Source organism: Schistocerca piceifrons, chromosome 9, assembly GCF_021461385.2.
Source record: "Schistocerca piceifrons isolate TAMUIC-IGC-003096 chromosome 9, iqSchPice1.1, whole genome shotgun sequence".
Lineage (NCBI taxonomy): Eukaryota > Metazoa > Arthropoda > Insecta > Orthoptera > Acrididae > Schistocerca > Schistocerca piceifrons.
The window spans coordinates 206235679-206515994 of NC_060146.1; the positions used below are offsets into that span (position 1 = coordinate 206235679).

Sequence of the window (280316 nt, forward strand, 5' to 3'; positions counted from 1 at the left end):
CGTCAATGTGTTCATAAAGAAACATTGTTATATTGAAAATAAGTTTATACACTTCTGTTGGACACCAAACGCCCCAGACATGAAAATTATGGAGCATATCTGGGAAGCCTTGCAACGTACTGTTCAGAAGAGATCTCCACACCCTCGTGCTCTTAGGGATTTATGGATAGTCCTGCAATATTCATCTACATCTACATCTACATCCATACTCCACAAGCCACCCGATGGTGTGTGGCGGAGGGTACCTTGAGTACCTCTATCGGTTCTCCCTTCTATTCCAGTCTCGTATTGTTCGAGGAAAGAAGGATTGTCGGTATGCCTCTGTGTGGGCTCTAATCTCTCTGATTTTATCCTCATGGTCTCTTCGCGGAATATACGTAGGAGGGAGCAATATACTGCTTGACTCGTCGGTGAAGGTATGTTTTCGAAGCTTCAACAAAAGCCCGTACCGAGCTACTGAGCGTCTCTCCTGCAGAGTCTTCCACTGGAGTTTATCTATCATCTCCGTAACGCTCTCGCGATTACTAAATGATCCTGTGACGAATCGCGCTGCTCTCCGTTGGATCTTCTCTATGTCTTCTATCAACCCTATCTGGTACGGATCCCACACTGCTGAGCAGTATTCAAGCAGTGGGCGAACAAGCGTACTGTCACCAACTTCCTTTGTTTTCGGATTGCATTTCCTTACGATTCTTCCAATGAATCTCAGTCTGGCATCTGCTTTACCGACGATCAACTTTATATGGTCATTCCATTTTAAATCACTCCTAATGCCTACTCCCAGATAATTTATGGAATTAACTGCTTCCAGTTGCTGACCTGCTATATTGTAGCTAAATGATAAAGGATCTTTCTTTCTATGTATTCGCAGCACATTACACTTGTCTACATTGAGATTCAATTGCCATTCCCTGCAGCATGCGTCAATTCGCTGCAGATCCTCCTGCATTTCAGTACAATTTTCCATTGTTACAACCTCTCGATACACCACCGCATCATCTCCAAAAAGCCTCAGTGAACTTCCGATATCGTCCACAAGGTCATTTATGTATATTGTGAATAGCAACGGTCCTATGACACTCCTCTGCGGCACACCTGAAATCACACTTACTTACTTCAGAAGACTTCTCTCCATTGAGAATGGCATGCAGCGTTCTGTTATCTAGGAACTCTTCAATCCATCCACACAATTGGTCTGATAGTCCATATGCTCTTACTTTGTTCACTAAACGACTGTGGGGAACTGTATCGAACGCCTTGCGGAAGTCAAGAAACACGGCATCTACCTGGGAACCCGTGTCTATGGCCCTCTGAGTCTCATGGACGAATAGCGCGAGCTGGGTTTCACACGATCGTCTTTTTCGAAACCCATGCCGATTCCTACAGAGTAGATTTCTAGTCTCCAGAAAAGTCATTATACTCTAACACGATACGTGTTCCAAAATTCTACGACTGATCGACGTCAGAGATATAGGTCTGTAGTTCTGCACATCTGTTCGAAGTCCCTTCGTGAAAACGGGGATGACCTGTGCCCTTTTCCAATCCTTTGGAACGCTACGCTCTTCTAGAGACCTACGGTACACCGCTGCAAGAAGGGGGGCAAGTTCCTTCGCGTACTCTGTGTAAAATCGAACTGGTATTCCATCAGGTCCAGCGGCCTTTCCTCTTTTGAGCGATTTTAATTGTTTCTCTATCCCTCTGTCGTCTATTTCGATATCTACCACTTTGTCATCTGTGCGACAGAACTACTTCAGACATTTGTGGAGTCCATGCCACGTCGTGTTGCAGCACTTCTGCGTGTCCGCTGGGGCCCTACACGATATTCGGCATATGCACAAGTTTCTTTGGCTCTTGAGTGTATATTGAAAAATAGGCAGTATTTTTTTTTCTCCAGAGACGATCAGAGTTTGGGGCGACAGGTGCGCGGCGCGGCGCGGCGGCCTTGCGCAGAGGAGTCACGGCCTCCTGCAGCCGGAAGCACGGCGCCTGGACACGGCGGCCTGCCGACGCCCGCCACCTCGCGCCGCGGCGCCCACCGCAGGGAGGCGGGCCGCGCCGCCCTCTTCGCTCGCCACATCCAGCAGGCTGCGGAGGTCTGGCTTTCTCAACTTCTAAAAAGCCCTCGGTACGGTTCTGATCAAAATACGTGATGACAAATTTCTTTAAAATATTTCATTAAAATTTTAAAAAAATGCTGGAAATTCAATTAGCTGTTGACAATCCTTTATTCCAAGCTTATACACGATCGGTTTGGCGATACTGTATTCTCATCTTCAGGTGACAAAAATCTACAAAAACCTACAATGTGGATTAGGAGCAAATTACACTACTGGCCATTGAAATTGCTACACTACGAACATGACGTCCTACAGACGCTAAATTTAACCGACTGGAAGAAGATGCTGCGATATGCAAATGACTAGCTTTTCAGAGCATTCACGCAAGGTTCGCGCCGGTGGCGACACCTACAACGTGCTGACATGAGGAAAGTTTCCGACCGATTTCTGATACACAAGCAGCAGTTGACCGGCGTTGCCTGATGAAACATTGTTGTGATGCCTCGTGTAAGGAGGAGAAATGCGTACCATCACCTTTGCGACTTTGATAAAGGTCGGATTGTAGCCTTTCGCGATTGCGGTTTATCGTATCGTGACATTGTTGCTCGCGTTGGTCGAGATCCAATGACTGTTAGCAGAACATGGAATCGGTGGGTTCAGGAGGTTATACGGAACGCCGTTATGGATGCCAACGGCCTCGTATCACTAGCAGTCGAGATGACAGGCATCTTATCCGCATGGCTGTAACGGATCGTGCAGCCACGTCTCGATCCCTCAGTCAACACATGGGGACGTCTACGTGACAACAACCATCTGCACGAACAGTTCGACGACGTTTGCAGGAGCATGGACTATCAGCTCGGAGACCGTGACTGCGGTTACCATTGATGCTGCATCACAGACAGGAGCGCCTGCGATGGTGTACTCAACAACGAACCTGGGTGCACAAATGGCAAAACGTTATTTTCTAGGATGAATCCAGGTTCTGTTTACAGCATCGTGATGGTCGCATCCGTGTTTGGCGACATCGCGGTGAACGCACAGTGGAAGCGTGTATTCGTCATCGCCATACTGGCGTATCACCCGGCGTGATGGTACGGGGTCCCATTGGTTACACGTCTCGGTCACCTCTTGTGCGCATTGATGGCACTTTGAACAGTGGACGTTACATTTCAGATGTGTTACGAGCCGTGGCTCTAGCCTTCATTCGATCCCTGCGAAACCCTACATTTCAGCAGGATAACGCAAGACCGCATGTTGCAGGTCCTGTACGGGCCTTTCTGGATACAGAAAATGTTCGACTGCTGCCCTGGCCAGCACGTTCTCCAAATCTCTCACCAACTGAAAACGTCTGGTCACTGCTGGCCGAGCAACTGGCTCGTCACAAACGCCAGTCACTACTCTTGATGAGCAGTGGTATCGTGTTGAAGCTGCATGGGCAGCTGTACTTGTACACGCCATCCAAGCTCTGTTTGACTCAATGCTCAGGCGTGTCAAGGTCGTTATTACGAACAGAGGTGGTTGTTCTGGGTACTGATTTCTCAGGATCTATGCACCCAAATTGCGTGTAAATATAATCACATGTCAGTTCTAGTATACTATATTTGTCCAATGAATACCCGTTTATCACCGACATTTCTTCTTGGTGTAGCAATTTTAATGGCCAGTAGTGTAACAATACCAAACATGTTGGGTACCTAAACCAGAAAAGAGGGACTGAAATACTCGCATAGCTAATCCTGGCTATACACTGATAAGCCAAAAAATAATGATCAGTTGGATGCCGCCTGGTGGCTTTGCGGGCACGTTGCGCAGTAACAAAACTATGTAAGCGGAGCGGACACAGACGGGGTATCCCCCTAGCTAATATATGGCCTACGGATGGGGAAATCCATTAAGATAAGTGACTTTGAGAAGAGCACATCATTCTTACGCAGAGCTTGTGAGCGAGTGTCTCGAAAATGGCGAAGCTGTTCGAATGTTTACGTGCTACTGTCGCGAGTTCCTAAGAAAAGAGGTAGAAGGACAATGAAACTACCACTAGGCGGCAAATGGTTGAGACGTGAACAACTCTTCACAGAAATCGGGGCTCTGAGGTTCGTCTGCTCTGTAAAGCAGGATAGATGGTGATCTGTGGCATCTCTGCCGAAAGGGTACAATGGTGGTGCACGCACGAGTGTTTCGGAGCACGCCGTTCATCGTACAATGTTGAACATGGAGTTCCGCAGCAGATCACCCCTGAGTGTTCAGATGTGACGCGTTGACATCGCGTAGGCACGGGAACATCGGGATTCGACCGTCGATCAATGGAAATATGCCGGCTCTTCGAGTGAATCACATTTTTGCTACAATAGGTCGATGGTCGTCTCCACAAAAGCCGTCATCGAGACGAATGGCGGCCCCAAACGTGCAGCGCGCCCCGGACACAGGCTGGTGGGAGCAGTGTTATGCTATGGGAGACATCCTCCTGTGCTTGCATGGGATCTGTGGTGATAATCGAAGACACACTGACAGCTGCGAACCACCTGCATCCCTTCATGCTTGATGCCTTCCCCGACGGTGATATCATCTTTCAGCAGTACAGTTGTCCGTGTCTCGGAGCCAGAACACTGCTACAGTGGTTTGAGGAGCAGTACAGTGAACTCATGCTGATGTTTCGGCTACCAAAGTCGCCTGATGTAAATGCTATGCAACCCACATGGGTCGCAGTCGGGCGCCATCAATGCCTACGCATTGCGCGAATTACATGAGTTGTGCGTAGACACCTAATGCCACATACCTCCACAAACCTACTAACAAACTTTCGGATCCCTAATACGCAGAGTCAGTGATGTATTTCGTTCCAAAGACAAACAAACAAGCTACGAAGGTCGTGGTCAGTTAGTTTTGGCTCATCACTGTACGTACTAACTGGTCATCTGAAGGTATTGCAAGGACTGCGTCTTTACGTTGTGTATATTATGTATCTTTTATTTTTAAATAAAAGCAAATTTATTTGAGGCACGGAGAACCATAAGAGCGCGAAACGCACATGCAAAATTTTTGAAAAATATAGATGTTTGTCAAAATGATATTTGTAGACCAATCATCAGTTTCATAAGTCTGAATAATGTTTAACCAAATTTCAACAACCCATGTGTTATGATATATTAATTAATATTTAGGACTGTATTTATTATTAATGTTCATCCATAAAATCGTAGTAAAGCTTGTACTCAATGTCAAACTAGAATCACAACATAAAGAACGGATACTAGATGCACCACATACACAGCTATGACCTATTACAAACTTCACGGTCCTCGTTGTCATCAGTTTCATTTAGCACATCCTGTGCTTCGAGGTTTAGATAAAACTGCCGTTATAAAAAATGGTTCAAATGGCTCTGAGCACTATGGGACTCAACTGCTGAGGTCATTAGTCCCCTAGAACTTAGAACTAGTTAAACCTAACTAACCTAAGGACATCACACATCCATGCCCGAGGCAGGATTCGAACCTGCGACCGTAGCGGTCTCGCGGTTCCAGACTGAACTGCCGCTATACATCCGATTACAAGTATAAATGGTTCAAATGGCTCGAAGAACTACGGGACTTAACATATGAGGTCATCAGTCCCATAGACTTAGAACTACTTAAACTTAACTAACCTAAGGAAATCACACACATCCATGTCCGAGGCAGGATTCGAAGCTGCGACCGTAGCACCAGCGCGGTTCCGGACTGAAGCGCCTAGAACCGCTCTGCCACCGCGACCGGCCAGATTACAAGAAGCACTGCTACTACAAACATGATGTAGACACTTGTTTATGTTGGCAACCCTAGATAACACTGAGCCATGCAAAGGGACAAAATTATGCCTTGTGCTTTGGGCCCATATGGAAATGAATATCCGAGAAATCAGTGAGGCATCTTTTCATTAATGTTCATATAAACAACCTGGGCCTACAGATATAGACAGAACTGGTTCACCATAAGACCAACAGATGTCAGGGCCATGCATGCAAGATAGTCTCAAAATCGATGACAGTGTGTATTAGGTCCTTGTGGTTCTCAGCGCCTCATTTATTTATTTATCTAATAACTAAGTTAAGAATACTAAGAACAGTTCAAATGGTTCAAATGGCTCTGAGCACTATGGGACTCAACTGCTGAGGTCATTAGTCCCCGAAAACTTAGAACTAGTTAAACCTGACTAACCTAAGGACATCACAAACATCCATGCCCGAGGCAGGATTCGAACCTGCGACCGTAGCGGTCTTGCGGTTCCAGACTGCAGCGCCTTTAACCGCACGGTCACTGCGGCCGGCTACTACTAAGAACAGTAACACAGTATAAGACGAAACACTAACTGTTATGAGGTAAACATGTCTAAACAGGCTGCCTGCAAGCTTTATGTTGTGTGGTGAGGCGAGGCGGTAGCGTCAGTTGTGGCGTCACACAAATGCGCTCAATACCTACAACGAATTCTAGTAACAGTACACCATCAGCAAAGACAGCACAAATAACTGTGTGGCATGTGTTGTTAGTTAGCGTAATCAGGCTACGTAATGACATCATTTATGTTACATTATATTTCACAGCTCCAACAAGTTCTTTAACCATACTTCAATATTTCGTCCGTAAATTTGTTTTCGTGTTTTATCAACTCTGTGACATGTGTTCCGTGTTTTGGCTACATTTCACCAAATTCCCCAACTACTTTGTTCCGTTTGTCGTCATACCGTGATACATGGGAAAGATTGCCAGGAAGCACGGTAATCTCTCGTTTTTCCTTGGCTTAGCTTATCGTCTGTTTCTGTGGTTTTCCGTTTCTTCGCGAAAAATGTTATAAAAGCAAAGGGAGACTCACTCGTTTTCCATTTTGTCCTAAGTGTGAAAGAATACTTTCAGGATAATAAGGTACCCTGCAAGGTCATACTAATAATGAACCATGCTCCCACACAACTTTCATGATCAAAACGCATGTTGCCAGGACGTTGAGGTCCACTGCAGTGAAGTTCTTGGCGCATTATGCCACACCACTCATTCAGCTCTTGAACCAGAATTTTATTTCAAATTTCAAGAAACTACAAGCTAAATGCGATAGGGGTGATATGCAACATGGCGATCCTCGATCCTCCCTTGTGCTGGTCAACGTGGTCGTGGCAGCGCTTACCACCAGCACAGCTCTGACAAAATTAGCACTGTTTTCTTCATGTTTTGTTCTTACAAGCACAACGCTGGTTCTCTTGCAGAGCTGCAGCTACAAATCTTGCCACTGACGTTGCCTTTCAAAAAATGAAGGCAAAGCCCGTATGGCTATCATTTTTTTTATTTAACCATAAACGGACGCAACGTAAGCATTATCAGCATGAAGTAAAATTCTATGTTAAAAATTAATTTCTTCTGGACAGTAATTTTTTTATTCGCTACACAATAATTTCTTATTGTGTTAAGTACTGAACACTACATTTATCCATATATGTTGTAAAAATGTATGTACGTTGCAAATCTCCTCCTAAGCAGCCAGAACGATCTCATCCAAATTTCGCACATATCTCTCTTCCCGTCTGAAAAAAAATCGCTGTGTGGGTAAGAATCACCTACCTACCAAAGGGATGGCAGTGGGAGTTCTAGACACTGCAAAATACGTTCCAGAATTACATTTCGTAAAGAACTAGCTGAATACCCAGTGCTGCTGGGTAACCACTACTGCGAATACCCGTACTTCATTCATCCAGTACCGAGCGAGGTGGCGCAGTGGTTAGCACACTGGACTCGCATTCGTGAGGACGACGGTTCAGTCCCGCGTCCGTCCATCCTGATTTAGGTTTTCCGTGATTTCCCTAAATCTCTTCAGGCAAATGCAGGTGTGGTTCCTTTGAAAAGGGCACGGCCGACTTCCTTAACCATCCATCCCTAATCCAAAGAGACCGATGACCTCGCAGATTGGTCTCCTCCCCCAAAACAACCCAAACCATTCATCCAGTATTTGAGAAAGGACAACAGTTAGAGACTTGCAATAAACTTTACATACAATTTCAAACCTTAACGAAACTTTTACTTGCTGATAACCCCCACGAAACGATGAACGCAAAAATGTTTATCGGCATTACATTTTTTATCTTAATGCAGTAAGACTGTCTCATGAATCATATGGAGTAACTACTAACTATATTCGCGACACATTTTGCAGACAATATTCACGTATACCACTGAAAGTACCACTGTATGACACATAGTTCAGGAGATAGACGTCATAAACGTTGAGACGCGTGCAAATGAAACTTCAGGGCGAAATTCGCTAGACAAATAGGAGAAAGATATGTAGAAATACGTGTGAAATATATTAAATATATGTGAAATAAATTTGATATGTGCGTACGTGGTCAAAGCCGCGGGTAAAAAGCTCATCCTAAACCCTTGCAGCCGGCCGCGGTGGCCGAGCGGTTCTAGGCGCTTCAGTCCGGAACGGCGCGACTGCTATGGTCGTAGGTTCGAATCGTGCCTCGGGCATGGATGTGTGCGCTGTCCTTAGGTTAGTTAGGTTTACGTAGTTCTAAGTTCTAGGGGACTGATGACCTCTGTTGTTGAGTCCCATTGTGCTCAGAGCCATTTGAACGATTTTGAAACCCTTGCAACCATTTCTGTCAAATTTGGTATACATATTAGTTACAATCTGGAAAGAAATACGAGTAAGAACCAAAAGCCTCCTATAGGGGTGAGAGTGATAACGTGGAGAAAAAAGAGGGGGGGGGGGGGAGACTGGCAGACAGAGAAGAGGAAGGAGAAGACGGATACAGATAGGAGGAAGAGGAGATGGACAGAGAGGGGAGTGTGGAGTAGGTGGACAGAGAGAGAGAGAGAGGGTGGAAGGGATGGGTGGACATAGAGGAAGGACGAGATGAACAGAGAGAGGGGACAGGAGGAGAAATGTGGAATAAATACATACCCCAGCAGCACTGGGTATTCAGCTAGTTCTTTACGAAATGTAATTCTGGAACGTATTTTGCAGTGTCTAGAACAAATTAAATGAATTCCACTCGATTCATACGACAATAACTGCTTTACTATTCTTCGATTGATTATTAACGAAAACCAAAGTATCACTGTAACATAGAGGTGTCATCAACACGAAGGTTGTTTTGAACACTACACTGCTTTACTGGACACGATCCTACTGGAAGTGGTACGACATTACCTTCCTACAACGTTGGCACTCACCCAGGCTATTATAGTGGGACCTCCCGTTTAATCTGGACTCCTAACGACGATGAAAACATTAGCAGAGGTGAAAGTCCTGATACTTTATTAAATCTAAACACTGCTATAAGAGTCGCTCGAAAAAAAAATCATTTTATTCAAAAAAATTCAAATGATGGTGAAATCTTGTGGGACTTAACTGCTAAGGTCATCAGTCCCCAAGCTTACACACTACTTAACCTAAATTACCCTAAGGACAAACACACACACCCATGCCCGAAGGGGGACTCGAACCTCCGCCGGGACCAGCCCCACAGTCCATGACTGCAGCGCCTTAAACCGCTCGGCTAATCCCTCGCGGCAGGGAGAGTCAGCATCTCAGCATCTCAGACACAGCATCTCAGAGGTAGCGATGAAGTGGGGATTTTCCCGTACGACCATTTCACGAGTGTGCCGTGAATACCAGGAATCCGGTAAAACATCAAGTCTCCGACATCGCTGCGATTGGAAAAAGATCCTGCAAAAACGAGACCAACGACGGCTGAAGAGGATCGTTCAACGTGACAGAAGTGCAACCATTCCCCAAATTGCTGCAAATTTCAATGCTGGGCCATCAGCAAGTGTCAGCGTGAGAACCATTCAACGAAATGTCATCGATATGGGTTTTCTGAGCCGAAGGGCCACTCGTGTACCCTCGATTACTGCAAGAAACAAAGCTTTACGCCCCGCCTGGGCCCGTCAACACCGACATTGGATTGTTGATCACTGCAAACATGTTGTTTGGTCGGACGAGTCTCGTTTAAAATTGTATCGAGCGGATGGACTTGTACGGGTATGGAGACAACCTCATGAATCCATGGACCCTGCTGGGGACTGTTCAAGCTGGTGGTGTGTGTTGGGTCTGTAATGGGACCCCTGATCCGTCTAGATACGACTCTGACAGGTAACATGTACATCCTGTCTTATCTGCTGCATCCATTCGTATCCATTATTCATTCCAACGGACTTGGCCAATTACAGCAGTACAATGCGACACCCCACACATCCAGAATTGCTGCAGACTGGCTCTAGGAACATTCTTCTGAGTTTAAACACTTCCGCTGTCCACCAAACTCCCCAGATATAAACATTATTGAGCACATCTGAGATGCCTTGCAACATGCTGTTCAGAGATCTCCGCCTCCTCGACTCTTACCAGGATTCATGGTGTCAGTTCCCTCCAGCACTACTGCAGACATTAGTCAAGTCCATGTCACGTAATGTTGCGGCGATTCTGCGTGCTCCGCGGGGGACACGATATTAGGCAGGTGCACCAGTTTCCTTGGCTCTTCATTGTAAAATCTAACTGATGAATAACAAGTGACTTAACAAGTTTTTTTTCTCCAGCGACCATAACAGCAGTGTTTAAAATTTGTAATTTCATAAAATGGTAGCAGATATCTCACGTGAGTACACGCCACACCTTAAATTCAACTTGCCAAGTGTCAGATTAAAATTGTAAGACTGACCAGGGATCGGCCCAGAACCTTAGGATCCATAGTCTGTCGCTCTCCTACTGAGTTGCTCAATAAATTGCAGATTTCCTTCTGCAAGTGCTACGGCGCAGATATCCTGACTCCCCATACAGCACAGAGTTGCTTTCATGTCGCTTACTCACGCTTTGTCTCAGTGCACACGTCGCGTTTTTGGACCGTGGGAACTCGAGGGCGGCTGCCTGCTAGCTGCACCTAGCCATTCATCTCGCGACGACAAAGGCGACGAGGCCACAATGTGGAGACCGGGCCGGGGAGGCTCAAGGGGGAGTCTGTCTGCGCCGGCGAGGCCGTTCGTTTAATGTTTCCGGCGCTGCTACGCAGTCAAGGTCGCCACACTACATCTACGGTCCACCGTGGATCCGCTCTGTGACTGGATCCTGGACTTCCTGACAGACCGGAGTCAACACGTCCTGTACCGATACACCGTCTATCACAGTTGAAAACCGGTGCCCCATCACACGATCCTCTTAATAGTCTCCGGTCCCGTCTTTGGTGTCTCTTCTCCTTTATCTGTTCCATTCACTGTCTCAGTGATCTTCCCTGCAATACTTTCCCTTCAATTTTGCCTCGGATGATAATCTTCCCAACTTGTCCTCCTGTCGTCGAAGAGTAAGTCCAAAGAACTGCAGAAATCTACGGAGACAAATACTGGACCACCTCTTCCCCATCGAGCGATCTTGAAGGACAGATTTTTTGGTTAGTTTGTACATCCTTTGGAGAAAAGAGAACCACTTGTATGAATACCAAGAGCTCAGATGGAAACCCAGATCTAAGCAAAGAAGGGAAAGCAGAAAGGTGGAAGGAGCATATAGAGGGTCTATACAAGGGCGATGTACTTGAGGACAATATTATGGAAATGGAAGAGGATGTAGATGAAGATGAAATGGGAGATACGACACTGCGTGAAGAGTTTGACAGAGCACTGAAAGATCTAAGTCGAAACAAAGCCCCGGGAGTAGAGAACATCCCATTAGAACTACTGACTGCCTTGGGAGAGCCAGTCCTGACAAAACTCTACCATCTGGTGAGCAAGATGTATGAGACAGGCGAAATACCCTCAGACTTCAAGAAGAATATAATAATTCCGATCCCAAAGAAAGCTGGTGTTCACGGATGTCAAAATTACCAAACTATCAGTTTAATAAGTCACGGCTGCAAAATACTAACGCGAACTCTTTACAGACGAATGCAAAAAATCGTAGAAGCCGACCTCGGGGAAGATCAGTTTGGATTCCGTAGAAATGTTGCAACACGTGAGGCAACACTGACCCTACGACTTATCTTAGAAGCTAGATTAAGGAAAGGCAAACCTACGTTTCTAGCATTTGTAGACTTAGAGAAAGCTTTTGACAATGTTGACTGGAATAATCTCTTTCTAATTCTAAAGGTGGCAGGGGCAAAATACAGGGAGCGAAAGGCTATTTACAATTTGTACAGAAACCAGATGGCAGTTATAAGAGTCGAGGGGCATGAAAGCGAAGCAGTGGTTGGGAAGGGAGTGAGACAGGGTTGTAGCCTCTCCCCGATGTTATTCAATCTGTGTATCGAAGGGAGCGAAAGGCTATTTACAATTTGTACAGAAACCAGATGGCAGTTATAAGAGTCGAGGGGCATGAAAGGGAAGCAGTGGTTGGGAAGGGAGTGAGACAGGGTTGTAGCCTCTCCTCGATGTTATTCAATCTGTGTATTGAGCAAGCAGTAAAGGAAACAAAAAAAAATTGGAGTAGGTATTAAAATCTAGGGAGAATAAATAAAAACTTTGAGGTTCGCCGATGACATTGTAATTGTCACAGACAGCAAAGGACTTGGAAGAGCAGTTGAACGGAATGGACAGTGTCTTGAAAGGAGGATATAAGATGAACATCAACAAAAGCAAAACGAGGATAATGGAATGTAGTCGAATTAAGTCGGGTGATGCTGAGGCAATTAGATTAGGAAATGAGACACTTAAAGTAGTAAAGGAGTTTTGCTATTTGGGGAGCAAAATAACTGATGATGGTCAAAGTAGAGAGGATATAAAATGTAGACTGGCAAGGGCTAGGAAAGCGTTTCTGAAGAAGAGAAATTTGTCGACATCGAGTATAGATTTAAGTGTCGGGAAGTCGTTTCTGAAAGTATTTGTATGGAGTGTAGCCATGTATGGAAGTGAAACATGAACGATAAATAGTTTGGACAAGAAGAGAATAGAAGCTTTCGAAATGTGGTGCTACAGAATAATGCTGAAGATTAGATGCATAGATGACATAATTAATGAGGAGGTATTGAATAGAATTGGGGAGAAGAGGAGTTTGTGCCACAACTTGACAAGAAGAAGAGACCGGTTGGTAGGACATGTTCTGAGGCATCAAGGGATCACCAGTTTAGTATCTGAGGGCAGCGTGGAAGGTAAAGATCGTAGAGGGAGACCAAGAGATGAATACACTAAGCAGAATCAGAGGGATCTAGGTTGCAGTAGGTACTGGGAGATGAAGAAGCTTGCACAGGATAGAGAAGCATGGAGAGCTGCATCAAACCAGTCTCAGGACTGAAGACCACAACAACAACATTGTCCACCCATGGTATCCTCAGTAATGGCGTGCATGTACACATGTAGAAAGTACAAATTCTTTTTCGATCTCCTTCAGTTATTGTCCACTTGTCAGTGCCATTAAGAAAAACTGGAAACACAGGAGATTTTAGAACTCACAATTTAGTTAGTCTGGTTAGGTCTCGGTTTTTCCAAATCACTGTCAGCTTCGATGCAGCATCCCTACCCAGGGCAATTCTACGCCAGATTTCTTGTGAAGAGTCACCTTCTTTCTGAATAACTGTGTCCAGGTAGTGATCAGTTTCTTCATGTTCTCGTACTACACCAGTAGCTGGTAGTGTCTCACCTCTATCAGTATAGTGATGTTAGTCTTATTCTTATTCACTGACAACCCAAGTTTCTCACTTTCTCTTCTAACCCTATCAATTTCCATTTGTGATCCTGCACACAGCGTGGTGCCATCAGCGAATCTTAAATTAATGATTTTTCGTTCTCCAATTCGAATCCGATCAGTCTAGACATGAATTTTTCTAATTACATACACTCTGTGATCAGAAGTATCCGGACACCTAGCTGAAAATGACTTACAAGTTCGTGGCGCCCTCCGTCGGTAATGCTGGAATTCAATATGGTGTTGGACGCCCTTAGCCTTGATGACAGCTCCCACTCTCGCAGGCATACGTTCAATCAGCAGCTGTAAGGTTTCTTGGGAATGGCAGCCCATTCATTACGGAGTGCTGCACTGAGGAGAGGTATCGGTGTCGGTCGGTGAGGTCCATAGGATTCAGGTCAGGACTCTGTGCAGGCCAGTCCATTACAGGGGTGTTATTGTCGTGTAACCACTCCGCCACAGGCCGTGCATTATGAACAGGTGCCCGATCGTGTTGAAAGATGCAGTCGCCATCCCCTCATTGGTCTTCAACAGTGGGAAGCAAGCAGGTGCTTAAAACATTAATGTAGGCCTGTGCTGTCGTAGCGCCACGCGAAACAACAAGGAGTGCAAGCCCCTCCATGAACAACACGACCTCACCATAAAACCACCGCCTCCGAATTTTACTGTTGGCACTACACACGCTGGCAGATGACGTTCACCGGGCATTCCCCGTACCCACACACTGCCACCGGATAGCCACATTGTGTACCCTGATTCGTCACATCACACAACTTTTTTCCACCGTTCAATAGTCCAATGTTTACGCTCCTTACACCAAGCGAGGCGTCGTTTGGCATTTACCGGCGTAATGTGTGGTTTATGAGCAGCCGCTCGACCATGAAATTCAAGTTTTCTAAGCTCCCGCCTAACTGTCATTGTACTTGCGTTGGATCCTGATCCGGTTTGGAATTCCTGTGTGGTGGTTTGGATACATGTCTGCCTATTACACGTTACGGCCCTCTTCAATTGTCGTCTGTCGCTGTTAACAGACGAGATCGGCCTGAACGATTTTGTGCTGTACGTGTCCCTTCGCGTTTCCACTTCACTATCACGTCGGAAACAGTGGATGTAAGGATGTTTAGGAGTGTGGAAATTTCGCGTGCAGACGTATGACACAAGTGACACCGAATCACCTGACCACGTTCGAAGTCCGTGATTTCCGCGGAGCGCCCCATACTGCTCTCTCGCGATGTCTAATGACTACTGAGATCGCTGATATGGAGTACCCGGCAGTAGGTTGCAGCACAATGCACCTAATATGAATAACGTATGTTTTTGGGGGTGTCAGGATACTTTTATCACATAGTGTATTTTCGATATATGTTAAACAGAACTACTGACAGAATGCACCCTTGTCTTACTACCTTACGTAGTTCAAAAGGACACGTCCTTAACGGAAAAAATCTTCGGATTTACATAATTTGAGAGTTAGAATGTCGACTTCACCCCAGACCGCAGCGTCAAACCTTCTCTGGATTCTGCTCTCGAGGAAGAATGGACTGCCATTCTTTCACAGGCATTCAATCACATCAGCGAAAGTGTCCAAGGAGAGTTCCAGCTACCATATAGGCTAAGGGGCACCACACTCTATATTAATGTCCACTAGTAGGTGTCCGGATAGTTTTGATCAGATAGTGTATTGCTCCTAACCCCCTCCTCCTCCCTACCTTCAAGTATATCTTCCGAAATGATCTAGACGAGAAAATGAGAACATTAGGCCGGCCGCGGTGGCCGTGCGGATCTAGACGCTGCAGTCCGGAGCCGTGGGACTGCTACGGTCGCAGGTTCGAATCCTGCCTCGGGCATGGATGTGTGTGATGTCCTTAGGTTGGGTAAGTTTAAGTAGTTCCAAGTTCTAGGGGACTGATGACCTAAGATGTTAAGTCCCATAGTGCTCAGAGCCATTTGAACCATTTTTGAGAACATTAGAGATTGAGTAGAGGCTTACGGACAGTCGTCTTCCCCACTGGACCATTCGCTACTGGAGCAGTAAAAGAGGAAAATGACAGTGATCCATAAGCACCCTCCGCCACATACCGCCAGTTCCTTCTGGACTAAAGGTATAAACTCTTTCAGCTGCCGTCTTTCACATCGCCTACAGCAAGGTCGAGCCCGACAGCATCGTCAGAATTGAGCGATTACAACAGAGAGCGGAAATAATAAAAAACACCAAAGGAGACAGAAGAGGCTTCTGAAGATGGCAGAAACGAGGTCGTGTCGGCAGCGCCGCTCCAGACTCCAGAAAGCGGTCAGGCGGGACGCGGCCTCGCCAAACTGCAGCGCCGGCGGACTTCCGCGCGCCCTTGGCTGCCTGCTGTTACGTCAGCCTCGACGCCAGACCCGTCAGCCACCCAGCCGTAGCTCGGCTCGGAACTGTCCCCAACATCCATCTATGCTGAGGGCCATCTGACACACTGGCGAAGACGCCCCACTCGAATTCGGCGACATTAATTTGAATTCTACATGGCTCCTCAAAATCAAATAAAATAAATAAACAGCAGGATGATTTCTCTGTCCTTAGATAACTGGGTATCGACTGGACATTATTTCTACCCTTCGCTACCAGTGGAACACAAAACGTGCTTCACGACAAAAGCCAGATCAAAGTCGCCTATTGATTCTTGACAGAAACAACCACACTGAAGTGCCAAATAAAGTGATATAGGCGTGCGTATTCAAATAAATATTCAAAAATATGTAAACAGGTAGATTACGGGGCTGCGTTCGGCAACGTCTACATAAGACAAGTGTCTGGCGCAGTTTTTAGATCGGTTACTGCTGCTACAATGGCAGGCTATCAAGATTTGAGTGAGTTTGGTGTTATAGTCGACGCACGAGCGACGGGACACAGCATCTCCGAGGTAGCGATGAAGTCTGGATTTTCCCGTACGATCATTTCACGAGTGTACCGTGAGTATCAGGAATCCGGTAAAACATCAAATCTCCGACATCGCTGCGCGGGAAAAAGATCCTGCAAAAACAGGAACGACGACGACTGAAGAGAATCGTTCAACGTGACAGAAGTGCAACCCTTCCGCAAACTGGAGCATACTTCAGTGCTGGGCCATGAATAAGTGTCAGCGTGCGAACCATTCAACGAAACATCATCGATAAGAGCTTTCGGAGATGAAGGCCCACTCCTGTGCCCTTGATGACTGCACGACACCGAGCTATACGCCTCGCCTGGGCCCGTCAACACCTACGACCGACTTTTGATGACTGGAAACACGTTGCCTGGTTGGACGAGTCTCGCTTCAAATTGTATCGAACGGATGAACGGGTACGGGTATGGAGACAACCTCATGAATTCATGGATCTAGCATGTCAGCAGGGGACTGTTCAAGGTGGTGGAGGCTCTGTGATGGTGTGGTGCGTGTGCATTTGGAGTGATATGGGATCCCTGATAGGTCTAGATACGACTATGACAGGTGACACGTACGTAATCATCTTGTCTGAGCACCTGAATCCATTCATGTCCATTGTGCATTCCAACGGACTTGGGAAAGTCCAGCAGGACAATGCGACACCCCACATATCCAGAATTGCTACAGAGTGGCCCCGGGAACACTATCCTGAGTTTAAACACTTCCGGTGCCCAGCGAACTCCCAGACTTGAAGGTTATTGAGCATACCTGGGATGCCTTGCAACGTACTGTTCAGAAGAGATCTTTGCCCCGTCGTACTCTTCCCTCCAGCACTACTTCAGACGTTAGTGGAGTCCATGCTACGTAATGTTGCAGTACTTCTGCGGGCTTGCGGGGGCCCCGCACGATTTTAGGCAACTGTACCTGCTTCTTTGGTTCTTGGGTGTATAAGTAATACAGGTAGTCATACCTACACCGTCTGACAATAAAAATGAAGCACTCAGAAAGAGGAAACGAAATGAAACTTCGTGTGATTGAGAGGACATGTAATGTTATATCAGTGTCGGCTCAATTTACAGAGACCTTGGCGGTATGAGCTCACGTAGTAGTATGCAGTTGCATTAACTGAGGCCAGAATGCATGCACTGATTTGTTTGGGAAGTGGGTCATAAAGCTGTTGTATCCCCTCCTGAGTCAATCTGACCCACAACTGTTGTAACTGATCTGTGATAGTCTGGATACTCGCAGTCTGACAAAACTGACATCCGAGCTGGTGCCACACGTGTTCTCTGGGAGACAGATCTGGAGGTCTTGCTAGCTACAGGTATACCTCAGCATCAGTATTGTACGTAACGTGTGGAGACGAACATTCTCCTGTTGGAAAACGTCACGAACGACAACACGGGATGTCTCTGTTGGTGTGTCGTCAGAGATCCATCAGTCACTGCCACCCACGATCTGAGGTCACAGCCGACGGCTCCCCATACCTAGACGCCAGGAGTAATAACGCTGCGCCAAAATATTCGAAGAATGGGAGCTCTGCTGAGGTTGCAGCCGTTTGTGTTACAGTGTTATCGACAGCCCACGCATGGGACGGTAACTGCCTGGTCCGCTTGCTATTAGTCTCCGACCAATGGTACGGGATGACATAGAATGTTCCAGGGAGACAATTAAGTGTTCCGGATGACAGGTGCAGATGAGAAGGAGTCACGATGTGCCTCGTGCTCATTACAGCGATCCTCCTTCATGGTCGTCAGACTTGGGGTACCGCAACCTTCCCTCTTTCTCGCGTGCAGTCCAACACGGGATCACAGCCACATCCCAATGCCCCCCAAATATGGATATCGCTCGGTTCGACAAGCCGGCCACCTGGAGATCCAAAATAAGGCCCTCTTCAAACTTTGTCAGTTGCGGACAGCACTGCTCCACACGTGTACGCGGCATCTCCGTGTCCGTGATAACATCTGACACTGTTCACGCTCCTTATACACTAAAGAGCCAAAGAAACTGGTACACCTGCCTAACATCGTGTAGGGCCCCGCGAGCACGCAGAAGTACCGCAACACGACGTGACATGAACTCGACTAATGTCTGAAGTAGAGCTGGAGGTAACTGACACCATGAATCCTGCAGGGCTGTCCACAAATCCGTAGGAGTACGACGGGGTGGAGATCTTTTCTGAACAGCAAGTTGCAAGACATCAATAATGTTCATAACTGGGGAGTTTGGTGGCCAAGGGAAGTGTTTAAGAAGAGTGCTCCTAGAGCCACTCTGTAGCAGTTCTGAACGTGCGGGGTGTCGTATTGTCCTACTGGAATTGCCCAAGTCGGTCGGAATGCACAATGAACAAGACTTAATACTTAACAGCCGAAATAAGTTAATAATTGGCTCTTTCTACCGACCCCCAGATTCCGATTATATATGATTCTTGAGTTTCTCCCGGCGTATTTGATAATCAAAATATCCACGGGTGTACTGCCGGTCTACAGTGTCCAACGGGCACAATATTTCGGCGATCATACATGTCGCAATCATCAGGTGAACTGACGGACTGAGCTCCTGTGAACGTGCCGGCACGGAGATCCGTACACTATGGCTGCTCAGGGGGAACTGGGTTCGGTCGCGGCGGCGGCCGATTTAAATACCCTCCGCCCGCGGCGCGCTCACTCCGCCGTCAGCGCCCCGCACCACGGTCGCGCGGTGCAACAGATTGCGACGGCGTCTGAGATGACGTCGGTGTAATGGCTCTGAGCAGCCATAGTGTACGGATCTCCGTGCCGGCACGTTCACAGGAGCTCAGTCCGTCAGTTCACCTGATGATGGCGACATGTATGATCGCCGAAATATTGTGCCCGTTGGACACTGTAGACCGGCAGTACACCCGTGGATATTTTGATTATCCGATTATATAGTTGCTGAACAGTTCAGACAAAATTTGAGTCTCGTAACAAGTAAATACCCCACTCATACGGTTATAGTTGGTGGGGACTTCAACCTTCCCTCGATGTTGTTGTTGTTGTGGTCTTCAGTCCTGAGACTGGTTTGATGCAGTTCTCCATGCTACTCTATTCTGTGCAAGCTTCTTCATCTCCCAGTACTTACTGCAACCTACATCCTTCTGAATCTGCTTAGTGTATTTATCTCTTGGTCTCCCTCTACGATTTTTACCCTCCATGCTGCCCTCCAATGCTAAATTTGTGATTCCTTGATGCCTCAAAACATGTCCTACCAACCGATCCCTTCTTCTAGTCAAGTTGTGCCACAAACTTCTCTTCTCCCCAATCCTATTCAATAGCTTCCCTCGATATGTTGGCAAAAATACTTGTTCAAAACCGGTGGTAGGCAGAAAACATCTTCCGAGATTGTCCTAAATGCTTTCTCCGAAAATTATTTCGAGCAGTTAGTCCACGAACCCACGCGAATTGTAAATGGTTGCGAAAACACACTTGACCTCTTAGCCACAAAAAATCCAGAGCTGATGGAGAGCATCATGACTTATACAGGGATTAGCGATCACAAGGTCGTTGTAGCTAGGCTCAATACCGTTTCTTCCAAATCCACCAGAAACAAACGCAAAATAATTTTATTTAAAAAAAGCGGATAAAGTGTCACTAGAAGCCTTCCTACGAGACAATCTCCATTCCTTCCGAACTGACTACGCAAATGTAGACGAGATGTGGCTCAAATTCAAAGATATAGTAGCAACAGCAATTGAGAGATTCATACCTCATAAATTGGTAAGAGATGGAACTGATCCCCCGTGGTACACAAAACAGGTCCGAACTCTGTTGCAGAGGCAACGGAAAAAGCATGCGAAGTTCAGAAGAACGCGAAATCCCGAAGATTGTCTAAAATTTACAGACGCGCGAAATTTGGCACGGACTTCAATGCGAGATCCCTTTAATAGGTTCCACAACGAAACATTATCTTGAAATTTGGTAGAAAATCCGAAGAAATTCTAGTCGTATGTAAAGTACACAAGCGGCAAGACGCAGTCAATACCTTCGTTGCGCAGTGCCGATGGTACTGTTACCGACAACTGTGCCCTTAAAGCGGAGTTATTGAACTCAGTTTTCCAAAACTCCTTCACCAGAGAAGATGAATGGAATATTCCAGAATTTGATACACGAACAGCTGCTAGCATGAGTTTCTCAGAAGTAGATACCTTAGGGGTTGCGAAGCAACTCAAATCGCTTGATACGGGCAAGTCTTCAGGTCCAGATTGTATACCGATTAGGTTCCTTTCAGATTACGCTGATACAATAGCTCCCTACTTAGCACTCACATACAACCGCTCGCTCACCGATAGATCTGTACCTACAGATTGGAAAATTGCGCAGGTCGCACCAGTGTTTAAGAAGGGTAGTAGGAGTAATCCATCCAACTAAAGACCTATATCATTGACGTCGGTTTGCAGTAGGGTTTTGGAGCATATACTGTATTCAAACATTATTAATCACTTGGAAGGGAACGATCTACACTCCTGGAAATTGAAATAAGAACACCGTGAATTCATTGTCCCAGGAAGGGGAAACTTTATTGACACATTCCTGGGGTCAGATACATCACATGATCACACTGACAGAACCACAGGCACATAGACACAGGCAACAGAGCATGCACAATGTCGGCACTAGTACAGTGTATATCCACCTTTCGCAGCAATGCAGGCTGCTATTCTCCCATGGAGACGATCGTAGAGATGCTGGATGTAGTCCTGTGGAACGGCTTGCCATGCCATTTCCACCTGGCGGCTCAGTTGGACCAGCGTTCGTGCTGGACGTGCAGACCGCGTGAGACGACGCTTCATCCAGTCCCAAACATGCTCAATGGGGGACAGACCCGGAGATCTTGCTGGCCAGGGTAGCTGACTTACACCTTCTAGAGCACGTTGGGTGGCACGGGATACATGCGGACGTGCATTGTCCTGTTGGAACAGCAAGTTCCCTTACCGGTCTAGGAATGGTAGAACGATGGGTTCGATGACGGTTTGGATGTACCGTGCACTATTCAGTGTCCCCTCGACGATCACCAGTGGTGTACGGCCAGTGTAGGAGATCGCTCCCCACACCATGATGCCGGGTGTTGGCCCTGTGTGCCTCGGTCGTATGCAGTCCTGATTGTGGCGCTCACCTGCACGGCGCCAAACACGCATACGACCATCATTGGCACCAAGGCAGAAGCGACTCTCATCGCTGAAGACGACACGTCTCCATTCGTCCCTCCATTCACGCCTGTCGCGACACCACTGGAGGCGGGCTGCACGATGTTGGGGCGTGAGCGGAAGACGGCCTAACGGTGTGCGGGACCGTAGCCCAGCTTCATGGAGACGGTTGCGAATGGTCCTCGCCGATACCCCAGGAGCAACAGTGTCCCAAATTTGCTGGGAAGTGGCGGTGCGGTCCCCTACGGAACTGCGTATGATCCTACGGTCTTGGCGTGCATCCGTGCGTCGCTGCCGTCCGGTCCCAGGTCGACGGGCACGTGCACCTTCCGCCGACCACTGGCGACAACATCAATGTACTGTGGAGACCTCACGCCCCACGTGTTGAGCAATTCGGCGGTACGTCCACCCGGCCTCCCGCATGCCCACTATACGCCCTCGCTCAAAGTCCGTCAACTGCACATACGGTTCACGTCCACGCTGTCGCGGCATGCTACCAGTGTTAAAGACTGTGATGGAGCTCCGTATGCCACGGCAAACTGGCTGACACTGACGGCGGCGGTGCACAAATGCTGCGCAGCTAGCGCCATTCGACGGCCAACACCGCGGTTCCTGGTGTGTCCGCTGTGCCGTGCGTGTGATCATTGCTTGTACAGCCCTCTCGCAGTGTCCGGAGCAAGTATGGTGGGTCTGACACACCGGTGTCAATGTGTTCTTTTTTCCATTTCCAAGAGTGTAGTTAAACCTAATCAGCATGGTTTCAGAAAACATCGTTCTTGTGCAACGCAGCTGGCTCTTTATTCGCACGAAGTAATGGCCGTTATCGACAGGGGATCTCAAGTTGATTCCGTATTTCTAGATTTCCGGAAAGCTTTTGACACCGTACCTCACAAGCGACTTCTAATCAAGCTGCGGGCCTAGGGGGTATCGCCTCAGTTGTGGAACTGGATTCGTGATTTCCTGTCAGGAAGGTCGCAGTTCGTAGTAATAGACGGCAAATCATCAAGTAAAACTGAAGTGATATCAGGTGTTCCCCAGGGAAGCGTCCTGGGACCTCTGCTGTTCCTGATCTATATAAATGACCTGGGTGACAATCTGAGCAGTTCTCTTAGGTTGTTCGCAGATGATGCTGTAATTTACCGTCTAGTAAGGTCATCCGAAGACCAGTATCAGTTGTAAGGCGATTTAGAAAAGATTGCTGTATGGTGTGGCAGGTGGCAGTTGACGCTAAATAACGAAAAGTGTGAGGTGATCCACATGAGTTCCAAAAGAAATCCGTTGGAATTCGATTACTCGATAAATAGTACAATTCTCAAGGCTGTCAATTCAACTAAGTACCTGGGTGTTAAAATTACGAACAACTTCGGTTGGAAAGACCACATAGATAATATTGTGGGGAAGGCGAGCCAAAGGTTGCGTTTCATTGGAAGGACACTTAGAAGATGCAACAAGTCCACTAAAGAGACAGCTCACACTACACTCGTTCGTCCTCTGTTAGAATATTGCTGCGCGGTGTGGGATCCTTACCAGGTGGGATTGACGGAGGTCATCGAAAGGGTGGAAAAAAGGGCAGCTCGTTTTGCATTATCACGTAGTAGGGGAGAGAGTGTGGCAGATATGATACGCGAATTGGGATGGGAGTCATTACAGCAAAGACGTTTTTCGTCGCGGCGAGATCTATTTACGAAATTTCAGTCACCAACTTTCTCTACAAATGTGAAAATATTTTGTTGAGCCCAACCTACATAGGTAGGAATGATCATCAAAATAAAATAAGAGAAATCAGAGCTCGAACAGAAAGGTTTAGGTGTTCGTTTTTCCCGCGCGCTGTTCGGGAGTATAATGGTAGAGAGATAGTATGATTGTAGTTCGACGAACCCTCTGCCAAGCACTTAAATGTGAATTGCAGAGTAGTCATGTAGATGTAGATAGGATGGATGCAGGTGATCAGACTGGATGCTAACGTACGTGTTACCTGTCAGAGTCGTATCTAGACGTATCAGGGATACCATATCACTACAACTGCACATGCCCCACACCATTACAGAGTCTCCACCAGCTTGATCACTCCGCTGCTGACATACAGCGTCCATGGATTCAGGAGGTTGTCTCCTTACCCGTACCCATCCATTCGCTCGATACAATTTGAAACGAGACTCGTCTGATCAGGCAGCATATTTCCGGTCATCAACAGTTCAATGTCGGTGTTGACGGACCCAGGCGAGGCGTAAAGCTCTGTGTCGTGCAGTCGTCAAGGGTACACAAGTAGGAACTCGGCTCCGAGTGCCCATATCGATCATGTTTCGTTGAATGATCCGCCATCAACAAATGCCAGCGTGCGGACCATTCAACGATACATGATCGATATGGGCACTCGGAGCCGAGTTCCTACTTGTGTACCCTTGACGACTGCACGACACAAAGCTTTACGCCTCGGCTGGGTCCGTCAACACCGACATTGTACTGTTGATGACCGGAAATATGCTGCCTGGTCAGACGAGTCTCGTTTCAAATTGTATCGAGCGAATGGATGGGTACCGGTAAGACACTCGTTGATCAGCCACCACTGAAATCTGGAGCAATTTGCGGAAGGGTTGCATTCTGTCACGTTGAACGATTCTCTTCCGTCGTCGTCGATCCCGTTGTTGCAGGATCTTTTTCCAGCTGCAGCGATGTCGGAGATATGATGTTGTACAGGATTCCTGATATTCATGGTACATTCGTGAAATGGTCACACGGGAAACAATACTAAACACGAACATCACTAATGCACCTTGGTGGTCGTTCTCCCTCTCATAGTGAATTGCAACTCTAATCATTTACATATTCGCCGATGGTGTGCGCGTGTAGGAAGTGACACAGCCGATTGTGTCTTTTGGGTGTATCCCCCTTTTTTTTTTTTTTTTGTCAAGCAGTGAATAAGCAAATAATAGGACTTTCAGAACCTTATAGTTCACAAAAAAGAAGAAAATCAAGGCATAAAGAAACTTTACCTTCCTGTACCTAATGCACACGGTATGCACTAAACAATTATCACTGGAAAAACTTTTCATTTTAATGAAGGAAGAGAATGAGCAGGCAGAAGTATTGGATAAAGCGATAGATGCGTGAACTAATGTCTGGAATTCTAAGATTTTTAGAAATCTATGGACTGAATTTAAACAAAGTATTTACTAAAAATTCTTGAAAAATAAAGTTTCGATTCAACTAATATTATTGAAGGAATCATACGTCACAGCTACAGCTCCCATTAAACATCAGCAGAAAAGTGAAAAATTTTGAGCAGAAAATGGAGTCATACAAGAAGATTCCATACGACTAAATGTATTCTCATTAGCCCTAGATGTTGTTTTCAGACCTTTGTACTAGAAAAATGAATAACTAATACCTCTTAAGGAAACATATCCGAGCTACCTTCATTTTGTTGATGACATTCTACTATTCGCTTCGGCTGCAGACATACTTCAACAGCAAAAGGAAGAACATAGGAGATGAAGTTCAAAAGCAAGCCTAAATATCATCTACAATAAGACTAGAAAACGTATAACCGGCAAGAAGAAAAGAAAATGGTACAAATTAACAACTAAGTCTGCGAAGCGTCGTGACGTTTTTAAATGGTTCAAATGGCTCTGAGCACTATAGGACTTAACTTCTAAGGTCATCAATCCCCTAGAACTTAGAACTACTTAAACCTAACTAACCTAAGGACATCACAAACATCCATGCCCGAGGCAGGATTCGAACCTGCGACCGTAGCGGTCGCGCGGTTCCAGAGTGAAGCGCCTAGAACCGCTCGGCCACTCCGGCCGGCTTGACGTTTTTACATCTAGGCCAGTTTAGACAATGACTGGATGAAAAACGTAGAGAGAAGTTCTGCCTCATGCAAAACACCGATTTATAGTTTTGTTATTACTCTAGCACGTGTTCATGGCGTGTTAAAGAATTTATTTCTTTAGCTGTTGTCACTTCTTCCTCTTACACACGCATCGGAAACAATAATCATCAAAACACAAAGTTTCTGACGTCATTTCACGCTTTGTTACAGCTATGTCCTTTAACACGTCTAAGCAAATGAAGTAAGAGCGAAAAGTCGTTAGAGACGGAGTAAAACTCGGATAAGGGAAGGAAACCGCCCGTGCTCTTTCGATGGAACCGTTCCGGCAGTTGCCTGAATCGATTACGGGAAACCTAAATCAGGCTGTATGGACGCGGTTTTGAGCCGACGTCCTCCTGAATGTGACTCCAGTGTGCTAACCACGGCGCTGCCCGAGTCGGCAACATCCAAACCCCCATTACACGCTGTAGCTGTGTAGCACATATGAAAACTACCAGCACACACAAACAACAACGTCATGCGAGAATGAAATTAAACAAAAAATCCCACTGAAGAACTACATTTACATGATTCCCCTGCAATTCAAGATTAAGTGCCTAGCAGAGGATTCCTCGACCACCTTCAACCTATCTCCCTAACGTTCCACTCTCGCATTTGTTTTAATGATTGGCACCCTAAGCCGCGTATCATATCCGTGGCAGTCTCTATCCTATTTCGAGACAATACAAAACCAACTGCCCTTCTTTCGACTTTTCTAATGTACTCCGTCAACTCTATCTCATACGGATCCCACACCGCACAGCAATATTCCGGAAGAGGTCGGCAGTCGTAGTATAGGCAGTCTCTTTAGTAAAGCTGTTATATTTTCTAAGTGTTCCGGCAATAAAATGCAGTCTTTCGTTTGCGTTCGAAGTTAAGCTTTTTGTGATTGTAATCTCTAAGTATTTAGTGTAATTTACAGCCTTTAGATTTGTATGGTTTATTGTGTAACCAAAATTTAGCGGATTCCTTTTAGTACTCATGTACTTGGGGAACGACAGATATTATTTCTGTTTTACTCGATGACCTTGCGTCAGTTACTACAAACTGTGACCTTTCTGGCATGAAATCACCAATCCAGTCGCACAACTTAGACGATACTCCATGGGCACGCAGTTTAATTAGAAGTCGCTTTTCAGGAACGGTGTCAAAAGCATTCTGGAAATCTGACAATACGGAATCAATTCGACGTCCTTACTGATAACACTCATTACTTCGCGAGAATAAAGAGTTAGTTGTGTTTCGCAAGAACGATATTTTCTGAATTTCTGTCATCAGTTTGTCAATAAATTGCTCTCTTCGAGGTAATTCATAATGTTGGAATACAATATATGTTACAAAATCCTGATTTACATAGACGTTAGTGGTATGGGCCTGTAATTTAGTGGATTACTCCTATTTCCCTTCTTGAGTAACGGTGTGATCTGTGCAACTTTCCAGTCTTTGGACACGGAGCTTTCGACGACCCGAGCGGTCGTTTATGATTCGTAAGTATGGAACTATTACATCAACGTACGCTGAAAACAACCTAATTGGTTTACAGTCTGGACCGGTAGACTAATTTTTGTTAAGTTATTTAAGTTGCTTCACTACTCTGAGGATATGTACTTCTTCATTACTCATGTTGGCAGCTGTTCTTGATTCGGATTCTGAAATATTTACTTCGGCTTCCTTGGTAAAGGAATTTCGGAAGGCTATTTTTAGTAACTCCGCTTTAACAGCACTGTCAGCGATGGCATTTCCACTCCTATGGAGCAGTAAAGGTATTGTTGCGTCCTGCCGCTGGTGTACTTTACATACAGCCAGAATATCTTTGTAAAGCACACTAGCGATAAGAAGCAAGATAGCACATGATGTGCTGAAAAATCCTTGGGTAATAACAAAACCATGAAGCGGTGTCTTGCATAAGCCGGAATTTCTCTCCAGCTTTTTCTAGGCAAGCACGGAAAACAACAAGGGCTACAACATCCAAATGATGATTAATAATTGATTGATCAGCAAGTGAGATAAACAGCAGAGTAAAAATGACCGCGAAAGCTTTTGGAAAATTAACAGGATTTCTAAAACATACATGTCGATGCGTATGATATTGGAACTTTATAATCAGTCCACGTTACCAGTTCTGATTTATCACAATGCGAAATGAACTGTAATGAGAATACTACTCAAAAATCGGACGTTTTTTGGCGAACAATGGAGGTATACAATTTGAGAATAATTTCGAGAGGTACAAAAACGAACAAATGGATCGGGGGACATACTGGAGTGGAAAATGTAATTACCACTGCAAGGAAAACGAAATGGCGAGATGTGGGACTGGTAGATGAGTCAATGACGTTTTTTGCTGGATTTCAATGGATAAGAAAAGCCTAAGAGGACGACCTAACATAAAGTAGCAGATGGCATCAACAAAACATGCAGGGACCACATGGATGCGTGAGAACGTGAGGCGTGGAAAATACAGAGCTGCAGGTGATGTTTATCCAACAGTAGATGTCAAATGAGCGATGATGATGATAAAGTGGACGAACTCTGTATCATCAAACCAACATTTCATAAAGGTTGAAATATTTGTGTTAAAAAAAGTTTGATTTTAATGCATACTTTTGTTTTCTTTAGGCCATGGGATAATCTTCAAGTAGTGCGGTTGGGAATTGATTCACATTTGGCGAGCTGTGTTCGGTTCCAGCCAAGCGGTTGAGTAAGCCAGAGAGGCGACTCAGTTTAAGATCAGACTTTTGTTCTGGAAGTGGAGGCCTCGAGTTAGAAGCAGTTCGGAGATGGTGACTGCAGCTGCAGATCTGGTGAGACCGTTACAGTTACTTGCAGTTGTTATTACTACACAAGGTGCAGGACATTTGAGTCAGATGACGTCAGTGTTTGCACATTTAAATTGCTACCATTTCGCACGCAGGACTGGAGATAAGTTGCGAGCGTGGTCTCGTATTTAGACGCGTATTATTACAGAGGCTCAGGGATCTACTATTTTTCATAAATTGGAGGCTGATTACAGAACCATGTCGTAATTATTCAACCTAATGTACTATGTACTCAGCTTCGTCATTCTTTCGTGCACTTAAGGTTATTCGGTGCACTACTGGAAGACGTGTATAGATACTGTGATTTCTGGAAATTTGATTCATATTTACGTGTATTGTAACGCCTGTCTGACGCATATCTACAGTTTGATTATTTTGAGATTAATATAGAGCATTAATTTAGCGTTGTGGTTACTCAGTTATGCTCCCTTCAGTAATTTAATTTTTTCGCGCAATCTTTATTCACATTGGATGCGACGCCATCTTGGGCGCAGTATTCTCTTTGTCGACTCACTGCTCATGTAAGATGAGACAATGAAATAATTCAGTCACAGACAGGGTCTCCCACGCATTAGTAATGAATATCCCGCCGTCTGCATATCTAACTCTCAGATTGTGGAAGGTAAGTATGATCAGACCCCATGGCGCAGATTTGGTGTGGCAGATTTTATAATGACTATATTGATGATATTTTCCATGTCATAAATTGTACAGAACTTGATAGTGAGACCTTCAGCTTTTGCAACAGTATGTGCAGATTTTGTTCTTGAACTGCATCTTTTTCAATAATTTTGAAGAAGTACTTTCAATATTACACCACTTCCAAATTAAAGTGCTGAGATTAAATTTAAAGGAAATCATCCCGTGGCTCTGCGTTTAGCTACTAGCTAACCACATTTACACAAGGTAATTTTGAGAAGCTTTTAAGAGTGATCACATCCTGATGTTCATTTAGACATGCTATACATATCAGTTTCACGTTTGACGGTTTTTTTAATAGATGTACGCTACTATGATTATTTCTTTTGCTAACTTCATCGTCAGCTCTCGTCGGAAAATAGATTATTGGGTCATGAACATTCGCGTGACAGAAAAAAGGTTCAATAAACCAGGGCTTAGTCTAACTACTACTGTTAGCAGACCAGTTCTTTACAGAGTAGCCGACTTACAAGGTGTAATAAACTGAAGTAAGATATTCCAAAAGATACAGCTTGCATGAAAAAGACGATAGATGCATCTCTCCTTTGAAGCCAGTAGTCCTGGGCTTCCCCTGGATGCGCTCCGTGTATCGTCAGGGTAAGTCACGGGACTTCCCCTGAACGCGCTAGAGTAATTTCAGATTTTGCGTCAAAAGCTGCCTACCCAAAGCCACGATACGTAATTTCCGGGACATGTTTTCCCTCTGAGTGCGACAATGCAGAAAGTGAAGTGAGAGAACTTGACATGGTTCCGGACATTTAGCAGTGCAAAGCGTCTTCATTAAAAGTGATTACTTTTTAAAATTCTCTTTTCCAGTTTCTATGTTTCTAGGTGTGAAAATACCCAGTACAATTTGCAGTTTGGTCATGCAGTGCCTCACGTTTCCTGAACGCTTAAAAATAACTGAAAAATTTTACCAAACTGGAAGCTCAGTTGTGGGTGCTCATCGTTTGTTCACTCTTTCAGGAGTGCTAGTTCTGCATGGTTCGCAGGAGAGCTTCTGTAAAGTCTGGAAGGTAGGAGACGAGGTACTGGCAGAAGTAAAGCTGTGAGGACGGGGCGTGAGTCGTGCTTGGGTAGCTCAGATGGTAGAGCACTTGCCCGCGAAAGGCAAAGGTCCCGAGTTCGAGTCTCGGTCCGGCATCGAAGTAAACTGTGCTTCATTTTGAAACTTAGACACTGCAGATATTTCCTGAACAAAATATCGTTCAGTTTTCCATCAGAGCGTTGAACAGACTGACGCACACGATGCCTCCAAATGTTAATCACTTTGTCCAACATTACTGACGTTATGTAAAGGATAGCCTAACTAATGTTCGCCTCCAAATGTTCCAAAGTTCGTGGCCTGTCAGCATAGACCTGGGCTTTGATCTCACGACCATGGCGGCCAGTTCGCTGATCCATGTCCTGAGATGATCCAGTCGCCAAACTTATCCCTCAGCAAATCGAGCATAGCATCAACTGCGTGGAACGTAGTGCCATCCCGCCGGAACCAGATGTTTCCAGTGTCGACAGTCTCAAGTTGTGGCCACAGAAATTCCTCTAACGTGGATCTGTATTGGCTGCTATTGATGGTAACGGTTCTTCTCTCATCATCTCGGAAGAAATCGGTGAGTTTTTCTGAATGCGTTGGCACCTCAAGTTTGGTTACTGAGAAGCCAAAAAGATAAAAGTGTACCTTGTCTGAGAAGATGATTTTTCCACTGAAATCAGAATCAGCCCCCAGCCGCTGTAGGGCCCAGTCGGCAGCTGTACGGCGCCATCAGCGAACTCACGACGCCATCTGTTGATTGCTTGGCTTCAACTCTTGAGTCAGTAAAACTTTGTGCGGATGCTGGCCCAAATCCTTTCGATTGATTCGCTAAGGTGATGTCTCAGATAGCCGCAACCGTTGAGGTCGCTTTTAAACTGGGGTATTCAGCTCTTCCTCATTACTGGGCGCTACTGCTGCGGTATTATCCTCAATTCGCGCTTTACATTGCCTTGTTGGTGGTGCTAGCCAGTATCGCCCAGTAATGAGGAAGAGCTGAATACCCCAGTTTAAAAGTGATCTCAGCCTTCGTCTGATCTGGCACTTCTAACAGGCTGCCTGGGAGCACGGTTGGGTATATTATAAATCCATTTGAGGTGGACGACCAAACAGAATCAGTCGCTCAAAGAGTGCACCGAAGGAAGCTAAATGATATAGAGAGGTGATTAATCATTAGAAAGATCAAGCGTCATCCTTGATGATATGCACCTAAGACTGAAGTCCAGCTGTCGCAAGAATATGGTAAGCAAATAAGTAAATCAAACGTCTGGAAGGTTATCAGAGTAGAAGGACGCAAAACAGCGACAAGGAGAAAGCCATACGCGAACAAACTGAACAAACGAAAAAGGCTCCAGTTCGTAAATGACTACATAAATAATGGGGAAGGATGGTAGAATGATTTTATTTATGTTGATGAGAGTAAATCGACGTCTTTTCAACAGACAGAAAAAAATATGATATGACTAGAGCCAAGTTAGATTAGATTCAGTTTTCGTTCCATAGACCAAAAAAATGGGAAGATTCTCGTGGCTGTGGAACATGTCAGAAAATATAACATAAAAACATAAAACATTTGAATATAATACTCAGTACCCTGATCATTTGTCAGGAGATTGTCGAAATAAGTGAAAACAAAGGCGGTGAACTGAAACAGCTAATATTTACAGAATTAACACACTGCCAGAATGAAACACTGTTATGCACTAATAAATTTATCATACACAAAATACCTAATCTTGACTGTTGTGACGAGGTGCTGTCAGAACTGAAATCTAACAGCTATAGGCTAAACATTTGTAACCTACCGTAAAACACGGCGGATAGTCTTTTTTTTGGCATGGGGCTGTATTTCGACATTTAATGTGGCAGAGATTACTTTCGATAACAGTGTATGGAAAAGGAGGGATAGTTCAACATTCAAAAAAAATTATACATGAGTGCTAATTTCTCGATAACAGCCTGAGAGACACATGACACGTAGTAAAAGATAGGCTTCTTTGTAACAGTTATAGGGACATCACTTCTATCGTAAGTGTTAACTCTGCAGGATTCATTGAATGCACTCAATAGTACGTCCATTAGAAGTACAGTAAACTAGACATAAGATTTAAAAAAGAAGCTGAAGAAAGAATGGGAGCTAATTGGATCTGAAAAACCAGCAAAAATCGTTTGTAACGTATACGATCGTTTGAAAGTGATTATAAAGCACAAGGGATATTACACGAAGTATCGAGTTCCTATCCATTCGAGAACAACTATAACGTAACCGAATAGGAAGACACTACTGTGTTAAACTGCGCAATCTTTGTATCACACGTCAGAGTTTGCACTGATTAAGCAAACGCACTGTGGAGTAGGTGGCTGATGGAGTATAACTGTAGATCATCATCATTATCATCATCATCATCATCATCATTTAACAGTTCCAGTTTCCCAGATACTGGTAATGAGCCTCTTCCACTTAGTCCTGTTCAAATACACCTGTTCACGGAGAACATCATCCACTATCCATCCTCTGGTCACTAGATCAGCCTTAATCACGTCCATCCATCTGGTTCAAGGTCTTCCTTGAGGCCTTTTCCAATCCACCTGTCATTCCAAATTTATTTTGGCTGTTCTAATTGGTTCCATTCTCATCACGTGCCCGTACCATCAAAGTCTAGATGCGCTAATGTGATCTTATAGGGATGTCTTTATTCCGGCTTTTTTCCTCACTTCCTCATTCCTTAATTTGTTCATCTTTGTATTCTGGATAGTGGATCTAAGAAATTCCATCTCTGATGCTTCCAGCCTTGATGATTCTCTTTTTGTGGGGTACATGTTTCAATACCATTGGTCAATATTGGTATGAAATAACAATTAAACATCATCAGTATGGCCGGTTTTGGAATCAAGTCATCCCATAAGTGATCTTAATTGTTGGTAGAATTCTGATCCTTTCTGCACCCTGTTGGTGATTTCATTTCTCACCAAATTATCTCCTGAGATTACAACTTCAAGGTAAGGAAAACTGTCCACACACTCTAGTTGGTGGCCTCCTAGTTTTACAATTGCTGGTTGTGCATCTGTGTTGACTGCCATCGCCACTGTCTTGGTCTTGCTGATGTTGAGGCTATATTTCTGGAACTGAGATTTCCATTCATCGAGTCTGATCTGTACTTCCTCTTCAGTTTCACCCCATATCATGACGTCATCAGCAAAGGCAAATGCATTCAGTTCACCTGCCTTCTCCTTGACGTTCTTCATTATAGCAACCACAACAGTGATAAATAGTAGTGGGGACAGTGCACTTCCTTGCTGAACTCCACTCTTGGTCTCAAACCATGATGATCGTCCTTCCCCAATTTGTACACAGCTAGTACAGTCTTTGTACAACACCTGAATTTTTCATATTATTCCTTCAGGCACATTCTTTTTCCTCAAGCATTCTCAGATTTTATCTCTTACAACACTATCATAGGCTTATTCTATATCCAGCAATACAATGACCAGGTTCTTGCCTTTCTCCCAATACTTTTCCATCAACATGTGGGTGCCAAAAATTAGATCTGTTGTTGATCTGTTACTTCTTAAGCCATATTGTTCCTCCTCCAGCTGTGGTTCTATGATAGTTCTGAATCTCTTTTCTATGATCTTCTCGCGTATTTTCAGCCCATGACACAATAGGGTTATTCCTCTGTAGTTGGTGGGTTTCCGCCTGCAACATTTCTTAAACAGGGGAATTATTACACCCTTGCTCCAATCCGCAGGTATTTTGTTATCTGCTCATATGGCATTGAGTACTGGGTGCAGCCATTGTATGCCTTGGATAACTATTGCCTTTATCATGTCTGCGTTCACTTCATCTGTACCTGAAGATTTTCCTTTTGGTATAGATTTTAAGGCTGCCTCTGTTTCCGTCCAGGTGATGGGAGTTTCGTCATTGTAAGTGTGGATTTCCAGTTCTGCATTTGGTTCTTCAACTTCTGTCCTGGTGATGGAAGTTTTCTCACTGTAAGTGTGGATAACTGTATATGTAGATGGATAACAGTCGAACGATATTTATACGACCTTACCGTGGCGGTAGTGGGGCTAGTTTGATGCTCTGGGACTGTTTTTCCTCGTTCGTCTTCAACCATTAGTTAAGATCGTTGGAAAAATAGACGCAACATGTTCGCGGAGGTATTGTAGAGAGCCGCTGCCCTCCCACGCAGTGTGAACAGTTGGCAATCGCATTATTCCCGTACCATTTGATAATGTGTTTGTGTGAGAACAAAACAAGGGTAAATCCACCTTGGTTCTAAGAACACCCGATGGATTTACCGCAGTGGCCTGTGCAAAAAAATAACCTAAGCCCCATAGAAATCTGTGAGATGAAGTAGCGTCGTTTCCGTAGTAGACCATTTCGCTGAAACACATGGCAACGACAATTCACCTTGCATCAGCAGAAATGTATTGAACTGAAAAGAATCGTTCAGTGCACTAAAGCTTAAGTAAAGTCTCCTCTGAAGATCAAAAGCTGTCACAGTAGCAAAAGTAAGTGCTGCTCGCTGTTAGTTAATTGAACGAAGTCTTTCAAACAGGCAGCAGTGGTTATCTGGAGGCCGTTGGCTACGTAGAGTTTCGATGACATAACTGAAAGGATGTAGAGGCTTACCTCACGAGGGGTAAGATAGATATTGCCTATAGGAAAATTAAAGAGGCATTTGGAGAAAAGAGAACCACTTGCATGAATATCAAGAGCTCAGATGGAAACCCAGTAAGCAAAGAAGGGAAAGCAGAAAGATGGAAGGAGTATATAGAGGGTCTATACAGGGGCGGTGTTCTTGAGGATAATATTATAGAAATGGAAGAGGAGGTAGATGAAGATGAAATGGGAGATATGATACTGCATGAAGAGTTTGACAGAGCACTTAAAGACCTAAGTCGAAACAAGGCCCCGGGAGTAGACAACATTCCATTAGAACTACTGACGGCCTCGGGAGAGCCAGTCCTGAAAAAACTCTACCTTCTGGTGAGCAAGGTGTATGGGACAGGCGAAATACCCTAAGACTTCAAGAAGAATATAATAATTCCAATCCCAAAGAAAGCAGGTATTGATGGATGTCAAAATTACCGAACTATCAGTTTAATGAGCTACGGCTGCAAAATACTAACACGAATTCTTTACAGACGAATGGAAGAACTGGTAGAAGCCGACCTCGGGGAAGATCAGTTTGGATTCCGTAGAAATGTTGGAACACATAAGGCAATACTGACCTTACGACTTATCTTAGAAGAAAGATTAAGGAAAGGCGAACCTACGTTTCTAGCATTTGTAGACTTAGAGAAAGCTTTTGACAATGTTGACTGGAATACTCTCTTTCAAATTCTGAAGGTGGCAGGGGTAAAATACAGGGAGCGAAAGGCTATTTACAATTTGTACAGAAAGCAGATGGCAGTTATAAGAGTCGAGGGGCATGAAAGGGAAGCAGTGTTTGAGAAGGGAGTGAAAACAGTGTTGTAGCCTCTCCCCGATGCTATTCAATCTGTGTATTGAGCAAGCAGTAAAGGAAACAAAAGAAAAGTTCGGAGTAGGTATTAAAATCCATGGAGAAGAAATAAAAACTTTGAGGTTCGCCGATGACACTGTAATTCTGTCAGAGACAGCAAAGGACTTGGAAGAGCAGCTGAACGGAATATAAAGTGTCTTGAAAGGAGGGTATAAGATGAACACCAACAAAAGCAAAACAAGGATAATGGAATGTAGTCGAATTAAGTCGGGTGGTGCTGAGGGAATCAGATTAGGAAAGGAGACAAAGTAGTAAAGGAGTTTTGCTATTTGGAGAGCAAAATAACTGATGATGGTCGAAGTAGAGAGGATATAAAATGTAGGCTGGCAATGGCAAGGAAAGCGTTTCTGAAGAAGAGAAATTTGTTAACATCGAGTATAGATTTAAGTGTCAGGAAGTCGTTTCTGAAAGTATTTGTATGGAGTGTAGCCATGTATGGAAGTGAAACATGGACGATAAATAGTTTGGACAAGAAGAGAATAGAAGCTTTCGAAATGTGGTGCTACAGAAGAATGCTGAAGATTAGATGGATAGATAGATCACGTAACTAATAAAGAGGTATTGAATAGAATTGGAGAGAAGAGAAATTTGTGCCACAACTTGAGAAGAAGAAGGGATCGGTTGGTAGGACATCTTCTGAGGCATCAAGGGATCACAAATTTAGCATTGGAGGGCAGCGTGGAGGGTAAAAAGCAGATTCAGAAGGATGTAGGTTGCAGTAGGTACTGGGAGATGAAGAAGCTTGCACAGGATAGGGTAGCATGGAGAGCTGCATCAAACCAGTCTCAGGACCGAAGACCACAACAACAACAACTGAAAAGATAAGCAACACTAATTCTAGACGACTTACAGAAAAACTTTCGCTAAAAGTCGATACAACAGCAACCGCCTTTGACGAAGAAATATCCGCTGTGTAGGGCTTCACAAGCCTGCGGCTGCAGTGGCAGTGGCATTGCGCCACGAACTGCCGACACTAGCTGCTTCAATTAACCTCTTATAATGGCTGCAACTGGCAGAGACCATGCTGAGACCATGGCTCCTGTGTGTTAAAGACTTGGATATCTTGGAAAACTTCGGTAAAAATTTACTGAAAAGATGCTATACTGGAAAAACAGACTGGATTTTACCAAGAAAAAACGATACTATTCAGAAGTCACTAGCTTTTCAAACATTCCGTCGTCTGTTCCTGACATCGTTCGACACCCATAATCTTATATATAACCTATGTCACAAACAGTTCAGTGGCAGTGCCTAACAGTAAAAGATGATCACGACAGTAATAAAAATGTAAAGCGTGCGCCTGGAAGAAATCTGTTGCCGAAGACTTTCGGAATTCCCGCCACGTCCGTCGTTAACAGTTGTACGGCGTTCACAGCGGCCACCAACGCCGCGAATGAGCCAGCGGCTGGGGTACAGTGGTAGACATTTTCGCCCGCTCTGCGAGGGATGGGAAGCCTGAGAAATTTCCACCCGCTCAGTCCCCCGTCTGTCTGCATCGACCCCAGCCAAAATCCGATAGAATGGATTGAGTCTTTCAGTCGCCTACCCGGTTGTGAGGTTTCGACACGTCTGTACTTCGTTATCATTTAGTTTGTCACACAGTATCAAACGCAATTAAAGGCAGACGATTCGGAATGCTTTTCATACATTTACTAGCCAAACATTACAAGCGTTAAGTATTTAAAAAAATCACAGTTCAGTATTTTTGTGATCTGTCCCAGGCATTTGATTGCGTAAATATCGATACTTTTTTAGGAAATCTTACTTTTTAAGGATTTGATGCTGTCACAAGCAACTTGTTTCAATCATATTTAACAAAAACTAGTCCTAAATAATTTTGGATGGGTGAAAATTTAGCGACTGGAGAGAAATTATGAATTGAGTCCCACAGGTTTCGATTTTAGGTCCACTGTTATTGTTAATGCGTGTCAGTGGCCTTCCACGTAACATACATCAAGCAGAGTTGGTAGTTTTTGTTGATAACACAAGTGTTATATCCAATGCTGTTACAGAGATGGCGACGGAAGAAAGTGTTAATAATGTTTTTGAAAGAACTGATAAATAATTTTCCGCAAAAAACGCAGGACATTTAGTTCGTTACTATGAAAAGGATAACATTAACAGTGTACGATATTAACAGGTGACGTTGATTACGGTCGAATATTCAAATCTTTGGGTACTCATACAGATAAAAATCTGAACTGCAAGTTCATTACTTTTGTTCACTAGTTTATTTGTAGCAGTTATTTTCTCTGCAACTATAGTATATATTTCGGAATAAATTTCGGTCGTCAGTTGCAGAGATATGTTTATTTCGCTTTACCAGTTTCAACAGATTAATCTGTTATCTTCAGAAACCTAAAAAATTTGGGATATTATAAATCATTAGACCTTGGGTACACATGTGTGTAAAGTATACGAAATGTACTATCCAAAAATGCACATATTGAACATGATTATTACAAACACAGATTTTACAGATTGATGACGTTGTGCTAGCAGCAAGGGAAATATGTAAAAGCATTTAAAAATTGTAATTAAGGTATATAAAGAAACTGTATATATATATATATATATATATATATATATATATATATATATATTTTTTTTTTTTTTTGAAAAACATAGCACATAGTTCTAATGTCTACAAAAATGGGACTAATTTTCACGTTTTATAAGAGATGCCATACAATCAAAACAGTGTCTGTTTTTCAATGCAAGCTGATCCTTAAACAAATTTTTTGAATTTAGGTAGCTATGTTTACATATTTCAAACTTCTCTAAAAGGTTCATTTAGTAGCCCTGGTCAGCTATATGCAGAATTTCTATGTTAAGCAAGGAACGAGGAGAAAGAGAGTGTATCTGGATTTTGGGATGTTCTGTAAAAGTTGAAATCGGTAAAGTAAAATAAAAATGTCTTTTATTCTGAAAAGTCTGCTCATCTTATAACAGCTAGTTCTGGAAGCAAGAAATCAATATACATACCTATTATGCGTATTTGCACTCTCTGATGCCTTATGTATGAATTTCTTATTAACTGTCTTCCCGAACGTAGTCCTCTGGTTAACGACTTCCTTCCTGAGTATATAACAACTCCTTAAGATTCTTCTCTTTAATTCTTTTGTGACATCTTTCTGCCTCACGGAAAGTGTTACGCATTCAATAAAAATATTATTGAAGAAGGAATATTTATGTTTATAAATGTAAGTAACATTCACTCAAACTATTCATCTATATGCCCCAGCTGCTTTATCGTGAATGGTGTATGTTCTATCGGACATGTCTGACACAACAGGCACCACGCATTTTGTATTTTGTTGCTGCCTGAACTGCTTATACTAAAGATTCACTTTGGTACAAGACTACACTCCAGACAAATAGATTGATGGAAAGACGTCCTAAAACTTAAAGTTAGATATTAGGCAATTCCTCTTTTTCAGAAATGTTTTGGTTAATGCCCCAGTCCGCACTTTATACCCCCTACACTTCGGCCATCATCAATTGTCTTGCTGGCCAAACAGCAGAACCCACCTATTACATTTAATCTCAATTTCTAAGCGAATTCCCTCAGTATCGCATAATTTAATGTTGACCTGCAGGGTTCGGACAAACATATGGAAATTCCGAGATAAATGCACGCCTGCAAATACGCTGAAGAGTCAGAGACACTGGTGCACCTGTCTAATATCGTGTAGGACCTCCGCGAGCACGCAGAAGTGCCGCAACAAGACGTGGCATGGACCCGAACAATGCCTGTAGTAGTGCTGGAGGAAATTGACACCATGAATCCTGCAGGGCTGTCCGTAAATCCGTAAGACTACGAGGGAAAGGAGATCTCTTCTGACCAGCACGTTGCAAGGCATCCCAAATATTCTCAATAATGTTCATGTCTGTGGAGTTTGGTGGCCAGCAGAAATGTTTAAACTCAGAATAGTGTTCTTGGAGCCACTCTGTAGCAATTCTGGACGTGTGGGGTGTCGCATTGTCCTGCTGGAATTGCCCAAGTCCGTCGGAATGCACAATGGACATGAATGGGTGCCTACGTACGTGTCACCTGTCAGAGTCGTATCTACACGTATCAGGGGTCCCACATCACTCCAATTGCACACGCCCCACACCATTATAGAGTCTCCAACAGCTTGAACAGTCCCCCGCTGACATGCTGGATCCATGAATTCATGAGGTTGTCTCCATACCCGTACCCGTTCATCCGCTCGATACAATTTGAAGCGAGACTCGTCCAACCAGGCAACGTGTTTCCAGTCATCAACAGACCATTGTCGGTGTTGACGGGCCAAGGCGAGGCAGAAGGCTTTGTGTCGCGCAGTCATCAAGGGTTAACGAGTGGGCCTTCGGTTCTGAAAGCCCATATCGATGATGTTTCGTTGAATGGCTCGCACGCTGACACTTGCTGATGGCCCAGCATTGAAATCTGCAGCAATTTGACGAAGGTTGCAATTCTGTCACGTTGAACGATTCCCTTCAGTCGTCGTTGGTCCCGTTCTTACAGGATCTTATTCCGACCGCAGCGATATCGGAGATTTGATCTTTTACCGGATTCCTGATATTCACGGTACCCTCGTGAAATGGTCGTACGGGAAAATACCCACTTGACCGCTACCTCGGAAATGCTGTGTTCCATCGCTCGTGCGCCGACTATAACACCACGTTCAAACTCACTTAAATCTTGGTAACCTGCCATTGCAACAGCAGTAACCGATCTAACAACTGCGCCAGACACTTGTTGTCTTATATAGGCGTTGCCGACCGCAGCACCGTATCTGGCTGTTACATATCTCTGTGTTTGAATACGCATGCCTATACCAGTTTCTGTGGCGCTTCATTGTAAATGCAGGTCCTAGCCAAGCCTCCATGTTGTGTTATATTTTACCACAAACGGCACATGTACAATGCCCTCAATACATTGCAAGCGTTAGTTGCGGAAAGAATAGTTGTCCGTGTAATTGTGAGTGCATGATGTCGCTGGCAAATGAACTCGAACTTGGGCAAATTATTGATCGTGTGGTGGGTGATTCTGTAACCAAGGTACGTCTACATCAACATCTAGATGGATACTCTGCAAATCACATTTAAGTGCCCAGCCTGGTTTATGGAACCACCTTCACAATTCTCTATTATTCCAATCTCGCATAGACCGAGGAAAGAACGAACACCTATAACTTTCCGTAAGAGCTCGGAGTTCCCTTATTTTATTGTGGTGATCGTTTCTCCCTATGTAGGTCGCTGTCAACAAAATATTTTCGCATCCGGAGAAGAAAGTTGGTGATTGGGATTTCGTAAGAAGATTCCGTTCCAACGAAAAACGCCTTTGTCTTAATGATGTCCATCCCAAATCCTGTATCATTTCAGTGACACTCTCTCCCATATTTCGCGATAATACAAAACGTGCTGCCTTTCTTTGAACTTTTTCGATGTACTCCGTCAGTCCTATCTGGTAAAGATCCCACACCGCGCAGCAGTACTCCTGAAGAGGACGGGCAAGTGTAGTGTAGGCAGTCTCCTTACTAGATCTGTCACATTTTCTAAGTGTCCTGCCAATAAAAGTCTTTGGTTAGTCTCCCCACAACATTTTCTATGTGTTCCTTCCAACTTAAGTTGTTCGTATTTGTATTTCCTGGGTATTTAGTTGAATTTACGGCCTTTAGATTTGACTGATTTATCGTGTAACCGAAGTTAACGAATTCCTTTTAGCACTCATGTGGATGACCTCACACTTTTCGTTATTTAGGGTTAACTGCCACATTTCGCACCATTCAGGTATCTTTTCTAAATCGTTTTGCAATTTCTTTTGATCTTCTGATGACTTTATTAGTCGATAAACGACAGTGTCATCTGCAAACAACCGAAAACGGTTGCTCACATTGTCTCCGGAATCGTTAATATAGATAGGGAACAGCAAAGAGCCTATAATACTACCTCGGGGAACGCACAAATCACTTCTGTTTTACTCGATGACTTTCCGTCAATTACAACGAGCTGTGACCCCTCTGACAGGAAATTACAAATCCAGTGACATAACTGAGACATTATTCCATAAGCTCGCAATTTCACTACAAGCTGCTTGTGTGGTGCAGTGCCAAAAGCCTTCCGGAAATCCAGAAATGCGGAATCAATCTGAAATCCCTTGTCGATAGCACTCAACACTTCACGCGAATAAAGAGCTAGTTGTGTTTCACAGGAACGATGTTTTCTAAACCCATTTTGACTGTGTGTCAATAGACCGTTTCCTTCGATGTAATTCATAATGTTCGAACACAATATATCTTATAAAATCCAGCTGCATGTCGACGTTAACGATATGGGCCTGTAATTTAGTGGATTACTCATACTACCTTTCTTGAATATTGGTGTGACCTGTGCAACTTTCCCGTCTTTGGATACGGATCTTTCGTCGAGCGAATGGTTGTAAATGATTGTTAAGAACGGAGTTAATGCATCAGCATACTCTGAAAGGAACGTAATTGGTATACAGTCTGGACCAGAAGACTTGCTTTTATTAAGTGATTTAAGTTGCTTCACTACTCGGAGGATATTTACTTCTACGTTACTAATGTTGGCAGCTGTTCTCGTTTCTAATTCTGGAGTACTTACTTCGTCTTCTTTTGTGAAGACATTTCGAAAAGCTGTGTTTAGTAACTCTGCAATGGCAGCACTGTCTTCGAAGGTAGCCGAAGCATCAAAGATTGATGCCATATACAGGGAAAGCGACGAAAGAACATCCGCTAAGTCGGCTAGCGGACGAAAGTGTGTGTTGAGTGTTCGTGACGGAAGGTCATTGAAAAGGACAGTGACAAAAAAAAGAGGATGAGAGCTGCAAAAGTTACTGCAACACTGAATGTCGTCATCGCGGACTTCAAGAGAATATAATAATTCCAATCCCAAAGAAAGCAGGTATTGACGGATGTCAAAATTACCGAACTATCAGTTTAATGAGCTACGGCTGCAAAATACTAACACGAATTCTTTACAGACGAATGGAAGAACTGGTAGAAGCCGACCTCGGGGAAGATCAGTTTGGATTCCGTAGAAATGTTGGAACACATAAGGCAATACTGACCTTACGACTTATCTTAGAAGAAAGATTAAGGAAAGGCGAACCTACGTTTCTAGCATTTGTAGACTTAGAGAAAGCTTTTGACAATGTTGACTGGAATACTCTCTTTCAAATTCCGAAGGTGGCAGGGGTAAAATACAGGGAGCGAAAGGCTATTTACAATTTGTACAGAAAGCGGATGGCAGTTATAAGAGTCGAGGGGCATGAAAGGGAAGCAGTGGTTGAGAAGGGAGTGAAAACAGTGTTGTAGCCTCTCCCCGATGCTATTCAATCTGTGTATTGAGCAAGCAGTAAAGGAAACAAAAGAAAAGTTCGGAGTAGGTATTAAAATCCATGGAGAAGAAATAAAAACTTTGAGGTTCGCCGATGACACTGTAATTCTGTCAGAGACAGCAAAGGACTTGGAAGAGCAGCTGAACGGAATATAAAGTGTCTTGAAAGGAGGGTATAAGATGAACACCAACAAAAGCAAAACAAGGATAATGGAATGTAGTCGAATTAAGTCGGGTGATGCTGAGGGAATCAGATTAGGAAAGGAGACAAAGTAGTAAAGGAGTTTTGTTATTTGGAGAGCAAAATAACTGATGATGGTCGAAGTAGAGAGGATATAAAATGTAGACTGGCAATGGCAAGGAAAGCGTCTCTGAAGATGAGAAATTTGTTAACATCGAGTATAGATTTAAGTGTCAGGAAATCGTTTCTGAAAGTATTTGTATGGAGTGTAGCCATGTATGGAAGTGAAACATGGACGATAAATAGTTTGGACAAGAAGAGAATAGAAGCTTTCGAAATGTGGTGCTACAGAAGAATGCTGAAGATTAGATGGATAGATCACGTAACTAACAAGGAGGTATTGAATAGAATTGGAGAGAAGAGAAATTTGTGGCACAACTTGACTAGAAGAAGGGATCCTTTGGTAGGGCATATTCTGAGGCATCAAGGGATCACAAATTTAGCATTAGAGGGCAGCGTGGAGGGCAAAAATCGTAGAGGGAGACCAAGAGATGAATACACTAAGCAGATTCAGAAGGATGTAGGTTGCAGTAGGTACTGGGAGATGAAGAAGCTTGCACAGGATAGGGTAGCATGGAGAGCTGCATCAAACCAGTCTCTGGACTGAAGACCACAACAACAACAACAACGGGCACTTTACAGTATTTGGTGATGAGTGGTTTGTACAAATACTAGTTGCTCCTGTCCTGTTCTACTCGTGTCATGAGAAAGAGAGAAGTAAAATTCTGCAGGCACCTCTACGCACTCTAGTCTCTCTGTATTATTCTCATGGTTTTCACCTAGATGTAACATAAAGGCGCTTCAGTTCTAATGAAATCTATCTCGAAAACAGTTTCTCGCCATTCATCCAGAGCCATTCTCCAGAACGTCGCTGTGTATAACAGATTGTTTGCGAACATGTATAAAACGTAATTAGCTTGAAGTTAGTGCTTCAGTCTGGTAGTTCTAAAGCTAATGTGGACTCGTAAGCCGGCCGCGGTGGTCTCGCGGTTCTAGGCGCGCAGTCCGGAACCGTGCGACTGCTACGGTCGCAGGTTCGAATCCTGCCTCGGGCATGGATGTGTATGATGTCCTTAGGTTAGTTAGGTTTAAGTAGTTCTAAGTTCTAGGGGACTGATGACCACAGCTGTTAAGTCCCATAGTGCTCAGAGCCATTTTGAACCATTTTTTGGACTCGCAATACCAGCACGAACATCGTCAAGCGTGCTGTAATCCTGAATACAGTTACCTGACACAGGGGCCGAGGAGGAAAACAATAGCGAGGATAATAAGCTGGCCGATTTCATAACAACCGTCTTGTTTTAACAAGCGCTAAACGTCCGCCGTCACGTTCCCACAGACGTCAGGCTATTGTGAGACTTGTGGAGATCCTTAGTACCCACTATCAAGGCGTTAAATTAACGTAGTAACTATGCTGGGAGAACGATGTAAGCGTTGAAAACTCGAATTTTCTTCTATTTCATCAACATAACCGGGAACAAGTAGGACACATTATCATACAGTCACTTGATGGTCAAAATTCAATCACACAGGGGATCAACAAAAGCAAAACAAGGATAATGGAATGTAGTCTAATTAAGTCGGGTGATGCTGAGGGAATTAGATTAGGAAATGAGGCACTTAAAGTAGTAAAGGAGTTTTGCTATTTGGGGAGCAAAATAACTGATGATGGTCGAAGTAGAGAGGATATAAAATGTAGGCTGGCAATGGCAAGGAAAGCGTTTCTGAAGAAGAGAAATTTGTTAACATCCAGTATTGATTTAAGTGTCAGGAAGTCATTTCTGAAAGTATTCGTATGGAGTGTAGCCATGTATGGAAGTGAAACATGGACGATAAATAGTTTGGACAAGAAGAGAATAGAAGCTTTCGAAATGTGGTGCTACAGAAGAATGCTGAAGATTAGATGGGTACATCACGTAACTAATGAGGAAGTATTGAATAGGATTGGGGAGAAGAGAAGTTTGTGGCACAACCTGACCAGAAGAAGGGATCGGTTGGTAGGACATGTTCTGAGGCATCAAGGGATCACCAATTTAGTATTGGAGGGCAGCGTGGAGGGTAAAAATCGTAGAGGGAGACCAAGAGACGAATACACTAAGCAGATTCAGAAGGATGTAGGTTGCAGTAGGTACTGGGAGATGAAAAAGCTTGCACAGGATAGAGTAGCATGGAGAGCTGCATCAAACCAGTCTCAGGACTGAAGACCACAACAACAAACAACAGGGGATCTACTCTTATGGTTAACAAACAGAGTTCTTAGGTGTTTGTACAAATTACAAGAACTGTTTCAGAATGAGTGATAACTATTTCAGGAGACGTGTAGCGCCAATTTAGAATTAAAATGTCCAACAAACAAGGGTCCAGAGAGCTTGAAGATACAAGCCATGGGTGATTATAACTAAAGTGCAGCCACTGACGAAGGCCACTGTGGGTCGTAATTATCGTATTGCAGCGAAAGTTATTAGATACCCTAAAGGGTTGAAGCGATCTAGGCTGCAAAAAAATTAATTTCAGTTTTAGCCACCAGGTGCAAATCTGGCGCTGTGCAGCATCTCGTCGACGTCTCCAGTGCTCATTTTGAAGAAACAGTGTAAGCAGCGGTTCACAAAAAATCAGTGAGCCTTGCTCACTTGTTTGACCTTTTCTGCCCACAGCCCGCTCATAATCCATTACATATGGAAACATTTCTATACGTCTTTCCTGCACTCAGAGAATCTGATTTGCACCTGTGGCCAAAACTTGAACTATTTTTTTTTTTTCACCCATCGCAGATCGGTAACGGATTAAAGCATTAGAATATCTACCAAGTCTGGACGTCATACGATAATTACAGCACGTACTCGACATCTGTAAGTAGCTTCACTTCGCCACGCGGGGTAGCCGTGCGGTCTGTGGCGCCTTGTCACGGTTCGCGCGGCTCCCCCGTCGGAGGTTCGAGTCCTCCCTCGGGCATGGGCGTGTGTGTGTTGTCCTTAGCGTAAGTTAGTTTAAGTTAGATTAAGTAGTGTGTAAGCCTAGGGACCGATGACCTCAGCAGTTTGGTCCCACAGTCCTTACCACAAATAAAAAATAAAAGCTGCACTTTAACTATAACCACCCAGTACTTGAAGATTATTCGTAAAGTCCCGACATGTGCGTGTAAGTCTGAAATACTCACAGCTCATGTCTGACATGAGTCAAAAGAGACTTGTTTCAGACTCCGTATACAAGTAATAACAAAACCACATTAGTATCCAAATTTAAAAAAAAAAGGAAAGACCATAAAAGTTGTACGTGTACCCTATGTTTCAGGGGAGGGAAGGGGGCAATTTCATTCGGGTACGGACCGTTGTTGGGTATTGTCGCGCTACAGGACAAGTTTTATGATATGGGAGCGCGTGCGTTTGGTACTCAAGTGTGAGTCGAGTGCGCCAGTAGATCACGTCGCGAGTGGCCGTAGGCAGTATCTGGAGTGGAACAAAGTTATACTAATGTTACTCAAGATTTAAATTAAAACAAACGTCGGAGGTATTTTGAAACCGTTTTCGCAACGAGGAAATGCGTATTTCTGTCACCAAACGCGTTTCCTTTTATTGAAAGAAAATGTCATTAGCAGCCTGAATGAAAGGTACTTATAATTTTGCTTGTTTTCTAGATCTGAAAGCAGTCCGTTCCAAAAGATGTCGATGTTATACGTGGAATTTTATGTCCGATTTTCGCCTACATCGCGAAATGCAGTCTGCTTCCACGTTTTTGAGGTATTTCTTCGTTTGGCACTATTGTGTTCCGACTAATCCTTCACTTCTTTAGAGAACTGTACATTCCTTGATGTGAAACACAACGACACACCACTTCTACTTGTTTGCATCCTTCTGGGTACATACGTCTCTGTGTTCAAAAATATTCTCATCCTCTGTCATTCGTTATAAGCTCGTTGTGTCATTTATTTGTATTACTTTGTGTTTACTGGGTACATAGGAGAACTGAAGTAGTAGTGGTGGAGTCGAATATGTAAATAATGAGTAGGGGCGGAGGCAAAGATGAGCAAATGCTGAATGCAAAGTAGGAGAATGGAGAGAGTGAGCTGGTAACGCAGTGAAGGAAAAGAGGTGTGGAGGCAGAGATGAAATGAATGCTGTTAGGGGAGAGATAGACTGTGAGAGTTGTGAAAAAAAAAAAAATGAAAAGCTTTTTCTTCCTTTATATGATTTTTCGATTATTTTATGTAGTTTCTGGTTTCCAACATTTATCTGGTCATTAAGAAACTGTTTATTGTCTGTTAAGGCTCTGTGTATCTGGAAACTTTTTTTAGGAGGAATGAGGTGCCTGTTTTTACGGATTTTCATGATGTTCATACCTTTTTCTATGGTGCATCGTCTATGGTACTGCTGGTTAAGGTGGTCTGAAAATGTTGAGTGGTTTGTACTTTATTTCCAGGCGCTGGGGTGCTCTATATATCTTGTGTCAAATGCCCTAGCAGTCATCTCAACGTAGATTTTCACACAGTCCCTGCAACAGAGCTGGATGGTACCAAATTGTTGGTATCTGTCTGGTTTTGGTTTTAGTTTTGGGATGGATTTCTGCATTGAATTATTCGTTTTGGAGGTAATGTTTATGTCCAGCTAGTTTAATATATTACCTATTTTGTTTGTGGTAACGGCCTTGCCGCAGTGGATACACCGGGTCCTGTCAGATCACCGAAGTTAAACGCTGTTGGGCGTGGCCGGCACTGGGATGGGTGACCGTCCGGACCGCCATGCGCTGTTGCCATTTTTCGGGGTGCACTCAGCCTCGTGATGCCAACTGAGGAGCTACTCGACCGAATAGTGGCGGCTACGGTCACAGAAAACCATCATAACGACAGGGAGAGCGGTGTGCTGACCACACGCCCCTCCTATCCGCATCCTCACCTGAGGATGACACGGCGGTCGGATGGTCCCGGTGGGCCACTTGTGGCCTGAAGACGGAGTGCTTTATTTTGTTTGTGAGTTTATTGTGGTACGTCATTATAAGCCAATTTTTTGTGATTCTGCTTATATGTGTATGCAAGATTTGGTTTGTTTGATTCATCATTTTTGTCTTTATTTTTCTGTTAAGTTTATCTACTAGGACTTCTTTTTACGCATATAGAGCAATATGTAAAATGTGAATAAGGCACAGAAGGAAAACTGTAACCCTCAAAATACATCACAAAGACTCACAACATCAACACAAACAAACACACACACACACACACACAAATACATCACAAAGACTCACATCATCAACACAAACAAACAAACACACACACACACACACACACACACACACACACACACACACACACATACATACACACAATTTCTATCCAATGGTTGCCAGTTTTACAGATACAACACTGACACAGAACAGCAGCTATTAGAAAAAGGTTTCACACATAATGTTGATTCGTCACCAAATGAACACCAAACAGAAGATCTCATTATAGAATCTGAATATATTCTCACTACAAAAGAAGGTATGGCCACAGTAATGTAAATACAGGGCTAACTACAGAATTAATGAAAGAAGAATTTAAAAAGAACAACACAGATAAAAATGAAAACATTGTGATGAAACAGAAGTTAAAACCTCAAGAAATCTCAAAATTGAAGATATTATTGTAACAAAAACTGACAAAGGCAACACTCTAATTCTCAAGGATACAAAAGAATAAATAGGAAAACAGAAGTATCCTTCACTAAAAACAACATAAAAAAGTTAAATCCAAAAAACAAATTTCAAATGTTAACAACACACTCAAAAACAAATAGCATTCATTTTCAGACAGGGAGAAACACAGTCCTTACAAAAATCCTCAGACATCCAGTATGAGATGCCAACCAAAAATCCATAAGGCAGACATTGCAATATGGCCAGTAGCAAATTGCAGCGCAGCTCCCACGGCTTCTAGGAAAACAAATGCAGTCACAGCTTACCCAATACTATAATCTTGAAAATGACAGGACTACAAGAAATACTACTCAAATAACATTAGCCATATAGAAAAATTACTATTTTAACTTGTAATGACAAAGAAAAGCCACAATGTTATGTACTCCATAATTACATGCACGACATAATATGCATCGTAGATGAACCCCAAAGCAAAATAAATCGGCCCTCAATTGTTTGAAACTTGAGGGATTAGCGAAAAAGTTCAAATTGCGGGGAGTCAAAAATATTAAGAATCCAAATAATCGAGACACACAGAGGAAAAAATGAAGTAAACAAGAGTCTGATTCAAAGTGAATTGTAGTACATACATGTGATGCATGAGAACTGAGAAGAAATCATCAGCCGTTTCTGTTCCGAGGAAGTAGGAGCAGAGAATACGGACAGATGATCTAGCCTCACTCGATGTGACTCGTGTTAGCGGTCGTTCTTCATTATCTTCCTCATCCTCATCCTGACAGACCAACAGTTCAGCATTGGTCAGAAGACCATCGACACCGATGTCATCGCCGACATGAATAAAAATCTCAAACGTTAACTCACCACATCCGGACAGAAGTTCCCACACAGAGTCTAGCGGGACCGAATTCGTTAATTCTCTTCTGACTGCATAATCCAAAATTCTTGAAAAAGGTAGTGTATTGTACAATAGCTTCACACCTCAGTAAAAATAAAGTTTAAAGAAATGTCAGTTTGGTTTCCAGAAAAGTTTTTCAACGGGAAATGCTACATATACTTTCACTAATGAAATATTAAATGCTCTGAGTAACCGGAAGTTACACGTAGGGATTTTTTGTGGTCTCTCAAAGGCTTTTGATTGTGTAAATCATGGAATACTTCTAGATAAGCTCAAGTACTGTGGTATGAACGGGACAGCGTTCAAATGGTTTAAATCATACCTAACTGGAGGAGTGCAGAAAGTTGAAATAAGCAGTTCACATAATATGCAAAAAAACTGGTGATTTCTCAAACTAGGGAACAACCAAGAATGGGGTGCCGCAAGGTTTGGTCTTGGATCCTCTGCTGTTCTTAATATATATTAATGACTTGCCACTCTATATTCACGAAGATGCAAAACTGGTACTTTTTGCCGATGATACAAGTATAGCTATCACACCCAACAGACAAGAATTAACTGGTGAAATTGTAAACGATGTTTTTCAGAAAATCATTAAGTGGTTCTCTGCAGATGGGCTCTCATTAAACTTTGAAAAAACACAGTACATACAGTTCCACACAGTACATGTAATGACACAATTAATAAATATCGACTTCCATCAGAAATCAGAAATCGGTAGCTAAGGTAGAATATTCAAAATTTCTAGGTGCATGCATTGATGAGGGGTTCAACTGGAAAAAACACACTGAAGATCTACTGAAACGTTTCAGTACTGCTACTTATGCTATTAGGGTCATTGCAAATTTTGGCGATATACATCTCAGTAAATTAACTTACTAAGCTTATTTTCATTCTCTCCTTTCGTATGGCATCATATTCTGGGGTAACTCATCATTGAGTAAAAGAGTGTTCATTGCACAAAAGTGTGTAATCAGAATAACTGCTGGAGCTCATCCAAGATCATCCTTCGGACACTTATTTACAGAGCTAGGGATCTTCACTGTAGCCTCGCAATATATATGTTCCCTTATGAAATTTGTTATTAACAATCCGAACGAATTCAAAAGTAATGGCAGTGTACATGGCTACAACACTAGGAGAAAGGATGATCTTCACTACTCTAGGTTAAATCTAACTTTGGCTCAGAATGGGGTAAATTATGCTGCGACAAAAGTCTTTGGTCACTTACCTAATAGCATCAAAAGTCTGACAGATAGCCATATAGCATTTAAAAGGAAATTAAAAGAATTTCTGAATGGCAACTCCTACTCATTAGATGAATTTTTGGGTATAGTAAGTGGGTAATTTCCCCACCTCCCACAAAAAAATTAAAAACATTAAGTGTCATGTAATCATTTGTGTAATGTAACATTTTGTGTAATGTAATATCTTGGGTAGACACCTTTTATTAACCTGACACCTTGCACATCATTACGAAGTGTCGTATTCATGATCTATGGAACAAGTATTAATCTAATCTAATTCTCGAGACTTTGATGGTTGTTCAGTGTTTTCACTTTCCACAACAAACCCGCACTTCCTGAAGCAGTTATACAGAGTGGGAAGGTGACATTTTTCCCGGCCTCAGCATTTTGGTCATAGAAATCAAAACTGTTGTGTTCACTTTCTCACCTTTTTAAAAGCTATCCGGTTTAACTGAAATAATTTTTCTACAGCAGAGAGTTTTAAAGTTTTGTATTGTGCCCTGATACTATGGTTGTAATCTTGATGACATGTTGTGGGAGCCGGCCGCGGTGGCCGAGCGATTCTAGGCGTTTCAGTCTGGAACCGCGCGACTGTTACGGTCGCAGGTTCGAATTCTGCCTCGGGTATGGACGTGTGTGATGTCCGTAGGTTAGTTAGGTTTAAGTAGTTCTAAGTTCTAGGGGAATGATGACCTCAGATGTTAAGTCAGAGCCATTTTTGAACATATTGTGGGGAAAAAAATCAGTTACGTGATCTATTGGCGGTTGATTGTTACGTCCAGTCATGTGCAGTGCAGCTGTCCAAAAACAGCAACATTTTACGTTTCTCGTTTTTTATATCACTATTAACCGAGGTGAGACATTCATTCAACGCCGCGCGGGATTAGCCAAACGGTCTTAGGCGCTGCAGTCATGGACTGTGCGGCTGGTCCCGGCGGAGGTTCGAGTCCTCCCTCGGGCATGGGTGTGTGTGTTTGTCCCTAGGATACTTTACGTTCAGTAGTGCGTAAGCTTAGGGACTAATGATCTTAGCAGTTGAGTCCTATAGGATTTCACACACATTTGAACATTCATTAAACAGTCCTGTCGTCATTGGAAGTAAAAAGTTCCAGTATCAGTGTTTAAAATATTTATATATTATCACTACAGCTGTTTCGGAAGATTTCCATTTTCGAGTGCGTCTACGTTGTCCTGACGTTTATATGACATCTGGTGTGACCGTATCTGGTAACTGTTTTCGTTATATTTCACGTGAAATTCTAAAATATTGATTTCACGTCGATTTTGTGCTGTTTTATACAGTGTGGAGTAATATTTTGATATAATATTGTAGATATTTCCTTTTTTGACAGTTTACACCATAGATATTTTATATTTACCTAGTTACTACATAAATATAAAACATCTGTTTCTATTTCTGTTAATGGTAGCGTAAGTATTTATCAAGGCATATGCTTTCATGCTTTATTCACTGTATGGACAAAATTGTCTTCCTTACTGCAAAGGCGGTGTCAGGTAGTGATTAGTTGCCTCTGATTTTTATATCTGGTTTACTTTCAAACATCATCAAGTTCTGAGAGGCGAAATGGTTTTCAAAACGGAAATAAGTTTCCTGGATTGCTAGGATTCGAATGGAGAGTTTGTATAGGGTGTCAGTCAGTTATTTATTGCTTGTTTTCAGTAGGCTGTTGATATTAGTAGCGCCTAAAAAGTTCCTCCTCATATAGCGAAGAGATTTCGAAAACCTCCTAGTCCTTTCTGCAAACTACATCTGTTATCATACTATTATTATCTTCTTTCCTTTCTCAGACCTTAGGTCTGATGAAAAATGGAAAGTCAACAAGCGTTCAAATGGCTCTGAGCACTATGGGACTTAACATCTATGGTCATCAGTCCCCTAGAACGTAGAACTACTTAAACCTAACTAACCTAAGGACATCACACAACACTCAGCCATCACGAGGCAGAGAAAATCCCTGACCCCGCCGGGAATCGAACCCGGGAACCCGGGCGTGGGAAGCGAGAACGCTACCGCACGGCCACGAGATGCGGGCATTGATCAAGCGTGACTTCCTTTTAACTGTACGTTATATGTTACATTGCATTTAGGAACTCTCGGGTAATTGAACATGTATCAATAATTACAGATTTCTGTAGTTGTATATATACGTTTGGATGTAACTGTATTGCGTTGACTACTACTATTATTATTATTATTAGTAGTAGTAGTAGTAGTAGTAGTATTATGCATATTGTAATGTTAACTCACTAAGGATGTCTAGTTTGTTGTAAGAGAGAGCTAAAGACCATAATCCTACCAGCAGAAAAAATTCATAAATAAATAAATATTGAATCTCCTGTGCACTTCGGAACTTACAGAGGTTTGGGTACATCTGAACGACTGAACGACTACTGCAGCAGTGAGACACACAATGAAAGCATGTTAGAAATGAAGCTCTGATAACTAATCCTTCGACAACGCATCCCTATAAACTTGGAAAAGATGTGCTACGTCGTTAGTACGCGTTAGCCTTTCAGCTCCTCCATCTCGAAACACACATTATGGAATAGCGAACGGCTGCTCTTTCAACACGTTCGTTGCGTTATGTAAGCTCTGGTGTTGACTCTGGTCGCAGAGCAACAGAACCAAAGGCCGCACTACCGGGCGAGATGCCGCCATGCTTAAGACACTGGACCCTCACTTTGCAGAAGTCCAAATTTACGTTTTCTGCGGTTCCCTAAATCGCTGAAGGTGAATTCCGAGACGGTTACAGTGACAAGGACACGGCCTGTTTCCCTCTCCGCTCCTGTCCTACCCTCTTCCTCCAATGACCACGTGACCGATGAAACGCTAACTCCTAATCTTGCTTCTTTTCTCCCTCCAGTCGAAGTTTCGCGTTGACTGACCGTGGCAATAGCTTAAAAAAACCTCGTTTTTTTCCAAAACGAATGTTTCACTCTGCTGCGGAGTGTGTGATATTTTGATTCTTTTCCTTGGGATATTAGGTCTGTGTGCTAGACTGGAACTCGAGCCTGAATTCTTTCCTTTCGCGAAAGGCACGGTTTAAGGTTCTAGTCCCAGTTCTCATATACTTTTAATCTGTCAGGAAGTTTCAATGTTATTTCACTTCACTTGGAACCTCAAAATGTATTTATTTTAGTCGAAAGTAGCACCTAGTCTTGGGGAAATGAGCATATATTATTGATGAAATGCGCATCTAATTTTATTTATTTACTTTGTTGTAAATAGACGTACACATTTAAAATGTTGTCACGCTACTTGCCTGAAGACAAGACCTTAGAGCGATGAAATTAGGTGTTACAGAAAAAAGTGGTGACTGGGGAGCTTTTTGAACGCAATGTTTGCTTTTGCAAAACCTTTAACAGTTTTTTTCCGAAACGGCTTTTTGTTGTTATTATGGTTCCGTACCTCAATTCATAAAAACATCTCCATTTTAGAACCACTTTGTAATTCGTGTGTCTGTCTTTGTGCCTGACTCTTAAAAACCCATTTTCTCAGGAACGGCTCCATGTGCCAAGTTGAAATTTACGTCATACACTATGATCTATTGCCCCTTGACGCTATAAAAAATTGAAAGTTCTAAGTCATTGCGATCAAAAGGTACGACCATTATATCATATTTTGGTACTCGTAAACTCACTCACTAAAACCTATAGGCTACTTCCCGTTGACCTACAAATGTGACATTTGACAAAAAGTAAGATTTTCACAGTACAGGTAAGGGAAAAATCAGAAAATTCTTAATTTGTAATTATATGAAACGAAAACAATTTTTTTTTTCATTTGTTATCCGTCTGTCTGCCTGTCTGTCCGTTTGTTAAGACTCCCTTTTCTCAGGAATGGGTAGACGTACGAAGTTGAAATTTATGTCACGCGCTAAGGTTCAGGGTCGCTTCGCTGTGTAAAATATTTATGATTCTACATGAATGTAGTCAAAATATACGGCCAAATATCACATATCTTACCAGTATCGATATCGGTAAAAGGCAAAAATACCGAATCTCGGGAAAGATTAACTATGTGTATACGTAATTAAATCTGAGCGGAACTCTCTCTGCGTGAGTCCTTCTCGCACTTACACCGATTTTTTTTTTCGATTGGCTCTATTTAAGCACCCAACAAATGCAACAAATGATTCTTTATGTCGCGAATCAGCAGCATTTTCCGCAGATGAACAGAGTACTTCCCTAATTTAAGATGTTTCTCGATATTATATTCCCTTTCGCACCCAATTCCGCAATTTTGAAATCTGCAGAACACTGTTTTCGACCTTTCGTGGCCATTCGAAGCCGTCCGATCCATACTTGACAACGGTACGGATAAAACGACGATGTACTTAGTATAGAATTAGACCGAAAACATTTATAGACTTTTGGCGTCGTCAGAATACGTTGAAAGGTTTTGTTTTCCGGTCGCTATAGCGCAGAGTGCAGACACTATAAACTGGCAGTCTGTCGCGAACGTTAACAAACTAGAATTCTGATCGCCAGAGCAGCTGGTGATAGGAACAGCCTGCCCCTTCTGGTCTCGTGAGGGTCGTAATAGAACTCTGTATTGGACCGGAATTAGTCTTGTCATTCATTTCACTCATTTAAAAAATGATAAACGAAAATAACGAGCAACGCACAACACAAAGCATACGTTAACGGCTACCGTTCTGTTGCTAGCGTAGGTTGAAAGTGTCGTAAAGGAGATAGTTCATGCCCGACCTTTTACCGGTATCCGACGCAACCACACTTCAAAACACCTGCCATCTAAACCTGCCATGATAAACTATCTGCATTCACTGTAATTGTATTGGACTCACAAACTCGGATTTCGTAGACCGTTTTTCCTGTTTCGCTTTTGGTTGGTCATGTAAATACCCTACCGGCGATGGAGGGTGAAGCTTTGACAATGCTAGCCACTCGTGCTGGCGAAACGTCAGTAAAATCATTAGACAAACGTCGGCCGAAGAACCCTAGACAGAAGCCAATAGGCAGTTTGTCAACAAGTGGCCACGAAAGCCTTTACAATTTTGTACACCAATATCAATTCTGGAAATGCGGTTCTACTGGCTAGTTATAATTAAAGTGCACCTACTCGTAAAGGTCCGGTGTGGACTGTAATTACCGTTTGGCAGCGAAACTTGGTCCGCTGATTTACACTGGAAAAAATTAGTTCCGGCCACCAGGTGCAAACCCGGCGCTGTACACTGTTCGTATGACGGTATGACATGCACGCTGTCATTTGACAAGCGATAACGTGTACGAAGAGTATAGCTATCGACAACAGAGACCGCGTACTGCTACTCAAACTGTTTTATGTGAACGGCAGCAATTAAAGGGGCTGCATTGAGAGAGTACTGCCGACTGAAAGGTCTGAGGAGGGACCCGATATTGTTAAATGGTTTAAGGAAGATGCTTTTGCAATCCGAAAACGCAGGTGAATTTGGTGCTGCACATGGAAGAGGAAGGCGTCATATCCCAGTGGAAGTCGTTGGCGAGGTTGCTGTTTCTGTAACTGACCGTGCAGCACATGCCATGGTTGGCGCTAGTGCTCGCGCAGTGTCACGAAAATTGTCCATTCCGTGGCAAATAGTACGGAAAGTTTTGCGTTCTGCTCTACACTGGTACCTGTACAAGATCCAGATAGTTCAGGTACTGAAACCTCATGATCCGCAACGACATTCTGAATTGTCTCTTCGGTTTCTGACACTGATAAATGTTGATGGCGCGTGCCCAGGCAATATTATATGGAGTGGCGAAGTACATTTCACACTACATGTTGCAGTGAATACACAGAAATGCTGAATCTGAGGTACTCTTAAACCGCGTGTTGTGCACGAAGAACCATTGCTTTCGCCATATGTGACTGAATGGTGTGGATTCACAAACACCTTTATTCTCGGTCCGTTCTTCCTTGAAGAGAATAGACCCACAGGGCCTCATGTGTATTGCGACCGCTGCGGTCGCAGGTTCGAATCCCGCCTCGGGCAAGGATGTGTGTGATGTCCTTAGCTTAGTTAGGTTTAAGTAGTTCTAAGTTCTAGGCGACCGATGGCCACAGCAGTTAAGTCCCATAGTGCTCAGAGCCATTTGAACCATTATTGTATCGCGACATCTACACCTTTTAGGGACGTCATTTGTAGATCATGCCATTCCCGCTTTGGAAGAGCGCAACTGTCTGGAAACCACTGTTTCCATGCAAGACGGGGCAACGCCTCATTTCAAAAATGGTTCATATGGCTCTAAGCACTATGGGACTTAACATCTGAGGTCATCTGTCCCCTAGACTGAGAACTACTTAAACCTAAATAACCCAAGAACAGCACACACATCCATGCCCGAGGCAGGATTCGAACCTGCGACCGTAGCAGCAGCGCGGTTCCGGAGTGAAGCACCTAGAACCGCTCGGCCACTTCTGCCGGCTCGCCTCATTTCGCTCGCCCAGTGAAAGATCTTCTGAATGCAACCTCCCACTAACGTGTTATCTCCAGATGTTTTCCGCATGCATGGCCTTGCAACTTCACCTGATCTGAATCCATGTGACTTTTGGCACTAGCGCAGTAGATTATCTACCGAATTTAGCTGCCATATGATAATTTACAGCCCACACTAGACCTCTCTGAGCAGCTACACTTTAATTATAACCACCCGGTAGTTGCCGAATTTCAACTTCCACACTCGATTTTCGCTGCCACTTAATGCACAACAGTTTCTGAAACATGCTTGGGTCGTCAGGTTACGACTTGTTGCCGATGTGCACGGAGTGACTTTTCTCGCAGTGAAGAAGTAGAAATATTGGACTGTGTATGAAATTGTCAACCTCTAACGGTTAATTGAGGAGAATCAGCCATTCTGCTGACTAAATTTGAAACTGGAAGAGCCGGCCGCTGTGGACGAGCGGCTCTAGGCGCTTCAGTCGGGAACCGCGCGACTGCTACGGTCGCAGGTTCGAATCCTGCCTCGGGCATGGATGTGTGTGATGTCCTTAGGTTAGTTAGGTTTAATTAGTTTCTAAGTCTAGGGGACTGATGACCTCAGATGTTAAGTCCTATAGTGCTTAGAGCCATTTTTTGAAACTGGAAGAGCTGTTTTTGACCAGTCTAGCAAAACCTTTCCAACCTATAACATGACATATTTGACCAGTCTAACAAAACCGTTTCAGCTTTTAACATGACACCATGACAGCGGGGAACGGGTTCCGAAATTCGGTTTTCGCCTTCCGAAAGTTGTGTCGCTTGTAAGCGTAGTGCCTGTAACAACTTCAGCCAGCAGACAAGCGTACGCGTTGCTTCGTTGCGAGATGTTACCAGGTCCCACGGGGTGAACAGAGGCCGTTCAGCAACCCACAACCGACGTGGCACCCGCAGCATCCAGCGCACCATTACGTCGTTGCTCTCGTCCGCTTCCTGTTACGCAAATGCGTTGTTACGCGTATTATCTTTCCAAACTGGACTTTCCCAAATGACATGCACTACCACTAATCGAAAAGCGTTACTTTTCTATACTTACATGAAGAAAATAAAGCTATTGACAATCTATCTCTGATGAGATAGTTAATCTGGAAAGAGTTCGCAACCAAATTGCATTTATTAGGCAATATCGCGTTTTTGCATCTCCAGACAGAATTGCCATCTATATTCAGATTTATCACAAAACGCAATTTTTTTAAGTATCTAATCTAAATGCAAGCTGAGTACGCTGGCCGTGAGTCATGTTCGGATAGCTCAGTGGGGGTAGCACTTGCCTGCAAAACGCAAAGGTTTCGGATTCGAGTCCAAGTCCATCATACAGTATTAGTCTGTCAGATGGTTTCAAACCCTAATGCTCCTTCTCTTTTGTTTGTTTGATCTTGAAATCTAGGTGTGCATTTGTGTAGGACAGGAACCTGAAAGACAATTATTAACTGAGTGGCGTAAGATGTCGCCAGCACGCCGGTTGGCAAAGATGTAGCACGAAGATCGATAGTAGGCGCTGTATCAAGAGCGCCTATCACATGAGAGGCCAAAGACACACCGACAAGCAACATGCGCCAACGCCGTCTCGACAGCGTGTATTTAAGCCGCCGCCGCTGACCGAAGGGCCTCACTAACTCACACTCCAGTTTGACGTCTGTCAATTCATTTGCAGAGTGGGTCGCAGGCTATGATAGTACATGGGGACCAGAATTGTGACTATAGCATGGTTACCAGTATTTTCTGCAAGAGGACTATTACTGATGAACTTGTACCCAACACGTGGACTCTATTCAAGATAAGTAAATACTTCAGGTCCATGTAAATAAAGAACCTTCTAAGTCACGTGTGGATTTGTGTTGTAAAAAGAGGATACTGGCCACCCATAACAACATCCTCTTCCTTGCTTCCTTACAGTACAAGACACTACAATGGCGAGAAGGCTATAACACGAGCAATCTACTTAAATGATGAACTGGAAACATTTAATTGAGTTTCGACAAATGTAAAAAAGTTGTAGTTCATGAACAGATACAACACATCTGTCAATAGATAAATACACGCCACTAAAGTAGTAAAAAAGTATGAAAGTCGCAATGGTTTCGTTATATCTTACGGAGAAATATGTGGAAACAGATTGCTATATTCTTGCTACAAAACAGAATGCAGAGAAAACTTGTGGCAGTCCGTGTATCGGTAAGAAGGGCAGTCTGTGAAGCTTACAATAATTTCCACAGTTAGGTAAGACATCTTCACAGAGTCAGGTTGGCCTCATTTGCGAACGAGATACACTGCAACACACTCTCAGGATGGCAGAACACAATTTATACTATCCGAAGTGCTGAGTGCATCAGGTCTTACGAAATTCACTGAATACGTTGCGTAATTAGTCCCTTTTCTGGCTTGTATTTAGAGAAAATATCTAGGATAGTGAACAGAAAAGAACGCACATCACCTCTGTTCACAAAAAATATAAAAGTTCGCATTCACGCAGTTACACACCAATATCGCTGACATCTGTTTGTTGCGCGTTCCTAGGGCGTGATCTGCAATCGTTTATAATCATATTCCAAACCTTTATTCCATCGTTCCTGGAGGAAATAAAGTTTTTCTCAAAGAATTAGCACAGGTTCAGGAAAAGCCATTGGTGTGAAACACAGCTTGCTTTATCTTAGAGTCAATGTAGATGAACATTAGATACCGTCAGCCCTAACTTGCATAAAGTATACTGCACTGTCCCACATTGTCGACTAGGATCTTCATCGATTCGTGATTCACTCTAAGAAATTATGTTTCATTGATCCAGGCAGGAACAATACAGAAAGCGTCGTGGGCTACACTTCTTTTTCACCCCCGCCCCTTTGATAGGTAGGTGCTTCTTACCCCCAAAACGATTCTTTCCAGACAGTAAGGTGTAAAGGGGAAAATGTGGGACGTGCATATATACATATGTACATACACCTATATTTATTTTATGTGTAGATGTGTGGATTTAAAAAGAGCTCACACTGATTTCATGAAGTTGAAATTATGTACAAGTCTTTCTGCCTTTCCCTACGATCGTCCAACTGTGCTGCAGAAAACAGCAGCGTCAGCAAACTGTTTGGTAGTGCTGATGATTATATAGATGGGCTGCCAAAAAAATGAAGCACACATAAGGTAAGGAAGAAATGACATGGAACTTCTCGAGTTGAGATTGCAAGTAATGTTACTTCAGTGATTACAAAATCGAGTCAAAGTTTGCAGTATGAGCACAGTTATCAGTTTGACATTCCACTCATTCTGACGTGGGTGCCTGCACTGCTTCATTTTGGAAGGATCTCACGAAGTTGTTGCACCCATTCTGAAGCAACCTGGCCCCACAGCTATTCTAGCTGGTCCTTGATATCCTGGATACAGTGGAACAGAGCTACGTCTGAGCTGGTCCCACAGGTGAGACGTCTGGGGATCCCGCCAACCACGGCAGTACCTCAGCGTCTCGCACACAGGTCGTGGAGACGCACAACCCTGTTGCAATATACCAACATTAATGCACTCTGTTGGCTGGTCTGTCACAGAGAGGTGCAACTGCAGTTATCTACATACCCACCATAGTGTGTACAGTGTGTGCAAAATGCCTTGGCCACTAGATGGGCAGTAGGCTGGAGAAGTGTGGGGAGGGTGGCAGTGGTGGGGGTGGGGGGAGGGGGCGAGCGCTGGAGGGGAAGTGCCGTTCTATAGTGACGCCTATGCTCACATTTTTTTTTTACTTTAATTGGGGCCCCTCCACGCCCAGACTTGCATGGTGACCATATAAAAAGATCTACTGTCACCACTGTTTTCGTTAGTATCTAAAAAGATTTCCCCCGAAAATGCAGCGATTTATTTTCGCCTGGCTTGTTGACCATTTGTAACTTTCATCAGAGAAGTGTCATGAGTGGTGAATTATGAGTAAAACCTACACATTTCTCTGGTTGCCTTGTCAAAATTTGCTTCTTTGGTCAAAACACAGTGAAGTTTACACTGTGTCACCTCACTGGCATGTTGTACAGACGCAATTGCGATATAATTGTGGAACAGTGGTTTATTAAGTTAATTAAGTGAGGAACTGAGAAAAAAGTCAGTAGCTTATGAAAAAGCACATCCTCGGTACAAAAAGAAGTGCAACGTCTTCACTTATGTTGTTCCAAAACGCATTGCATTTGTCGTTTCATCAGCTGTAGATGGCCTTTAAAAATTATATTCTTTCACCGAAAAAGTCTGTAGTTACTGGAATAATGGAGTTTGACATGATAACCATATGGGAAAATACTCTCCTCTTTGAGTGCTATCATTTGCCAGAATCTAATTTTGATGCCTGAAATTGTTTATGAAATATGATGAACGTTGTCAATATTTCACTCTGGCTTTATTGCTGGCGCGGCGCGATCGCAAATGAGTTTGCTACATCAGATCAATATTCTCGAGTTTGGTGACAGACAGATACCTCTACCCACGTCTGAAGACAAACACAATACGTTAGCTAAATTTCATACGCAACAACGTACTATGTAATACGCACCAAATGCAAAATTATAGCGACCTCTGTTTTTCATTGCACACTTTTCCGAATTTCGCGCAGTGTCTTACTTTCATGTAAATATGATCGCCATATCATCATGAACGTGACATATAAAGCTATAAGTAAAATAAGATTGAAATATTTTTACCCGAATAGTTTCCGTAAAATCGTTTGAGAAAGATTGCTGGGTGTGCCAGTAATTATTACAGTTTCAGAAAAACTAGATGGTTTATTCAAGAGAAAGTGCTTCACAAATTGAGCAAGTCAATAACGTATTGGTTCACCTGTGGCCCTCTGTCAAATTCTGTCCAACTGGCGCGTAAAATCCTCAAAATCCCGAGCTGGTTGGCTGACCCTGCCCATAATGCTCCAAACGTTCTCAGTTCCAGAGAGTTTCGGCGACCTCGCTGGCCGAGGTAGGGTGTGGAAAACATAGAAAGAGGCAGTAGGAACTCTCGCCGTGTGCAGGTTAGCATCTTCTTGATGAAATGGCTTGCCATGAACGGCACCCAAACGAGGTGTAGAACATCGCCGACGTACCGCTTCACTGCAAGGGTGCCGCGGAGGACAACCAAATGGTTGCTGCTACGAAAGGACACGGCACCCCGGACCATCCCTCCTGGCCGTCGCGTCGGGCCGTATGGCGGGAGGCAGTCGGGCTGGTACCCCACGCTGTCCGACGCGTGTCCAGACACTCTTCACCCCGGAATCGCATCGACTGCAGCACAGTTGCCTTCAGTGACGAGTGGGAACACACCATCCACACTGCGGTGCCCCCCTCCTGTCTGGACAAGCCAAAAGGGCCTCTGTCGGAGGCCTACCAACTTTAAAAAGATCCACAATGTTTTCTTTTACAGTCTGGTTTCCATTTCAGTTCTTTTTTTGTTTTGTTTTAGGGCGCAAAACTGCTATGGTCATTAGCGCCCGGTCTATGACTTAGGAAAAGTGAAAAAACGAAAATGGAAACCAGCAGCAATGGGAACGAAACTCAAAAAATTGGAGAAACTAAAAGCAGAAGGAAAGCTTAAAAAACCACTACAGAAAGGGGTTGGTTGTCCCCAAAAAGAGCTTCAAATGACTGACGTCATCTCACTGGCACTAATAAACTCGAGAACGCGATCGGCCGAGCGCGTGTCATCTGCTAAAATGGACGATACATCAGGCGACAGCTATAGACGGGCGCGTAACGGATTAAAATAGGGGCACTCAAGTAAAAGGTGTCTTACCGTCCACAGCTGAGAGCAGTGGGGACAGCGTGGGGGAGGATAGCCGCTTAAAAGATGTCGATGGCTAAAAAGACAGTGCCCTATCCGGAGTCTAGTTAAAATTACCTCCTCCCGACGACGCGTTCGGGAGGAAGACGTCCAAGCACAGGGAAGAGCTTTCACGTTCTGCAATTTATTACTGAGAAGTGTCGACCAATGTGCGTGCCATAAAAGAACAACACGACGACATAAAACACTCCGTAGATCGGCGAAGGGAATCGCGCGAATAGCTGGCCGAAGAAGAGAGACTGCAGCCTTGGCCGCTATATCGGCCGCCTCATTTCCACAGATACCAACGTGTCCTGGGAGCCAGAGGAACGCCACCGAGACGCCCCCCAGGTGGAGCAAGCGTAGACAGTCCTGAATCCGGTGGACCAGAGGGTGGACAGGGTAGAGACCTTGGAGACTGCGGAGAGAGCTGAGAGAATCTGAACAGATAACATACTGTATCAGCTGATGGCGACGGATGTATTGGACAGCCTGGAGAACAGCGTAAAGCTCCCCAGTATAAACCGAACACTGGTCGGGAAGCCGAAATCGATTTGGGGCGTCGCCAACAATATACGCACTCCCTACACCAAACGATGTTTTTGAGCCATCAGTGTAAATAAATGTGGCTTCCTTCATTTGTGCACATAGAGCAGAAAATGCCCGACGATAAACAAGTGAAGGGGTACCATTCTTGGGAAACTGACAAAGGTCACGGTGCAGGCAGGTCCGAGGACGGAGCCAAGGCGGTGTTGTACCCCAAGTTGTCAAGAAAGTTTTAGGAAAGCGAAAGGAAAGAGAATGGAGCAGTTGACGGAAGCGGACTCCCAGTGGTAGTAGGGAGGAAGGGCGACCTGCATACCCTAAATCCAAGGAGGCGTCGAAAAAATGTCATGGGCCGGATTAGCAGGCATGGAAGACAAATGGCTAGCATAACGACTTAGAAGGACAGCTCGCCGATTGGACAGCGGAGGTTCAGCAGTCTCAGCATAAAGGCTTTCCACAGGGCTGGTGTAAAAAGCTCCAGACACTAAACGTAATCCACGGTGGTGGATACAGTCGAGACGCCGAAGAATAGACGGCCGAGCAGAGGAGTAAACTATGCTTCCATAGTCCAATTTCGAGCGCACTAAGGCGCGATAGAGGCGGAGAAGGACCACACGGTCCGCTCCCCACGAGGTACCATTCAGGACACGGAAGGTGTTGAGGGATCGCAGACAGCGAGCCGAAAAATAGGAAACGTGGGAGGACCAGCACAGTTTTCTGTCAAACATAAGACCCAAGAACTTAGCGACGTCTGAAAACGGAAGGTTGACAGGTCCTAGATGTAAGGACGATGGAAGAAACTCCGTACGACGCCAAAAATTAACACAAACGGTATTACTGGGAGAAAAGCGGAAGCCTATTTCGATGCTCCAAGAGTGGAGGCGATCGAGACAGCCTTGAAGACGTCGTTCAAGGAGGCTGGTCCGTTTAGAGCTGTAGTAGATCGCAAAATCGTCCACAAAGAGGGAGCCCGAGACATCAGGAAGGAGACAATCCATAATTGGATTTATGGCAATGGCAAACAGTACAACACTTAGCACGGAGCCCTGGAGTACCCCGTTTCTTGGGAGAAAGTACGGGAGAGAGTAGTGTTCACCCGCACTTTAAATGTGCGCTCTGCCATAAATTCACGAAGAAAAAGGGGCAGCCGACCTCGAAAGCCCCAAGAGAACAGTGTGCGGAGGATGCCTGTCCTCCAACAGGTATCGTATGCTCTCTCCAGATCAAAAAATATTACTACTGTTTGGCGTTTCCGGAGAAAATTGTTCATGATATAAGTGGAGAGAGCAACAAGATGGTCAACTGCAGAACGATGCTTTCGGAAACCGCATTGGGCAGGTGTTAAAAGACTGCGGGACTCCAGCCACCAGGCTAAACGGCAATTCACCATACGCTCCGAAATCTTACATACACTACTCGTGAGAGAAATGGGGCGATAGTTAGAGGGGAGATGTTTGTCCTTTCCAGGTTTCGGAACAGGAACGACGACAGCTTCCCGCCATCGTCCGGGAAAAGTACTGTCGGTCCAAATTCGGTTATAAAGGCGAAGGAGGTAACGCAGACTATGGTATGATAAATGCAGCAACATTTGGATGTGGATACCATCCGGTCCTGGGGCGGAGGAGCGAGAAGAAGAGAGTGCATGTTGGAGTTCACGCATGGAGAAAACAGTATTGTAGCTTTCGCCATTTTGAGAGTAGAAAGCAAGAGGTCGCACTTCCGCTGCACGTTTCTTCGGGAGAAAAGCTGGCGGGTAACTTGAAGAGCTCGAAATCTCAGCAAAGTGTTGACCCAATGAGTTAGAAATTGCGACGGGGTCCACTAATGTATCATGCGCGACAGTAAGCCCAGAGACCGGGGAGAAACTAGGCGCGCCCGATAACCGTCGAATCCGACTCCAAACTTCCGAGAAGGGAGTGAAGGTGTTAAATGAGCTAATAAAGAATTTCCAGCTTGCCTTCTTGCTATCGCGGATGACGCGACGGCATCGCGCACGGAACTGCTTATAGCGGATACAGTTGGCCAAAGTAGGATGGTGGCGGAAAATGCGAAGAGCACGTCGCCGCTCACGTATTGCGTCACGGCATGCCTCGTTCCACCAAGAAACTGGTGGGCGCCGGGATAATGCGGAGGTGCGTGGTATTGAACTTTCCGCAGCTGTAAGAATAACGTCGGTAATATGTGTGACCTCATCGTCGACGCTGGGAAAGCGACGGTCATCGAATGTCGCTAGAGACGAAAAAAATGTCCAGTCGGCTTGGGGAAGCTTCCAGCGTCTTGGGCGCATATATGGCAGTTGTGGCTGCAATCGAAGGACACATGGAAAGTGGTCACTCGAGTGTGTATCAGCAAGGGCGAACCATTCGAAGCGCCGAGCTAGCGGAACAGTACCGACCGAAAGGTCCAAATAAGAGAAATTTGTCGTGGAGGCAGACAGAAATGTAGGGTCCCCAGTGTTGAGGCAAACAAGATCCGCTTGGTGGAAGACGTCTAGCAATAGTGAGCCACGCGGACAAGGATGTGGAGATCCCCAAAGCGGGTGGTGGGCATTGAAGTCCCCAACCAGCAAATAGGGGGGCGGAAGCTGACCAAGAAGATGAAGGAGATCAGCTCGTGCCATTGGTGTGGACGATGGAATGTATACAGTACAAATAGAGAAGGTGTAACCAGAAAGGGAAAGACGGACAGCGACTGCTTGGAAGGAAGTGTTTAAGGGGATTGGGTGATAATGGAGAGTTTCATGGAGAAGAATCATGAGTCCTCCATGTGCTGGAGTGCCTTCAACAGAGGGGAGATCAAATAGGACTGACTGAAAATGGGAAAAAACAAAGCGGTCGTCGGGACGCAGCTTTGTTTCCTGAAGACAGAAGATGACCAGCGAGTAGGATCGTAAGAAGATCGTCAATTCATCCCGATCGGCTCGAATGCCGCGGATATTCCAATGGATAATGGACATAGGGTGGACAGAAAATGGAAGAATGTGATCAAGGTTGCCGTCAACTCGACTGCTCAGAGCTTGCGTCCGACAGCGCGGAACGGCACTCAGCCGAAGGCAGAAGATCCTGATCCATAGGTTGTTGAGGAGCAGCTCCTGCCACCAGCGATCGGCCGGTTGATCGGCCGCCAGCAGTGCGCCTCGGCGACACAGAAGACGGCCGAGGGCGGTTACCTCCAGGTGGTGCTGTAGATGAGACACGCCGTGGCGGAAAAGGAGAGGAACTGGGTTTCTTATTAGCCTTCTTGGAAACATGATGTTTAGATGAAGGAGGAACCGATGGTTGTGAAGCTGGGGTACGTAAAAAATCTTCTCGAGTACGCTCTTTTTTGGAAAACCGGGTGTCTGACTTTTGGGATCGAGATTTAGCAGAACCCGACGAAGGGTGAGCCATAGAGTGAGCAGGCGAAAGTGGGGAGGTTGAACGGGCGATCTTTGCGCTGGCCGATCTGACGACCGTGGCACTAAAGGTGAGATCACAAGTCTGTGTGGCCGCCTCCTTTGTTGGCCGAGGAGAGGCAAGGACAATGCTGCATTTTCCTGTTTGAGGCACAGTGGGCTTTCGACTGGCAAATAATTTTCGAGCAGCAAAGGTCGACACCTTTTCCTTCACTCTGATTTCCTGAATGATCTTTTCGTCTTTAAAAATGGGGCAATCTCGAGAGGAAGCAGCGTGGTCACCCATACAGTTGATGCAATGAGGGGATGGAGGTGGACAAGCACCCTCATGGGCATCCTTTCCATACGTAACACATTTGGCCGGGTTGGAACAGGACTGGCTGGTATGACTGAACCGCTGACACCAATAGAAACGTGTAGGGTTTGGGACGTAGGGGCGAACGGAAATTATCTCACAACCCGCTTTTCTGTTCAATGGGAGTTGAACTCTGTCAAATCTCAAGAAGACAGTACGGGTTGGAACGATGTTCGTGTCAACCCTTTTCATGACTCTATGAACAGCCGTTACGCCCTGGTCAGACGGGTAGTGTTGAATTTCCTCGTCGGACAATCCGCCGAGAGAGCGTGTATCAACGACCCCACATGAGGAGTTTAAAGTGCGGTGCGCTTCCACCCGGACAGGGAAGGTGTGTAGCAGTAAAGTACGCAGCAATTTTTGTGCCTGGAGGGCACTGACTGTTTCTAACAAGAAGGTGCCATTCCGTAATCTGGAACAAGACATTACAGGACCTGCAATTGCGTCGACACCTTTCTGAATAATGAAAGGGTTGACCGTGGAGAAGTAGTGACCTTCGTCAGACCAAGAAACAACAAGGAACTGTGGGAATGATGGAAGAACCGTCTGTCGCTAAGACTCAGTGAACTTCCGCTTGTGAGCAGACATAGTGGAAGATGAGGAAACCATTGCGGAAGAATCCCCCATGATTACCGGCGCCTCTTTCGGAAGGTATCAGCTCGGGTAATCACCCCTACCGGGGAATGGCCGTTACCAGGGGGTACGTACGTGTCCTACCTGTCTACCCGGGGCGGGGAATTACGCGTTACCCCGTCACCGGCTAGGCATGAAAATGCGTGGGTCGGCCTTCAGACACGCACAGGGAGGAAAAAAGAGAAAGGGAAAAACAAAAAAAGGGATAGGAAAGAAGAGAGGTATCAAACGCCCCAGCGGAGAAAAGGGCAAAGAGAAGAGGTAAGGAAAGGAGAAGGGCAAAGGAAGGATGAAGACGTGCAAGCAGAGAAAGCGAAGAATGTGTTACATTTTCGAGCGTCCGTCTCCGGACGTAGGCACAAAACATACTCCCAGAGGGGGAGAAAGGGAAGCAAAGAGCCGGAGGTGAGGGGAGGGGGGGCGAAGATGGGGGATAGGGAAGGATGTGGAAAAGGAAGGTATGCAGCCCGGAAAGGAAGGAGAGCCACATTAGCTCGGGGTCCCATGCTCGCTACGCACGTATCCACAAACGAGTTGTGGACCCCCTGTGGGGTTCCATTTCAGTGCTCTCTGTACGGAAACTAACAGCCGACAGTTGAAATACCTAAGAAATGCAGTAAAAACTTCCGAAATGTTACTCAACTCGAAATAACTCTAACAGCGAACGACTCTGACCTTCTGGTAGACCTGCATACACCAAGCTAATGTAAATCAAGCGTTTGCCATAAAAATGTGCAAAAAGGCAGCGATGAAGCGGGCACACAACTGTGTCGATTCGAAGCTAAAGTCATGCAGTAAACACCTACCTCGCACTGTCGTCACAGAACCAATTTAAAGCAAAATTACTTTGCGTAAATAAGAAATTACTTGTAACCGTGAACAGTACAACACCATACCCTTCTTTCCAAACAGCCACACGCAGCAGATCGCCGAAACAACTCGATTTAAATTAATTACGAGCCACTGACCCACTGACTCAGCTGATTTTCCCACGATTCAAATACAGGCACGCGTATTCAAATAAAGAGATACGTAAGCAAGCAGAGTACGGCGCTGTGGTCGGCAACAGCTGTATAAGACGAGTGTCTGGCGCAGTTGTTAGATCGGTTACTGCTGTCTGGCGCAGTTGTTAGATCGGTTACTGCTGCTACAATGGCAGGTATCAATATTTAAGTGAGTCTGAATGTGATGCTATAGTCGGCGCACGAACAATGGGACACAGCATCCCCGAGGTAGCGATCAAGTGGGGATTTTTCCGTACGACCATTTCACGAGTGTACCGTGAATATCAGGAATCCGGTAAAACATCAAATCTCTGACATAGTTGCGGTCGGGAAAAGATCCTGCAAGAACGGGACCAACGACGACTAAAGAGAATCTTTCAACGTGACAGAAGTGCAGCCCTTCCGCAAATTGCTGCAGATTTCAGTGCTGGGCCATCAACAAATGTCAGCGTCTGAACCATTCAACGAAAAATCATCGATATGGACTTTCGGAGCCGAAGGCCCACTCGTTAACGCTTGATGACTGCACGACACAAAGCCTTATGCCTCGCCTTGGCCCGTCAACACCGACAATGGACTGTTGATGACTGGAAACATGTTGCCTGGTCAGGCGAGTCTCGTTTCAGATAGTATCTAGCAGATGGACGTGTTCGGGTATGGAGACAACCTCAAGCATCCATCGACACTGCATGTCAGCAGGGGACTGAACAAGCTGGTGGAGACTCTGTAATGGTGTGGGTGTGTGCAGTTGGAGTGATATGGGACCCCGGATACGTCTAGATACGACTGACAAGTGACACGCACGTAAGCATCCTGTCCGATCACCTGCGTCCATTCGTGTCTATTGTGTATTCCGACGGACCAGGGCAATGTCAGCAGGACAATGCGACACCCCACACGTCCAGAATTGTTGCAGAGTGGCTGCAGGAACACTCTTTTCAGTTTAAACACTTCCGTAGGCCACCAAACTCCACAGACATGAACATTATTGAGTATATCTGGAATGCCTTGCAACGTGCTATTATATCTCCATCCCGTCATACCCTTACGGATTTATGGACAGCCGTGCAGGATTCATGGTGTCCGTTCCCTCCAGCACTACTTCAGACATTAGTCGAGTCCATGCCACGTCGTGTTGCGACACTTCTGTATGCTCGCGGGGACCCTACACGATATTAGGCAGGTGTACCAGTTTCTTCGGCTCTTCAGTGTATCACTTTATGACATATAGCTCTGGAGGTATCACATCATAAACTTAGATATGTGTGGAAAACTAGCTTTCGCTTAAACCTGAGCGCTAATCACCCAGACTATAGTGATCCAGCGACTAACACTATCGGATAAACTTCAAACGTAATTTCAAACCTTTTGTAAACTTACAAGCTTAACGTCAAGTATTTATCATAATTATTAATTCATTTGTAAAGTATTTAGGCGTTTGAATCTGTTTGACAAGCGGGAGTTCTATTCTTTGATGACTTGACTGTTAAATGGTTCGTAACAATGACAAGCAAGCGCCTACACTGGTACGATGTCGTCATAGGAAACAAAATACCAGACATGATCTTTGCTTTGTGGCTCATTGTTTACGCTTTGGTTCAAATGGTTCAAATGGGTCTAAGCACTATGGGACTTGACATCTGAGGTCATCAGCCTATGGGGACTTAGAACTACTTAAACCTAACTAACCTAAGGAAATCACACACATCCATGCCCGAGGCAGGATTCGAACCTGCGACCGTAGCAGCAGCGCGGTTCCCGACTTAAGTGCCTAGAACCGCTCGGCCACAACGGCCGGCGTTTACGCTTTATTAATCTCTTCGTTATTAGCGATAATTTTGTCTCGCAGCAAAAGTTCCACCTACGAGCGAATAGACATTTTAATCTCAGGAAAAAAGCGACAGAAAGCGCATCATCGAGTGTGTTCGGGTGGAAAGGACTAGGGAGGCGAGGAACGACGCTCAACGCTCGCAACCGGGATACGGGAGTGCCTCAGAGTATTGCGGCCCGCAACGTACCTGTACGACGCACCGCATCTCCGCCACCTGCGCCTCCTAAACCCGCTGCGCGTTACGGCGCCCCGCCGTCCATTCTCCGGCAGGTAGCCGCGCCGCTGACGGAGTTGTTGCACTGGCACGACGCTCGGCTTGGACAAACACGGTGCTTAGCAGGTGGCTGGAGGGGGCGGACACAGCGGTAGGGCGGGGCCAGAGGGGAAGTGCGGCGCAGGGGACGGCCGTCCGTCGTCTCCTGTCACACCCGCCCCGCCTCTCCACACCTCTACATAAAACAATACGACCGCACTGCTGTCAACTCTGCTATATCATACACTACTGGTCATTAAAATTGCTACACCACGAAGATGACGTGCGATAGACGCGAAATTAAACCGACAGGAAGAAGATGCTGTGATATGCAAATAATTAACTTGTCAGAGCATTCACACACGGTCGGCGCCGGTCGCGACACCTACAACGTGCTGACACGAGGAAAGTTTCCAACCGATTTCTCATACACAAATAGCAGTTGACCGGCGTTGCCTCGTGAAACGTTGTTAAGATGCCTCGTGTAAGGAGGAGAAATGCATACCATCACGTTTCCCACTTTGATAAAGGTCGGATTGTAGGCTATCGCGATTGCGGTTTATCGTATCGCGACATTGCTGCTCGCGTTGGTCGAGATCCAATAACTGTTAGCAGAATATGAAATCGGTGGGTTCAGGAGGGTAATACGGAACGCCGTGCTGGATCCCAGCGGCCTCGTACCACTAGCAGTCGATATGACAGGCATCTTATCCGCACGGCTGTAACGAATCGTGCAGCCACGTCTCGATCCCTGATTCAACAGATGGGGACGTTTGCAAGACAACAACCATCTGCACGAACAGTTCGACGACGTTTGCAACAGCACGGACTATCAGTTCGGAGACCGTGGCTGCGGTTACCCTTGATGCTGCATCACAGACAGGAGCGCCTGCGATGGTGTACTCAACGACGAACCTGGGTGCACGAATGGCAAAACGTCATTTTTTCGGATGAATCCAGGTTCTGTTTACAGCATCATGATGGTCGCATCCGTTTTTGGCGACATCGCGGTGAACGCGCATTGGAAGCGTGTATTCGTCATCGCCATACTGGCGTATCACCTGGCGTGATGGTATGGGGTGCCATTCGTTACACGTCTCGGTCACTCCTTGTTGGCAATGACGGCACTTTGAACAGTCGACGTTACATTTCAGATGTGTTACGACCCGCGGCTCTACCCTTCATTCGATCCCTGCAAAACCCTACATTTCAGCAGGATAATGCACGACCGTATGTTGCAGGTCCTGTACGGGCCTTTCTGGATACAGAAAGTGTTCGACTGCTGCCCTGGCCAGCACATTCTCCAGATCTCTCACCAATTGAAAACGTCTGGTCAATGGTGGCCGAGCAACTGGCTCGTAACAATACACCAGTCATTACTCTTGATGAACTATGGTATCGTGTTTAAGCTGCTTGGGCAGCTGTACCTGTACACGCCATCCAAGCTCCGTTTGACTCAATGGCTAGGCGTATCAAGGCCGTTATTACGGCCAGAGGTGGTTGTTCCGGATACTGATTTCTCAGGATCTATGCACCCAAATTGCGTGAAAATGTAATCTCATGTCAGTTCTAGTATAATATATTTGTCCAATGAATACTCGTTGATCATCTGCATTTCTTCTTGGTGTACCAGTTGTAATGGCCAGTACTGTAATTGTGACAGAGTTAGCCTCTGTTCTAAACATAATCTATCGTAGATACCTCGACCGGCAGAAAGCACAGGTCACACTCGTATATAAGAAGCGTAACAAAAGGCATCGAAAAAACTACCGTCCAATATCTTTTACACCAATTTGTTCTGCAATTTTAGAACCTACGAGGGGCGTTCAATAAGCACTGATACACTTTTTTTTCTGAAAGCACGTTTTTCTATTCAGGATTTCCATACGTCGTATTATTCCCCAATTTTTTTATTATTAAACCCTTCTTTTCAATATAATCTCCATCCAATGAGACAGTGTTACGCCATCTTACTGGGATGCCTGTCGGCCCGCAAGGTACCACACTAATGCTTGCCGTCAAAACCAACATGTTGCTGCGTCAGTAATCTCTCTTCATTCACGTACTGCTTTCCGTGGAGCACATCGTCTATTGGGCCACAGAGAACGTCCTACGTTGCTCTTTATGATCTTCCGTTAGGTGGCGAGGAACCAAGAGGACACACAGCTCTGAGTATCCCAACTGGTAGAAGATAGTGTCACCACTACCAATAGAGACGTGCAGTTGAGCAGGTATGTGATTGATTGTGATACGTCGATCACCTCGAATGAGAGTGTCGACACGTTCCAACGTTGCAGGCATCACAGCTACGTACGCCCAGCCGGCAAGGGTGAGATCGGAAAGGTTTGCGCGACCTTGTTGCGATGATAACAGACGCCGTGCAAAACTCCTCGCCGGGCCTATGGTCTCTGCCAGGCCTCCATAAACATTCTGCAAACGCCTACGAATATATGTGATGCTCTGGTCTTACGCCAAAACAAACTCAGTGACAGCTCTCTGCTTGGAACGCAGTTACAGACGCCATTTTGAAGGTTATGTGTAGCGCCGCCACCTATCGTAACTTCGTGAACTGAAGCGAGAACATTCCACAATTTCCTACAACAAATTCCGCAGTTCTTTGAACCGGAGTTGGCTGAGAAACAAACGTGTTGCATTACTTATCGAACGACCCTCGTATTCTCAGCTAAAATCTAGGAAGGTACCATCCTGCATGCCATCTAGCATGGACTGCCCAAACACAGTTGTTGTGAAAACCCAACATGTGCTTTTCTCACATTACATCCTAAAACCCATGGTTCAATGCAACATGAAATATTTCTTGACTTACGAAAAGCAGTTGACTCAGTACCACATTAATGCTTATTATCGAAAGTATAACATTACGTAGGAACACGTAGAAAAGAGGTTAAGGAAAGACTAACCTCCATTTATAGCATTTGTACATTAAGAGAAATTCTGAAGGCAGCAGAGGTAAGATACAGACGCGAAAGGCTATTTATAATTTGTACAGAAATCAGATAGCAGTTATAAGGGTCTAGAGATAGGAAAGGGAAGCACTGATTGCGAAGTGAGTGAGGCAGGGTTGTAACGATTCCCCGATGTTATTCAATCTGTATACTGAGCAAGCAGTAAATAAAACAAAAGAAAAATCTGGAATAGGAGTTAAAGTCCAAGGAGAAGAAATAAAAACTCTGAGGTTTGCCGATGACATTGTAATTCTGTCAGGGACAGCAAAGGACTTGGAAGAGCTGTTGAACGGAATGGACAGTATCTTGAAAGGAGGATATAAGATGGAGATCAACAAAAGCAAAACGAAGATAATGGAATGTAGTCGAATTAAATCAGGTAATGCTGAGGGAATTAGATCAGGAAATGAGTAGTAGATGAGTTTTGCTATTTCGGCAGCAAAGTAGCTGATGATGGTCGAAGTAGAGAGGATATAAAATGTTGACTGGCTATGGCAAGGCGTTTCTGAAGAAGAGAAATTTGTTAACATCGAGTATAGATTCATGTGTCAGGAAGTCTTTTCTGAAAGTATTTGTATGGAGTGTAGTCACGTAAGGGAGTGAAAATTGGACGATAAACAGTTTAGACAAAGAAAGAATAGAAGCTTTCGAAATGTGGTGCTACAGAAGAATGCTGAAGATTAGATGCATAGATCATGTAACTAATGAGGAGGTACTGAACAGAATTGGGGAGTGGCACAACTTGACTAGAAGAAGGGATCGGTTGGTAGGACATGTTCTGAGGCATCAAGGGATCACCAATTTAGTACTGGAGGGCAACGTGGAGGGTAAAAATCGTAGAGGGAGACCAAGAGATGAATACACTAAACAGATTCAGAAGGATGTAGGTTGCAGTAGGTATTGGGAGATGAAGAGGCTTGGACAGGATAGATAACATCGAGAACTGGATCAAACCAGTCTTTACACTGGAGACCAAAACAACAGAATTATGGGCTGTCAAACGAAATTTGTGTCTAGAATGAGGATTTCTTAGTAGAGAGGATGTAGAATCTTCTCTTGGATGCAGAGTCATCGACTGGTGTCAAACTAGCTACAACCATGACAAGTGGAACTGTGTTGAGTCCTTTGGTACTCAAGCTGTACATCAATGACCGCGGCAGTACTGCGCATGCAGGTCACAGATGCGGCAAAACACATGTGCCACCTGTGGTGAAAGCGTTCAGACAATCGATTCGCTTATCGAAGTAAGTCCAGCGGCGGTAAGTCTTAAGTCTGACTGCTTCGCGAAGTGCCTACAACAAGACATTGCCAAGTACAGCCTATTAGACCAGCCTCCTCAGAAGGACTCTGCTGTCCGTCGTCTTGTTATAAAATGGTTCTAATGGCTCTGAGCACTATGGGACTTAACATCTGTGGTCATCAGTTCCCTAGTACTTAGAACTACTTAAACCTAACTAACCTAAGGACATCACACACATCCATGCCCGAGGCAGGATTCTAACCTGCGACCGTAGCAGTCGCGCGGTTCTGGACTGAGCGCCTAGAAACGCTAGACCACCGCGGCCGGCGTCTTGTTATAAATTTGACGGGTAAGGATATGGGTAAAGGTACATTTTCTGTCTTAAGTAAAGAACTAAATTTTGCCGCCACTCCAAAGACCTTGCCGATATCATCTTTCATCAGCGCCATCGAGGAAGCTGTCCGACCGCTGTCACAGGATTCAGCTGAAGAAATCAGACGTGAGAGCTGCCTAGCAATTACGAGACATCATCCACGAAGAAGTAATATTTCTAAGGAAATATGTACGAAAATTATATGAGGATAATGATACGGTCGTCCTGTGTGATAATAAAAGTAATGCTACTGTTCCGTTGCATCAGGAAGTCTCTAAGGAAAAGATACATAGTCTACTAAGTTTTGGTGCGTACAGGAAGACTAACAAAGACCCTACCAAGAAGGTGACTATAAGGACTCCTGTCTTACTGTACGCTTCATCGTTACCGAAGGAGATTATAAGAGGTTTAAAGGTGCAAGGTGCGTTACCACTGAGATTTTATGGGCTTCCTAAAGTTCACAAGATGGCTAAGGATGAGCATCTAGAGAATTTGTCTTTGCGGCCAATAACGAGCACTATTGGTCCACCAACGTATCTTTCTTCCAAATATTTAGCTTCATTATTAAAACCATTGGCAGGAAAATATAGTCGCCACATTCGTAGTTCTGTGGATTTTATTCAGAGGCTTAGCAATCTCAACATTTTTACAAAAACGGCCTTGTTTGAGCATGTACTTCTCTCATCTTATTTTCAGTTTAATGCAGAATTTTATGAGCAGATTGACGGAGTCGCTATGGGCAGCTCCCTTTCCCCTCTGGTAGACAACTTATTTACGGAAGACTTTTTTCACAAGGCACTGGACTCGGCAAGTTTTAAACCAACGGTGTCCTGGAGGTACGTGGAGGACACATTTTTAGTTTGGCCTCACGGGAAGGATAAACTACATAGATTTCTTGGGCAGCAGAATTCTATCCATGCTAGTATGAAATTCACTATGGAAATAGGAAAAGATGGCGAAGTGTTACATGGCGTTTAGGTAAACGGTATTTCACGCTCCTTGGATAGTACAAGGAGATACGATCGTGAGAGAATACTAAGAAGGGAGTAAGTCGCGGAACGTATACTGTGCGCTGGTGTTTGTTTTCGTATGTACAGATATTAAACAGGAGGTGTGGCAAGTAAATGGCTTCACCAGCTGTGGGCGGGAGCTATTACGTTTCGGCGTAGCGGCTTGGCGGTAGCTTGATCGTCAAGGAGCAATCACACTCTCCAAGAATGAAAACAAAAGACAAGATGGTTATGTGACAAATAAAATATATTGTAATCTTGGATGCCTTGTTGAGCCCTCGAGGCGTATGTCGTATAAAAAGTTGTGTTGTACTCAAATTCACGAGTCATTTTAATGATCTGTACATCCATTCTAGGAAACATATGTTGTAAAAGGAAAGTAGTGGACATGCTTTTTAGTGATACGAGCAGAAGTTATCTACTTTTGCCCCAGTAACAGTTGCAGAACGTGAGGAACTCAAGCTGTTCCTCGGCAACGCACGGGATTTCAGAGTCGCTGATTAGCAGGACCTCTACTTCAAGACAATCAACAACGGCAAATGAGTTTTAAAAAAAAGGTAAATACGTCAGATATTAAGTCGGGTAACAGATCTCACGAAGTATTCCGACTCAGCTTCAGCTGCAACGAGAGAGCCAGCAGCTACGTAAAACCAACAAGAAAAACTCTTCAGCGGATGCCACCCTTTTTTGGGTATTTTCGTTCGTCATAAGGTTGATGGCGCATTAGGACATGCTGCATATCGTAAACCAACACATATTAATCTATATTTACAATGCCAGTAGCTGCCATCACCCTTTGAAAACCATAGGTTTCCTTAAGACCTTAGTGCACAGGGCACAATGTATATCCGATAGTGAAAATTTGCAAAAAGAGCTCATACATCTCAAGAGCGTTTCTGAAGCGAATGGATATTTCCAGCAACAAATTTGCAGAGCATTCAGTGTGAATCTTAGAATGCAAGTTCGTGATCTGGACACACCAGTTTGACATCACGTCAACGTCCAACTGCTCGGTGTTCGGGTATTTGCTACAGAAAAAAAATTATTTTTTGCCCAAATATACACGAATGATCCGACGACGTCTCACATGTGACACACACATCGGGGAAATGTCACGTCAACGTCTCTAATTGATTTAGTGCTCAAAACTACCTGTATTATTTACCGGTGATTCACTGTTGTTCAGCACTGAGGTCTCTGCTTGTGATGGAGGTTCAAAAATGGCTCTAAACACTATGGGACTTAACTTCTGAGGTCATCAGTCCCCAAGAACCTAGAACTACTTAAACCTAACTAACCTAAGGACACCACACACATCCATGCCCGAGGCAGGATTCGAACCTGCGACCGTAGCGGTCGCGCGGTTCCGGACTGTAGCGCCTAGAACCGTTCGGCCACTCCGGCCGGCTGTGGTGAAGGGATCAGGTGCTTTAGTGAGAAGCAAGTTTGACAGTATAAAACTATGACATCATAGCATAGTTTGTAAAATGTTATTCGAATGACATCAAACCCGGAAACTGGTAGTATTGTCAGATTGGTAGATCGTCGAATTCAGGGATCGATTGTGTAATCGGTAAAGTACTGTCACGATGCTGCAATTACACTAACATTATGCTACATTCACTGAATGTACGCCGAGGATAAAGGGGGTCCCACTGCTTTTGAGTAATATGCTCTCCATTCTAGCTATGCAGGCAGAACATGGTTAATCATAATCTTGTTTAGCGGGATGGTTTACCGGTACAGCAGTAGACAAACTGCAGTGCGTTGTTAAACAATATACAGTAGCAATTCTATACGTTACTCGTTAGCTGACACCACATGGAAACACCCTACAAACACCGTTTATTGATGTTTAGAATACTTATACCCTCTAGCACAGAGGTAAACACACACATATCGATAGCTTCGTTCACTCCTAGGCTTGTGATTTGACATATAAATATTTTTGGTCTACAGTTGGAGGTCATCCACCTCAATCACTCATTCCCAAGAGCCTTATCTTAACGTATACCCTAGGTGTCTTTTTTTGTATACCAAACGAACATTACGATCCACCTAGGTAACTTTGTAGAACTATGGGATCAGGTGTATAACTGAATGTGTATGTGTTCTTGGTATGAAGGGTGTACGCAGATCCTGTGGCTGTTTGCACAAAAAGAGACAATCTAACGATGCATAGTCAAAAGCCTTTAAAATGGATGGGAAAGACAGACGAGACGCAAGAGAATTCTCAGTATCTATTACGCAATCACACAAGCGACAGCTATTGCAACTTTATTGTGAAATGATATTAGAATACCACGCAGGAATAATTGAGAGGTTTAGTTGACAATGACAGAACAAAACATTACAACGATCAACACACAGGATTCATTGTGCTGTACATCAAGAACAACCCTGTGCTAAATTCTCAGGCCTGAAACACGTGAAAATACTGATGGTACGAATAGCAAAATTTCTGAAGTCACACACACTATTCCACAGCCACTTGCTAAAGTTTTCGATGGAACTGAACGAAGAGCATGGAAACTTTACATGTTACTGAAAGGTACGTTGCTTACGTCAAGGAGCATGCCTCGAACCATTTTTCGATTTAAAACTCGCTACTTTGTTAAGGAAGAAGGACATCAGGATGGAAAATTATAACATCCAAAATGGATTGCAGATCTCACATTTTAAATGGACTTACTAAGACACTGCAAGGTGAGAAACAACTTTTTTTCTGATTCGATTGGGATGTATTTAATAAGACGCATTTAAAAAGAAAATCGCTTTGTAGAAGAGACACATTCTAACTAACACGGTCCAGTTTCCTAAGCTCACTGCATTTTCTTTAGACAGAATTACAAGAACAGTTTCCTGAACTTTTTGAGGACACTGCCAGTCTTTCATCTGTTTTCGAGCTGTTTTCAAGGCCGTTTCCCGTTTTAGCAGGAACCGCCCCTGTGCATGTGCAGATGTAACTGATTGACCTACAAGCTACTTCCCACGTTAACAGAAATCCTTTGATGTTAAAACTGTCCCTGACATCTTCACTGCTTGTTGACTTTCAAGTAATGTTGGGAAGTTAAAAAATTTTAGTGGCCGGAGAGAAATCAAGAAACACTCCCCCTAAATTTTGAGAAAACACACTGGATTCAGTTCTGCACAACAAATTGAGGCATACAAACAAATGATGTAGCACATGAACAGGAGTCAGTAAATAAGGCAGAATGATCCAAATTTTTGTGTGTACACATTGATGGAAACATGCACTTGAAGAAGCATATAACTCAGCTTCTCAAGCAATTAAGTCCAGCTCCTTTTGCTCTCGTATAATCGCTAGTCAACTGCCTAACGTGTTCTGCATATTTCCACCCAATAATATATTATGGAACTTTCTGGGGTAACTCATCATTCGTAAAGAAGTAATCATCGTCATGTTGGTGTCTCTTCAAAGAGTTACGCATTTCAAGTGGAGCATCACGATACTTATATTAGCTAATGTAATTCGCCATAAATAATCCATCTCAAATTGAGAAGAACAGTGATGACCATACCCACAACACTAGAGAGAAAATGACCTTTATTATCCATTATTAAAACTGTCCATAGTTCTGAAAGGAGTTCAGCATGCAGCAACAAACGTTTTTGACCATTTGCCTAATACCATAAAACGTCTGCGACAGATAGGAACCCAAGTTTTAAATCTAACGTAAAACATAAAATCATTTCTCTTGATCAACTCTTTCTATTCGATGACGAATTTCTATTCGAAAACTCGTAGTCTAAAAAAAAAGGTTGTTTTTAAGTTTAATGGCGTGAGTAGCTGTAAAAATGAATGTGTTCGTTAATGTTAGCACAACACTAATCATGTATGCATATCCTGCAAACCGACTCGTAGCACATCATTGCGATAAAATCATCGTTCAAATGATCTAAAGATCACGTAAGTAACTAACTGTTAGATACACTTGAGGCACAACTCTTAAACACTGCGTGGAAAAGGACGATCGTGCACAGAGCTATAAAACTCTATCCGATTATGCGGATGAATCTGACCCTACATCTGTACTCCACAAGCTGCCTTACGGTGTGTGGTGGAAGGCACGTTGCGTAACTGTGTCACTTCCCCCTTTTCATGTTCCAGTCGCGAATGGTTCGGGGGAAGAATGATGCTGGTAAGCCTCCGTGCAGGCCCAAATATCTCTAATTTTATCTTCATAGTAATTTCTCGAAATATATTTCGGAGGAACTTTAACAGGAGGAACTTTGACATGAGTCACTTTGACATGAGGAACTTTGACATGAGCAACTTTGACATGAGCAACGTTGACATGAGCAACGTTGACATGAGCAACTTTGACATGAGCAACTTTGACGTTACCAACTTTGACAGGAGGAACTTTGACATGAGGAACTTTGACATGAGGAACTTTGACAGGAGGAACTTTGACTGTAGGAACTTTAACAGGAGGAATGAGCAATTTTAACAGGAGCAACTTCAACAGGAGCAACTTTGACGGGAGGAACTTTAACATGAGCAACTTTGACATGAGCAACTTTGACATGAGCAACTTTGACATGTGCAACTTTGACATGAGCAACTTTGACAGGAGGAACTTTGATATGAGGAACTTTGACTGTAGGAACTTTGACTGTAGGAACTTTAACACGAGGAACGAGCAATTTTAACAGGAGCAACTTTAACAGGAGCAACTTTAACAGGAGCAACTTTAACAGGTGCAACTTTAACAGGAGCAACTTTGACAGGAGCAACTTTGACAGGAGGAACTTTGACATGAGCAACTTTGACATGAGCAACTTTGACATGAGCAACTTTGACATGAGCAACTTTGACAGGAGGAACTTTGACATGAGGAACTTTGACTGTAGGAACTTTGACTGTAGGAACTTTAACAGGAGGAACGAGCAATTTTAACAGGAGCAACATTAACAGGAGCAACTTTAACAGGTGCAACTTTAACAGGCGCAACTTTGACAGGAGGAACTTTGACATGACCAACTTTGACATGAGCATCTTTGACATGAGCAACTTTGACATGAGCAACTTTGACAGGAGGAACTATGACATGAGGAACTTTGACAGGAGGAACTTTGACTCTAGGAACTTTAACAGGAGGAACGAGCAATTTTAACAGGAGCAACATTAACAGGAGCAACTTTAACAGGTGCAACTTTAACAGGCGCAGCTTTGTCAGGAGGAACTTTAACATGAGCAACTTTGACATGAGCAACTTTGACATGAGCAACTTTGACATGAGCAACTTTGACATGAGCAACTTTGACAAGAGGAACTTTGACATGAGGAACTTTGATTGTAGGAAGTTTGACTGTAGGAACTTTAACAGGAGGAACGAGCAATTTTAACAGGAGCAACTTTAACAGGATCAACTTTAAAAGGAGCAACTTTAACAGGTGCAACTTTAACAGGAGGAACTTTTACAGGAGGAACTTTGACATGAGCAACTTTGACATGAGCAACTTTGACATGAGCAACTTTGACAGGAGGAACATTGACATGAGGAACTTTGACATGAGGAACTTTGACAGGAGAACTTTGACGGTAGGAACTTTAACAGGAGGAACGAGCAATTTTAACAGGAGCAACTTTAACAGGAGCAACATTAACAGGTGCAACTTTAACACGAGCAACTTTGACAGGAGGAACTTTGACATGAGCAACTTTGACATGAGCAACTTTGACATGAGCAACTTTGACATGAGCAACTTTGACAGGAGGAACTTTGACTTGAGGAACTTTGACAGGAGGAACTTTGACTCTAGGAACTTTAACAGGAGGAACGAGTAATTTTAACAGGAACAACATTAACAGGAGCAACTTTAACAGGTGCAACTTTAACAGGTGCAACTTTAACAGGAGCAACTTTGACAGAAGGAACTTTGACATGAGGAACTTTGACTGTGGGAACTTTGACTGTAGGAACTTTGACTGTAGGAACGAGCAATTTTAACGGGAGCAACTTTAACAGCAGCAATTCTAACAGGTGCAATTTTAACAGGAGCAACATTAACAGGAGCAACTTTAACAGGTGCAACTTTAACAGGAGCAACTTTGACAGAAGGAACTTTGACACAACCAACTTTGACATGAGCAACTTTGACATGAGCAACTTTGACATGAGCAACTTTGACATGAGCAACTTTGACATGAGCAACTTTGACATGAGCAACTTTGACAGGAGGAACTTTGACATGAGGAACTTTGACTGTAGGAACTTTAACAGGAAGAACGAGCAATTTTAACAGGAGCAACATTAACAGGAGCAACTTTAACAGGAGCAACTTTAACAGGAGCAACTTTGACAGAAGGAACTTTGACACAACAAACTTTGACATGAGCAACTTTGACATGAGCAACTTTGACATGAGCAACTTTGACATGAGCAACTTTGACATGAGCAACTTTGACAGGAGGAACTTTGACATGAGGAACTTTGACTGTAGGAACTTTGACTGTAGGAACTTTAACAGGAGGAACGAGCAATTTTAACAGGAGCAACTTTAACAGGAGCAACTTTAACAGGTGCAACTTTAACAGGAGCAACTTTGACAGGAGGAACTTTGACATGAGCAACTTTGACATGAGCAACTTTGACATGAGCAACTTTGACATGAGCAACTTTGACAGGAGGAACTTTGACATGAGGAACTTTGACTGTAGGAACTTTGACTGTAGGAACTTTAACAGGAGGAATGAGCAATTTTAACAGGAGCAACATTAACAGGAGCAACTTTAACAGGTGCAACTTTAACAGGCGCAACTTTGACAGGAGGAACTTTGACATGACCAACTTTGACATGAGCATCTTTGACATGAGCAACTTTGACATGAGCAACTTTGACAGGAGGAACTATGACATGAGGAACTTTGACAGGAGGAACTTTGACTCTAGGAACTTTAACAGGAGTAACGAGCAATTTTAACAGGAGCAACATTAACAGGAGCAACTTTAACAGGTGCAACTTTAACAGGCACAGCTTTGTCAGGAGGAACTTTAACATGAGCAACTTTGACATGAGCAACTTTGACATGAGCAACTTTGACATGAGCAACTTTGACATGAGCAACTTTGACAGGAGAACTTTGACGGTAGGAACTTTAACAGGAGGAACGAGCAATTTTAACAGGAGCAACTTTAACAGGAGCAACATTAACAGGTGCAACTTTAACACGAGCAACTTTGACAGGAGGAACTTTGACATGACCAACTTTGGCATGAGCAACTTTGACATGAGCAACTTTGACATGAGCAACTTTGACAGGAGGAACTTTGACTTGAGGAACTTTGACAGGAGGAACTTTGACTCTAGTAACTTTAGCAGCAGGAACGAGTAATTTTAACAGGAGCAACATTAACAGGAGCAACTTTAACAGGTGCAACTTTAACAGGCGCAGCTTTGTCAGGAGGAACTTTAACATGAGCAACTTTGACATGAGCAACTTTGACATGAGCAACTTTGACATGAGCAACTTTGACATGAGCAACTTTGACAGGAGAACTTTGACGGTAGGAACTTTAACAGGAGGAACGAGCAATTTTAACAGGAGCAACTTTAACAGGAGCAACATTAACAGGTGCAACTTTAACACGAGCAACTTTGACAGGAGGAACTTTGACATGACCAACTTTGGCATGAGCAACTTTGACATGAGCAACTTTGACATGAGCAACTTTGACAGGAGGAACTTTGACTTGAGGAACTTTGACAGGAGGAACTTTGACTCTAGGAACTTTAGCAGCAGGAACGAGTAATTTTAACAGGAGCAACATTAACAGGAGCAACTTTAACAGGTGCAACTTTAACAGGTGCAACTTTAACAGGAGCAACTTTGACAGGAGGAACTTTGACATGAGGAACTTTGACTGTGGGAACTTTGTCTGTAGGAACTTTGACTGTAGGAACGAGCAATTTTAACGGGAGCAACTTTAACAGCAGCAATTCTAACAGGTGCATTTTAACAGGAGCAACTTTAACAGGAGCAACTTTAACAGGTGCAACTTTAACAGGAGCAACTTTGACAGGAGGAACTTTGACATGAGCAACTTTGACATGAGCAACTTTGACATGAGCAACTTTGACAGGAGGAACTTTGACATGAGGAACTTTGACATGAGGAACTATGACTGTAGGAACTTTGACTGTAGGAACTTTAACACTAGGAACTTTGGCTCTGAGCACTATGGGACTTAACATCACGGGTCATCAGTCCCCTAGAACTTAGAACTACTTAAACCTAACTAACCTAAGGACATCACACACATCCATGCCCGAAGCAGGATTCGAACCTGCGACCGTAGCGGGCGCGCGGTTCCAGATTGAAGCGCCTAGAACCGCTCGGCCACCAGCGGCCGGCACTAGGAACTTTATCAGGAGGAAGTTTAACAGGAGGAACTTTCACCGTACAGCACACTATGATGCAGAACGCCTCACTTGCGATGTTTGCCACTGGAATTGTTTGACAAGAGACGTGTCTCGGTTCGAACAGGAATTTGTATTTAAATATTTATACGCAGACATTTATAATTACTCGACAAGCAGTGGGCCCTTGTGGTCAAAAAAGGAGGACATCATGAGCTTACCAGAACTGGTGTGCACGGCCTTTTGATTTCTTTGGTGGTGTTGAAACCGCATGTTTCCACGGCTTGCTCTGACGCTTGCTTTCTGGTTCAAAATGGCGACACCATGTTTCGTCACCTGTGACAATTCCGGACAGAAAGCCGTATTCCTCCTCATGGTAACGTTGCAGATAACTCAAAGACAGCGCCTTTCTAGTATTGCGCTGTTCGGCGGTCAGTTGGTGGGGAACCCATTGCGCACAGCTTTTTCGAAAGTTCGAGTGTTGATGCATTATGGTGTGGGAGGTGCCCTCGCTAATACCCAGTAACCGATGGATCTCGTCCACGGTGACTCTGTGGTTGTCCAAGACTAAGGCATTCACTTCTCCAACAATTTCCGGTGTGATGACACGATGAGCCTGTCCAGGACGAACATCGTCTTCCAGTGACGCGCCCTTCACAGAATTGTTTGCGCCATTCCACAACACTTGAACGACTCAGACTGTACTCACGGTACACATTACTTCATCCGTCGATGCATTTCACGGTTTCCAGCTCCCTCCGCCGCAAAAAATCGAATCACTCCTCGTTGTTCCTGCTTACTCGCTTGCATGTTCGGTAGTGGACGATAACTTGTATAGCCACCTTCTCTTCGGCGTGAAACCACACTGGCGCTATGCAACATCAAACGGTGCGCACGCGTCAGTCTCCCTAGCAATTGATGGCGCCACCATACCCGCAGCTCCGTGGTGCCACCTCACGTGTAAGGCAAAGATAGACGCACTGACCAGGTTTCTTTTGAGTGAACCTCATATAAAAACATAAATCGATCTTATCTGAACCATTTAACATTTGCAGATGGAATTGTTTTGTTTGCTTCGGATCCAGAAGAATTTCAATAACTGATGGAGGAACTGATAGTAAGCCTGAAGGCTGATTATACTAAGATAAAAATAATGCAGTCAGGAAAGTAGTAAAGATTATGATGAAATTATAGAAATCTACTTTTAGTTATCTTACGTTTGGAAAGGACCTTATTAGCCACACACCTACTCCACCAGTCTGTTCCATTTTCTTCTGTCGAGTGCACTGTTTGTCCATTTGGTATTGTCTTCAGAATGCTGCTCTAGGCAGTCTAAGCTCCGTCATTCTTGCCATATGGCCAGCCCAGTCCAGCCTTCTCTTCTTTGGCACTTTGATGATGTTACCGTGTTTGTACAGTTCAATGCTTCACATCTGCATAAACTTACCGGTATAACAATCTAATGACACAAGCGAATTTTGAAGTTAGTACTAAATGATCTTTTCTTAACAAAAAGATAAAACTGAAAAGTGTTTTGTTCATTGTTGTTAGACGGCCATATATTTCCATATCCGTTCTAATGTTGTTACTAACAAGGGAACCTCCTCATCGCACCCCCCTCAGATTTAGTTATAAGTTGGCACAGTGCATAGGCCTTGATAAACTGAACACAGATCAATTGAGAAAACAGGAAGAAGTTGTGTGGAACTGTGAAAACATAAGCAAAATATACAAACTGAGTAGTCCATGGGCCACATAGGCAACAACATGGACAATGTGATCACAGGAGCGCCGTGGTCTTGTGGTAGCGTGAGCAGCTGCAGAGCGAGAGGTCCTTGGTTCAAGTCTTCCCTCTAGTGAGAATTTTACTTTCTTTATTTTTGCATAGTTATTATCTGTCCGTTTGTTCATTGACGTCTCTGCTCACTGTAATAAGTTTAGTGTCTGTGTTTTGCGACCGCATCGCAAAACCGTGCAATTAGTAGACGAAAGGACGTGCCTCTCCAATGGGAACCGAAAACATTTGATAGCAAGGTCATAGGTCAACCGATTCCTCCACAGGAAAACACATCTGATATATTCTATAAGACACTGATGACGGCATGTGCGTCACATGACAAGAATATGTTGTCGACTCACCTAACTTGTACACTTGGCGAATGGGTAAAAAGATTCTTCTACCTTGCCCGATTTAGGTTTTCTTGTGGATATGATAATCACTCCCAAAAAAGTGATGAAAACATAAGAGTTTGTCACATAAACTGAAAATAAAAAGATTAAACTTGTCACTCGATGGAAGATTTGAATCAAGGACCTCTCGTTCCGCAGCTGCTCACGTTACCAAGAGACCACGGCGCTCCTGTGTTCGGAGTGTCCTTGATGTTGCTTATCTTCCCATGAACTACTCAGTTTGTTTATTTTGCTTCTTTTTTCACAGTTCCACACAACTTCTTCCTGTTTTCTCAATTGATCTGTGTTCAGTTTTTCAAGGCCTATCCACTGTGCCAACTTATAACTAAATCTGAGGGGGGTGCGATGGGGAGGTTCCCTTGTAAGAAGTCTCCATAAGTACTTGAAACAGTCTGCTGTCTTTAAAGTGAAAACATCTACAGCCAAAGGTTTATCACTTCGGAGTTTCTTTCTTATGATCAGATATTCTGTCCTGTCTTGATGGAACAGTTGACGAATATGTATTCTTAGGACAAATGAAAGCAATAAGCGAATGTGCGACTGAAGAAGAAAAAGAAACAGGAGGGTAAAAATGGCTTAGAATTCATTTGGGAAATTGAATGTTGTACTTAGTTGGAAATTTGCAACGTGCCTTAAATAAAAAGTCTGTAACCATCGCATATTCCTTGTATTAACTTCCAGAAGTGAAACGTGAGCATTAAATGCTCAGGCAATTCGAAAATTGGATCTTCCTCAGCGAGCGATAGAAAGATACATGTTGGGCATAACAATAAAGGATAGAAAAACGAACAAATGGCTAAGAGAAAAGGCAGGGGTTGAGGAAGCGACAGCGATTGTTACGAAACTGAAATGGAGATGGGACGGGCACAAACGAGGCGAAATCGTGGGAAACGGGCAGAGGAGACTCCGTATGGTATTCTTCACGGTAATAAAATGTCTAGAAGCACAAATTAGATTCGAAAATCTGAAGATCGTAACATAAGCAGAAATTTGACAAAGATCTACACAAGCAGTGGATGATAAATAGCTAATGATAATGTTGATGAGCGGCCGCCTATGAAACATGAACCTTGACGAGGTGAGGTGGCTCGTTTGCCTCAACGGTTCACATAGCCATCGCGAAGGTACCACCACATCAGAAGAGAGGACAGACTGACGTGTGGTTCTTGAAAAGAAGCAGCAGATTTTTCTGTAGTTATAGGGGCAACCGTCTGGGTGATTAGAGAACGTGCACTGTAACATTAGCCAACATGACCTTACCCTTGCTCTGTTGACAATGCAAACCGTTGAAAAAAAGGGGCATATACAGCCGTTTTATTTCTCAATGACATGCAGTTTTACTATATAGTTTAATGTTGATGACATCCTCTCAGATATGACAGTATCCTTCAAGATTAATTACATCACCATCATCGTCAGGATTTCCTTCCAGCAATCTGGGTAGGGACTTTGTAAACGATATACCCGCATTGCTTTCTGTCCTGGTATAGCTTGTCTCCCTTCACAGCATCCCACGTTATTTCTCTCCTCTTAAGACCTTCATTAATCTGGTCTGCGCATCTCTTTCTAGACAACCCAGTCGGTCGTTATTCTCCTTCCTCTATATCCAAATACTGACGTGCATTTCGAGTCGGGAGCGTTCGCTTCACATGACCTAACCACTTAAGTCTCACAGCACTCATTCTTTCCTCCATGGTCAAGGTCACCTGCAGTTCCCTCCTTACATATTCTTTCCCTATTCTGTCTTTCCTGGTTTTTTGCAGAGCTGACCAAAGAAGTTCATTCCATATGCCTATATTTGACACTCTTCTCTCTTATTTATGTCACAGATTTCCAGACTATACGTCACGAGTGACAGGAGATAGGCTTTATACTTGGTCTGTTTGACTTTTAGAGGGACCTCCTTGTCGTAGATTAGTTTCATACTTGGTAGAAGCTGGATCCTTTTGCTACTGTGTTCAAAACTTCTAGTTAGAGACTACCATCACTTGACGTGACACTACCAAGATAACTGACACTCTTCACACGTTCGACCCTCTCTCCTTCCAGTACGTTACAAAGTGCGGGTGTCCTCATCTCATTGCCATTGTCTTGTTCTGACTCACAGTCAACTAGACTTCTTTAAATTTTGCATTCCAGTAATCCAGTCTCCTTTGAACCTCCATTTCCGTCTCTCCCCAAATGGCGGTGTCAGCAGCTAAATTAAAAGCTCTGAGATATTCATTTTATACTTTCATGATTTCTTTCATGATAGTGTCCAATGAAGAGTAACGGAGAAACGAACTACCTAGATGAATACCTCTCTCTGTCTTAAGGAAGGACGTTCAGGAAAAATACACACTATTTAAAACATGCAACAAATCCACAATTTTCAAGACTACAGCAATGAAATTTTGTACCATGCTTTACAACAACCTAACAACTTTACTGTTCAGTTTTTTGGATTATATATATTTACCTTTATAGAATTTAAAAATTTTACTATCGAAAGTGGAATGTGCGCTTTTTTTCTCAGAAACTATTCAAAAGATTTCTACAAAATTTTCCCTGTTTGATCTCTTTGCATATAGTGAGCTTCTCTCACGAGGTTTCTTGAATATATCGAATAGGAGAATTTTAATAATTTTTTAATTATAATTCTGTAAGTATAATATAAAATTCGTGCAAAATTCCAAGCACATTGCTCCATATCTCAGCTTATACTCAAAATTTCAGAATTTATTCTTGAGACGAAATTTATTGAGTTTATAGTAATAAGTGTACAAAATTTTATACTTCTTCATACATTCGGAGGGAAGGGTATTTAAACTTTAAAAAAACATAATTCTCAGGAACTGTAATTTAAAGTTCAAGCTAAGGTATTTTCATATGTTAGCTCTTCAGAAGGTCCCAGATTTGGACTCAGGGTACTCATTCCCTTCAATGCTTCTCTTCTGTTTTCTTGTTTTCTACCTTCTTCCCTTTACCGGATCTTCAACAAACTTTTCACTTGAAGAGAGGCGCTGCAGATCTATTTTTCTCAAGAAGCCTTAACTGAAATTTCCTCTCTTAAAGTCCATTCTCTCTAACAGGTTCATCCTCCTTACGTTCTCATCATTAAATACTAGAACTGCACCATAAGTTGCAATTCTGACAGGTGTAGCAGGTGAAAATATAATTTTAGGGTATCGTTTCCACATGAGTAATTTTAGAGGCTCATTTGGATTGTGTGTTCCACCATGCATACATTTTTTTAGAAGTTCGGGAGCGACCAAAAACCTGTAAGTGGACTTCACAACATCCAGGATACAATTTAGAAGCCTCTCCTTGTGAACGTAGGGGTTGTTAACCCTCTGAGCCTGTACATACTGAAGTGTTGCTTCAAAAAGTGGCTGTACAGGTACTCCTGATGTGACTTCATCATTGAAACTTTGGAAACCTACTGTCCATGAGTTCTACTAACAAAGAAAAAAAACTGAAAATTCACATTTTCGGTCAATTTCATGAACGTCCCCCCTTACACGACTTTGAGCTTCCACATCATACTTGTCCACTGCTTTCACAGCCTTTATACAGTATCTGAACTTCTCTAATTAATGAATCAGAAACATTATGTTTTCTCAGACATTCCCATATTTTACCCCTGGGTACATTGTCACACACTTTTTTCAAATCCAGGAACACTACCATCAGGTCCTTTCCTTTTTTTTTCAATATTCTCCTTTAACTGACAGAGGAAAAAATTAATTACAGTAAAAATAATAACCAATCAGTATGCCGATAGGGACAGTCGAGGACTATACACACTAAGGACAACTGAAAACAAGTGGATAAACCTGAAAAAATAAACTGGAGGATAAAAATGGTTTGGTTTTCATTTCAGAAATTCACAATAGGCTTTAAACAGAACGTCTGTAAACACTGGGTATTGGCAGAGTGCATGTGCAGCAACAATAAGAGACCCAAATACAAACAAATGGGGAAGAGAAATGAGGGGAGTTGGTTTAATGATGATGGCATCCTCTTGCGTAAAATATTTTGCAGGTGAAACGGTATACCATTCGAATGTCCGGACGGGAACTACACGGAAGGATGTTTTCACCAGAAAACTAACTCTGGCGGCCTACGTGTCCCTGTGTAGAGTGTTAGATTCTTTAATGGGATAGGCACATTAGAGAACATGAAAAGACAAATGCACACCTTGAAGTTTGACATAACATGAATTAGTAAAGTGCTATGGCAGGATGTACAGGATTTTTTACCAGATGAGTACAGCGTTATCTACGCAAAGTCAAATAGAGGTAACGCAAGAGTAGATCTAATAATGACCAAGAAAACAGGAAAGCGGGTGGGGAAAATTTGTCACGGTAAAATTTTTCAGCAAGTTGTGAGACTGTGCAATGGGCATTGCTCTCTGATCTACATTTATGTTATTTCTGTCTTCTATCCAGAAAGTTATGTTAGGATGGCAAGTTGCACGGCCCTAGCTCTATTAGGCCAGGAACAATGACTAGCTGAACTTGAGGGTTTTTTTTTTTTTTTGCTTGTTTCCAGTCCCAAAATGACTAACCTTTGTGAAAACGGCTGTAGTTCTTACAACCAAGCTACAGATGGACTTGAAACTATGCATGAGTTCATGCACTTGCCTTATGTTGATTCCGGAGAAATTTCGACAAAACTGGATATGGTGCAGATGGAGCTGAAACTAGGCATCGGCTTATGCAGTTTCCTTAGATACATTCTGTACAAATTTAACCAGAATGTAAAATTTTCGAGCTGGGGGCATGCTTTAAATTGGATCATTTGATACGGAGTGACGCAATCTTGATTTCTGTACATGAGACCCATCAGTTCCAGCCGATGTTAAATGAAATCAATGTGGGTACGCTTGTGGACAACATGATAAAAACACAGTGCTGTTTGATGATTACCTCTTCAGTGACGTTTTTCGTAGACTAACTATTAATCGCATATCCAGTGCATTTCACATAAGAAGTATACACTCAAATCACTGTAGAATGTATGGGAGTGACACTTGCCAGTGAATCGTATGTTAAAATTTCTTTTCATTCCATGTATCGCTGGGGCTTGGGAAGAACAATTGCTTGAATATCTCTGTGCGAGCTATTGTTAGTCTAATGATGATAGACTTGTACGCCTGCTAGGAGAGTTTAACAGAAATGCTGAAAGTTTCAACTGGCGGACATTCAAAGAAAGAGTCATCAAATTTCGAGAAACCCTACTTCTAAAATTTCAAGGACGAGATTTCAGTGGTTTACCTGTGAATAAATATTCCCTGGTTCCACCTTTCGCTCTAGTAGGCCCAAGACGATAAAATTACGCTATTAAAAGCTTACACAGAGGCACGTCTACAACTGTTCTTCCCTTACTGCCCAGATAAATGGAACGAACACAAAAAAACTCTCATATATGTCACCATTAAAAGAACACACTATTATGGATTTCCTAGGGATTTACGGAGTATATAGAGGTAAAAAAGAGAAAACTGCATTGATAGAACTTCACATGTTGAAATTACACAAGGTCTTATACTTTTGAAATCAAGAGATGTTAAATCGAGGGTTTTTTTTCCAGTAACTTTATAAGTTGAGAAATAATTACCAAGGAAAACGCTTTCCAAGCACGCTGGTCCATGGTTAAACACGTCATTAAGACCAAATACGTTCGAAAATCATAACTTACAGTTTTTTTTATACAGTAGGCATAACTATAAACTTTTTAACGCGTCTCTAAAGAAAACTTTCGTCTTGGGCAAACTTTACAAGGAAATGCGCATTCAGAAAGTACTTGAGGTTTTTTCTCTTGGATTGATGAAAAAACAAAATTTTAAATTAGTAACGTTGTACGCGAAAATCTAACAATAACAGTAGATTAAAATTCAAAAAAATATTTTAGCATTAATGTTAAAAAATATATCGGCTCAACCACTTGTTTATAGTGTAAAACACTAAGATTGACGCGTTTCGGAAGTCAAGCTTCCATCATCAGAATAATAAAAAGTAAAAGAACCTGTTAAAACTCGCTAAAATGGAACATGCACCAGGCACAATAAAATTGATAATAAAAATAAAACATCGTGGCTACTTCCCTTGTTGCAGCCACGATGGTTTAATTTTATTATCAATTTTATTGTGCCTGGTGCATGTTCCATGTTAGCGAGTTTTAACAGGTTCTTTTATTTTTTATTATTCTGATGATGGAAGCTTGACTTCCGAAACGCGTCAATCTTAGTGTTTTACACTATAAACAAGTGGTTGAGCCGATATATTTTTTAACATTGAAATTGACAACCGCGACCTCTGATCCAGTATGGATAAAATCAAAATTTTACCATTATCTTTACCATTATCCAATAAAGACATTTTCCTCGGTAGTTTCCTATGCCGTGTTATTATTACTATGATGATACATTCAGTTTTACAAATAAGCTCATTTTTCATCAAAGGAGGCAGAGGACTTACCAACGCGGAAAACTGGTACAATTCAGTAACACGTAGGCGTTAGATGTTCTACGAAACCACTTTGGAAACGGAAATGCACCATAAATCGGCATATCTGCTGAAAAAAAATGTACTCAGTGCTAAGCTGACGTACCCCTAATTTTCAGCAAATTTTCAAGTAATGTTTGCAAAGTTTCCACTGTAGTTTCAGTTATCACCCATCGTAATACATAAATGTAACTTCAATGAACGCTAATAATTCTCTCTCTGAACAGGAAACAAAACTTTAATTTGATGCATACTCACAAGGGAACCTCCCCATCGCACCCCCCTCAGATTTAGTTATACATTGGCACAGTGGATAGGCCTTGAAAAACTGAACACAGATCAGTCGAGAAAACAGGAAGAAGTTGTGTGGAACTATGAAAAAAATAAGCAAAATATACAAACTGAGTAGCCCATACGCAGGACAGGCAACATCAAGGAAAGTGTGAGCTCAGGCGCGCCGTGGTCCCGTGATTAGCGTGAGCAGCTGCGGAACGAGAGGTCTTTGGTTCGAGTCTTCCCTCGAGTGAGAAATTAATTTTTTTATTTTCAGACAGTTATTATCTCTACGTCCGTCCGTCCGATGCGAGGTAACTACGCCGCAGTATGGGGACGCTACACCTAAACAAACATCGAAACACACGACGTCAGTCGACTACAGCGACAGAGCACAGGGAAAACTGTGAAACTGTTGCATTCATTTGTTGCAGTTTATGTGACAAACTCTTATGTTTTCATCACTTTTTTGGGAGTGATTAACACATCCACAAGAAAACCTAAATCGGGTAAGGCGGAAGAATCTTTATACCCATTCGCCAACATATTCCTGTCATGTGACGCACATGCCGTCACCAGTGTCATATAGAATATATCAGACGTGTTTTCCTGTGGAGGAATCGGTTAACCTATGACCTTGCGATCAAATGTTTTCGGTTCCCATTGGAGAGGCACGTCCTTTCGTTTACTAATCGCACGGTTTTGCGGTGCGGTCGCAAAACACAGACACTAAACTTATTACAGTGAACAGAGACGTCAATGAATGAACGGACAGATTACAACTTTGCGAAAATAAAGAAAGTAAACTTTTCACTCGAGGGAAGACTTGAACCAAGGACCTCTCGTTCCGCAGCTGTTCACGCTAACCACTGGACCACGGCGCTCGTGAGCTCACATTATCCTTGATGTTATCTATCTTGAACATGGACTACTCAGTTTGTGTATTTTGCTTATTTTTTTCATAGTTCTTCACAACTTCTTCCTGTTTTCTCGGTTGATCTATGTTCAGTTTTTCAAGGCCTATCCACTGTGCCAACTTATAACTAAATCTGAGGGGGGTGCGATGGGGAGGTTCCCTTGTCAGCACTGGAACAAATGGGTGCAATACAACAAGCAATCACTTAACCGACAGGCAAATTGACAGCTTGTTCATTGCATAAACATCACATATGCGTGGCGCGGCATTGAAAGTTAGTAAGAGCGAACGCACTTGAATGACTGGTTCGATGGGGCGCGACTGACATCTGCCGATTTAAATGCTGCTACTACTGGATCGACCTTGAGTGTACGTCGACACTCGATCGACCTTGACATCGGATGTGACGACAGCTGACTACGACTGAGTCCTCGGCTAATCCCTACTACCCGTGTAACATGCCACAAAATGTAAAGTGCAAAGCTGGGAACGACTTCGAGAAAGAGCAAAGAAACAAATTAAATACTGTCAATTCGTAACAATAAAACTTGTAACCCTGTGACACATAAGCTACTAATTATATTGCACCGTCTACTATTACGTTTTGCAGTTGAAATGCTGAGTGACCGATAGTAATAACCTCGACCCGAATAACTAATGTGAACAGATATAACACCTTATGGATGTATACTACGTTATCGCTGTGCATACCTGAATATTTTTCAAGAAGGAGGTAACAATAAAAGTCAAGATTATATGTAGTAGACTGCCAAAATAACTGTCGAATTTAGGTACTGACAGTGTATTAAAAAGTACTTACTTATTTCAACTGTTTATATCAAATTTGTAGTATATACTCGTTCTTTCACGACAATCAGTACATCTGTAAACATTGCTGAAATTCAAGGACATTGCAAAGAAGAATACAGCAATTACTTCAGTCTTCCATATGTAACTATTTTCAAAAGCAATTTCAAGAGAACAATTTTTCGTTCAAACGTACGCGAACGACAGAAAGCGTTCGTTTGTCATGCAAAGATACTGCGGTAGTTTCCAAGGATACATACTATTCTTGTTAACTGCATTGAAGTTAACTGTTTACTAAAATGACTTTGCGTATTCGCGGTTTATTCTTTGTCCTTTTAACATGACATACCAAAAGAAACAATGTGGCACAGTAGTCTTGAAATTCGCATACCATTCAATTCTACACAAATTTTGTCACAAAGCTCTTAGAGTGAATTCATTTTAATACACTAGTGGCCAATAAAATTGCTACACCACGAAGGTGACTTGCTGCAGATGCGTAATTTAACCGGCAGGAAGAAAATGCGGTGATATGCAAATGATTAGCTTTTCAGAGCATTCACACGAGGTTGGCGCCGGTGGCGACACCTACAACGTGCTGACATGAGGAAAGTTTCCAATCGATTTCTCATACACAAACAGCAGCTGACCGGCGTTGCCTGGTGAAACGTTGTTGTGATGCCTCGTGTAAGGAGGAGAAATGCGTACCTCACGTTTCCCACTTTGATAAAGATCGTCAGATTGTAGCCTATCGCGATTGCGGTTTATCGTATCGCGACATTGCTGCTCGCGTTGGTCGAGATCCAATGACTGTTAGCAGAATATGGAATCGGTGGGTTCAGGAGGGTAATACGGAACGCCGTGCTGGATCCCAACGGCCTGGTATCACTAGCAGTCGAGATGACAGGCATCTTATTCATATGGCTGTAACGGATCGTGCAGCCACGTCTCGATCCCTGAGTCAACAGATGGGGACGTTTGCAAGACAACAACCATCTGCACGAACAGTTCGACGATGTTTGCAGCAGCATGGACTATCAGCTCGGAGACCGTGGCTGCGGTTACCCCTGACGCTGCATCACAGACAGGAGCACCTGCGATGGTGTACTCAACGACGAACCTGGGTGCAAGAACGACAAAACGTGATTTTCTTCGTATGGATCCAGGTTCTGTTTACAGCATCATGATGGTCGCATCCGTGTGTGGCGACATCGCGGTTAACGCACATTGGAAGCGTGTATTTGTCATCGCTATACTGGCGTATCACCCAGCGTGACGGTATGGAGTGCCATTGCTTACACGTCTCGGTCACCCCTTGTTCGCATTGACGGCACTTTGAACAGTGGACATTATATTTCAGATGCGTTACGACCCGTGGCTCTACCCTTCATTCGATCCCTGCGAAACCCCCACATTGCAGCAGGATAATGCACGACCGTATGTTGCAGGTCCTGTACGGGCCTTTCTTGATACAGAAAATGTTCGACTGCTCTCCTGGCCAGCACATTCTCCAGATCTTTCATCAATTGAAAACGTATGGTCAATGGTGGCCGAGCAACTGGCTCGTCACAATACGCCAGTCACTACTCCTGATGAACTGTGATATCGTGTTGAAGTTGCATGGGCAGCTGTACCTGTACACGCCATTCAAGCTCTGTTTGACTCAAAGCCCAGGCGTATCAAGGCCGTTATTACGGCCAGAGGTGGTTGTTCTGGGTACTGATTTCTCAGGATCTACGCACCCAAATTGCGTGAAAACGTAATCACATGTTAGTTCTAGTATTATATATTTGCCCGATGAATAGCCGTTTATCATCTGCATTTCTTCTTGGTTTACCAATTTTAATGGCCAGTAGTGTATGACGTTTCAAGTTTTATGTGAAACAAACATTCCGAGACAAGTCTGCCTGCTTCTGAGAAAAAGAATCTTAACAGACGGACAGACACTCAGATAAAAAATGATGGAAATTTTTTTTCGTGTGATATAATTACAAATTTGCCGTTTTCGTTTTTTCCCCCTTTGGTTGTACTGTGAAAACTTCGTTTTTGCCAACTTTCGTAATTCTAGGCCAACAGGAAGTACCGTATAGGTTTTGATGAGTGAGTTTGCGAGTATGAAAATATGTGTAATAAATGGCCGTATCCTTTGATTGCGCTTACTGAGAAGCTTCAGTACTTTATACCGCCGAAGTGCTCTAGAGCTGAGAATATGACATACCTTTCACCGTGACACGTCTACCCGCTCCTGAGAGAATGAGTTTTCAACAGTTGGACAGCAAAGCAATCCTACATAGGTTTCGTTTTCACCCATCGAGGTACGGAACATTGAGAGTACTTCTCAATACTACGGGGCAACGGACTAATACCGAACAATATAAGGAAACGACATGCCATGCAGTTCTTGTGAAATTTAGTCAGCCTGGTACTATTTACTTTGCCCTGTTGTTATCATATTTATGTATTTTTGAAGTTGATTATTTATGTAATCGTTAATTCGGTGCGTAGCGTTGAACAAGCGACTGAAATGACAATCTGTACATCGGGAAACAGTTCAATAATTCTGCAATTAGATCAAGTCATTTGTGTCAGTTGAAGGCAAGGAAAACACCCGTATCACAAGTTCTCAACTCACGTTGCGATCTAAGTGAACATCGATTTCTTAAAGACTCTGCCCAAAAGTGAACGAATTAGTAAAGGCAACAGATGTGACCCATTTCAACTCTGGGTGGCTATGGCAATGGGACTGTATAAGACGGATTACGATGCTCGAACTAGTATTGCGCAATGGTAAGAGGGGTAAACCTCGAAGCACAAAGTTGACGTAACACTTGCATGCGACACGCCCATTTCGCGACTTCCCCTCGAGCCATAAAATGAACGCACCCATCTGCGCACATTCTCCCGTTGCTAGGCAATCTGGCTCAATTACATTGATCGGCCAGCAGCGTGCGCGCCATCCGGCGGCCACCTGCTGAACTGCGCGCTCCCGGCCCCTACGTCAATTCAGGACTCAGAGGGGAAGGTGGTATCCTGTGAAAATGTCGGCCGACGTGCGTTTGTCGTCGCTCTTGCTCTCCAGCATTAATTCCATTAATAATGGGCTGTCATCGCAAGCAAGGCTATGTGGCGCATTAGTTAAGGGGACGACGACAGTGCAACAGTGTCTTTAACTTGTAGCATAGCATATTTCTGATGCGTAGTTTATGCCCTCACTTTCAACAGAAAGAGGTAAGCATTCATTTCAGATCGTATTTCATTTTAATTAACTGTAGTTAAGCACGAGAAAAACTTTTCTAGTTGATTCAATCTCCTAGCCAATTTTCGTTCCAATTCCTCCACGTAACTCGGTGTACGTACCGGGAAAGTTGTTTGATTTAGACATTATTTAATGTTATTGATTTAAACGCTCATGACGTTGGTACATAGACGTCTGTTTAAAAGCTTCTCACTACAGCATTTGCCAGTGTTGTAACTTTTTACAAGTTAGCATATGGTGCCAGTTCAAAGCAAGGTCCACACATACTGTGCGGAGATTACATACCAGTTCTCTGCAAGTGCGCAGCAACGCAGTAACGACTCTTAATTAGTTGTGAAGTTGCCGCTGCTTCATTCCGTAGATGTCCTAGAATAAATCCCTAATTGTGTAACAACTTCTTTCCACTTCTTTCAGTGCAGTGTAAGATACTCTATGCTATCTTTCAGATATTTTTGACGTAGTAGTTTTTGATTCTACATTTCGATGTAGACAATTGTTGGTGAAAAATGCATCGTCAGATAAATGAAACTGAATTAATGCTGTGCGGCTTATAATATCTTGAAAGCCCTCGCATATTCCATATTGAGACCGATGGTTACGTATCCAAGTGGCTCAACATTTGTCCAAACGAGAGTTTTTTGAACCCCTGTTGAAGACTTCTCCATCACAGAAAAATCAAAACCAATACTAGGCGGGTTAGTAGTTAATGAATGACACTAGCCACTACAGCGGGAATGAAGCTCTCTAACAAATGAAAGAATGTAGATTAATCTTGGACCCGCATTCAGACGCTTTAGTCACACAAAATCCACGGCTATCTGGTGTAGTAGTCAATGGCACTAACTATTAGACGACGAAGGAAGCTGTCAGCTAAAAGGGCGTACTTAGATGAAACGGATGCTTAACTCTTGAAAACAAAAAGTTCTTGTGTTGTCAGTAGAAGAAGAAATTCTGTTCAAGGGGGGGAATTGTGAAGTCGCCAGTTTGAAAAGCCGCAGCTGGTGAAAACTTCCGTGTTTGAACTTCTAGAACAACGGGTAACCACCAAAGCAGCTGCGTGAATTTTGAAGCAGCAATGAGTCTGGGAATCCGCTTGTTGTGGCATCACGTTATTGACGCTCTTGCAAAGTGTAAGTCTTTTTTGACAATGAAACGGTCTGACACTGAAAACGCTTCAACCATTTGCTGTTTTAGAGGATTACATTTTGTTTGCCCGACAACAGCGCCACGTATCCTGCAACTTCAAGGCTTCCGCCGTCTTCCATCCTCGCAGAATGTAATATTGATTTTTCGGCCTGTTGTGACGCAAATGCCCACGTCCCTGTCCGTTATAACTCTTAGCGATTTCTTTGCAGTTGGAGGACGTGACATTCTCACCTTTCTCGACTTTGTACTCTGCCTGTTAGATAATTTGTTTTCTAAGAAATAACACTTTCGGTGATAGGCTACTTAAAAGTCTACCAAATCCAGCAGATGTATGGACCAACGGGGAAGCTTGGCTTTTTTTTGCAGTCCGACTCTCTCATGAACAACTCGGGCAGATTGATTCCTCAGGTCTTGTGTGCTAGTCACAACACCGTGAATCACAGAAAGTGGGACTAACTCTTGCACCAATTCTCTACAGCGCATTGTTGGTGGTAAATATTCATATTTTCCTTCGACGGCTGGATATCATGAGACCAGCTACCACAGTACCTATGATCGATAGCCAGTCAGACTCCATGTGAAAGAAAAAGTAAATAAAAACTGAGAAATAAGTAACTTCATGTAGAAATATTATGTCTAAGAGTACATGGCCCTTACCCGCTTGTTCCTGTCAGGGTTGTTGTAATTCAATTCTACCCAAGAAACCATGAGGTTTATTTTTTAAAAAAAAAACATATAAAAATCGTGCCAAACTATCAACAAAACTCAACTGTTTTTAGCTATGAAAATTTATTTATTTATTTATTTATTGTTCCGTGGGACCAAATTAAGGAGAAGTCTCCATGGTCATGGAACGAGTTAATACATGACATTATAACACGATAGTAGAAACAGATAAAATGAAATATAAGTAACATATTCAGGCGACAATTCGTAAGTTTAAATAAGGAAAATCAACAATGTAACACTGGAATTTGCTTAATTTTTCAGCTCTTCCAGGAGCTCCTCGACAGAATAGAAGGAGTGAGCCTTGAGGAAATTCTTCAGTTTAGACTTAAAAGTGTTTGGGCTACTGCTAAGATTTTTAAGTTCTTGTGGTAGCTTATTGAAAATGGATGCATCAGAATACTGCACTCCTTTCTACATAAGAGTCAAGGAAATGCATTCCACATGCAGATTTGATTTCTGCCTACTATTAATTGAGTGAATGCTGCTAATTCTTGGGAATAAGCTAATATTGCTAACAACAAACGACATTAAAGAAAATATATACTGTCAGAATTCGCAGACTATTGAATAGGGATCGACAAGAGGTTCTCGAACTTACACCACACATAGCTCGAACAGCCCGTTTTTGAGCCAAAAATACCCTTTTTGGATCAGGCTAAATGATATATATCATACTAAATGATATATAGTTAGCCTTACACAAATTAAAAAGCGCCGTCACATTTATTGGAAGCATCTATTCTCTGTCACAAGAATTTATTTTATTAACACTGTATTTTAACTTTTCTTGAAATATAAGAAATATTTAACTTCTAGAAAAAAACTTTTAAGTCAACGTAGAATCGTAATGATTGTAAAGTACAGTTTAGCACGTTTTTGAAGCAGACAGAAATGTATAGATCTTCACTAATTAATCAGCTCTTTTCTCTCCTAAATCATTTCGTAGTTTTGACCAAACAAACCTGTAGGTGGAGAAGATTCTCTCACTGGTTGCAGTACTGGCAGGGCAAGAAATAGGCTTCTCACAAAAGTAATGAATGTTGTTGCTAAGTTTCCTTTTATGCTGTTTTTAGTCCATTATCTTCCACCATTTGTTTGGTCGGAACTGTGTTAAAATGCATCGGAAACATAGTGGCAGGAAAATAATCAGAATCTGCTATCCTAAAAGACATAGCACTTGCAATCCGCTCTGAATGCATCTCTGTGAACCAGTTTTCTGCACTTTACTCTTGTTGACCAGTTAATCTTCTCCTCTGAATCTTGGATCTAGCATGCTAGCAATGTAGTGAAAGGATTCCAGTGCTTTTTCCTTTCGTTTTTTTTATTACGTTCTTATAGGGTCCCAGAGTAGACAACGCTCCGTCAGAACTGCTGATATTCTTGGAACAGCCAGCCATGGCTCCTGGTGTGCAAGATGTATACCCTCAGACTTCAAGAAGAGTGTAATAATATAATTTCCAAAGAAAGCAGGTGCTGACAGGTGTGAACCTTAATAAGTTGTGGTTGCAAAATACTGACAGGAATCCTTTACCGAAGAATGCAAAAACTGGTAGAAGCCGACCTCGGGGAAGATCAGTTTGGATTCTGCAGAAATGTAGGAACACGCGAGGCAATACTGACCCTACGACTTCTCTTAGAAGATAGGTTAAGGTAAGGCAAGTCTACGTTTCTAGCACTTGTAGACCCAGAGAAAGCTTTTGACAAGGTTGACTAGAATACTCTCTTTCAAATTCTGAAGGTGGCAAGCATAAAATTTATGGAGCGTAAGATTATTTACAATTTGCACAGAAACCAGATGACAGTTATAAGAGTCGAGGTGCATGAATGGGAAGCAGTGGTTGATAAGGAAGTGAGACAGGGTTGCAGCCTGTCCCCAATGTTATTCAATCTGTACATTGAGCAAGCAGTAGAGGAAGGAATTTGGTATAGGAACTAAAATCCATGGAGAAGAAATAAGAACCTTCAGGTTTGCCGATGACACTGTAATTCTGTCAGAGACAGCAAATGATGTGGAAGAGCAGTTGAACGGAATGGACAGTGTCTTGAAAGGAGGATATAAGATGAACATAAACGAAAGCAAAACGAGGATAATGGAATGTAGTCGAATTAAATCAGGTGATGCTGTGAGAATTAGATTAGGAAATGACAGTTAAAGTAGTAAATGAGTTTTGCTACTTAGGAAGCAAAATAACTGTTGATGGTCGAAGTAGAGAGGACATAAAATGTAGACTGGCAATGACAAGAAAAGCGTTTCTCAAAAAGAGAAATTGGTTAATATCGAATACAGATTTAAGTGTTAGAAATTCTTTTCCGAAGGTATTTATCTGGAGTATAACCTTATATGGAAGTGAAACACAGACAATAAACAGTTCAGACAAGACGAGAGTAAAAGCATTAAAAATGTTGTTCTACAGAAGAATGCTGAAGCTTAGATGGGTAGATCACGCAACTAATGAGGAGGTACTGAATATAATTGGGGAGAAAAGAAATTTGTGGCACAACTTGACTAAAAGAAAGGACTGGTTGATAGTACACGTTCTGAGACATCAAAGAATCATCAATTCAATACTGGAGGAAAGTGTGAGAGGTAAAAATAGTAGAGGGAGTCTAGGAGATGAATACAGTAATCAGGTTTAAAAGGATGTAGGTTGCAGAAGTTATTCAGAGACGAAAATGCTTGCGAGGATAGAGCAGCATGGAGAGCTGCATCAAACCAGTCTTCAGACTGAAGACAAACAACGAACCTGGGTTCCATACCAGGACTTTCTAAAAAGATCAATCCTTAGTTTAACAGCTTGTGCGGTATTGGTGCTGTCTGCTTGAAGAAGGTCCAGGGCTCTACAAACCACCGACAGTTGTTAGAGAATATGAGTGGCATCTTAATAAATTACAACATGATCCAAGATTTTGTTAACGTTAGTAAAGACTTCTTAAGAGTGCTCTCTTACAATTTCTTCATTATTTAGAATAAAGTCCTTAAAAGCATGGGTTAATGTTTTGAGTATATTGATCATAAGAATTTAAACTGAACTATTTAACTTTCAGTGTAAGAAAAATCCCCTAAAAACAATAAAACCCATAAAACCCAATTTTACCAACTGGATTGGTTTTTTTTAATACCCAGTGTTTTCTCGATTCTTGTTTCTATGAATCAGCATTCTTTTTTTCTCCTGTGTATCTGTCTTATAACAGGTTTCAGCTCTCCATCATGTCCTGTTCTGAGTATCTTCCTTCATCCATTTGTAATTTCGTTCTCTTCTAATGTTGTCCATCATTCCAATTCTCTTCCTGCCTTATCATCTCAATCCTCCCACTTTTGTGAGTGTAATTATTTGTCGCAGCCAAATTTTTTCCTCTTTCTGATCACTTCTAATAATTTCCTTTCTTCCCCTATTTTCTTTGTCCCTTCTCCACTCTCAAATCTACTTGTCCACTTCACCACAAGCATTCTTCTCCAAACCCCCATTTAAGAACTTTCTAAGTATCTTTCTTCTTTCTTTTTAACTCTCCATGCTTTTCACTGCTGTATAATACAACGTTCCAGACATAACATTTAGCTAATTTTTTCCTCAGTTCCATTGGCAATCTTGGAAATGTTAGTAAGTACTTCACGTTTTGAAATGCTCTCACATCAAAAATTTATTTTTGTACTCACTCATCCACTTGAAACGTTGAGTGCCAAATTGATTTTATTTGATTTATTTATCTGTCCTTTGACAATTTACATTGTGTGGATTTCGCTCGCTTACATGTAAAATTTGTTGTTATCAGCGTTGTGGTCTTCAGTCCAAAGACTGTTTCGATGAAGCTCTCCATGCAGATCAGTCCCATGCAAGCCTCTTCATCTCTGAGTAACTAATGCAACTTACTTTACTTACCACTGTGCCTCCTTCCACAATTTTTACCCTCCCACACTTCCTTCCAATACTAAATCGATGATCCCTTGACGTCTCTAATGTTTCCTATCAACTGATGCCTTTATTAGTCAGGTTGTACCACAAATTCCTTTTCTCCCCAATTTTATTCCGTATCTCGTCATTAGTTACGTGATCTATCCATATAATCTTCAACATTCTTCTGTAACACTACATCTCAAAAGCTTCTATTCTGTTATTGTCTCAACTGTTAATCGCCCATGTTTCACGTCAGTAAATAATTCCTAACATTTAAATCTTTATTAGATATAAAGAAATTCCTCTTTTTCAAAAATGCGTTTCTTGCTATTGACTGTGCGCATTTTATATCCTCTCTGTTTCGGCCAACATCAGTTATTTTACGGCCCAAGTATCAAAACTCATCTACTACATTTAGTTTCTCATTTTCCAATCTATCTCTCTCAGCATCGCCTGATTTAATATCGAATACACTCCATCGCCTTTTATTTACTTCTGCTTTGTTCATCTTATAATTTCTTTTCGAGGTACTATAGCTATTGTTCATCTAATAATCTTTTGAAGATACTGTCCATTCCGTTCAACTGTTCTTCGAAATCTTTTACCGTCTGACAGAATTGCAATGTCACTGGCAAACCGCAAAGTTTTTGTTTCTTCTCCCTCGACTTTAATTCTTTTTCCGGAATTAACCTTAGTTTCCTGTACTGTTTCCGAAATGTACGGACTGAACAACATGAGAGATTTGCTACAATTATGTCTTACTTCCTTCTCAGCAACTTCATCTCTTTTTGCCCCTGGACTGTTATAACTCCCGTCTGGTTTCTGTACAAGTTCTAAATAACTTCTCTGTATATTGTACCCTTATTGCCCTCAGAATTTCAAACAGCATATTCCTTGCATGTATCCTCTACCCATTCCCGCTTAGCTATTATTTGTGAATCTTTTTTTCACACGTCTGTTATCCTTTTCGACTGCCTTTTTTTGTTATCTTCTTTCCTGAATTAAACCGAGCGTCACCTACGTTATCCAAGGGTTTCTACTAGGCTTTCTCTGTTATCCTCTGCTACCTTTCTTATTTCGTGTCTCAAAGCTACCCAGTCGCCTTTTCTTGTGTTCCTTCCCCTTCTTCAGTCCCACTTTGCCTAATGCTCTCATTAATACTCTCAGCAACCGCCGGTTCCTTTTATTTATCTGTGTCCCAACATTTTAATTTCCTGCATTTTTCAATTTCTGCAGTTTGATCTGCAATTCATTTCCAACAAATCACAGTCAGAGTCCACATTTGCCCTTGAAATGTCTTACCGTTTTATATTGGCTTTCGAAATTTGTGACTTGTCATTATATAAACAGTCTGGAACCTTCCAGAGCCCCAGTTCTCTTCCATACATGCAACCTTCTTTCATCATTTTTTAAAGCAATTGTTAGCGATACTAAATAATGCTCTGTACCGAATTCTACCAGATGGCTTCCTCTTTCATTCCTTCCCCCAGTCCATTTTCTCCTATTATTTTTTCTTCTCTTCCTTCTCTTACAATCAAATTCCAGTCATTCATAACAATCAAATTTTCGTCTTCCTTAACTATCTGAGTAATTTCCTTCATCTTCTCATACGCTCTTCAATTCTGTTGGTCAGCTGTGGAGCTAGTTGGCAAATACATTTTTACGACTGTAGTAGATGTTGGCTTCCACCTTTAATGAGTGAACAGTCTTCTGTAATTTCGAACTTCGCATCAGTTTCATTATATCGTGTTAAATTTATTCACTTACATAACATAACGAAAAATTTAATTTTGTCAAATAAATGAGATCCACATAAAGTTCGTTGCATTTTCATTCAGTCAACACTTGTTACTTATTCACTGTTCACAGTCACGCAGACTAATGCTCCCCTACTGAATAAAAGTTGTTGTCAATAAAATATTCTTTAACAGTGTTTCTATACGTTGGAAATGAAGTTCACGAGTTTAATGTATTGCGGCAGATTTTATGTAGTTCTACCCTCGGTAACAAAGATTCTTCAGGCTTTTCCTTTTTTCCTTGGAATTTGCATGTTTTCCCCAATTCTAGTATTACGGTTATTAGCGGAGCTGTTTCTAGGCATGGGGATCTTCGATCCCACACGCATTTGTAATATCTATATTTTTTTCCTATGAACACAAAGTTTTTCCTAATCATTCCATCGCCCATACAACTCGCGTTTGATAAAGTTATTTCAAGCGTGAAAAAAAGCAGACTACGGAAGTGAATATTGTCTGTGCTGCTCACACCGAAGCCTAAGTTCTGAATACTGCAATTCCCTCGAAACTATTTTTCGCATTTCGGGGGGTGAAACACATCTGAATTCATTTCTCTGAGATCTCTCACACTAGCAGCAGAAATTACTATAGTTCCGTTTGAGAAAGCGATGTTGATACCGATATCAATTGCTATAATGAGACAGTTTACGTCGTTTAGAAAGGACTTTTTTCTTACAATTCATCTGGGTTAAAAAGAATTAAGGCATCTCCAACGACTCCAGAAACATGCGGAATGATCGCCTTAGCGGAATCACCCTATACGGAACATGACGAAAGTTTTTCAATTTAATAGTTGCAAATTTTTATCGTGAAGATAGGAAAGTGCACAGCAATAAGGTGTTAACAATTTCATTCATACGCAATAACTTTAGTTCAATCTTATAACGTTTTCTTAATTTTATATTTCTTACTAGCCATTGTACTGTGCATGGTCGAAGATACTGCCTACCACCATTATCGATTGTTATCTGTCCCATTCCATTCGTGTCTGTATGGCTCTGTACGTGCTCAGATCACCGTCTCTGTGCGTTCCCTGATTCCTGCTTAGCCATTTTATATTTCTTTACAATCTCATTTTTTACACGTCTGTATTCCCTTTCAGTTGCATTTTTATTATTTGTATCAACAATTACTTTACAACTTTGAAAACTCATATTGATTTATTCATATAACTTACATCCACGGTTTTGGTGGCACTTTATAGCAAAATACACCAAGCTTTTTACCTTATGCCTATACAGGTTCAACGTGACCTCCATTTTTTTTACGCGACACACATCCCATTTGAAGTCGATTTCCTGCCAAACTCTCTGCAGCACGTCGGGCGCGACTTGCTCAGTTACGAGGAAGATTCTAGCCCATATTTCTGTGTCTATGATACAATATCCACAGTCAACGTCTATCTCCAGGAGTTCTGGGAAGCGGGGTGATGCAAAACTTTTTTTGATGTGTGTATATACAACCGCTCGCTCACAGAAAGATCCGTACCTAAAGCCTGGAAAATTGCTTAAATCATACAAATACCCAAAAACGGAAGTAGGAGTAATCCGCTGAATTACAGGCCCATATCACTAACGCCCATTTGCAGTAGGGTTTTGGAACATATACTTTATTCGAACATTATGAAGTACCTCGAAGAAAACAGTTTATTCACACATAGCACGGATTCAGAAAATATCATTCTTGCGAAACACAACTAGCTCTTTATACTCATTAAGTAATGAGTGTTATCGACAGGGGATGTGGAATTGATTCCGTATTCTTAGATTTCCAGAATGCTTTCGGCACCGTTCCTCACAAGCGTCTTCTGACCAAACTGTGTGCCTATGGAATATTGCCTCAGTCGTGCGACTGAATTCATGATTTCCTGTCAGAAAAGTTACAGCTCGTAGTAATATACGGTAAGTCATCGAGTAAATCAGAAGTAATATCCGGCGTTCCCCAAGGAAATGTTAAAGGCCCTCTATTGTTCCTGATCTATATTAACGGCATAGGAGACAATCTGAGTAGCCCTATAAGATTATTTGCAGATGATGCTGTAATTTACCGTCTTGTAAAATCATCAGAGGACCAAAACGAACTGAAAAATGATTTAGATAAGATATGTGTATTTTTCGAAAAGTGACAGTTGACCCTGAATAAAGAAAAGTGTGAAGTTATCCACATGTGTACTAAAAGAAATGCGCTAAATTTCGATTACGCGGTAAGTCACACAAATCTGAATGCTCTAAATTCGACTAAATACTTAGGGTTCAAATGGTTCAAATGGCTCTGAGCACTATGGGACTTAACTTCTAAGGTCATCAGTCCCCTAGAACTTAGAACTACACTTAAACCTAACTAACCTAAGGACATCACACACATCCATGCCCGAGGCAGGATTCGAACCTGCGACCGTAACGGTCACGCGGTTCCAGACTGTAGCGCCTTTAACCGCTTGGCCACACCGGCCGGCTTAAATACTTAGGGATTACAATTACAAATAACCTAAATTGGAACGATCACATAGATAATGTTGTGGGTAGAGCATAGCAAACACTGCGATTCATTGGCAGAACACATAGAAGGTGCAACAGACCTACTAAAGAGACTGCTTACACCACGCTTGTCCGCCCTATTCTGGAGTATTGCTGTGCGGTGCGGGATCCGCATCAGGTGGGCCTGACGGATGACATCGAAAAAGTACAAAGAAGGACAGCTCGTTTTGTATTATCGCGAAATATGGGGGATAGTGCCACAGACATGATACGTGAATCTGAGTGGCAATCATTAAAACAAAGGTGTTTTTCGTTGCGACGAGTTCTTCTCATGAAATTTCAATCACCAGTTTTCTTCTCCGATTTCGAAAACATTCTGCTGGCACCCACCTACATAGGGAGAAATGATCATCACGATAAAATAAGAGAAGTCAGGGCTCGCACAGAAAAAATTAAGTGCTCGTTTTTCCCGCGCTCCGTTGGAGAGTGGAACGGTAGAGAGACAGCTTGAAGGTGAATCATTGAACCATCTACCAGGCATTTTATCGTGAATAGCAGAGTAATTACGTAGATGTAGATGTCCATGCACATAATATCAACAGTTTTCCTCTCCCATACCATTCGTAAAATCTATTCATCCTATCAGCTAAAACGTATCCTACTTCTTCCACTCCAAATAAAAGCACCAGCCCACATTATCCTGGACTCTTGGCCCTTTCCAACTCTCATCCTACATTCCTTCTTCACATCACTTCCTATTCTATCTCCTCTGCATTTATATCCTTACCTAGAACGCTACCAGGAGGCCACAGTACCATCGTTCTCACTAGTTTCTAGACCGCACACGTTACCAACAGGCTTGCCCTATTTCAGAGGAAGACTCTCGGCCTACAGGTCCAGATATTCAAAGAGGGTGGAATTATTGGTAGTTGGGAACTCCAGTGTCAAGCATATGACCGCCAAGGAGCGGAAAAAGTCCATTGTGAACACTGTGTGCATAACGAGAGGAGTCATCCCAGTTATGGAACAGATCCTTCCGTATGGCATGAAGAGCATGGCGTACAGCCAGCCAATTACAGGTGGTAGCTCATGTTGGTACTAATGATGGATGTCACTTTGGACCAGAAGAGGTTTCCGCCGGCTATCTGAAGTGGTAAAAACAGTGAGTTTTGCTTGCAAGAAGAAGGCGAAGCTCATCATCCGTAGCATTGTTGATAGGAGCTTTGGTACAGAGATGAGTGGAGAGTCTGAATCAGAAGCTCAGATGGTTCTGCGACCATGTAATTTGCAGATTCCTTCACTTGCACCATAGGATGGTGGGGTATCAAGTTCCGATTAGTAGATCAGGGGCCCATATGCCGTGTGGAAAGGACTGGGGGGTGTTTTATAGATTACATCTACATCTAAATACATACTCCGCAATCCATCATACGGTGCGTGGCGGAGGGTATCTCGTACCACAAGTAGCATCTTCTCTCCCTGTTCCACTCCCAAACAGAACGAGGGAAAAATGACTGCCTGTATGTCTCTGTACGAGCCCTAATCTCTCTTATCTTATATTTGTGGTCTTTCCGCGAAATATAGGTTGGCGGCAGCAAAATTGTACTGCAGTCAGCCTCAAATGCTGGTTCTCTAAATTTCCTCAGTAGCGATTCACGAAAAGAACGCCTCCTTTCCTCCAGAGACTCCCACCCGAGTTCCTGAAGCATTTCCGTAACACTCGCGTGATGATCAAACCTACCAGTAACAAACCTAGCAGCCTGCCTCTGAATTGCTTCTATGTCCTCCCTCAATCCGACCTGATAGGGATCCCAAACGTTCGAGCAGGGGGCTGCGAAAGTGTTAAAACATGGGTTCACTCTCAAAGGGTGCAGGTCAAACATAGGACGAAGGAAGACCTAGAAAACATTGGTATTATAATTGTAAATTGGGACCTATGTTGCGAAATAAATAGAGCTCCATGCTCTCGTAGAAAGTACTGAAGCAGAAATTGATACAGTCACTGAAAGTTGGCTAAAGCCGGAGAAAAGTTCGGGTGAAATTTTGCTGAGGACCTAAAGGTTTCAGAAAGGACAGATTAAATTCAGTTGGTGGTGACATCTTTGTTACTTTATGAAGTGGTAATCGTCTAGTGACATTTAAACAGATAGTTGCTGCAAGTTACTATGGGTACATGTCACACTCGAAAACTAGAATAAATTAATAATTGGCTCCTCCAGTTGCTGAAGGGTTCAAGGAAACTTTGAGTCTCATTTCGAACAGGTACCCTACTCATACAATTATAGGTGAGGTGACTTCAATCTCCTCTCGATATTTTGGCGGAAATACATATGTATTGTTTGTAGTAGGCACAAAATAGTAGGGACAAAATGCGTTCCACGAAAATTGTTTTGAGTAGTTCTGTCAGGAGCCCACACGAAGTGTAAATGTTTGCGATAACATACTGGATCTCTTGGTAAGAAACAATGCTAAGTAAATAGAGAGCATCATGACAGATATGGGGCCTGTTGACCACGAGGTCGTAGCGAGACCGAATACCGTAACATCCAAATTCACCATTCTAATACAAATTATGTCTGTTTAAAAATGCAGATAAAAATTCGCTTGGAAGCTTCCCAGGAGATAGTCTCCGTTCCTTCCAAACTAACTATGTAAGCGTAGAACAGATGCAGCTTAAATTCAGATAAATGATATTGACGAAAATTGAGAGATTCATACCAAGTAAATTAATATGAGTCGGAACAGATCCACCATGGTGCGCCAAACAGATCAGGGCATTGTTGTAAAAGCAACGAAAAAACATGCCAGTTTTAAGAGAACACAGAAAATCTCCAAGACTGGCGATTTTTTACAGAAGCTCCAAATTTAGTGCGGAATTCAATGCGAGATACCTTTAATAGTTTCCACAATGAATCTCTGTCTCGAAACCTGGCAGAAAATCCGAAGAGATTCTGGGTAAAGTTGACCAGGAGCAAGACAAGTCAGTACCTTCACTACAGGACATCAATCGTAATGTTACTGATGTCAGCGCCAATAAAGCGGTGCTGCTGAAGACAGTTTTCCGGAATTCTTTCACCGAAAAAGATGCAGTAAATATTACAGGTCTCAAATCAAGAACAGCTACCAACATGTGTATCTTAGAGCTAGATACAGCCGCTGTGGCGAAGCAAAAGTCTTTAAACAAAGGCAAGTCTATTGGTCCAGATTGGACACCAATTAGGTTCCTTTCGGAGTATGCTTGTGTAACAGCTTCATATTTAACAATCATATACACCGCTCGCGCGACGAAAGGTCCGTACCTGAAGACTGGGAAATTGCACACGCCGCATCAGTGCACGGTAAAGGAAATAGAAGTAATCCACTGCGTTCTAGACTCATATCACTGACATCAATTTCCAATTAGGTTTTGGAACATTTACTGCGTTCGAATATTATGAAATACCTCGAAGAAAACGATCTATTGTCACATAGTCAACATGGATCCAGAAAACACCGTTCTTGTGAAATAAAACTCACCTTTGGTTCACACGATGTAGTGAGTGCTATCGACAGGAGATTTCAAGTTAATTCCATATTTCTAGATTTCCAGACGTCTTTTAACACTATCCTCACAAACGGCTTTTAACCAAATTGCGTGCCTGTGTAGTGCCATCTCAATTGCGCTACTGGATTCATGATTTCCTGTCAGAAAGGACGCACCTCGTAGTGATTGACGGCAAGCCATCGGGTGAAGCAGAAGTTATCTGGCGTTCCCAAAGGAAGAGTTATAAAACTCCGCTATTTCTAATCTATATTAACGATATGAGAGACTATGTAAACAGCCCTCTTAGATTGTTTGCAGATGGTGCTGTCGTTTACCGTCTAGTAAAGTCATCAGACGTCAAGACGAATTACAAAATGGTTTAGACAAGATATATGTATGGTGTGAAAAGTGGCATTGACCCAAAACAATAAAAAGTGTGAGGTCCCCCACGTTAGCACTAATTTCAGTTTCACGATGTATATTATCTGGGTTGCAGGTGCCCGGTTTTTTTCCCAACTATTTGATATTTCAGCCCCGTTTTCGGCTTTCAGTACCGAAGTATTAGATGAATTCCATTCATATCACCAATATATTTATTGAGTTGCAAAATTATCAAAAGGATAACGGCGGTTCGTGCAGCAAGCCTGTATGGAAAGAGTCTTCAGTCGCCTGAATGGTTTGTGGTCTGACGCTAGAAAAAAACTAAGTGTCGGTATCATAAAAGCAGAATTATGCATGCGTTGTAATACGAAATTTGCAAATGCAACGACTTTTAGAAAAAAAATTAAGTATAACAAAAATTTATTGGAAGCTGTAATCAGCAACAATAAATATAATTTTCAGTGTTAATTAAGTGTTCCATTGTGTTCACCCTCAGCCCTCGACGCAGCATATCCTTTTGCCAGGCAATGTTCGTTAGTTTTAACAATTTAATCTGACAATCCCACATACAGGATGTAAATTTTAACTTGACAAACCACAATGACTCGAAGAATAAGCTTCACACGAAAAAATGTGTAGAATCCAAAATTGATTATTTTCGAGGGGGACATCTGCTGGTGCTAAACTTAGCCCGCCTCCCACCCCAGCCCCCTGGGGTTGGGGTGGGAGGCGCGCTAATTTTAGCACCAGCAGATGTCCCCCTCGAAAATAATCGGTTTTGGATTCTATACATTTTTTTGGTGTGAAGCTTATTTTTGGAGTTATTCTCAAAAATTACACCCTGTATAATGGAAATTTGAAGGTTGTCGATTCAACTAAATAGTTAGAGATGACAATTACAAGTAACTTAAATCGGGATCGTCACATAGCATATGTCGAACATCAGAAAGTATTTTCTGTTTAATATTGTTCTCAGGTTCTGTCAAGCGATGACATAAAACTCAGTTACAAAAAATAGAACTGTTAAACTAAAACTCATTTATGTAAATGTCTCCACACATTATTCTGAATTAAAAGATTCTATCTTCTTTTAAATATTAATCTTCCCTCTACCTTTTTATTTGTTAGTTATTATTAAGGTGATACTGATGTGGAACATACCGTTATTGCACATGTCGGCTTGCTCTCAAGATATTTTTTACGGCTCAGGCATTATTCTGTAAGAGAATGAGATATTTAATAGAATGAGCGTGAGAGTTGTTGATGTCATTCGTTATTACTTACAAATGAGTGGCGTCGTTTACAATGATAAATGAGGAAGGATTCTGATGGTGAAGAATATAATTGTCTCGTATGCGAGTTTCAATAGGACTTTTATATGACAATAAAGCGTACAGGCAATATGAAATAATTCTAATCGAAAAGATCGCCACCATATGCTACTTTTTCGGATACGTTCGTATACGAAGAGACCGCACGGTTTACTGCGCGGTCCGCTACGTTTTACGCATGCGCGACGTTCCCACTTTGTCAATAACTTGGATGTCCATTCAGGACGGCGTAGTCCGGTCAGAGCTTCGGACACCTTTTCCGTAGCTTCGTTTCGTTCGTATAGGGAAGAGGGAGGTCTTCGGCATACTGATGATTACATAAGAGAGAAAACTCAGTATCCCCGTAGAGAGCCAAATGTGCAGTTGTTGGCTGTTCATTTGATGTAATTCAGATAGCGAACTGTACTAAGTACTAAGCTTTTCTGTTCCATGCAACATGTGGTTTAAAAAATATCCTATCTTCCAAAGAATTTGAGCATGACTGCTTCTCAGAAAATCTCGCATTTCAAATATTTACAAAAGTTTTATGCTCTTAGCTTGTTGTTATTTTGAAATCTATGAAAATGTAATTATATTAATTTATGCTCTGGATTTTCTGAAACAATAGTGGCACTTAAACCATTTACTGTGTGAAACAGCAGGACTACTTACTAAGGTGGCACGACAAATGTTTAGGGACAGAGAAATGAGAGCAATCTATCATTACCGGAACGCCTACCCCGCGGCGAATTCGAATATGCGCGCCACGTCAGCTGAGGTCGATATTTCTTTAAAACATCGATTTTGTTGGGAAAAACAAAACACTACAGTGTTTTCTAATTTCAGTGCACGTCATGTTTGCCAATTGTGGTGTTTGGCAAAAGAAGAAGTGACTGGTATGTGAAATAGTGACTGTGAGCCAAAGCGAAAAAAATTGAATATGTCAACAGAAGAAGTGTATACCGTTCCTTACGATAGAATCCATAGAAGAAGTGGACATGTCGCCGTAGTCTACAAAAATTACGTTGTAGTATGGGGAGGTTACACGGTAAGTGCGTCAAAAATCTACTGCACTGTGTATTGTTCGTATTTCTATTGTGTTGTCACATTCCCTGTTTACAGTATACGGAGAACGGTAGTGTCAGCCAAAAATATCATATCCAAGATTACCATGTTATTTTCGATACCGGTAGCAGCGGTTGGAGAAATATTCTAATGTGTCGTCTCTTTTCAATGCATAGATAAAAATAACGTTTTGCAAATTTATCGATGTTACAAAAGACAGTGAATTTGTCGGTTTTCGTCAATGTGATAGCAAATATTCGATCGTGCCTTTTCTGAGACATACCGCACAGCAATGTTGTATTGTTCTTTGTTGGTGGTTTGTAGGCACATTTTCTACGATATTTTTTGTATTATTGCACATTTTTTGCAATTGATGGTAGGTTACTGAATAATATCGTAACATCGTTTTGTTGAAGAAAGAATCAAAAGCTTTGTTGTAGAAGAGGAAATGACGTTCACGATCTAATGTGCCGCCCTCCCCCCCCCACACACCATCCGTTCACCATTTCCGAAACCTTGATTGTTGTGATAGATTAATCTGTAGCGTAAATTCATTTTTTAATTTTTTTTTTACATCGTTATTGGTCGGTTGTATCGCTCTTTGTCTTTTGATAAGATGCTTTTAGCACAAGATCTTTATACGAAAGTTCTCGGTCTGTGAAAGATTTCTGTAGAATTCAGATTTACCCATTCATGTGTATGTTCTTGCTTGCGACACTTTTGTCACCTATGCTGCTGGCATTAGGTGCGGTCATTGTGTGAGTCTTTCATTAACGAAATGAAATATATAGTTATAAAACCCATTGACATCCTGCCCATGGATGTAAAAAGCCGGACTGACAATAGGGTTGTTTTCATTTCAAAAGATGTGTATGCACACCACAAAGCTGCTAAGTGTTTCATTGTTCTGCAGTTAGTTTTGACACTGTGTCATCATCCACCAGAATTTTGAATTTTAAAATGGCATGTACTGCATATCCATATCCGCACGATATATAGGCCTAGGCCCTATCTATCTAAAGCTGTCACATTTGTGTACCATACCCCAGGCCAACTTACTTTCACAGTGTTAAAATTTTGGCAGTGTGTGAAATGCGCCACTCTAAAATTCTAGTGTCTGCCAGACGATGATACAGTGAGAAAACTAGTTGCAGAACATAAATATTTTAGCAGCATTGTGATGGTTATACATACAAAGTGTCCAGTGTACAAGCTGTAGAACGCAGCTTAAGGAAGATTTTATAAAATGCAACTCATTTGTCCTTAATAACTCCTATATTATAGATTTATTTTATTTACTTATTTATTTATACAGTAACTTAGACTCCACTACAGAAAACCAATTTTGAAAGATAAATAAATATTACAAAGTAATAAGTGTTACAGAAAATAAATATTGCAAAATACATGTTTACAATAAAGAATAGTCTGGATTACACATGTGGATTTGGGCATATATTTGCAGTTAACAATATGAGAAATGCTATTTATCAAAAATCTGCTCACTCTGTTATCCATACACAGTTTACAAATATTTACAAAATGTAAACTAGGCCTAATTGAAAATCTCAAATCCATCACTACATTCCATAGGCTTTGCCTGTCAATGGAGCCATAAGCTGTCTTACAATCATCTGAATGTATTTTTTGTTTACATTTCTATACTTTGATTTACTGCCCTGATTACAGATATATTGTCAGTATTGGATCTGTTTCTGTGAATGTTATTTGTATAAGCCCAGATTATATTTTCTGCATACGGTTTCAAGTAATTTAGCAATAAACAAGACAAAATCTTACAGGCTGCGTTAAGTAGTCTTTCCTGTCTCCTCTTTTTATGTATCATGACCATGAATAATTCTTTCCATTCTGTTGGTGTGGTCTTAGTTTTCCAGGTTACACGTATGAGGTGAACGGGTGTGATAAACACCAATGGAGTTCTCCTCCAAATTTTAGTAGGCCTACCTCAGCTGGAATTCCAGCTACCTTGCCACTTTTTAGGTATTAGAAGACACTACCCAGCACCATTGGTTCTGGAATTTGACATTGTAAATTTGTTGACTGTGTCTTATGTTTAAGTGTTGTTTTTTATGATATTTTTGAATAGATTCAGTCTGTTGTTGTAGGTTCTGTTTTTTTTTTTTTTTTTTTGCCTCCTCATGAGGGAGTTATATTTCAGGATTCTTCTTTGCTTGTATCCATTTCCTGCTTAATTTCATAACCTTGTCTTCAGCGCCCTCACATTATTCAACAAGCCACTTCTTCCTGCCTCTCTCCACTCTCTGTAGGTAAAAGACAAATAATTAAAAATATATTCTTACTACGACGCCAATAGTACAGAAATATTACATTTACAGTTATTTTAGTGTAGTGTTTCAATGTTTTTCTCTGCCATTACTCACAAAGTTTTGTGTGTGACTAGTTGCTGCTTACTGTTCTAAACACTGTTTCATTTGATGTAAATAACCATTGTGATTCGTCTGGTTGAACGCACAGTGATATATTTGTTTTCCCGACAAGTGATGGTCTACTGAAGACGAAGTCTGTACAGTTGGCAGGCCCTATGTTTTCAGATACCAAGATTTTTTACTCATTTGGTGTGCTGCAGAGATGAGAGCACAACATACATATATTTTAATGTGCTGATAAATTAGAATTTCAAATTACTGAGGAAAAAATGTGAAATGAGAAATCCTAGGTGACTTCAGTTTGTCTGTTATCCACTTGATTTACATTACTGTTAAGTAATCGAGATGGAAACCATCTCATACTTTCAAGTGTTCCAGAGGGCAAGTGATGCATGTGTGAGAAAGTTGATAATTCCAACACAAAATCAAAAGTAAAGTAGGGACAAGTCTAGCCTCAAAGAAAATGTTATGGGTGTGTGTATATACTTCACTGAGGAACTGCTCTTTGTAGTCCAATTATCTAAATAGCTTGCTGCATACTCCTTTTGTTTTTAACTCATTATTCTATTTAATGTTGAGGTGGTCGAACCTGTAGTTACATTACTTCTTTGTTGAAAAAATCAGCAATCAGTTGCACAAAAGAAATTTTATATCTGTACCAGTTTCAGCCACCTAATGCCCTTCGTCAAACCATACGAACTGTCGCTTTATTAGTGAAATATATGCCGTATTTTTGTTGCTCACTAATAATTGTCACCCAGGGTAGGATTCACACCTTTTTTTTGATGCTACTGTAGGATATCTCTTGCATATATCAGTTTCTATTCATGGTGATTTTTATTGTTTTACTTTATTTCTACACAGTGGACTGTGCATGTTAAATTTTTCATAGGTTTGTAGAAAAAGCAATTGAAATAGGTCAATGTTACCATGTGATGTGGGTTTACAGCGACCCCTCAAATTTGTTTTATTATAAACACATGCAGAATGATCCTGAGATAAATGTTAATGTAGTGCAGTATGAGTATGACCCCTGTAAAGGGATCCCAATGATCTCCATTGAAAATTGGGTGTTTTGTAAAATTTTGACAAGCTAGGTACCACTGAGACACGTTTCTGTCAGTATAATGATCAGTCCTTTATTTATAACATACTACAAAACACTTTCACTGGCAGAATTCTGCGCTCATCATTCTGTAAGTCTGGTAGAAGCAGCTTGCCCATCATTTAACAGACTGGGACAATGAATACATCATGCCCGTTTGGAACAGTTGTAGTTTTCGTTGGGTCAGTGGAGTGAAGCCCCATTATTTCAGCTAATTTTTTCTTTCTTGCAACTTTTTAAGTAAAACAAGGATAGTAAAAAGTTTGCTTTTCCCTTTTACCCCAAACTACTTTCACAATAACAAGTAATTGGTAAAAGATCTTGACCATCACAACTTCATGAGTAGAAAATCTCCAGCAAAAGGATGGTCCGAAGGGTCAAAATCAGTTTCATCACTTTCCAGAGTCTCGGATAATTTCATTACATCAAGCTCATTTTCTGATGAAGAATTATCACATTTTTGGAAGAGATTTTTCCGGGACTTCAAGAGTTCTTCATTAGCTGTTGATGACTTGAAACAACTGAGGATAATTGTATCACTTGTACCTGCAGGCAATTCCTTTTTATGTAGACCAGATACATTTTCATTTGATGACATTTTGCATGATTTTGGACCAATGTTCAAAACATGAACAGCTAAAACATTTTTCTTTTTTTTCCCACTAGAGACACTAAATAGGAAACAGAGCTTCAGCTGCAGTTTCCTTCTTCCCTTCCATATTCTGTTCACCTGGAAGTTTAGAGAATGCAGCTTATTTTTAATTAACAAGATCACTTCTTCCAATCTTTCCTTATCCACATGTAAGCACTGACTTGCACCTGGAGACCTTTGGTAAGTTATAGGCATTACAGTTTAATTTTTGCCGGACGGAGTGGCCGAACGTTTCTAGGCGCTACAGTCTGGAAAGACGCGGCCGCCACAGTCGCAGGTTCAAATCCTGCCTCAGGCATGGATGAGTGTGATGTATTTGGGCTAGTTAGGTTTAAGTAGTTCTAAGTTTTCAGGGGACTGATGACCTCAGAAGTCAAGTCCCGTAGTGCTCAGAGCCATTATAGTTTAATTTTTAATTTAGTTATGGATTTACTTTATCTGTTCAGACTGACACTTTGTTCTTTAAGTTCACTGTCTAATAAAGTGTTAGTCAATTGTGTCCATTCTTTACAGCTAAAACAAAACACTAATCTCAATCGAAAACTTCTGCAATAAACAGAACACTTGTAACAACAGAGACTGTCCAAGACTGACTACGAATTTAAATGCATTGTTGCCTCAGTCTTAATTTGTAATCAATGATTATTAATCACACTTTTGTTTTACACCATATTTAGGCAAATACATCTGGATTAATGGAAGTAAGGTGATCATATTTAGGGGTCAGTTTTATCCTTGAGGGCAGACAACTTCATTAAAATGTGTGAATTTCAACATACAAGAAACCGAGGATGATAGGATTAACCATTTCTCCTGTATCAAGAAAGTTTTCCCGATGAAATTTGTAAGCAGATATGTAGGGCTTGCTTAAAAAATGATTTGAACTGTATTTTTTTTTTAACTTTATTTTAAAGCGTGTGAATTCAAATCAACAAATTCCATTATGTTGGGAGATTCCACAGTGACTCGTGTTATATTTTGAAATCAGTGTTTTATTATATCGACCTTTTATCAATCTATAAACCTATATTTTCTTTTGTAAATCATTATTATTTATTGTGTTATTCAGTCAAAGATCTGGAATTTAAGCAGGGAAGAGCATTAAAATTAAAGAACAAGAATGTAATTTATATTGTGACTCATGTTACAAATTTGTGACATCCTATTGCTAATGTACATTTTAGGTACAGCAGCAGTAATATATATATTTTTTTAAATTTTGAGACAGGTCCATCTGACCAGATTGTCACTACCTTCAAATTGTTGGGTATAGTTGACAGTACTTTGCTAATGTACGCAATCAGAGTATCCTTGGATGGGTTAAGCTGTCTGTAACAACAAGAATTGTATGATGAGAACCTGATAGCTGCAGTGACACAGTGAAAATACTAACTTGTGCTTGTACTCAATATGCACTTTGCACCTCATCTTGATAAACAGAAGTGTAATTTTCAGCAAAATCAATATGCAGCACCGCAAACTTCTTAGAATCTTGGCTCAGAACCGTTTCCTATTGCTGATAATAAGATACAGGCTGAGCTCTCTTGGTATAGCAAGGAAGAAGAAACTGAAAAATTATATATTTCACTGTACCAGCTGTAGAGCCTCCATCTTTGACTTTAACAATTTTAGAGTTGTTTTCCTCCATCTTACAAACATACCATATAAATTCACAATTTCCAGCTCGTGAGTTTTACGGGCTTCATTGAAACCTCTACCATTTTGACATGTGTTACATTCATTCCACCAACGAAACTCACTGGGTGGATGGCATATGATGGTTGATACAAACGTGTTACTGTAAGCTACAATATTATCAAGTTTCTTACAAAGCCTACCTATAGCATTTATGAAATTTTCATGATATTTACACAAACATACATTATGTGATAGTTTGCTGCTTAATTGAACATGTGGTGGCCATACTTCTGCAAACTTAGCTTTCCAGTTTGAACTTCAGGATGTTCCTATTTGATTACCTCATATGTTTCCATCATGGACATGACGAAGTGACAAATATGAACTGTCTTTTTCTCATTATTATCTAATCACTGTTGTGTCCTCCCTGCATGGTGACTGGAATCGTCACAAATGTAGAACTCAGTTACGAAGTCTAGTTTCAGAGATACGGCCACTATTTTGTGGACTACTGCCATGACTGGGTCTTTCAGACTTTACGTCTGATGAATTTCCACTCAAGTCACTGAACAGCTCACAAACAGCTACTGGAGCTATGGCTTGACATAGAGCATTACATGAATTAGACAGGGACAAACCAACTTTAGTAGGTTGCTGATCTTGCATCTTACATTGTGCTATGTTTTCTAACTCACTCCCTGGTTTTAGCTCTTCTTTCTTCTAATATGTCATTGCTGATGTGGACTCAAATGCGGGAACTTCTGTTTCTGCTTCTGTTTACTTTTTTCCAGCTTCTTTCAGGCGATTCTTCTTAAATTCTCCAAATTTTTCTTCACCCTTTAACTTTTCCTACCTTCTTTTCTGTCTTTCTGCGGCTGCTAAGGGCATCCTATACTTTTTACCTTAAAAAATATAACTATGACTTAGATTACATGACTCATGTTACACGTTTTTCAGTTTTTAATATATTGGTTGAAATTTGGAAATTTTTAATGTTGATATTAGTTACACATTTACACAGACAAGTAAATTACTGATAGTTCATGCTGTTGTATTATATTATTTATGCAGCCTGTAATTTACCTACTTCAATTTTATACTTGTTATGCAATACATTAAGGAACGTAACTGTAATGTAAATAATGAAATACTTATTCTTACCTGCCAATTAGTTGAAATGATGATCCAAAATCTCCAATAATTGGCACTTCCATCACGTGAAAAACATATGGCCTTAGATACATGGCTACAAAAAAATGGAGGCCAAGCAATAGTGGGCAACAAACATTGTTGCATGCAGTAAAAAGACCAGTCTTTTTAAACAACATGTAAAAAGTACCTAATTTAAAACTTGTAAAACTCATAAGTCTGTCCTTTTTTAACTAGAATATTCCTGTTATATGATAATTTTTATCTACATCTATACTCTGCAATCCACTGTGAGGTGCATGGCAGAGGGTACATCCCATTGTACCAGTTGTTAGGGTTTCTTCCTGCTCCATTCATAGATGGAAGGATTTCATTAGGACAGTGGATAGTTCAGTATTGAATGAGACATTAAGCAGTATTATCATTGAGTCTTTCTCACCAGCCAGGAATAAGTCTTCGTATCCATAAACTGGAAAATGAAGAAGGAATATTTGTTAATGGAATATTCCTAAACTACAATTGTTTTGATTATGGCTGCAATAAGTACAAAAATAGGTCTTAAAGGTCAGTTGTAAGAAGATAAGAAAAAAATAAAATAACAACAAACCAGTGTATTGAAAGAGAATATTACAAATTTACAGTGAAGTCACAAAACCAGTTGATGTCTTTATATATTTAGTTAACAGTAATGGAAATTACTGAATGGAATAATGAGTGGTTGGCTTTCACTTATGTATTTAGTTAGCTAGTTTTGTGTTCCATGGTTCATTTGTGTGGTTACTCATGATGGTATAGAACAAGCCACTTTACATTCACATTACACATCCATATGTAAATATTTTGACATTATTTTTTAATAATGCATGTTAGTAATTCCTGTGCACCAACTTTTACACATTTCAAAAATAGCAGTTCTTCTACAGAGTAGGAGTAGTTCTCAAGGAAATTCTTTTTAGTAATTTTCAAATTTAAGTTCACTGTCCATGGACACATGGTTAAAATTTTTGGTAACTGCATTGTGCACCCCTTTACGTGCTGAAGGAAACATCAGTGTGGGGTAATGAATGTAATTTTTCCTTCAGATATTGTAATCATGTACCGGGAAAAGCAGTCAAATGTAAAGATTTAAAAAAATAATATGAAATAGAGATTCAAAGTTTTTTTACTAGTTATTATTTCCTCCCCCATGTGTTAAATTTATCATTGGTGTAGAGCCTCTAGAAGTACAGAACTAAGTATGTTGTGTCTTTTTGAAATTGAGAGTGAGACCATTCACAGAAAGCCGCTCAGTTTATTGGCATTGAAGACAGTGATGGGATGGACAGCAAAATAAGTTAGCAGAAGAGTAGACACAAGTTGCAGTGTTCGTAGCTAACTAGGTTTTGAAAACTAAATATTTGGGTCACAGCAGCTGTTGTAGGTGTTCACTGTTTATGCAAAATGTATAACACAGTCACAAACAGAAAAAAAAACACACACAGTGAAATGCAATCCTCTGTTGGTGAAGTACTGCACCAGTGAGAAGAGTGTGTGCAAAAATAGTTGTGACTTGGTAGCATCATGCAGAGTATACTGATGTTAGAGCTTCATTGTCAAATAAATGCTCTCAGTATTAAGGTTATTAGTTACAGAGAGGTGCCTCGATTCGGATCGTTTAAGATACCAACCGTTGGCTGCTTCAGCTGCAACTTGATGTGCCTTGATACCCGTAATTGGGGCAGTAAGATGAGCTTGAACTTTGTGTGTGGCCATAGGAAACTGACAACTCATTTGCAGTTTTATTTAGAAATCAACTTGTATGTTAATTAATGACTTTTGTGTCATAGATAAGTCTCTGTTACTGATATTCTTTGTATGGTGTTGTAAACCTGTGTTCTCTGCTTGATCAGTAGTGAGTCTTCATTCTGTCCCTTCTTATTTAATATCAATAATTCTAATATTTTCCTCCACATCTTTTCATCACCAGTTTCTGCATGTTCCGCTCCAGCTTCATCCATTTTATCTCAATTCCAACACCCTCTGATACCTGTAAAAGGATATCTTAAAGCCTATGCCTATTGGGAAGGCTATCTTCAGCTGATGCCATTGTAACCAATGAAAAGTGCCAAGGTAACATTTAGGACTTAACTGCTTTGATTTCTGCAATTATGTATCTGCTCACCTAAATTTGCATTCACATAATGCCTGCCTGTACCAGTCCCAAATTCTCCTTTGTGATTGTATCTCTATAGCTCACAGTGACATATAATGCCCATTGAGGTAAAAGCTGCAAGAAAGTCTGAGGTGTCTGGCTCTATAGCAGAGTTGTTCCAACATAGACGTGTGCAACGCTACTGACCCAGCCCTTCCAATATATATGTGAAGCAAAAATTACCACACTTGAAAGATTCGTCTACTGTAGGTGACAAAATGGATAGATGACAAGAATTGTAAAACAGAATAGTTACCTTATGCACCATTGGCAAAGCTGAGCCAGTGGTGCATAAATTGTTGCATGTGACCTGTTTTGGTTCATCAGTCCACCTCTTCCTAAGTTTTCCCAAATATCTTTTGTCTGTCTGTAATCAATAGCTTACTGTAGTAGCTGACCATTTTCCAAGAATCAGCACGGTTTTAGAAAGCATCGCTCATGGAAAACTCTGCTTGCCCTTTTCTCACATCATAGACTGTGAACCGCGGATGAAGGACAATAGGCAGATTCGGCATTCCTAGATTTCTGGAAAGCATTTGACCCAGTGTCCTACAGCAGGATGTTAACAAAAATGTGAGCATATGGAAGAGATTCCCAGATATGTGAGAGGCTCGAAGACTTCTTAAGTAATAGAACTCATTATGTTGTCCTCAATGCCAAGTGTTCATCAGAGACAAAGGTATTGAAAGGAGTGCCACAGGATATGTGATAGCACTACTAACTATTATTTTCTATATACATAAACGATCTGGCGGACTGGGTGGGCAGCAATATTCTGATGTTTGCTGACAACGCTGTAGTTTACGGAAAGGTGTCAAAAGTTGAGTCACAGTAGGAGGATATAAGATGACTTACACAAAATTTCTGGTGTGATGAACTGCAGCTAGCTGCGAAAGTAGAAAAATAAAACTTAATGCAGATGAGTAGAAAAAACGCACCTGTAATGTTCGGATATAGCATCATTAGTGTCCTGCTTGACACAGACCCAATGGTTAAATATCTGGACATAACATTGCGGAGTGATATGAAATGGAATTGGTATTGAGGATTGTCTTAGGGAAGGCAAATGGTCAACTTTGGTTTATCGGGAGGATTTTGGCAAAGTATGGCTCGCCCTTAAAGGAGACCGCGTATAGGATGCTAGTGCGACCTATTATGGAGCACTGCTAGAGTGTTTGGGATCCGTAGCAGCAGATTAAAGGAAGACATCAAAGCAGTTGAGAGAGGCGGGCTGCTAGATTTGTTACTGGTAATTTGAACAACACACAAGTATTAAAGAGATGTTTTGGAATCTCAAATGGGAATTCCTGGAGGGAAGACAAACTTCTTTCCAAGGAACTTCAGTGAAAAAATTTAGAGAGCTGTCATTTGAAGCCAACTGCAGAATGATGCTACTGCACTAACATGCATTTCACCTAAGGATCACAAGAAATTGGGATTACACGGAGGCAAAAGGACAGTTGTTTTTCCCTTGCTCTATTTGCAAGTGGAGCATCAAAAGAAATGACTGGTAGTGGCACAGGGTACCCTCCATAATGCTCCATACGGTTGGCCAGCGGATTAAGTATACAGATGGAGATTCGAAGGATAGGATCAAGTCATTTTTTTACCTGTATACTTCGATCTTTGTAGTATTGTGAAGATCTTCACTACTTTTGTCTTCATTGCAAGTATGGTGAATTCTACTACAGCTGTTGATTCCTGTCAGGAACTTCGTTTCTGTGGCCTGAATATGGCTCCGGTTGTCGGTCTACGGAATCTGTGTTTTGCAGCCATACAGAAGAGATGGAACTGTCATTATGTATAAAATAAATCTACTCATTCCAGATACAAACTGAGCAAAGTAATGCAGTGGTCACAGTGTAAAGCTTTCTTGGTTTCTGTAAGTCACTCGAGCTTAATGGTGAGACTGTTACTTTGGAAATGAATTGCTGATTCATTTTGAGATATGCTCTATTTCATAAGATCTTGTGTAAATGAGAAGTGAAGGCTTCAGTTTATTTCATATATATTCGGAAGCAATGTGGTTCATCTCTCTCTCCAGTTATAATTCCCATTTCCTGGAGTCGACTTGAATATTCTAGGTTTCTTTCAAAAAAGTTACTGCCAATTTTTTGGCTTGTCTCTGTTCAGATGAGTTACTGTTCTCTGTCTGATGGCCGCAGTGTTGAGAGGACATCGATTTTTAACTTCCCTGCCATCCTAAATAGCAGTCTGTGCTATAAGCACTGCAGTGTTTTACTGGTAAAACCCCAGTTTGAGTAATACATGGAGGCTAAAGTGTGAGAGTATGACATAGGGAAAGCTCATTAAAGGCACCTGTGACATTCTCATTAACTATTTGTGAAGAAGACACTTGCGATGTGATCAGGCAGGTACTGTGCAGGAGAAAACTGGCAATTATTGTGTACCAACCCTAATTTAGAAACTTACATAGTAATGGCACACAGCCCCCCACTCCTCTCTCTCTCTCTCTCTCTCTCTCTCTCTCTCTCTCTCTCTCTCTCTCTCTCTCTAAGAAAAAGTATGGGGTACATCTCCCCAGTAATGATTGTCAAGTGAGTTATTTCCGTTATTTGGTGCTGTTGCAGGAACACGTTCAGAGAACATCGACCTCACAAATTCGGACTGAATATTTCCCAACAGATGAAATATGGATTTATGACAGCAATACAGAACTTTGGTAAGTCCAGAAGCCATTTTCTGTGAGAGTTTTCTGGGGTTATGTAATGATGAGCTTTAAATATTATATTTAATATAAATATTTATGATGACAGCTAGTGGATGTTGTGCCTTGTCCAAAAGTGCAGTCCAGAATAAAATTATTTGTAAATAATCAGTAAGAATGATAGAATTACCATGAACTTTTCGAAGAGCCCTGTAGGAAGTATTGTGTTTTTATAGTTATTATATCAGTTAGGGACAGCGATGAACGGTAATTACACCACATTAGGTAAAAAGGGTAGGAATACTTCCAGTTATAAAGCAGGTCAGACTTTCTTAGCGGAGTGTACGCTGAAAAGAAACTTAAGGGCAGATTAAAACTGTGTGCCGGACCGAGACTCGAACTCGGGACCTTTGCCTTTCGCGGGCAAGTGCTCTACCGACTGAGCTAACCAAGCACAACTCATGCGCCGTCCGCTGTAGAGTGAGAATTTCATTCTAGAAACATCCCCCAGGCTGTGGCTAAGCCATGTCTCCGCAATATCCTTTCTTTCAGGAATGCTAGTTCTGCAAGGTTCGCAGAAGAGCTTCTGTGAAGTTTGGAATGTAGGAGATGAGGTACTGGTGGAATTAAAGCTGTGAGGACGGGGCTTGAGTCGTGCTTGGGTAGCTCAGTCGGTAGAGCACTTGCCCGCGAAAGGCAAAGGTCCCGAGTTCGAGTCTCGGTCTGGCACACAGTTTTAATCTGGCAGGAAGTTACACATGTTGTTTTTTGATTACTTTTACATACAGATTTCTGCTGAGGAGGGCAGTTACAAATCCCTAAGTAAAAATTATTTAAAAATTCACCATTATCTATTTATAAAGATATATCAATAATTGCAAAATTAATTGTGTTTACGTTGCAGTAAAGGTGTCACTATAACATTGCAACTTACATATCGGAAACATCACACTGCAAAATATCATAATACATGAAAATCACACTTGATTACATGATGTACTTCCCCAAATGTATCGTACGGAAAATAAAGGAAAATTGTGACTGGCAGCAGTAGATTTTATAACAAATAAAACCATTGTTTTTAAAGTTGCAGGCTTTCACCAACTGATTCTAATGGACAAAATAATACCACTTCTATCAGATGTCAGTATAGTTCCATCAATGAGGCTGCATATAATTCCTTTGCCTGCCCTTCTGTAATGAGCTCTCTGTTCATAAGTTGTTAAACTTTAACCTTCTGTGTGTGTAATCTGGCCAACATCATACTACAAATATACAAAGAACCCAACTAATGGAGACCATATTCTGGGTTTCCTCACAGGTTCTCTGTTTCCCAGATGTCTATAAAATGAAGAAGCCTCTGTTTCCCTCTCCTCCCTCCAGGTACCCATCTCTTGCCACACATTTTTTGACTTACACAGGAACCATCTTTGCTCAAGGAAATATTGTTGAGTGTATTTTTCAGCTACCCATTCACTACACACTACAAAATGAAACCATTATATAGATTCATCTTTGGATAAATAAAATCATCAAGCCTTGGGTTCATATGCAAAATACTGACTTGACAGCCTGTGAGTCGTAAGAAAGGAAGGAAGAAACTAGGCAAGGCACTGAGGTGGAGCTGCCCCAAAATATATATTAAAATATAGTTCTCTGTCATTTATTACAGAATTTAAATTCTCAGAATACATTTTGCTTGTTTCCCAAGCAGATTTAAGTAATGACAGTCAACATGTTAGGAACTGTTCATATTGATTATCGAGTGATGTTTTTTTGAACAGATAGGGCTAGTCTTAAGACTGCATCTTGAAATGCTGGTTAGTTGTGTGTAGTAGAGGTTTCGGATTTGAGCTCCAATGGGCTTCCCAAACGCTCTGATCATTCAGCATGAAGGCATCCTACCAATTTCCACACTATCTTTGTGTTCACTGCGTACATCAAAAGAGAATGAATAGAGTGGCTGAAACTTTACTGTTGAATCCCTGCATCTCTATATCTGTATTATGCTTTGATGTGTCATCAACCGAAATTTGGTATTGATGTTTTGATAGTGCTTTATATTTTGGTTTGATTTACCAGGGAGACAAAACAACAGTGGTCTTAGCCCACAGTTATTATGCAGACATTTTTGCATGGCAGTTTTAGGGTGGGGGGGGGGGGGAGTGTTTTGATATGTTGTTGTGTAAGATAATGGTAGAGGCCTGGGCTGGACTACCACTTTTACGGTAATACTGACCTCAGCAAAAATTGCACTGTAGTCGTGGCCGAATGCTTTGTATACTCTACTTTGCTTTGTGTCGTGCATTGCCTGTTGTTTCATTTTATTATTTTGAAATGAGGGTGGACGTTAATGCTGATCTGTGTCAGGGTTTGAAGTTTGAATATCTTTCTCACACCAAAGGGGGCGGGGGGGGCTGCAATCCATATGACTACACGTCAGTGCTGCTTTTGCTGAACACAGATGCGGACATACGCTGCGAGAGGGAGACGGGGCTCATTCCCCTGTACCACTCTTCTCCCCTTCACCAGCCTAAGCCATCATTTGTTTGCATTCACGACCGATTGCCAGGATATATTGTCAGAGCAACATCTGCACCGAAACTAAGTTTATTGTGCAGTTCGTCTCCCTGTCATTCTGCTAAGTTCAGCTAGTGCCCTTAAAGAGTAGTAGGAGACATTTTACAAGTTCTTTGTAAGACAAAGGTTCTTCAGAAAGGATTGTGGCATATTCATTCATTCAGACAGCTGAGCAGCACTCAGAAATTTCTTATCAGTCCTGCTATGAGATCAAAGATTGTTGCAGAATGCCATGAAGCCCTTGTGAGGCTAGCGAAAAGCAACAAGGTAAACCTGTTGTGGATTCCTAGTCATTCAGGAATTAGTGGCAGTGAATAAGCTGATAGGGTGGCCAGAAAAGGAGCAACAATTCTTTTGGAACAGAACCTGTCCTAACCATCACTAAGGCGACTATAAAATCGAAACTACATAGATAGACTGTGAAGCAGAATATTGGACTAAGAGCCAAGAGCAAAAACACGCTAAGCTAATGATGCTGATCTTACAGTTTAGGAGAAGTTTTAGAGTCCTGAGTGTGACCAGGAGACAGGTCACTAATGGTAGGACTAATGAACGGCTTTAGAAACTTCAGCAGACACCTGCACACAGTGGTTATGAAGGAAAAAAGTCCTAATTGTAGACTCTGTGGCAACAGGGATGAGACCGTGCCACACTTAATTTTCCAGTCTAAGCATAGCAGTTTTCGTGCTTGCTAGCAATGTTAGCGGATGAAAGTGTATTGTTAGTAAGTTTCTTTTTGTGAGTGTGTTGTGCCTGAGTTCTAGTAAGTTTTATTTCCTTTTGAATAACTGCAGCATACCATCTGTCTGAGATAAGCACAGTATTACTTCATTGTGCAATTTACTGGGCAAATATTTGGAAGGTGAGCGTAAAATAAAAGGGAAGGAACTCGATGTCCCCAACATGATCTAAACATCAATTAAGATCAAAAACAGTAAGTCCAGAGCAATGTGCAATGCAACCGAATGGCTGTGAAGTGAAAAGTGCATTTTTTCCCCCACCTATCTTGTTACAAATATTAGTGATAGCAACATTACTGAGAATGGTATCACAGGCTTACAAAATTTCCACATAGAGGAGAAAGAACATAATTCCAATGAAAATTGTTCTAATGTTTGTCCTTCCTCTGTCCAGAACAATTCAAAGTAAACTCCTGGAATCAGTTCATGACATATGGCTCAATCTCGTCAGGAGTGAATTGTTGAATGACATATTTCCTATCATTTGAAGTTAATGAAACCACTGACTGTGCTAATTTGTCACAACTGGTTCTAATAATTTGGTATGAGCTACTGTGGAGACGAAATGAAAGATTTATTTCCTTTTTATGACCAAAAAGTCACACTGCAGATAATACAACTGTAGCTATTCTCAGTGAGCTAGACAAAATGAAAGTAAATGAAATGCCTGAAGCACTGGTAGCTCCATGTTATGATGGTGCTCTTTTTTTATAAGTGACCACAAAAGTGGAGTTCAAGTTAGAATTAAAGAAGTATAGAAAGTGCACATTTTATTCACTGCTATCTGCTTCAGTTACATTTAATTGTTGAGTGTTTTGTGGAGTGCAACAAGCCGGTGTGGATCTTCTTCAGTTATTGGAAGAAATTTCTGTCTTTTTTCTTACTTGTTCTCAGCCTGTCAAGTGGAATTTCAGACTACAGAAGACAACTGCTGTATACAAATGCCAAAAGGAAATTGTTGACTGTATGGAAAAGATTATTTATGATGATACCAATGATTACAGGACTGTGGGACTGAAAGGTTTCATGCAAGATTTGCTGTTCTGATTACATTTTTAAAATAAAACCATGTCTCATTGACAGTCTGTTCAATCCTGCAAAAGAATATTTATGCAGTGAAAACTGTTGAATATGTATCTCACTTTCCAGCATCTGTCAAGCTTGTTAAGATCTCACTTTAAACTGACAATCACTGGGAACAAGAAGGCCCAACTGCAAAACTGGGACATCTCACAGACTCAAGAATGTGTGCGAACAAGATGTCTGCAACATCATGATGCAGATTGGTGATCAATTCAATTTTGATGATCACTTGTCAGCTGCACAGATGTTTGAACCATCATCGTTTTTGAAACACGAAATTGTACGGCCAGAAAACGAACAGAATACTGCTGATACTTTGTTTAAATTACAGTCGTCAGACTTCTGTAATCAACTGAACGTGTTGTACATCCAAAAGGACTTTGTGGAAGCACCAAATGCTGTGACCTTATTGAACTTTTTGTATGAAAACAATTTGACAAAAACTATTACTGAAAGTGTTGTAAAACTCCTGCAGATAGTAGGGACATTCCTAATGACGACTGAAGAGGTGGAACACTGCTTTTCTATGCTAAAGGAGATGAAAACATCCATACGAAATACTATGAATGACAACAGACATTGTGATGTGTTCTCTTTTTTGTTGGGGGGGGGGGGGGGGGGGGAATTATTAAATTGTTCAGATTTCAATTAAATGGTCATGAGCCATTTTGCAGCACTGAAGGGGACACTAGCTGATTTCATCTATAAACAGATTCATCAAGGTAAGCAAAATGTGCATTAATTGATGATAAGAAGCCATCCCTGTGTTTAACTAACTACTTAGCCTACTAAACGAAGTGCTAAAAAAGGGCAGTAACATGTTGACCCACTGATTTCACATTTTGCAGCACTTTAGTACAACAAACTGTTGTAAAAATTGTGCAGTTTGTAGAGATATTTAACATACTGTGTGACTTAAAACTTCATGTTTTCATAATACAGAATTGTATAAATATGAAAACCATGCTTTGTGTAGTTGGCTTCATTTTATGGACTAAAATCACTAATTATGAATTATTCTCTATTGTAAAATGTTCATAACAATAACTGTATTCAATTATACAGTGGAATATAGTGAAGCAACCACATTCGTGCATTCTGGTGGTTACAAACTGCTGTGCAGTACTCCATTGCCTAGCTGATACTTTCATAATGATGCTCAACACTTGGCAGCACTTGTGCATATGAAAAGGTTGAGCATTCAATAATGTACACCTCATTTTCCAGTGGGAAAAAAAATATTTCAATTGCAGCTAAGGCACAGCAAAAATTGATGTACACAGTTGTAGCCAGAGGGCCTGAAAGGGTTAAATTAACATGATGGTTGCTCAGTTTCCTTCGTCAGCCATTCACAGCACAAGACCCCTGACGTCACTGATTTGTCGTGTGAACCTAAAACACTGCTGATTGACCACACACAAAACATTAAATTCTCAAGTTGAGAATTGAAAACATAAAAAAATTACACATGCACAGAAGCTGACATACACCACATTAAAGATATCTGCAAGACATGCCACCAATTAATGCCTGTTTTATTTATCTTAATTAATTTTGTTGTAGACAAAATCAACTAAGGTCCCCTTCTGTGCTGCAGAATGGTTTATGACATGTTTTTTTTTAGTACAATTTGTTATGATAAAGTGTCAAGAAATGTGACATCAACAGATAAATATGCTACTTATAGATCTTATCTTGGAGTTAGTATTTGATGTTATTTATTAGTTGATTGTGAAATGGAAAGAAGATACAGTATGAAAACTTCTGGGTACAGTGTGATATTAGTGTCTACGTCCCTCTCACCCATCCCTTTAAATCTCGGTTGCAGTGACAGACAGAGTAGTGCAGCCCAAAGTCTGTGTTAGTTCTGTTTGATAAATGTTCATTTTTCCCCAGTATATAAACTGTGAGCTGCACCTGAAAGAATCAGTATTCAAGACAAATAGAAAGAAAAGACTAAAAGATAACCTATAGGAGATAGTAGGAAATAAATAAATGTGAAGGTAAGGGAACAGAATAGTGTTTAAGAGTGATGTTTACATAGAAGAGACATACGGCTAGAGAGATTAGTTAAGGTGGATCCATGTACATTGTGTGAACCAACACATTGTTGTTGTCCATGTTCACACATGACAAAACTGGATTCAGATAGGGTGTGAACTTATTAATTGTGGTTGTTGCTGTGGTCTTCAGTCCTGAGACTGGCTTGTTGCAGCTCTCCATGCTACTCTATCCTGTGCAAGCTTCTTCATCTCCCAGTACCTACTGCAGCCTACATCCTCCTGAATCTGCTTAGTGTATTCATCTCTTGGCCTCCCTCTATGATTTTTACCCTCCACGCTGCCCTCCAATACTGAATTGGTGATCCCTCGACGTCTCAGAACATGTCCTACCAACCGATCCCTTCTTCTAGTCAAGTTGTGCCACAAGCTCCTCTTCTCTCCAATCCTATTCAATACCTCCTCATTAGTTATATGATCTACCCATCTAATCTTCAGCATTCTTCTGTAGCACCACATTTCGAAAGCTTCTATTCTCTTCTTGTCTAAACTGCATTGCCAGTCTACATTTTATATCCTCTCTACTTCGACCATCATCAGTTATTTTGCTCCCCAAATAGCAAAACTCCTTTACTACTTTAAGTGTCTCACTTCCTAATCTAATTCTCTCAGCATCACCCGACTTAATTAGACTGCATTCCATTATACTCGTTTTGCTTTTGTTGGTGTTCATCTTATACCCTCCTTTCAAGACACTGTCCATTCTGTTCAACTGCTCTTCCAAGTCCTTTGCTGTCTCTGACAGAATTACAGTGTCATCGGCAAACCTCAGTTTTTATTTCTTCTCCATGGATTTTAATACCTACTCCGAACTTTTCTTTTGTTTCCTTTACTGCGTGCTCAATATACAGATTGAGGGCTACAACCCTGTGTCACTCCCTTCCCAACCACTGCTTCCCTTTCATGCCCCTCGACTCTTATAACTGCCATCTGCTTTCTGTACAAATTGTAAATAGCCTTTCGCTCCCTGTATTTTACCCCTGCCACCTTCAGAATTTGAAAGAGAGTATTTCAATCAACATTGTCAAAAGCTTTCTCTAAGTCTACAAATGCTAGAAACATAGGTTTGCCTTTCCTTAATCTTTCTTCTAAGATAAGTCTTAAGGTCAGTATTGCCTCACGTGTTCCAACATTTCCACGGAATCCAAACTGATCTTTCCCGAGGTCGGCTTCTATCAGTTTTTCCATTCATCTGTAAAGAATTCACGCTAGTATTTTGCAGCTGTGACTTCGGTAATTTTCACATATGTCAACATGTGTTGTCTTTGGGATTGGAATTATTATATTCTTCTTGAAGTCTGAGGGTCTTTCACCTGTCTCCACCAGATGGGGATGGCTAGAGGACAAATTTAAGGATGTAGAGGCTTATCTCACTAGGGGTAAGGTAGATACTGCCTACAGGAAAATTAAAGAGACCTTTGGAGAAAGGAGAACCACTTGCATGAATATCAAGAGCTCAGATGGAAACCCAGTTCTAAGCAAAGAAGGGAAAGCAGAAAGGTGGAAGGAGTATATAGAGCGTCTATACAAGGGCGATGTACTTGAGGACAATATTATGGAAATGGAAGAGGATGTAGATGAAGATGAAATGGGAGATATGATACTTCGTGAAGAGTTTGACAGAGCACTGAAAGATCTAAGTCGAAACAAGGCCCCTGGAGTAGACAACATTCCATTAGAACTACTGACAGCCTTGGGAGAGCCAGTCTTGACTGGTATGTTGTTTAATTATTTACAATGCATTACAGAACATGTATGGCTATTTATCACAGTTTCCCAAAATTGACTCCAACCTTAATTATGTAGCACCTCATTGTAGTTTAAAGTAATGGTGTTTCGTAAGATTGCAAGTACGTAATGTGCAATCATGAACAGGCTATGCAGTGATATCAGTACATTTGATGGTAATTAGGAGGAAAACAAGTGGTTGTAGCAGTGGGAAAGGTGACGGAATGTACTTCTAGGATGTTGATGTTGTGTTAATCAATTTTAAAATATCACAATTGGTTTGTTTGGAAGAGATATGGATTCATACACATTACACTCTTACCCAAGGCAGTACCATTTGTTGAATAATGTTGTATAACTTAAATGGGGATAAGTGTTTGCTTTTTGGTACAGATTTTAGCATACAGAAGCTCTTTGCTTGAAAGAGCACTGGAATCTGTCATTGCAGTCTCAGTCTCTTCCTCTGGAGTGCACATGTGTCTCTGCCATCCTAACCATAACTCCTCCCAGGAGGCTCACCACTCTTTGGTGAGTTTATGCTTGTCTACCATGGGTCTCCAGCCATTGCAGCACCTCTTTCCTTTCTGTGCTGCATGTCTATCTTCCTGCTATTCTTTTTGCTCTTCCCTGGGGAAGATGTCTTGTGTATCTTTGGGAATGCGTTCTGAAATTTTGATAGCCAGGTATGAGAACAGTCTCTTGTCAGCTTTTTCCTTCTTTCTTCATTCTCCATCTCCTACCCTTCCTCCACTTCGGCATTTGAGGTCTCTCTTTGTTTCTTATTCCTCCCTGTGCGCTCCTGGAGGCCAGCCTACATGTTTCACACGTAGCAGGTGACTGGGTAATGGCATAATTCTCAGCCTCGGGCCAACAGGTAGGATTCACTCATAACTCCTGGTACAGGCCAGCCCCAGGGAGAGGTGATTGCCCGTGCTGCCACCTTCCCAATAGCCAATTGGTTCGTCTGTTTGGAGTTCGGGAGGTGTGACCTGAGGTGTGAACATTCACCTAAGATAGGTGAGCCCCCCCTCTGAGGGAACCCCCAGTTAGATGGAGTGTGCCCTAGAGACGCTAGCAATCACGGGGAATTTTTATGCAATGAGACAATTGTAGTCTCATTCTGTGTTTATAAAATGTAAATGGAATGAGGCTAAATATTCAAAGACTCTCACAGCTGCATTCCAGTTCCTCACATTATCACACTCCGAAGGAAGTCAGTTCTTTGCTATGGTTAACCCATTTATTATTCAGAGAGGTGTTGATGCAATTGTAGGCCATGTGAAATCCTGCTCTCACTTATGTAGTGGGACATTGCTTCTGGATAATTGTGATTTTCAAGCCCAACAACTGCTTACAGCTTTGCTCCTCCACGTCTATCCTGTTCGTGTCGAGGCCCATCATGCACTGGATTCTTCATGTGGTGTTATTTACACTCGGCTGCTCTTGGTCTGAACTAGGGATAAATCCAAAATTATCTCTCTGATCAGGGTGTCACATGCAATCCATCAGGTAATGAAAACAGATGTTGCAAACAGCACCCACAAGCACTCCTTTTCCCTCATTTGATCAAGTAGCACTTCCATCAAAGATTACGGCAGGTTATGAAGTCATCACAGTCCGACCATACACGCCAAACCCGATGCGTTGCTGCTAGTGTCAAAGTTATAACCACACTCGCATGTCATGTCAAAACATAGCCAAATGTGTTACTTGTGGTACAGATGCTCACGAGGGTGATTTCCCACCTTTTCACCCCATTGTATCAATTGTAATGGTGACCACGCCACCTTATCTGAGTGTACATCTATACTCTGTAAACCACCTTGAGGTGCATGGCAGAGGGTATGTGCCATTGTACCTGTTATTAGGATTTCTTCCCGTTCTGTTCACATACGGAGCATGGGAAGAATAATTATTTTAATGCCTCTGCATGTGCAGTAATTACTCGAATCTCATCCTCACGATCCCTATGTGAGCTATGTGTAGGGAGTTGTAGTATATTACTAGAGTCATCATTTACAGCCAGTTCTTGAAATGTGGTTAATAGACTTTCTTGGGATAGTTTACGTCTGTCTTCAAGAGTCTACCATGTAAGTTTCTTCAGTATCACTGTGACACTTTCCCATGTATCAGATAAACTTGTCACCATCTGTGCTGCCCATGTCTGTATACATTCAGTATACCCCGTTAGTCCTATTTGGTATGGGTTCCACACACTTGAGGAATATTCTAGAATCAGTCGCACGAGTGATCCCACGATTGTCCCATGTATCTCGATGAGCAGGCCGTCCGTGAGTTGTGGGTGAAGGAAAAAGTACACTCCTGTGTTACTCACAAGTTGCTGGCTAGTCAAAAGCCCTGCATTTTTCCATCTAGCACTTATAATACCATTATTGCTATACCTCGCTCCTCGAAGGACGTGGCTGTGCAGACTTGTGACTTCCAATTCAGTACTGCAGTTGTGAAATCATCCAGTATCATGGTAGCACCCATGTCTCCTTCTCCTACCGCTGTGCAACATGCTACCGAGTCTTCACTTCTGGGGGTGAAATCACCTTCTACTCAACTGGCAGGATAGAAAGGATGAAAGGAACACTCCTGCAAAGACCTATTATGTCCCTTGAATCAACAAATGTCATAATCTCCATCTGCCAACCGTAAAGGCTCTAAGAAGTTGAACAAAGGCAAACGGTATTCTCCTTCCCTGACTCAAAGATACTCTTCAACTGTGTCGCCACATCACACCCTCACCCAACTGTCCTCGATTTTGCTGGTGCACACCACCTACCTTTTTTTTGCCCTAGAATTTCTAGGCCAACCCAGGAAGAATGTCGACGCTCCATAGAACAGGATCTTCGAGCCTCTGCACCCTGTAGTAGTGAGTCCTCAAAGGGTGACACTCGGCAGTTGCTGAGGTGACTGTCCTTAATTTGTTCTCTCCTCCTCATTCCCCACTATGACTCTTCTCCAGTGGAACATTTGGGGTATTAGATACAACAAGGAGGAGTTACGGCTGCTCTTGGAATCGCACCATCCATTTTCCGTCTCCACGAAACAAAATTTCATCCTCACAACTGCTTTGCTCCCTCACATTTAATTCCGTTCTGCTTTGATATTCTCCTACAGACAGCGTTATCCTTGCTACTGCAGAATGGGAGAGTCAGGCTGTTCGTCTGGTGTGACATCCATAGCCAAACCGTCTCATTCACCACCCAGCTCAAGCTGTTGCAGTCCGCATTTTCCTTCCTCATTTCACCTTTTCTCTTTGTAATGCCTACATCCCTTCATCATTTGCTGTCAGCAGGGCAGACTTACTCCAGCCCGTTTCACTGCTCATTGACCTTAAGAACCATCATCCCCTTTGGGGCTCTCCAAGAACTTGTCTGAGAGGTTCCCTCTTGGCTGACCTTCTCAATCAGCTCAACTCTATCTGTCTTAACACTGGAGCACCCATGTTCATTTCAGACTCAACACACACTCAAGCGACCAATTCCTGTGTGCCATCAATTTGCTGAAGTAGATAAGATTTGAGAAATTAGGGCTCATACGAAGGCATATAGACAGTGGGTTTTCCCTCGCTCTGTTTAGGAGTGGAACAGGAGGGGAACTGACTATAGCGGTAAGGGTACCACCCGCCGTGCACCGTACAGTGGCTTGCAGAGTATCTGTCTAGAAGTAGATGCTGACTCCTACACCACCTGTGTGTAAACCCAATAGGCAGCTTGCTAAGGCCGACTGAAGGCTTTACTCCTCTCCGGTGACCTTCGACAAACAACATTTCCCCAGTTGCGATGACCGGGCAGAATACCTTATGAACATTATCCTTACTACTGCAGAATGTTCCGTACCTAGCACTTCTTCTTTACCGTGCTGTGTTCCGGTCCCCTGTTGGACTGAGGCATGCCATGACGCAATTCACACACGGATAAATTCTAACCGCACTTTTAGCCACAACCCTTCGATGGTGAATTGTATTAGTTGTAAACAGTAGCATGCACAGTGTCGTCACATTCTTCAGGACAGCAAAAAAAGTTAGCTGGATTTTATTTACTAGTTCTTTTAACAATTTCACTCCCTCATCTGTCACGAGTGGCAACCTCTGTCGGATCTCTAGGACCGAGATCCGTTTCCCGATTTCTGGCCTGATCGTAGCAAATGATGTCATTGTGGACCCTGTTGCTATTTCAAGCATCTTGGGCTGCTATTATGTAGAGATTTCAAGCTCCACCCACTGTCACACCACCTTCCTTTCTCGGAAACGAGCGGAGGAGGCTCAGGTGTTATCCTCCTCCTCTCAGAATTGCGAATGCTCCAATGCCACCTTTACTATGAAGGAACTAGACCGTGCTCTCATCTCATCCCGATCTTCCACCTCAGGGCCAGATGATGTTCAGATTCAGATGTTATAGCATCTTTCTCTTGCAGGCAAGCACTTTCTCCTTTGTACGTACAATCGCACTTGGGCAGATTACACATTTCCCAGATGCTGTTGTGAAGCCACTGTCATACCCATACCTAAGCCCAGTAAGGAGAAACACCTTCCATCTAGCTACCGCCCCATTTCTCTCACCTGCTGTGTTTGCGAGGTGACTGAATATATTAGTCGTGGCTGGCTGGTACGGTGGCTCAAGTCTTGCAGTCTACTAACCATTGTACAATGTGATTTTATGCACGCTGTTCTGCAGTTGACCATCTTTTCACTTTTTCAACCCATGTCATGAATGATTTTCTGGAGAATACCAGACTGTGGCAATGTTTTTCGATTTGGAGAAAGGCTACGACACCTGCTAGAGAACTGCTATCATTCGTACTCTATACACGTGGGGCTTCTGAGGCCACCTGTCCCATTTCTTTCAGGAATTTTTAAAAGCTAGAGTTTTCAAGGTACGTGTGGGTTTGGCATTTTCAGACGCCATTATCCAGGAGACCAGGGTGCCTCAAGGCTCCTTCCTGAATGTAGTCCTCTTTGCTATAGCCATTAACCCTATTATGACCTGTCTTCCGCCTCCATTTTCATTGATGATTTTGCTACCTGTTGCAGTTCTCCATGCCCTTGTCTCCTCGAGTGGCATCTTCAGCGATGTTTCTACCATCTTTACTTGGAGCATCAACAATGACTTTCACGTTTTCACTGACAAAACTGTTTGTATGAATTTCTGGTGGTGCAATGGGTTTCTTTCACTGTCTGTATATCTTGAGCCTGTTGATCTTCCATTTGCTGACACTATGAAATTCCTGAGGCTCATGTTTGTTAGGAAACTTTCTTGGTCTTCCCACACGTGTTAACCTAACTGCATGCTGTACCCAGTCCGTCAGTGTCCTATGTGTCCTAAGAGGTACTTGCTGTGTAGTGCATTGGACTACCCTCCTCCTTTTGTACCAATTCTTAGCTTTCGGAACTATGTTCCTTCATCAGGGTGGAGAGAGGGGAAAGAAGGGAAAGTGGATTCAGTTACTCACAACCCAGGTTATGAAGCAACAAGGAAAGGTTCGGAACTAGACTATGGGCATTTTGTTTATTCCTCTGCATGTTTGTCCTTCTTACACCATCTACTAACAAAGAAATAGAGGGGCTGGCCATTACTTACCTCAGCTCAGTACAGCCGATAGATATACAAAACAGAACAGAAAATTTACATTCCTAGCCTTCGGAACTTTGTTCTTTCATCATGGAGGAGAGAGGGGAAAAAAGGGAAGGAGGGAAAGTGGATTCAGTTACTCACAACCCAGGTTATGAAGCAACAAGGAAAGGTAAACCCTCCCTGTTATGAAGCAACAGGGAAAGGTAAACCCTCCCCGCCCCCCTGTTTACCTTTCCCTGTTGCTTCGTAACCTGAGTTGTGAGTAACTGAATCCACTTTCCCTTCTTCCCTTTTTTTCCCCTCTCTCCTCCCTGATGAAGGAACAAAGTTCCGAAAGCTAGGAATGTAAATTTTCTGTTCTGTTTTGTGTATCTATCGGCTGTTCTGAGCTGAGGTAAGTGCTGGCCAGCCCCTCTACCTCTTTGTTAGTATTTGTTTCATTTCTTACACCATCTTAACATAAATCATGATTGTGGAATATGTTTGGCCACTGGTGCCTTTTACACTATCCTGATTGAGAGTCTGTATGCAGAAGCCGCTGAACCACCACTATCTTACCGGCGTGATGTCCTGCTCAGCGGATATCCATACTGTTTGTCTGCCGTGCCCGGTCACCCATCCTATGCCCTCTTTTTTGATGACTCCCTTGACCACCAGTATCAGGTGCACACTTCTTCTCTGTTACCTCCCGGAGTTCGCTTTAAAGTACTGCTCTGGCAACGTATCTTCACATTGCCTGCCATGTACCCAATGGGTGTGAACTCTTCACAGCCTTGGCTTTATGTGGCAGTCCGTGTTCATCTTGTACTTGCTTCCCAAGGACACACCACCAGTGTATTGTCTTCATGGGAACAGGCTGTGGGGAACTAAACTTTTCCCAGCAGCTTGGCCGGTCTCCCTGTGGCCCTTGTCGTGAGATCAGTTTAGCAAGATTGCATATTGGACACTGTCTTTTTAGCCATCACAATTTGTTAAGTGGTGATCCCCACCACTTTGTTCTCGTTGTTATCAACATTTGACAGTTTGCCATTTCCTGACCCAGTGCCCTTTTTAACCGCTTATGTTTCAGTGTGGTTGCCATCTGAGTTACCAGCTATTGTAATGAACAACGCATGGGCTATCAACCGCATTTTACTTTTTATCCATTGTAGCAATATAGCAAAGGATATTTAATCTTTGATTTGGGAACTCGGCTGTCTCTATGACATATTTTGAGGACCTTTGTCCGAGGGGAAGTCCTTGTTTTGAGCTCTCTTTCCTTCTGTCGATTGGGCTTTAGTCACTTTTAACTTCTTTTCCTTCTTGGTGTTCTAAGGTTATGACTTCAAGAAGTTGGTTAGTTCCTCTTGTACTGTAGTTAATGGTTACATCATCTCCAGACAAAGAGCAACACCCCAGTCAAGCACCTTATTATAGTCAGAATAATTTTCCATAACTAGATGCTGTTAGACAACAGTATTTAAAGAAAATCCAAAAAGATGTTTCACTGTAAAGAAAGCACCATAATCAGCTGTTCTAACCTGACGCATCAATTGATGTATTTTCCAGGGACCGGGAAGTAACAACAGGTGAACATCCACCTCGGAACTCTGGTGCCTGCGGTGTGATATTGAAGCAACATTTGTATGTTTTTGGAGGTAAATTAAATTACAGATGTGTTTATTTCATTAAAATTCTAAAAAGATTTTTTAGTGTATCCGTTAATTTTGTTAGTTATACCAGCTGTACCAGTTTTGTGTTAGAATGGTCAGTATTCAAGGATATGACAGGAAATTCAGGAGTTTCCAAGATAGAACACATTTAATATGCATTGTTATTTATTTTCTGTATCATTTATGCATGTACATCGGTTAGTAAAAATTGCAACACGCATTTTTCAAAGTATCAATCAAAGAATACATATTTTTAACACATTCACCCTTAAGCTTTATTGTATCCTTCAATTTACAGCTGTTGGTACAGTTCACAGTAAATGTTCAAATACCTCGCCATAAACTTCAACGCATTTGTGCCCTCTTGGAAGTGTTGCTTGTCTGAGTCCCTTTGCCCTCAATGAGGGAAATAAGCAGTTCACCACATGTATTCACATTTCATTTGTATACCTGAGACTTAATCTAAACCCGTAAACAATACTCTAATGGCATAAGGTCTGGTGATCTGGGTGGCCAGTTGATTGTACTCCTATAACCAATCAAGTGATTGGAATAAGTACAGTTGAGATGTTCCTTATATGTCTGGTAAAATGTGAAGGGGCTCTGTTGTGCTAGAAGCACATTGCAGTCCATGTGGCCAAAGAAACATTCTCAAAGTGCTCAACAAACAAATTTTCGAGAAAGTGCAAGTTATTTTATTCCATTGTTCACTCTTGTAAAATGACTGGACCTATCAACATGTTACCAATCATTCCGCACCAAACATTGATCAAGGAGTGAGCTTGAAATTGGTTTCTACTGCAATATGTGGATTTTTCTGCGACCACTAGCGATTATTACATGTTTTTGAGCTTCCAGTATGGTGGAATACCTGTGGGTCAGCAACTTCGGCTAATCAACACAGCGAAAAACACGCCCAAAGTTGCAAATTATTCTCCCACCCCCCACTCAATGGCTATAGTTTTGGGCCAAGACTAATTTTTAAATCATCATAACATAGTTATAAATAATATTTCCTAAGATGTGAAACCATGTCAAAAATGTGCTGTAACTGTTCATTGCACATTTTTGACATGGTTTTCAGATCTTTGGAAATACCATTTTTGACTGTGTTACGATGATTTGAAAATGGGTCTCAGTCTGAAACTAGTCATCTTTTTTTGTTGTACTATTACGTGTTTGTTGATTCCATTCCGTGTAAACATGACTTCATCAGCGAATAGTATTAATGGAAACATGGTGATCATAATTGAATTAGTGACAAAATTGAAGTCATGTGGCAGTGTCACCAATATGACTGTTTTGGACCCATTGTATGTGAAGTGGCTAGAAGTCTCCAGCATGTAGTGCTCACTGCACACGAGTTCGTGGCACATTGATACATGCAGAAAGTCACTGTATGCTGTTAATATGACTGCACTGCAAGATTTCAGCAGTGTGTTGCTGTTCCTGCACAGGTTGTTGAACTACATGTTCAGAAGAAAAACAGGCACGTGGAAGAATACCTGTTTCACGCAACATGCCGAATACTCTGGCAAACACTCTACCATCAGGAATTCGACTCGTCGGAAAACACCGACAGTAATCATCATCATCAGCAGCAGCAGCAGCAGCAGCAGCAGGAGCAGGAGCCCTACCAACAGAGAAGTCCTATCGTGCACCATATCTGCATATTCTTCATTAGTGTAGATGTGTGGTGCTTTAACAAGTCAGGAATATACAAGCACAGTTCAGCAATGCTGCTGTTGATACACTTACATGCACTATTTAACTCACTTCACGACATGGACAGTTGCACATTCAGCGGGCTAGTGTAATGGCAGAAAGACATCCTAAGCAAAAGGGTTGAAAGCAAAGAGGTAGGCTGGACTAGAATAAAGTGTCAAAGAGGTTGTGTGGGTAAGATACATATGCATGCAGCATTAGCCCGAGAACAGATGTAAAATTTGTTCTGTCTCAAAAACCCTTTGGAATTGGGCACATGTCCATATGAAGTTTTTTGCTTCAGATGAGAGTGCCTGTCATATCCCTGAATATTGACCATTCCTCCTGAGACAACCTGTATACATTTTTTATCTGTCGCGTATCACTTTTTTACTTTTGGCAGTATCTGTCAGTGTGAAAAATTCTGAGTGACACTGTGCTTCAGTGTGCGCATTAAACTGTGGAATCCCCAGTAACCGGCTGCATAAGTTATTTTCAAAGGTTGGAGGAAGGCAAGGGCACACCAACTCCTATAGGACCTTGCTTAGTAAAGCACTGTACTGTTCAAACCAACCTTTGGGCTGATGACAGCTTTACCTTTGCCTATATACTTCACAATCTGTTGTAGTATACATATTACTGTCACTTCTAACCAACATTTTCAAAGATTATGTAAGACAAGTCAATGAATAATCAGAATTCTGCTTGTAAAATCTGTCAAATTTTACTAACCTTAAAGGGTCTCCAAATCAGTTTACTATTCTGGAGCCTTTGTTTTGTTCTTTGCTGCACATATTTATGGAACTAGATTTGCTGCAGTCCATCCTAATGAGAAATGCTACAGATCTGACAAAATTCGGAAACAGTTGGATCTCCAAGCAAAGATTAACAGCAACAGCCTTCCTAACAATAACAGAAATAATAAAACATTATACATTTTTTTCTTTTTACAATTGTCTCTACTATGTCCGAAATTCTGAACACAAATCTAATTTTGAAAAATGTTTGAGTCAGAAAACCACACTTTTTACTCCTGATCGAGAGTTTGGAGTGACCTTTCGTTACTTCGGCACCTGTGCAGATGCCTTTTGATCATCCCTGTCCTCAACCCAATGATAGACATTCATGTTTTTTAATTACTAAAGCTAAAGACTCATCTGTATCTTTAAATTTATTTGTCTTCAGTCCTATTCTAATTATATATGCTTCAGCCAGTGTTCAGTTGATTTCCTCTTCTGTCTTGTTCATCTGTATTTTTAAATTTGTTTACCTGTCAGTCCTGTTCCAATTATTCATGCTTTACCCAATGTTCAGTTGATTTTCTCTTCTGTCTTGGGTACACTAACAGATGCTGTTAATAGAAACTTAAAAGTCTAGAATAATATGCACATGTTTACATGACAGGTAGTTATTGAGACTCCTTAAATCTTACTTCTCCGATAAATGATGTCAGTTGATATCGCCTTCTGGTTATCCAGGTGTAGTTTTTATTTGGTTTCTGTAAATCAGTTAAGGCAAATTCTGAGTTGATTCCTCTGGAAAGTACGTGGCTGATTTCCTTCCCCTTCGTTAACCAATTTAAGCTTGAACTATGTCTATAATGACCTCATCATCAAAGGTATAATAAATCAGTAAAAGGATTTCCACTTCATGATATGTTGGTGTTGCAGCAAGTATGCAGAATGTGGTGGAAACAACAGTCTCAGTTGCTGGATTGATTTTATTGCATTATTTATTCACAATGCATGTTTCGTCTAATACAAGGTATCTTCAGATTGACCAATATATTGTTGGTAAGTGGGATTTTAGGTTCCACAATTAATGTATCAGTAAAAATTGATTGCCATCGTAATATATAGTAAAATAAATTAAAGTAAGTATAAGCTCACAAGTGCATCATCCAGTGACCTTGCATGTCTGTGTAGTGTATTCTGGTGGATACTAGGCAGGATCAGGCCTGTACATAGTCCATCACATAATAAATACACTGGAGCCACTGTTCTTCATCCTCAGGTCTGGTACACTGTTGCTGGACTGAACTTAAATATTGCTCAGTACAGAGAACAAAGAATGGCGCCTCCAGCATATTCACCATGTGACGGACTGTGTACAGAACTGATCCTGCCTTGTATCCACTGGTCTATTCTACAAAGACCTGCTAGGTCAATCAGGTGTTCGTGGCACCCAAAATCCCACTTACATCACTATACGGGTCAATCTGATGATGTTTCATATTAGGTGTAACATGCATTGTCAATAAATAAAGCAATAAAATCAATTGTTCTTACTGTGTAGATAAAATCCTTATCTTCCTTCCCTTGTTTCCCAGTAAAACTTGAACACCGAAAACAAAAAATTAATCGTCCGCATGTGACATCATGTTAATGTTGTGCAACACCACCTTGAGTCTTGATAACCTCCTCCGTTCAGTGAGGAAGAGAAACCACAAGTTTTGTCAGGTATGCTGCATCCAGCTTAAGCCAGTAATTGTTAATCAGATTGTGTAGAAGTACCTAATTGTGGGATTGTCGATTGCTGTGTATCACCTGCAGTTACAAATAGTGGCAGATAGTTTCCACGACATTAAGATCATGTGATTCAGCTGGCCAGTCAAGGTACGATAGGGTAGCTGAGTGTCTGTCAAACCGGAAACTTAGGTGTGCAACCTTGCTGATGCATCTGTTGTCACACTGGGAGAGTGGAGTGTCCCCAGCATACTCATAAAGAGGATGTGGGAAAAAGTGCAACACCTCACCTCCGAGATTAAAATAAACAGCCCCTTCTGAGTTCAAGATAATCTGAATGAGCGGGCCCAAGTAACACCATGAGAAACATACCAAGAACGTCACTGAACCTTGTCTGGCCTGAACTACAACTTCAACACACCTCGGGTTGAACACTTCAGTGGGCCACCGCTGCACTCGACCCCTCACGTCTGTTGAAAGAGACAAAATTGTGACCTGTCAGACACACTATACACTTCCTGTCAGCTACTTCCATATTTCTGTATTGTTTGGCTCACTGAAGATGTGCAGCTGTGTGCCCTGTGGTAAGGTACCTAACTCCAAAAGTGACTGTGACAAGTCCCGTCATGTTTGAAACTGATTGTCATTAACAAGATGTGACACTCATCTTCTGTCTCTGTCACTTACGGCCTTCTTATGACTACTGTTCTTATGCCACGTTGTGTGGCTGCGAGTGGTGCGTTATTTGTTGTAGACACGCAGGACAGTCCTCGTCGATGCACCGACAAATCGGACTACTTCCTTTGTCGCGTGGTCGAGGGCACGTCCAAACGTGATCGCTCTCTTCTGCCACGTCTCCACATCGACCCACCTTACCGCAGTGATACTGTGCAACCCTGGCAATAACAGTAATATTTGTTTTCCCTAAAGAATCTCTATTTATTCATCAACAACAACTTTGTACTCTTCAAAGTAATCCCCCTCAGGTACAATACATTTGTGCTAGTGCTTTTTCCAACCTCAGAAGCAATTCTGGAACTTACTTTTTGTTACATTGTTCAGCTCCTTCAGCAGTTCTGTTTTTGTGTCATTAGTGGTGGCAAAAGACCTTCTTTCATGGTTCTCTTTCATCTCAGGAACAGAAAGAAGTCTCAGGGCACCGTATTCAGGAATTCCTTAAAAATCTTGAATAAACATTGAGGTGTGAGCAGGAGCATTATCGTGATGCAATTTCCACGAATGGTTTTGCCACAACTCTGGTTGTTTTCTTCAGATAGCTTCCAATTGGCACAAAACTTACTAACGGTACTGCCATAAGGCAGGAACTCAGGATGCGTTATCTCATTGAAATCGAAGAAAACAGTGATAAGAACCTTCACTTGTAATCGAACCCGTCAAATTTTTTTTCTGTCTTGGCTCTTCAGGTAGTTTCTATTGGGATGATTGGGTCTCGGTTCTGACGTCATATGATTTTATACCTATGTTTTGTTGCCTGTTACGACCTTCCTTGGAAGTTCTGTGTGACTATCAGCTTCATTCAGCAATTCCTGAGTTACATCTGCGTGACAACCTTTTTGGTTTAAATTCAACAACTTTGCTGCTACTACACATTTCATGCACAAAACATCCAAAAAAATTGCTGACATGAGCCAAAGGATATGACAAAATCATATGCAGCCTCTGTGATGGCGATTTTCCAGAACCATTTTCTATACTTTTTCCCATATTGATGTCAGTAATTGATGTGCTAGGGCATCCAGGTCAGTTGTCATCTTCGTCTTTTTAACCCTCTTTGAAATGTTTATAGCACTCATATACTCTTGTCGTACTCAAAGCAGATTTGCCAAATGCCACAGCCAACATTTCGAATGCAGTGCTGCATTTTATTCCATTTTCAAGCAAAACGTAATGCTGATTCTTTGATCAATCTATTTCGAAAGGGAAAATATGCCAAGCACTGGAAAACACATACCCATTTTGACTATCAGCATAACCTAAATCTTCAAAACAGCTGAAAATGCAAACATATGTCACAAACATGTGTACCAACAAGATAAAAAATAATTGCAAATAACCCTGTATTCACCTGACGAAAAGTTTTGTTCCTTCTGCCACCAAACTTCACTAATTCCCACTATATCTAACTTGTTAATGTACTCTCTCGGAATAGTTCATGCCTATCTTCAAGAGTCTTCCAGTTCATTTCCTTCAATATCTCTGTGATACTCTTCCATGGATCAAACAAACCTGCAACCATTTGTGCTGCCCTTCTCTGTATACGTTCAATATCCCCTGTTAGACCTATTTGGTACGTGTCCCACACACTTGAGCAATAATCTAGACTGGGTTGGATGGGTGGTTTGCAAGCAATCTGCTTCATAGACTGAATGCATTTCACCAGTATTCTACAACTAAATCAAAGTCTACAATGTGATTTACCCACAACTGAGCCTACTTGATTATTCCATTTCACATTCCTACAAAGTGTTACACCCAGGTATTTGTATGAGTTGCCCAATTTCAACAGTGACTCATTGACATTATAGTCATAGGATGCTATGCTTTTTCATTTTGTGAAGTGCACAACATTAAGAGCAAGTTGCCAATCTCAGCAAAGCTTTCAAATCTTATCAAGATCTGACTGAATATTTATGCAGCTTCTTTCAGATAGTACTTAATTATAGGCAACAGCATCATCTGTTACAACACGAACAACAAGTGTCCCAACAAATTTCCTCAAGACACTCCCAAAGTTACTTCTACAGCTGGCAGTGACTCTCCCACCAAGATAACAAGTTACATCCTCTCAACCATAAAGTCCTCAATCCAGTCATAAATTTCACTTAATAAACCATGTGACCTTAGTTCTGACAATAAGCGTGGGTGTGGACTGAGTCAAATGCTTTTCAGAAATCAAGACGTACTGCATCTACCTGACTGCCTTAATCCAAAACCTGATTGCCTTGATCCAAAGCTTTCAGTTTATCACGTGAGAAAAGTGTGAGTTGAGATCCACATGATCAATGTTTTCGGAATCCATGCTGGTTGACATTAAGGAGGTCATTCTGTTCAAGATTCTTCATTGTATTTGAGACCATAATATGTTCTAAGATTCTACAAGAAATCAATATCAAGGATATTGGGTGGTAGTTTTGTGGATGACTTCTACTTCCCTTCTTGTAGACATGTGACCAGTGCTTTTTTCCAGGAAGTGGGCATGGTTTCATATTCAAGCAATCTACAATAGATTACACACTGATCGGCATGAAAAACACAACACTTAAGTTTCTTACAAAAACTGAAATTTATTTTAAATTTATGACACTTTTATAAACTAATACACTATCTTATGATGGAATATTGGGGTATGGTTCCATCAAGGTGTCCAAGAATGAAAAAAGTAAGACAATCATAAACAAGTTTAACAAATTATACCAGAGATGCACACTTCAAGGAAATTTTGTGTAAGCTAATAAAGATAATGATCATTTGTTTTGATGTTATACACTTCACATTTTTCTTCACAGACCTTGGAGACAGTCTCGGAGACCACTGTTCACATCTTCAAATCTGTGTCTTCCCACCTCTTCCACTAATGGCAGCATTCAGCATTTCAGGCATGCTCCTGATTAATGTGGTAATGTCCTGTTAATGAATCATATCCCATCCATCCAGGAGGTTGTTCCGTAGATCCTGTAGGGTCTCTGAATAGTACTGATGGGCTCTTCTCCCCAACATGCTCAGTAGGGTCCAGATCTGGGCTTTGAGCAGGCCAAACATAGCATGAATCCCTGTTTCATCCAAGAACTCTTACACAATTCTCGCAACATGGGAGCATGCATTGTCGTGCGTTGATGTCAAATCATCACCAATAAATGGAGCCAAAAGCACAACGTGCTCCAGAAGAATTTCCTCCATGTAACAATGTGCGGTAAGGCTTCTGTGCACTACAAAGACCAAATCTGTCCTTGCAGCGGTACTGATTCCTGCCCACACCATCACAGAACCACCCTGAAAGGCGTTTTGTATTAGAATGTGCCAGGGGAATACCTTTTCCGTGGCCTTCACCATGCCCTCCCTCTTCCATCAGGTTGTCAGAAGCCATATTGCAACTCATTGGTGAACAACACTTGATCCTATTGTTGTATTGTCCAGCCAATATGTTCCCAGATCCTACAAAAACGTATGATTGAAAGGGGGACAATTCAGGGTACAACAGTAAACAGTACAAGAGCGGGAAAACATTACTCATTCACATTCAATGATGTGTTTTCCAGGTTGCGCGGGAAACATCGATTGAAACTAGTGCAATAAACAATCAACAGGTCATTGTTTTCTCACAACACACCACCATTAACATATCCCTTCTCAAAAAATTGATTGAAGCGCTTCACTTCAATTAAATAATTACACAATGATTACACATCATTTATTGGGTGTCGTGTTTTTTCTTGCCAGTCAGAGTAGTTAGGAGACAGGCTAACACAGCCACAAATTCAGTATAGAATCTGACAGATTCCATTGGGCCTTGATGTTTTGTTCAGTTTTAGAGATTTAAGCTGTTCCTCAACACCACTGACACTAATACTTATTTCATTCATCTTTTCAGTGTTAGGAGGATAAAATCGGGGTATTCCTTTGTAACGCAACATTTGAAAATGGAGTTAAACATTTTAGCTTTTGCTTTGCTAGCCTCCATTTCAGTTCCTGTTTCATTTGTTAGGGACTGGACACAAACTTTGCTGCCACTAACTGCCTTTTCATGCGACCAGAATTTCTTGGGATTTTGTGATATGTCATTTGACAATATTCTGCTACAGTAGCCATTGAAGGCATAATGCATTGCTTTCTTGACAGCCAAATACATTTCATTCAGCCTCTCTTTCTATAGTCCTACACTTTGTTTTACACCTGTTATGCAGTAATCTTTGTTTCTGTGGAGGTTTCTTTATTGTGACTGTATATCATGGAGGTTCCCCCCATTATGAGCTATTCTGCTGGGTACATATCCATCCAAGGGTTCAGCTATAATTTTAAACTTGAGCCATAGTTCCTCTCCATTCTCCTGCCCTGTGCTGAAAGTTTCAAGTGCCTCACTGAGATATGACACTTCAAATTTTTTATCCAGTTTACTGAACATATATATCTTTCTGCTTCTTTTAGTTGTCCTTTGCACTTTGGTGGTGATAGTAGCCACGACCACATCATAGTTACTGATACCAGTTTCAATGTGGACATCTTAAAAGAGCTCAATACCTTTCCATCAAGAGTGGTGTTCCTATCTGTTGAAGGTAGTTTTTAGAGAAGGAATTTAGTAATGTTTCACAGGATGTCTTATCACACCCACCAGTAATGAAACTGTAATTTTCCCAATTGATTGTTGGATGACTAGTCTCCTCCAATGATTACAGTATGATTGGGGAACTTATGTGCAAGTGAACTGAGGTTTTCTCTAAAGTTTTTGGTTACAATAGGAGATGAGTGTGGTGGGTGATAGAAGGATCCAGTTATCATTTTTGCACACCCCTGATACTAAGCCTTGCCCAAACATTCTAACATGCAACTTCAATTTCTATCTCAGTGGATCTGACTTTCTTGCATACTGCGACAAATATGCTAGCTCCTTTTCTCATTTGCCTATCTTTTTGGTATACACTTTATTTTCCCCAAAAATCTGTCAATTTCAGGTTTCAAACAGCTTCCTGTACCTACTATTATGTGAGCTTCACTGCTTTTCATGAGTGCTTCAAACTCTGGCTGTTTGTTGTGAATGCTTTAGCAGTTTACCATTAGGACTTTAATTCTCTCACCTGTGGGTGGGATTTCTTTCAATCTTCAACTGATACTTCCTTGTTTCCTATGGCTATTGTTATCTGGACTGAATGAAGAGTCACCTAATCTAAAAAACCCTTGTGTGCACCGCACCCACAGTCAGCTACCTCAGTAGCAGCCTATGATATGTGGTGCTCACCTGACCCATTTCAGGGGAGCCTACATTTCTCAACCCTAAGGTACAAGTCCAGGAAGTCGCAGCCTAGCTTGTCACAGAACCTTCGTAGTCCCTGGTTCAGTCCTTCCACTCGACTCGGAAACAAAGGGCCATGAAGAGGTCTGGGGACAATGCTGAAAATTGTGAACTTTGTTGAAACTTCATGCGCAAGGCTGGTCTTCTTGACCTTCTCTGCCTGTTGCTGGAATGACCCAATTATGACCTCAGAGCCCAGACGACAGACATCGTTTGTTCCAACATGAGCCACAATCTACATTTGGTTACACCCTGTTGCATCAGTGCCTGCTGTAATAGCCTTTTCAACATGTTGAATGCGGTGCCCAGGCATACATGCTGAGTGCATGTGGTGTCCTTTCCTGTTGCTTTCTGCCATTTCCCAAAGTGATACCATCATTTGCCATATGTTTGAACTACTGACGATTAATAGACCCCCAACTCTCTTGCGTTTGCCCCCTCCTGACACTGGACATATCAGGTTTCCCCAAAATGTGTGAAGTGAGTCCCACTGACTCAGTTCCAGTTTCAGTGAAACACAGCACCTCAGACTTGTTGGTTAGGGTGATTGGTACAACAACTTGAGTCCTCCCTGGTCCCCGTCCACCCTGTACAGGACACGTAGGTGTACTATTGACATAACACTTGCAGTCACATGGACAAGTAATGACAGATGCTGTACTTTCTGCAGAGGAGAAAGGATCCACAGGAGAGGACCGTACTCACGGCACCTCTGGTACCAGTATCACAGGTACACGATTCTCAGGAGCTCTTTCGACACATCAATTTGCAGCAGCTGCCAATCGTTTGACAATAATAAGGCAATTTCCAGCTGCTTATGAATGTCAGCCATCTCATCCTGTGTTCGAAAACAGCATTCACAGTGGGGCTGCATTTTGCCTGCAGCAGTGTATTACAAGGCAGTGAACAAATAAATTTATATCAAGCCTGCTGATTAACTTTAATCTGTTGAGCTAAAAAGTTGCTAACTTCCTATAAAAATGTAAGCAAATACTCAAAACAAGATTTCTATTAAGGCAAGACCAGTGCTAAAATTTATTATTCCCTGAAATGTTTTGAATATAATTACACTTGTTAGGAAACTTGTTCAACTGAACAGACATCCACACGTTTATTCAGGTTGCCAAAGATGTGAAAATCACATGATGAAAGATCAGGGCTGTTTGAAGGATGTTGCAATGTTTCCCAACCAAACTGCTAAAACATAACCTTCGTCCAGTTGGCAGTGTAGGGGCGGACGTTATCATGCAATGGGGTGATTCTATCCGACAGCATTCCTAGATATTATAACTCCGTGGCATGTTGCAGTTTCTGCAAAGTGTCTTCGTAGCACTGCACATTGATTGTAGCTCCACACTCAAGGAGCTTGATTAGCAGAGGGCCCCAGCAGTCAAAAGATGATGTCATCGTGACCTATGTTGTGTCACTATTCTGAGCCCGAGGGCAAATGGCAGAGCCAAATGTGGAAACATCTCATGTCTCCCCTGTCAGATAAATCCAAAGCTGTTCACACAAGTTCTGGTAAGGCCACGATGATCACCTCCTTTGACTGAAGAGATTCTCTGCTTGTTGATTTACTCACGTGTGGAACCACAATCAATGCACAGCACTAAGGAGACACTTTGCAGAAAATTTGATGTGCAACAAAGTCAGAATACCCAGGAATGCTGTCAGACAGAAAATTCTGTTGCATGATAATTCTCGCCCCCACACTGCCAATCAGACGAAGGCTATGCTTCATCAGTTTGGTTGGGAAACATTGCAGCATCCTCCATACAGCCTGGATCATTCACCATGTGATTTTCACATCCTTGCCGACTTGAAGAAAGACGTGCGTGGACATCGGTTTCAGTCAGACGAGGAAGTGCAAGAGTGGGTGCGGTTGTGGATCCGTTAGCAGCCAACCATGTTCTATGAAACAGGACTTGATCACCTAGTCTCTCAGTGGGATAAATGTCATAACCCATGTGGTGATTACTTTTGAATGGAACCATTCCATGGCACCGATGTGACGGGTACTTGGTTTTCATTCAACTGCTCCTCATTTGTAGATTGCATTTTTTTTATCCTATGGCAACATTTGCCCATCTTTGTCATGCATGAAAAGTTGTCTTATCATGGCAGAAACACCATTTATTGTAAGGGCTTATGTGTTCCTTAGTGTCAGTATCATCTTCATTGTCCATTTTGTGTGTGTGTGTGTGTGTGTGTGTGTGTGTGTGTGTGTGTGTGTGTGTGTGTGGTCTTTCAGAGATGTCTGAAATAACAGACACCATTTTGAGCCGGGTGCCACTATCAATCAAGACACAAAGGTGACCACTACACCCCAGACACAGTGGTCACGACAGCGACACGGACTACTTTAGCACACCTCCCATCAGACCCAAATTCTTGACTTACACCACACACTACTGATGTTGTGCCCCTACTCATTAGCCTCTTTATTGCAGCATTAGTAATGTCTGGTCTTTTTAACATGTCCAAAAGAACAGACATCACATACATATAATAAAAGCAATGAGACCAGTGTCACTTCAGTGCAGATGCTTACTGAGCTCAGACTATTGCGGGAATTGACAGGATGCTGCGAGTAAAGAGGCTGATCAGCATGTGCACTACTTCATTAGAGTGCGGTATAAGTTGAGAATTTTGGTTTGATGGGAGGCATGCTAGAGTAGTCTGTACAGATGTGTACAGATGGCAGCGCAACTGCGTAGTAAGCAGGAGACCCAGGTTTGATTGCGATCCGGCACAAATTTTCAACTGGCTCCATTGATATAAATCAGTGCCCACAGGCAACTAATGTCTTTAATTTCTTTGTGTCTCATAGATTAGTTTGCATAAACCATTGAACACAAAATAAGTAACATTGTTCATATTTCAAATACTGTATAATTTCAAATTGTATGTAATGAAAAAATGCGTCTGCTGTATACAGTGTCAGTTGTGTCATCATAAACTGTCGGTGGCAGTATGTATGTCAGATGCTGTCATTAGGTTTGGCGACCTCGAGTACTTCAGCAGAAAAGCAGACTGCCAGCACTAGTTTCACTCTGTCCATTCCTGTCACTTCACGGTAGTCATCCACATCTCCCAGTTGCGCATTGGACACTTTACCTGCAGGACCAAAAAATGCTATGGTAAAGCACCTACACTTAAACCTTAACTGCATGCTATTCATAAATTAATCTCTTATTGGCTATTAAAAAAAGAAATAAATTGGTAAATTATTTTTTGTGTACAAACTGTTCACAAGTGTTGACATTACTTCTCCACGTAGTCGCCACTCAAATTCAAACATTTGTTGTACTGTGACACGGGCTACTTTATCCATTCATCAAACAATGGTGCGGTGCTTCAGCCATTTTTTGACAGTGTACTCGAGCTCATTGTCAGTTGTGAAGTGACAAATAGTCAAATACACATTCATCTTGTCGCCAAGTCTGGACTATAGGGAGGATGTTAAAAAATCTTCCATTCGAAAAGTTTTTAGTGTATCCTTTGTTCAATTCCAGTATATGGTCTTTCATTGTCACGATGGAGAAAGATTCCTTCGGTAATCACACTCTGCTGTTTGTTTTGGAAAGATCTCTGGATTTCAGAAGAGTCTCACAAATATGTTATGTCACAGTATTCTTACATGTTATTCTCATGAAATCTGCTGTCAGAATTCTACATCTACATCTGAATTTCTTTGTGATCCAGAAACTGTAATGATTATTTTGTGATTTGACAACATCTGCTTGAATCTTTTGAGCCTATTGAGAGAATGAGTGTGCATCCAATGTTTGGACTCTTCCTTAGTTTCAGAGTTCATGTGCTGCACCTACTTCCAGTTCCAATTCTGTTCAGGAATTGCTCCTACTCTTCATAGTAGCACTGCAAGAATGTAAAGCTGTGAACCAGTTCTTTCAGTTTTATGAACATCAGTTACCCCTTTGTGACAGTGTTAAAGAGGGTTGTCCTTGAAATGTGAGTCTCATCTTAACAAAGTTTGGTAATTGTGAACCAATGTTTCACACGTGAAATTTTGTCTTCATGTTACATAGCTCATCAGTCACATCTGAATGTCTTTCTCGACTTTTTTTATTGTGCACATCTTTGTGAAAAGACCCAAATATTTTTTGCACCTTTCATACCCCCCACCACCACACACCTGACACAATCGCTCACGAATCTCGGTAGCATTGACTCGAAAGCAAATGACAGAACATAGTGGCAACTGGTTGGAGAACACAGTGACACTGTTCATTTTAGTTGCCTGCTTGTTACACACTGACGAACACAACTGAGAGCTGGTGCAATGTGACCCTCAAAGTTTTCTTTTCTAATAGCATAAGTACTATGAGGCTACAAGCATTTTTTTATTTTTGAACATCAATCTGAGGTTAATTTAAGAATAGCTCTCCTACAAATGGAAGTAAGATTCTTACATTGTCTTTTGTTATAATGTTTTGTTTCCTATCTACTATCTGATATTCTTATTGGTAGTCACGGCGGTGTGTTTGAGAGGCCACTTCGTGAAAGGGAGCAGGTTTTGCATTGCTTGCAGGGTACACAACTGACACCTCCGATGACCGTAACAACAACACGAACGGCCTGTACCGGCTGGACCTCACATCCCTGACCTGGGAGCAGCTGCATCCGAGTGGGAAACCGGAGCCTGCGGCCTGTGACAAGCTCGTCGGCTGGGAGTACGAAGGCAGGTAGGGACTGCGGCACAGCGAAAAGTATGCATGAGAAATGGTCTGCTTTATACATATTAGAAGACATCTCGACCTTACAAAGTGTAGGTGCAATGATCATAATTAATGGAATTTGATTGGTAGCTCCGAAGATTAGATTGGTAGGTTGGATGAAGAATAGTGAAACAAGTAGTGAACAGAAGAAATTTATGGCACAGTTAGACTAAAAGAAGGAATCAGCTGATATGACAAATTGTGAGGTATCAAGGAATTATCGGATTTTAATAGAAAGAAATGTGAGAGCTAAAAGTTGTAGAGGGAGACCGAGGCGTGAGTACAAAAACCAGGTTCGAATTAAGTTTGGAGTAGTTGTGTAGACATGAAGGGGCTTGATCAGGGAAGACTAATGTGTGGAGAGCTGCATCATACCAGTCTTTGGACTAAGGACGACGATAACAACAACAACATTAACGAAAAAATATTGCTATGAACTAGAAAAGCGAACTGGTTACATATCTAGGATGACAGCACCATTGTGTTTATGTCCGAGAAGTGGGGAGTGGAGGTGGGTATAGCATACACACCACTATTCTTCCAAGTGGACTACTGATACCTGCTATGTTTCTGTATGCACTAATAAATTAAGTGCCCGTTAGAACAAGAACAGAAATAGGGCATACAATATGGCTCACCTTGACTGTTCACAATTTTCGCTGTCCAAATCTATAAAACTACTATCCGAGTGATGTTGCTAGTTTCCGCATTTACGTTTGTTGATTTGTCATCTGCTGTCTCAGTGGTGAATAGCAATGCCTACTCTTCGTTTGAATATTCCCTCGTGCATCAAAATATCTGTCTTTCAGTAGTCATCACACACTTTTTTTTGGCATAATCCTTGGCCTTTCTGCTCTTCACAGTAAAAGCTAACATCACAGCACAAAAAGCAATCTGACCACATAATCTAGTGGTTAGCATTTTTGGTTAGTAACACTGAGGTGTCAGGGTTTTTGACCACTTCAAATTTTTCTGAGCTGGAAAGGCCTGGAAGGAGGCACACTTAGCCTTTGGGACCAACTGAGAAGCCGTTTGGATACAAAAGCAGCTAAATGGACACCCAAGTCACCAGAGTGACATTTCTGGGCTAGCTAACAAGTCACTTTATTTATTAGCAGCAAAAGCCTCGGCCATTATTGTGTCAGGTAGATGGCAAGATGCTTGATGGCTTATGAATATGGATCATATTAAAAAACTTATGATTCATTATGGATCATATTTTTTGCAGTGAGTGCAGAAAATTTTTTTGACCATAAAGTGACATGATTGTTGTGAGAGTGGGGAGAGCTTGAGTGCTCTTGACTCTATCTTAGATAGCAGCGTCATGTAGCAGTGTCATATACCACACTCACAAGTTACAATGTGCCTAGCATTGAGGTCCAGAGTGTACGGCAGCAGTCGAGAGGGAACCATTTTCTTGCAAAATTTTGTCAGTGGAATAAAGAGAAGGTTGGTGTTCCTCATTGCTGGAAGTTGTTGGGCTTTGATTGTCTCTGTGTACTTTTAATTTTTGTCTGTTGATTTGTACGTGACGGTCCTAAATGTCCCTGTTATGGTCATATAGGAGAAGTGAATACGAAACAAAATTCTGCGATAACAATAAGGACACATTTCCTGGCTATGTTGTTTGACAATACTCTTTGCATTGTGCAACATCTGTTCAAAGTGTGGTCTGTATGAATCCTCTGTTCATCTAAATAAGCCACTGGCCACTTTAAATGTGAAACTTCATTTCTTCATATGAACTCTAATGTAGTATGCTCTTTTTACAAGTATTTTGTCCCTTGCATACATAATGACTCTTTCATTCTGGCATCTTTTAAAATCAAATCCTGTACATAAAACTTTTTATGGTTTCTTTCCGAGACCAGAAGTCCCCACCTGTAGAACAAAAGCTGTGAAGATGATATTTCTTTTTACTGTTCATAATATCACATAAACTGCTGTCTATTAATGCATTTATCTATATATTCAACAAAATAAAACTACTTAACTGCAAGTTGTCATGACGCAGATACACTGAAGTGCCAAAGAAACTGGTATAGGCATGTGTATTCAAATTCAGAGAAACAGGCAAAATACAGCACTGCTGTCAGCAATGTCTGTATAAGACAACAAATGTCTGGCGCAGTTGTTAGATCGTTACTGCTGCGACAATGGCAGGTTCTCAAGATTTAAGTGAGGTTGAATGTGGTGTTACAGTCGGTGCAAGAGCAACTGGACACTGCATCTCCAAGGTAGCGATGAAATGGGGAATTTCCCATACGACCATTTCACAAATGTATTGTGAATATCAGGAATCCGGTAAAACATCAAATCTCTGACATCACTGTGGCTGGAAAAAGATCTTGCAAGAACGGGACCAACGACAACTGAAGAGAGTTGTTCAACATGATAGAAGTACAACTCTTCTGCAAATTGCTGCAGATTTCAGTACTGGGCCATCAACAAATGTCAGCATGCGACCCATTCAGTGAAACATCATCAATATGGGCTTTTGGAGCCAAAGGCCCACTCGTGTACCCATGATGACTGCACAACACAAAGCTTTACACCTCACCTGGGCCCCTCAACACCAAGCATTGGATTGTTGGCTGGTCGGACAAGTCTCATTTCAAATTGTATTGAGTTATACAGGTATGGAGTGAGCCTCATGAATCTGTGGACTGTGCATGTCAGCAGTGGACTGTTCAAGCTGGCAGAGGCTCTGTAATGGTGTGAGTTGTGTGCAGTTGGAGTGATATGGGACCCCTGATACATCAAGATATGACTGTCAGGTTACATAAGCATCCTGTCTGATCAGCTGCATCCATGCATGTCCATTGTGCATTCCGAATGGGTTGAGCAATTCCAGCAGGACATTGCGACATCCCACACATCTAGAATTGCTACAAAGTGACTTCAGGGACACTCTTCTGAGCTCAAACACTTCCGCTACCCACCAAACTCCCCAGACATGAACATTATTGAGCATATCTGGGATGCCTTGCAACGTGGGGTTCAGAAGAGTTCTCCACCCCATCATACGCTTATGGATTTATAGACAGCCCTGCAGGATTCATGTGTCAATTCCCTCGAGCACTACTTCGGACATTAGTCAAGTTCATGCCACATCGTGTTGTGGCACATCTGCATGCTCAGAGGGGCCCTACACGATGTTAGGCAGGTGAGCTAATTTCTTTGGCTCTTCAGTGTATTTTCCATGATCAATTTCTTGTGCTCCTGCTAGGATGTAACGGTGTGTGCTATTTGGAACTATAATGTGATGGTAACTGATCACATGACCGAATTAGTTCCCACTATGACTGGGTAAGTAGTTCACCTTGCTAAGTAATACTGCAGTACAGGCTCAGCTCAGTTTGAAGGTAAGCACTTGCTGCTGTCCATAGTTCATGGCAATGCATCTGGAGGAAGTCTAAATCTCATTGTCTGCTGATAGTTGGTGCAAGTGCATGTGCAAAACAGTTGTAAACGGAACTAACTTCTGATGTGATGCACGCTGTGACTCTATTTTATTGTAGCTTAACGAATGAATGAATAGATTAAATGGTGCGTGGGGCGGGGGTTTGCATGAAGGACCAGACTTTATTTAAATACTTGTAGTATGTTTGTGACAATTGCTTTGATGTATTTTTTAACACTGAATCATGTCTGTAAAAATGTGGATGTAAAAAGATTTATTGATATGAACTGACATGACTGTTGAGAGACTGGGGAGCTGTTACACTTGGTGTTCACTCTGTCTAAGATATCAAAGTCATATAGTACGAGCATGTCTTTACTAACAATATATAGTTCACTTCTAATTAAATGCTATATACAAGCTCAAGTTATGCAGTAAAAAGTAACTTAGTAGTAGACAGTAAATTTGGCATAGGCAGTAGTATGTACAGATTACATTACTTTCAACTTAATCCCTTCCTTCACAGGTCATACAGTTAGATTGCATACGTACTACCAGTAACAGTTCATTATAATATAGGTTGCACATGTGTATTTTAAGTAGTGTGGCCTCATGGAGAAGATAAACAATTGAGTTTCTTCACCACCTCAACTCCACTCATAACAAAATTTGGTTCTGCATGTAAATAGAGAAAGATGGTTGCCTGCCTTTCTTGGATGTCTCAGGTAGATGAAAGAATGATGACACTCTGGGGCATTCATTTTATTGCAAGTTCACTCATACTGACTTGCATTCACCAGCATCAGGTTGCCATCACCGTTGCAAACTATGAGTGTGCTTAAAACACTTGTACACAGAGCTCACATTGTCGCAGCTGTAGATAGTTAGCTTGAAAAGCTCATGCACCTAAAGACAGTGTTTAGAAAGAATGGGTATTTCACCCAGCAGATTGATGGGCTCTGTCAGTTAAAAATAAAGAGTCATACAAAGAGGAGAACTTGCCAGCAAAATCTTTAGGTTTTCTGTCTTTAGTTGGCAATAATCCTCTGTAAATTTCAAGCGAAAGTGATTTTCTGTCCACCATCTAAGATTGCAGACCTTTTGGGATCGGTAAAGAACGACTTGTTATTGTGGAAGGCCGGGGAATTTACAAAATCCCTTGTCAGTGTGGTATGGCTTACATAGGACAGACCACGTGCACTGTGAAAGAACACTGCGCTGAACATCAGATTTCCACTCACCTTTTGCAACCAGCTAGTCCGCTATTGCCAAACACTGTATTTCGAATGGACATTCAATAGATTATGGTAGAACTGTCACTCTGACCACAGCAACAGCTTTTTGGGACTCCATTATTAAAGAATCTGTGGAAATAGGCCTGGCAGAAAATCTGATGAACTGTGATAGCAGCTACTTGTTGGACAGTGTGTAAACCCATCACCTCCACAATTTTTTCTAATCGGAGATGACAGAATGTGCCAATGGCCAGTGCGAGCGGTAACACAGAGGACAGCAGAGTTATGCGGTTCCAACAGGGAGGACGCTGCTGCCAGGAAGTGTGGTCCGTCTGTCAACTTGAATTCTGACACTTGTGGGGTACTCGCAACGCGCTATATAGGACGTAACGGAGCAAGTCTTTGTCAGTGTTCAGTAGCTCACATGAAGGTGACTGGCAGCTGCCCAGTCGAAACATTGTGCAATTAATAAAAAGACGACAGGATGTGAGCCCGAAATGTGTTTGAATATAGGTTGCATGTGTTTCAGGAAGAGATCTGACATTGGTTAGGAAATCTGCCGCCAATATTGCGTGGTATTTTCATTTTATTTCACAATGACTGGTTTTGATAGAATATTGCTGTCATCATCAGATCTTTGGAATTTATTATTTACATGTATATATGCCACCAATAGAATGAAAGCACATACCACTCATAGGAAACCACACCATGTTGGTTTGCCAAACATATAAAATATATATGTATCAACTGTGTGCCCTGGAGTGGGGGTAAAGTGCAGTCATAGCCCACTCACATCATAGTAAGAACTGAGTTCTTTGTGTGATATGCATGGCCTATGACTGCACTTTCTATTTGTTTCCCTCCACTCCTGGTGCTGTGGAGATTTTGTATGTTTTTTGACAAACCAACATAGTGTGATTTCCTTTGAATGGAAAGTGCTCTCATTGTATCGATAAATGTATACACGCTAATAAAAAATTCCAAAGTTCCGATGATGACAACAATATTCTGTCAAAACTGCTCATTATGAAATAAAATAAAAATACCAGGCAATCTTGGCTGCAGAAGATTTCCTATTCTTCAATTCATTATGAGGTGCAATGTGCATTGCATTGTCTTTTAGCCTGATGACTAGCTTCTCACAAACAAATTCAAAAGTTCCATTAAAAATTCATAGAAAGTAATCACATATACAAACACAAAAGCTCTAGTTGTCCAGTGCATTGGATAATCCAGTGCACTGGATAAAAATATCAAGCATATTGCAGCATGATCAAATGAAGCACTATTAAAGCCACAATTGAATATTTTAACCATTTATTACCTCAGTTAATTCAGTGTTTTCCGGTTAAAGTTAGTTGCCTTAATATTAGAAAACTTAGGTGACTACTGAATATCAAATGTACTTGTCTACAGTTAACACCCTCATTTTCATTTCTGTACGCAAATCATTTTTCAAGTAAAATAACTGTGACGGAAACAGTGTAAACAGTGTACAGAGGTTTGTTAGAAAGCTATCCTTCTCATCAGTTCGTGATGATTCCCACATTGAAGTCCATTGTTACCTGAACCCCACTATTTCAGGCCCTAATGAATGCTAATTGAGTCTCTAAAAATATCAGTAGACTCTTATGGAAGTGTGCCAGCTGTTATTGTTCCCAGCAACAAAGATAGAAGGTTTTCTTTCCTGCATTAGAGATGAGCTAACCTCCTGAAATCTGGATGTGTGCAACATAATGTTGCTAATGTGACACATAATGTGCACAAACTATTAGAATCATTGAAAGATGAAAGGAAGATCAGCAGCATACACAACTGTTTTCCCTGAAGTATTTGAGGCAAATGCCAGAATGATTTATAAACAAGGCAACAGCTGATTTTCTGTTGCATCGTTGTCTAATTTGTGGTGATTATGGCTTACCCCCAATGATCTTGGCATGGGAAAGATGTTTAACTCCTACCTTAGCAGTGTACATCAGTCAAATATTGTGGATGGATGTATCTTTCATTGAATTCTGATGAAATAGAAAAGAAATTCACAATAAATGGTGTGTCAGGTATAAAGGTTCAAACTCCAGTATAAATATTGGTGCTCAACCGATGGTAGTTGCCAGTCTGGTCGGAAGGAAGGTAGATCGGTTGTCGAAATATTGTGGTTCAAAAATAGAAATATCAGTTTTGGCTCATCACTTGAGGGGGCAAAAAAAAGTGCTCATATCAACAAAAGAAACAAATGTAGGTATCATTTGAATACAATTTACTTCGCTCATGTACTGTCAGCTGCAAATCAGAGTAACACAAAATTAATTATAGTTTAAGTTTGCATAAGGGCAATCAAGCAGAAGATTTCTTGACCTGCAGAGAAAGACTATAGCCTTTGTCTCTATCCTCTTTTATTTACCTACTGTTGGATGTAGTGTCCAGTTTGTTCCTACAATCCATTTCAAAATTATTGAGCCTTGGCTTCAAGATCCTCTTAAGGTTCCATTTCATAATTTCTGTGAATGTCTCACACCTTAACCAAACCATGGAAAATGACATATAAATCTACAAAATATGTTTCATACTACAGTTCTTTGATCTGATATCTGTTTTATACATTTATTACTTTACAGCTGGTATGCCACTGGTTCATATCACAAGCAGTGCTTTAAAATTCAGTGAATGAGTACTAACATTTTTGTATGAGAAAAGATTTTAATTAAAGTCATTTGTGTACATGTTCTTAGATCATTTGGTGGTCTGTTATACCAAATCAAGCCATTGATGGTGATCTGTCATTTTTAATTTTGTTTTCTCCTGGTGTTGTGATCATGTACCTCACAACAGTTGATAATTGTTCCTGCTTGACTAATAAAAATGTCACTAATTTAAATATTATAAAGAATACATGTTAAGTATGTGTTCTGCACAAACTTTTCATGCAGTTATTCCTTTATGCCCACATATAAGACTTATTGCTTTCTTGTATAACAGCAGTATTCTTTTTATGTGGGCATCAGCTACACAGTCCCATAATTAAATCCATAGCAAAAAAAATGGTTATTAGTTCCATAGTATACTGTTCTTGGTCTTTGGACAGAAACTGTCTTTGTGATCTGGCTAAGGAGATATAAGCCACTATTGACTTTTCACATGTAAAAGTACTGTGCATTGTCCAACACAAATTTTCATTGATACAGGGTGGTCCATTGATAGTGACCGAGCCAAATATCTCACGAAATAAGCAACAAACAAAAAAACTACAAAGAACGAAACTCGTCTAGCTCGAAGGGGGAAACCAGATGGCGCTATGGTTGGCCCACTAGATGGCGTTGCCATAGGTCAAACAGGTATCAACTGCATTTTTTAAAATAGAAACCCCCATTTTTATTATTAATCGGAAGGCAAAATAAGGCATCGGCGTGGGCGTGTTGTCCTGTCAGCCGGTAATGGGGTTGATAATGATAACAGGAGAGGAAGAGAGCCCGCCGCTGCAAATTATGTACTGCCGTGTCTGGTACAGAAGCTGAAGGGTTAAAAAAGAGCAACCAACAGTTTGTGATCTGTGGTTAAATGGAACCTAGAACCATACAAGAAGACATGAAATTTCTTTAGGGTGAACACAATCACTAAAGCCTCCTTTTCAGTCTGAGAATACTGGTGCTGAGCGGGAGTTAAAGTCTTAGAAGTGTAAGCAATGGGCCATTCAGACCCATCTGTGTATTTGTAGGTCAACACCGAGCCGAGACTGTGCTGAGAGGCATCTGTAGCCAAATGAGGTGCTGACCTGGCTGAAAAGTGGCCAGACATGGGACAGATTGAATCTCGGTCACAAGCTGGGGATCAGAAAAAAGGCACATTTTTAACAAAAGCGAGTGCAGGGGGAGAGCAACAGTGGATACGTCCGATAAAAACTTACGGTAGTACGCAACTTATCTAGAAACACATGCAGTTCCTTAAAGGAGGTCGGCCAGGGCAAAGCCGCAGTTGTGTCACCATAGTGACACAATGGCTTGACCCCTGTGTGAGAAATCTCAAAACCTAAGTACTCAGTTGATGGCTGAAAAAAATTGAGATTTGACAAGATTGCATTTGAGACCTGCAGACTGCAAAATGGAAAACAGTGATCGGAAATTGCTAAGGTGGTCTTCAGTGGAAGTACCTAAAACAACAATATCATTGAGGTAATTGATGCAGATGGGCGCAGATGTTCCAAAAAACTTCCAAAAAATTGCTAGCATGTTGGCAACGTCAAAAGGCTTGTGTTGATATCAGTATAGGCCAAAAAGTGTATTGACAATGAGAAGTTGCCAGTAGACTCGCCCAAGGGGAGCTGGAAGTACGCTTCCGACAAATCAATCTCAGAAAAGTAGTGGCTGCCTGATAATTTTGTGAGCAACTCATCAGAGTGAGGCAAAGGTTATATCTATCAGGATTTTTCTTTATCGTGATACTGAAGTCACTGCAGAGGCGAAGCTTACGCGTCAGCTTCTTAATGATGACCAGTGACATAGCCCATTCACTGGAAGAAAAAAGCCGAATGACATTGAGCAATGTCAACCCATCTAATTCAGCTGTGACAGAATTGTGCAACACGACAGGCAACTGCTAGGCCTGAAAAGAAAAACAAGTGTGGTCAGACTCTTTCATGATAATGTGGGCCCTGAAAACTGGTAGCACAGCCAAGTCCAATGGAAACAGTAAGAAAAATCTGAGCACATGGACTCTAGTTTCTGGTACGGAACTTGATCTGACATTAAATTTACCTCATTGGCAATGGAGAAACCGAAAGCATTAAAGGCATCTAACCCGAATAGGTCTGCATTATAGGAATGATCCACAAACCAGGAAGGTGAGAGAGTGAACAACAAATTTGTAAGATACGGGAGGGGAGAACTGACCTAAGATCGGAATTTACTGTTTATTGTAGCTAACCGACTTCTGTGAAACCTATGTGAAGGGATGGGAGCCCAAGTTCATGTATATTTGTGCGTCTGCTAAAGTCACTGCAGCTCCTGTGTCCACTTGTATTTTTAGCAATTTATAAAACCCACACAAGTCAATGAACAATTGATTCAGGGAGACAGTCATTGTAGAAATACAGTTTATGCCCATTGGTCTAAATGTGGAAAAACGTACATTAATGTGGATGAGTAGGAAGAACAAACGTGTAATGTTTGGATACAGTATTACTAGCGTCCTGCTCGACACAGTCAAGTTGGTTAAATATCAGGGCAAAAGATGTGAAATGCAACGAGCATGTGAGAACTGTGGTAGGGAAGGCAAATGGTCGACTTCTGTTTATTGGGAGAATTTTAGGAAAGAATGGTTCACCTGTAAAGGAGACCATATATAGGACACTGGTGCAGCCTATTCTCGAGTACTGCCCCTGCGTTTGGGATCCGTACCAGGTCAGATTGAAGGAAGACATCAAAGCAATTTAGAGGTGGGCTTTTAGATTTGTTAGCGGTAGGTTCGAACGACACGCAAGTGTCGTGGAGATGCTCAGGGAACTCTAATGGGAATCCCCAGAGGCGAGGTGATGTTCTTTTCGAGGAACGCTGTTGAGAAAATTTAGAGAACCGGCATTTGAAGCTGACTGCCACACAATTCTACTGCTGCCAACATACATTGCACGTAAGGACCACGAAGATAAGATATGAGAAATTAAGGCTCGTATGGAGGCATACGGACAGTCGTTTTTCCCTCGCTCTGTTTGCGATTGGAACTGGAAAGGAAATGACTAGTACTGGTACGAAGTACCCTCTGCCACACACCGTACTGTGGCTTGCGTGGTATCTGTGCACATGCAGAGATACTACTGGTCTGCCACATTTGAAGAGGAGTTACACACCAGTACAATGTGCCTTCCTTTTGACACTTGTTGCAAACAGCCCAACACTTAGGGAATGAAGCACACTTGTATTGGATGAAACAGTATGGGTAAAACGAAAGGGGGCACGCAGCTGCTGTTGTGACACAGCCTGTTGCTGCAGTGGCCGTAACTGCACACACACACACACACACCCACACACCCACACACACACACACACACACACCCACACACACACACACACACACACACACACACACACACACACACACACAGTAGTCTGATTGCCTGCGGCTTGTGACACTTCAAAGGACTGTGCTATTTTGAGCACATCCCTAAACGTCAGATTATCACATTGAAATGCTTTTTTGCAGACTTCCCTATCCGCGGCCAGATGAATAACAACACCGTGCACGATGTGATCAGCATAGGATTTGTGATGGGTACTAGTGACAAAAATTACGACAACGTCTCAACACGTTATGACGTGTTCTGTCACAATAATAGGTTGAGATAAGCTGGTTGGTTCTTGCAAAGGTGCAAGTTGACACAACAGCTAATACATGTGCAGCAAAAGCCAGGAAAGAAAGAAAGAAAGAAAGGCCTACACAAGTTTGCATCGCCCACAGGAAAAACCTGGAAATGTTGATGTAACTATGTCTCGTAGCAGTCCAAATCTTCAGCCGATTCACTGTATGCCGTAAAGGGCAACGATTGTGCCGACGAAAAAGCAACCTGCTGCGAACATGCAGATACCACTTGACTGAGAGTGGTGGCGAAATCTGGCTGTCGTTTGGCAAAAGCTTGCTGGTGGGCAGTGATGTGTTGGAGCATTTCTTCTGTGGAGATTTTTGTCAGTCGAGATTTTTGTCAGTCGATTTAGCATTGACACTTAACACACAGGGAAAACAAATCCTCACTCGTCACTGAGTTTGTTATAGTGAGAACAAGCACAATTTGCAAAATATAGTACCTTATAGAGCAATACATAAGATACAGGTACTGAATACATTGACTAGACATGGTGAGACAGGGTACAGAACAGGCCGAGCACTTGTTTGTGATCACTGAAATAATACTGTTTCTTTGGCGTCTCACCATAGTGCGCCAGGGGGCTGACCCGGGCGGCCTCTGTAAGCGGATCTGTGAACTGTACAGGTGCGCAATTTGTGAAATTCCGCGCGTCAGCAGTAAAGGTGTTGTTGTTGTTGTTGTTGTTGTTGGTGGTGGTGGTCTTCAGTCCAGAGACTGGTTTGATGCAGCTCTACATGCTACTCTATCCTGTGTAAGCTTCTTCATCTCCCAGTACCTACTGCAACCTACATCCTGCTCAATCTGCTTAGTGTATTCATCTCTTGGTCTCTCTCTACGGTTTTTACCCTCCACACTGCCCTCCAGTACTAAATTAGTGACCCCTTGATACCTCAGAACATGTCCTACCAACTGATCCCATCTTCTAGTCAAGTTGTGCCACAAATTTCTCTTCTCCCCAATTCTATTCAATACCTCCTCATCAGTTATGTGATCTATCCATCTAATCTTCAGCATTCTTCTGTAGCACCACATTTTGAAAGCTTCTATTCTCTTCTTGTCTAAACTATTTATCGTCCACATTTCACTTCCATACATGGCTACACTCCATACAAATACTTTCAAAAACGACTTCCTGACACACTAGAATGGTAGGGTTGCCTTTCTTTACTCTATATTCTAAGATAAGTCGTAGGTTCAGTGTTGCCTCACGTGTTCCAACATTTCTACGGAATCCAAACTGATCTTCAGGTCGGCCTCTACCAGTTTTTCCATTTGTCTGTAAAAAATTCGTGTTAGTATTTTGCAGCCGTGGCTTATTAAACTGATAGTTCGGTTGTTTTGACATCTGTCAACACATGCTTTCTTTGGGATTGGAATTATTATATTCTTCTTGAAGTCTGAGGGTATTTCACCTGTCTCATATATCTTGCTCACCAGATGGTAGTGCTTTGTCAGGGCTGGCTCTCCCAAGGCTATCATTTGTCTGCTCTGTCAAACTCTTCACGCAGTATCATATCGCCCATTTCATCTTCATCTACATCCTCTTCCATTTCCATAATATTGTCCTCAAGTACAAGGGCGAAGTAATGGTACGTCAAGGATAAAACGAAATTATAAGACAAACAATACTGTAAAGCTGTCCAACTCCTCTGTACGAAAGGTTCTCCGAAGTGTCTGCAGAAATTTAGTGTTCATGTTCACAAATTGAAAGCAGGTATACACAAAGTGCTCATTGTCTTTATATGACTACAGAACCGTTGTTGATTTAAGTGGGCAACTGCAATAGCTGTGGAATATTTGCTAACAGCAACAGTAATTAAGATTGTCTTTTTCCCCCAATCATTTTGTTTTGGAAAATTTATTTTAATCCATTGCTACATTCTAATTATTCTAATCCATTGTTACATTCCATTGCTACATAACATAGATCACATTTTCTTTTCTGTTACAGGGGCACAACACATTTTTAATTGATCATTTATATAGAGTTGCTTGTATACTAGTAAATTTCTCGTTTCATTGCTTCTGAAAATCCATATTCTTGCTGTTGGTCACTGAGCCCATCAATGCTATATTGGAGCACGAAAACTAAGTTGCTACTCTTTGCTGGTGGAACGTTACGGAAGTGGCAGCACGCTGGTCTGACTACTCTGTACCACAGCCTCACATAGAGTGCAACTAGTAGTGGAACTGCGTAGAAACATGGTGATCTGATGTAATTAACAAAAATGAAACACTGCACTCATGTTTTCTCTGCTGCAATACCTACAATGATACAAAGCATCAATGCTCACCATGCATAGCCAGAACAGGAGCTCAAACCCATGAGTCAATCAGTATGAAATGAATAATAGTAAGGTGATTGTTTCACTAAAGAACTGTTATCTGTCAACATTTGCCACAATTTCTTCATTGAACTCTGAATGTTTTTCTGCCATAAATTTCTTTAGGTATGAGGATAGGTGGAAGTCAGGAGTGCAAAGAAGGTGAATTGGGTAGATGTTCTAGTGAATCTTTGACTTCTTTCTTGGCAAAGCACTTTTACTGAATGTACAATTTTTTTCTTTTTTTCCTCAACCAATGCCTGTTTTCATGTTTTTTCTCATCCATTCAGTCTAGAGGACTTTCTTTGGAATAGTGGACACATCACATTCACAGTAGCAAGTAAGACCACATAATCATTTTTTAAATAATCCAAACTTCACTGAGTATTTTGTTTTTGCATTTGAATTTAGTCAGTAGTCAACAAGCATAGTACCAGTCTTGTACATAGCTATAAGCTGTTGGTGTACAGTAGAATCTAGTTTATCCAGCCTAATGTAACGGAAAGTCTAACCGGGTAATAAAAAAGCCCAATTGGCGAAAGTTCTATAAATTATCTCTTCCGGCCCCAATTGTAGCATTCATACACCCCATTTTTATACCAAACCCAGTTGTATTAACATTTTCCTGACTTCTTATGTAATACATGCTAGTTATAAGTGTTTCTTATGTACATACTGCACCCTTCCACAATTATTACACAAAAGATAATACACTCTGCATTGTAAAGTACGAATGAATGATTACACACATGAGAAAAGCAGACATAACAAAAAAGATGAAACATAGAAATATGAGGTTTTCAAAAATGTGATAGGTGACTGTGTTCCTTCTTTAGCCCTCTTCTGTGCTGCACTTACACAAATAGGTGATACCAGTTTGCTTTGCTTCCTCCTGCTCATTAATGTACTGCAGCACTGTCTCAGTTGTCTTGAACCCTTCTGAATGTGGGATGAGATTTCTGCTGTCAGCTAAGTTGGCCTCCTCCACTTGGGTTACCTCCCCATGTCAATCTTTGCACCATTTCTATAACATCATTGTAAGTTAGTTCATGAACTTCATCATTTGCCATCCATTTGTGACATTGTCTCTGTTGACATCCTCACAGCCTGGTATATTTTTGAGCAACGAAACAATACCGTCGTTTCCATCTTTGACTCTGGTTTCACACACGGATTCAGAGTTATAAGGCCCACCTTACTTTCCTTGGAAGAAAGACAACATAGTTCTCATGAAAGACTGTTGGGTAAATGTAGGGAGTGCATGTTTGATGGAGGCTGCAATCGTTCTGCTACCACCACTATATACCTCCTGTGGCGGCTCATGAGAATTAAGTAAGAGAGATTAAAGGACTTACGTAGGCACGTAGATAATTATTTTTGGCCTCACTCAATATGCAAACGAAATTGGACAAAAATGTCTAATTTTGATACAAAGTACCCTCTGCTGCGCACTGTACAGTGGTTTGCGGAGTATGTATGTAGATGTAGATTCATGTGCCAAGCAGAAAATTTTTCTCTCTGCCTTTCTACTGGGGAAGGTAAGTATGTTAATGTGGTAGACGAAACGAGTAGTTAAAGAAAAGCCACATGTGTCGTTTGAAATTTTCCTCGTTTTTATGGAAGAGTTGTTGTTGATACATCTGTCTTCACATGATTACTGTGCATAATTTCATACGAGTCGATATGTTCCTATCGCAGGCTGTACTTTTTCGGCGGCTTCGGCCCCCCACCCAGCTACGACCCGCCCTTCAAGCACGTCATAGATCCATCGACGAGTTCACTCTACGAGCGAGGGTGGAGCAACCAACTGGTCTGCTACTGCCCGCAGACAGATTCGTGGTCGTGGCCAAAGACGCACGGCCGTTGCCCCGAACCACGTGCGGCGCATGCTGCTGACCGCACGGGATCGCGCTTGTACCTGTTCGGTGGGCGGTACAGGGGCAGACGAATGTCTGACCTCCACTGCCTTGACCTGGACACCATGACTTGGAGTGGAGAGTGAGTTGAGCTAAGTTATACAAATTCCTGATATCTTTGCAATAGTTAAGAGTACCCTATCTATGATTTAGTACATTACTGTTGATGCTTTGAAAATTTGTCAAAATATGAAATAAGAGTTGCATGACTGATAAAATGTGAGAAGTGACATAAAGCTAGTCACAGTAAGGAACCATTTGAAGAAAAAAAACACCACACACACACACACACACACACACACACACACACACACACACACACACACACACACACACACCTGCCTTTGCCTTTGCCTTTCCCCAGATGTCTACTCTCACTGCACCCAAAATTGTTGTTGTGTTATAAGTTCTTTATTGTTGTTACCTGATAGTACTCATTCAGTGGTTATATCAGTTCAATTTTGAGATGTGTTATGTAAGTATGACTCGAAAAACCAACCTTTGATCATTGGAACAAATTATATAGCTGTGATTCTTCAGTTTCTCTCGACATATTTCTTGCTCGAACAGTTCATAGGTGTACTGCCAGTCCATAGTGTCCAACGAGCACAATATTTCGGCGAGCAGATATGTCGCCATCGTCAGGTGCGCTGATGAACTGAGCTCCTGAGACTGGGCGGCTGTCCGGCTGTCTTAAATCCCCTCCCCCTGCGAGGCATTCTCTCCGCAGACCACGCCCACAGCCACGCATCGGTGGCCACTGAGACACTGGCATCGGCATCTGTGATGGCATTGGTGTAATTGCCTGTCCAACCTGGCCACCCATTCATTTTCTTTGCTGAGTATCTTTTTAATTAGACTCAGTGCTGGTTCCCATACCTTGCCGAGTTTATAGCCGCAATCTCGGTTAATGAGTCTGTCCCTGGTATGAATTTCGATAGCCTCTCTAATGACGCTGTCCCATTATTTAGATGTCTGTGCCAAGTCCCTGGAATGTTGGTAGACCATTTCCATACCAGGGTCTTGGCACAGACATCTAAATACTGGGACAGCGCCATTCGAGAGGCTATTGAAATTCATACCAGGGACAGACGCAACCACCGAGATTGCGGCTATAACCTCGGCAAGGCATGGGAACCAGCACTGAATCTAATTAAAAAGACACTCAGCAAAGAAAATGAATGGGTGGCCAGGGCGGACAAGGCAATTACACCGAAGGCACCACAGACACCAACGCTAGCGTCTCAGCGACTGCCGGTGCGTGGCCGCGGGCATGGACTGCGGAGAGAACGCCTTGCGGGGGAGGAGATTTAAGACGGCCGCCCGCCCTCAGGAGCTCAGTTCGTCAGCGCACCTGACGATGGCAACATGTCTGATCGCTGAAATATTGTGCCCGTTGGACACTATGGACCGGCAGTACACCCTGGACTGTTTGAGTAATTATATAGCTGTTTACACATAATAGTCGCATATAATTAATTTAAATGTTGTCATAGATTGTTTCATAACTAAAAGGGAAATGTCTTGAGTAAAAAGTGCTGTAAAGAAAGAAAGAAAGCATGGCAATAACTCGAAAGGTAGAATATCTTACGGTAAAGATGTGATAGATTTCAGACAGGCTCAATTAAAAGATGTGCCTGTCTGCAATGTAATGTGTCATCCTTGTAATAAATAGCACTCTATCTTTTCTGTACATTTTTGATGTTCCAGCCTGGAGTTTCCATCGTTCAAAAGGTAGAGTGCAAGAAGTACAATGTAACTTCTTTCTATTACAGTCTGAACAATAACCTCCAGTGCGCAAAACCTTGTGGCCGATCATGGCACAGTCTAACGTTCATCTCTCCACAAAGGGCTATCTTGTACGGGGGTCTGAACCAAATGAACACTATTCTGAGTGAGTATTAGAATTCCCCTTGGACATAAAGTAGTTAAAAAAGTGATTACTGTGGTAAAGTTAGTGGCTAGTTTACAGTACTTAATGTATTTTTTTTTATTTCAGCTGCAGCTATTTTGGCAAGGGCCACTTGTGATTATTGATGTAGGAACCACCCATATCCAAAAAATCCTTTTGCAAGAGACACAATATAGGCATGTACAGAGCTGTCACTGACAGCAAATGATTTGGGGGGGGGGGGCATGTAGGTAAAAGCTCATGCTCGCTTACTGGCAGTCAGGTCATCAGCCCACCTCATGGCATTGTGGTCGACTGACAAAATATTGTGCTTGTTCTGAAACTGAGATCTGTCACACCCGGGAACTTACTGCATATTTCCAAATTATTTGCAGCAATCGCCACTTTTCTTTCATAAATGAAGATTTACTAGAAATTATCATCCCATATGACATCAATAAATGGAATATGTGACATATGCAAGCTTTCAAAGTTCTTTGCTCCTAAAGTTGACAGTTCCTATTATGTCAAAAGTAACTGAATGTAAATGTTGTAATTACTGTGATATATCCTTTTTTTCCAGTTTTTGATCAGTGAGAACAAACATAAAACCTTCTTTCTTCCTCATTTTTTCTTGTTGTTGAATGTGCGGTATTTTTGGCTGCACTCCAGCTTAAACCACAGAAAACTTTCATAAGAACGTAAATTATAATTTCCTGTACAATTGTTTGTGTACTTAGCAGTACAACAATGCTTCGTCATCATCAGCTACTTACTCTCCTTCCTGAGTCTGGTAACATGATTGATCACTTATTAAAGAGCGAGAACAGAAGTCCGTAATTTTCTCTCTTCTCTGCAATTTGTGCTGTTTTGAAATTCGTGCTGTTGCGAAATTCCTGGCATTAAAACTGTATATTGGATCAGGATTTCAAGTGTCGTTTTCTGACATGAAACTAGTCTGTTCATTGTTGCAAACTGCACAGTATATTGAAACTTGCAGACCAATTCAAAGTTGATAGGTGGAACACAGTGTAGAGAGAAATGTTATAACTACCTGTAATGCCAGTTCAATAGCAATGAATGAAAGCCAGAAATGTCTTGGACACCAAAATGCAATCCGATAGAGTTCCAAATCAAAGTTCGGTTGTAGAAGGTTAGATAATAGGTGTATTAGAGAGTAAGTGTAATTCTGATTTCAATAACAAAATACAAACTACTCTATCTGCATGCCATCGTGGGTATTTATTTCTGGTAGAAGGCTGATGGCCATTACCGTTCGATACGCAAACAGTCAGCTTTCAACTGCCAAAGGTGGAACTGTGAGCTGTAGAAATAATGATGCTGCCACTCTGAGTGTCTCTTGTATTTCCAGAGTGACGGGATGTTAGAAGCTCTCAAGCCTGGAGCTTGTTTTTAGTGGGCAATGCTTTATCTGAATTACTTGTTCAGGTATGACTCACAGTCTTATTCTATCAAGAAGTTTGAAAACAGTGCCCAATTCAGTTCAGTGTAAAAGATTCATTCTGGAAATAGTCCCCTAGACGGTGGTCAAAGCCCCCTTAAGCAGTCAAACAGTTTGTCTAATGTTAATACTTTGCAAATTATTTGGCTGCTCCGTTTGCTGTTTCTTTAAAAAATAGAGTTTGAGAGAAATTTTGATTGATGGTAGGACATGTTTGTGTTGACTTTTCACCACACATTTTTAGTGAAAAAGAGTGTTACTACAATTTGTATCACTGTTATCGAAGATAAAAACAAAAGAGGATTGGCAATTACCAAAATGATAGAGCTGTTGTGTCTTTTTCAACCATATACTACCCGGGAAGATGTTGAGAAGAAAATCAATATTTTATCCACAACATACAAGTGGGAATGCAACAAAATAAAAAAAATCAAAGCTCATCGGTTCTTCTGCAGATGATACACATGTCCCCACATTGTAGTTGATAATGAACTTTCGTTGAGGACCAGGGAGAGGAGAATAAATGTTCGTCTACTTGTGTCTTCATTTTCAGTGTGAGTGTGAAGTAATTCTAGCAAGTTGTCGAAAGTTTGACTGTACAATGGAAGAAAATTGATGTCCTCATCATGTTTGGAGTGTAATATTTCCTGTGGCTGATTTCCACAGGTATATTTATCTCTATATTCGAACCATTTCTTGCACCAACACCTTGTTTTCTTTTTCTTCTTTATACACAGTGCTAAAGTCAAGGCAAGTAATGCTTTTTGTTTATTGGTAGCCATTCTGACTAGTGTCAAAATACTTCACAACACTATATACTCAGTGTGACAGCTGCTTCAGAGGTGAGGTTAAATTTGACAAACTTGGTTGGTACATCTGCACACTTGTATGACAACACTATGGATAGGAAACAGTGAATTTGTTGAACAAGTCTGGTGATTACCAGGGCATTTAAGCCGTTGCTCCAAGATACCTTTTCTTCTATGACTGTTAGTCCATAGCAGTAAGGAGAGTTTCTGATAAGTTTAGAAAGTAAGAAACAGGTACTGGCTGAATTGAGGCTGAGATGGCGCTTCGTGAGTCTTGCCTGGATCATTCAGATGAAAATTATCACTGCTTGTGAAATGCGAGGTTATGCTGTCACTTTGCAACAACTTGAAAAGTACAGGATAACTCTCACTCTTCCCTTTTTTTATATTTCTTTATCTTTTTAATTTAATAGTAACCAAACCACACACATCTATTCACAAAAATGTAATTTCTTAGTAGGATGTTTTCATTGCCATATTCAGTATGTGGCTGCAGATGCCTTTCACACAGCATACAGTGCAAGGCATGCAAAGATTATGGTATGGTATTCAGTTATGTACATGCCTAACAATGATATTAGTGTCATGACTTTTTAAATTACACCTATTTTAAAAATCTGTTATATCTAATGTGTTGCAAACATTTAAATTAGATAGAGTTGATTTTATATAACATCTGTTTAATATTTGTTTTTTGATTATTACATTTTCTTTTTAACGACATCCTGTGGCACAGTTTCCACAAAATATGTAATTTATTTATTAAAAGAGCAGTCATCAAATATTTTGAACAGACCAGATTCTTGTGTTTTTGACATTTCATTACCACATTCATGTGCACAAAGTCAGTATCCAGTCAACGGCATGGAATGTACAGAACGTGAGAATGTTGTGTAGCATTTGTAGATTTTTCGTAACAAAGAGTGCCTTGTAGTAATACTAATGTATCTGGCTTACCCTGTTATCACTGGGAATTGTTTTTATAACAACAATGAAATATATTAACATTTGTGAAATCTACAGCACTAAGGACTGAAATGAGCTTTATGTAATAGAGTGGGATTATGTTGGACATGAAAACTTCATTCAAATGATAATCCAGTTAATTACACAAACAGGGAATTTTTTAATTATCTAATGTGAAGACAATAGTTTTTAATAAAATACTGTGAAACTCGTTTATCCAATGTGCTCAGCTAAAATGCCTTACGGCTACAATTAACCAATTTTGACTCTGTGTGCTAAGTGACAATCATTGCTACTTACAAAATGTCATAGTAGTTATTTAATACTATATTTACCCCAGTATAAGATCACCCTGAACGTAAGACGACACCCCTTTTATTTAAGAGGCTCCTTGAGAGAAATCTGTTTTTAATGTATTCTTATAATCAAAATTATGAACTGTTTTATTGGCAAAGTAGCTGCCATAAAGTTAACTTTATACCTTTTCTAAGCTTAAGTCATTTATTGATTGTCTACATATTGATAATACTAGGAGAAGTAAAATAAACAAAAAGAAATGGTTTGCATTAATTTTCAGACCGTTCGATTTTCTACCTTTCTTGCTTGCTAATCCTGTAGTTTGCGGTATCACTGTTTTTAATAATAACCACCATCGTATTCCTAATAACACAGCTGTGAAATTTATTATCTCTGTTATCATAAGCATTTGGCTGTGTCTTCCGCATGTGTTGCTATTTCTGATTATGGTGGGGCATGGAAACACAGCTGCTTTTTTCCAAATACATATCAGATTTCGCTTCTATACTGACGTGACAATGTTACAGTGTCTCTTGCTTCCAGGCATATAGCTTGCCTGCCGCTCTCTCATTTGCTGTGTAGAACCAGCTGATACACCCCATTTTTACTCCCTTCATAATTCATGGCAAGAGTCGACAACATTGCAGCAAGAAACACACAAGTAAGACACTGTCCCATATCAATACTTTTGATGCCTCCTGCATACTACAAATGGATTCAGGCAAACTGATGTTTACCGTAGTAGATGTAGTTTTCCTGTAAGTGATTCTAGCTCTCAGCCAAGCTGGTGTCACTGTTCCCCTTCCATAGTGGTGAAATTGAGAAACTGTAAAAAACTGACTGCAATATCTTCTGCAATATGTAACAACACCAGCCAGTACATAAATAAAAGATCACAATTACGAGTCAGTCTCATTCTCAAACTTTTGCTTGTCCTGCTGTCTATTGATATCTGTTGGTATTATCTCTGTGGTGCCTCTTGCCACTGTAATTTACTCTCGCGATAAGAATTACAGTCAGTTTAACATAATTTATTTCCTTTCCAGAATGAGAATGCAGCGGAGTGTGCACTGATATGAAACTACCTGACAGATTAAAACTGTGTGCCGAGTTCGAGTCTCGGTCCGGCACACAGTTTTAATCTGCCAGGAAGTTTCATTCATTTCCTTTGTTAGACATTTCATTCCAGGCTGATGTTCCTCTTGGTTCAGCTGAATGTCACCATCATGTTCTAAAGCTGATTAAAAGCCAGTAATGTTTTTACCCAATATTCTAATCATGAGCAGCAACTGGATTTCTCATTGGCAATCCACTTAGTAAATCATTACAGTCTCTCGTAACCAGATTAGATGTTGGTCTGAGTTCTGAATCAGCTAATGTTTTTTGAAGAACAACATTTCTGTTTTTGAACGTTACCTTACTTAAAAAGCGGCATTAATTTTCGTACACAGTATCCATACACGTGTGAGAATGTTTATTGCAAATCTGATCAAATACAACAAATTTTGTAATATGATATAATTTAATGTTATTTCCTCCTATGTTTCATAAAATTGTCAGATTTTAAGCAGAGCAATAGACTATAGTAGTGGCTAGATCACAGCTCCTCACATATCTCTTGCACCAGCGCCACGCGAGTCAGTGTCATTGATTGTTCAAGCAACGTCTATACTGTAGCAAATGCCTCAGTGTATCGGGAAATCTCGAGCCTGTTGGAATGTGAGTATCATTTGCCGTGTCCTGCCCTTTCCGAATTTGTTAAAATAAATCTGCACATGGCCTATTGCCAAAGCTTCATCTCTAAATCTAAGACAACTCCTATATATGTGAGACAACCCCTATACGACAACCCCTATATACTCTACTAAACAATGTAGGAATGTTGACCTCAGCAGCAACAGTTTAATCTGCGAATATAAGACAACCCTGTATTTTTCGAATGACGAATTTGTGGAACAAACCTCATCTTTTAACTGGGTATGTATAGTATATATGATGTTAAGTAGAACTGAAAATTATGTCATCAGGAAATTTGAATCATATCAATATCATGTATGTAACAACATTTAAAAGTGGCAGTAACTTGTCGGGGCTAATAACTCCAAGTCAAAATAATTTATTTAAGATGAAGCTGTCGGCAACCCAAAGGTTCGTTTGAGCACAACAGTGCTTTACTGGGCACTGTCCCACAGGAAATGCTTTGCTCTTGTCTTTCTCCTATCTTTCAGCTGACTTACCAAACCAGCTAGGGCGAGACCTACAGTTTAACACAGACTTAGAGCCGATGAGCAACTCGGTGTTTCTGACATCGACAAACATTGCTGTAGGTGAAATAAGTGGCAGATAAGTCCTAGGACTGACTGCATATTGAACCCATGATCTTTGGATTTGTGTAGTCTGGCAGAGTACCACTGGACCATCGAGACACATCTGGCAGGGGGTGGGTGGGTTAGGGGATTGACGAATGATGGAAATTTACTGTGGTGTAGCTTTGATTACTAATTGTGATTGATGAGGAACTGGGAACACCAGTTCTCATTCTAATGATCAACATTAATTTTTTTTTCTTGACATTTACAGCTGAAGCTGTTACACTCACCATTAATGTACCAGAATGTGTACCATTCTCAGTGAGAATGTTTTGACATATGAGTTGATGGTCTGTGAATGATTACGTGACCCTCCCACTCCGTCTAGATTCATTTCGTCCACTCTTAACTTGCTGACCATTTAGTTATACCCTGCTCTGCCACACTTAGATGTTATTTAACTTCATCATGTTTACATACATTATTAAATGTTGTTATTTATTTCCTTACTGTTCTTTCTTCTCACTTATAAAATGTAAGACAATAATAAAAGGAAAAAATGGAAAAAGTCAAATAATAGCACTAAAAACAGCAATAAGAAAAACAAAAAACTGGTCGTAAAATAAAAGTATGTTTTCCCATTTGTAGAGTTCTATGCTACTACATAAAGACAAGACATTGTTACCAAAAATCCCAAAAAGGTTTTGACCATTTTACTTCAGATTTTTACAGTAATCTAATAAACATTCAGCTTGACATATTTAACAACAATTTACAGGGTTGCTGTTGTAACCGACTGTGAGAAAAAAAAAATGCTATGCTATGCTGTGTAGATGTGCGTTTCTTTTTTCTTTCTTGCAGACATTTTTAACTGTGGTAGCAGGGCATTTGAACCATTAGACAAATCACTTCGTTCACCAATTTTCTTTATTGTTGCACAAAATTTTACACAAAAATTGTATACACAGCAATGTGCTGTTTTGTTTTATTTATAGTCAGCTTTAACAGAAAACATGAAAGTTGAACTGATGACTAACTTTGTAATCTTACCCATTTGCATATTAAAACTATGTGAAATGCTGTCATGGAAGTTATATCCTCACTGGGAGAAGGAGATAGACAAAAAATAAAGTTAAGACAGCGAAGAGATCTTGGCACACTCTTCAGTTTGTTAGAATTCGCCATGTAGTGGAGATGCTGAGTCGCGATAGGCACAACAAAAAGATTCATTCAATTAAAGCTTTCGGCCATTAAGGCCGTTGTCAGCAGTACACACACACACACACACACACACACACACACACACACACACACATCTGCAGTCTCAGACAGATGAAACCACACTGATATTGTTACATTCTATCCTGGATTTTCCATTGTTTGACTTCAGTTTGTTACTTATATTTGATTTTATAATTGTATTTATAAAAACAAAGATGCTGTAACTTACCAAACGAGAAAGCGTTGGTATGTTGATAGAGACAATAAAAAACACACAAACACTCACACAAATTTCAAGCTTTCGCAACCCGAGGTTGCTTCATCAGGAAAGAGGGAAGGAGAGGGAAAAACGAAAGGATGTGGGTTTTAAGGGAGAGGGTAAGGAGTCATTCCAATCCTGCGAGCGGATTGCAATACATCCTACGTTCCCGTAACCCTCCTGGCCTGAACCTTCGTTAATCACTGTCGCACCCATCCAGCCCCCTCCCTGTTCCCATTCCAGCACTACACAGCCGTCATTTCACTGCCACACCCAGTCTTTTAATTTCTTTTTATTTTTATTTCTCTGCTTTCCATTACTTACCCCCTCCTCCCTCCACACCTTCTCTCCCACCCTCCGTCTAAACGGCAACATTTCACTGTCTGCCACTCCCACCATACTATCCCTCCCCCTCCCCGCCCCAGCCTCCTCCTTACCCCCATCCACTCCCATCATGTACTGGTGCTGCTGCTCGCAGTGTAGTTTCAGCTCTCTGAGACTGCAGACTTGTGTGCAGGTTGTGCTTGCATGTGTGTGTGTGTGTGTGTGTGTGTGTGTGTGTGTGTGTGTGTGTGTATACTGCTGACAAAGGCCCTAATGGGCGAAAGCTGTGATTGTGTGAATCTTTTTATTGTGCCTATCTCGACTCAGCATCTCCGCTATAAGGTGACTAGCAGCTTTGCTTCTCTCATATTGTTATATTTTCTGTGAAATTCGGTGATATACAAGGAATTACTGAAAAACTATTTGAGTAATATTTTCAGATTAACTTGTCATAGTATATCCTAAAAAGGAAAATTCACTTGAGAAAACTCTAAAATTATGAGGATACAGAATGGCTATGCCATTAGTTAGTTTCAGGTTGCAAAATTCCTGAACTGCTGATAGACACATTTAAAAGTCTAAAAACTTTTACGGAATCGTTAACTTAGTCAGGAAAGTGTTATGGGTTGGGGAAGGTTTGAAAAGAGAGGTGTGTCACTCAAAAAAATTAATATTATTATTATCATCATCATCATCATCATTTATTCATTTCGCCCTCTAAGGAGCATGCAGAACCATTAATTAGCACTGGTCTTCTTAGCTCTCTTGTTCTTCTTTTCTTCCCAAAATTTCCTCATCCTGTCACTTTGGGCCTGTCTTCTTTCTTGCGTCCATGCGTTTTTCAATTTCAGATTCTTTTCCGTTGGGTTTTTGGTTGTGAACTTATGAGAGTTGGTTTCCTGTCTGTACACAGTCCGTGTGGTTTCTAGTGGGTCAATACTGAGTTTTGTGAGGTCATTTTGGGTTTCTGTTAGCCAGCGTGAAGTGGTTTGGCAAGTTCCTTTGATGATAAGGAAGATTTTCTTGATCATCTATTATTATTATTATTGTTATTTATATAAATGATATGCCACCTAGTATTACAGGTAGCTCTAAAATATTTCTGTTTGCTGATGACATTAGCTTGGTAGTAAAGGATGTTGTGTGCAACATTGACTCGGTTTCAAACAGTGCAGTTTACGACATAAGTTCATGACTTGTAGAAAATAAATTAACACTAAATCACAGTAAGAATCAGTTTTTACAGTTTTTGACACACAATTGAACAAAACCCGACATTTTAATTTCACAGAATGGGTTGGAAAGCCCACGTTCAGGATCTTGTTCAAAGACTTTATTTGCTCTCATTTTTACTATTTAAATGGTATCTGAAGTAAGTGATCGTTCGACACAAAAATTAGTCTACTGTGCTTATTTTCATTCGCTTGTGTTGTATGGTATTATAATTTGGGGTAACACTTCCCATTCTGAAAGGATATTTTTGACTCGGAAATGGGCGGTTCAGGCAATAAGTGGTGTAAGTTTGCAAATCTCTTATCGACCTCTGTTCACTAGTCTGGGTATTTTGACACTGGCCTCTCAGTATATATATTCTGCACTGTCATTTCTTGCTAACAATATCAGCATATTCCCGAGAATACACCCAGTTAATATTTGGCAGGAATCCAACCTGAATTTGGATCTGACTTCTTTAACTCTTGTGCAGTATACTGCTGCTTCCATTTTCAATAAGCCACCACGAGAATTCAAAAATCTTAGCAGTAATCCATGTACTTTCAAATTGAAACTGAAGAGTTTCCTCATGGGTCACTCCTTCGATTCTGCTGAGGAGTTCCTTGAAAAATTAAGCTAATTCTTATGTTGTATTGTGTCTCCGTTTACTGAAAATTATGGTTTGACTTTTTTTGGTTTCATAAAAATTTTATTTTTATCTGTTATTACTTTATGTTGTAATTTCATGTACTGACATGTTCCATGATCTTGAACATTTGCTCCTCAATTTGGTCCTACAGAACTTGATGTGTAAATAAAAATACCTCATTTGAGAGGGACACACACACACACACACACACACACACACCTATGAGAATGAGTGGGATCTAAAGATCCCAGAAGCTTTGATTAGTATTTTCTACTGTTAACTGTGTGTTGGCAGTAGTGAAGGTTAGTACTGCCCTGCCATTTTGCATCCTTGTGATGTTGTAGTATAGCCTCACACCAGCTAACTCTAACAGTGCAATGGTACTCTTTATTTTACAGCATGCTGCATCAACTTTGTTCTGTAAGCAGACAGTAACTCTTAGCCAAACTTACTATGTTTAAACTCACAGCATGTATAGTGATTGTGTGCAATTGTGTTTCCTGCACGGTCGCCAGACGATTGCTGGGTGCTGGAGGTGCCGGATATCGCGTGGTCAGAGCTGAAGGACATACCCTCCATCCACAAAAGGAAGCCACGGCTCTGGCACAAGGCCCCACTGGTCCCAACTGGCGAAATTGTCGTCATAGGCGGCTATGCCAAAAATATCTTTGGCACCGACGAAATGTTTGCTGGGAAGGTGAGTGTCACATTTTCAGTAGGTATACATTATAATGAGAAGCACCAGGTAGTATCCGAGGTACGGAAGTCACCCACCGGTGTTCAAAATGTTTGCTTGGTAAACTGTGTCGTTTGTGACCCGCTACATTTGCAATCCGCACCTGCACGCACACTGCAAAAATGATTTTTGTTGCACATATGTGGTTGTCTCAGTAGGTTATTTTTGAATTTCCACCATAAATACATGAGTACATGCGTACTTGTCGGTGGGAGTTATTCATAATAGGTGGTTTTGGTAGCAAGTTTGCACTCAGAAGTGTGGTGGTGATGTCTTATGGGGGAACCATATAGACTGATCCTCTTTGATTTTCTTCATACTTGCTGAATATTAATTTCAATGTGTGTAAGTAAGTTCCTAAAGTGTTATGATGCAATTGTCAAAGCAGCTTGAAAAAAATTGCCTTCGAAGCTCATAAGATTTCTATGTACTGTTAAGTACAAAAAATTTCCATCATTTTGCAAGATTCACCTGTAGCTGAATGCGTAGCGTAAAAGTCTTAAAATCGCAAAGTCCTGATTCAGTTCTCACTAGTAGTAACATTTTTACTTTTGTCTGAATCCTATATTATCAAATTAGTATGTTACTTAACAAAAACTGAATCATAATTTTTAATAAAGATAATAATGTTTTGTGTGTAATTTTCTAATCACATGAAAATATTAAAATTTGATATAGACAAGGAATGCATTATTGTTAAATGAGCAAAATTACGTACATCCTTTATACTGTTCAATCTCCAGAAATAAAAATAGCATTATGTTTTCCATTTTTCTACACTTGTGTACCATATTTTGAATACTTACATATATGTGAAATGGTACTTCAAAACCAGCCTCAGAAAAGGTTAGGGCATTCCCTGCAGGTGACGCGCAGTTCTTGCTGGGGGAACTGTGAGAAGTGGGCAACTAGGCACCTACACAATGAAGGCGGATATCATTAATGTGATGACCCTTACTGGGAAGGCGGAAGAGTTGATAGACTTCATGTAAAAGGAGAACAAAGAACTGATGGGTCTTTAGTGAAGTTAGATGGAAGGAAAGAGGATGGAGGAAAATGAGGAAAGGCTCTACTGGAGTGGTGGACAAGAAGCCAAAAATGCAGTAAGTATCATAGTAAAACCAAACCTAGAAGAATGTGTGGAAGCAGTAGAATACACAAGTGATAGGATGATGAGGATTCGGCTGAGGACAAGGAATGTAGTGAAGGATTTCATCCAAGTATATGCGCCACAAACAGGAAATAAAGAAGAGAACATAGAGGATTTTCTAGAGGTATTAGAGAGTTTAATTACAGATGTGGAAGCAATAGTAAAGGGTGACCCAAATACTCAGGTAGGCAAAGAAAGGCTGGGGAAGGAGGAGATAATTGGCCCACATGGATATGGGAGGAAAAATGAGGAAGGAGAGAAACTGGTTGATTTCTGTGAAAGAAACGGGCTGGTTGTGAGCAGCACATGGTTCCCTAAAAACAACAGCCAAAAGGTAACGAGATACGGGTGGGGTGATAGACGGACGAAGGTGGTGGAAAAGAAAAATCGGAGACAGTTGACTGGTGTAACTGCACTCTCAGGAGAGGCTTTTGATGGAGACCATCGAGTGGTGGTGGCAAAGATGAGATTCGATGAATTGAAAGACATAAAGGAAGAAAGGGAAAGGAAAATAAAAGTGTAGAAAGTAAAGGATGGCATGGTACAAGAAAAGTGTAAGGAGTTACTTAAGCATAAAATCCCTAACATCGAGTATGGCAATGTGGAAGAGGAATGGAGTAAGTTCAAAGAAGTATTTGTAAGCTCTGCTGAGAAGACCTGTGGCAGAGTGCCCAGAAGGGTAAAGGAAAAGGAGACACCATGGTGGAATGAGAGAGTGAAGGAGGCAGTAAAAGAAAAGAAAAAAGCCTGACATGAATGGAACAGAGGCCGAACAGCTGAAAGTAAAAGGAAATACCAGGAGAGTAAATATAAGTGTAAGAAAATGGTAGCAGAAGAAAAGGAAAATCTGGGAGAAATTCACCCAAGAGTTGGAAAAAGATATTGCTAGTGGTAAGAGGATAATATATTGAATTACAAAAAGTATGAGGAAGGAAAAAATATACACAAAGCTAGGGAAAGGGGAAAGCGGAGAGCTATTAATGCAACCAGAGGAGATAAGGAAAAGATGGAAAGAGCACTGTGATAAATTACACTACTGGCCATTAAAATTGCTACACCAAGAAGAAATGCAGATGATAAACGGGTTTCATTGGACAGATATATTATACTAGAACTGACATGTGATTACATTTTCACGCAATTTGGGTGCATAGATCCTGAGAAATCAGTACCGAGAACAATCACCTCTGGCCGTAATAACGGCCTTGATACACCTGGGCATTGAGTCGAACAGAGCTTGGATGGTGTGTACAGGTACAGCTGTCCATGCAGCTTCAACATGATACCACAGTTCATCAAGAGTAGTGACTGGCGTATTGCGACGGGCCAGTTGCTCAGCCACCATTGACCAGACATTTTCAATTGGTGAGAGATCTGGAGAATGTGCTGGCCAGGGCAGCAGTCGAACATTTTCTGTATCCAGAAAGGCCCGTACAGGACCTGCAACATGCGGTCGTGCATTATCCTGCTGAAATGTAGGGTTTCGCAGGGATCGAATGAAGGGTAGAGCCACAGGCCGTAACACGTCTGAAATGTAACGTCCACTGTTCATAGTGCCATCAGTGCGAACAAGAGGTGACCGAGACATGTAACCAATGGCAACCCATACCATAATGCCGGGTGATACACCAGTATGGCGATGACGAATACACGCTTCCAGTGTGCGTCACCACGATGTCGCCAAACACGGATGCGACCATCGTGATGCTGTAAACAGAACCTGGATTCATCCGAAAAAATTACGTTTTGCCATTCGTGCACACAGGTTCGTCGTTGAGTACGCCATCTCAGGCGCTCCTGTCTGTGATGCAGCGTCAAGGGTAACCACAACCATGGTCTCCGAGCTGATAGCCCATGCTGCTGCAAACATTGTCGAACTGTTCGTGCAGATGGTTGTTGTCTTGCAAACGTCCCCATCTGTTGTCTCAGGGATCGAGACATAGCTGCGCGATCCGTTACAGTCATGCAGATAAGATGCTTGTCATCTCGACTGCTAGTGATATGAAGCCGTTGGGATCCAGCATGGCATTCCGTATTACCCTCTTGAACCCACCAATTCCATATTCTGCTAACAGTTATTGGATCTCCACCAACACGAGGAAACGTGATGGTACGCATTTCTCCTCCTTACACGAGGCATCACAACAACGTTTCACCAGGCAACACCAGTCAACTGCTGTTTGTGTATGAGAAATCGGTTGGAAACTTTCCTCATATCAGCACATTGTAGGTGTCGCCATTGGCGCCAACCTTGTGTGAATGCTTTGAAAAGCTAATCATTTACATATCACAGCATCTTCTTCCTGTCGGTTAAATTTCGCGTCTGTAGCATGTCATGTTCGTGGTGTAGCAATTTTAATGGCCGGTAGTGTACTAAATGTGAAGAACAGCAATGGAAAGGGGATAGAAGTACGGCAGGGGTCTGGAAGAAGAGGAGGATATAACGATGTTAGAAGTGGAACTAGCTCTGAGAAAAATAAAAACAGGAAAGGCACCTGGGATAGATGAAATTACTGTGGAGATGATAAAGGTAGCTGGACCAGTTGGGCTACAGTGGCTATATAGACTAATAAGATTTGGACCCAAAAATGTGTACCAGAAGAATTGGGAAAGGGAATAATAACCCCAGTTTTCAAGAAGGGTTACAGGAAAGTATGTGACAACTATCGAGGGATTACACTCATATCCCAAGTAGCTAAAATAATGGAGAGGATACTGGAAAGAAGAGTGAGGGAAAAAGTGGAAGGGCAGTTAGAAGAGAAGCAGTATGGCTTTCGTCATGGTAGATCAACAGTGGACCCAATCTTTAGTATGAGACAGTTGATGGAAAGACATTGGGAGTATGGGAAAGATCTGGTGATGACATTTCTCAACCCAGTGAAAGCATATGACAGTGTTCCCAGGGAAAAGGTATGGGTAAGAATGTTACGGAACTAAGACAAGGAATTGTGATATCACCACTACTATTTATAATACTGATGGATGAAATAGTCAAAGAGGCCAAATAAGCCGATAGAGGAAGGGGAATGAAGTTGTTACTATTTGTGGTGTGGGGAACAAGCAGTAAGGAGGTACAAAAACAAATAGACATCCTAAATGATAAGGTCGAGAAATGTGGAATAAAATTTAGTCTGGAGGAAAGCAAGACTATGGTGGTAACCAGAGGGGAAAGAGAGGGCAAGGGACAAACTCGTATTAAGGGACGGGATATTGAAATAGTGGACAACTATAAATATTTGGGAAGTGTATTAATGGGGAAAGCTCATTTGGAGACAGAAATTAGCAAAAGAATACAACAGAGTAGTACATTTTACCAGTGTGTGAGGGGCTTGGTGTGGGGAAGGGAAGTGCCAATGAGGTGCAAGCTGGTGCTATACAAGACTTACTTCCCACCCATACTAATTTATGGCTCAGAGACTTGGACTGTGATTAGAAGAGAGGAGAGTAGGATACAGTCCAGTGAAATAAAGTTTCTGAGAAGTATGCTAGGGAAGACGAACAGAGACGTAGTGAAAAATGAAGATGTTAGGGAGGAAATTGGAGTGGAGAAGTTGACCGGGAAAATTGAAAAGAATAAATTAAAATGGTTTGGGCATGTGAAGAGGATGGGAGAGGGAAGAATACCAAGAAGAATGATGGAGTTCAAGATTGAGACCAAGAGGAAGACCGAGAACAAGATGGATTGATACAATAAGGATGATTTTGAGGAGGAGAAACCTACTATGAAACCAAATTGTAGAGGAAGAATGGTGGAAAGACCGAGTAAAGTGGCGAAGTACCATTGATACCCCAACCCGACCAGATGTTGGATGGGGGGGGGGGGGGAAATCATGATGATGATGGCTTAATGGCTTACATATTCAAGTGATTAGTAATTAAAAATATAAACATGTTATTAAAAAATGAGATTCAGTACTTGTTAACTAATGTTTCCATTTCATAATAATTATGGGATTTCAATGAAAATAAAAAAAATATGCCCCCTTGCAAGATTCAAACCAGCACTCGGCTATCTTTGGCTTTTTGAATTGCATTGTATTGCTTTAGGAAATTTGTCTGGGTGCTAACCTTCAAATCATATTTGAAGAAAAGCAATGAGGGCCAGTCTCCTAGGCCCCTTTCTTAGATGGTAAGAAAAGGGAATAGGAATGCCATCCTGAGGTATGTATTGAGGATAAAAATCAAGTAAGTAAGTGAATCATGACACATGAAATCTCTCTAGTTGATATTTTGTGGTTAGTGATATTGATATTGGTATAGAATAGTAGAAGGAAGAATCCAACAGTTCCTCACTTCTTAATTGGAAGCAGATGAGGAATAGCAATATTTTCTATGCTTTCGTTCATACACTCATTGTATTTAAGAAAACACTGTAAGTGAATTTAATTGGCAGTAGATTCAAGTAAACAGCACATGTTGTTCCCCCATTCTTCTGGCCAGAAGTGCTCGGACATGTTGCATGTCTTACTTAACACTGTCTGGCTAGTACAAGGATACCAGTCAGAGGTGTGCAATGACTGAGTGCCGAAGTGTGAACACTACACAAACCAACACTGTGCAGAGCCATGGCAGACATGCTCCTTCCAACGATATGGGAAGCTCTGTATTTTTTACTAACTGCATCGGAGTACATTTTGTGGCATAAGTGTGGTGTGTATCTTAAAGTCTATACACAGCGCGCTAAAAGTGATGGGGCGTACATTCGTCATCAAACTATTTTTGGACTACTGTACAAATAGAGGGGAAAATGACGAATATAGGGGAAGGGAAATTACAGTTTATTGGGTCTCTCTCAATATTTTCATTCAGTAAATATTGGTAGTTGTCAGAGCACCGTTCCATCGTAAGAGATGGATGAGCTTACAGCGACAGGACAAAACAGTACGGGCACCTCACTTTTGTAGCTCGGTTTCTGACTCGCCAGTAATACACTGTCCCCTCCCCTCACCTACCAAATTGAAGGATATTCAATTGGAAGGAGCAGGTAAATGGAAACTGTGCCCGGGAAGATCAGTACCAGTGACAGAGCTAGCAGTGTGAACGTGCGACGTTTGTGCGAGCAGACGACTGCTGGATGCTCGATGTCGGCGAGACAGGGGAGGAGTGGGAGCTGAAGTGGACGGAGGTGGTGCTGCCGTACGACCACGGGGAGCCCCGCTGCTGGCATGGGGCCTGCTGCACCGGGGAGGGGCAGCTGCTCGTGCACTCGGGGCTCACACAGCCGCACTACTACACCCGCATCAAGCTCAAGGTGCCGCCGGACCTCTCACCTCGTGTCTATTTGCGTCTTTGTCCTGTTTTGTTCTGTTTACAGTCATTTTCGATCTCTTCCAATGTCAATCTAGAGTATCCGACAACTGACAGTATTTTCAAAATATTGATGTCAGGAGTTTAGACGTCGATATTTTAAATTCTGTACTGAAGTCTTTGTAACATTTTAATATCGATGTAGAAGGCAGAATATCGACTTCCAGTGTCGGCGAAAATGTGGACTACTTCTTACCAGTCGTCAATTTCTTTTTTCATTTGAACGAATCATTTTGTGATCGTGTCTTGTAGCATCATCAGTCCTGTGGTTAAAGGAGTAGAAATATCATTTGGAAGAAAAAGTCATATATCGTGTTTCCACTGCGTATTCAATTTGGTAACAAAAACTTCTGTTGAAAAGACTGGTAAATTACTTCTGTGAAAAGGGTTGTAATGTGGTTTATATAAAATATAGTAGCAGGTGATGAGCTAAGAAAAGGATCAGACCTCAAACTAATTCAAGACATATTCAGTAAGTGGAATTCGACGTATTATATGGTTGAAGGAGTTTTGCAGCTGTGTCCAGAGATGTCATTAAATACCACGTTAGTGCACCACCGATGCAAACAGCTGGAGACGGTTGTGACATTCTGCAGTTGCAAAATTTACTGCTTGTGAAATTTGTATAGAAAATCTGTTGCCAGCAGTAAAGTAATCCTTGTAATTGTTATGTTTAGTATCAAAATATCAGGTATGCAATCAATACAGACTACTGGAGAGACTGAAATGTAACATCGTAACAGAGGTCAGAAATCGAAAAGTCTTAAAACTGACTGAGACCATTATATATTAGCCGTTCATGCTGCAGTTTGAAGGCAGTCAAAATCTTGAAACAATTTGCTTGCAGCTATTTAAATGACTTCCAGTGAGGATGAGCAACAAACAAGTTGAAACGTTGATATCCTACACCTTGAACAAGATCCATTAGGAGTATCATTGAGTCTACCTACCCAAAGCTGCAAAACATTGCAAATTATTATTTGATTTGGATAGCCCCATCGTCGGCTTATTAAAGACTGTTCTCAAAAGTGGGATGTGCTCGCTATCAACAACTAATAGACTGAAGGGAAATCATCTGTTGAAAATGTTATTGTTACAGTATATTGACAGATAGTTGTGGGATACATAATCTTACATATTGTTATGTTTATTGATTAATAAATATGATAAATGATGTGTTTGCATGTTGTGTTTTATGCCATTCTGTCGTAAATCCTTTATTTAACATTGATGTTTTGTGAGCAGTTATTATAGCCTATCACTGTTTAGTTGAAATTACCATCGATGATTAGCCGACATTACACACTGCTGTGTTGGGCCAACCTTTTAGTCTCTTCTTGCCTTATAGAGATAACTCCCTTAGTAACAGACTCCTGTGCTATTTGTTCCAGTACTGATCTCTACACACCACAGCAATTTCTGCTAACTTGCCTTTTTTGGTGGTTTCCCAGAGATTTTCTACCTGTCATATTTTTTCCATTACCTATTAAATTTCCCCCTGTGAGTTCGAGGGTAAAATAGGCCCGAGGTATTCCTGCCTGTCATAAGAGGCGACTAAAAGGAGTCTCACATGTTTTGGCCTTTGTGTGATGGTCCCCTGTAGGATTTGACCTCCATTTTTCAAAAATTTCTCAAAGAGTGAGCCAATTGGGGGAGGGCACCTTACATGGTGCATAGTGTCCCTCATGCGCTGAGACCTCTCGCTTCCTTCGTCGACATGGATCTGCACTTCGCTCATGCTCCAGCTGTTGGGCGAGGTCACCCTCCTGGGTGCATTTACCTCCATCCTCTTTGCAGTATCGCTTTCTGCACTGTCAATGAAAATAGACTTCTTAGCTTGTTTGTGCCTGATATCCAGCACGGTATCCAGTCCGATGTGGTGGGACCGCCATGAACTCTGTTTGTTGTGGCCCCCTGACCACAAAGGGATCGCTTTGCTGATGCCTCCCAGCCAGGTGGCCTTTTCTGCAGCTGGTTGACGCCCATGGGGAGGACCCCTGGTCGGAGTGGGTGGCATCAGGGCAGATGACATGCCATGAAGCGTAGTACATCATCTCTTCCTGGTAGTCAGACACCAGCAGTCTCCAAGTGATCAAGGTCTAACTTCAATGCTAAGAAATACGACCCCAATATGCACTCCCCCCCTCCCCAGGCCACACCATGGGAGGAACACCAGGCTAAGGATGGCAGCGAAGCTTATTCATCCCGGTACCTCGTACATACGAGTGTTGATCGGGTATCTTTCTTGTCAATGAAACCTCAGTTTCTTGTGGAGCATTTAGAAGACAAGTTTGGCGAGATGGAGGGCTTGTCCAAAATGCAGTCAGGGTCGGTCTTTATCAAAACAGCATCCTCTGCCCAGTCACGGGCACTACTAGCCTGTGACAAGCTGGGGGATGTTTCTGTTTCCATCACACCCCATAGGGGCTTAAATATGGTCCAGGGTATCATAATTCACAGGGACCTCCTTTTGCAGTCTGATGATGAGCTGCGCGCCGATTTAGAGGTGTCCATTTTGTCTGGTGCATCCACCGGGGTCCAAGAGATAATCAGGTTGCCACTGGTGCCTTCATCTTGGCCTTCGAGGGTGACACATTACCCGAGAAGGTCAAGGTGATGGTCTACCACTGTGATGAAAAGGCCTCCCCCAATGCGATGCTTTAAGTGCTAGAAGCGTAGGTCTTCCTGCTGTACTTCCAGCATCACCTGTCAGGATTGTGGATGTCCTTCGCATCCCAATACTCCCTGTACCGAGAGGCTACATCCTGTGTATATGACATCAACCTACGCCGCTGCTATGACAAAGGTTCTACCATCTTCCGTTCTGCCACATCGAGCTGGCTCTCAGAGCTGTCAAGACTCCACCTGCCTCCTTGATTTTTTTTTTTTTGGGGGGGGGGGGGGAGGCACTTGCCTTCCTGTTGCTCCTGCACAACCTACTTCAGGAGCAAACCCCCCCCCCCCCCCCCAAACCATCGGGGATGTCAGTCCCCACTTCTCAGCTGGAGAAGTGTAAGTCTTCTTCGGCTCCTCTCTCCAGGAAGGGATCCGTTAGGTCACTCCCTTCCCAGGCTCCTACCAATGGCAAAGCTGACAACTGCCATTGGCTGAAGCAACCACAGGTTGCTGGTAGTAGGGCATCACGGTCCTCCTCAGCCCCTGAGACTGAATCAGTGAAGCCCTCCCAGCCAGACAAGCTTAAGGAGCAGAAAAAGAAACCTAAAAAGAAAATGACCCTAAGAACCAAGGCCCTGCAGTGGCACACACACAACCACTACCTACAAGCTCTGTGTCTAAGGATGAAGTGGAGATTCTGGTGCCGCTGAAGACCTAGATCTTGTTCGGCCCTCAGACACAATGTATGTCAATCGCGCAGGTACTCATCTGGTGGCAGCAGGTGACCCTGAAGTGATGAGTGCCTCATTGGGTATTTCATGCCTGCCCAGTCTCACGATCACATCATGCTCCACTGTAACTGCAGCAGTTTTTTGCTCCACCTGGCTGAGCTATGGCAACTGTTAAGCTTTACGCCTGCTTTCTGTATTGCCCTCCAGGAAACCTGGTTCCCGGCAATGCGGACCACTGCACTCTGCAGCTATAAGGGATATTACAGGAATCGCCGCAACTATAATAGTGTCACGTGGAGTTTGCGTCTATGTCCTGAACTCAGTATGTAGTGAACCTGTGTCCCTTCAAACCCCTCTTGAAGTTGTGGCTGTCAGGATAAGGACGACACAGGAAATAACTGTCTGCGATGTATATCTTCCTCCAGATGGTGCAGTGCCCCTGAACGTATGATACATAAACCCCCTAAACCTTTCCTACTTTTGAGAGGGAGATTTTAATGCACATAACCCCTTATGGGTTGGCACCATGCTTCTAGCTGAGGTAGGGAGGTCGAAAATTTACTGTCACAACTCGACCTCTGCCTCTTAAATACAGGTGTCCCCACACATTTCAGTGTGGCACATGGCACATACTGGGCCATTGATCTCTCGGTTTGCAGTCCTTGCCTTCTCCCATCTATGCATTGGAGAGCACATGATGACGTGTGGTAGTGACCACTTCCCTATCTTCCTGTCACTCCCCCGGCGACATGCCCACGGACGACTATCCAGATGGACTAAGGCAGACTGGGTAGTAGCCTTCACGTCTGCTGTCACCATTGAATCTCCCCCACATGGTGCCATTGATGTTGTCGTTGAGCAGGTCACTACAATGATCATTTCTGCGGCGGAACATGCGAGCTCTCATTCTTTAGGGTGCCCCCGGTGAAAGACAGTCCCTTGGTGGTCGGCGGAAATCGCTGAGGCAATTAAAAAGAGCTGGCGAGCTCTACAGCGACGTAAGCGGCACCCTTCTCTAGAGCACCTAATAGCCTCGAAACAGCTCTGTGCCCACATTCGCCAGCTTATAAAACGACGGAAACAGGAATGTTGGGAGAGATACTGTCGACCATTGGGTGTCATACGTCATCTTCCTAAGTCTGGACGAAGATCAAACGTCATTTTGAGTACCAGACCCCAGCAGGTGTCCCTGGCATTAACATCAGTGGTGTGCTATCTACGGATGCAAATGCGATTGCCAAGCACTTTGCCGAGCACTATGCTCGAGCCTCTGTGTCAGAGAACTATCCCCCAGCCTTTCACACCCTCAAATGGCGGATGGAAAGAAAAGTCCTCTCGTTCACTACATGCCGCAGTGAACACTATAACGCCCCATTTACGAAGTTGAAGCTTCTCAGCGTCCTTGCACATTGCCCTGACACAGCTCCTGGGCTGGATTGGATCCATAGTCAGATGATTAAACAACTCTTGTCTGACTTCAAGTGACATCTCCTTGTCATCTTCAACCGGACCTGGTGCGATGGCACCTTTCCATCACAATGGTGGGAGAGCACCGGCATTCTGGTGCTCAAACCCAGTCAAAACCCACTTGATGTGGATAGCTACTGGATCATCAGCCTCACCAACTTTCTTTGTAAGCTGCTGGAACGTATGGTGTATCGAAGGTTGGGTTAGGTCCTGGAGTCACGTGAGCTACTGGCTCCATGTCGGGGCGGCTTCCGCCAGGGTCGCTCTACCACTGATAATGTGTCCCTCGAGACTGCCATCCGAACAGCTTTTTCCAGATGCCAACATCTGGTTGCCATTTTTTTTTTTTTTTTCTTACATAAAGCATACAACACGACCTGGCGACATCATATCCTTGCCACATTGTATGAGTGGGGTTTCCGGAGCCTGCCCCCACTTTTTATTCAAAACTTCCTGTCACTCTGTACTTTCTATGTCCAAGTCAGTGTCTCCCATAATTCCCCTCGTATTCAGGAGAATGGCGTTCCACAGGACTCCGTATTGAGTGTCTCTATTTTTAGAGGCTGTTAACGGTCTAGCAGCAGCTGTAGGGCTGTCGGTCTCATCTTCTCTGTATGCAGATGACTTCTGCATTTCATACTGCTCCTGTAGTACTGGTGTTGCCGAGCATTGCCTACAGGGAGCCATTCTCAAGGTGCAATCATGGGCTCTACTCCACGGCTTTCAGTTTTCAGCCACTAAGTCATATGACATGCATTTCTGTCAGCGTCGCACCGTTCATCCTGAACCAGAACTTTACCTTCCTGACGATCCACTCACTGTAGTGGAGACATATCGATTCTTAGGACTGGTTTTCGACACCCAATTGACTTTGCTACCTCACCTTCGTCAGCTTAAGCGGAAGTGCTAGCAGCATCTCAATGCCTTCCATTGCCTGAGCAACACCAACTGGGGTGCAGCTCGCTCTACACTGCTGCAGTCCTACAGAGCCCGTGTTCAATCCCGCCTCGACTATGGGAGTCTGGTTTACGGTTTGGCGGCACCCTCAGCGTTGCGTATACTTGACCCTGTGCACCACTGTGGCGTTCGCCTAGTGACGGGAGCTTTTAGAATGAGTCCGGTGACCAGTGTCCTGGTGCAGGCCGGATTCCCTCCATTGAAGGTTAGGCATGCACAACTGCTTGACATGTTCATAGTTCTCCTGCACATCCGAATTAACATCTCCTTTTCCCAACCGCGGTGGTTCATCTCCTACATCGGCAGTCCCGAGTCCCTCCCATTACCACCTCTCCTTGAGGTCTGTTCATGTACACCTCCACAGTAAACACCTAGGCCGCAGATTCTTCTGGACCTTCGCGTGGCCCTAAGGACTCCATTAACCCTGCAGCTCTCCGCTGTCACTTCCTCTAGATTCTCGACATGTACCGAGGCCATGAAGTGGTTTACACCAGCGGCTCGATGGCTGATGGTCACGTAGACTTTGCGTATGTTCATGGAGGATATATTGAACAGCACTCTTTGCCAGACGGCTGCAGTGTTTTCACTGCAGAGCTGGCAGCCAGATCTCATGCTTTTGAACACATCTGCTCATGCCCTGGCAAGTCATTTCTCATGTGTACTGACTCCTTGAGCAGCCTACAAGCTATCGACCAGTGCTACTCTTGCCGTCCTTTGGTAGCGTCCATTCAGGAGTCCATCTATACCCTGGAATGGTCTCATCGTTCAGTGGTGTTTGTGTGGACCCCAGGACTTGCCAGAATACCAGGCAATGAACTTGCTGACAGGCTGGCCAAACAGGATACGCACAAACCACTTCTGGAGATGGGCATCTCCAAAACTGACTTGCGTTCTGTCGTACACCTCAGGGTTTTTTGGCTTTGGGAGACAGAATTGCATAACAGTACACACAATAAACTGTGTGTCATTAAGGAGACTATGAATTTGTGGAAGTCTTCCATGTGCTCCTGTCACAGGGAATCAGTTGTCCTCTGCCGGCTCCGCATTGGCCATACATAGCTAATGCATGGTTACCTCCTCAGTCACGAGGACCCACCTCGGTGTCACTGTGGCTGACAAATAAATGTCATCCACCTCTTGCTGGACTGCTCACTTTTAGTCGCTCTACAGTGGACTGTTAACTTTCCCAGCAACCTACCTTCGGTGTTGGGTGACAATGCCTCTACAGAAGCTTTAGTTTTACGATTTGGGTTTTATCATTTGATTTAAGTTTTAGTGCATGTCATTTGTCCCTCTGTGTTCTCCACCCTAGTTCTTTTAGGGTGGAAGTTTTAATGTGTTGCAGAGTGGCCGGGTTCTCCTTTTTATTCTCATGGTCAGCCAGCCATGGTAATCTGCTCTCTTGTTTCGATCTCTTCTACATGTTTTTTGCCCTTCTGTCATTCTTGTGGTGTTCTTTCTTCCAGCTGTGTTTTGTATGTCTCGATTATTTTACTCCCACCCTTGTGGAATTATTTTAATCGGAACAAGGGACCAATGATCTAGCAGTTTAATTTGTACTGATCATTTTTAAATTGTGGTCAGATTGTGATAGTTCTGTCACTGTGCTTTGATTCCAAAGCACACATGAATGGCAAATGAACCAGAAGTTTTCGCCTTTATGGTCAATGAATTTAGTAACAGAAATGCAATGAAAATGTTAAAACATTTCTATGTTAAATGTGTTGCAGGTTCTTTCTTACCTTACCCTTAAGAAAATTTTGGTCCATTGTAGCTTCCATCATTGCCTCTTGCCGCTCTCTTCTACTAATGTAAGAACCCTGTTTCATCAGCACACAAGAAATTGATGGAAAGGAGGAGAAAAGTTGGGGGGGAGACATGTATGGTAATATATTTGTAATATCAAATTTAACAGCAGTGGAAGAAGAGTGCAGAAAAGCAGGGCAGTTCTACAAATGCATTAGGGGGCTTATTTGGAGCAAGGAGGTGCCACAGAAATCCAAGGGAATTATATACCGAACCTACTTTGTCCCCATATTGGCATACGGAAGTGAGACATGGGTAATGCACAAAAGCGACAAAAGTAGAATACAGGCTAGTGAAATGAAGTTCCAGAGGAGCAGGTTGAGTGTACCAAGACGAGACAGATTGCGAAATGTGTATGTGAGGGAAAGACTAAAGGAGGAACCAGTACAGGACAGGATAGAAAAATCAAGACTGCAGTGGTATGGACACATGAAGAGAATGGATGAGGGAAGAATTCCAAACAGGATGTTTGATCTGCAACTGGAGGGGAAGAGGCCCAGAGGAAGACCAAGAGATAGATGGGTGAAGGGAGTGAAGGAATGTGTGACGAGAAGAGGAGAGAACTGGACGAAGGTGGAAGAGGGGGAATGGTGGAAAGACAGAACACGATGGAGAGGCTTGTGTTCCCGACAGACCCAGCCAGTGGCTGGAAACTGTCCAAGATGATGGAAAAGAGTAACAAGTGATGCATTAAAAAAATTAAATTATTGGATGGCATTCATTATTGGTTGGGAGGCCCCACCTGGGGATGTTCAGCCATCTATGCATACAGATGTCAGAGGGAAGCAGTTCCTAGAATATAGAAGTACAGCAAACTGCCAATTATGCTGGCTAATGTGGACCCAAAATCACATGGATAACCAAAAAAACGTATATAATCCAAAATGCTCATGTTTTTACTGGAAACTGCTATTTACAAAATTCTGCATTACATAAACATTACTCGCCAGAAACTACTGACCTTTAGCTCCTAGGGGAAAGGCAATCATACAGACAGGAAATTGGCAGTGAACTTATTACAAGGGTAGACTTCTTGCACGTAGCTGAAGATGAAATGGGAAACAACGGAAAAAAAATCAGAGATCAAAACACCTTCAGCCATTTAAATTTCCAGTTATATTATTTGAACAACCAGTTTCAGCACGACATTACGTCATCTTCAAGCCTCCTGACAGATATATAGGTAGAATCCCACCTCTGGTCCGTTCAAAATAGGGGCCAGCATTCAGTGACTGATATCCATCGATTTTTTACACTGTGATCCTTTCAGTCATCACTTATCTGCAAGTGATGATCGGAGGGATTGCTGTGTCAGAAATCAAGGTTACCAGTCATTGAATGCTGGCCCCTCTTTTGACTGGACCTGAGATTCTTCCTGCACGTCAGTCAGTGGGCCTGAAGATGGCATAATGTAGTACTGAAACTGGTTGTTCAAATAATATAACTGGAAATTTAAACGGCTAAAGGTGCTTTGATTCGACATTTTGTGTCGAACAGCTGAGGTCTCCCAACTACCTGTAGAAAGATGAGACCAGAAATGTCCGATGGTGGGATAGGGGTCCACTTTGTCTTCTGGCAGTAAAACATGAGTCACGTGTGCGATATTGTGGTCTTCATTCAGAAGAATGGTTTGGTGCGGCTCTCCTCACAGCTCTATCCTGTGCCATATCTCTTCATAATTTCTGAAACCTACATCCATTTAAACTTGCTTACTGCATTCATCTCAGTTCTCCCTCTACAATTAATACCTACCACATTTCCCTCCAGTACAAAATTAATAATTCTTTCACAGCTCAGGATGTGTTATGCCAAGTGATCCCTTCTTTTATTGCAGTTGTGCCATAAATTTATTTTTTCTCATCGATTTGGTATCCTCTAATTATTTATTCTGTCTACCCACTCGATTTCTATTCTCTTCTTGTCTGAAGGGCTTATCATCGATGTTTCACTTCTGTACAAGGCTATACTCCAGACAAATACCTCCAAAAATGACTACATAACTTTTAAATTTGTATTAGATGTTAACAAATTCCTCTTTTTCAAAAATGCTTTTCTTGTTATTGCCAATTTGTATTTTATATACTATCTCCTTAAGTCATCATCAGTTTTTTCCTGTCCAAATAGCAAAACCTGTCTATTATGTACAGTGTATCATTTCCTAATCTAATTGAAGACATTGTCCATTCCATTAAACTGTACTTTTGAGTCTGTAGCTGTCTCTGACACAATTGTAATGTCATCACAAACAGCAAAGTTTCTGTTTCTTCTCTCTGAACTTCAATTCCCTGTCCAGATTTCTCCTAGTTACCTTCACATCATGCTCATTAAGCAGATTGAATATTATTGGGGATAAGTTACAACCCTGTCTCACTCCCTCTTTAATGTCCATCAACCCCTACAAGTTGTAAATAACCTCCTGTTCCCTGTATTAAATCCCTGCTATTTTCAAAATTTGAGAGAGAATATTCCAGTCACCATTGTCAAAATCTTTCTCTAAGACTACGAGTGCCATAAACCCTTGTTCAAGATCAGCTGTAGGGTCAGTATTGCCTCACAGGTTTCTACATTTCCCCAGAAGCCCAAACTGTTCTTCCCCGTGGTTGACTTTTAGACATTTTCCCAATCTTCTGTAGGTACTGTGTCAGTATTTTGCAAGTGTGACTTATTCAACTACTAGTTCACAATAGTTGGTAATATTCACATGTCAGCTCTTGCCTTCTGTGGAATTGGAATAATTATTTTCTTTGTGTATATGAGAGTATTTTGCCTACCTCATATAACTTACACAAGAGGTGAAATAGAAAATAGGAATAATTATTTTCTTCATGAATATAAGGGTATTTTGCCTACTTCATGTAACTTACACAAGAGGTGGAATAGTTTTGTTATGACTGGCTCTCCCAAGGTTGTTGTCTACTGTAGGGGCCTTGCTTCGACTAATGTCTTACAGTACACTTCCAGATTCCTTTTACAGTATCGTATCTCCCACCTCATTTTCATTTATGAGGTTGTGCAGATAAGTAATTCCTCTGAACTTTTTGTATGAAAACTGCCAAAGCTTTTTAAGTGAAACAAATGTTACTAATGTTCTACATCTTAATTTTTCGTGTCTACATATTTATTTCTCAACATAGTCACCCTGTCGACGAACACATTTCTCTCAGTGAGAGATCAGTCTGTTGATATTGTCACTCTAGAATGTTTGAAATCATTAATGGAGCCATGTCACGTGTGTTTGCACTGTTTCATCATCATCAAAGTGAAGTGCTCGAAGAAGTTGTTGCAGATGAAAATTGGATAGAACCAACATGGGACTGTATGGAGGATGATCGATGTCAGTGAACCCGAAACTCTGAATCAGATGTGCAGAATGGGAAGTTCTGTTCTTGTGGTGGAACTGCAGAGTTTTTGCTGCTCACTGATCCAATAGTTTGCACCGCACAGTATCGCAGGGGTGACAAAGGATCTCTGAGTAGAATTCTTTTGTGACAATTTGGCATTGTGGTGTGCACTCAATGTGATGGACCTTGATCTTACTACAGACCTGCCGTGCCTTTGCTGGGTCGAGGAATTTCTCGACTCGGGACTCTCTCTCTCTCTCTCTCTCTCTCTCTCTCTCTCTCTCTCTCTCTCTCTCACGCACACACACACACACACACACACACACACACACACACACACACACACACACCAAATAGAAAGACTTGTACCAGACAGCCGAATTCCCCACAACAACATTGTCATTTCAGCTTGTTGAGGATCTGCCAAATGCAGTTTGCTATCCACTGATGTGGTGGGCATCTTTGAAGCAGTTGTAAGACTCATTTATCCTGAGTTTCTATGGCATCTCCACTGAAGCAACTCTCCCACACTTCATTGGTTTATGTGGGAAAACAAGAGATTCGGAACTTTTTTTAACATATTTCATAGTGTGTTAGTAAGTCAAATCTGAGGATAAAATGGCCCATAGAAACAATGAGTGCAGGGATGGTGCATTTAAATGTTTTCATAGTTGCCTGAACCAGTTTTAAAGTTCTGACTGCAAAATGTTATTTTATTCTTTTTCAGGATCATGCGGAAGAGCTGATACTTCTGAACTTCACACCTAAGTCTTTGCGCAGGTAATAATACATCATCTTAGGTATCACTGATCATTAGTCAAAGCTTTGTGTAAGCTGACTTTGCTGTATGTATCATTTCAAAAGATCAAGAAATAATTTAATGTGTCAGCTATCTAAAAGTAAATATAGTTGGGTAGACTGCATACAGTGCATGTGTAACACAAAAGGAAAGTAATATGTTTGTTGGCCTGACTCTTGTTATCAAAATTTACACAAATACATCATAAGAAGCTATTGTTTCCCTACCCCACAGTCGGGAGAGTGGTGAGTGGAAAAAAAGGTGTACAGAATGAAGCTTTCAGTCCTGCTACATTAAAACTGTGCTGCAGACTGGAGAATACCTGGTTGGCAACATTTGAACAATTTTAATCTGCCAATTCATTTCTTAAGTCCATAAAGATCTTGTATACCTTGTTGATTAACACCCCTGGGAGACACATCATCATGAAGAATGCTGCAAAGTTTTGCCAGCATATGCCAGTTAACAAGAGAGCAATCATTGCAGAATTTAGCTCCTCACTCAGTTGGTCAGGTATGCACAGAAATTATAAAGCATTCGTGGGGACCATTTGAATGGAAACAATTTGTTATACCCAAACCAGTTCCTGAGATAATTACACGGTCATCACTTGGCATTTATTCTGTAGAGTTTCTGCCACTGTGGACGTCTCTGGTGCACACTATTTTACTCTGAGCCATATTCACTGCTGTAAGTTGAACATTGGAAAGGTAGTCAGAAAGGATGATAGTCCAATAGTGAGGGGAAAATTATCTCCAAAACTAATTTTAAAGTTGCTTATAAAATGTGCGCATCAGGATGGACACACAGATCCCATCCTTGTAAGAGCATTGCCCACAAAACACACGGCTCTGGGTTCGAGTTCAGATTTGACACTCTTAAGAGGAAGTCCCAGGTTGGAATAAACTTTGTGAAACCATGTATATAGTGGTATAATATAAATGGATAGATAAAAAATTTATTCCGAAGCGGTGGCAGGGGAACACATACACTAAAGGATTTAAATTTGTGCATGCTTTCGGAGCCAGTGTCTCCTTCTTCTGGCAGAAGAGTTAAAGGGGAGGTTTAGGGAAAGGGGTACAGTTCAGAAAAGTCACCCAGAACTCCTGGCCAGCGGAGACTTACCAGACGGGATGGGAAGGAAGGACTATGTGTATGGAGGGGTAGCTTACAGTGTCAGGTACCAAACACTGTAGCTGTTCAGCAAAATGGACCCTCATTCCTGAGGAATCGACGAAATGCCTGAGGAATCGACGAAATGTTATCCAGAGCGGTGGGATAGTAGTTAAGGTACAGTTGTGGAGTCCTTAATGTTGTGGGTTTGAATCCCATTAGGTGTTCTGAAATTTATGCTTTTAACCCTTTATTGAAATGAGCTTGATCATCAATTTTATTAAATTAATTGGTTTAAGTGTAATTTTTATTTCTAATCCTGGACTGTTTCATTTTAATCATCATATTAACTTTTTATTTGCTCTCTTTTGAATATTTATTGATGTGATTTTAATTATTTTTGTGTATTACCTTTGAAAAATTTCTTATGTTTTATTGTTTGGTATTTTTGTCCATGTTATCACATTCATTATTTCTGTTCTTTATTTTGAATGAATTTAGTTTCATTTCTTATTCTTTCTTTTATTTAAATCTTCATCTATGTTATTTATTCCATAGTGCAACAAGAATTTATGTTTTGAATATTTGTACGGTCTCTACCATTCAAATGAACATACATCTCCTAACGAAAAATACATTTTTGAAACAGCAGATATAAATAACTTTCCTTCTCATCCCGTCTGGTAAGTTTCCCCTGAGCTGGGGTTCTGTGTTACTTTTCTGAACTGTATCCCTTTCCCTAAACCTCCCCTTCAACCCTTCTGCCAGGAGGAGGAGCCACTGGCTCTAAAAGCTTGCAAAAATTTAAATCCCTTAGTGTGTGTTTTCCTCTGCCACCTCTTCAGAGTAATATATTTAAATATTATGATAGGTAAATCAATCAAAATAATTAAAATGAAATGCACAATGATACCAGATGAAAGATGATTGACGAGACGGAAAAATGAGAGCAAATACAGAAAGTTAATGCAGCGATTAAAGTGAGGTGGCAAAGGATCTGAAGTAAAAAAAGATTTATGAGAACCAATTAATTGGCTAAAACTAATGGTTAAAGACATTCCAATATAGATTTTAGAGTAAAAATTTCAAAGCACTTGATGGGATTTGACATTAACTACTGGGTCTAAAGCAGCACCAGTCAACCTTTTTTACCTCTTGCCCACTGGTTCCACAGTAAATGTGATTTATAAAGTGGGGAAGTAATCTTACTGTATAAAATTTATGAAGCAGAATTACAGGAAATTAAAGCATGTAATGATAATTAATTACCAAGTACCTTATATCTAAATTTTATGAAAACCCAATGAAACTGTTTTTAAAACCCCAACCTCCCCTAATCTACACCTCAGGGTAGATAACCAGTCCTGGGGACATCCTCTTGTCAGCTTTAATCTGTCCGTAAGTTTCAGGCCCTGTGTCTTCACCCTCTTGACCTAATTACGACTTTCAGATTGTTAATGAATATCTGTTTGTGACCAATCTTCTGATTGCATTCATCTTTCTTTAAATTCCTGTGCTTTTTCTGTGCTTGAGACATAATTTGTATGTATTTGTTGTTGCAAAACTATAAACTTGTAACCTTAATTGTGTTGACACGATATCAGCTGTCGCCTACTGCCCCTTTCTGTTACTCACAGGAGGATCTTGAGGACAAGTTGTCTTTGATTTTCTTCATGCTCAACAGGATGTCAGCTTCTTAAAGCAGTAGGATGCAGTTCTCAAACTCAGAGAAATCTATTTAGTTTTATTATCAATATTAGGAAGGAAAGTTGCTACTCACCATATAGCGGAGATGCTGAGTTGGATAGGCACAACAAAAAGATTCACACAATTATAGCTTTCGGCCATGAAAGCCTTTGTCAGCTGTGGTGGACACACACACACACACACACACACACACACACTCGCACGTGCGCGCGTAAACACAACTTGCACACACGTCTGCAGTGTCAGATAACTGAAACCACACTGGTTCCAGTTATCTGAGACTGCAGACATGTGTGCAAGTTGCGTTTGCGTGAGTGTGTGTGTGTGTGCGTGCGTGCGTGTGTGTGTATGTGTGTCTATTGCTGACAAAGGCCTTAATGGCTGAAAGCTATAATTGTATGAATCTTTTTGTTGTGCCTATCGCGACTCAGCATCTCCACTATATGGTGAGTAGCAACTTTCCTTCCTAATATTGTTACATTCCATTCTGGATTTTCCATTGTTTGATTTAGTTTTATTATCAGTCGCATGAAAATAAATTAGCATTTGATACAGAAATATGAAACACCTTATTGTTAAAAGTGTCTATAAATAAAAAAGTAGTTAATTTTCTACTTGATGTGTTCTCTTTTTTGTACCAAATTTTAATGTATTGTGAAAAACTCATTTTCATGTGGTTAGTAATTAAAGCTAAAAAGATATTATTTTTAATTAAAAAGTTTGATTCGCTATTTGTCAGTTCTTTCTTGTAATTAAAAAGATATTATTTTTAATTAAAAAGTTTGATTCGCTATTTGTCAGTTCTTTCTTGTAATAAATAAAGAAATCAAATACAGTAAAAAAAAATTTCTCCTAGCGATAATCAAAATGGTGACTTTACGATGACAATACTAGTACGCTGCGCACTCAGCTACTGACGTCAAAAGTATTAAATATCTTGTGCTTCAAGTATTCAAAGGTAACTTCTTAATTTTGTTTGACAAATGCATCATACTGATTAATGAAAATGATGTGTGGGCACTGACATCGAAATCCACTTACATATGAAGAAAATCGAAGATCAATATGAAGAAAAGTGCTATTCCATAAGGTTTTATTGCCAGATGAATTTGTTTGTTCTCCTATTGACGAGAGAACCGCACCGAATGGCCTGCGAATAGGCCTACGTACTTCTGAAGTGCACATCACAGGATGTACATTGACACCATAAATGTAGCATTTAGGATTAGGCTATGAATAATGTGACCCAGTAATAGTTAAAGCAGTCATAAGACTAATGTGCGAGGAGCATAAATTTAGAGTGACAACAATTTTTATTTTCCAGGTTATGTGTAGACTTTGTACTTTCGCTAGTGGACGATCCTCGAATCAAACCAGAGCTAGATGCTCTGCCACGCTCCCTGCTTGAGCTCTTGAGGCGACGCCTCGAGCAAGACCAGGTCGAACGGAGGGCGCGCAGCATATACTATGAGGGCGGGGACGACTTTTCCACAACACCAACTGTCAACTGTGGTTGCGGATGATAAGATCTCTGCATGATTGGTATCTCACACTCCATGTGACTTGATTTTTCTGACTCATTGTTGCTCATTACAACACTGTGTCCAGTTTTTTTGTGTACTTACCCATCAGTATCATTAAACATTGTTTTACACATCTGATCTCAGCATTCATATAACTAAGTCTTTACCATATATGATATCTGACTTCCTTCTTTCTCCAAAAAAAGAAGAAGACAAATTACACCAGTTCCTATTTATAAGAAAATTATTATCCCTCCATTGATGCATGACGCTGTTACAGCCTGTACCTTCAGTTTCATTGCATGCACATAATGTGTCCGTCTCATGTCGTGTGGAAATGAAATACTGCATTAGAATTTCAGAATGCTGCGATGTTGATGTTTATGTCCTGTTCCTTGCGCTATGTGATTGGCATTATTCCTTTCACACTGCAGTGGTTTTGTTCCCCAAAAAGTTAAGTTTATTTAGTAGTGTACTATGTTTAAAACCCCTTTTGTGTGAAAGTGAAACTATTAGTTGTTACTACCCTGGTGTTCACAGTCCTTTGCACAGTTGAATCTTTGGTACCGGTCAATTTTTGGTAGTTACCATAAGTGGAGGAACTGCTACTAATGGATGTACTCCACAATTCAGTGGTTTCTCATCAGATTTGATTGATGGGGTCACTTATTTCAGTATGAATATATAAGCTGTGGAATTTTGACAGACTAATAACTAGTATTTGGACTGGTCTCTCAGTAACAAGACATACTGTTTGCTTTGCCCAGTTAAATGGGGCTAGGCAGAGCTTGTATTCATTTATCATTGCAGTCATAAATCGAGGTATCACTAAATGGCAGAGAATATGCAATGCCCAGTGAGCACTGAAGCATCACCATCAGATGTTGACATTTGCAGACTGAATGGTGATTGCTTTTTGTGGTTGTCATTAATCAGTTTTCAGGGGACATTTGGAACACTTATTGAAACAGATGTCCTGGAGCAAGCAATTAATATAAACCCATTGGGTTTGTTACACAGAAAACTACATGCTGTAATGTGATAAAAGTGAAGTAACACATCCTAGAGTATGTATTTAAGCCCATAGTCCCACTCTGCATTTTGAGTGAGTTTCAAGGTGAAACATGGAATACAGGAGCATTGAAAATTGAGTTTTGAGAAGTGGTTCATGAAAACAGTGTAAAAAAAAGATCCAAGATAAATACAGCTCTCAGTATGAAAATTATGACAGTGTAGCACTCAATTGGGGTTTATCTGTTGCTTAAGAATATTAGTTGTAACAATATTTTCAGTCCATTGCATACTTAATAAATATGTGTTTTATGAACAGTGTCTGGTTGTGACATCTTTTGCAGTCACATCATCATTATTTGGATCAAAAGTGTTTTGTTTGTTTCGAAAGCATCATCAAAGTGTACAGCAACATTTACAATTTTCCTTATGCTTGTAAGCTCATACATCAAAGTGAGCCTGTATACTAATTGAATAAGATAATTCATTCAGTGCTTTTGGCCATATTCAACATGAGTCATTTTCAAATGTACATGTGCATATGATCATGCATTTGCTATTAACAGATTGTTCATGAAGTAAGAAAATGAGGTAAATGTGCTCACACCTATTGCTAAACAGTCTGACTGCACGAAAACATTATCTTGTAGGCCTACTCGTGTGATTTGAAATTGACACTGATGGATCATTACACTGTCCTATCGTGACTTCGCTTACAATTTTATTTAAAAATAAAAATAAACCGAAACTTTTGTTATTCCTAATACTGACTTTTAAGTACTCATGTTAAGCATTTGAGCTGTTTTTTTATCTTTTTTTAAACAAAATTATGGTGGGGGAGGGGGGGGGGGGGGAGGGTTGTGGACAAAATCTGTATTTAGTAACAATGGCCACTTGTTAATACAATAGGAATAACTTGAAGAAGGTCAATTGGAATTTTTTTTGGATCTTCAGCACCTACAAATGTAAACTGTAGCCTAACCAAGAGCCAGTATGCTAACAAAGCGTATCTTTCAACTTTCACATTGACATAGCCTGCATTTACGTTAATATGTTCACACTCAAACATGACAGTCTTATTGCCAGATTTGGAAGTGTAATTTTCCTGCAGTGCCATTCAGTCCTCGTTTTGAAGTTCTCCAATCAGTGTGCAGCATAGTACTCAGTGTGCAATCTAAACATTGCTAAATGACTGTGAATATGAGGTCATAGGGAGAACTGAATTCATTGATGATGGATTAAGTGTGTCTCTAAATTATGAATTTATAGCGCAGCCTGCAAACTGATACCAAAGAAACAGCCAGGGCACTGCACTGACCTACCTGTGGTGAAATCTTAGTAAATCCTTTCTACAACAGTTACGCTGTTGGCACTTAGCTGGAGTAGATCATAAGGGGTTGTGACAGTTTTGTGGGGATAAGGCACCTAGTGCAAGCGACTGATTCTCTTGGTGAGAATTGGCAACCTTCCTTTTATTCCATAGTTTGCTTTTGTTAGGCCCAGTGTTCTCACTCATCTGCTCATACTGGTCTCTTTACAAGTGTCGCACAACCTTATCTCAGTTGCAGTAACTACATAACTCTTCCATTGTTATTTGTATAAAAAAGTTCACTTACGTTATTGTTGTCATTGTTGCTCTTCATTGTTTTATTTTTTGTGCTCATGTCCCCACATGCATAGAAAAGAAATTCAAAGCCATTTCTATGTAATGAAATTTGAAGTGAAAGTCAGATGTTTGATACCACAATCTACATAAGATTTGTGAGTGGCATTACTATTCTCTGGAAAATGATCGTTATTCTGAAAGGCAAAAGAAAGAAATAGACAAAGAATTTCCTTACGGTGAGTGCATTTTCCTACATTTTAAAATATACTGATTCTTCTTATTAAAGTATTGAATTTTTATAGTAAGTAATTTAATATTTATTGCCTATTGTGATTTATCTGTTGCACATAAGCTTAACCACATAATGTGAAACTGGTTTGAAACTCGATGCTGTGTGCGTACTCCATGTAAGCAACACTTTAATGTTGAAAGTGTTCTTATGTTGCACTGGTGTTAGCCACGTAGAGACTTTGTTACAGATTCCTGTGAAATTACTGTTTTTGCTACAAGTATTGTGTAGTGTGATTTTACAAGTTGGCTTTGACTGGTCTTTCTTTAAAGTTTTGTTTGTACTAAAAAAGCAGTGCTGAAGAATGACACCAACATAAGCTCTGCATACTATCTGAACCACCTTTCCCCATGTTCTGGGAAAATGTAGTTAAATTTCAATTTATGTGACAGTTTTTTTCTTTAAAAAATACTTCACAAGTTTTCACGTACCATGTAAACGTTATAGTAATCTTCTAATTACAAAATACTCAGTGTTTTCACACACATAGTGTGGGAATTTGCCAAAAATACTCTCATAGACCTATTTAGGGCTGTAGAAATTGGTATCTAGCAATAAGTTTAAGTATATAATGCATTGTAACTTTTGTACAAATTAGTCTAGAATTCTCTGACATCAATACATGATTGCAACTACAAGAAATATGTTCTGTGCAAAAATTAAACATTGTGTAGAGAAATCTACTATGCTACAGTGCGTACGCTAATACAATTCTTGTACAGTTTAAATTGTATGAGTGTGTGTGCACGCTCTTGTACTTTTTTCGTCTATGGCTCTGTAAATGCAATGCACAGAGAAACTACTGCCAAGAGTAGAGACTAATAGACGTAGAAGATAGTGTAGGTATATTGCTTCAGTTACTATAATACAAAAATACGCACATTCTAAAAGTGAGATAGTTTATTTACGAATAGTAGGATATTAAAACTGGGCAGCAGTACTGTTCTGTATGTCCAGTCCGGCTCGATAGCCTCAAAGGTTTGTATTAGTTTAGTTGGTCGGTCACGCAGACGCGTGCTGTGTGCTGAAGAACAGATGAGTAATCTTCATGATTCATGTAGCACCAGTTCCGAAGAAGACTGCAAAACACTTTCATGTCGATAGCTGTTTGGGTCTTCAGGTCTGGTTTAGGAAAAAGAAATATTTATATTTACTAACACTGTGTGTGTGTGTGTGTGTGTGTGTGTGTGTGTGTGTGTGTGTGTGTGTGTGTGTTTGTTTAAAAGGGAGCTATAAAAGAGAATTAGTTACATTTAAGAAGTACAGTGGAACCTCATATCACACACAAAAGTTACATATAAAACAGTGCAATGAATACTGCTGTAAAAAAGACATAAATAATGTCACTAAGTAAAGCACTGTTTTGGGGCTAGCTTGTTTATTATCCATTCAATAAATTTTCTGTCTCATTCTTTGCATCTGTGATCCTTGTACCCTCCATAATAAATATGTACTCTTGAGTAAAATCTTTGGATCATTTATGTAATGAAATGCTCAAAGAAAATGTGTTGTTTCTAGCATCAGGTGTACAACTTGGCCCACTTGTTGCCATCTCCTCAATGGGACGATTAATGATCTGAACTTTTTGCATCCAATGACAAATCCCCACAAATGGTGAGTGCCTTTTGCCCCTTTCTACAAGTGTATTAGAAAATATTTTGTTGATTGCTCTTGTGTTGTAATATAATATTTATTTATTTGGGGCGGGGGAGGGGTAGTTTAAGACACAAAATTGCACCACACTGAAAGCTGTAAAGAGAAGTGTGGAAAAGATTCATCTGGTAACTAAATGGAACTGTCTCAGTGCACCCATAGAAAAATTTGGTTGCATCATATCTATACGATAATAGCGTGAATGTACAGCTTCTTGTGAGGTGTGGTATATTGTCTTCAGGCACAAGAAAGTTGATATTATAACACAGGCAGCAGTCAACACATCTAGTGCATCTATATCAAGAGGCAAAAAACCATCCCCTACTTGTGGGGAATTATCATTGAGCACCAGAAGATGAACAGTGTGACTGGTGGATATGGTGACAAGTGAATAGTGCCTTGCATCTGTGCCGGAAGCAAAACTTTTCTTGGAGCAATTTGTCACACATTTCCACTTACATGAAGAGATTGTGGTCATAGAGGTTGTGGAAATTAAGATATGTCAGATGGAGTGTTCCCACCTGCAGTAGGAGATTCAGTTGTCACAGGTTATGATATAACCTTTAAATTCAGCCACTTTATGCTGAGTAATCTGTTCCACTGTCAATCAATCCAGTTGGCCCTCAGCCACAATTTGGCACCAGCCATTTGTAACACCCCTCCCCCCTTTATTGCGCCAAATATTTAGACCACAATCACTACATGCCAGAGAAAGGTGATTTATAGTATCTGTTACACGAATTCTGAGGACTTGTGCATAACTGAAGGGGTCGGTAGAAGAAACTTTGAGCTTCTGTTGATATGTTGCTTCCATTTTATGCATTCTTGCTCTGAATACGAATTCACCTCTTGTAATATTGTTTTGTATTTGATCTCTAAGGGTACATTCTTTAACTTTCCTTAAAAATTTCACTTCAGCCAGCTGTATTCTTCTTTTTGTCTTTCTTAGTTAATGTCTAAATGGTGTATTAGAATAATTGTATCCATTACTATGCAAAATTTTACCTTTGTATGCTTCCTTGTCTCATCACCCAGTGTACCATACAATTTGAAACTTGTTTAATTTATTAAAGACTTTTTTTTTAAAGTGTAATGCCTCAGCCTAAAAGCTGAAATTGTAACACTTGTTCTGTTAGTTGTTCACAGGTACTATTTTGGAATTTTTCTGTAGAAGTCCATTACTTTATTTTTCACTGAAATTTTTAGAAGATATACTTTGATTTAACAATGTATTGCAAACTGGAGGTCATTTTCTGTCTTCTGAATAATTTTTTGGTCACCGGCAAAGAGCAAAGTATTTATGCATGTGTGTTCTGGTTTTAATCTGACACCTTAATTACTTATCTGTTTCCACTGTCTAATATCGTAGGTGAAAGGCTACACACTTGTCTTACATATGTATTGGTCTTGTCTTCTCTTTCCCTGTATTTATCAATGTTTTCAGTGCTGATTCAAACTGTTTCTTACTTGTATTAAATGTCTGTGAGATACCCATGTTTTTCGACGATGTTCGTAAGCTTGTTTCTGTTGTCTACAGGAACATTAAACTGTAATCTTCCTTCCTCTTAAAAGGCTGCAAAAAATTCTTAGCTGTGTATCTCTTTCTTACTGTGTAGATTTAAACCTGAAAATACAGCCACAATAATAGAAAACACTGAATAATTTAATCCTTCTATTCATGTTTCTTGAGAAGGCTATCTCATTTATCAAAGAAAATTTATTGGGTGTGTAGCATAAGGGAGTTTTATGCTAAAATCCAATAGGAATGGGCTCGGGATTGTAATTTCACCTAAATGTAACACTGTAAAGTGAAATGAGGGTTAACTGCTTTTTGTTTATGTTACGCATTGTTTGGAGAGGTCTGCTGACCATCCTACATAACACTCCACCAGAGCGATAGAATTACTGCCCCACATGTGAAAGAGTGGAGAAGTACAATAAAATAATAAGTGCCATATATTGTACTTCAGGTTTTACCAATTATTGCAAGCTAGGTAGCAGCTTTCTAGTAGAATAAGTGTTGTGAAAATTTGCATTGTAGTATTGCTTGATGGGGATTTGGGAACAAGTAGATTAGAAAAAAAAGCTGCTTCTGCCACGAAGTGGCGGTTGCATAGGCCGAGGCAGTTGAATCTCAGTAGAACGGCAGGTTCCTGCTCTGTGGTATAAACTCGAGGTAAATTTTCACTTCTGGTGCGTTTAAGGTATTTACAAGACCTACTAACTTCTATAGCCTCACCTTCCCATTACTATTGAAGAAGTTTTAAAAATTCAATAAAGTATTCCTCGTTACCATATTGACTTTCCAGTTTTCAGATGAGTTTTCATGACATATAATGCTGTAACAAGTTTTAATACCTTCCCACCATTCCTCCAGTAATTTACTCATATAGGATAATCCTATATCTGTTCCCAACTAGAAAAGAAAATAAAATCCACACTAAACACTATCTCTGAAATCAAGCAAAGAACTGAACTTCACCAACTATATCTCACTGCCGTTAGAACTGCCCTTCCCACGATGTCACTATTTCGTACAACTGCTTAATAATTTTATTTTACTATCGTCAGTCGTTAATTTTTAACTGCTGTTCAGGGTGATCGTTACTGTCAGAGATGTACCTGGCCACCATAAAGACTAAAGTGGGCTTTTAAGAGTGATTTTTTTGTTTTTTTTTTAATAAATGTTATAGACTCTAATAGATTTATTCATACTTTGTTTGTATGGAGTGTCAGCATAATATTTTATGAGACTCACTGTTTCAACTTTGTGCATGTCTGTAGTTTGTATTGGGAGTGTGGTGTGTGTGTCTCAGCATATTGTGGGACAGTCGTGTTGCAATAGGTGTCTCTCAGTAGACCTCACCTCAAGTAGGTGAAGTAAGTTGCTGAATCTTGCAGCTTCAAAGCCTTCTGGGTGAGTGTTAGTTTAATATTGTAAACTTGCATAATAGTTGAGAATTTGATACAGCAGATCTATTTTGTCGCTCTCTCTCTCTCTCTCTCTCTCTCTCTCTCTCTCTCTCTCTCTCTCTCTGTAAATATGTACATAATTGTATCAAAATGAAAATTCTTGTAAGAAAACTGTAAAATACCAGACAGAATGGCTACTTACCTTCAGGAGGAGGAAGTCCAGTACTACCAGTAGACTCATTTGAAAGCAGAAAAAAAACTCTTCCTAGCTTTTGGGACTTACGTGTTCCTTGTTCGAAGAGAAAGAGGGATTAATGTGAGAAAGCTATAAAGAAGGGGGAGGTCAGACAGTGTGGGAAAGCTATAAAGAAGGGGGAGGTCAGACAGACTCCACATTGAGAGGGACACTGTAGCAGGTCACCTCCATCTCTTCCTCTATTAAATAAAGATCGAAATAGGGAAATTTCCTGCCATTACACCTTACTACATCTAAGTGTGATAACGCCGTAAGTTGTCCTTTACGTGAAGTTGCATTTGTAGGGCTGCATTGGGTAAACTACAAGAGTAAAACCTATCAGTCTGCCTGTGGTTCACTGAGAGTTTGAAAACAGGCCTGCTCAGCTCGTATCTTCTAAAATGGTCTTGTTGCCCCCATTGGAATTCTACTCTGTGGGTCCTGGCTTCTAAAATCGTTAGTTTTAAAAGTGAAATTCAATGTGGCTTTTGGGATTGCTATTGTTATATTTACTTTAACAAAAAAGGAATGACACCTTATTTATTTGTTCAATTGAAATAAGGAGATACCTATATCTGGCAATACGAAAATATCGCTTCTACACGAGAGCCGGTCCAAATCCATAAATCGATATAGTGACTGCATCACAAATACCAGACATAATTTCACTAGCTTTTTGTCTGTGTGTTTTCGTATCAAATTACCCAACGCAAGCATGCTGCTTATTTCTGTTTCACCTACAGAAACATAACTGGTTCATATGATTACAAATTACACATTCACATCACGATGCACCAGGCTAGACTCAGTGGATTCGTGTTCACATCACGGGGGCCGATTGGTGACCATCCTAATTGTTCTCTACCTGCCAGTGAGGGCACATTTTCGTGATCGCCCTGCAACCTTTACCAATATTTCTTATAGTAATTTCATATTTGCTATCTTTTGCAAGCTAACTTTCAATAAATAAAATTGCAGTTATAAAGCATCAGTATGACTAAAGACTACAGCATGGTTACGTTGGTTTTTAATCAGTCAAGCGTTACATATTATTCCTAGAAGGCTGTGAGTTTGAATCAACCAGGTGCTTTGAAATTTTTTGTTTGTGAGTCTTTATCAAATTTACTTTGATAATTTTTTTTATTTGGTTGACTGGTTTAAATATAAGATTTAATTTTAATCCCTTGTCACATCTATGAATCGTCGTGTTGACTTCTTTATTTGCTCCAATTTTTTTAAATTTATTTTTTTTATTTGGAATCTTTGTGCAAGTGATTTTAATATTTTTATTTATCTACTACTATATTTAAACAGTTGAAAATGCAAATGTCAGTTAAAAAGTGAAAGATGAAATAATGTATTTATATTGACTGTGCAGTTGTGTCAGAAATGTAATTTTTGTTAAAAAATGTACTTTTTTTACTGTAATCACTGTACAAACATTTAAAATATAAATTCTTATTACCCTGTGACAAACTAACGCAGCTGAAGGTTTAAACAAAGGAAGGGATTATAAGTAAAACTTAACTTGAGCAAAATGAGGAATAGGAACCATGAATGCAATAAAACGGATGAAAATAAAAAAATGATAAGACATTAAACTGAAGCAAATACATAAAAAGTAATTAAAAACACATGAACATAGATTCCAAATGAAAAGGAGTGATAGGACAGTAAAATGAGAGCAAATGAAAAAGTTAATACTATGATTAAAATGACACAATAAAGGATTATAAGTAAAGAAATACATTTAAACCACTTAATTTAATAAAAATAATGATAAAAAAGTATTTCAGTAAAGATGTAAAACTAAAAATTTTAAAGCACCTGACAGGATTTGAACTCAAACTTCATCTTGTCAGGAAGTATGCTGACCACTACCTTAGGCTGCCACTCTGCATAACATTATTTTTAAGACTGTAGAGCATCACAAGCAACTCTTTTTCATCAATTACACGCAAATGAGGACCCACTTCGATGAATGGCTGCAGGGTGTGATAAGTAGGACCCTAACATACACCACCTGTAGACGGTTCGAAAAAGTTGATCCCACCCCTGGAGACTTCCTCTCGTGAGTGACCTCACCCTTCTTGTGAAACTTTTCTTGAGCCATACCTTTCCTCCCTGAGAAGAAACTAGCTTTCCCGAAATAGTTTTTACATTCAAGTGTGTGTATCACAGTACTCGAATTTCCCCTCTTGAAGGTAAATACTACCCAACCATTCTGCCTCATTGTAAATTTGTATATAATTCCTTTTTGCAACCAATGCATCTGTATCTACAGATTAATGACTTACAGCATACAAGTGGGTAGTTGCAAGAGGTAGCCACCAAGTGATACACGTTCAGAGCTTCCCTTGCCAGGAATTTCTCTCAAGGAATGAATTTATTTTTATAAAACTGTGATTCCACTGTTGTGATATTTAATAGCAAATAACCGTATCTTTAGGATTTGTGCATGTTGTGCATCCTGTTAGTAATGTTAAGGTTTTTTGGTAACCGTGTCGACAATGGGAGGCAGCCGAGCACTGTGAATAAAGTAGTGGTAGGAAATGAATGTGCAGTCACCTCTTGAGATGTGACTAGATTTCATACATCAGTCATACAAATGCTTTTCTGCTTTGAAAGTATAATTTTTGGTGGGTGATACAGGTTTACAAAAGTGCAAAGCAAGTCCTATTGTGAAAATCCATCTTCTCTCTGTTCAGAGTAACCAGCAAGTGCTGTTAGTGTCATCTGCTTGTCAGACATTAAGGAGGCAAATTGTTAGCAGCTAATATTATTTTCCAATCTTCCAGTTAGTATATCTGTGTGTTGCACGTTAAAGAAGAACAATGATAAGTATGAAGTTTTGTAATAAGGCAGTCAGATTGTGGTGCTTCATTTACTTAAATTTGATGTACTTGGCAGTGATGTTTATGTAGGAGAAATATGTCTGAACCATTTGACAGTAGATGGTGTACCACAGATATTGAACCAGTAGAAATTTTTTCTTCTTATTTTACAGTATACTACAGGTCTTTTGGGAGGCAACTAATTGAAATTTGCTATGTGCATGCCCCCCCCCCCCCCCCCAAGTCCCCGTGCAGTAAAATGACTGCCTCTGAATGTGCCATAATCTGTCTTATTTTTATCATCCTGGTCCATACACAAAAGGAACTGTAGAATTGTTACATAGCGTGGCTGAAACACTGGTTCTCTATATTAGCTTATTGGTTTCTGGACAATGTTGCCTCAGGGCAAATGAAAAATGGAATGTTAAGGATTATTTTTCTGGTGGATGCCATTAAAGTGTTTAAATTGTTGGATGGAGTCTCAAATTGTTTTGCATAAGGATATCAAATGTTTGATATCATTCACTCATACTTGTCAACGAACTTGCCTATTCCTTGCTGTTTGAAATCAGTTTCTTGTTTTAAACTAGTTTCTTCCTTAAGTTCATAAAATTTTCACCAGTGGACTCATACAAGTTTAAAAGCCTTGGTGTAATGTTATAAAAACAACGTTGTAACTGTTAAAACTCTTGTATTGCTTTCTTGACTCAGAAATGTAGATTAATATCCAGTAAAGGACTGAACCCAATCATCCAAAATGGCACACGGTGACGAAACCAACACTGTTTTGTGTGTCGAGTTGTCCTTCGAGTGGAAAAACACAAGTTTTAGGGTCCTCTATTAATATTAATCTCCTCTCTAGGAGAGAAATACAGATTTCCTGGATGTACTGCAGCACAAATAGCACCTCTGTGCATTCGGGCACACATTCGAACAGTCTCTATCCTTCAATTTACACAATATTAACTGACACCGATAATATTTTAGAAAACTATGCTGTGCTCTTTGATGTGGTGCAAAGGTTTCTGAGAATAGCTAATGTATTTAGGCTTGATATTTAGCTGGTAAAATTAGTCTCATACATTATACTGCTTTGCTATGAAATAGTAATAGAATTCTAGAATTTTGTATGTTTATATGGTATCAACCAGGTGGGTTTAGTTTCATCTTAATCCACAGAGCAGCAGATAAATGTCATCCAATGAGTAAATGTGTAGACTTGATGCTTCACTTAAAATGTATTGAGGGTAGCTTTTGCTATTTTTGTGACCTTGGTCACACACCCAGCAAGTTAATTGCAGAATGACATACATGATACCAACAAGATTTTATCAGGTAGGATTTGTGAGCTCTCTCTGTTCCTAAATTCCAATTTAATTCCACTGATAATATTATCATTAATTCTTTAACACTAAACTCAGCACTTTTCTACTTTCTGCAAATATTAGGTTGCATTTGCTCTTGTGTCTTAGCACTGAAGTCTCTGTCACCTATTCGATGGCTTTGGAAGTGATAAGTATTTTAATAATATTTTTAAAATGTTGATTGTACATTTGTAAATGTATACCCTTCAACATGAAGGTGAACGATTTCTCGTGCAAAGTGGCGCCACAGTTTCACATTAGTAGTCCTGGAGTGGTTGGATACAGCTGGGCCCCTCGACAGGGATGGCAGGCTCCACGTCTCAGATCAGACAGTTTGCATCATTTCATCAACAATGTGATTATTTGTGACATGCTACTTCAAGGAACATTGTTCTTATCACACTCATACATTACTTTTGTAATTTTATCAGCTGCTCATCCACTCTTGATGGCAGCTGATCATCCATATAGCTCAAATTTTCTCCCTGGGTCCTGTCTACATTCTGAGATAGCACTTTGATGCTCCATTAGAATTGCATTATTTTCATCGTCTTGTTGAAGTGGTTGTCGAATTAATAGCTGCACAATTATTCAATATGAAATCTATCACTTTACAGAATCTTTTAATTTCTTCTCATGTAGACCTTCACAGTTATTTACCAAGTGGTACATGTACTTCCCTTATTCTCGCATGCAAATAATCTTAAGTGTATATCTAAGCTGTCTTATGAGATTGTGGAAGACCTCTGATGGCCTATTCTGTGTAGGGGCCTACCCACCACTGTACAGGCGTAAGTAGAATAAGTCTATTCTTATTTTAGTACTTAGAAAAATGTAAATAGGCAATTAAAAATGCGTTCTTGGTCAGTGTTGTGTGGGAGAATCTTCTGTGCTGTACATAGGACACACAGTAGCATACTTTATGTATATTAATATGAATACTCTACAATGTACATGTTATTGAACACCATAACTATTTGACTCATAGAGTGTTTGATGTTATGGTTATTGACTAATAGCATTTATTGTCAGTAATCTCATTAATATTACAAATTGCATCACTGCCAACTTCTTGAAAGCACTCCAAAATACAACTTGGTTCCTAAATTGTTAGATACATTTGTTCTGACTGGGAAGTGACAGCCTTTCTCTTGGGAAAAATAATTGAAACTTTTCCAATATAGCTTTATTCGTAGTTTTTGAATGCTTATAAAATTGGTAATTTAGCAGATATTAGATTTGCTGAACAGTGGCATTTGATATCAGTTGTTTAATTTATTATTTCCACTAATTCTGTAGCCATATTTGTAACCATGTTAGTAATACAGTTTAATAATTGTAACAGTGTTAATCTTTCACTTGCATATTTCTGTCAGATATATGATACTAGTTCACCACATGAACAGTTGTGTACTCTGTCGTAAGGCTTGAGCAATGATTTACAAACTAAGCTTTGTGACTGTGTTAGTGTGTATTTTGTGTAACCATCCAGCATTGTCATATTTCCTTTTATTTCCTTCTGGAGCTAACAAAACTGTCAGGTCAATGAATCTTCCTGTTCGAATATCTCAAATTATGTCTTTATCTAATACATTGTTTGTGTGTTTGCCTACACTGTTTAGTTTCTCTTCTATTTCCCAAGAATAGGCAATCCATTAAAATATCAACATTTCTGTCTTATTATGTGTAATATATTGTGTAAGTAATATAGGATCAGAATCCTAGCAAAAGGAGAGTACTTAACGTAAGCAGAAACTTCTTGCTGTCCGCTTTAACATTATTAAGTAGTGAGTCACAGAAAACTTAGTGATTATATTGTCATACAGATTTTGTATATGGTGTAATTGACACCTTTGCGTAAGAAATATAGGATCGGGATCTTAGCAAGAGGAAAGTTCTCGATATACGCAGAAACCTCTTGCTGTCCTCTTTAACATTAGCAGGTAGTGAGTCATAGAAAAATTAGTGATTATATTGTCAAACAGATTTCGTATATTTTTTTAAAATAAATATATATGTATATCTGTGTGTGTGTGTGTGTGTGTGTGTGTGTGTGTGTGTGGGCGCAAGTACACAGTTACGTGAGCATGAGTTTAGAGCCATGCTAATGTTTTATTTTTTAAAGTATGATTAAGTTTGTATATAATGTCAGATACGGCAGAAGGTCAGAACATGCTAATCATGTTATCCATAAGGAAGTGAAAAAAGCATCACTCAAAAATGGGTGAAGCTTAAAGCTTCCAGGACAAAGTAGACTGTAAGATATGTAGTTTGTGTGTGTTGAATAGTAGTCATGCCTGCAAATCATAATATTGTGTTCAGCATATTATCAGACAATTATAATATAGGTGATCATTGGAAGTTTAATAGATACCTCACTATTAGGACTTATTTTAGCAATTCACTTTGTCAACTACAGCATCTTCTATGAGGTAGTTTTGCTTACGAGCTCAGTGTCACTCACGAATATAATGTGTATTTTTACTAAACTGCAGCTTATTACTTCTCAGCAACAATGATAAATAAGTGTCCAGGTGAACGTTAAAAACTTTGTAGAAATGATCTGGGACTTAGCCAATATTGGCTGAAGTGCCTTCCAGATCGTTAGTAAAGCTTCAGTAGGAACAGTGTGTGCTAGTTGATGTAAGGATGTGTATGTGAAAAAGTCAAATCTTAATTTTGTTTTGACCTCCTTTACAATGCCAAAGAACTGTTAGATGTGTTTGTTTTCATTTGTATAGTTCCCCGATTACACGGTCCCAGTTGATCCAGAGTGTGTATGAGAAACATATATCATTTCTGAGTAGTATAAGCTCTTTGTTTGTCATTTGTTGGTTGAATTTCTACTGTAGAGCAATCACTTGTGTTCATGTTGTATTTGTTATGTCCTTTCCTAAATAATTCTAACAATACAGCAAAGGCAGGAAGAGTATCTGGTGTATGAACTCCACAGTGATGACACACACTGTGAACAGAAAAACGAACTATAAGTAGGAGTATTATTAAAGACTCAGAAATTGATAAAATATCAGGGGATTGTTGTGCTCCCTGTATGTAGTTGATCCATGTAAAATCATATGCAGAACGTGAGCTTCTAGTAACTTCCACCCCTATTATAGTCAGGGTTAAAACTTATTGCCAGTACTCTGATGATATTCTCTATATAGAAAGTATACTGAAAAACTGCAGCGAATTGCAGAGAGTACTTTGAGAAATAAATTTAGGCTGTAGACACATGTCTGTAAATGCCACTTCCTGCTGCAGAACATTGGAAATGTGATGATTAATGCTTACCACTGTACCTTCCGAGCAGCACTTGGTAGACCACACCTCTACATTGGCAACAGTAGCAATCATGTTAGATCTTCAAGAAATACCAGATTTGAAGTGTTTTTTTAATGTAAAAGGAGAAAAAGACATGGGCAGAAATCACAAAATGGGTTAGAGGAAGAAGGCACCAATATCCAAGGTAATGCTGGAAAGAAGAACAGAACTACAAAAGGTGTTGGTTGGCAAATGGCTGCCTCCAAGACACGAGAGAAGTGCGTACCACCGATTATGGCACTCGCTCCGAGAAGTGTAGTGCATTGCGAACGTCTTCGCAGACTTCCTGTATTGTGCCAAGTAAGTCTGTTTGACTCCGTGGGAATATTTTAAACCACGCACTCCAATTGGACCTAGAAAAAGAAGTCCATTAGGTTTATCACAGATTATTGTGGTGTTCCCCATACGTCTGATGCCCCATAGCAGGTTCCTGGGCTTGGTTTCCTTTGTTCAGTTTGTTCCTCTGGGCTTCCTCTATAGTTCCTTGTGGTTTTTCAGTGTCATTTCTAAGCAGACTCTGCATAGAGAGGAAGTAGCAGAAATATTGAAACTTGAACACCTGTGGCAACAGTAGCACACCCCCCCCCCCCTCCACACACACACACACACACACACACACACACACACACACACACACACTTGCATTGACATGGACCCTACCCACCCCTCATATATGTTGTAGTTCCTGCATTCTTTAAAACTTACTTATTCAGAATAACTTGCTACTCAGTATTTAGTGTCCTCTCCATGCAGTTGCGATCTTCAGTCTGGTTTGATATAGCTCTTAACCTCTGCATAACTACTGCAACTCACATCCGTTTGAACCTGCTTAGTGTACTCAAACTTTGGTTCGCTCCATCACCAAATTAACTGTTGTTTGATGCCTCAGAATGCAACCTACCAGGCTGTCCCTTCTTTTAGTCAAGTTTTGCCATAAAGCTCACTTCTCTTACATTCATTTCAATACCTCTTTATTTTCTATCCAATCTACAAGTATTTTCAAAATCTGCTATTCTCTTTTTGTCTGTACTCTGTTTCTTTCCCATTCGAGCCTTGCATTTAAGATAAATACTTTTCAGAAAAACTGATCATGCAAGTCCTTTGCTGTCATAACTGTTGTCTGGTTTCTGTACAAATTGTAAATGACCTGTCACTCCATGTATTTACCCACGGTAACCTCTTAAATTCCCAAGAATCGATAAAATATTCTTGGTTTTTGTAGTCGTCACAAATTTGATTTTCCACTGCTTCTTTTTCTACTTAGTCTCATTGTGAACTGGTTTGAACTCCTGATTCCTCTGTTGTTGGAGGGAGTGCTACCTGTTCACTGTTCGTACCATTTCTGTATGCCTTCGAATGTCCAGGCCCACTGTGCTTCAATCTGGAAGTTTACCTCACTTTCCTGTGTATAGAGAACACCACCATAGCACCTGCATATGATTACATGGACAGAAATAATTGAAAACTTGGGTTTTTATTCCAGATTTGGCACAACTTCACCACATATCAGACTTTCCCCTTTTCCACTAAAATTTCTAAATGCTTTTTTTTACCATGTGTGTGCTGCTTGTGTTATCTTGGACCAGTTTTCCACATTGGTCATTACTTTTCATTTTTGTTCACTCTTTTTTGAACTGTGCCCTTGGGTTGATGCCTGTTGTCATTATCCATGAAGATTTTGGTTGTGTCCTGTTCTGCTACTGTATTGTTGCCTACAGACAACCTCAAATCCTTGGTTAATCACAAATTTCGTGGTAAACGTTTAGTTTGAGTTTATTATGCAACGGTTTTTGGAAGGAGAAATTAGTGTTATCACTTTTTAGCTGTCATATTCTGACATTCTGGATTTCCAAATATTGAAAGTGGCAGTAGTTCTGTAAAATATTTATTAGATTAAGTCAAATACTGTCTTGTATATTATGTCCCTTGTAAGAAATACATAACACATGTGTAGCTTTGAGTGTTTTTAAGAATGTATGTGTTTCACAGTTTGTAGAGATGAAGAGAGGGGATTTTTTCCTCTTACAAGTGCATGAAAGTACACCACTTTCTTGAAACACAGTAAAACTGTACGGATAGAAGGTATTGCTGTAAATAATAGGTCTTTTATATTCAGACTGTTTGAGAACATTTTTGTACACAAGCAGCTTATCATTTGGAACCCTCTGTTTCCATTGTACACTTTCACGCGTGTCAGTTTTCATCACTTTTGTGATACTCATTGTATACAAATCTTGCACTCGCCCCTCACAGCTTGGTGTCCCAAGCAGCTGTTGCTAATTGTGTTACATTCTGTATAGAAATCTTACAGTTATGGTGCCCTTCACGGCTTGCTGTCCCCAGTGACAGCTTGTCAGTAAGAACCCCAATATTTGTTAATTGCATCATATCCTTTCTAGAAATATTTGCAATAGTTCAAAACAAAACAAAGCACTCTGTGAGTCAGTTTATTTCAGGCATGCACTACTCACATACAAATTTGTTAACACTTTTAAAAGAACATTGAGTAATATGACAAGTAATTCAGCTCTTTCAGTGTAAATTTGTATACTGATGTGTAAATTTTCTGCTTCTCCAAATCATCCCATCTGGTGGCTGTAACAGTATGTTTGAAAAGTAAATGTGTCTACAAAGAGACACACAAAAATGCATAAAGTGACCAATTTTTTAACATAACTCCGCCTTCTGAAGAACCAACAGCTGTAACCAACTGCTGTAACAGGCTGTAACTTGCTGCCATAAGCAGTCACCATGTTTTGTTTTTTTTTTTTTTTTTTTTTTACAGCACATGATTTACTGCAATAAATTATTTGATATTTAATGACATTATTGTTTTATCAACCAAAAAATATTCTTATGTTTACACAGTGCCTGTTCCAAAAGTAACTAGAAATATTCTGCAACATCAGTGTATCGAAATCAAGTCCGAGTACACACAATACTTTCCTTAGTAATCCCCAAGGAATTTCCACAGTGCCGGAAATCTCTTGTGGAGACTGTTTAAGACCAGTGCCACAGACAAACATTTAAATATTCTTCACAACCATACACTCATTAACTTACGCTGTATTCTAGCAAAGAAAGTCAGTGCACATGCTCTTTACACCTTTTTTGTCAAACTGAAGCTGCACTATGCCACTCGGAATTATCTTTTTGTTTATGTGTTTCTCTTCAATACCCAAATTTCATTACCGATTGTCAAACACACATCAGGCAGCCTTTTAGTCTGCACAAAATTGAGATGCAAAAATTGTTCTGCTTGTCAGTCATAATTTAAAGAACATATTTCACAGAAATCTTTCTTGCATGCAAATTCTCAAAAGTAATGTGATACATTTTAGACTCCCCAACAATATCAGCAATCATACTGTCACTGAAATCTCGATCTGTCACTGATACTTCTTTCATGGACCATATTTTGGTCCAGTGTAGGAGCTGAGAGGTGTGCAGAACACTGTTCATCTTTGAGATATTCTCATCTTCCCTAGAATACACTGTTGCTTGACAACCTAAATTTGACCGAACTTATCATTGTGTTAACTTGCCACAACATTTTCATTGTTGCATGAGGCCACTGACTGGGAAATGGCCGAAGTCCTACACCATCGTCCTTCACACCACCATCACCACCTCCACCACCACACCTCCTTTCATTCTCCTGGAGACAGAAAATAAATAAATAAATCCTGTAATTTTTGGGGCAGACTCTGTAAACACCAGTGTTACTTTTACAACTTGGAAAACACACATCATGCCAAGTGAACTTTTTTTCTATGAAATCTAATTAAGACACAATTATTGTAACTTCACATTTCTTGGTTTCACTTATACCTAACATCTAACTGTTCCATAAATATAAATTTGGAAAAATATACTGCCATGTAGTTTGAACAGAGGTGCTTTTGTGTGAATGAAGCACACGTCTGCATTTAATGAATTGTACTAAAAGTTCTTTATAGTTGTAAATAAATCATTACATTTTAAACAGCCCTATTCTTCGGTGCTATTATTGTAGTTGCCACTTATCCAGTTCATTTACTATACTTTGTTTTCACAATATCTTTATGCAACTAGAGTATGCCTTAAAATTGTGATGAATGGGTTATGTAGTGGAAACTTGCTGCCATTTAATTATGGTCATGTACAAATAAAAAGGTGAATAATTATCATGTACTCTTTAGGTATGTTGTCTGTTGGGTCATTTGCATAAATGATTCAGCAGAATACAACAGTAGTCACTTGGATCAAGCAACCTATAGCAATTAGAAACTTTGTAGGGATTATAACCATGTAAATATGTAAGATACTATGTAAAGCAGTCTGCATCATGTGATCAGACTATCCAAGGAAGCTGAAGAGAAGTCAGTAGTAGAGGTCCGAACAGGCCTTAAGAGCAGCTCTCGATGAGCCCAGCCTTCTGAGCCTCGCAGGACTATTAGTAGAATACCAGAGAAATATATTTTGCTATTTTTAATATAATGATACGAGTACTGTAAATAAGTATACATATGACGAACACACACATACGTTTGAGATGATCGCAGGGACAAAAACTCAGTAGATCTAGTCTGGGGAAGGCGCAGAGTTGTGCAGTGACTCCCCGTGCCTTCCACGACTGGAGTTAGATTTTTACAAATACTAATCAACTACTTTCGCCACACTAGAATGAAAATATCAGAGCTCGTTTGTGCTGGCTTGATTATAAGATTAAGCTCAAAAATTCAGTAACAGATTGTCCGGAGCTCATGTCCTCACTACTAACGCAATGGCATAAGTAATTTTGAAGTAAATAATGGCTATTCTTCTTCATTTTATTCTTTAGTTATTCTTTTTGTGAGTTACTTCGTCTGACATTTGGAAGGGATCTTCACAGTTAGTTGGTAGTGTAAAACAGCAAACTTGTGTAGATTCATTGGAATAACTAGAAAATGAGCCAAGCTTCATCCATTTAGCATGCTCTTGTTCATGGCTGAGTATGTGGGCAGTTTTACCCCCTGACCCCCAAATCCCCATCCCTCTTCTTGTATATCTTATGAAAGAATAAGGCAGATAATGTAGAAAAAAGAATATAGAAGCATTAAATTGCCTTTCCTGTTGCCTTTATATTTGAATACTTAGCACTGAATACTTTAAAAATATCATATAGAGTAAGTTCTTGTATTCCATTAACATATATAGGCCACATATTTGTAACATTAAGATGTGTTATCTATTTGATGTATGCTGTTACAAGTGCATGTATTCTTGCTAGTTGTAGCATATTGATAGTAATCAGACAGCTCACAATGTCTTGATTTCCTTCATTTGATGATTTACAGATTTTCTAATTTTATGTATTTGGACAATACTCAGTCATAGAGCTTTGGGGCACAGGGTGGCCTTGCCAGAATTTGTTAGTTATTTCGTTGTGAAGCCACAACAGGTAGACAGTGTAATCTTCAAGTATGGAGTAAAGTCAATGTAATTTTGTACAACATTTCTCAAGAAGTTTTTTAGAATTGTTAGTAGGTGTACTGGTTTAAAATATATTATTCATCAAAACTACAGTAGAATAAACATTGTTCTATGAAACTCTTAGAAGGTATACAGCAGAAAAGATCAAACCATGACTAAAAGATGCATGATTTAGTTTTCAAATAATCAGTTTTTGTTTAGGTTTTAAGAAAGTTGCTGTCTGCCTCTTTCTAGCTTAAAACTGGCCAACAAGAAAAATAAAATCATTCAAAACTGTCATTTCCTTTTTTTCTTTTGTTAATATTATGTTAGTTTACCGAGTAGCAATGGAAGAATCTGTTGAATCACAATTCAGGTGTGTTCTAAAATCAAGTTATTAGAACAGTGTGAACATGTTATGTACAAAACAGTGAGTTCTAGTAACAGAGATGGGATGTGGTGCTGTCATTAGAGTAACTGCTTTTGAGTACAGCTTTTTCTTGACCACGTATAACGTTGTAGTAGATTCTGTTTATATTGTTCAGCTGTTATAGAGCATAAAGTCCTGTACTAGAGCTTCAACTCTTTGAATTAGGATTTCAGAACCAGGAAACTTTGAAAACTGTTCTTATGATACATCCTGTGTGCCATGGATTGATATTATCTGATTCGTTTTAAATTTCATTGCCAGGATCTAATAGTTCACTAGAGTGTGTAAGCTGCGTAAGTGAGTACGTTTTGTAGCCTGTTTTAATGATTATTTTATTTGTCCTAATGTGGCCTTCCTCTTCCGGTAGATAAATTTAAAAAAACATTTGCTTCAAAAATAAATTATTATAATTTAGTGTAAAAGAAGAAATACACTTGATGCTATCACAGTAGGGTTCCTGACAAACCGATCTGAGTTATATAGCCTCCAGACTTCATCGACCAGGTGATATTGAAAATGAGCATCCTTCCAGCCAAATTCCACTGTAACTTGAATGGAAGTAAATCTCACAGTTTAACTCATCCAGAAACTTCGTAACATTTATTGTTGGTACGTCTTTGCAGTATGTCTGGCACCTTACTGTTAACAGGGGACATGAATTCTGTACACTGTTCTGGAACAACAGGACTGTGGTCCACAGGTGTGACCTTGGTGGATTCTTTAATTACTTTTGCTATTTGTCAGAACCATAATATTTATCTGTGCTAATCAATTTTTTCATTCTTTATGGTGTGTAGGTATCTTCAACTTTTAAAAAATAAAAGTGGAAAACCGTATAACACATTTAGAGCTTCGGTTGTAGTTGCATTTGTATGGCAAGCCTTAAAAGAAATGTAGCTATTAATCTCAACTGTTTGTTGCAAATGGTGGTATCTTATATGATAACACCATTTTTTGGCTTGTCACGATATTACTTTTTTCCCCCCATTTGCGTGTTCTGTGTGGTTTGGCATTTTACACGTACTTTGGCTGTGATATTTTTTTAAAGAAACATTTGAAAATTAATTTAAATGTTTCCATATAGTAACATTACACTTACTTGGAGTAAACACACAGAGAGTTATGGATCTTAGGCATATCCTTGTGTATTGTAGGACTGGAAGATAGTAACGTGTGCAAACTGTCATTTCAAACCAGTTTCACTGAGTGGTTATAGAAGGCCGCCAAATTACCAGAACTAATGGCTTTGCTCTTATCGATTAACATTAGATAGATATTAGTGCAATAATGATCACAGTGTTACATGTATTTGTCTTGAACTTTCTGTGTAAAGTACACCCTGTTTTACATCATCTTAAAATTTGATGACAGCACTGTAAATATGTTGTGTTATAGACTTTTATAGCTAGGTGATTGTTCAAAAGGAGAATTTTTTTTCTCTTTGGAGTTTGTAAATAAATTTCAGATTTGTATTGCTTTCAAATGCATAGTTATCTTATACTTTATATTAAGTGCAGTTTTGTTAAATAAATATATAAAAGAAAATGCTGGCTACGAAATGACTTGCTTGTAGTGTTTTGTGTGTTTAATGTGATGTAATATTCATGCAGCAATTAGATTTGTGCAGCTTCTGTGTTTGTTTTAAGTTATACAACCAAATTAAATCAAATTAAATAATTATGAATCCACATTGCTAGTCACAAAAATAAAACATGAGGCTTAAGCTGTTTTGTGACCCTGCAGATTATCTGTCTCTTGTTATGGTTTTGTGTAGTAACAGCAAATGTAAATGTGTTACAGAAATAAATTGTGGTTTGTTAATGGAAAATATTTCATTTTTCTGTTTTATCTTATTCAGAAGTCCTATAGCAATATCCCAAGATACCATTAGTGTAAAATTCAGTACTTAATTAATATTTGAATGGCTGAAATATGCTGAAGTTAAGCCACTGTTTGAGAAGGGAGATAAAGAAATAGCGTCAAATTTTCGTCCAATTTCACTTTTGCCAGCATTCTCAAAAATTTTAGAAAAGGTAATGAACAGTCGGCTTTATAACCATCTTATCACAAATAACATACTGTCAAAGTCACAGTTCAGATTTCTAAACGGTTCTGATGTTGAGAAGGTTACTTACACTTACAGCGAAAATGTACTTCATTCATTAGAAAAAAAATTGCAGGCAACTGGTACATTTTGTGATCTATCAAAGGCATTTGATTGTGTAAATCACAAAATCCTTTTAAGTAAATTAGAATATTATGGTGTAACACGAAATGTAAAATGGTTCAAATCTTATATCTCTGGCAGGAAACAAAGGGTGTTATTAGGAAAGACATATGTATTAAGCTATCAGGCAATCATCCAACTGGGAACTAATTACATGTGGGGTCCCACAATGTTCCATCTTAGAGCCCTAACTTTTTCTTGTGTATATCAATGACCTTTCATCAGTAACACTACCAGATGCCAAGTTCGTTTTGTTTGCAATAAATAGCAAATCAAGTGTAGTCTGAGAAGGATCGGCTTGTAAAATATTTGTGGGCATTAATTGCTGGTTCCTAGCCAATTCTTTGTCACTAAACTTTGAAAAAAAACCACACTGCATGCAGTTCAGAATTTGTAAGGTGTGTCCCAAGAGTATATGCCTTACATATGATGACAAGCAGATAGAAGAAGTGGACAGTGTTAAATACTTGGGATTACACCTTGATAATAAATTCAACTAGCAAGAGCACACCACAGAACTGCTGATGCGTCCAAACAAATCTCTATTCGGAATGCGACTTCTGTCAGATATGGGGGATATAAAAATGAAAGAGCTGGCACACTATGCTTATTTTCACTCCATAATGTCATACGGGATTTATCCGGGCACAAAAACGTGCAGTAAGAGTTATATGTGGTGTGAACTCAAGAATATACAGCAGAGGCCTGTTTTAGGGAACTACTGATACTAACTGCTGCTTCCCAATATATTTATTCCTTAATGAAATTTAATCAATAGTAGAAATAAGAATAATATTCACAATGATTTAAAGTCACTTACTCTTGTACAAAAAGGTGTGCATTATTCAGAAACACACTTTTTCAATAACTTGCCAGTAGCCATAAAAAGCCGAACAACTAATGAAATTCAATTTAAGAGAAGCCTAAACGATTTATTGGTGGCCAACTCCTTCTACTCCATTGATGGATTTCTCAGTAGAACCAAATGATTTGTGTGTCTAACGTCTGACTATTTTAGTGCAGTAATGTGTTCATTGTAAATAACTATTGTAGTAGTTCTATTATATGTTTATTACCTTATAAATAAATAAAAACTTTTTTATTTTAAATTCATTGCGTTAATATGATCTATGGTCATTCTACTTGGGAACTGTGGAAGGAACATTAGCTTATTTGTTTTAGTTGTAAATATTTGTCATGTATTATTGTTTTTCTGACATGTTCTATATACTGGAGGACCTCCTCACTATGGATCAATTGGAATAAAAGTAAGTGTTAGTAGATAGGTGTTTTGTTTCATCTAGGTGGGTGCCTATTGCTGATGTGCGGTGTTTTTTTAGTGCTGAAATCTGGTCCTTGGATCTAATCTCAAATGATCTACCTGTCTGGCCTATGTAGAAACAGTCAAGGTCCAAACATTCAATTTCATATTCACATTTATATTTACGTACAGTTTCTGTCAAAGACTTTGACTGAGGCACGTACTGAAATAATGTTTTGTTTTCTCTACTCGACAGTTCCATTGGTTACCCCAAAGTCATAACACAACATGCATGTCGTATTTATCCAGATAAATCCACATGATGAAGGAGGTTTAAACCTTATCCAAAAACAGCACAGTTCACATTTAGCACACTCCTTCAGTACTACTGTGACAGATCAGTTAAGTCGGTTCATAATTACTATTATCTCGTCTAACACTCACTCACTTCGATGACAACAACGTTATACATTTTTGGCAATCCCAACACAGTTCAGGCCGAATATTATTAATTAGAGGTACTGTAATTGCACAAGAGTTTTTATACATTAAAGTTCATCAGTCCCACGGCTGCTGGTGTGTGTATTGTCACTTATAGGATATACACAATTATGGAGAGAGTCAACACCACACACCTGTTTGACATAGATGTGACTCGTTCACTTTCAAATTGTAAACTAGACCGTTTCCTAACTGAGACGGTGTTATAACAATTAATGTAGGAAAAAAACTTGTTTTGAAAATTACATAATGCTTTTAAATTTGGCTAGGTTGGAATTTACTATGTATGGTTGTTTTTTTTAACAGCAAGAATCAATATGATTTTGGCTAAAAGAAAATGTTGCTAGTTACAAATGCAGAAGAAAACTAGTGTTCATGTAATGTGAATCCACTTATTTATATGCATGGGTGCCATGTTGCACGTAACAGTAAATTGTATGAAATTATTAGTTAGTGAGTTAATCAATTAATACTGTATGTCATTTTGTACAGAAAAATTATTAACAAGTATGCAGTCAAAGTCCAGAATTTAACAGTGATTTTGATAAAATCTGCAATGAAAAACGGCACTGGTTCAAATCTTAAAATTTAATTATTGCAGAAGACAATTAGTTTTCAGTAATTTAAAATACTTTACTGGAAAATCAGAATGTTTAACTTCCAAATGGGGTAGGTCACCCTTCTCAAATATAAGTGTTATCTCATAGGCTTTTGCAAGTAGCGATCAATAGTGCTAACATAATTAAGTGTAACTTTTAATCAACAGTGCCGTAATGAAGATTAATTACACAAATGGAATCAGAATACTTAAAGCAATAATCTGCACTATAACTTCTAGAGCAATCCAGTCTAAATCTGCCAGGAAGTTTAATATCAGTGCACACTCCACTGCAGAGTGAAAATTCATTCCAAAATCCAGTCTAAATAAAAACTTGAGGTTTTTCGGTAAGTGCTATATGTCATAGGTAAACATATTGAAAAAAGATGTAATTTAGTGGCAAACATTTGGTTATTCATAACATTTGCTGTTAAAATAACAGTTGGACAGAATCCACCCACTTTGTCACACATTGCTCGTACGGTTGATGAACTGCTGTACTGGCTCACCATCTTAAGCCAAATTAAAAATTTATCATCTTCCTAATGAAACAAGGGGTACGGGTTCTGCAGAGGGATTGTATTCAGTTCATGTTCTTCACATTCCTCCATGAAAAGGTATCTGTTTACTGTGGGTTTAAATGACCTTTTTTTCCTTTAAGTTGTCTATCTGTTTAACTCATTTGGTGCCATCTCTGCTCGTCTCACGCTAACCGATTAATCTTTGTATGAGTAGAATGAATTTTCACTCTGCAGCAGAGTGTGTACCAATCCGACTTCCTGGCAAATTAAAATGGTGCACTGGCTGGGACTCAAACCTGCCACCTTTGCCTTTTGGTGGATAAGTGCCTTACCAACTGAGCTATCCCAGCTGGCCCCATTACCCACACTCACAGTACAATACCTCCTACCTTTCAAACTTCACAGAATTTCTTCTTCCTGTTAGAATTGCTCATTTGCTCCATTTTGCGGGAAACGTTAGTGCGTCCAGTTGCAGTAGTCGTGTAGACTTCTCATCGTCACGGCATGTTACGGTGTTACTTGGGGTACACCACCGGGAAGGATGTCTACTCAGACTTAAATCCAGGTCACCTTCACGGAAAATTGCTGAAGGACTATGAGACATCGACTCGGAAGACAGATTTGAAAGAACTGTGGGCTTTTAAGTGAACAAAGAACCAAAATTTAGCAGACGACCCCAACGAGGTGATCTCTGGATTCGACCTCCCGAGAAAATTGTGGACAACTCTGAACCGTGTCACAAGGAGTGTTGTTACGTGTAAACAACTAGTGAGCAAATGGGCCATTTCGGACAGTCCCGAATATGAGTGCACATTTACTTGCATGTGAAGTGCGTGGCTGTGAGGGTGATCTGAAGGACATACACACACTCCCCAACACAGCCGTAGAGTGACTTAAGAATATTTGTATGTTGCACAGTATCATAAGGTAGCAGGATATTTTAGTTAATACATTATGTGAAGAACACCTTTGTAAATACAGAATGAGTAAATAAATAAAATAATGGAATTCTTCTGCTTACCTTGTGGGACTAGCATTCCTGGAAGAAAGGCTGTTGTGGAGACAACGTAGCCACATCCCAGGGTACTGTTTCTTGTGATGTATGTAGAACGTCCGTGAAGTTTGGGAGATAGGGAGCAAGGCTGTGAGGGAGGGTCATGAGTTGTGCTCGGATAGCTCTGTTGCTAGAGCACTTGCCTGCGAAGGTAAAGGTCCCAGGTTTGAGTCCCTGCACACAGTTTTAATGTGCCAGGAAACTTCTTATGAAAGTGCTAAACCAACATCCCCCTATAATCTCTTCTGCATATTCTAGTATTCGTCTGTCTCTACAGTTTACTTCCCCCACTGATCCTTTTAACAACAACGTAAATTTTCACAAATTCTTTAGCAGCTCTCCCACTAACTTGACCATTCTTCATGTGGGTTTTCCATTGACTTCTTTCCTCACTTAAACTTTTCTTGGAACTACTTCATTATACACTATGTGATCAAAAGTATCCGGACACCTGGCTGTAAATGACTTACAAGTTCGTGTCACCCTCCATCTGTAATGCTGGAATTCGATATGGTGCTGGCCCACCATTAGCCTCGATGACAGCTTCCACTCTCGCAGGCATATGTTCAGTCAGGTGCTGGAAGATTTCTTGAGGTATGGCAGCCCAGTCTTCACGAAGAGGTATCGATGTCAGTCGGTGAGGCCTGGCACGAAATCGGCGTCCCAAAACATCCCACAAGTGTTCTATAGGATTCAGGTCAGGACTCGGTGCAAGCCAATCCATTGCAGGGATGTTATTGTCGTGTAACAACTCTGCCACAGGCCGTCGGCAAAACAACAAGGGTGCAAGCCCCCTCCATGAAAAACACCACCACCTCCGAATTTTACTGTGGGCATTAGACAGCTGGCAGATGATGTTCACCAGGCATTCACGATACCCACACCCTGCCATTGGATCACCACATTGTGTACCATGATTCGTCACTCCACATGTTTTTCCACTGTTTAATCGTCCAATGTTTATGCTCCTTACACCAAGCGAGGCATCATTTGGCATTTACCGGCACGATGTGTGGCTTATGGACAACCACTCGACCATGAAATCAAAGTTTTCTCTCCTCCCGCCTAATGGTCATAGTACTTGCAGTGGATCTTGATGCATTTTGGAATGGTCTGGATAGATGTCTGCCTATTACACATTACAATCCTCTTCAACTGTCAACGGTCTCTGTCAGTCAACAGACGAGGGCGACCTGTACGCTTTTGTGCTGTGCGTGTTCCTTCGTGTTTCCACTTCACTATCACATCGGAAACAGTGGACCTAGGGATGTTTAGGAGTGTGGAAATCTCACGTACAGATGTATGACACAAGTGACACCCAATCACTTGAATACATTCCGAAAAAAAGTCCGTGATTTCCACGGAGTGCCCCATTCTGCTCTCTCACGATGTCTAATGACTATAGAGGTTGCTGATATGGAGTACCCTGACAGTAGTTGGCAGCACAATGCACCTAATATGAAAAATATATGTTTTTGGGGGTGTCCGGATACTTTTGATCACACAGTGTAGCTTCTAGTACACTCCTTTGGGATAGTGACAAATTGAGAAATGGAAGAAGAGTCAGGTAATTTTTAAATTTTCTAAATGATATTAATCCTAATATAAAGTTCCCTATCGAAAAAGAGAAAGAAGCTCAAATTTCATTTTTGGATGTTGTTGTTGTTTTGATGCAATACTTTCAGAAAAGAATTCCTATTTGTCTCTACTCCAACTGTCATGAGTTATTTTGCTGCCCAAATAGCAAAACTCATCTACTTCTTTCCTAATCTAATTCCTTCACGATCACCTGCTTTAATTCAACTACATTCCGTTACCCTTGTTTTGCTTTTGTTCGTGCTCATCTTATATCCCCCTTTCAAGACACTGTCCATTCTGTTCGACTGCTCTTCCAAGTCCTTGGGTGTGTCTGACAGAATTATTGCCTTGGCAGACCTCAAAATTTTTATTTCTTCTCTGTGGACTTTAATTCCTATTCCCAATCTTTTCTTTGGTTTCCTTTACTGCTTGTTCAGCGTACAGACTGAATAACATTGACGATAGGCTAAAACCCTGTCTCACTCCCTTCTCAACCACTGCTTCCCTTTCATGCCCTTCGACTTTTATTTGCCATCTGGTTATTCCATAAGTTGTAAATGTCTTTTGCTCCATGTATTTTACTCCTGCAATAATCAGAATTTCAAAGAAAGTATTCCAGTCAACCACTTCCATGTATTCTGGTCGTCAAATTGCTACAGTGATTTGTTAATATTTTTCTAGTGATGCCCAACAGTTGGCAGCACTTGTACATGATAAAAAAAATGAACATTCATAAACGTGTACATGAGGTTTCCAATGGGGAAGAATATTTCTATTCCAACTCAGAGACTGTAAAATTTAATGTACACAATTGTAGCCAGTGGGTATGAAAGGGTTAACCTATTTTCTACTATCAATTTTCTTGGATTTACCAGTGCTTAAAAAACTTGATGGAACCTTAGCACCTAAGGCAATTCACACTGATAGATGACTTCACAAAAATTCCCAATACCACCAGAAATAATTATGTGGACTGGGCTAATAGAATATGTGGACCACAGTACTTGGAGGAAGAGCTCGATCAGTTAAGAGCTTCTAATGATAAATAACCAACTAAAGGGAAACCTTTCCTCCCATTTATAAAAAACAGTCTCAAAAAGCATAAGCAGAATACCAAGAAGTCGTGGCATTGACACAGCGTTTAAACCAACAAGAAAGGTGCGTGAATATTTGAGCACTACGAAGGACCTATGCCTGCTGCTTACCACAGCAAGACTATATAAAATCCTTCGCACATGAGGTCAAGCGTACTCAGGTACTACAAGAGAAAGCATTTAACTCCCAGTTTTTTTATGAACATGAGAGCAATTGTCATCTGGGAAATACAGATAAATCGTGCAGTGGAACCAGGGAAGCACTAAATTCCTTTCACTAGTACTATGTTTTTATAGAGATACAATCATTAATATGCTATGGTGTATAGAGAATACATAGAAATTAAAAAGCACACAAACAACTTTAACAGAAAAAAGATGGACTGTAGTTAGACAAGCTGTGTGCCATAGTATTAAACAAAGCAAACACAAATCGGTACAACTCTGCTGTCTTAGGCAGTGGCCTGATGACTTAACAGCCAGATTATTGTGCACGTATGTATAAACAGTTCCTCTTGCTGACTTTATTTTAGTCTGAAACTGATATCTGAGTATTTGTAACCTTTGAGGACGTCTCTCAACATGGAGATAAAATATGCTTCAGACCACAGCCTAATAAAGCAAAAATCATCAGAAATCAAAGAAAATTGTATAAATTGACAATAAAATCACAGAACTGGTTGAATTTTTGTATTTAAAGCCTTACAGTAATTTCATGTGGCTCATGGCCTGGTGAAACCAACAATATGGTTGTTGCATTAGGGCTGCAGTCAACTTGCCAACTGAGCTGCCCACAGTTTTATGAGATGATGAATTGAATGTGGAAGAACAAACATACATACAACCAATTCTAGTAACATGTCATATGCTGGCCCATCAACATATAAAAAAACTTTGATACTGTACTGGTAATAATTTATCTCATTCAACCTCAGTTTTCTTAATAGGTTTAATGAGAGGATATTTGGCTCTCCTGCTTTTCAAATCAGACTATATAAGACATTTTTACAGAGCAGCCTAGGGAGAGCTTCAGTAATATTGCATAATATTACTGTACAAAAATATTAACCATCTAGGTGTTGCCTGCTTGATAGTAATGCATCAGTCACTTTTTCTTATCCACACAGTAAATCACTTTGTAGTCACCTAGGAAAAAATTATGTTTGTATTTTAAAACCTGTGTACATCATATTAAAATATAAAATTTGCTATTTCTTGATACCTGTATAAAGCAGAGTGGGATAAAAAAGCAAAATTTCTTGATGAAATTTATAATTTCCAAGACTTGTGCTGATGCACTGGATTGGAAATGTACTGAAAGCGCTACATAACAGTTGTAGTCTCTACTTAATTACTTAAAAGGCCCTCACATGCTCAATATTGAGTACTGGTACTGAACAACAATATTGAACATCTGATAGCAGTATTGGCAGTTTGTGCAATATACTCGAAGAGATGGCAGAACTTTAAAAATGTTGATGCCCACTCAAGATACTGCACTGTGTGGGCAGCATTGCCCGATAAATGGCAGTTTCTACCAAGACCGAGAGAAATTCAGTTTGCTCCCAACAAATTTCCATTAAGAACTGAAAAAAGCATATTGTAAAAGATCAGGGAGTATGCTGAGGATGCATATTAAAGCACTATGTGGTGCTTTGAGAAATGAAATTCCCAGATGTTTAAGAAATGCCAGATACCTTGTTGTCCAAAATAGTAGAGGAAACTGAAGATCACGGTGTCATGATACGAGGGTGGTTTGAAAAGTTCTTGGAATCACCACGAGAGGTCAGCACTAGCCAATGAGTTGTTCACATGATATTCATTGGATTGTTGCCTGTAAACATATGCTACGTCAGTGCTCTCGGAAGAGAACTGTGGCGGTGACGTGGTTCTGTCGGTGTTCCCGCGTATTGATTTGCGAAGATGGAAAAAATTAAGATTTACGCAGTGATTAAGTACTTCATAAAGAAAGGTATGAAAGCAAAGGACATTCGTGCTGATTTCCAGAATACACTGGGGGACTCTGCTCCTCCATATTCAACTGTTGCCAAGTAGACAAATGAATTTAAATTTGGTCAGTAGAGCTTAGATGATGGTCCACACAGTGGTTGGCCAAGATGTGTCACTACTCCAGAAATCATTGCACAAGTGCACAAAATGGTCACGGAGGATCGCCGATGTCATCTGAAAGGGTATATCACATTTTAACTGAATAATTAGATATGAAAAAATTATCTGCGAGATGGGTGCCACGACTCTTGATGCCAGATCAGAAACGCATGCCGTCGCCGTGACAAAGTTACACGAACTGCGGTATGAATTGTTGCCACACCAGCCTTATTCACCTGATATTGTTCTGTCAGGCTTGCATCTCTTCCAAAAACTGAAAATTTTTCTTTGTGGGCAAAGATTGACTTCAAACGAAGAATTGATAACCAGTGTTGACAACTATTTTGCAGGCCTCATTTTCGAGATGGGATCAAGGCACCACAACATCGCTGGACCAAGTGCATTAATCTACAAGGAGACTACATTGAAAAATAAAAAAAAAGTTTCTGTGATGTAAGTACTTTTTTTCTATTCCTTTCCAAGAACTTTTCAAACCACCCTTGTAGTAAGCAGAAATGTTTATTTTACATGCAGCAATCTTCAGGAGGAAGAGATTAGTATTTAATGTCTCATCATCATTAGAGACAGCATGAGCTCAGATTAGGGAAGGATGGGGAATGAAATTGGCTGCGCCCTTTCAAAGGAACCATCCGGGCAATTGCCTGAACCATTTAGGGAAATCGTGGAAAATCTAAATCAGGATGGTCGGATGCGGGTTAGAATTGTTGTCCTCCCAAATGCGAGTTCAGTGTACTAACTACTCATTTGATCAGTCTTCAGAATTGGCATCTAAGATGAGGTCAGCTGCCCAAGGAGTATGTACAAGTCAGGATGGATTAAGGGGGATAAGTGGGCATCCAGGACTGATCCTGTTCACTCTAGCATATGTAACGAAAAAGAGAGTTGCCTAAAAATGGAGATTTATTCACCTCCACCTGTTCTATGGGCTACATCTACATCTTCAAGGATACTCTGGAAATCACATTTAAGTTTCTGGCAGAGGGTTCATCGAGCCACCTTCACAACAACACACTATTATTCCAATCCCGTACAGCGCGCGGAAAAAATGAACATCTGTACCTTTCTGTGCGAGCTCTTCTTTCCCTTACTTTATTATGATGATCATTTCTCTCTAAGTAGGTTGGCATCAACAAAATATTTTCACATTTGGAGGAGGAAGTTGGTGATTGAAATTTTGTGAGAAGATTCTGCCACAATGATGTCCATCCCAAATCCTGTATCATTTCAGTGAGAATCTCTCCCCTATTTCACAATAATACAAAACGTGCTGCTTTTCCTTGAACTTTCTCGATGTACTCCGTCAGTCCTATCTGGTAAGAACCCCACACCGTGCAGCAGTACTCTAAAAGAGGACAGACAAGTGTAGTGTAGGCAGTCTCTTTGGTTGATCTGTTACATTTTATAAGTGTCCTGCCAGTAAAATGTAGTCTTTGGTTAGCCTTCCCCACAAAATTCCTTTTAGCACTCATGTGGATGACTTCACACTTTTCATTATTTCGTGTCAATTGCCAAGTTTTTCACCATACAGATATCTGTTCTGAATCATTCTGCTATTTGTTTTGATCTTCTGATGACTTTATTAGTCGATAAATGACAGCATCATCTGCAAACAACCTAAGATGGCTGCTCAGATTGTCTCCTAAATCATTTATAGAGATAAGGAACAGCAAAGGGCCTATAACACTACCTTGGGGAATGCCAGAAATCACTTCTGTTTTACTCAATAACTTTCTGTCAGTTACTATGAACTGTGACCTCTCTGACAAGAGATCACGAATCCAGTCACATAACTGAGACGATATCGTCTGCTACAACCGCAGAGGAACCGCACATAGTGGAGGAGAGCATTTCGCCCTCAACGGGAGGAGCAGGCGGACATGTCCGTAGGGTAAGAGGACTGGAAAACAAGAGAGTGATCCACTGCTGCAGCCAATGTCTCACTGGCCAACCCACACACCCCACATGACCGATCTCTGCTCTCCCACCAACTGACTTTGAACCTTCCAAAAGCGGTACTTGCTCCGCAGCCCCACAGATAGCGTCCCTAGCTCGGCAGAACTGAGTCTGGGATCCATCCCCAGTGCTGTGGAGCTGCTTACGTAACCTGCATCACGCCACTGGGGCACAGTGGTAGTTGCAAAAAAAATATTGCCAAATTTGAACAACAAAGTAATGCTCTTTTTTTTACCCTTAACACCACTTTGAGCTGCACAAGCATACTTTTTTACTTGCTGCAATTTTCACACTTTCAGTGCCGTAAAATGGGCTAACTTGAAATGGTGAGGTTCTGTGTCAGGCCTTGCTTCTACACGGTTGGCAATGATGATCTGCAATGTATTTAATTTGTTGTGCATTCAGACAGCTGAAGAAAGTTTTGTACATGATTTCTGAAATAATTTTGTTATAATCTACTACAGTAAATAATTTTTAAGCAATTTTGATTGTAGAGACATTTCTTAACTTGAAAAAATATACCTCTGTAAACTTCTGCAGTAGACAACATGCAGAAGAATAAAATTAATGAAACTGTGTGTAGGTGTCCAACCTCACTTATTGTCAAAATGCCTATAGCAACAAAACTTTCATTAGCTCTCCATCTTTCTGATCTATTTTTGATTTTAATTTTAATGACAGATATGAGACAACTTAAAATAGTTGTGGATGAAATGTAAACACCATTTTACACTGTAATAACATAGGTAGGTAGATGGAATATCGTTTTTTATTTGGCTGACCAATAGTATTGACACCTGAGGATGAAAAAGTCTTGCAGAGGGAGTTATGCTGGCAACTGAATAGGAGTTTCTGTTGACCCAGCTAGATTTTCGTATCATTATGAAAGAGTTTTTAGATCAAAGATGCATTGTAGAGAACCGTTTTGCAAGAAATGTGTGGTATTGAGTGGGTCAGGGGATTCCTTCATAGATATTGATCAGTTCTGTCAGAGCGTTCGTGCCAGAATAGAACTCGAGCAAGAACAGTTCTCCCTGCAGCCGTGATTGTAGAAAATTTTGAGAAATTCAGAAAATCACTGGATGGCGTTACTCGAGGTGCAATTGTAAATGATGATGAAACTAGCACGACTGATGACTCACACAGGAAAAAAAAGTTATTACTCACAGGGGATGTAAGCATCCACACCAAATAACTGTTCACTCAAAGTCTAGTGTGTCCTTAATATTTATTGGTTCAGCTTCTGGATTTCTTCTGCCAGTCTATGTTTGTTACAAACCTGAACACCTGTATGACTCAATGGACTGAAGGGGGCCCTACTGGCTGTTGATACAACAAATCTAAGAATGAGTGGTTCAATGTGTTCGTTTTTGAGGACAGGTTTTGCAGTGTTGCCTTGCCATGCTTCAAGAAGGTTGATAGAGTGTCTCTTACAGTGCTAATTGGTAATTATCTCATCAGCCACATTTCTTTGACAGTTGTCAATGAGTGCAAAGAGAATAACATTTGTTTTATTCTACTTCCTCCAAACAGCACCTGCCTGTGTAAGCCTCTCGATGCAGTGTATTTTAGGCCTCTGAAGAGGCCTTGATAAACAGAAGACCCATTCCAAAAGATTGTTTCCCTCATCTGCTGAAGAAGTGTTTGATTGAATTAGAAAAAGATGGTTCCTCTAAGCAAAACCTGACTGCAGGGTTTGAGGCCACTGAGATCAAGCCTTTGAATAAAGATAAGGTTCTGAAAAACATGCCAAAAGGAAATGAAGAGACTGCATATGAGGAATCTTGGTCTGGCAGCTTAAAAGAATTTCTGGAGGAGTTTAAGAGATCTGAGGCCTCACAGCCCAGTTGTAAACATTCAGTCCGCCCATGTTCAAAACCACAGCCCAGGAATAAGAAGTGCCTTGCTATAACACCAGGTTTCAGTGGAGGATGTTCAGGAACTGGAGCACATTGACACAAAAAAATTGTGGCCTTCTAGTTCCACTACTGGTAAATATAAGAGACTGAAAAACCCACCTGGGGAGCAACAAATGCAATCTGTACATCATGTCAAGAGCACTAATAAAATGAGGGTACAGAATAAACCAGAGGTGATTTGTACTGGAAGTGACAACAGCAGTGCTACTGATGATTATTTTGTACATAACTCTAGCAGTGACCTTACCGACAGTTCTGCTGAAAGTGAAAATGAAGAATACTATTACCAGGACAAGAACAAAGAAAAAAGGACAACTAAAACTACCAGAAAGACGTATTATGTTCAGTAAATTAGATAAAAAATCAGTAGTGTCATATCTCAATGAGGAATTTGAAACTTTTAGCACATGACATACAGGAACTCTGGCTCAAGTTTAAAAGAATATATGTAAATTGAAGGGGATGACTGCTATCAGCTGCAGTGGGACAGTAAGTGGAATCAAAAACAGAGATTACTGCACAATATGTGTAAAACAACACATAGGGCTGTAGATAAAGAGATGCTGAAGGAAACACGTTTGGCTGTCAAGACAGCTATGCATGATGCCTTCAATGACTACTGTAGCAAAATACTGTCAAGAGATCTTTCACAAAAACCAAAGAAATTCTGGTTGTATGTAAAGCTGTTAGTGGCACAAAAGTTAATGTCCAGTTCCTTGTGAATGACACAGGAACTGAAATTGAGAGTAACAATGCAAAAGCCGAAATGCTTAACTCTGTTTTCAAATGTTCCTTTACAAAGGAAAACCCAAAAGAATTGCTCCAATTTAATCCTCATACCACTGAAAAGATGAATGAAATAAGTATTAGTATCGATGGTGTTGAGAAACAGCTGAAATCGTTAAAACTGAACAAAGCTCCGAGCCCCAATGGAATCCTTGTCAGATTCTATACTGGATTTGTGGCTAAGTTAGTCTCTCTTCTAACTATTATCTATCGTTGATCCCTCAAACAAAAAACAGTGCTCAGTTCTTCGAAAAAGGCACAGGTCACACCCTTCTGCAAGAAGGGTAGTAGAAATGATCCACAAAACTACTATCCAACATCCTTGACACCGATTTGTTGTAGTCTTAGAACATATTCTGAGCTCAAACATAATGAGATATCTGGAATAGAATGACCTCGTCAATGCCAATCACCATGGATTTGAAAAATATTGATCATGAGAAACCCAAGTCACACTTTTCTCTCGTGACAAACTAAAAGCTATGGATTAAGGCAATCAGGTAAATGCTGTATTTCTTGACTTCTAAAAAGCATTTGACCCAGTACCACACCTTCACTTATTGTCAAAATATTATCATATGGGGTATCAAGTGAAATTTGTGACTGGACTGAGGACTTTTTGGTAGAGAGGATGCAGCATGTTATCTTGGACGGAGAGTCATTGTCAGATGTAGAAGTAACTTCGGGTGTGCCACCGGGAAGTGTGTTAGGACCCTTGCTGTTCATGTTGTATATTAATGACCTTGCAGAGAATATTAATAGTAAAATCAGGCATTTTGCAGGTGATAGAGTTACTTACAATGAAGTACTACCTGAGAGAAGCTGCATAAATATTCGGTCTGATCTCGATAAAATTTCAGCACGGTGCAGAGATTGGCAACTTGCTCTAAATGTTCAGAAATGTACAATTTTGCACTTCACAAAACGTAAAAGCAATTTATCCTATGACTGTAATGTGAATGAGTCGCTATTGGAATCGACCAACTCATATAAGTACCACGGTGTAATACTTTATAGGAATGTGAAATGGAATGATGACGTGGGTTCAATCATGTGTAAAGCCGATTAGACTCCGGTTTAATGGTCGCAATACGTGGGAGTTCCATACCCTCGAACGTCAACATCGTCACTTCGCTGCGAAGTTCTGATGCCGTCCCAGGCACCAATATTCATTTAGATGATTTTTTACGTCCGAAAGTCAGAACACTGCACAATAATATTGTGGAGTTTTCTGCAAGAACTTATGTATTTATTATCTGCTCGTAACACGTAATTTTACATGCATGTCCTTATTAGAATTGTGCTTTTTTTCTAAACTACGAGTGGTTTATCTTAGACTTCTCTTGTCCCTATATGCGACTCAACAAATCAATCAAATGATACGTTTTTTCTTTGTGGCACACAGATATCCAACGATACCGGTACATCCGTGAAAAGTTCGGTACAGCGCGAGTCTTATTTGTGCTGATCGATGAATCACTGTGGGACTGCTCTCGTTAGGAATGGCTGTGTGCACCATTTTTTTTTAGCCAGAGACTAGAAATACTTTATCGTGATAAATCTACAGAGCACACGCATCTAGGTGCATTTATTTGACGTTGATAGTAGGTCTGTATAGACGGTTAATGGTTGTCTGTACAACCGATACGAGCTTTATATCATAAATATTACTGTTGGCAGTATTCAAAAGGCACAGTAGTAGAATTTTACCCTTTTAACTCACGACGTGACTTTTTTGTAGCGTATTCTATGAGGTGGTGTTTGTGGGACTCCTGTGTTTAACCCGAGAATTACGGCACAAATCATTTGAGAGTTTTAATTTAAGTTACATAACGATTATTTTTACAATTATTAAAGTGACATGTAAATAGTCCTTGTTTATTTTACAGCACTAAATAATGCATGCAATAATTTACTTTTTATCACACAATAAATATTACTTTGTGCGATTTTTAAAGTAATACACATAAACGAACTGTTACAGAACTAAATTTGACATTCTGAAACACTGTAGATCTCTATGGCAAGTAAATATTCAAGTATAACTAAATTCCATTGTTTAAACTTGCACATACAAATTGTACTCTGTAAGTACAAAAAGAAAGTCTGCAAAATTGAAATTCGGTGTTGGGATATTCATTTTTCTTCAACACCGCGCAGAAAACATTTGATTTTAACTAACACTTTAAGTACTTCTTTGGAGAAACAGTTACGTCCCCACCACAACCATAGAGTAAATATCTCTGGAGTGAGCAATCACACATGTGACAGGCGTCTAAAGCTAGCGAAATGAGGGATGCTCAACTACCGGACCTACCGATAGATGGCTCTAGCGCGTGCTGGCCAAAGTTTATATCATTGAGTGTCCGCCATATCTGAATTTGGCGAAAAACGAAGTGTCAAAACACGGATGAAAATGTTTTTCGTTCTGCGCCCTGATAAGTCTTTTATATTGGATGTTCTAGATATCTACACATCAACATAATGAAGTGTTTCTAATCTAGTGAGAAAAAACAGTGACAGTTCTGCTATGAAATTCCTAAATTCGAGTGTGTTTTGGAAGTTTGACAAACTGACCTATAAATTGTTTACTATTAATTTTATGAGTGCTTTACTTATTTGCCCGTTTTAAAATACTATTTAAGATTCAATGGAGCTCAACAAATTACCTTGGTTGCCAAAGCTTTTAACTACAGGTATAATTCGGAAAATCAAGTGTGGAAAACAGTGAAGACGTGTCTTGAAAAAAAGTTGACCTCGTTTGCTTAGGGGTATCTTTACTGACAACAGAAATTGCAACTGAACTATTAAAGTATTACTTAGTTATAAACGGAAAAACTTATTTTTCTTTATCTGAAGTGATGCATTACCGATCTGCATATATGCTGACACACTAATTGCAACATTCACTTACGAATGTGGCTCTCTCTTTGATAAGAAATTGAAATTCCATAATTTTATTAACGCCTGTACATAACACAGTGTATTTTAACTGAGTGATAAGGTAGAAGCACCAGTTTTTGACAGTGCTTCAGTCTTCGATACGAGACAAGAAATACATTTAAATGAGACAAACACAAAGGCCAACGTTAAGGCGCCTCTTAAATGCATAACTCGATCATTTGGAAGTGAAGTGTAGTAATAATATTACATTGGACTGATCCATGATGATGTAGGAAGTGAAGGAACTTGTTGAAAATAACATCGATCACAGCTGTTAATTTTAAGGTTAAGGTTGTGGTGTCTTAAAACTGTAATTTTCCAGTCTGACACCCAAATAATGGCTGGTATCATGGTTTTATTTTAAAATTGAATTCAAAACATGTCAGTGAGCAAAATTAATTAGACTATGAATTACAACCATGGAATTTTATTTCTGTGAATCTTGGTTCCAGTCTTTGACATGGTGTCAATCACTGGAATGACTGGTTGTCATGATATGGCCCAAGCAAAAAACAAACCTGAAAGCAAAAGCTGTAGAAGCTGGCCAGACAGGCACCCCAATGGCTGCTACAATCTGTGTTAGACAAGGGTGACATTATATTGCAAATTTAGTGTAAAAAGTTCCATATTGTCTGAATTTGTCCTATACTGACAGGACATTCTAGTCCAGTCGATTTTCTTATCTGCAAAAGTACACTAGACAGTACCAGTGGTACAAAGGTAGTGCCAAATTACAAACTATCCAGTAACAACAGAAGTATTGCTGGACAATGTACAGTAAATGACATGTAATAACCTGAGACATTCAGAATTGGTTTGAAGAAATAGAACAGCATTTGGAAAGAGAGTAACATTTTGAAAATAACAAATGACACAAGTAGAGTTTTCAGTTCTTATGAAAGCTCGCTTACTTTTTCTTTTTTTTCTTCTTCCTCTCTCTTCTCCATTCTCAAGGGAAAAATGTGATAAAATAAAAGTGCAAGAAAGTTGTGTACAATGTTGGAAATGATGAAAAAGAAAATCTCACTATGCTTTTAACAGCATATGCTGCTGTAAAGCTTGCTCCTCCTAAGAACATGATTTTCTCCCATATCTCTCTCTCTCTCTCTCTCTCTCTCTCTCTCTCTCTCTCCCCCTCCCCCTCCCCTCCTCTCTCCCTCCCTCCTCCATGTGAAGAGTATTCCTGTAATTATAGCTAATAGCATACCAAGAACATGAGGGTGTCACAGTGGAGATTTGTTTTCTGATACAGACGTCTGATACAACTATTCCACAGCAAAACTTACTTTCAACAGGTGTGATAGCAGTGCATTCCCATAGGATAACAGAATATTATGTCCTCCAGGAATCACATTGGGTACACCACTTACAGCATAAACTGTACAGCAACTACAATGTTTTGTGAGCAAGTAATACCAGTCAGTATCTTTAATTTTAACACAAGTCTTGACTCCCTTAATTACCTGCTTATACATGTGCTTGTACTACAGGTTATTGGTAAAGCAAATACTTATTGAATAGGTCTTCACACTTTTAATACTTAGCAGAAATTCTGAAAAAAGTAAATTCTTTTATTACTGTATCGCCTCTATGGTGAATTAAGAAGTACTGACTGGTTTCGTTGAACATTTAATAGAAGCCTTTATTTTACCTGCTATTGATAAAGAGCCATTCCAAGTTCGGTACATTACAATCTCTCGTATTTTTCATGAGGTTTGTTATTCTGTACACTAATATTTCTTCTTCTAAATGGTAAATATTGCATTCAGACATTGTCGGTATTAAATGTAATTCATGAAATAAATTATATTTAAACCAGAAAATTAAAGGTTCCACATAACACATGAAAAGTACCTTGTTACACACATGTATGTACAGATTCCAAAATGTCTGTGAATTTGAGTTACAAACTTTTTAAAATAGAAATATGAAGATCACAATACTTTGGGTCTGCAATAAGTCAAACGTAAAATACTTTAGTTTCCTATGGGAAACTTTGTTCTTTACGTGACTCGTGCAACTGCTTTCACTCTTAATGGAAAACTAAATGGTTTATGTTCAAGTTAACTTGCAAAAAGTGTAACCATTGTTACATAATTTCTGTGAAGTAAGATTCCTTAATGTTAATTCCTTCCTTTGTCATTGTAACTTGATAATTTCAGTTCCATATGGGACATATGACCTAAAAAAAATGAAATGCTTTTATTACTATGACCAAACAAAATCTTTTTAACATGTAGTACACAGTTCAAATCAGCAAAAAGTGTAACTGTATAATTAAGGTAAATGTTGATGAAAATTAGGCATGTAACATGAATACTGAAATTTCCTAATCCGCAACTTGTGGTCGTGTGGTAGCGTTCTCGCTTCCCGCGCCCGGGTTCGGTTCCCGGTGGGGTCAGGGATTTTCTCTGCCTCTTGACTGGGTGTTGTGTGATGTCCTTAGGTTAGTTAGGTTTAACTAGTTCTAAGTTCTAGGGGACTAATGACCATAGATGTTAAGTCCCATAGTGCACAGAGCCATTTGAACCATTTTTTGAAATTTCCTAGATTTCCAAGTGTAACTGTAATCACTGTATTCAGTACTTTGTAGTGCTAGAAAGATAATTCTATATGATTATTTGCATTCTCTTCCCCTCCCCCCTCCCTCAACACAGGAAAATATAATAGAAAGACCTCCTAGCAAAATAAAGACAAAATTAAGAAAATTAGGTTTTGCCTGAATCAGGCCCCCTTATTCTAGAATGGTTCTAAAGTAATAAGAATGCTTATGATCAATTGGAACATTGTGTTCATTCTAAGAAGTATTAAAACAAGAATTAAGAGAGTAACAACTTTATTGCTCTTATGTTGCAGAGTATCCACAAACATTACTGTTTGAAACATAGGGCCACTGCATACTCCATTAGATCACACCCATTCTGTGATTAAACTGCTTTCTTAAAGTGAAAAATTCAAGTTAACATAGTTATTGAGGGAAATATTTTCTCACACTGAAAGCTATCTGTCAAATAAGTCTCAGAACTTTTTTTTCATTAATTTCACACAAATCATCTGTTTTTAATGCAAGTGCATATTTTGTAACACCCAACATCTTAAAATAAGCTTATATAATAAATAATTATAATTTTGTTACAATATATACAGGATGTAAAGAGTTAATTTTACTTCAATGTGATTCATTGTTTGAAGTTCATCATTATACAACAACAAATCTATGGACAAAATAGTTTTAAAAAATCTGTCAAAATGTCACACCCATCTGCATGAAATGTCCCAATATATAATCTTTTCCAATTTGAGCACTATACATGCTTAAACAATATGAGTTTATTTAACTTCTGCCTTATACGTGATTTGTTGTTTAAAATTTTCTCAGCGGGCTTTTTTTTCCATATGTTTATAAGCATGTGCAGGAGTACAGGGATGCAATCTTACAAACAAGTTTAGTCTGATGTAAATCCTCAATCCCAATTTCATAATGGTAATCATGACCAAGAGCAGGAGCAGGAAATGGGTAATCTACGAATTTAATTTTAACACAATGCAAAATCTTGGCCTGTATATATTTCTGTCGCATATCCCCAGCAATCACAAACATCTGAAACAGTTTCTGAGTATTCTACAACAGAGTACACGCAGTCACTTGTTTTAAATAGTTTTCCCCAGTTAACAAAATTTACAAATGCATTTTTATTGGCCATATTGGGAAAAGCATAGAGATAAATACATTCTAATGCAGATTTAACATTTCTTGCATGGAGCAGCAATGGGACACCAATGATTTTTAAGCTTTTGATATAATTGTCAGTGTCTGAAAATACCAAGCCAATAAGATTTGTTGTCAAGTCTCGGGGGGCTCTTATACCCTTTACCTAATGGATTTCTAGAGTTCAGTATACCAAAAATCCTATCAATATAATACAAAAATTCTACTGTTGCTTCACTTCCTTTAAAATTTGGATCACAAACCCTCCTCAAAAACTCTATACTATCTGCCACACTTGAACTCAAAGTCTGTGCAGCTAATGAAACATTCATTTTTCTATTTACACTACTTATATGTTGTCCTGATAGTTTGTTGGCAAATGTCATACCTTCTTCTTGTTGTACCTTGTTCAATTGCTCAATGAAATGCCATCTAATAATGCCAGTTGGAGACTCAATAGCAGATACTTCTGCTAGAGCATTTCTGGCAAACTTAATCATATGGCACATGTCCAAGATACACTAAACATTGTATTTTTCCACAGGATGAGGAAAGTAGCTTTTAAAATCACCCTTGTAAAAATTTAAAGTACAGCCAAGTGAAAGTAAAGTGCTTATATTTACCTTATAGCCATCACATGTAACACACCAAACCATAATGCCAGAACTATGCAGCCTCTCTAAAGCAGATTTTATCAGTATGGCCTGATTATTTGCCTGTACACCGTTGATAAAGAAATATGCAATCAGGCATTTAAATTTGCCTTTAATAGAGACAAGCATGAAAACCAGAGCCTCAGATGGCTCTATTACTTCTTTTACTGAGGCACTTCCCCACCAAAGTCTAAAAAACCTGTGTACTGCTTAGTTCCTTGGTCCCAAACTACTTGCTTCCTAATTGCCACACTGTCTACAATTAGACATGAATCGCTGAAATGGTCCCTTACATTGTACTTGAAAACATCTTTTAAGAAGCCAGTTTCACAGTCTACACTTGCCACCCATTTAGAAATCAATGGGGCAGAGGCATTAATTTTTTCAGGTATTCATATGCTGCTGGTGAATAAGAGTACACAGTCATCGCAAACATTTTCACATTTGTAGTGTATCTATTACCCTTTGATGAGAGAGAGTTGTTCACTAAATTGCACACTAATTCCACTTGTGTTCCTTTCTGATGATTGAGGAAGTTATGTAACTTCTCAGGAAGATGCCCCTTCTCCTTCAATGAACTTATGATGTCATCCACGGAAAACACTTTCTTCTTCGAATTTTTTCACGGACACACTTCAGTTTACGTTTTAATTCGTGCACAATGTCTGAGAAAAAAAAATGCAAGTTTCGGTCGCCTTGTCTTCCATTTATACTTTCGACTGTATACCACAATCAATTACTGAAGAACCAACTGCACTCTAAATAAGGAAATAATTTCGTTATATACGATTGAAATAACTCAAGGTTTGATGAAAAAATATTATAAGAAAACGTTGGGGGTGTGAAAACATCCTTATACTAACGTTTTCGACACAATTCGCAGCTTCTGCATTGGATAAGTGGGACATGCTTTCCACGGAAGAATTCTCATTGACAACATTCTCCACGCAATCAGTAGCGTCTGCAATGGGCAAATCGAGCACGGATTCCATGACAGAACGCTAAAAACAAAAATATGGACCTGTATTACAACATTGCTTAGACCTATGTAGTGTACGAAATAAATTCACAAAAGTAAAAAGCGCACACACAGCAAGGAAAGTAATTAGCTACCTCAAATGTAGAATCATCGTTGTCACTCAAAATCCTAACAACTTGTCGTCGTGGCTGTTTATTTGGTGCATCAAATGTGTCGGAAACTGATGGCACTGTTTCGGGTTTGAAACGTTTCTTCCACGTTCCAGGGCTCACTCCGTAATCATCTTGTCGCAAACGGTTTCCGCAAAGAAAACTGCAAGACGTAGGATTAAAATCTTTCTGCTTCACGGAAGTAATCCACGTCTTTAGTAGCTCTGGGTGCTTTAGAGGAAACCTGTTCAAAAACATCGAATTAGCAAACGCACTAGGTCTGTATTTTTATCGTATTGTATCGGTAGTCGTATTACCTGTGAAATGGTAAGTCACTCTCCTTACTCCATCGCTTCGTACAATTGAAAGCGGAACAAGAAATCACCATTTTGATAATCCGTAATTCCTTATACACCGTACAGACCGAGAGGAACTTCTTGCCAATTTCGAATATGGCGGGCAATACAGATGACAGTAATCAGCTGGTAGAGCCATCTATCGGTAGGTCCGGTAGTTGAGCATCCCTCATTTCGCTAGCTTTAGACGCCTGTACACATGTGCAGAACAGATTTTGTGTTGTCAACACACGTTGCCTGCCTGGTCACGTGATGTCGGGACGTCGTGTGTTTGTCCGTATAGCGCCCTGTATATTTAGAATGTCAGTACATCCCTAGTACACACGGATTCTTTTCGTACGTGTCGTGGATTATTTATATATGTTGCGCAGACATTTTAACAGTATACATTTGATACCGGGAATAAACCAGCTACGTAACTTTTAAAGGCAAGCGATATTACATTCTGCTTCTTTGCAATAGGTGTCATAGTTCGATTTTTGGTAGTTTTCGGTATGATACGGCACTTTATACTATTACAGAGCATGAAGTACATTTTTGCAGTGATAGTCCTGCAAAACGACTTGACAGTACGCTAGTACTTTTGCAAGTGTCCGAAAAACACCGAATTTGCCACACATTAGCGATTATATCCCTGCTAATTCGTCCTTTTTTCTTGTATTTCTGCGTATTTATTTTCTCATTTTTGCGACCTAAAGCACAATTTTTCTTACTGGTGGCACTTTGAGGTATTTATTTAACGCATTTTAAGTACTTGCTTAACGCATTTTAAGTACTTGCTCCCAGTTTATTAAATAAATAGCAGACTGAGTAATCTCTATACATAATCGACAAGTCACTGATAAATGCATGGAGGATAGTATTTACTGAAACAACTATCCATTCCCTTTCCTGTTCCACTAGCAAATTTACGAGAGAAAGCGATTGTTTGTAAGCTTTTGTACGAGCCGTAACATCTGTTATATAGTCATAAAATTGTAGAAAAATAGGTCTACAGAATCAAGCCCTAATTATAAGGCGTTTCGAAATTTTTAAACATACACAGTGTCTCTTACTAATATGATAACTATAATTAGAGCTACATGGTATGTACCCATGAAAGTTACTATCCCTCCTTTCACATATTTTTCTTTGCATCCGTAGCAACAACAGTAATTCACCCTCGCTATTACACTATCAACAAACGGTGAAACACAACAAAAACTCTTGATATTATAAACTTCAAACGCTGCAGAAAGCGCACACGCACAGCGAAGTCCCGAAAACACGTGACAATACTGGTTTAATGTTGACAACATGCACAGAACGCAGTGCTCACTCCAGAGATATTTACTCTATGACCACAACTGAAGTTCTTTCTCTGAATCGCCGCCCTGTTCGCTAGCAAAAGTTTGATCACTGGCAATTGTAAAATCGTCGTTTTCGTGCATCTCTTCATCTACATCACTGACAGCTTCATCCATCCACCGACAAACAATTTCGTCAAGCATAGGATCGTTACAACTGACATGTTCCTGCGAGTATATTTTGAACTCTACTGAAGAAAACAAGTACGCCGTTTACGAGTCGCGGTCTAAGAGACCACAACACATCTCAATAATGTGTGTCGACAACAAAACATTATAAGGAAGGTAGGGGGGCGGGGCAGGGAAGCATTCTGCCAGAACTGTTTTTGGAGAGTGAGTTCAAAAATTTTCGCGCAACCCGAGAGACGACTACCCCTCGTGAATTAAGGGTTAACAACGCTGCAGCAGCTCAAAGGCCGAAGGTTTGTTAAAAAGATGGGTTTGACTACTTTTGCTGTAGACTGTAAATGTGCACTTGTGCAGGTTTCTGGGCAGGCAGCAAGGGAGCAACGTGCGAACGAAATGGACTCGAACTCACCAGCGGTGGTCTGGTAACATTTATTATTTTCTTGTTCCATAGATCCTTGATGCGAGTGTATCGCTAGGATGTACAACGTGTCAGATTATTACAGTAACAACCATCTCTAAATGGTCATGAGGCTTACCAACTAAATCATATATAAACAGATACATGAGGTACAAGTGTTTAAACAACATAGATTATAGAAGTAATAATTATTAAACAAATTATTATTACACAAATTATAAGCCTTATATTCTAATACACGTAAAAAGCATTATCAATTGAGATGCCAGCGCTACATTGCCAGTTCTTAACAGGAATGCTTAAAATTAAACACATTGTACGAATTGTTATACAGTGTCAAAAAATTCCCGTAAGCAATTGAAAGAACTATTCAAAAGATATAACCGTACTGTACTTTCGCTGAAGTAGCCTGCTGTATATCCTGTACGTATCTTTCCAAAGAAATATGTTTATGTAATATTAAGAAGTTTCTTTTATCGAGAAATATGAAAGACCATAGAGTTCTGGGGTCGTTTTCAGTATTATAACTACCATCTAAACGCTTAGAGATGGAAATAAATAAATTGAAGAAATAACCAGTTTGAATATTTGCATTTATTACAATAGCTGGTCATCTGCATCAGGCAGTTATTTTAATGCATGCCAGAATTGAGCGGCATCAGTTTATTGAAGTGTGTAGTTTGAGCTTTCGGCTTATGTTGGGTTAATTTTTTTCGACATGGAAGTAACACCTGTCGTATGGTTCATGCATACTACTGGTCCACATAGAGTTAATAACCAATTCCACGGAGACAAAAAGCAGTTGCTGTTAGTATTCTGTCGTCCAAATGCTTACAGGTGAAATAAGGAAAGTAAGAGCCTTCCATGTTTTGACTATTTAGCCTATACACTAAAGGCATTCGCTTACGGTAATGTTGCTTGTACTGGAAAATACGTACACGGATTTGAAAGTATTGTGTTATATCTACTTGCAATTTATAATCATGTTAAAAGACAGCGTCCCATTCAGAGTTTTTGTGATTACTCATGGTTCTTTTGTGTTGCAGTTTCTGATGTTGTATTTCTTGAATTGATATTGTTGTGAAGCGCACGTGAAGACTTTTCTGCCGAGCAACATATGCAGAAAATAAAAAATTTTACGCTGCGGACAGGATTCGAACCTGTGCGGGCAAAGCCCATTGGATTTCGAGTCCAACTCCTTAACCACTCGGACACCGCAGCGGATGAAGGTAGTTGCCTTGGTCAAGTGTATTAAATGGTGTAGACAATTGATTTCTTGTAAGAAGGAAAATGTTATCATTATTTTGCCTAAAATAATATGCTTAGTAATTTCATCGGACGCTTTGGTAAAAGACTGTACAAAATTACTACAACGGCTGTATTGATGAACAGGCGCCCTAGTTATGTAACGGATGGAAAACCCTCAACTCAGATGTCGCGATAAAATTTTCCAGCGAGTTATTATCACCATTCAGAAACATTTTTGGCAGACAGCTTTTGTACTATACTGTAAGTGTCCATCCCGAGAAAGAAGCTACGGGAAGTCAAGTATTGCTGTCGTACCGAATCAGTGCCGTATAAGCATTCACAGCAGAGCTGTGCAGCTAAACTGAATTTTCTACATAGACCTACTTGATGCTTACCCCTTTCCGAAAATAATATTCACACCGTATTCATCACGAAAAAAACTGTAAATACCATTTTCAGTTTATCCAATTTCGATACTTGAGTACACATCGGTAATACTTAGTGACATAAGTCTGGATTCGAAATTAACTTGAAATGTATAGGCCTACCGGTACCTTAGGCCTAAGGGCCTATGTGTAAACATATCACGCGTAATTTATCTTGTGAGTAAACACAACATGCTTGTGCTAGTAAAATACTGTTGCTTAGTTCCTACAACGCATTATTCTGTTGCCATCAAAATGGCGTTCTTTTAGTGGATAATTCATCTGGGTTTAGAAATTATTTCCCAGAAAAAGTGTATCAGGTGCATGTCTAGAATTCCAAAAATCAAAATAACTTTTACCGGTAGCCCTTGCTTTAAACAATATACTTAGAGACCTGTTTCTTTTTTATATATACCTGAATAAAGTGATTTATTGATTTATTAATAATTATATAATATTTATTAATAATCAATCAATTTGTATGTAATATATTAAAATATGTAACCGTGTATTAGTTGCCCATCATCAAAGCTGTTTTAAATTCCTCATTTGGCATCAGTTACATGCAAATGCTTAAAGATGGATGAGTAAATGATAATGTGGCCACACTTTGACATTCCAAATAGATCATTAAGGGAACAGAGTGATGCAGTGCCTTGATCAATAGTTAATGAAGAAGTATAGTAAATATTTAAGAGGTCATATTTTGTACAAAGTAATATGCGACACCAAGTTTAAAAAGAACTTGGCAGTATGAGCCCTGTTACGACGATGTCACCCTCTACGGCCTGAACATATGCACTGGTTCAGTTTGGGAGGGTGTCATAAAGCTATTACGTCCTCTCTTGAGGCAAGCTGGTCCACAAGTACTGTAACTGGCCCTTCATATCCTGGATACTGGCACTGCGATGGAATTGACATCTTAGGTGGTCTTACACATGTTATATCAGGGGATCTTGCTGGCAACGGGAGTATATCAGCATCACGTGCCCCGTGGGGACGACCATTGTCCTGTTGAAAAGTGGCACCACTATACGGTCGCACGAAGGGTAATATGTGATGATGATAGAGGATGTCTGTGATGTAGAATTGTGCTGTCACATTTCCCTCAATCACTACTAGCCATGATATGAAGTTACACCTGATGGCTCCCCACACTTTGACACCACTGTGCCTCCGCAAGACACTGGGAGAATGGGACATCTCCCCAAGTCTCTACCCTACTCACCGACGACTCGTCGGAGGTAATGCAAAACTGCACTTTGTCGTGAACTTGATGATTGTCATTTGTTGGCAGTCTGTCTTTTCCAGTCACAGCTCCACTCCAAACACAGGTATCAGTGCTGTGGTGTTAACAGCAGCCTACCCTTGGGTCGGTAACTTCCTTGTCCAGGAGCTGCTCGTCTCCAATCAGTGGTGTGGAATGACACAGAATATTGCACAGAGTTCATTACTTGTTCTCAGATGGCAGATTCAGATGTGAAGGGGTTACAATGGGCTCGGTGCACACTACAGTGATTCCCCTCTGTGGGGGTCAGGTGTGGTCGACAGCAACCTCGACAACGAGTACGCGTACCCTCACGTTCCTGTGCAGTCTGACAACTGGCCACTGTCGCATTGGAGGGCTCCGCAAATCATTACGGCTTGATCACCTGGCTAAATGGAGATCCACAATGAGGCTTGTTCCAAACTCTTTTTGGGTGCTGATAACATTATTTCACTTGAACAGGTGGCAACTCCGTGTCTTCCACAGTGATCACTCACATCAGATTGTTCGTGTCCGTTATATACCCCACCAGGCCTAGTGACAGTACTAAACACAAACAACACTAATTCATCTCTAATCATTTATATAACCTTCAATGGTGTGTCCACAATTATGATTTTTATTCATATGAAACTTGGCAGAAATTTAACTTGCTCCTAAGCGTTGTTGTTGTTGTTGTGGTCTTCTTTCCTGAGACTGGTTTGATGCAGCTCTCCATGCTACTCTATCCTGTGCAAGCTTCTTCATCTCCCAGTACCTACTGCAACCTACATCCTTCTGAATCTGCTTAGTGTATTCATCTCTTGGTCTCCCTCTACGATTTTTACCCTCCACGCTGCCTTCCAGTACTAAATTGGTGATCCCTTGATACCTCAGAACATGTCCTACCAACTGAACCCTTCTTCTGGTCAAGTTGTGCCACAAACTTTCCTTCTCCCCAATCCTATTCAAAACCTCCTCATTAGTTATGTGATCTACCCATCTAATCTTCAGCATTCTTCTGTAGCACCACATTTCGAAAAATCTTCTATTCTCTTCTTGTCCAAACTATTTATCGTCCATGTTTCACTTCCATACATGGCTACACTCCATACAAATACTTTCAGAAACGACTTCCTGACACTTAAATCTATACTCGATGTTAACAAATTTCTCTTCATCAGAAACGCTTTCCTTGCCATTGCCAGTCTACATTTTATATCCTCTCTACTTCGACCATCATCAGTTATTTTGCTTCCCAAATAGTAAAACTCCTTTACTACTTTAAGTGTCTCATTTCCTAATCTAATTCCCTCAGCATCACCCGACTTAATTCGACTACATTCCATTATCCCCGTTTTGCTTTTGTTGATGTTCATCTTATATCCTCCTTTCAAGATGGTATCCATTCCATTCAACTGCTCTTCCAAGTCCTTTGCTGTCTCTGACAGAATTACAATGTCATCGGCGAACCTCAAAGTTTTTATTTCTTCTCCATGGATTTTAATACCTACTCCGAATTTTTCTTTTGTTTCCTTTACTGCTTGCTCAATATACAGATTGAATAACATCGGGGAGAGGCTACAACCCTGTCTTACTCCCTTCCCAACAACTGCTTCCCTTTCATGTCCCTCGACTCTTATAACTGCCATCTGGTTTCTGTACAAATTGTAAATAGCCCTTCGCTCCCTGTATTTTACCCCTGCCACCTTCAGAATTTGAAAGAGAGTATTCCAGTCAACATTGTCAAAAACTTTCTCTAAGACTACAAATGCTAGAAACGTAGGTTTGCCTTTCCTTAATCTTTCTTCTAAGATAAGTCGTAAGGTCAGTATTGCCTCACATGTTCCAGTATTTCTACGGAATCCAAACTGATCTTCCCCAAGGTCGGCTTCTACTAGTTTTTCCATTCGTCTGTAAAGAATTCGTGTTAGTATTTTGCAGCTGTGACTTATTAAACTGATTGCTCGGTAATTTTCACATCTGTCAACACCTGCTTTCTTTGGGATTGGAATTATTATATTCTTCTTGAAGTCTGAGGGTATTTCGCCTGTTTCATACATCTTGCTCACCAGATGGTAGAGTTTTGTCAGGACTGGCTCTCTCAAGGCCGTCAGTAGTTCCAATGGAATGTTGTCTACTACGGGGGCCTTGTTTCGACCGAGGTCTTTCAGTGCTCTGTCAAACTCTTCACGCAGTATCATATATCCCATTTCATCTTCATCTACATCCTCTTCCATTTCCATAATATTGTCCTCAAGTACATCGCCCTTGTATAGACCCTCTATATACTCCTTCCACCTTTCTGCTTTCCCTTCTTTGCTTAGAACTGGGTTTCCATCTGAGCTCTTGATGTTCATACAAGTGGTTCTCTTATCTCCAAAGTTCTCTTTAATTTTCCTGTAGGCAGTATCTATCTTACCCCTAGTGAGATAAGCCTCTGCATCCTTACATTTGTCCTCTAGCCATCCCTGCTTAGCCATTTTGCATTTCCTGTCGATCTCATTTTTGAGACGTTTGTATTCCTTTTTGACTGCTTCATTTACTGCATTTTTATATTTTCTCCTTACATCAGTTAAATTCAATATTTCTTCTGTTACCCAAGGATTTCTACTAGCCCTCATCTTTTTACCTACTATGTCCTCTGCTGCCTTCACTACTTCATCCCTCAAAGCTACCCATTCTTCTTCTACTGTATTTTTTTCCCCCATTCCTGTCAATTGTTCCCTTATGCTCTCCCTGAAACTCTGTACAACCTCTGGTTCAGTCAGTATATCCAGGTCCCATCTCCTTAAATTCCCACCTTTTTGCAGTCTCTTCAGTTTTAATCTACAGGTCATAACCAATAGATTGTGGTCAGAGTCCGCATCTGCCTCTGCAAATGTCTTACAATTTAAAACCTGGTTCCTAAATCTCTGTCTTACCATTATATAATCTATCTGATACCTTTTAGTATCTCAAGGGTTCTTCCATGTATACAACCTTCTATCATGATTCTTAAACCAAGTGTTAGCTATGATTAAGTTGTGCTCTGTGCAAAATTCTACCAGGCGACTTCCTCTTTCATTTCTTCCCCCCAATCCATATTCACCTACTACGTTTCCTTCTCTCCCTTTGCCTACTACCGAATTCCAGTCACCCATGACTATTAAATTTTCATCACCCTTCACTATCTGAATAATTTCTTTTATTTCATCATACATTTCTTCAATTTCTTCGTCATCTACAGAGGTAGTTGGCATATAAACTTGTACCACTGTAGTAGGTGTGGGCTTCGTATCTATCTTGGCCACAATAATGCGTTCACTATGCTGTTTGTAGTAGCTTGCCCGCATTCCTATTTTCCTATTCATTATTAAACCTACTCCTGCATTACCCCTATTTGATTTTGTGTTTATAATCCTGTATTCACCTGACCAGAAGTCTTGTCCCTCCTGCCACCGAACTTCACTAATTCCCACTATATCTAACTTTAACCTATCCATTTCCCTTTTAAAATTTTCTAACCTACCTGTCCGATTAAGTGATCTGACATTCCACGCTCCGATCCGTAGAACGCCAGTTTTCTTTCTCCTGATAACGACATCCTCTTGAGTAGTCCCCGCCCGGAGATCCGAATGGGGGACTATTTTACCTCCGGAATATTTTACCCAAGAGGACGTCATCATCATTTAATCATACAGTAAAGCTGCATGCCCTCGGGAAAAAATTACGGCCGTAGTTTCCCCTTGCTTTCAGCCGTTCGCAGTACCAGCACAGCAAGGCCGTTTTGGTTATTGTTACAAGGCCAGATCAGTCAATCATCCAGACTGTTGCCCTTGCAACTACTGAAAAGGCTGCTGCCCCTCTTCAGGAACCACACGTTAGTCTGGCCTCTCAACAGATACCCCTCCGTTGTGGTTGTACCTACGGTACGGCCATCTGTATCGCTGAGGCACGCAAGCCTCCCCACCAACGGCGAGGTCCATGGTCCATGGTTCCTAAGCGTAATAAATACAAATTCATGCAACAAAGGAGCAGATCATAGTGGAGCTGTTATATAACCATATGCCTTCTTTCTCAAAATGCATACTGACATTAACTACATTTAAAGTAAAGTTGAAACAAGTTAACCAGTGCTTCTATTCTGTCTCTGGATTTCTGGAGCATCATAATAAGTAAATCTTATTTACCAAATATTTTTAATTATATCTTTATGTATTATGTCACTTTATTGTATTATTTACTTGGATTGTGTTGAACATCTAGTCTCCTTTATAAACTACTGTAACTATATATTGTGTTATGTACAAAAATGTATTGAAATGATTTACTGAACCAAATAAATAAATAAAACATTGGTTATGACACTGTAATGATGAAGACCCTGAAACAGGGCTCTGATTGCTGGCAGCCAAAATGGGGCAAGCCGAGTCCATCCTCTCTATTCATGTTATTAGGGTGTTTAAGTATTTCAGTGGCCTCTCTGATTTTGTGTTTCATCATAATTAGCTGCTTGGCCAACACACAGGCTTTGCTGAATTTTATTTCTTTTCCGCAGTCTTGCTGATGTTCTGCCACTGCAGATTTGTTTGTTGCCCTAGATGAATATAGCGCTCGTGTTCCCGAATGCGCGTTGGTATTGGCCTGGCAGTGTCGCCGATGTACGCCTCTCCACATTCACATTCCACCTTGTACACGCCTGCAGTGTGTAATGCATCCACCTTGCCCTTAGTGGAGCCTAGCATGTCCTGGATCCTGCAACCATTATAGAAGACAGGCTGCACCCCAATCTGGCAAAGATGTCTGCCTATTCCGTCAGTAATATTTTCCATGTAAGGCAAGTGCACTATTGGCTGCAGTTTGTCTATTTCTTGCTTACTTGTGTTCATCGACAAGGCTGTGCGGATCGCCTTATGGCTGTAGACGTTGGCTAGAAACATTGTGCGTAGCCTTTTTAGCTCAGGTGTTATGTTTTGAGCATCACTTAGGCGCTGCGCACAGATTGCCAAAGAACAGATGACTGAGTTCTTCTGCTCTGGGTGGTAGTAGGATTGGGCGTGCAGATACTTGGCTCTGTGTGTCGGCGTGCTATATACTCTGTGCCCCAGTGTGCCCTCCATTGTCCTGTATACTTCGACATCTAGAAATGGAATTGCACCATTCCTGCGTACTTCAAGCGTGAACTGTATCTTCTAGTGTATGTTGTCCAAATATTCGTGAAACTTGTGTAGCTCCATTTCACCATGAGGCTGTATAGCGAATGTGTTGTCAACGTATCTGAACCAGCAACGTGGGCATAAAGAAGTTGAACCAAGGGCTGTTGCTTCCAAGGCTTCCATGAATAGGTTGGCTGACAGCGGAGATAGGGGACACCCCATTGCTATGCCCTCTGTCTGCTCATAGTAGTTTCCTTGCCATTTGAAGTACGTTAAAGTCAGGCACACCTCAACCAGCTCACATATGTCTGGCGGGACATGCACCTGAAGGATGCAAAGTATACAGGACAACAGAGGGCACACTGGGGCACAGACTATATTGCAAGCCTACACATGCAGACAGAAATCTGTACGCCCAATCCCACCACCACCCAGCACAGAACAACTCGGTCATCCGTACTTTGGCAATATGTGCACAGCACCTAAGTGATGCTCAAAACATAACACCTGAGCTTAAAAGGCTACACACAATGTTTCTAGCCAATGGCTACAGCCATAAGTCGATCCACACAGCCTTGTCGATGAACACAAGTAAGCAAGAAATAGACAAAGTGCAGCCAACAGTGCGCTTACCTTATGTGAAAAATGTTACTGACCAAACAGGCAAACACCTTCACCAGGTTGGGGTGGAGCCTGTCTTCTATAGTGGTCACAGGCTCCAGGACGTGCTACGCTCCAATAAGGACAAGATGGATGCATTACACGCTGCAGGCGTGTACAAGGTGGAATGCGATTGTAGAGAGGTATACCCTGGGTGTTAAAATTGCGAACAACTTCAGTTGGAAAGACCACATAGATAATATCGTAGGGAAGGCGAGCCAAAGGTTGCGTTTCATTGGCAGGACACTTAGACGATGCAACAAGTCCACTAAAGAGACAGCTTACACTACACTCATTCGCCCTCTGTTAGAATATTGCTGCGCGGTGTGGGATCCTTACCAGGTCGGATTGACGGAGGACATTGAAAGGGTACAAAAAAGGGCAGCTCGTTTTGTATTATCGCGTAATAGGAGAGAGAGTGTGGCAGATATGATACGCGAGTTGGGATGGAAGTCATTAAAGCAAAGACGTTTATCGTCACGGCAAGATCTATTTACGAAATTTCAGTCACCAACTTTCCCTTCCAAATGCGAACATATTTTGTTGAGCCCAACCTACATAGGTAGGAATGATCATCAAAATAAAATAAGAGAAATCAGAGCTCGAACAGAAAGGTTTAGGTGTTCGTTTTTCCCGCGCGCTGTTCGGGAGTGAAATGGTAGAGAGATAGTATGATTGTGGTTTGATGAACCCTCTGCCAAGCACTTAAATGTGAATTGCAGAGTAATCATGTAGATGTAGATGTAGATCACCGAGACTGGCAGGCCAATTTCAACGCGCATTCGGGAACACAAGCGCTATATTTGACTGGGGCTACACAACAAATCTGCATTGGTAGAACATCAGCAAGACTGTGAAAAAGAAATAAAATTCAGCGAAGCCTGTGTGTTGGCCAAGAGCCGGTTATGACGAAACACAAAATCAGACACCATTGAAATACTTAAGCACCCTAATAACATGAATAGAGAGGATGAACTCGGAGTGCCCCATCTTGGCTCCAGCAATCAGCCAGAGCCCAACAGACCACACTGTCAACACAAGGCACGAGCAGTACCGGTGAGTAACTGCCGCCGCCGCGGCTGACATCCAGCATTTGGTAAACAGCAGCCAACTTCTCATTCGGTGGTGACCACCAACCTTGGCACACAACGCAAGAGCCAATAGACAACAGAGGTTATGCTCTGCCTCCAGTGCAATAAAGTTCCCTCTCCTTCCTGAAGTGACCAGCAGAACGAACTATCTTTTTAAAATTATGACTTAATGGCATGTACAGTGAACAGTAACAACAAAATATAAAGGACACTGCATAGCTAGAATGCACCAGTAGACGGCCATTGCAACAGTGGCCGAAACATTGGTTTTCTCCAGCGGCAGTAGTTTTATACTTTATGACACGGTACCATACCCAGAAAACTTTTATGTCAAATGGTACTATTGGTGTAAAATATTTTACTTAAAAAACATATGTATTTAGTTATTATCACTCTCAGTGTACTTCCCATCTGTACCCCTACAATGCTCGAAGTGAATTTTCCATTGATGGAAACAGTGCTGGATGTCTTCCTTTGCGAGCTCCTTGATATTACGCCTTTTCTTTCACTGCTTCGGCGGACTGAAATCTTATTCCTTTTAACACAGATTTGACTGTAAGGGAATAGATGAAAATAACATACTGCTAGGTCAGACGAACAAGGTGGATGGTATAACAATGGGATGGTGTACTTCGCTAGATACTTCTTAACAGATAATGCGGTATGAGCCATTGCATTGTCTTGATGTGGAACCCATGACATTTTCTTCCATAATTTCAGTCTCTTTTTTACCCCCTCACGGAGTTGAGCAAGAACCTCAAGGTAGTAATTTTGAGTAATAGTTTGACCTTCAGAAACCCAGTGAAGATACATGGTTCTATGAATATTGCTTTGACTCTTGGTTACCTCATTTGAGTTTTTCTCACTCTCGGTGAGGTTGGGCTCTTCCAGTGCATGAACCAGCACTTAGTTTCTGGATCTTAGTGAAAAACCAAGATTCGTCACATGTCATCACTCTTTCCAAGAAATTAGGATCATATTCAGCGGTAAAATGTCAGTGCAAACATTTTCACGAGCGTCTTTTCATTCGACCTTAAGAATTTTTGACACCAGTTTTGCACACACTTTTCTCACATTGAACTACTTGTGTAAAATTTGTCTTACACATTCTTTGTCAAATTCTGCAGTTTCAGTAACTAATAAAATACTCAACCAACAGTAAGACCGAATCAGATTACCTGCCTTTTCGATATTTTCATCTGTTTTTTGATGTTGAAGGGTGTCCCAGGTGTGAGTCATATTCAGTGTCTTCACGGTCATCTTGGAAAGGCTTGCACCACTTAAAAACTGATGTGCATGGTAAACAGTCTTGATCATACAATTCTTTTAGTGAAAGATAGATTTTAGTCACAGTTTTTCCAAGTTTCATGTGAAACTCCGCAAATCATTGTTCTATAATTACACTTACTCTTCAGGTAAAAAAATAAAAAATAAAAATAATAGCTCTTATGCAAATGAAGGTCCCATTATTTTGTAGCCATTCTTGTACAATCAGAATGGAAAATTTAGAATGGAATGATAATATGAATAGAGACAGATTGCTACTCACCACATAGAGGAGGCACTGAGCAGCAGATAGATGCATTTAAAAGTATATTTTTGGATAATATTCAGTTTTTGAACAAAATCATTAATCAGATGAAGAAACACACACATTCATACGTGCACATCTCCACACATGACCACTGTCATCTCCGTGCACTGTGGTCCCAATGCAACGAGTAGTGATCTTGGCTGAGGTGGTAATGGGGATACAGAAGAGGCATATGATGGGAGGGAGAGTGTAGAAGTGTGGGTATGGGAAGATGCTATAATGCTGCATTTGAGACAGGGCATGATCAGGGTGATGGCCTGCTAGGTGCAATATCAAGAAAATTAGTCGTGCTGGGGGAGGGGGGGGGAGGAGAACAGAAGGGGGACGGAGTGTGCAAGTAAGCTCAGGGGGGGGGGGGGGGGGGAGGATGCAGAAGGGAAGCGTCACACTGGGATAGGAGTAGGGAAGGGGATTGAGGCATGGAGGGGACAAGGACTAGTGAACAATTATCCCATGCAGATTATGGGAACATAGGATATGTTACAGGGAAAGTTCCTACCTAACCAATTCAGGAAAGCTGGTAGTGGTGGGAACAGGAACTGTGAAGCAATCACTAAAGTCAAGCACACCGTGTCGGACAGCATGCTTGGCAACTGGTGGTTCGGCCAGCTATAGGGCCACAGTTTGACAGTGGTAATTTTTGTGGATAGCCAGCTTGTTAGTGGTTGTGCCCATGGAGAATTCTGGACAGTGACTGCCACCAAGATGGTAGAGCACATTTGTGCTTTCACAGGCTATCCTGCCATTGATGGGTGGGAAATGCTTGTGACCGGACTTTAGCTGGTGGTCGTGGGAGGATGTATGGGACAGGTGTTGCAGTATATATACAGGATGTTACAAAAAGGTACGGCCAAACTTTCAGGAAACATTCCTCACACACAAAGAAAGAAAATATGTTATGTGGACATGTGTCCGTAAACGCTTACTTTCCATGTTAGAGCTCATTTTATTACTTCTCTTCAAATCACATTAATCATGGAATGGAAACACACTGCAACAGAACGTACCAGCGTGACTTCAAACACCTTGTTACAGGAAAGTTCAAAATGTCCTCCGTTAGCGAGGATACATGCATCCACCCTCCGTCGCATGGAATGCCTGATGCGCTGATGCAGCCGTGGAGAATGGCGTATTGAGTCACAGCCGTCCACAATACGAGCACAAAGAGACTCTACATTTGGTACCGGGGTTGCTTAGACAAGAGCTTTCAAATGCCCCCATAAATGAAAGTCAAGAGGGTTGAGGTCAGGAGAGCGTGGAGGCCATGGAATTGGTCCACCTCTACCAATCCATCGGTCACCGAATCTGTTGTTGCGAAGCGTACGAACACTTCGACTGAAATGTGCAGGAGCTCCATCGTGCATGAACCACATGTTGTGTCGTACTTGCAAAGGCACATGTTCTAGCAGCACAGGTAGAGTATCCCATATGAAATCATGATAACGTGCTCCATTGAGCGTAGGTGGAAGAACATGGGGCCCAATCAAGCTATCACCAACAATGCCTGCCCAAACGTTCACAGAAAATCTGTGCTGATGACGTGATTGCACCGAAGTCAACATTACCTTCCTTCAATTGGGCCAACTGCCGGTGAATCGAGGAAGTACAGTGCATACTGACGAAACTAAAATGAACCCACATCCTTTCGTCTTTCCCTCTCCTTCCCTCTTTCCTGATGAAGCAACCGTGGGTTGCGAAAGCTTGAATTTTGTGTGTGTGTTTGTGTGCTTTTAAAATACCAACGCTTTCGTTTGGTAAGTTACATCATCTTTATATGGGCCATGGGTAAATAGGTTGGCACAAAGGATGGCACGGGAATGGACAAGGGTATTGTATAGGGTAGGTTGTATAGGGTAGGTGAGCAGCACAATACCACTGTGGAAGAGGTGGGGGGACATTTCTCATTTCAGGGCACAGCAAGCGGTAGTCGAAACTCTGGTGAAGAATGAGACTCAGTTGGTCCAGTAGTGGCACGTACAGATTCACAAGGGGCACTCCTTTGTGGCTACTCAGTGTGTGTAGTAGGTAACTGGGGACACAAGGCGTGGGAGATCGTTTTCTCTACAAGCTGAGGAGGATAGTTTTGGTCTGCAAAGGCGTCAGTGAGCCCTCTAGTGTATTTGGAGAGGATTGCTCATCAATGCTGATGTGACGACCACAGGTGGCTAGGCTGTATGGAAGGGATTTCTTGGAGTGGAACGGGTGGCAACTCTCAAAATGGATGTATTGTTGGTGGTTCATAAGTTTTATGTGGATGGAGAACTGATGGAACCATCTGTAAAGTGGAGGTTGACATCAAGGAAGGTGGCTACTTGTCTGCAGAGCACCAGATGGAGTGAAGGGGGAAAAGGTATTGAGGTTCTGGAGGAATGATAATAGGGTGACCTCACCCTGTCAGATCACGATGATGTCATCAGTGTATCTGAACCATGTGAGGAATTTGAGATTCTGGATGGCTATGAGCCACTGGGTAAGGTAGTGTTCAATGGCGGCAAGACCACGGGCAATGTGAATGTCGGTGTGGATGGAGACGGCATTGACATTGACAAGCAGGGTGCTGCGTGGAAAAGGGACAGGGACAGTGACATTTATATAGCAGGGTAGGCTATGAGTAATAAGGTGAAAGTGTTTGTCCATAAGGGCAAAGATTCTCTCTATGGGGGCATGGTATCCAACCATAGTGGCCCATCCTGCATGGTTGGGTTTACATATTTTAGGAAGCCTGTAGACAGTAGGAGTGCAGAGAGTGAGGGAGGAGGAGGGGGGGGGGAGGCTTAAGACCCAGTGATAGGAGAAAGACTGGACATCATGCTGGACTTCTGGAATGGGGTCACAGTAGTAGGGCTTGTAGGTGGCACCTTTGTTGGAATGTAGGTTTATGAGGTTGGGATCCATTTTATGTGGTGAATTGTGGTTCCTTCTGTGTATGTGAGGTCGGTTTCCAAGCTTCTGCCGCCTTCTTATTTCCGTGGGTATTAATGAAGCAAATTTATTATCAATCATTAGAGTACCCAGGGTGATTCAAAAGTAACTGCACACACTTCGTGGACATAATGTATGCATCCAAATAAGTATAAAATGTTAAATAAAGTTTTGCTTTAAGTTGCTGTATTTCAGATTTATGCAATAGAGTAGGGACCATAAGTTCAAATGTGTGTGAACTCCTAAGGGATCAAACTGCTGAGGTCCGTGGTCCCTAGACTTACACACTACTTAAACTAACTTACGCTAGGAACAACACACACACCCATGCCCGAGGGAGGAGTCGAACCTTAGGCAGGAGCAGCTGCGCAGGACCACAAGTGCAGTGTGAACGACACAGAATTAATTCTTCTCAGAAAGCAATGACACAAAGAGACGCAAAACTCAACACAACTGTGTACTGTACATTTACTGCAGTACATGTTGAAAATGATGATGATGTAGACAAAGATAGTGATATGCTCGATGTCTTACCACTCCTGGGGTGTTACGGGCTGCATCCATCTCAATTTGCACAGTTGCACAGCCATTTTCCATTTGCTGCTGTAGTTTACTATACAGGGTGTTACACAAAGGTACGGCCAAACTTTCAGGGAACATTCCCCACACACAAATAAAGAAAAGATGTTATGTGGACATGTGTCCGGAAACGCTTAATTTCCATGTTAGAGCTCATTTTAGTTTCGTCCACCGACGCTCAATGGGGCACATTATCATGATTTCATACGGGATACACTACCTGTGCTGCTAGAACATGTGCCTTTACAAGTATGACACAACATGTGGTTCATGCACGATGGAGCTCCTGCACATTTCAGTCGAATTGTTCGTACGCTTCTCAACAACAGATTAGGTGACCGATGGATTGGTAGAGGCGGACCAATTCCATGGCCTCCACGCTCTCCTGACCTCAACCCTTTGACTTTCATTTATGGGGGCATTTGAAAGCTCTTGTCTATGCAACCCCAGTACCAAATGTAGAGACTCTTCGTGCTCGTATTGTGGACGGCTGTGATACAATACGCCATTCTCCAGGGCTGCATCAGCGCATCAGGGATTCCATGCGACAGAGGGTGGATGCATGTATCCTTGCTAACAGAGGACATTTTGAACATTTCCTGTAACAAAGCATTTGAAGTCACGCCAGTACGTTCTGTTGCTGTGTGTTTCCATCCCATGACTAATGTGATTTGAAGAGAAGTAATAAAATGAGCTCTAACATGGAAAGTAAGCGTTTCCGGACACGTGTCCACATAACATATTTTCTTTCTTTGTGTGTGAGGAATGTTTCCTGAAAGTTTGGCCGTACCTTTTTGTAACACCCTGTATTACTGATTTGAACAATATACACAAGCTCCTTGAGACAACCTCTAAAGTAGAAGTCCACGGGGTTAAGATCTGGAGTTCTGGCTGGCCCAGCAACTGGGTCTGCATGACCTGTCCTGTTATCGGGATAAAGAACACTGAGGTACTGTTTTGCCTTCCGACTGAAATGTGCAATGGAACCAATGAACCATAAGTTGGTTCATGTAGTGAGTAGAGCATCATGAAGCAGACCACCCAAGTCTTGTTCCAAAAACTGTCAATACACTCTGTCAGTCAGGCATTGTGGCTAACATATGGTCCAAGAAATTGGTTGTCCACTGTATCACACTGAATGTTCACTGCTAAACGATTTTGATATCCTCTTACTGTAGTTATGTATTTTCATATGCCCTGCAGCATCATAGAGTACAATGCGCCACACTAAAGGCAAGTAAATAGAGGCACTTCATACCAGAAATGGCCACGTAGTGTAGAGGGGTGTAAAAAGCAGTATCAGTTGATATACAGGTGAACACGACACGCCAAATGCCTGTAATGGTCCACAATGTAATGCTTACCACAAATGACGTTATGTATCGTAACTTGGAAATAAAGCAATTTCAGACAGGACTTTATTTAACATTTTATTCATATTTTGATGCTTCTACATTACGTCCACAAAGTGGGTATAGTTACTTTTGAAACACCACGTATTTTATACAATTAAATCACAAAGATATTTGTAGCTTACACTACACCATTCTAAAACTTCTCTTCAAATGACAGATGAACTGAGTAAGTATATTTACTTACTATGACTTATTGTTGAAAATACTATCATCACTGCTTTAAATGTTCCCAAGTGAGGAGAGTATTTTAACTTATTAAGCACCCTTCTTCTAGTCCCAGTATCTCATCATTTAATTTGCTGTTTCTTCAAGCATTCTTCAGTCTGTCCATTACTTTTGGTGGACTTTGCAGCAAATATTTGTTAGTTAATTAGAGTGTGGTATTTTAATGTATCTCAAATGGCATGTTTCCAATTTACGAATGCAATTTTTCATTGGCAAGACTAGGTTTACAGTTATTTTTGGAGCCTGTTCCAGTTCATTTTAGGTATGAGACCATCAAATTGTTGTATGCTTTATCAAATGATGGTACCTGTTATTCTTTCTGTAACTTGACAGAATCCAAATGATTTCTAAAACTTAATTTAATGTTCATCCTAAAATTTTTCTCTCCTATTTTTGTATTTTTTATTTAAACAATGAAAAATCCTGGATGAAATGTAACAATATTGCAGAAAGGATAATTGCTACTACCATATAGCGGAGATGCTGAGTTGCAGATACGCACAACAAAAAGACTGTCAGAAAGTGAGCTTTTGGCCAACAAGGTCTTCATTGGAAGTAGATTTTTTAAAAAACACGTTTGCTGAGGCCAGACTGTCTCGCCTATCTGTGACTCAGCAGCTTTGCTGTATGGTGAGCAGCAACTATCCTTTTCATAATGTTGTATTTCTTATTTGATATCTGCCATAAATTATTATAGTTTCACTTACATAAAGCTCTTCTAGTTTCATAACTATACTGTAGAATTGTAGTTTTGCCTTTGCTTTCTACATTTTTGTCTCTCATCCTATAAGTTTTTGTGTTATTTCTGGTTTTGAAATTCTTTCTTTGTTAAAATGTTTGTATTTAAGATTTTGTTGCCATGTGCAGGATGACTTAACAGGATATTTCATATATCTCTAAGCATTTGACTTGTAAGTTGTAATGCGAATGTGTTTTCACAACTAAATTGTGGAGGTAAATGAAGCATTTTAATTCATACTATTTTAATTATTTGTAAATGTTTTAGTTTGAATTACCATAAGAATATTAAACACGTCTCACACCCAAAAGCAAAAAATATTCAAGATAAACAATTTAGCTTGTTATTAGGACACAAGGCTATTGATTAAGGAAAGGGAGAATGTATAGTTCATGATGTTACTAATGGTATTGTTTATAACTGACAATACTAAGTTGTATTTTAAGTCAGTAATACATTTCCTTCATTTCTATGTTTACTGCTATTTTACTCCATTCCAGTTTTGCACAAAACACAGTACGTCAAATGTCTGTCTCTTGTATAGTTTTAAAAGTATTTCATAATCATTCAGTAATATGTTTTTATGATTAGCAAACTCTCATAAGGCAAACTGAGAATTTTCTTCCAGTACATGTATGATCAGTGCATTCATAAGCCCAAAATAACGTTTTCTTGTCAGCACAGAGATGACACCTATCATTTGGCACCCACTAAATCAATTTTTCATTTTGTTTTGTTTTGTTACTCAGATGGAAAAGGGTGCTTCAGAAATAAAAATGTTTTCCAAATACTACCCAGTTTACACCCCCCCCCCCCCCCCAACTATTTTCATAGGAATCGTGATTTTGCAATGTCAGGTATGATAGCACTACCTCCTACCACCAGTTCTATCTGCTGTTGAGGAAGTTTCCGAGAGAAACTACTTAAGTGCCTTGAGAGGCTTGTGAACAAGAATCTTTGGTGCATGAAACTATCTGTGGGTACTTCTCTTATTTTAAAGGTGGTTAAATGAAAGGCTTGGTCAGTTGTAAGGATAGAGGATATTTCTGCCACTTATTGGAAGGGTCTCCAGCATAATTGGAGTGAAAGTGGGTTTGACTCACACTTATTTAAAGAAATCATTCAGTTCTAAAACAATAATTAAAGCCACATGCTGCAGAATTAAATTATCAGAATATATCAACGATTATGAAAAGGATAGTTCCTACTCACCATATAGCGGAGATGCTGAGTAGCAGATAAGCACAACAAAAAGACTGTCACACAACAAGCTTTTGGCCTTGACAACACACACACACACACACACACACACACACACACTATCTCTGGCAGCTCAAGCCAATTGTCTGGTTTCAGCTGCCAGAGACTGTGGTCGTGTGTGCGAGTTGCATTTGTGTGGGTGTCTGTCATCCATCTTTGACAAAGGCCTTGTTGGCTGAAAGCTTATTGTGTGACAGTCTCTTTCTTGTGCATACCTGCAAATTACCGTCTCCGTTATATGGTGAGTAGGAACTGTTCTTTTCATAATATTGTTTCATTCCATCCTGGATTTTCCATTGTTTGGTTAGAAAGTGTCACTGTTACACGTACATTTTTGTAATTGCAACTGAGCTTACAGTCATATTCTAGACACAAAATAGAGCAAAACTTCATTACAGGTGACAGTTCAGCAGAGAACGAATATATTCCTGGTTCACTCTTCCAATAAACAGAAATGAACAATTACAATATTATGAAAAGAATAGATTGCTACTCACCACATGGCGGAGATGTCGAGTCACAGACAGGCACAACAAAAAGAATACTAAACACGTAACCTTTCAGTCAGAAGGCCTTCTTCTGAACAAGACAACATAAACACACACAATCACAGAACGCGCACGCACGCACGCACGCACGCACACACACACACACACACACACACACACACACACACACACACACACACACACACACACACACATGACCACTGTCTCTGGCAGCTGAGGCCAGACTGCGAGCTACTGAGCAAAATGGGGGAAGCAGTCCAGATGGTGGGGGGCGAAGAAGAGGCTGATGCAGGCAGGAGGAGGGATAGCAGCACAGGGTTAAGAGAAGGTAAAGCGCTGCTTGTGGGAGCATAGCGGGGCGAGGTGAAGATAGGGTAGGGCAGCTAGTTAGATGGAGAGTGGGAGGAGCACAAAAGGAGACAAATAGAAAGATGTGGGTACATTAGTGGAACAGATGGATGTGTAGTGCTGGTGTGGCAGCAGGGAAGGGCATAGGTGCTTGATGGACAATGACTAATGAATGCTGAGGGCAGGAAGGTTACTGGAATGTAGGGTATATTGCAGGGAGAGTTCCCATCTGTGTATTCAGGAAAGAAGCAGTTGCCAAAATTAAGAACATTGTGTTGGACAGTGTGCTCAGCAACTGGGTAGTCCAGCTATTTCTTGGCCAGTTTGCCAGTGGCCATTCATGTGGACAAACAACTTATTGGGTGTCACGTCCATATAGAATGTAGCACAGTGGTTGCAGCTTAGTGTATGGATCACATGGCTGGTTTCTCAGGTAGCTCTGACTTTGATGGGATAGGTGATGTTTGTGACCAGACTGTGTAGATGGGGGTGGGAGTATGTATGGGACAAGTATTCCAATGTATGTGAAAACATTAGTTTACAATGACCAGTTTTGACTACGAAGTGTGAAAAATCAGAAGATAAGTAAGTGGACATCGGACAGATCCACGGTGGAAATTTATAGAGCACACGAAAACAAAAAAAGGTTGGGGGGGGGGGGGGGGGTTGGTTAGACACATACACACAAGAGTTCTTTGCTCGATTCCAACATGTGGAAGCTTGTAACACACGGTCTAATGTCTTTATCTAGCAGTGGATGCTGAGGATACCCATTAGGCACACAGTTTTTGTTATTGAGTACATTTGACTATGGGATGCACTGCTGACATTTTGTCTCAAATATGCCCTGTCATTACTTCGGTCACAGACTGTTCTCTACTAGGGTACACATTGTGTAATGTGTATTGTTACTAAAAGCTAACTGCTTTTGGGCACTCAGGGGAGCACTGAAGGTACAAGGAACAAAGTATTTCCGAATGGCTATTTCTTCACATTACATTGAGAAGTATTCTTAAAACCTACTTTATTTACTGTGGTGTACCAAACATAAGTACACAACAAATAGTGCAAGAGACGGCCACCAAATAGGCTTCGAAGGCACTTCTCTGACTTAGCACAGGAGAGCTAGGACAATTCACAGAGCGTCTGCAACAGTACATTCGGTTATTGTGGCAATATCTTAGACTGCAAAGTTCTTTAGATATTATTGTATTAGGTTCAGGACACAGGATGCCACACATCAGACTACCAGAGTGTTAAGTACCATTTTGTAACAAACTCTTACTGTGTCACCACATTTTGTCACAGTGTCACACTATCAAGCGAGTGTGCATCGGTAAACTTTAAATGGTCGATAGCAGTTTTTGCTACCATGGAGTGTTTGGGCTGGATCAATACTAACATTCAGTTACTGCACTTACAACAGTTACTTTTACACATAATTAATACTATTATCTGTGTTCTTAGTTAACTTTAGTAACAGTGCCTTTTTATTATTTTATTCTAATGTTGTAAAAGTTCTGCGCACTGTGGAAACAACTTTGACACCACCTTCTGAACTTCAAATGGCTCTGAGCACTATGGGACTTTCCTGAACTTCACTGTCAGCTGCAATAGATGCGTGTCACATACATACAGAAATTCCAAAATGACAGTATTCTTTGTTTTTCTATTGTGATTAGCAAGGTAATTTCTCTTAAGGTTACACATAAGCAAGTCAGCCCTCACAGTGTACCATAAATGCAAATATTCAATGAGAAATGGTCTTCCTTTGATCCCAAAAAGTAATGCCACTATTCATCATTAACCAAAAGATTAAGTTCTTTATCTCTCTTTTCTTTTTCTTCTCCACCCCCCCCCCCCCCCCCCCCCCCCCCCCGATTACATATACATGTGTCCATTTCAGTGTCTGTCACATACCATCAGGTGTGAAGTGAGCTGTCCACATTTCATCATCTGTCACAATTCTACCTAAGAAGTTAACTTGTCCTACAACAAAAACATTTTCACTGCCAGTGTTTCAGCTTTGCAATCTTCAATTCACTTTTCATTTACAAAGTCGTTCTGGTAAATCACTGCATGCCACACTGATAAAATAGCAGTGCCACCAACTTTGAAAATAAACTCTTAACAACTTTGTTAAACTTTTGTTATTACTTACATGGAAGCCCCTCATACATCTATAAAATATCAACAGTCACATCCACCAATGGGACTGCTATTAAATGACCACTAGTGTAATTTAATCAGAACCATGTAATCTGAATTGTGTACAGTGTTCTATGTATGTGTGAAATAGCAAAAATGCCACTTAAAAGTAAACTAAGATAGAAAAGTATATACTGTTGCAGCTTTTTGCAAACAATTTTTGTATAATCGTTTAATAAGAAGGCAGCAAAAAACTGATTGTGACTGCTAAAAAAGAAATGTACATTGGGGCCATTCCAAACCTGCAGATGTTACATATGGTGCTTCATAGTAATCACAGCTGTCACACCTGGAGAACATATACTTAAACACCTCAAAATGATAATTATTTTCAATGCAGCTGTTGACCAATTAATCGCAAAATTATAATTGAATGTTGTAAAAGAAGATATCATTGTAATTTACAAAATGATCCACATTTATATGTACAGTACTGAAAATTTAAACAGGTGTAACAGATATTTCTGTAAATATACATGGGCGACTGGTTTGGCAAGCTCCTTGGTGACATGAGCAACCAACAGTGACAGTACATAGTGAGGCTTTGAAACAGTCAGACCACTTTTTCAGTTATGATTGTGCTAAACAGTGAACCAAACATTCTCAAAGAGGTGAGGCATTTACTAGGGTGCTAATGAGTCTTCTCTGAGCTGAGCTAATCAAGTGGCAGATGCAAAAATTTCCCAGACTTATGGCACTGTGAAGTTTTGTGAGCTATGTCTGAACAATAACTCTGGGAAGTGTCGTTTTGGTCGGAGTTAAATACTTTATAACTGATGTGAAGAAGTAGTGCAAGATCATTGTCCTCCGCAATTTTAATGACATAACCATGACAAGGCAAGACTTTCAATTTGTTTAATAACTGTAAAAACTGAGGAGTAGCAGTCATGTTAATGAAAGTGTGGATTCATAAATAACTTTCGTATTACAGTCCATTCTTAACAGCGACTTGAATTTGGTTTTACTTACTGAACAATGCTCTATCCTCAATCTTTTGTCAGTCATTGCAAATAACAACTTATGTCAAAATTATGATCTTAAGAATCATGTTAACATTCTCAGAAAACTTTATTATTTCAAAGAACGAAGTATGCTTATCAGATCATTTAAAGTGATTAAAAATTAGGCTCTATGCACTAGTCACCTGCATTTTTCTATTTGGTAATGTAAAGTTCACAATCCAATTAATAATTTTCATTAATAACATTTGTTTTGAAAATGGCTGCCAGCTGCCGCATTAGAAACAGTATTGCTTGCCTCCATCTTGAATTTTCAAAGTAAAAATCACATAAACAGAACTGATTATGAATTCACAGTAAATATCAGAATTAAAAAGTAGAGCAGCTCAACAGTAAGAACCTAATTGTAATATTTATTTAGGAGGGTTTACTAAAGTGAGTAACAAACACCTATTTTTCCTGAGACTGCAAAGAGAAGCTGCTGGACTGGTAGATGTAATCACAGTGTCAAAATGACGTTGTAGATAGGCAGTGTTAAGTTTAGGCAGAGCCTTTGTAATATTGGGTGAAGTATACAATCAAGCCTCTACATCAACCAGTTACTTAGGAATCTGTGACTTTATTGTCCAACAACAATTCAGTTATGGTGCACATAGGTCAAATCAGAAAAATGATGATAATAATATTGTTTTTGGCCAAGTACTAGCAGTACAATTACTTCATTAAGTGGAAAGGTAAAGATTCTTGTTTGCTGTAAACTGTTTCAAAAGTAAAAGTTACAATCTGTTTTACAGCCAAGGTTATGCACTGTATGCACACAAATGGCAGGTGTAGCTCCGATTTGTGCATAGTGGCCAAAGTCACATAACAGTGACTTTTGTAGCTCAGAAAAGAGGTTTGGACCACACTTTGTGTATTTAAGCGATATTATTAAATGAAACAATCAATAATAAGACCAACTGGTTGCAAAGTATCAGTCCTGCAATTACTGGTACGTAAGACACTTGATGCGATTGTATGCAATTTGTCACCACAGAAAAGTAAAAATTGAATTTATGCAAAAATTGTGAGTGTAGGGTCACAACTTTCACTTGTCACCATCTTCATCTGCGGTGTGTATGGGGGCTAAGTTCACAATCTTCTGCTGAACACTGCCAAGCCCAAGACAGCTTTCACATTATATTTCCTCTATACGTGTAATGCTATTGTTCCAGGAGTACATTTATCATCACAATCTATTACATAGACGTTACTCATTTGTATGCAGGCCAAAAGAACCAGATATGTATTTGCATTAACAATGCCTCTGGTCAAAACTATCAAAGTCTCTGTTTATTTATAAGAGGATACGAATAAAACGGTCCACTCGCATGACATTCTTGTCATAAGTCTTGACAGTCGAACCTATTTTTACATTTGAACCATAAAACATCTACAATGTTACTGTGTTACGTACATTCACTATGTTTCCCCATGTCTGCCTGTAGGTGTCACCTTGTGTGTACACTAGCTTAGTTGGCTTTAGTTGAAACTATGTCATGATAGTTCATAATGCTAGTACAGCGGCACAGATTTCACAGGATAAATAGGATTTCAGTAGGCAGTCAAGAGTAACAGACATCCCCACCGACTCACTAGCTTCTCAAGAAAACTGGAACAGCTACAGTATCTCCTTTGTACTGTACACCGACCATAGTGTGATCTTCAGACAAGTTTTTGGAAATCAGAATTATGTTTGAAAGAACCACATTGCACATCAAAATAGTGTGATAGTTTTCTTTTATTTGAAATAAAGTGGAGGAATGGATAATCTATTTAATATGATAGTGATACATTTTGCACTGTGTGTGTTAAATCTTGGAAGAGAAACATAAAAATTGAAATTTAATGCAAATATATGTTGCTATTTGCTTAGAACATACAACTCACAATACAAATAAATAATCGGGTAAGCTTCTTATACATTTTTTTCCAATTTTCAAAGTTCATCACGAGGAAAGTTTCTATCATTGCACTAACAATTGACACAAGATCTTTTGGAAAACAAATGGCAAAAGTAAGTTTCATGCAAATTTACATTGCTATTAATGACAGTGGAGAAAAATGATGAGTTAAATAAACACTTTGAGGAGGACAGTATAACAAAAAAATTGTGTAATAAAAAGAGGAAACAAAGTATGCTATTTAAACAATGACGTGCAAAATAAATAATGGTAAAACAAACAAGTTACAAGACACACTAATCACAGGTATGGGCATTACCCAAAAAAAAAATCTATTTGAATACGCAGAAAAAGTAAACCTAAAATATGACAGGGAGTTGACAAGCAACACCTCTCTCACACAACACATTGCTGTGTGCAAGTCAACTCATACTGAATGCACTTTACTGATATTATAAAGTAAATCAATGCCATATTGTATCAAAGATTATATGGGGTATAATTTGTAATCTCAAAGAATATAGGCAATGTCTATTATTCACACACGCACAGAGGAAGAGAAGGCAAGTGTACGGCTGCAGAGCACATGAGGGGTAACGGATACCTTGCGACAAGTTGCTGAGCAAAATATTTAGTATGTAACTGGATGCTTGTGTACCCTTTATTGTAGTCCACAGTGCATTAACAAATTAACATTTCTCTGTGTATTCATCTTTACAATTCTCAAAGATGAATGATAATGTTTTAACAGGATATTATTTACATAGTAAGAGGCAATCTAA

The 280316-nt window shown here is 40.9% G+C and overlaps 3 protein-coding genes, 1 long non-coding RNA gene and 1 other non-coding gene across 8 annotated transcripts; 1 reads left to right on the forward strand and 4 right to left on the reverse strand.

Annotated features, from left to right (window-relative positions):
• Positions 1 to 81591: 81591 nt before the first annotated feature.
• LOC124716860 (periaxin-like) lies at positions 81592 to 83773 on the reverse strand. The gene is made up of 5 exons (XM_047243412.1): positions 83437 to 83773; positions 82892 to 83182; positions 82524 to 82733; positions 82061 to 82285; positions 81592 to 81836 (listed from the first exon to the last, which is right to left on the reverse strand). Exons 1-5 carry the CDS (start codon positions 83771 to 83773, stop codon positions 81592 to 81594), a joined length of 1308 nt encoding a protein of 435 aa, XP_047099368.1.
• Positions 83774 to 84701: 928 nt separating this feature from the next.
• Positions 84702 to 85163, reverse strand: LOC124716861 (repetitive proline-rich cell wall protein 2-like). The gene has a single exon (XM_047243413.1). It carries the CDS (start codon positions 85161 to 85163, stop codon positions 84702 to 84704), a length of 462 nt encoding a protein of 153 aa, XP_047099369.1.
• Positions 85164 to 99019: 13856 nt separating this feature from the next.
• Positions 99020 to 207767, forward strand: LOC124717379 (kelch domain-containing protein 2-like). 4 transcript variants are annotated; one of them, XM_047244221.1, is made up of 10 exons: positions 99020 to 99230; positions 115360 to 115561; positions 127313 to 127404; positions 142711 to 142799; positions 157543 to 157714; positions 172760 to 173059; positions 174753 to 174871; positions 184892 to 185073; positions 203215 to 203267; positions 207431 to 207767. In XM_047244221.1, the coding sequence occupies exons 2-10, from the start codon at positions 115454 to 115456 to the stop codon at positions 207627 to 207629; spliced, it is 1314 nt and encodes a 437-aa protein (XP_047100177.1). In that variant the 5' UTR covers positions 99020 to 99230; positions 115360 to 115453; the 3' UTR covers positions 207630 to 207767. The 4 variants fall into 4 exon arrangements, with proteins under 4 accessions (XP_047100177.1, XP_047100178.1, XP_047100179.1 ...); XM_047244222.1 differs by having other exon boundaries at positions 157561 to 157714; XM_047244223.1 differs by lacking the exon at positions 115360 to 115561.
• Positions 207768 to 252609: 44842 nt separating this feature from the next.
• On the reverse strand, positions 252610 to 253118 carry LOC124717385. The gene is made up of 3 exons (XR_007005748.1): positions 253094 to 253118; positions 252762 to 253020; positions 252610 to 252649 (listed from the first exon to the last, which is right to left on the reverse strand). It is a non-coding gene; the product is annotated as an uncharacterized LOC124717385 (long non-coding RNA).
• A 3046-nt stretch (positions 253119 to 256164) lies between these two features.
• Positions 256165 to 256246, reverse strand: Trnas-cga. Its single transcript has one exon. It is a non-coding gene; the product is annotated as a tRNA-Ser (tRNA).
• Positions 256247 to 280316: the final 24070 nt, after the last annotated feature.

Excerpts from the sequence above, each read along its gene's own strand:
- LOC124717379 (XM_047244221.1), top strand. The coding sequence starts at position 115,454 with ATGTCAACAGAAGAAGTGTATACCGTTCCTTACGATAGAATCCATAGA. Across the intron at positions 127,405-142,710 it reads GACAGCAATACAGAACTTTG|GGACCGGGAAGTAACAACAG; the intron begins GTAAGTCCAGAA and ends TGTATTTTCCAG. Across the intron at positions 185,074-203,214 it reads ACGAAATGTTTGCTGGGAAG|GATCATGCGGAAGAGCTGAT; the intron begins GTGAGTGTCACA and ends ATTCTTTTTCAG.
- LOC124716861 (XM_047243413.1), bottom strand. The coding sequence starts at position 85,163 with ATGTTAAGTCCCATAGTGCTCAGAGCCAAAGTTCCTAGTGTTAAAGTT.
- LOC124716860 (XM_047243412.1), bottom strand. The coding sequence starts at position 83,773 with ATGCTCATGTCAAAGTTGGTCATGTCAAAGTTCCTCCTGTCAAAGTTG. Across the intron at positions 82,734-82,891 it reads TGCTCGTTCCTACAGTCAAA|TTCCTAGAGTCAAAGTTCCT; the intron begins GTTCCTACAGTC and ends CTCCTGTTAAAG. Across the intron at positions 82,286-82,523 it reads TAAAATTGCTCGTTCCTCCT|TTCCTACAGTCAAACTTCCT; the intron begins GTTAAAGTTCCT and ends CTCCTGTTAAAG.